At 38.1% G+C, this 239,129-nt stretch overlaps 24 protein-coding genes across 50 annotated transcripts; 13 read left to right on the plus strand and 11 right to left on the minus strand.

Annotated features, from left to right (window-relative positions):
* The first annotated feature begins 20,354 nt into the window (after window positions 1–20,354).
* LOC149710214 (cytochrome P450 2A13-like) lies at window positions 20,355–22,277 on the plus strand. Its single transcript, XM_089860399.1, has 6 exons — window positions 20,355–20,738; window positions 20,807–21,137; window positions 21,213–21,409; window positions 21,475–21,738; window positions 21,802–21,978; window positions 22,045–22,277. Exons 1-6 carry the CDS (start codon window positions 20,372–20,374, stop codon window positions 22,224–22,226), a joined length of 1,518 nt encoding a protein of 505 aa, XP_089716525.1. The 5' UTR covers window positions 20,355–20,371; the 3' UTR covers window positions 22,227–22,277.
* A 2,531-nt stretch (window positions 22,278–24,808) lies between these two features.
* On the minus strand, window positions 24,809–105,006 carry LOC149710215 (ubiquitin carboxyl-terminal hydrolase 48-like). 2 transcript variants are annotated; one of them, XM_089860420.1, is made up of 18 exons: window positions 104,859–105,006; window positions 102,598–102,864; window positions 100,340–100,563; window positions 98,915–99,097; window positions 96,128–96,453; window positions 94,420–94,734; window positions 93,336–93,633; window positions 91,985–92,194; window positions 91,130–91,251; window positions 90,940–91,044; window positions 88,927–89,233; window positions 77,830–77,940; window positions 76,154–76,275; window positions 69,098–69,282; window positions 65,879–66,172; window positions 64,480–64,605; window positions 40,471–40,546; window positions 24,809–25,317 (listed from the first exon to the last, which is right to left on the minus strand). In XM_089860420.1, the coding sequence occupies exons 2-18, from the start codon at window positions 102,847–102,849 to the stop codon at window positions 25,295–25,297; spliced, it is 3,279 nt and encodes a 1,092-aa protein (XP_089716546.1). In that variant the 5' UTR covers window positions 102,850–102,864; window positions 104,859–105,006; the 3' UTR covers window positions 24,809–25,294. The 2 variants fall into 2 exon arrangements, with proteins under 2 accessions (XP_089716546.1, XP_089716543.1); XM_089860417.1 differs by having other exon boundaries at window positions 104,795–104,971.
* Window positions 105,007–106,044: 1,038 nt separating this feature from the next.
* Window positions 106,045–107,263, plus strand: LOC149710216 (large ribosomal subunit protein eL22-like). The gene is made up of 4 exons (XM_089860444.1): window positions 106,045–106,200; window positions 106,481–106,603; window positions 106,671–106,792; window positions 107,060–107,263. The coding sequence occupies exons 1-4, from the start codon at window positions 106,192–106,194 to the stop codon at window positions 107,205–107,207; spliced, it is 402 nt and encodes a 133-aa protein (XP_089716570.1). The 5' UTR covers window positions 106,045–106,191; the 3' UTR covers window positions 107,208–107,263.
* On the minus strand, window positions 107,252–108,721 carry Sbat (LSMD1 domain-containing protein Sbat). Its single transcript, XM_089860432.1, has 3 exons — window positions 108,472–108,721; window positions 108,226–108,397; window positions 107,252–107,420 (listed from the first exon to the last, which is right to left on the minus strand). Exons 1-3 carry the CDS (start codon window positions 108,619–108,621, stop codon window positions 107,296–107,298), a joined length of 447 nt encoding a protein of 148 aa, XP_089716558.1. The 5' UTR covers window positions 108,622–108,721; the 3' UTR covers window positions 107,252–107,295.
* Window positions 108,722–108,753: 32 nt separating this feature from the next.
* Coa8 (Cytochrome c oxidase assembly factor 8) lies at window positions 108,754–110,231 on the plus strand. The gene is made up of 2 exons (XM_089860428.1): window positions 108,754–108,895; window positions 109,568–110,231. Exons 1-2 carry the CDS (start codon window positions 108,837–108,839, stop codon window positions 109,995–109,997), a joined length of 489 nt encoding a protein of 162 aa, XP_089716554.1. The 5' UTR covers window positions 108,754–108,836; the 3' UTR covers window positions 109,998–110,231.
* Window positions 110,013–115,304, minus strand: LOC149710219 (acetyl-coenzyme A transporter 1). The gene is made up of 6 exons (XM_089860423.1): window positions 114,094–115,304; window positions 113,870–114,024; window positions 113,267–113,442; window positions 112,898–113,203; window positions 112,370–112,591; window positions 110,013–111,425 (listed from the first exon to the last, which is right to left on the minus strand). The coding sequence occupies exons 1-6, from the start codon at window positions 114,642–114,644 to the stop codon at window positions 111,264–111,266; spliced, it is 1,572 nt and encodes a 523-aa protein (XP_089716549.1). The 5' UTR covers window positions 114,645–115,304; the 3' UTR covers window positions 110,013–111,263.
* A 381-nt stretch (window positions 115,305–115,685) lies between these two features.
* On the plus strand, window positions 115,686–122,749 carry LOC149710220 (uncharacterized). Of its 2 annotated transcripts, none has more exons than XM_089860406.1 (8): window positions 115,686–115,840; window positions 116,711–119,629; window positions 120,010–120,744; window positions 120,848–121,060; window positions 121,163–121,844; window positions 121,908–122,071; window positions 122,137–122,236; window positions 122,315–122,749. In XM_089860406.1, the coding sequence occupies exons 2-8, from the start codon at window positions 116,783–116,785 to the stop codon at window positions 122,587–122,589; spliced, it is 5,016 nt and encodes a 1,671-aa protein (XP_089716532.1). In that variant the 5' UTR covers window positions 115,686–115,840; window positions 116,711–116,782; the 3' UTR covers window positions 122,590–122,749. The 2 variants fall into 2 exon arrangements, with proteins under 2 accessions (XP_089716532.1, XP_089716539.1); XM_089860413.1 differs by lacking the exon at window positions 115,686–115,840 and adding an exon at window positions 115,899–116,491.
* Window positions 122,750–124,058: 1,309 nt separating this feature from the next.
* EMC1 (ER membrane protein complex subunit 1) lies at window positions 124,059–136,649 on the plus strand. The gene is made up of 18 exons (XM_089860466.1): window positions 124,059–125,464; window positions 125,553–125,680; window positions 128,622–128,684; window positions 128,751–128,853; window positions 128,924–129,085; window positions 129,706–129,814; window positions 129,887–130,123; window positions 130,200–130,298; window positions 130,626–130,722; window positions 131,883–131,999; window positions 132,072–132,580; window positions 133,315–133,440; window positions 133,509–133,593; window positions 133,684–133,794; window positions 134,501–134,613; window positions 135,252–135,465; window positions 136,027–136,260; window positions 136,348–136,649. Exons 1-18 carry the CDS (start codon window positions 125,349–125,351, stop codon window positions 136,506–136,508), a joined length of 2,784 nt encoding a protein of 927 aa, XP_089716592.1. The 5' UTR covers window positions 124,059–125,348; the 3' UTR covers window positions 136,509–136,649.
* A 2-nt stretch (window positions 136,650–136,651) lies between these two features.
* LOC149710222 (uncharacterized) lies at window positions 136,652–139,031 on the minus strand. 9 transcript variants are annotated; one of them, XM_089860523.1, is made up of 4 exons: window positions 138,908–139,031; window positions 138,093–138,283; window positions 137,832–137,999; window positions 136,652–137,768 (listed from the first exon to the last, which is right to left on the minus strand). In XM_089860523.1, the coding sequence occupies exons 2-4, from the start codon at window positions 138,240–138,242 to the stop codon at window positions 137,136–137,138; spliced, it is 951 nt and encodes a 316-aa protein (XP_089716649.1). In that variant the 5' UTR covers window positions 138,243–138,283; window positions 138,908–139,031; the 3' UTR covers window positions 136,652–137,135. The 9 variants fall into 9 exon arrangements, with proteins under 9 accessions (XP_089716649.1, XP_089716647.1, XP_089716650.1 ...); XM_089860521.1 differs by lacking the exon at window positions 138,908–139,031 and adding an exon at window positions 138,603–138,745; XM_089860524.1 differs by lacking the exon at window positions 138,908–139,031 and adding an exon at window positions 138,570–138,737 and having other exon boundaries at window positions 138,093–138,259.
* LOC149710223 (selenocysteine lyase-like) lies at window positions 138,870–144,655 on the plus strand. Of its 2 annotated transcripts, XM_089860474.1 has the most exons (12): window positions 138,870–139,008; window positions 139,142–139,251; window positions 139,312–139,386; window positions 139,453–139,481; window positions 140,336–140,495; window positions 140,831–141,123; window positions 141,190–141,305; window positions 142,365–142,401; window positions 142,636–142,719; window positions 143,237–143,336; window positions 143,420–143,492; window positions 144,404–144,655. In XM_089860474.1, coding segments are annotated over exons 1-12 (1,227 nt in total). In that variant the 5' UTR covers window positions 138,870–139,006; the 3' UTR covers window positions 144,552–144,655. The 2 variants fall into 2 exon arrangements, with proteins under 2 accessions (XP_089716600.1, XP_089716609.1); XM_089860483.1 differs by lacking the exon at window positions 142,636–142,719.
* LOC149710224 (uncharacterized) lies at window positions 144,547–156,045 on the minus strand. Of its 3 annotated transcripts, none has more exons than XM_089860493.1 (7): window positions 155,895–156,045; window positions 148,646–149,014; window positions 147,766–147,905; window positions 147,420–147,605; window positions 145,990–146,106; window positions 145,829–145,915; window positions 144,547–144,955 (listed from the first exon to the last, which is right to left on the minus strand). In XM_089860493.1, exons 2-7 carry the CDS (start codon window positions 149,001–149,003, stop codon window positions 144,794–144,796), a joined length of 1,050 nt encoding a protein of 349 aa, XP_089716619.1. In that variant the 5' UTR covers window positions 149,004–149,014; window positions 155,895–156,045; the 3' UTR covers window positions 144,547–144,793. The 3 variants fall into 3 exon arrangements, with proteins under 3 accessions (XP_089716619.1, XP_089716630.1, XP_089716624.1); XM_089860504.1 differs by lacking the exon at window positions 155,895–156,045 and adding an exon at window positions 150,627–150,689; XM_089860498.1 differs by lacking the exon at window positions 155,895–156,045 and adding an exon at window positions 150,470–150,620.
* On the minus strand, window positions 151,509–156,010 carry LOC149710225 (transmembrane protein 222). Its single transcript, XM_089860772.1, has 5 exons — window positions 155,895–156,010; window positions 154,625–154,709; window positions 154,413–154,538; window positions 154,203–154,333; window positions 151,509–151,593 (listed from the first exon to the last, which is right to left on the minus strand). Exons 1-5 carry the CDS (start codon window positions 156,008–156,010, stop codon window positions 151,509–151,511), a joined length of 543 nt encoding a protein of 180 aa, XP_089716898.1.
* A 355-nt stretch (window positions 156,046–156,400) lies between the features above and the next one.
* On the plus strand, window positions 156,401–160,717 carry SIDL (SIDL trafficking protein particle complex subunit 10). Its single transcript, XM_089860456.1, has 2 exons — window positions 156,401–156,785; window positions 156,866–160,717. The coding sequence occupies exon 2, from the start codon at window positions 157,025–157,027 to the stop codon at window positions 160,442–160,444; it is 3,420 nt and encodes a 1,139-aa protein (XP_089716582.1). The 5' UTR covers window positions 156,401–156,785; window positions 156,866–157,024; the 3' UTR covers window positions 160,445–160,717.
* A 2,267-nt stretch (window positions 160,718–162,984) lies between these two features.
* On the minus strand, window positions 162,985–167,223 carry LOC149710227 (uncharacterized). Its single transcript, XM_089860527.1, has 11 exons — window positions 167,065–167,223; window positions 166,499–166,992; window positions 166,323–166,434; window positions 165,566–165,752; window positions 165,121–165,493; window positions 164,896–165,060; window positions 164,628–164,817; window positions 164,298–164,549; window positions 164,073–164,238; window positions 163,853–164,001; window positions 162,985–163,196 (listed from the first exon to the last, which is right to left on the minus strand). The coding sequence occupies exons 2-11, from the start codon at window positions 166,964–166,966 to the stop codon at window positions 163,066–163,068; spliced, it is 2,193 nt and encodes a 730-aa protein (XP_089716653.1). The 5' UTR covers window positions 166,967–166,992; window positions 167,065–167,223; the 3' UTR covers window positions 162,985–163,065.
* Window positions 167,224–167,788: 565 nt separating this feature from the next.
* Window positions 167,789–177,529, plus strand: LOC149710228 (uncharacterized). Of its 3 annotated transcripts, none has more exons than XM_089860528.1 (11): window positions 167,789–168,014; window positions 169,743–170,091; window positions 170,166–170,453; window positions 170,691–170,882; window positions 171,860–171,977; window positions 172,104–172,342; window positions 173,590–173,956; window positions 175,013–175,435; window positions 175,507–175,644; window positions 175,726–175,812; window positions 177,303–177,529. In XM_089860528.1, exons 2-9 carry the CDS (start codon window positions 169,744–169,746, stop codon window positions 175,512–175,514), a joined length of 1,983 nt encoding a protein of 660 aa, XP_089716654.1. In that variant the 5' UTR covers window positions 167,789–168,014; window position 169,743; the 3' UTR covers window positions 175,515–175,644; window positions 175,726–175,812; window positions 177,303–177,529. The 3 variants fall into 3 exon arrangements, with proteins under 3 accessions (XP_089716654.1, XP_089716656.1, XP_089716655.1); XM_089860529.1 differs by lacking the exon at window positions 167,789–168,014 and adding an exon at window positions 169,416–169,621; XM_089860530.1 differs by lacking the exons at window positions 175,507–175,644; window positions 175,726–175,812; window positions 177,303–177,529 and having other exon boundaries at window positions 175,013–175,111; window positions 175,170–175,368.
* Dbp80 (putative ATP-dependent RNA helicase Dbp80) lies at window positions 177,426–179,917 on the minus strand. Its single transcript, XM_089860531.1, has 9 exons — window positions 179,689–179,917; window positions 179,372–179,441; window positions 179,099–179,237; window positions 178,934–179,026; window positions 178,466–178,861; window positions 178,148–178,385; window positions 177,929–178,091; window positions 177,670–177,861; window positions 177,426–177,594 (listed from the first exon to the last, which is right to left on the minus strand). Exons 1-9 carry the CDS (start codon window positions 179,731–179,733, stop codon window positions 177,530–177,532), a joined length of 1,401 nt encoding a protein of 466 aa, XP_089716657.1. The 5' UTR covers window positions 179,734–179,917; the 3' UTR covers window positions 177,426–177,529.
* An 892-nt stretch (window positions 179,918–180,809) lies between these two features.
* LOC149710230 (uncharacterized) lies at window positions 180,810–183,278 on the plus strand. Of its 3 annotated transcripts, XM_089860534.1 has the most exons (5): window positions 180,812–181,264; window positions 181,779–181,839; window positions 181,902–181,991; window positions 182,485–182,676; window positions 182,744–182,960. In XM_089860534.1, the coding sequence occupies exons 1-5, from the start codon at window positions 180,956–180,958 to the stop codon at window positions 182,815–182,817; spliced, it is 726 nt and encodes a 241-aa protein (XP_089716660.1). In that variant the 5' UTR covers window positions 180,812–180,955; the 3' UTR covers window positions 182,818–182,960. The 3 variants fall into 3 exon arrangements, with proteins under 3 accessions (XP_089716659.1, XP_089716658.1, XP_089716660.1); XM_089860532.1 differs by having other exon boundaries at window positions 180,811–181,264; window positions 182,485–183,278; XM_089860533.1 differs by lacking the exon at window positions 181,902–181,991 and having other exon boundaries at window positions 180,810–181,264; window positions 182,485–183,278.
* Window positions 183,279–184,238: 960 nt separating this feature from the next.
* LOC149710231 (uncharacterized) lies at window positions 184,239–190,545 on the plus strand. The gene is made up of 3 exons (XM_089860535.1): window positions 184,239–184,397; window positions 184,593–185,252; window positions 186,285–190,545. Exons 2-3 carry the CDS (start codon window positions 184,682–184,684, stop codon window positions 186,836–186,838), a joined length of 1,125 nt encoding a protein of 374 aa, XP_089716661.1. The 5' UTR covers window positions 184,239–184,397; window positions 184,593–184,681; the 3' UTR covers window positions 186,839–190,545.
* A 2,246-nt stretch (window positions 190,546–192,791) lies between these two features.
* On the minus strand, window positions 192,792–193,901 carry hoip (NHP2-like protein 1 hoip). The gene is made up of 4 exons (XM_089860548.1): window positions 193,671–193,901; window positions 193,378–193,599; window positions 193,152–193,185; window positions 192,792–193,084 (listed from the first exon to the last, which is right to left on the minus strand). The coding sequence occupies exons 1-4, from the start codon at window positions 193,671–193,673 to the stop codon at window positions 192,960–192,962; spliced, it is 384 nt and encodes a 127-aa protein (XP_089716674.1). The 5' UTR covers window positions 193,674–193,901; the 3' UTR covers window positions 192,792–192,959.
* Window positions 193,902–194,826: 925 nt separating this feature from the next.
* On the plus strand, window positions 194,827–197,573 carry tzn (hydroxyacylglutathione hydrolase tenzing norgay). Of its 4 annotated transcripts, none has more exons than XM_089860539.1 (8): window positions 194,827–194,899; window positions 194,988–195,038; window positions 195,148–195,376; window positions 196,064–196,184; window positions 196,240–196,348; window positions 196,921–197,024; window positions 197,088–197,189; window positions 197,258–197,573. In XM_089860539.1, exons 3-8 carry the CDS (start codon window positions 195,207–195,209, stop codon window positions 197,453–197,455), a joined length of 804 nt encoding a protein of 267 aa, XP_089716665.1. In that variant the 5' UTR covers window positions 194,827–194,899; window positions 194,988–195,038; window positions 195,148–195,206; the 3' UTR covers window positions 197,456–197,573. The 4 variants fall into 4 exon arrangements, with proteins under 4 accessions (XP_089716665.1, XP_089716664.1, XP_089716662.1 ...); XM_089860538.1 differs by having other exon boundaries at window positions 194,835–194,899; window positions 194,988–195,072; XM_089860536.1 differs by having other exon boundaries at window positions 194,885–195,038.
* Window positions 197,574–198,178: 605 nt separating this feature from the next.
* LOC149710234 (18S rRNA aminocarboxypropyltransferase) lies at window positions 198,179–199,944 on the plus strand. 2 transcript variants are annotated; one of them, XM_089860540.1, is made up of 6 exons: window positions 198,179–198,434; window positions 198,779–198,900; window positions 198,971–199,190; window positions 199,252–199,445; window positions 199,532–199,705; window positions 199,777–199,944. In XM_089860540.1, the coding sequence occupies exons 1-6, from the start codon at window positions 198,421–198,423 to the stop codon at window positions 199,854–199,856; spliced, it is 804 nt and encodes a 267-aa protein (XP_089716666.1). In that variant the 5' UTR covers window positions 198,179–198,420; the 3' UTR covers window positions 199,857–199,944. The 2 variants fall into 2 exon arrangements, with proteins under 2 accessions (XP_089716666.1, XP_089716667.1); XM_089860541.1 differs by having other exon boundaries at window positions 198,182–198,434; window positions 198,782–198,900.
* Window positions 199,945–200,008: 64 nt separating this feature from the next.
* LOC149710235 (uncharacterized) lies at window positions 200,009–218,378 on the minus strand. Of its 6 annotated transcripts, none has more exons than XM_089860543.1 (5): window positions 218,008–218,378; window positions 216,718–216,899; window positions 201,057–201,242; window positions 200,513–200,739; window positions 200,009–200,441 (listed from the first exon to the last, which is right to left on the minus strand). In XM_089860543.1, exons 2-5 carry the CDS (start codon window positions 216,800–216,802, stop codon window positions 200,349–200,351), a joined length of 591 nt encoding a protein of 196 aa, XP_089716669.1. In that variant the 5' UTR covers window positions 216,803–216,899; window positions 218,008–218,378; the 3' UTR covers window positions 200,009–200,348. The 6 variants fall into 6 exon arrangements, with proteins under 6 accessions (XP_089716669.1, XP_089716672.1, XP_089716668.1 ...); XM_089860546.1 differs by lacking the exons at window positions 216,718–216,899; window positions 218,008–218,378 and adding exons at window positions 205,299–205,474; window positions 205,549–205,846; XM_089860542.1 differs by lacking the exons at window positions 216,718–216,899; window positions 218,008–218,378 and adding an exon at window positions 207,149–207,864.
* A 4,595-nt stretch (window positions 218,379–222,973) lies between these two features.
* On the minus strand, window positions 222,974–225,514 carry LOC149710236 (pancreatic alpha-amylase 2a5-like). The gene is made up of 8 exons (XM_089860549.1): window positions 225,217–225,514; window positions 224,733–225,151; window positions 224,403–224,662; window positions 224,271–224,341; window positions 224,160–224,207; window positions 224,064–224,079; window positions 223,726–223,969; window positions 222,974–223,352 (listed from the first exon to the last, which is right to left on the minus strand). The coding sequence occupies exons 1-8, from the start codon at window positions 225,385–225,387 to the stop codon at window positions 223,016–223,018; spliced, it is 1,566 nt and encodes a 521-aa protein (XP_089716675.1). The 5' UTR covers window positions 225,388–225,514; the 3' UTR covers window positions 222,974–223,015.
* An 8,237-nt stretch (window positions 225,515–233,751) lies between these two features.
* Window positions 233,752–235,081, plus strand: LOC149710237 (uncharacterized). Its single transcript, XM_089856007.1, has 2 exons — window positions 233,752–234,480; window positions 234,568–235,081. The coding sequence occupies exons 1-2, from the start codon at window positions 234,296–234,298 to the stop codon at window positions 234,776–234,778; spliced, it is 396 nt and encodes a 131-aa protein (XP_089712133.1). The 5' UTR covers window positions 233,752–234,295; the 3' UTR covers window positions 234,779–235,081.
* Window positions 235,082–239,129: the final 4,048 nt, after the last annotated feature.

A 239,129-nucleotide genomic window follows, 5' to 3' on the forward strand; every position in this document is an offset into this window, starting at 1 on the left:
GCAGAGCCCAGCGGTCCTATAATTCCTATAACATCGTATATTTTTGAAGCTCTCCTATGTTATCCTATAGTTTCACGAAAAGTCCAATAAAATCCTATATTTTTGTCTTAAGTCAAAGTTTTCGTATATTTTAGAATCAAATTTATCAAAATTTTGCTCTTTTATCGAGAACACATTGAACTAGACACCAAAATTGTGTAGTTCGCTCAGCATTTTTTATATTATATTTTAATTAAGTTCCTCTTTTTCAAAGTAAAATCCAATTTGTTACTTTTTTCTTTTTTTTGAAATTGTTCTACATAGTTTAAGCCAAAATAGTATTATTTCAGGGATAGATTTAATTTGAGAAGTAGGAATGGAGAACAGAGTAATCTGGGAGCGCGTCAAAGTCCCGGATCCCCTTCCCCGGGACGGAGGGGTATGAAAGATGAGACGGGTCATAGCGACAGATGTAAAAAGGAATTACGTATTTTTCGCCGTCCCTGTCTGCAACGTCATCAAAACGTACTTTAAGTGAGCCAATAAGATAATTTAAACTTTTCGTCACGTGTTGGAGGGAGGGGCTTTATACTGGGCTAAGAGTCGGACTGAAGGAAATACTAAACGTTCTCCATTCCTACTTCTAAAATTAAATCTACCCCTAATTATATATAAACATTTTAGTCCTATATTTTCCTATAAAAACTATTTTTTTCTCCTATAAAATCCTATAATTCCAGAAAAAATCCCATTTTTCCTATAGGGAATTTGAAATTTTGGCTGGGCTTCCTGAAACTTCAAACCGAGTATTTGCTGCAGAATGTACAATATTTTTGAGTGACATGTTACCTTTAAGTAAGGCGTTCTTGACTACGTTCTGGTGCTGATGCTAAAAGAGTCTCTTTAGTCTAAAAACGCTTAAAGAGTCAAAAGAGAGCGGTGCTCGCTCGGGGTCGGTAAAATCGAGTACAGACCGTTCCAGTAAATACTTGCGGAGAAACCAACACACAGGGGTAGGGCCGCCATTAGAGCTTATTTACCTAATGCGAAGAGGCAACACCAGACGGAGCCCGGGTTCACTATACGTGGAAGACAAGTCTCTTGCGGTGTTTCTTGGGAATATCCTCTGATGGCGGCCGCGCCCCTGTGGTGTTTTCTTCTCCTATGACATTAACGGAATGGTCTACAGCTCCAAATTTGAACTTTGAAATCTTGAGTGCCATTACAATTCTATAACATCCTGAACTATAATATTCATGTTGAAAAATGAAAAAATAAGCAGAAAAGACGAAGTAATCTTTGCGAAATTACTTTGTCGCAGATTACCTACAAGAACCAGGCTACAAGCAAAGAGGGTATAAAGAAGTGTAGTTGAAGCTACGTGTAAGACGGAGAGTCAAAGAGGGGAGGTAAATATAAAGGCACAGCCGAGGATGCCCATTTCCGCACAATTTTCGAGAAACATAGCCCAATTCCGCACCCATTGCAGTTTTTACATCGAAATTTTAGTTCACCATTTTTTACCATGTAACCCATTTCCACATAGTTTGGAAATAGAACATCTTTATTTTCTTGTTGATTAGGTTCGGTTCGGTTAGGGTTGGTTCAGTTTAGGTTAGGTTTTGTTCGGTTCGGTTAGGGTTAGGTTAGGTTTTGTTCGGTTCGGTTAGGGTTAGGTTAGGTTTTGTTCGGTTCGATTAGGCTTAGGTTATGGTACAATAGAGGCATGCCAGACGTTACGTGATTGATTAAGAATCCTGGCCGTACGCAAACTTCACCGATTTTTCCCCTCTCTGATGCGCCGTTTGAGCATGTGCGGAGCCCTGATATCGAGCTACAGCTAATTAATATCATTATATTTAATTATTTAAGAAAAACCTCTTAATTTCATCTCGAATCGGAGAGGTTTATTTTGGTTTCCCAACTTGTTAGTGTTATAATCCTATCAATAAGATAAATTTAATTAATATAAATGAAAAAATAAGAAAATTGTAAAGAACTTAAGACCGCTATAGATCATGCTCTTATTAATAATAATATTAAAAAGGTTAGCCAAACATTGATCCCTTCGTCTTAGCATTTAAATACTTTTAAAGAGATTGAATAACTGCAAACAAGCGTAAAATTCTGATTACGTAATATTGATATCTACGTGTGTTTTAGCAAGGAACAATTTGCTTCGTAATATTAAACCTTATAGAGAGTTTGATGAAATTTCGGATTGAATATAAAAAGAAATGCGTTACCACGTCGAAACTAATGTTTAATTCTCAGAGCATTAAAATACGTCACGGGCTTAGTCTGGACATCCTATCATAGACAAAGAAAAAGATTACATGGTGAAAATAATACCAATAGAAATACACCCGAGTTACGACTGGCTCACAGAACAACACTTTTCTTTTCTTATGAGGATACAGAGTGACAGACCGGACACATTTGTGTAATTACACGTACAAATGTAGATAAAAATGCAGCTCCTAGCATGAACGTCCAACCATTTTGTCTATGAAAAATGATAGATTCAATCATTCAACGTTAACCTAGATTAAGGTTAATTTTTTTTTTGACCCGAGTGAAATTATCCAAATTTTTACCTCTCCGAGTGACGATGACGTCATGGAGAGGTATTACACTCGACATGTCTGTGTGTGTGCGGGTTTTCTTATCATTTACTGTGAATCAATCGCCTTATAATACCCTAAATTTACAATAATTGTAAGAGAGGCATACGCTTGAATTCAAACGTCAACAATAGCTACGTTTAAAATGATTTTAGGAATAAAGTTTCTTAAAACGATTTAGAAAAATAATATCAGTTACATTTATTTAATTATTTACGAAAAACCTCTTAATTGCGTGTCGACTCGGAGATGTTTATTTTGATTTCCCAACTTGTGTACTCGTGCAATTGATCAACACCACTGTGTTTCTAATGTAATTAAAGTTTCGAAGACCTGCCTAAACTTCATCAGGAGTTTATAATATGGGAGTTACTATTACTGTGATCGGCGTTGGCCATGGAAATTTTCCATGAGCTCCCTTTTTTTATAACAAACGGGGTTTTAATTTATTTCCCCTTCTAAAGTCTAGAGGTTATAAGGTTAGAGAGGGAAATATTACTTTTAAAGAGTATTGACGTCACCACAACTATATTCCATCAAAATTCTAATTTAGAAAACATTCAATAACCTCTTTCTATCTCTATTTTGTACCAGAAAGATGTTTCCCACTTTTCCCCTTGATCTGACAAAAATGACGATGCCCCTTTAAGCTAGTGGAACATTTTTTCTTTCGGCAGACAAGAATCGAAAATTCCACATAAGCGCGCTGCGGTCGCAGCGATAGCAAAATTCATCCACAACGCCGAGTTGGGAGAGGCTTCTGATGTGAACTTCAGTGGTAGTTATAAGCTTCTGATTTAAACTAATAGACTGAACTGATTTTTAATGGCGTCGCATTATTTTTCCGTTTCAATGCACTGTTAAAGTTAAACAACCTAAAAACAACAAACGTGACGCCACTAAATTGCTGTAAGCAAGCTCGTTACATGAATCTTTGCATTTATGCATATTTTAACCCCACCTTCCAGAGAAGACTAGTTCCCACAATAATCTTAATTATTCCTTGCATTTCAATATTATGACGCTTAGTAATTTTGATTTTATGCACTATGGCACTATGACATCCATATAATATTTAAAGCATAGCTGGTTCGCTAGTTGCTGGGGAACTTCTAATATTGATAAACATTCCATTGCCATGACACGGAGTTGAACCCTGCAATTGCCTTTCAGTATAGAAACACTCGCTCTCTGCGTTACAGCACTACTAGTTTGGAGACAAAAAAATTGAGACTTATAACGATAACTTTATTTATGCTCTGACCATAAGTTTATAAGACATGTTCCATAAGTATGACGCTTTCTATACTTCGTAATTCTAGAGACTTACAGCTCGTGCTAGTTCCAGAACGACGGAAGCGAGAATTGATGGCTACACTCGGTTAATTTTGCAGGACTTCCATCTTCATATTTCGTCTGTACTAAGCCTTTGACAGCACCTCACCAGGCGTCGCTTTACGAAGGTGAATCTATGACGTTTCACCTATTTTAATCAAATCATGACAAGCTCAAAGTAATCAGTGACAAACTTATGAAACATGTCTTATGAACTTATGCTCTGACGTATATCGTAGCTCCGTACACGATGCAAACTGAGCTTGCAATAATTCAAAGAGGAGGGGAGGGGAGTGAAGGTACTCCTTGTCAAGGAGGGGGGGAAAGGGGATAAGCTGCCGATATTAAAAAAGCGACGACGGGCAAAGAAAAGTGTATTTGCGCTTGTCTTAATTAACATTTGCGGAGCAGCTGCGCTTGTTTTTAATGGGGGGCTATACCCCCACTCCCTAAGAGAGAGAGACTTTTTTCATCCATAGTACGCTTATCCAAACCCCTTTCACTTTCTTTCTCCCGCCCCCCTTCAATCCCCTTCTTAATAAAAATTGTTTTTCTTATAGGGCGCCCAGAACTAGGCCTTCCCTGTCCCCCAAACGGAGAGGGGGGCACTCCCCCTCCTCCTAGAATGAAAACAACGTCACTTTAATTAGCTTCTTTCACTCACTATGTCCCCCTTACTTTACCCCCTCTCCACACCACCCCCCTTGCACTCCAATATGCACATGAGGGAAAAAAATAAAGGTTATCCCCCCTAGCCTGATTATTCAACGTTCAGAAAAAAAATTTGTAATAACCCTTACTTCAAGATGATTCCATGAGAAAAAAACTGGTCGATCGTGAAAATATGTATTTGAGAATAATTTTCATACGTAATTAAATCCCTAAATCGCCTAATTGTTTTTCATAATTGGAATAAAAAACATGGAAGCCTATTTTCAATTTCATAGTTTTGGTGATATGGCTACATTTGTATCAACGTCGATGTGAAGAAGCTTTGCAATTTACAAAAGTTGCGATTTAAATTTTTATTTTTATTTTTATTTCTAGGCATTTAAACTATAGTGGGCGCTTTAGCAGATTTCAGGACAGGCGTTTTGTAAGACAGACAGACCTTGGAGTGGTATAGTTGGTACCTTTTTGTGGCTGTTAAAAAATACCAGGAAGCTTTTCCTTGAATGCAGCCAAGAACAGATATACCTATAAGAAGGCATAAAATCGACAGATTTCAGGCTTCTACTCTTACGCCGGTGTCAGTGGACAAATAAGCCCCACCCCTTTCATGTCCATCATTGCTCTGCGCTTTCCCATTGGATCCCATGGGGATAAGTCATACAGACGCGAATGACGTATTCCGACTAGAGAAAAACCTCGAGCAAAGTAAACAGAAAATAAAGGCTGCTTGCAGTGCTGAAACGGTAAGATGGCTGCTTTTAATTGCCATTAAGAAGTTAGTTAAAGGTTTTGAACCCAACTTGCTGGATTTGGAATATGTATCCGTACGTGAAAACCGTTCTATAATTACTTCTAAATCGAATCAAGTGCACTATACTTATGATTTCGCGAGTTCCAAAAACCAAACCAAGGCTTAACGAAAGGTAAAAGAGATAGATGATGGAAAACATAGAATAAGATAAAATATTAAGTCCCGCCTCCGTTTCCACCCTCCTCCACCCATAAGGTGGAATTTGTCGAATATCGCGCGAGCACCGGAGCCGAATTTAAAGCTTCTTATAGGTATATCTCTTCTTGGTGCAGCCACCTCTCAGTGGAAATAATTTACTACCTTAGTCAAGTGTAAATATTTGTTGTTGTTGTTATAACCAGGTGGCACTCAAAGGCTATTCCGAAACAAAAACCTGGGTACTATGGGTAAATTTTAGTATTTACGTCCATGCCTGTTTAGAGGCCACTGTATGTGTAGACGTTTTATCGATTCATTAAACTAAGTATAGGATAAACTTATCAAACAAGTGTTATAATCATGTTACCACATTGAAAAACACTCGTGGAACGAGCCGTGTTTTTATAACTAAGAAAAATTTTGGGTACCTAGTACCTATAAAAAATCTTAATGAAATCATAATTTTTTTTAAACAATTTTTTAACCATCATCTTTTAAATTGATTAAAGAAAGTATTTTTCAAATCGTAAATCAAATAAGAACCCGTCAATAGAAATTTGTTGGACTATACAATCATTAAGCGCTTTTTTGTTGAACGAAAAAAATATTGATGGTAAAATTAGATTGCTCCGAATGGCTTCTCTCTCCCGCCAAATGTAAATGAAAAACAGTTTTTTTTTTCATATCATAGCGGTTAGATACGATTTCCATAAAAGTGAAGACGTTAAAAAACCGTCTTTTTTGATTGGCTTCTTTAAACCAGGAATAATATTTGGCGTTTCAACGATTGTTATTCATCTAGAGTAAATCAAGTCTGAACATAATATTCAGCTATAATCTCCTACAAAAAATGTGGAGAGCCTGAATGGAAGGAAATCAGCTGAAACTTCCCAAAAAGTTACACAGCGACTATAGATCCTATTGTAAAGTCGGGTTTAAACTATGGCGAATTCCAATGGACTGCTCAGAGATCGCTCGCGGTTTGCTCTATTTCATCATCAAATCGGATCAAAAAGCAATAAGATCGTTATCAGTTAGACCAAAAGTGTATAGAAGTCGTCGAATTACCTTTAACCAGTTTCGCCGCGTTTTACTAAGTAATCACTTCTGGTAAATTTTTAAACTATATTCTCATAAACGGTTGTGAAGCGATTGACCATGTTAGTTTCGAAACAGTCTTCCTCACTTGTTGTTAAGCGTTTCCAGAAGCTTCAGCCCACATATAATGGTTGTGTAGTTTGCCTTACAATTAACAATTAAGTAAATCCTATCCATTTAATAGGTACTGCTTTGGATAGAAAATTACTTTATAAAACTTGAAAAGTTTCACTAAATTCACTTCTGGCATTTATAAGTTAATTTCATGAATAAGATGGCGAAATTGCAACGGCGTCATATCTCCAAGGATTTCATAAGATATGTAAAATCAGAAACATCATCTTAGTTAAAACCTAATCACGTTAAAAGGTTCTATGAGAAACGAATGCCTTGTAAGATTGCGATGTTACTACATAGAGGGTGTTTATGATAAGTCTGCCATAAATTAAAAAGTGTGTTTTTTGGGTCAACCTGAGTGGAAAGGGTCATAGAAATTGGGGTCTGCAACATTTAGTTGAGGAGAAATGTGCTCCCAAACATTGATTGGCCCCTAAAACAAGGAATTAGTAATATCACATGTGAAGTAATTGGCTTTACTTTACCAGCGTACGAACACTTCTACCAAAACGGATTAATGTAACAAGAACATTGGATCATAGCTTTAGCCCCTGGTACCATCCTAGATAAATATTCAATAGAGTTCTTCAGATTGTAGGCTGAGCTATCTTACTCCACATGTGTTGAATATTTTCTTGTTTTATTGGCCAATGTTTGGGAGCTCATATCTCCGTAACAAAATGAGATCACATGTTCTTTGATACACTTACCACTCAGTTTGACCCACAGATCACACACCTGTTCATTTATGGCAGACTTACCAGAAACACGTTGTATGATAAGGGTGGTGTACCCCCACCACAGCTTCGTTTCCTAAAGACGATGCTAAAGATGTTTGAGTAAAAATGGTCTGATTACCTCACGTAGTTTTAAACCCAAGGTTTTACTTTACTCCCAAACCGAGGAATGATAAAAGTTCTAGTCTTGGGGGTTTCCTTACTTAAGGAAGTCCCACGTGACCCCTACTCCCTCTCTTACCAGGAGAGAGAAGAAAAAATGCAGAATACATTAGCCAGTTAATGGCAACCTTAAAATGAACAATTTCTCATATACTGAATCCTTCTTCCAAGCAGCAAATTTTAATCCCTTTCTAGACTGAAGGTGGACATGGGTCTAAATTTGGATACTTTTTTCAATTAGGGCGAATCCCTAGCAAAACCTTTCCGAGAAAAGTTTCGCTAAGAGAAGGGGGAAGGATAGATAATGAGGCGAGGTTTGTATATTATACGTTTCAATCAGAGTTTACTATGAAATTAAAGCTATTCTCCCTAGGTGAATATTGATGGAGGTACCCTTGATTCTATTGAATACTCATGCTGATATTAAGTATGAAAAAATGGTGGTCCCGACGGATTTTTCTGCCCCGTTCCCGTAATATTATTTCTTATCAACGATTGCAGGTTGTTAATCGTGACGTCACGGGGTCGCCTCTCCAATCGCGAGAGAGCAATTAGGTGCGGTGCAATGATGCTACCGGAACCAACTCATTTTCCAAAAGTTTCTGAAAATATATTTTTTTTTTCTTTCAACTAACTTAATTCTTCGCTAGCACACCTTTCAAGGGGATTTTCATTTCGGCTAAAGTTTATGAGTTTAGCTTCAACAAATTTTACCCTCCTAGTTTTACACGTATTACTTACTCCCTCGTGGGGATTGGGCAAGAAATTTGCCTTTAATAAATAGGATAAAAGTTTAATCCGAGACGTAACGCGAAAGAAAGTTCTGAAGTAATTCACGTTTTCTCGGTTCGTTCTTAATTGTTCTTACAATTTTCATCTTTCTTCACAATTTGTAATATTAGATTCTGATTTCTCGAATTAAATTTTGGTCAATTGTTACGTGCAATTTAAAGATAATTAAGGATATTCTATTCACTACGAACTGATCTATTCAACAGTTTAAAATTGATAACGGTATCGATGAGTATTATCGATTTTAAAATCGATATTCGAATTCAGTCCAATAATAGATCGAATTGCCAATAGACAAACACATCGCGATTTTCAAACGATATTCTATTCAATGCGAACTGATCAACTAAACAGCTTAAAATTGAAGTGTTATCGATTACAAAACCGATATTGGGAATCAGTCCTATAATAGACCGAATTGCCAATAGACAAACACATCGCTATTTTCAAACGATATTCTATTCAATGCGAACTGGTCAACTAAACAGTTTAGAGTTGATAACGGTATCAATGAAGTGTTATCGATGCTAAATCCGATATTGGAATTCAGTCCAATAATAGACCGATGTGCCAATAGACAAACACAATTTTGAGATTTTCCAACGATAATCCCAATCGCACGACACAAGATCGGGTCTAATAAGTTGAAGTTCTAAGTTTTAAAATTGATAACAACTAGAAAATGTATACTAAAATACTCTCACAGCTCGACGTTATAACTGTGCAGGCTGTGAAATAAGGATTTGTTTTAAACTGGACATGTGGCCAGTAGAGCCTAAGCCAAGAAGTGCTATCTAATTTACTAGGGAGAAGATATAAGATGCCTAAGTATTCGCGCGCCATAGTCCCAGTCCCCCTTTCAAAATACAAGGGGGGACGTAAAAGGAGGCCGGGCTATTTCGCCTCTCCTCAGTCGGAAAATACGTAATTTTCTTCATTCGCGTCGTGCTGACGTGAGTTTTCAAGAACCAATGAGATGCTGGTTGTAATTTAGAGGCGGGGGTTAACTCCGGACTTACGTTTGGACTGGAGATAAAGCTGGAAATGTGGCGAATTTATACCTTTTCTCTAGTAAACTAGATATCACTTCTTGCCTAAGCATTTTAATTATAAAACTGGACCGAGCTGGGACAGGCTTCTGTCCTAAACTTAGGTGGAGGTTATAAGCTTCTTAAATAGCCTCATGGTTTCGTTTAGAAAATCAGATAACTGATTTTAGAGAAACTCACTGCTACCGTCACTTCATGACTCGTACAAATCAACAGTGAAAGTTGGAATTAAGAAATGAAGTCGTAGGATGAAAAAACTAAAAGTAAATAGCGAAAAACTTAATATTTTTTGCACAACAACCCATTTAAATCACGACATTCAATCTCTTTCGAATGGCGATTTATTTCAATGAAAACAAAAAATGTGTATCCCATTACTAAAAGATATTTAAATTGCGTAAAAAACCCTGCCGATTTGTTTTTATAATTAATAATGAAAAATAAGATTAAGTAGGAACAAAGTTTTTTCATATTCGTATTTATAAAAATATTCATAAAAACCCTGGAAGTCAGTCTTCAATATAGTGTTTTGAATATAAAAAAGGTACTTGTAAGATTTACGAGCTAGCAAAAATCTCTAACTAATCCTAAGGTCATCGAAGTTACAAGTACACTAACTAACTGATTGAATAACTATTGAAAAGTTGTTTCTTTAAAAATCGCAAAGTGAATGTTTTTAAGTTATACAAATTGGCAACAAGGTTTCGCTCTTCTCAATAAATAATGTGAATAGAGAAGTTAAGAAATTTAACGAAAATTCGTACGAAAACGTTTAGCGTTCTATACCAATGAGCATGTATAACAAGGAGAGTCAAAGAGGCAAGAGGGAAGGTAACTATAACGGCACAGCCCGATATCTCTCTCACGCGCACCTACCTCGGCGCAGAGCCGAGGAGCCAGACGTCACGTGATCCGTTAAGAAGACTGGCCCTAAACAAATTTTTTCCTCTCTGTTGCGCCGATTGCGCCTCTGCGGAAATTGAATACAGAGCCACAGCCCGGTACCGGTATTTAAGGGGGGGGGGGTTAGGGGAATTCGGTCTCTCTTGTCCTCCTTCACATACGTGCTCACTGTCTAAACGTAAGATCCTTCCAGTTTTACGCGTGCTTTTTTACGCAGAATCACCGCCAGGTTTCTCAAGAGCCGCGCCATCTGACAGTGATTCTGCCAACCTTCATAAATTACCCAGTCTCTATGGAAATAGTTTCCAAACCCTCCGCTAGTGACGCTGAATAAGAATAAGGCCAATTTCAAATTAGGATGAACACTCGTACGATCTTGCTAAATTTTAACCAAATGAAATTAATATTCAGAACGGTGCTATCATTATCTTACACGTTTTCTTAAACTCTGAAATAAAAAATTTTAAATTTAAAAACTAAATTCTTATTTGAAATGTAAGCGACCTTCGGCAAAACTGATCACGAGTCAAATGAACGCGATGAGAGAGATAAATGGCTTTCGGGTTGTTTTGTATCGGTTGCTCGTTCAACGTGTTTATTAATCCTAAGCCCCCCCCCCATCCTTCATTTTAATGGTTCTCCGATTTTCGAAGCATATTTAAACTAGGCCAAGAAGCGAGATAATCCTTCTATACTAAATGAGATATTCACGATTTTGGTATTGAGCTGAATAAGGACTTGGCAGCACTACGTCACGCAACTTTAGCTAAAAAAGGTACCAAGAAGAGGGGGGGGGTGAAAGAGGGGCTCGAATTGTCAAGTTCATATTAATCACTGTTTGCCTGATGGAAAAACTAGGATAAACTTTAGTGAGGATATTTAAACGAGAAATAATTTCGCTGATATTTTCAGATTTAAATTATGAGAGCACTTTTCATAAATTTACATTGAATAAGTGTTTGTTATCTAAAATAGCAGAACTTTCAACCGAATTCATGCACAGGCGAAGGAAAGTTATAAATTCATTCGAACTACTAGAAGTATATAAGAAATATTCCTTAAGTTTATCACTGGTTACTGAGAGCTTGCCATGAAGTGATGTAGGTCATAGACTCCTATAGGGGTGCTGAGATTATATGTGTTCCAATAATGACATAAAAGTACTGCTACTATTATTAAATTCGTAAACAAAGTTACTGACAACCACGAGGCATAAGAGCCTATAAAAGGTACAAAACAAATATAATAAAACAATAAATATTACATATCCAAAATAAGAAGAAAAGTAAGTTAATATTACGAAACTTTGGAAATCCAATAAATACCACGTGACATACATGCCTTGTTTGAAAGCAGACGACGCGTTCGTTGCTCCAAGAAAATGATTTGCCCGCGAGGAAAGAAAGCTTTGCGCAGAAGCGAGGTACGTTAAAGGCGAGAGGGGGGAGTCTTGTTTCCACTCCATGTGATTTTTTTTGCTGTGAAATATTTTAGCAATGTAAACTTTTCTCATAAGTCACGTTATAAAATGAATTTACACCAATCTTGACTTCTCACGCTCTCGTTCATGTAAAATATTAATTACATCTAGTAATAGGCTTCAAAACTTTGATAGTTTTTGTACAAAGTTTGAGATAGTTTGGCATGATGGGGTGAAAAAAAAAACGCGTTGATTATATAGTTGCTAGAGGCCAAGGCCCTAAAAATTCAAGGGCCCCTATTTTTGCTCGATTAAAACTTATTTCGTTAAGAGGTACAACTCCTAACCTAAAATCCCCCGATACAAAAAAATGCAAAAGGGGTGAAAAGGGCTAAAGCAGATTTAATTGGGTTTTCCTTTCCAAAAAAGTCATTAAAAAGTGGCAAGCATTAATTTTTCAAAACTTTTTGGGAGAGAGAAAGCGTGATTCGGCACCGACCGGAGATTGAAGGGGTCAGACTAAAAGGGTCGGAGGCCCACACACTTTAACCGTTCCACAAAGTAATAATATTTCTCCAAGGGAATATCTCCTTTTCACTCTAGTTCTGAAGGTTGTGTTGTAGAGCTTGCCTATATCCCCAAAGAGGGGAGCGCGACAACTGGATGAAAGACATATGGGTGACTACGACTGGGTGTCCTGTCCGACAATTTGGAGAATGAAAAAATGGGTGAGCGACAATTTGGTGGCAATGAAACCGACAGAGCGTGAATTGGGTCAATAAAATTTTATTTTGTAAAAATATCTGGACGGTTAGTGAGGTCAGGTTGGGTTCGGCTCATTTAGCTTTGGTTCTGTTGGGTCAGTGAGGTCAGGTTGGGTTGGGTTCGGCTCGGCTCATTTAGCTTTGGTTCTGTTTGGTCAGTGAGGTCAGGTTGGGTTCGGCTCGGCTGATTTAGCTTTCATGGTTCTGTTGGGTCAGTGAGGTCAGGTTGTGTTCGGCTCGGCTGATTTAGCTTTCATGGTTCTGTTGGGTCAGTGAGGTCAGGTTGTGTTCGGCTCGGCTGATTTAGCTTTGGTTCTGTTGGGTCAGGTTAGGTTCGGCTCATTTAGCTCTGGTTCTGCTGGGTCAGTGAGTTCAAGTTGGGTTCGGCTCATTTAGCTTAGGGTTCTGTTGGTGTCAGTGAGTTCAAGTTGGGTTCGGCTCATTTAGCTTAGGGTTCTGTTGGTGTCAGTGAGGTCAGGTTGCGTTCGGCTCATTTAGCTTTGGTTCTGTTGGGTCAGTAAGGTCAGGTTAGGTTCGGCTCATTTAGCTTTGGTTCTGCTGGGTCAGTGAGTTCAAGTTGGGTTCGGCTCATTTAGCTTTGGTTCTTTTGGGTCAGCGAGGTCAGGTTCGGCTCATTTAGCTTTGATTCTTTTGGGTCAGCGAGGTCAGGTTCGGCTCATTTAGCTGTGATTCTTTTGGGTCAGTGAGTTCAGGTTCGGCTCATTTAGCTGTGATTCTTTTGGGTCAGTGAGGTCAGGTTCGGTTCATTTAGTTTTGATTCTGTTGGGTCAGTGAGGTCGGGTTCGGTTCATTTAGTTTTGATTCTGTTGGGTCAGTGAGGTCAGGTTCGGTTCATTTAGTTTTGATTCTGTTGGGTCAGTGAGGTCAGGTTCGGTACATTTAGTTTTGATTCTGTTGGGTCAGTGAGGTCAGGTTCGGTTCATTTAGTTTTGATTCTGTTGGGTCAGTGAGGTCAGGTTCGGTTCATTTAGTTTTGATTCTGTTGGGTCAGTGAGGTCAGGTTCGGTTCATTTAGTTTTGATTCTGTTGGGTCAGTGAGGTCAGGTTCGGTTCATTTAGTTTTGATTCTGTTGGGTCAGTGAGGTCAGGTTCGGCTCATTTAGCTTTGATTCTTTTGGGTCAGCGAGGTCAGGTTCGGCTCATTTAGCTTTGATTCTTTTGGGTCAGTGAGGTCAGGTTCGGCTCATTTAGCTGTGATTCTTTTGGGTCAGTGAGTTCAGGTTCGGCTCATTTAGCTGTGATTCTTTTGGGTCAGTGAGGTCAGGTTCGGTTCATTTAGTTTTGATTCTGTTGGGTCAGTGAGGTCAGGTTCGGTTCATTTAGTTTTGATTCTGTTGGGTCAGTGAGGTCAGGTTCGGTTCATTTAGTTTTGATTCTGTTGGGTCAGTGAGGTCAGGTTCGGTTCATTTAGTTTTGATTCTGTTGGGTCAGTGAGGTCAGGTTCGGTTCATTTAGTTTTGATTCTGTTGGGTCAGTGAGGTCAGGTTCGGTTCATTTAGTTTTGATTCTGTTGGGTCAGTGAGGTCAGGTTCGGTTCATTTAGTTTTGATTCTGTTGGGTCAGTGAGGTCAGGTTCGGTTCATTTAGTTTTGATTCTGTTGGGTCAGTGAGGTCAGGTTCGGTTCATTTAGTTTTGATTCTGTTGGGTCAGTGAGGTCAGGTTCGGTTCATTTAGTTTTGATTCTGTTGGGTCAGTGAGGTCAGGTTCGGTTCATTTAGTTTTGATTCTGTTGGGTCAGTGAGGTCAGGTTAGGTTTGGTTTTCACCGAACTTTCATGGTTTATCAACAAATTTGTACTTTGTCGTGCTCCCAATTGTCACACACTCAGTTGTCGTCACCCAAATTTCATTCACTCAATTGTCGTAGACCCCTCTCACACAATCCCATAGGAAACGTATGCACCCTTGAAGACAAATTATTAACTTGTGACCGTTCCAAAGGGAAGTTTTCAGCAAATCATCCAAAAACCCCTTGTTTTAATTTTTTTTTAAATACTAGTCCTCCAAAAAAAAGTTACTCTCGAAAAAGGGTGTAGGTCTTGGCCTGTACCGGAATTATTACATTTTCGTAGCCCTTTGCCCCGATTAAAGGAATCGTTAATAGCAATTTCCAAACGGGGTATCTCCCCCCTAAAACCCTTTCTTAATTTCCTCATTCGGTATTGATGTATGTACAAAGCCAAGTTTTAAAAAAATTCTTGATAGCCTTTTTTTTCATTTGGGTTAAAAAGATTCTTGGATGAAAGTTTTTAACTGCGGCATCAATTTGCCATTATGGGTGGGGGTTTGAGTGGGAAGCAAACCCCCAACGCTAAACACCTCAGACAGAGATGGATAGATAAAGTTTACACAAGCAAAACACCGAGAGAAAATTCATCAAAGATAGAGTTTCAATGAGCAAAGACTATCAGGTCTAGAGAACTAGCATTTAAATTACAACAAGAAAGATCCAGTTTGCTATTTATGTTTGTTAGTAGCGCTCTGATACCGTTTAGGTTGCAAAACATGACAACTAATTTTAGAATAAATCAATAAATTTTAGTAATTAAACAAATTTACTAGTGGTTGGAACCCGGGACTCACCGTGTTTACTGCATGGCTATCGTTCAAAAATTATGAATGGAAAGTGTAATTGGACCTTGGGGTCTACAACATTTAGTTACGGAGGAGATGTGGGCTCCCAAACATTGGCTTTTAAAGCAAGGAGTAATAGCAGCCTCAATCTACGAACGTTATTGAACCTTCATCTGGAAAATTGTGGAAAAACGCATGTTGACATAAGTTTATTAGATATATTCCGTAAGTATGACACTACCTATACTTCGTAACGCTAGAAACTTACCGATAGCTAGTTCGAGAACGACAAGCGAGAATTGACTACACTCGGTTAATTTTGCAGGACTTCCATCTTCCTATTTAGTCTGTACTAAGCCTTTGACAGCGCCTCACCAGGCGTCGCTTTACAAAGGTGAATCTATGACGTTTCACCTACTTCAACCACTTCATGACAAGCTCTCGGTAACCAGTGACAAACTTATGGAACATATCTCATGAACTTATGGTGTTGACTATTTCCTTGTTTTAAGGAGCAATGTTTGGGAGACCATATCTCCGTAACTAAATATTGTATACCCCTTGTTCTTTCAGACGTATGAGAACACCCTGTATGCAAGAACCATGTATATGACACGGATAGCCATTTCAGGTTCCCATGAACTGACATATTTTGCGGAGCCGTTATATTTTTGCCTAATTTGGATTAAAAACCCTCATATCTCAATCTTTGAAAATTTTCGTGTCTTACGTGGGTTCTGGTTTTTACGAAGAAGTTGGAAGAACTTATTAAACTGAAAGGGAAATTCAACACGGTTTCAAATCAAACAAAACTATCGTCTTTATAATGAAAAGAAATTCGAAACAAAAATAATTTTTTTAGAGTTTTGTGGATTTGCGTATTAGTATTTTAAATAAGTCGTTTCAAATTAGAATGGTAACAAGTGGGGAAACTAAAATATTACCTCTTCGAGTCGAGTGGAGTATACTACCTACAAACATATTTACCTAGATATGTAATTACTGCTCTTTATTGATAACCAACTGCAGAGTCACTTCATCTCATCTCGTGCCGAAAATTGAGAAATGCATGTATTAACTTTCTCCAACAGTGTATAATAAAATATTAAAATAAACATAATCGCGACTCTGATTGTTTCTCGAACTATCACAGAAATGAAATCCGAACGCAACTTGCGCAATCTATATCTATATAAATCAAAGTCCTGACTGACTGACAGAATGACTGATAATAAACGCCCAGCCCAAACCGCTTGCCCTAGTAGTAGCCGCGTACTAAGAAAGATTTTTCCAATCCGCCGTCATCTTAAAAAATGGCGCCCAGAAATGTAAAAAAATCTTCTCTATGCAACAAAGTTCGCGCGTTTCAACAGACTTCACAAATATTTAGTACACTGGTTTCCTTTAACCTATAGACGGGCTGAATGCTCTTTTGAGTTCGATTTGTTGCCATCTTTTTAAATGGCGGCCAAAAACTTAAAAACCCTTCTTTATGGAATAATGTCCGCGTTAAAAGTAATAAAAATTGTCCCGACGGGCTGATGGGCAACGCCGAGTGCCATCGCTCCTAGGGTGCTACAAAAATATTAGTCATCAGTAAAATCTACCCATTCTTTATATCATTTTGATGGAAGTTCTCATTACACGCGAGCGACGCCGCGGGTAACAGCTAGTATAACATAACTACTCTACCCAGGTCATATTCTAGATGCATAACATGATTTTAAACATTGTGACGTTTGAAGAATACGAACAATTATCACTTCAAGTTCATACCTTAAATTTTTGTACTAACACGCAATAATTAACAGATATCTTCAATTACGTTTAAAACGAATCGAGAATATTACGCATCTATAAAACAAGACGTCAGTTTCATCTAGAAGTCTCATTTTTCCCCAAAAAAGCAAATTTTCATCAAATCTTTAGGCCCCACCCTAAAAAAAGTTTTTTTCTCCAAAAGCATACAATAATGAGAATAAATCCCGCTCAATCTTTGTCTCTCTTGATAGAGAAAGTCTCCCATTAAACATCACCCCACTCTCCCAATTTAGCCCCCCTCCCCTCAAAAGATGGGTGCAATATTTAAAAGTGAAAATAACCCCTCACTTTCTCCATCCAGGGTTTTTTCCCCATAAAGGGTGAAAAATAGGGACCAAAGGCGGCGGACGGGTACAATATCCCACCCCCTCTCGAGGCGCTCTAGTTTGGAGATTCAAGGGCCTTAAAGGCCGACTTCCAGCGAAAAAAGGGTTCTAGCGAACTAAAAACCGAGCATAGAGACTAACAATGTACATAGCGACCGTGCCGATTTTCGAATCCCCGCTGGGACAAAATTTGGAAGGGTTCTAGCTAACTAAAAGCCGTGCAATGTGGTTCTAGCAAACTGAAGATGAACAACAGAAATCCTTTTTAAATTTTATCCTCCAGAATTTTTCCTTTCCTCTGAAGGAAATTCTCTGTTGTGTATCTTCAGTTCGCTAGAACCACATTGCACGGCTTTTAGTTAGCTAGAACCACATTGCACGGCTTTTAGTTAGCTAGAACCACATTGCACGGCTTTTAGTTAGCTAGAACCACATTGCAAGGCTTTTAGTTAGCTAGAACCACATTGCACGGCTTTTAGTTAGCTAGAACCACATTGCACGGCTTTTAGTTAGCTAGAACCACATTGCACGGCTTTTAGTTAGCTAGAACCCTTCCAACTTTTGCCCCAGCGGGGATTCGAAAATCCGCACGGTCGCTCCATTGTTAGTCTCGATGTTCGGTTTTCAGTTCTCTAGAATCCATTTCGTTCGAAGTCGGCCTTTAAGCCTTAGGGGGTTTCGCAAGACTTTAAAACAATGGTTTAGAGGAAAAAGAATTTGGGGGTGTGGAGTCTTCACACTCTTAGCGTGTCATCCATCCATTAAGTTGGTGTAGTAATGACAAAAACATAGTTGTTTCCCCCCCCCTATACTTTCCGAGGACTTTTTGGGACCTTACTCCTTCACCTATAACAAAATGAAACCAAGTTTCGCGAAGCTTTAAAAGTTTATGCTGAACAGTAACCTTCCTTTGATCTATTAATTCAAACAGTGCGTGGTGAAACGTTTCCAGAGATATTCTTTGTTGAAATTAAATTCTAAAAATATAGGACTAAATTGCTTGTACTAGATTCAACAGAATTATTTGTTGGACTTTGCGAATAGTGACTTTTCAAAGCTACGCGAATACGAATCAAATAGTAAATATCCAATTCGAAACCGAATCTAGTACTCGTTCAAACAAAATCGCTCTTTTCGCAAAAAATCGAATTCGAGGACTCGTTTTTTCTAAAGGAAATCTCAAATGTTCGATTACTCAGTTTAAAAACGATTAATCATTTTCTAAATACACAAACACTGCAAACTGCTCAATTGCGTTGAAATTCAAATAAAAAAAATTAAAATAGAATTGGTAGGATTGCACTATATCTATTTACATAAAATAACAGTCTTACCTGACTAATTAGACCATGGTGAGTTCAAATACAATAGTTAAAAATATATTGGCCCGCCGCAAGTATTTCTAATTTTTTTTTTCGAAAATTTCAAAATTGCATGTTTTTACCGTAACTGCTGTATACCGTATTCCGCAATCAGTCTTGGAAAAAACGTAGGGGTGGAGACTGCATCTTCTTAATTAATAGCCGATAATTTGGAAAAGGCGCATTACTTTGGCTGAAGGAACTAGATTTTAAAACCTATATTTAGGAAAAGGGGCATAATTTTTGGTGAAGGCACTAAATTCAAAAACCGATATCTTGGAAAAGGTGGCAACTAGTTGGATCTAACCGCAGCTAGAGCTATAGGGATTCGAATTTTTGGTGATTTCAAATTTTCAAACGAAGTTTTGGCCCAGATCCGGCAGACGAATATTTTTTTAACTATTTTATTTGAACTCCCCATGGTCTAATTAGTCAGGTAAGACCGTTATTTTATGTAAATAGATATAATGCAATTGTACCTCGGCTTTATTTGCCCTTGATAAAAATGTGCTGGTAAAAATGTTGAGGCATTCCATTCGAATATTCATGTACGATATAAATGTATGGTCGTTCGAATTTCAAGGCCTCTTCATTCCATAACTACACTCACGCTATAGAGGCTTATTTTTCCTCTCAACTGACGTTAAAGGTGCGTTTTCAAAGGCGCGTGTTGAGGGTAAAAATCGAGCGGGTGCGAGAAAAAATTAAAAATTCTCGAACCCGCTCCACGAGCAACCGTTTTCATTAAAGCGATATTTTTTGCGGGTGCGAGTAAAAGCCGCGAGCGGGTAAAAAAATCGCTACCCGCTCCGATCAGATTCAATTAGATATTCTCGCTAAGCGTTTTTCTTTCTCGCTTAATGTTTGTTATGTCATATTTTTCGTATAGCCAATAGGAACGTCGAAAACTTTGGCGCGTGTTTCAAGTGCAGCGCGAGACTTAAAAGTCTACGTTTTAAGCCTAATTATTCCGAGTTTTAAAAGTGAATATAAAAATGGGTAAAAAAAATTCTTAATAAACGAAAATATATATAAAAATGGGTAAAAAAAATTCTTAATAAACGAAAATATATATAAAAATGGGTAAAAAAAATTCTTAATAAACGAAAATATATAACTAGGCCTAATTCGAGCTGAAAATAAAAGAGTTTTAGATGAAAATAAAGAAAAATTTATAGATTTAGTTAGAAAAAGAGACATTATATGGAGCTTATCGCCAAACAGATTTAGAGAGAATAAATGGATGCAAGTAGTGACGAAAATGGAGATGAATAGTACGTTTTTTTGTTGTGTTTTTCTTCGGCTAAAATGTTTATTATTTAGAAAACTAATGCAAAACATTTACTGAAAAATTAGGCTTAACGCTCTCTCTATGCACGTTTATCGCGCACATGAAAACGGTTGACAAAAAAAGTATCGCTAACGCAAGCGATAGCGAGAAAAAGAAAATTTCTTGGCGAGAAAAAAAAATCGCTCGGTCCGCTTCTCGCTAAAAAATACCCTCAACACGCGCCTTTGAAAACGCACCTTAACTCCTATTTGGGAAGCGACTCCCGAGTGGCGATAACGTTTGACAATTCCTTCTTTCGAAACCAATCTAATCTCGGCGCTATAAAAAGTCGTTGACAAGGCAGACTGGCCAAGTTGTTATTATTATATAAGCTAGCATGTCTGCCTACTTGAACTCGATTCAAGATGCCTTGACCGATCCCACCACCATTCTATTGGCTACTTTGATCGCATTGGTGGCGTTTTTGGCCGTCTCCTCCTTGGTCAAGAATAGGAATTGTCCTCCGGGACCATGGGGTTTGCCCGTCATAGGTTACGCCCCGTTTATGACCTCGACTCCTCATCTTAAACTGTCCAAATTGTCAGAAAAGTACGGTAACGTCATCATGATCAGGATTATGGGGGACCCGATCGTTCATTTGAATGATTACGAGGTCACCAGGGAAGCCTTCGTCGAAAAGGGTGACGCCTTCGGTGGAAAGCCCCAAGATTTTAGCTTTTTTCAATGGATCGCCGATGGCAAAGGTCAGAGGGTTTTTAGGGTTGCGGGGTCGATCCTCGTACCTAACCTTCCTCGGGGTTCTTATACTTAGGTATCGCTCAAGGCGAAGGGCCAACGTGGAAAGAGCACCGTCGATTCGCCTTGCACACCTTGAGGGACTTTGGATTTGGAAAGTTGAGCTTAGAACGTCGCGTCTTGGAAATTGTCGGAGATTTGGTGCAAACTTTAGAGAATAGCAAAGGAGAGCCGATTGACATCGTCGACGACGTCTCCAATTGCGCCACCAACGTCATTTGCAGTTTGCTTTTCGACAAACATTACGCCAGGGATGATCCGGAGTTTCTCGAGACCAGAGAGACTATCAAGTCAACCTTTGGCGTCTTCAGAGGCGCGGCCGTTTTCTTGGCGGCACCATTGTCCAAGTAAGTGAATATAGCAAAGGCACACGCAGCCTGGAAGGTTAATTAGGACGTAGCGCTCAATCGGCGTAATTGCAGAATTCTACCGATTGAAATGTTGCCTTCGTACACGAAAGTTGCCGAGATCAAGCAACGATTGCACGCAGTCGCTCGCAAGCAGATTGAAGAACACGTAAAAACTTTCGACCCCAACAACCTCAGGGACTATATGGACGCCTTCTTAGCCGAAAAGAATCGTCTGGAAAGCGAAGGCAATCAAGACCACACATTCACGCGTAAGCTCCATCAAAAGTGGTGCTCAATGGAGCCTCAGTATACAAATACGTCTCTTAATTCACAGTCGATCGGTTGACGGCCATTTCTTTGAACTTGTTCTTCGTCGGAACCGAAACCATTAGTTCCACGTTGTACTGGGGTTTCAAGCTGCTGATGGTTCATCAGGACGTCCAGAAGAAGGTCCAAGAAGAAATTGACAGCGTTGTCGGCAAAGAACGTCAGCCATCCATCATGGACAAGGCCAAGATGCCTTACACCGAAGCGGTTATCGCCGAAATACATCGTTTCGCCACCATCGTGGCTTTTGTTCCCGTTCACAGCAATCCTGGTAGGTACTTGTCCTTGGCTCCGGCGAATTTTAAGTCTCATTCCGTTTTAACTCGGACACCAGAGGAGGCCACACTGGCGGGTTACACTATTCCGAAACGAAGCGTCATCATGACTAATTTATGGGCCATCAACAACGACCCGAGACACTTTATCAATCCGGAACTCTTCAATCCAGGACGTTTCGTGGAACGCAATGGTACACTCAGGAAAGTTGATAACTTGATGCCATTCTCCGTCGGTACGTCACAATTAATTTAAATTTACTTCCTCGGACAAGGCTTACGTTTAAACGCGTTTACTGTAGGTAAAAGAGTGTGTCCTGGCGAGGCCTTGGCTCGCATGGAAGTCTTCCTCTTCATTACTTCCGTTTTGCAACGATTCAACTTGGTCCAACCGGAAGGAGTGCAAGATGAATCGTTCGAATGCGCCAAAAATGTTTTTCGTAAACTGAACCCTTACCAAATATCAGCCAAATTGAGATTTTAACTAATTTAAATTCCTCCCTTCTTTTTTTGGGTGGGGAGGGGGAATAATTTTTGGGTTGTGGATTTTGTATTTTTCTTGTGAAAACGCTGTATACCGTATTCCGCAATCAGTCTTGGAAAAGGTGGCAACTAGTTGGATCTAACCGCAGCTAGAACCTAACCTAACCTACAAATTTTCAAACGAAGTTTTGGCCCAGTTCCGGCGGACGAATATTTTTTAACAACTCCCCATGGTCTAATTAGTCAGGTAAGACCGTTATTTTATGTAAATAGATATAATGCAATTGTACCATAGAATTCTCGTTTGTTTCGAATTTAACCGTTCGAATACTCGTTATTCGATTGTAGCAGGTTCGGCACCGTGCACCCAAATATTGCGCTGAACACCCCATTAGAGACTCAGAGTTCCATGTATTAGCGGTAACCAAGCAATTAATTGTGCAGGTACTGATTGTACCGGTATTAGCTAACCTTGCTTAATGCAAGTCTTTCAAGGAATTGGAATCGTGGAGGAAGTACTTCAAGTTCTAACGAAGTTTTCTATAAAAGCCTAAAACATGACTTACCTATGAATTATCGAAGTGTAATCCTAAGCCTTTGCACGCAGACAAAGCCGACACCCGTCTGCAAATTCATTTCATAGCGACTGTTTCCTCGAACTGAAGTTACATCGTGTTGATTTAGAAATGAAAACCGAGAAATAATTGCTGATTTCATCACGGAGCTGATTTCATATTGTTAAAAACTCGATCGGTAATCGGTTCAAGAATCGACTCATTCGGGAATTTCGCGACTGCAATAATCACCGACAGCTTTGGGAACGTAGTAACGTACTTAGCCCAAAACTAAAATGCACTGACCGAATGGAATGTGATGCGAGGTGGGAAAAATTGAATTTCCCTTTTTGGACCAAAATTTCGCTAGTTCAGGGCTGCCAGATTCCGCGCATAGAAAATGATAGAATTATAGCATCATAGCATGACAACTGTTTTTAGCGATGTATTTTCGTAACGACCACAATGGGTCAGTTATTTAGCAGACGACTTTCAATAATGTTTGGAGATTACTAAAAACAGTAGCAGGGCTGCCATCTATTGTGAATCCAACGCTATTAATGAAACAATTTGATGAAGTTGTTTAATTTTTATGTTGAGTTGTTGGTTTTCAATAAAATATTTCTTATCATGGAATTTCCCTAGATTTAGCAAAATTTTTGGTGGAATTTCTCTTTTCACCGTTTTTAGGAGTCAAAATTTATTGCCCTAGATATGGGAAATTTCCCTCAATCTGGCATCACTGAATGGAAATGTATTTTTTATCCCTTGCCCCCTCGGGGGTAAGAAATTTCCATTCCCTCTTTTGGTGGCTTTTGGTGCCATCTGTAGGGCTTCAACCTTACCTATCTACCAAAGTCCTTATTGTTTGACGCCATACCTAACTTCTTTGAACCCACATACCTATCAAAGTTCAGTCGTCAAACCCCGAGACTCACCATGTTGGAGAAAACGAAGAACGATTAACCGCACAGTACGGTACACGTAACAAAATAGTGAACGTGAAGGCGGATTACATGGATATGGATACTCACCATAGAAAATGATATAGAAGGTGGTTAGCTATTGGAAGTCAATAGGGTCTATTATATAGTAGTTTTTCCTAGCTGCCCCAACCAAGAAGTTATATCTAGTATCTCAGAGAGAAGGTATAAATTCGCCAGATTTCCAGCTTTATCTCCAGTCGAAACGTAGGTCCGGAGTCAATCCCCGTCTCTAAATTACAACCAGCATCTCATTGGTTCTTGAAAACTCACGTCAGCGCGACGACGCGAGTGACGAAAATTACAGTCATATTTTCCGACTGCATGAGGAGAGGCGATATAGCCCGGCGCCTCCTTTTACGTCCCCCCTTGTATTTTGAAAGGGGGACTGGGACTATGGCGCGCGAATACAAAGGCATCTTATACCTTCTCTCTGAGATACTGATATAACTTCTTGCCCCAACTGAACAGGCAATCTGGAACTTCTAAAACAACTCTTAGTTTAGATGGAAATTCCACACTGACCTTTTAAGTAGTTAGGCCCGGTGAAGTCGCTTTGGTCGCGTAATTAGACTGTTCACACGTGTCAAAGACTACGTAAAGGTTTCGGGGGTTTAGCTTGAAAATTTTCAATTTCAACCGGAAGTGACTAGTGGCACCAGCTCGTTACGTTAGTGCCTTTTCTTTAGCCATAGCTCACTCGATCACGCCTTACTGACGCATGATCGAGTAAGCCACACTTTAGCAGACGATATAAGAAAGATTTAAGATTCTACGCGCCCTCTAGGGCGTATTTGTCATTTTGGATTCGGCTATTTTTGAATTCAAAAGTCTTGGTTCAAAAACCACCATATATGCGACTAGTTTAAGTCGTCATCAGATCTCTCACGTCTGAACAGGGAAATGAACGTACCGACACGACCGAAGGGAATGTAAGATTTTAATCTAGTCTGAAGGGACCTTAAAGTAGATAAATGAAAAACAATTCGAACGAAGTAATTGGCTTCTAATAGCTAAACCCCTTGCACACAAAAAACCATAAAAGGTTGGTATATTCCATTTAATAATCTGCATTCCACACAAAAATATACAACTCGTTTTCTGTAAATCAGCGGGATTTGGAATAATTATTTAATTCTATAAAACATCTTTCAATTTAGCCAGTCATACTCGGGGAAGAGTTCAAATTTCTCTTACAAAACGACATCCTTTCAAAAAACAAAAAAAAAAAAAAATTCTCTGCTCGGGTCGTAACCGACTTAACGGACATTTTAATTTTGTAAACTTTATTTATTTAGGAAAAATATCACCTCATTTGATAGAGATAAATATTAAAATTAGCTGATGTAAAGGCTTCTTTTTTTTATAAGGAAAACCAATTATTATACACAATTTTAAATAAATCATTAAATTAAAACAAATCATAACAATAATTGCCTTTTTTAAATCTTTTTCATAAATGTCCCCAATGTCAGTCGATTTGTAAATAAAGAAGAACGGCAGTCTCGTCCAAATCATGTCATGTGGGTCATTCACGAACTTAATAGACCAGTTCCTGAAAAAAAAGGAAAACAAATCAAATATTAATTACTTTCCAATTAAGAGAGGAAATTGGCACAGAAGTAATAAATAAAAACATCATAAAATTCTGTAAACCGAATCACATACGCGATAAATAGTTCCCTCATCATTACTCTATTAGCGCTTAAATATTTGTCAAGGCGCATGCGCTTGTGTATTAATTTTTGTTCCACTTCAAGACAATCAAGGTTTGTGCAGGTTGATTGCTGAGGATTTAGTACCAAACAGTTATAGAATTCACCTTAGCACGGTGCTATGCCCATCTGAAGTTTGATGAGCTGGAGCATTACGTAATTCATTTCTTTGTATGTCTTATTTCGCCAGCGTTGAAAATCGATTAAAAATCAACGCAAATATAACTTGATTCTTCAATTAACGTTTTAAAGTCCAGTTTAACATCATGAAACCAATAAAATCAACATGTTAACCGTCCATACCAAAAGTTCATACATAAAGTGTACTTCGTTCACAGCCTTTGGCTGTAGCCGCCATTTACAATGAGAAGTAAACGACTCTCTTCTCAACCCCTACACGAATCAACCAATCAGAGAAGAGGTTTCTCAAGGTCAAAGTTTTACAGAAAATTTACATTACTCTATGGTGGCTATTCAAAGGTTAATTTCTGTTAATTTTGGATCCTATTCAGGCATTTTCACTTTACTACAGTCGTGAAGAGGGGGAGGGGCGACATTATTCTGAGGGGTTTCTCATATTACACGCCGCGAACAACCTATAATGAAGTATACTTTTTGCTGTAATCTATGAACTTTTGTCCCTACTCCCTTCAAGAGTTCACTAGTAATTTCACCGTGATATATAGCACGGGAAACGCGTCAACTATCCCTAGTCCGAAACAGCTAGGCTATATTTGACCATAAGAAAACCAATATTTACAAACACTTCTTCCCAAATAATCCAAAATGGGTTTCCGTTTTCAAAATAAGATAATTATTTAAAATCTAGTACCTTGCACTGTCGTTTATATTAATTTGGGCTTCAAAAATGCTTAGGGACGGCTCGTTACTGGGGGTAATCCCCTTTGCCCCCCCTCCCTCGGAAACGCCCCTCCCCCCCTTAATATCTCGTTAACCAACGAACTTGAGTTCGCGAAAGATCCTTTTGGCAAAACACAAATTTAAATTGATTATCCGATGGGACTGAAATAAAAACTATCCGTTGAATATTAAAAGGAGGGTGGATTAAACTTAAATGATTAAAATAAAACAGGATTAATCAAAGGAGTGGGGGGGGGGGTTGATTTCCGGCCGAACATCTCCTCTTGAAAATCTTTATAATAATTGGCATTCGTTGAAACTAGTTTGCATTCTCTCAAATTTAGAAACGCGTTTTAAAAGAGGATCTTTTTACTTTTTTAAATGTTTAAAATTATTATAATAATTTATATATTTTTAAAAAAAATTAAAGAACACCTGGAATATGCACGCGAACCGTTTGGCAAAAATAATTAGAATAATCATTCAAAAGTTGAAAAACAAGTATACGTTTTACGCGTACTAATCGAGAAATACCCAAATTTATGCTAATTGTCGTGAGGCCGGAGAAAATTGCAAGTTTGTTAAATATTCGAGATGTTAACGCCATCTACGAGGAAGTAAAATCAGTTTTAATATAGAGAGGCAAACTACTACACAATTTCGTTCGTTTAAATCGTATTTTATTAATATTTAACGTAAAACGTGATCTAACTAAAACGGTGTTTAAAATGTCACCCAAATGGATAGTTGAACAGCAGATAATTGAGCAACTTTAAACAAAATTCCCTTACTTTCAAGTTTTCTCTGAAATGTGACCAAATTGTGACGGGTTAACCTCAGTACATTTTAACCATTAAATAGGTTTACACGGTTGCATATTTGTTACTTATTTCTAAAACAAAGTTTATTATTTCGAACCCATCCACCGAATAACTCATTTAACCGTTCGCGTTTACATGCCACAATGCAATGTTTAATTTCGATTAGCTTAGACATAACTGATCAGATTAAAACGCAGTATAAACAATCAAGTGATCAGCCCCTCTTTTAACAACATTTTATTTAAAAACTAACCAGCAGATCCTTGGTGGAAGAAATATCTATTCGAAAATTTCGAGTTTTAAAAGAAAACTCGCAAATGAAGACTTCTTCCCGTTTGTCGGAGAATAGCAAGCAGCTGAAGGAAAAAGCGTGTAAAGCCTTTTCTATAATTAAGTCTGGACGGAATCGACGCTTAATTATCTTAATTATTAGCCAAAAAGCTTTAAAAACAACCATAACCCAGCAAATAAAACCCGCAATTAGGAGGCCACCTTAATTATAGAAATTTGAGCCCAAAACGGCGCACCGAGACTTATTGCACGAGGCACCCGGACTTTACGTATGTACAGGGTGGAACAGATCAGGATAACATTTCTTTCAGTAAAATGTTGCTATAACCAGGGCCGGAAGTAAGAAAATTTTCTTATAGGACATGTGTCCAGTGATACCCCCTTTGACTGGAAATTTAACTGTCCCATTAAATGTCACATTGTCCACTGGAGTGAGCAAAAATTGCGTCGCGTCTTCATAGTCAAGCTATGAAAACTTCGGAAAAATTTACTGGACAGCCAACCGTTCAGTGACCCCCTCAAGTTTTAAAAAAATTTATAGGATATTTTAAAATTTTATTCGACAATGTCCAGTGTTTATTTCCGGCCTTGGCTATACCCTGTACTGCTAGTGTAAATCAGATCGGTTATCCTTTTTTAAGTTTTTTTATTTTAAAAAGCAGTGACACACTGACATTCATCACACATTTTACGTTTCTGTCGGCTATAATAGAGATATTACCGTCTGTAACTTACCGGTAATTTCCCAAATACCGGTGTAAATTACTGATAAAATACCGTAATTTGCCATGGTAATTTAACGTTGTAAATTACGAAACAGTTTCCTGATTTTTGGGATTCGGAGTCGAAACCTTGTTGCCTATTTCATTGCCGCCTCTATTGTATACAATAGAGGCGGCAATGCCTATTTACTTCAACTTCCCATTAAAAATATAAAAATAAATACAGGAAGTGGCTAGAGAATGTTTTTTAAATTCGAATTTTGATGGGATATATAGTTATAGCAGGGATAGATAGACTTTTTTAAGACGGAATAAACAATGTTTGGCCTTTACTTCAGTCCGACTCATAGACGAGTATATAGTCCCTTCCTTCAACACGTAACCAAAAAATTAAATTATCTTATTGGCTCACAAAAACTACGTATTGGTGACGTTGCTGACAAGGAGGGCCAAAAATACGTAATTCCTGTTTAGCTCTGTCGCTATGACTACGACCCCTCTTGCGTTGTACCATAGCCCACTCGATCACGCGCGTCACGACGCAAGCTGCTCGCGCTATAGCTTTGGAGCGCGGATCGAGTGGGCTATGGTTGTACAGATAAGCGTCTTCGCAGGGGTTCAAAATGGAGCCGTCTAAATGCGAGGGTCCGGTAATTATTCGGGAATTGTTTTTAATAGCAATTAAGAAGGTAGTTAGTGAATTTGGTGCCGGTGTTTTGGATTTGGAGTACATCTGTAAGGGTGAAAAGTGTTCGCTAATTCTTTCTTAAGCCAATCATTTCTACTATCCTCATGATTTTGTAAACGAATTTGATGAAGTTAACCAAGGCTTAGTGAATGGTCAGGAGTTTTTTGAGCTTAGTGTTTGGTTAAAACCTGTTCGTGCTGTAATATCTATGAAGACTTTTACTCAATTCTAACTCACTTTTAATTTTCTTGGGTCTTCCTAGTTTTTTTTTTCAGTTGCAAGCCCTATGTCTTGTGTAACTTCCATTTTTAAACAATGTTATTTCAAAAATTACAATCCGAGCGCATTCCAACTTGGCAGACGAAGGGGCAGACGACGTTTATTTGACCCGGATATACATACAACGCCATAACAAAAATAAGACCCGCCTCTTCTTTCATACCCCTCCGTCACGGGTAAGGGGATCGTGGACTAGGACGCGGACCCGACATAACCCTGTTACCCATTCCGTCTTAAAAAAGTCTATCTATCCCTGGTTATAGTGACACCAATGCCCTTTAAATAATGTTGTCCCTCTCTAATCTCATCGCCTCGCGACTTTGAAAATAAGGGGAAACAATTTTAAACCCCATGTGTACTAAAACAGGGAGCTTTTGCGCAATTTTCATTGCCAACGCCGGTCACAGTATAAAGCAAGCAAGCTCTTAGTAACTCCCATATAATAAACTCCTGGTATAGTTCAACTTTCCTGACTATATAGTGAGTGAGATAGTTGGATCTGTTTAATCAGTCAATGCCTAAAACGCGTTACGCTAGAGAGTGTCAGCTGTAAAGGGGACACCATTCAGCATTGTCCTTATCTTCAAGGGACTGTAAAGAAGGCATCGGCGGGTGGGTTAAAATTATTTGAAATACGTCAGAGTCACGTGACCGAGAAGAGGCGTGGTTCAAAGAAGCTTAGTTCGTTTTATTTCGAAAACAAGCACTTCACTGAATTGGCGCTGTAATCCCAAGAAAAACAAGGATTAGGTGTCGAGTCCCACATTATGTGGAGTCTTTGTATCTTGTTGTCACGTGGTGCCTCTGACGTATTTCAAAACATTTTTACCCGCCCGCCGATAGCCTCTTCGCAGTCCCTTTAAAGGGAGGCTAAAGAGGAAAATCAAGTTTATTTTATCGATTCTTCAACTAATTATAAGATTGATCTATCTGCATCGGAAAATATTCTGAAACTATCTGACGTAATACAGCAAAATCGCGAGTGATCTCAGAGCAGGTAAATGGAATACGCCATCCACTAGAGTGCGACATTGAGCATTAAAAGTATAATTTATAAGCTGGAAGGTCTGTGAGTCAGCTACGCTTTACAGGGTTCATACAACTTTTGGAAATCAAATTTCCCTGAGATTTCCAGGCTTTTCTCCATATACTTCCCTGAGTTTTCCAGGTTTTTCCCGTATATAGAGTATCCTATGGTAAAAATGTTAATGAAGGAGGGGGGGGGGCAAATAGGACTATTACATAATCAAAGGACATCCCCGTATCTCTAATATAACCAGAGTTATGAGCCTCCAAAATTTATTGTATTGTTAATCCTATGGAGGATATGTTTATGAACCTTTTGCTTAATTACTCGGCCCCTGTTTGACGCAAATTTCGCTGATTTCCCAGAGTTTTATTAAAAATTCGAAATTTCCCTGAGTTTTCCCTTAGGTTTTTGTCAACTATTTATTTCCCTGATTTTTCCAGGTTTTCCCTGTTTTCCTGGTTTGTATGAACCCTGGCTTTAGCAGTCGATATATGAAACGTTTTAGGATTCTTGGTGCGGTTTTGGCCATTTTGGATTTGGCTATTTTAATATGCGCAAGTCTTGGTTCAAAAAAAAAATCACCATATACGGGACTCGTTTTAACTCGGCTGCTCTCACGTGTGAACAAGGAAATGAACGTAAGATTTTACTCTAATCTGAATGGGCCTTTAGATGGAGAGGAAACATTCAGTAACAAAAACGTTTCGACTGTAAAAAAAAGGAAAGTATTTTCCCTGAAACTTTCCTTACATCCGATCAGAAATAGGAGAAAAGGGAGGAGGTGGGAAAGCCTGACCTTTGACCCCAAGTAAAGGAAACGGACACGCGACCACTGACACCGATATTCCACAGGCGAAGTGCTATGGAGAACAACTGTATCTATAGGAGAATTGTAGAACTCTTTTTAGGATGACAAAATTAAGAGGGTACGTCGGGTTGCGTGCGTGGTATTCCGACAGTAGGATGGATGTCCCCTGGCCTCAATGAGCCCCATCCTTCTCCCCCTTCCTTCTTCTAGGACCCCCAAACATCCTAGGGAGAGTGGGTATGCTTCCTCCAGAGGGGCAATGGTTCGAAACATTTCAGCCTCAATACATTGCCCTGTCATTCAAATAGACCAAGAGGTCATAATTATTAGTACTTGGACAACTTTGAAAAGTAAATAACCAATTCCACTTTAGGAAACTGTATCTACTATCTCTAACTCAATCTTTAAATAGTTATGCTATAATGAAATAATTTAGTAAATCAGCTCAGATATAATCACAAAGGGGAGCAAGTGTTTGGAAATTTTTTGAAAAATATGGAAATTGAAAATTGCCTAGTTTTAATTTTGAATACATTTCTAACTGCAAAACTGGCAATGTAATCGCCAACAGAAGTTCATAAGATATGTTCCATAAGTTTGTCACTGGTTACAAACTGGAGCTTGTCATGAAGTGACGTAGGTCATAGATTCTCGCGAGGATTCTCGTAAAGCGAGCGAGGCCTGGTGAGGCGCTGTCAAAGGTTTAGTAAAGACTAAATAGGAGAAGATGGACTGCAATTTAACCGAGTGTAGTCAATTCTAGCTTGTCGTTCTCGAACTAGCTCTCAGCGAAGAGAATATACCAAGAGGAGCAGAAAGTTTAGCCTTCCACGAGGCTTTTGAAAATCCCGGCCACGGTACCGTTTTGGAGTAATAGATCCGGTTTTTGTTGATTGGCTAAGCAGCGACGTCTTGGGTTAAATTATGTCGTCTGCTTAATTTTGGTGGTGGAAAAGGGTTGATCTCTGGGTTGACCGTTGACGTACAAAAAGTAATTTTTAAGCAGACAACACGGTCACGTGAACAACCGGAACTAGTTTCTCCAAATTCAGAGCCGGTCCCAATTTACAAAGTTTCTGCTCCTCTTGGTATATTCTCTTCGCTCTCAGTAAGTCTCTAGCAATACGAAGCATAGGTAGTGTCATACTTATGGAACATGTCTTATAAACTTATGTTGCTAGCAATCAAAAGATCGCAGTTAAAAAATTAAGAGGTGTGACGGAGTACTCAAGCCCATCCCACAAAGCCCGCGTAGAAATTCACAATTTGAGATATGAAATCACAATGATTCGTATAAGCTGTATGTGCTATGTATTCTTGGTAGAATAAGAATCGATAAAATAAATTTTTCTCTTTACCCTCCCTTTAATCAATTAACAAATTTATTCTAAAACATTACAGTGTCCCTTTAAGAGACCACACTCCCTGAAGAAACTATACCCAACTTGGTTTAAGAAGAAAAAAATGTCAGAAAAAATCAAAGGGAATGAAATGATTTTTTTTCTTCTCTTTTGGAAAAAATCCCGTTTCATTCCATCGTTAACGAAGCTCGGGGTATTTAGTGGCGCCAATTACCAGAGAGACCGGAGTACTGGTGGAAGAAGAGAGAGACTTCCCAATGACTATATACCCAACTCTCTCTCTATGGAATTTACCTAACTTCTCAAATGAAAGCGGAGTAGGGGACATAACTATATCCTTTCGGTTTAGTTTCGCCTCCAACTAAAAATTTTTCCCAATCTTTTAAAAGTTTTGATCGGGGTAAAAAAGCAAGACTAGTCTTAATTGGTAACAGAACTTTGGTTAAAAAAACGTTGGGAATAAATTAAAGGTGGGTTTGAGAATTATAGCCGCGTTTCAATTGGAGGCTTCCCTTAAATAATCTACCGTATCTTTGGCTAAATCACGGTGGAACGTATCAAAAAGGGAGAATGAAATCGAATGGACCATTTTCGATGTCTCTAAGAGCGTAAGACACAGGGGGTAAAACTCTGCTTTCCATCTCGGTTTTTGGCGCCTGCGCTGTAGTCTTTTTGTATCATGAGAGTGCGCAGAGACAGCCATGTATCAACCCCCTTGTATGTCCCGATACTGAGGGATGCCTACCCCCCTTTTTTTACATCGAAATGATCTAACGTTTTCAGAAAAACATAGCCTGGGTATCATTAGAAAAAGCAGAAGCTTATAACCCCACCGAAGTTCACATCAAGGATGATGGGAAGAGGATGCGTAATCTGAGAGAAATCGGCCTGCTAACTGTGGAACGGCTTAGGTCTGGAGGAACGCTAGAAAATGGGGGACAAATACACGGAAAAATGGCAGGCGGTCTTCCTGATTCGTCTGACGTAGGCAGCCCACCATTTTTCCGAGTATTCCTCCGTCATTTCTAACGTCCCACCGGATCTAAGTCGTTCCACACTTAGCGTGCCGATTTCCCTCAGATTACGCACCCTCCCCAATCATCCTTGTTTCTGGCGATGAATTTTTTTATCGCTGCGACCGCAGAGCTCTTATGCGGAATTTTCGATTGTTTATCTGCCTCTTGCCTAAAAAAAATTACAAAACGTTCCCTTAGCCAAAAGTGCCGTCGCAATTTTTGTCATAGCCCGTGAGGGAGCATTTGGGGACGGGGGAAAACATCATTCTGTAGTGGTAAAAAATAGATACTGGCAGGGGCTAGTGATGTTTTTTAATTCGAATTTTGATGGGATTTAGTTCATTGATTTGTCAATTCATTATCCCTTTAAGATATAGTTAAGGATGGTAGCTTCGAATGTCGATGTATTCCTGTTCAGAGATTCGGTGTATGGTTTTAAAGAAAAAGCGGGCGGTGGTTAGGGGCACACGAACTGCCGAAAACTCTTAATAAGGGACGGGGATTTTAACGTAGGGATATGGAAACCGTTAGAATAACGAAAAAAAAAGTTCCTTGGCGTTGATATTTGATGATCCTGATTCTAATTCGGATTCTACGCTTAAACAGACAGATTCAAAGGGACAACGTTTTTTGCATCAGTGCAGCTGAACTTTTAAAAATGAGTCTACATTTTTTATTTTAGAAGAAATAAAAAAGTTAAGTCAATTTTAAGGGCACGTTACCCTTGCATTTCATTTGAAAACTTTTCAAAACTGTTAAGGGACAAAGTTCAGTAGAATTTCAAGATATTCAGATTCTTATACGCAGAATTTTCTGCGTGTTACCGCTGATTCTTCTTGGTTCAGAACAATACCAACGAGATATAAAAGGCCCATTCGCGCACCAATTTTAAATTTTTTTTTCTTGGACCTTCTAAATTGCCACGATTCTCCGTTAGAGGCGCATTTAAGTCTAAAAAAATTGCGTGAACCTCACGTGACCTGCTGTTTGCTCTAAGTTGCGAACCTCGAGCTAATTTTAAACCAAGAAGTGATTTCTAGTTTGTTAGGGAGAAGGTATAAGATGCCTAACTATTCGCGCGCCATAGTCCCAGTCCCCCTTTCAAAATACAAGGGGGGACGTAAAAGGAGGCCGGGGTATTTCGCCTCTCCTCAGCAGTGTTGTTCTTGGTAGTACAATTGTACTTTTTTAGTACATTTTAAAGTCTTCAGTACGAAAAGTACATTTTGATGTTTGAAAGTACATTTTCAAATTCAATTTTTTAACATTAGCGTCTATGGGACGAAAATTACGCCGCAAGATGGCGCCAAAAGCCTTTCGTGGAGGGGGAAGGAAATTTTAATACCCCCAAAGGGAGAAAAGTACGTTTTCAAAAATCCTCCCATTGGGTAGTACGTTTTACTATTGGGGAAAGTACGTTCCCAAAAATCTAAGGAACAACACTGCTCCTCAGTCGGAAAATACATAATTTCCGTCATTCGCGTTGCGCTGACGTGAGTTTTCAAGAACCAATGAGATGCTGGTTGTAATTTAGAGGCGGGGATTAACTCCGGACCTACGTTTGGACTGGAAATAAAGCTGGAAATGTGGCGAATTTATACCATAGATAATAAACACAAGGATCGGAAGGTATGCCTTCCGTAGTGCATCTCTCTTTGCCGCGCTTGTGCGGGGGGGCCGCACACCAAACTTCTGCAGTTGACTTCCGCTTATGCGCAGACGAGGTCTGAATGCTCGTTTTTCGCGCCGCCCCGTGGCACCCGTGTGGCCCTTAATCTAAACCGAGGCTTAGGATGTTTTTCAATAATTATGGAAAATACTAAAGTATAAATTAACCTGACCTTTAAGGGCTATCCTTCTTTTGTTTCTAGTAAGTAGTTTATAGTCAGTTAAAGCCATAGTGCCAAGATATGATCATATGATACTATAAGATGAAAACCGATAGGCCTAAAAACTTTAAAGAATGCACGTGGGGAAATTTGTTTTTCCACACGTGCATTATTTATCCATGATTCTACGCTGTACGCATGCGCTGGTTTCCGGAAGTAGAACCTACCCAGTTTGTACAAAGCGCGGCAAGCTCTGCCCCGACCTTCTGATCCTGGTGTTTATTATCTATGTTTATACTTCTCCCTAATAAACTAGATATCACTTCTTGGTTTGACTAAGTGGATATAGTCTTCCAAAATTCAATGTGATATATATATATATACTAGCCGTTACCCGCGGCGTCGCTCGCGTGTAATAACAACTTCCATCTAAAATGATATAAAGAATGTGTAGATTTTACTGATGACTAATATTTTTGTAGCACCCTAGGAGCGATGGCACTCGGCCTTGCCCGTCAGTCCGTCGGGATATTTTTTATTACTTTTCACGCGGACATTATTCCATAAAGAAGGGTTTTTAAGTTTTTGGCCGCCATTTAAAAAGATGGCAACAAATCGAACCCAAAATACCATTCAGCCCGTCTATAGGTTAAAGGAAACCAGTGTACTAAATATTTGTGAAATCGGTTGAAACGCGCGTACTTAATTGCATAGAGAATATTTTTTACATTTCTGGGCGCCATTTTTTAAGATGGCGGCGGATTGGAAAAATCTTTCTTAGTACGTGCCTACTACTTATGAGTAACGTTCCTGCAAATTTTCAGCCTTCTAGGGCAAGCGGTTTGGGCTGGGCGTTGATTATCAGTCAGTCTGTCAGTCAGTCAGTCAGTCAGTCAGTCAGGACTTTGATTTATATAGATATAGATTCATTTAAACACAGTTATGAATAGATATAATAATAAAGATATAATAAAAAATGAGACAACCATTCCAGGGCTCCCACCAAAATCTCAAAAATAAATAGGGGAAAAAGGGACTTTTCACGATAAAAATAGGGTAAAATAGGGACCAAAATTCTAAAAGTAGGAACCATAAAGGGACCACTGGTAAAACAAAATTATATCTATTCTGTGAAAATATCACAAACAGTTAGAAACCTTTTACTCTTTTCTATTTTTTAGACAAAAAAAAAGGATATTATTTCTGACTTTCTTTTGTTTATATTCTTATTCTAAGGGAGCGGTAGGTAAGACTTGATACTGGCTCTAATGTATAAGGAAGGTTTTTTTGATTAGAAGTAACTATTTTCGTATCATGTTTACTGATTTTTAAAAAATCCACTGAACTAGAATTTGGGCCTTTACAGGGTTCGTACAAAATTTTTGGAATGAAATTCCCTGACTTTTCCAGGTTTTCCCTGACTAACTTGAACAAATTTCTCTGACCATTTGCAATAATGTACATGGCGAACATATATGAAAACCAGTCTAAATTCAGTCGAATAATTTTTGCACGATTTGTTATTGTTATAAAAATTAGCCAATTCGTTTAAATTTAACATTTAGTAAATCATAAATAACCGGAGCGAGCGAAGCGAGCTCCGCGAATTTGGGGCTCTGGTAAAATCTCAGACAAAACATTTTCAGGTCACCCTTATACTTTTTCTGAGGTTTATAAAAATAGGGTGATTTAAGGACCGAATACCAATTTTAGGGTAGATTAAGGACCTTGTAGGAAAATAAGGACTTTAGGGACCTGGTGGGAGCCCTGCCATTCAAGCAAGCTGTCTTCTAATTTATAATTACCATTACATTTTTAGTATATCTCGTTGTTAGTGTTCAGAATTAGAGAAACAGGTGCAGTTTACCGGACACTTTTTACTCCGTGTGGTTTTGTAATAACTAACGTAGTTGTGCGCTGATACCCAGTTATTTAGTTCGTTATTTAGTGGGGCCGTGGGATGCACACGAATAGACAGTGCACGTGATTTCATGGATAATTCAATCGTAAAAGGGACTGGTAAAAGTTTTGATAGTTCAAAAATCTTTTTTACGAGGACGGTATTGAAGTTTAGTATAAAGCTCGGGTACTAAAAGGAATTTTGAAAAGTATCCTATAAGAGGTGCAGGAGTGTAGAATAATTTTCATACTCGTACTGGAAAAATGAAATTTCGCACAGTTTTCTAGTCCCGTATGAGTATTTATTACCCCTAACTTCCACCAGTTTTACGATTTCAGAAGCAGTTTTCCTGTCATCCCACTTAATTTCAGATACAGCCTGTATATATGTAAGATTTAGGCTTGGATAGTTCTTTCGGCACCAATTAGTAATTACGGATTGTGAAAATTAACTAAACATTTCGAAATTTGGTTAAAATTTTGTTTAATAGGATAAGGAAGCTATCATTCAAGGGGATACCTAGAATTTATAGCCGATTATATTTCGACCAAAACCAATCTACAAAGGACCGAGTCATCTCTTTTGCTGCTGCGTCTTGATACATCCGTATATAGAGCCATTCTCAATTCCAAAGATAAATCATTTTCAACCTCTAGTAGTGAAAAAAGTGCCAGGAAAGATTTTTTTGCTCCGTCTTAAAAAAGTATGGTTGGTTGTAGACGACCGTAGTTGACAGTGGTTACCCGTACTATCCGACTAATATTGATAGTAATGGATCGCATTGCCAACTGATACTGTCCATCAATGGTTGTAGACAATTGTAGTTGTCAGTGTTATCTCTATCGACCGACTAATATTAATGGGAATAGAGCGTACTGTCAGGTGATATTGTCCATCGTCCCGTTATTCCCCGAGCTCGTATTTTAGCGCGTGACGCGACGCGAGGCAGTGATAAAGACGTATGACGACTAAGGGGACAAGTCAACCCCCTCCTCCCCACACACCCCGACAAACTTGTCCTGTCCTTAAACTTCATTTCAAAGTAATGGCACCTCTTTCGCTTTGACTACATTAACGCCAAAGGAAAAAATAAGAATAATGCTATATCTCGATAACCAGTCATTGTCACCTTACAGCGTTAAAGAAGTAATAGCGACCCTTCTCTCTCACGTTCATTTGGGGACAAGATACGTTGACGAAAATGGGGGTCAAACTAAATTACACAGGGTGTTACTCTTCACCGTAGAACAGTATCTGTGGAAATTCCACATTTGTTGTTTAATACTTTATAGGGTAATTATGAATTATCAGGAATCAGGATTACCAAGAAACCTTTTGAGGTTCAAATTCCCTGAGCTTTTACCAAGTTTTCCCCGAGCATTTTCCCAAGTTTTCCCCGAGCATTTTCCCAAGTTTTCCCCGAGCATTTTCCCAAGTTTTCCCCGAGCATTTTCCCAAGATTTCCTCGAGCATTTTCCCAAGTTTTCCTCGAGCATTTTCCCAAGTTTTCCCCGAGCATTTTCCCAAGTTTTCCCCGAGAATTTTCCCAAGTTTTCCCCCGAGAATTTTCCCAAGTTTTCCCCGAGCATTTTCCCCAGTTTTCCCCGAGCATTTTCCAAAGTTTTCCCCGAGCATTTTTCCAAGTTTTCCCCGAGCCTTTTCCAAGTTTTACCTGACCATTCCCCAAATTTTCACTGACCTTTTTCTACGATTTTCCTTGACGTTTAAATGCCCAATTGTTATTGTTGCAAATATAAGGGGTAAATTTATGAATATTTGGGGCGTCTGGTCAAACGTGATCTCGCTAAAATGGCGTTTAAAACGTCACCCAGCTGAATGTTTGAACCGCGGATATTTTATCAACTTCAATCAAATACCCTTATTTCGTTGAAATTCTAAAAATTCCCGAACTTTTCAATAACCTTTTTGGCTAAATATAGAAATTCCCTGACGTTTTCAGGTTTCCCTGACATGTGCAAACCCCTGGGAAATTATGTATTTAAAAGATGGAGGAATTGTTATCAGTTTATACAGGGTTTGGCATGATTCGATGGCGTAGTGAAACACCCCGTATTTCAATATTATATGCTAGGAAATGATTTTACAGCGCCGTTTTGCTCTTATAAATGTTGGGAAGTAGGCAATTTTCAATCAAACTTTTGAAGTTGAACGCGTGACGTTGTAATATTTCTTACAAGTTAGATATTCTTGAATTTTTAAGGAGACTTCTGACGGCGTGTATTTTTATGAACCCCCCAAGTTAATGCCTTAAACTCTAGCAAAGACACCCGTATTTCAAATATTGTAATAAATGCTTCTAGCAAAAAGAGCGTGAAGGGTTTAAACAAATTCGCTTCGGAAGAGTAAATTAGGTTCAAAAGAACTGAGCAAAAGCATTTCCGTTGATATTTAAAGGCCGACTTCCATCGAAAAGAGTTCTAGCGAACTGAAAATGGAGCGACCGTGCCGATTTTCCAATCCCCGCTAGGGTAAAAGATGGAAGGGTTCTAGCTAACTGAAAGCCGTGCAATATGGTTCTAGCGAACTGAAGATACACAATAGAGAATTTCCTTCAGGGAAAAGCAAAAATTCGAAAGGAAATAAATTTAAAAGAACTTCTATTGTTCACCTTCAGTTCACTACAACCACATATAGCACGGATTTTAGTTAGCGAGAACCCTTCCAACTTTTGACCCAGCGGGGCTTCGAAAATCGCTTCATACTGTTAGTCTCGATACTCGGTTTTCAGTTCACTAGAACCCTTTTCGCTGGAAGTCGGCCTTTAACTGGTTCGTTTGGGAAAGTGACTTAACGTTTTGAGTCTATTTTATCGATAAAATCTATTTGTGTGAACGCTTTAGTCTCCCTTTAACCAACGTCTTAATGAGGCCTCTTGACAATTTATTATGTTCATTAAATAAGATGTGGAATGAATTAGATTTAATTAAGACGTTGAAGTCGCATCGCAACCTTTCTAAATTTTAGCAATCTTAGTAATTACCCACGTGGGGAACTTATTAAGTGTTTATGAGAAGCGCACCTGCATGAACGCGAAACAAATGAAGGAAGAAATTTTGAAGAAAATCATCTCCATCCTTCATCCTATCTCCAGGGGTTTAGATATTCACTTAAATGAGTTGAAAGGATACTTAAACGCGCTAACAAGTACTTTCAACTGTGAGCGTTATAACAACTACCAGAAGTAAGATGAGACTAGAAGTAAAGAGCTCTAGCATTGGTAGTAGATCCTGGCACTAGTGAACAAATTTGAGGATTTTATGCCGCTTCCATCGCGTTTACGCTGCAACTTCATTATCTGACATTCATTATCACAGACCCTTAACCGCAGTTTGATATCATAAAATGAATAATAGTTATTTTTGTTACCTTTGAAACCCGTTTCGGGTGTTGTGGCTTTCAAATAGTCTTCCATGACGATCGCTTCTTCTCCAACTTCGTCAGCCTGAAAGAACACAAAAACAAGAAATCACGGTCAGATAATTAATTACAAAGTCTACAGTCCCAGTAAAATATTTTCAAATTAATGATCAAGCTCATTTGGGTTGACATGACTTACTGGTAATTTACAAAAATATCACCGTAAATTACCAATTTCTATCATACCAAAATTTTACAATGGCAATTTACCGGTAACTAACCAAACAGTTTCCCATGAGTTAGCGCTGTTTAAAGCGGCTAAAATAGGTATAAAGAGCACACAATTCAACGTGGTCTAAGAGATTATATACAAATGAATAAATTAATTACCATACATATTATTTTTTCCAAAAAATTTAATCGGTAACCTATCGGTAACCTATCAGTAATCTGTCGGTAATCTATCGGTAATTCACCGATAATCTATCGGTAATTCACCGATAATCTATCTGTAATTTACGAGTAACATATCTATAATTTACGAGTAATCTATCTGTAATTTAAATGTAATCTATCCCTAATTTACCGTTTTAACAATAACGGAAATTTCACATCTCTAATCGTAAGTATAAGTATACAATGTAATACTGGACAGAGAATTTTTTGTGAGTTATGTTTTGAAATATTGCCACCTTAAATATTACTCCGTGGTGGCAGACACGCACGTGTCAATGGAAAAGACTATTCAACAACATTAAAGACATTTCAATAGCTTGACCTTAGACCTTGCAATGACCCAATTTCGGGATATTTTGCTCCGCTTTTCTCTTTCAATAATCGGCCAAGTCCGCAATGAGGGACATCATCCTCTCAACAACCACGCTTAGTAAAAATAAATCGGGCGTCAAATGAGGCCAAGTTTGAAAAAATATCTTCGTTCATAGGAAGTCTACTTTCTCTCTTATGTACGAAATGTGTATTTCACTTTAAAGGGACGGTCTTACGAAATATAAGCATATATTTCCAAATTAAAATAAGATTATACAAAAGATTCGTGTCAAATTCTTTGTGCAACGTCAAGTATCGGTCGTTACAACGAGTTTGGCCTCACCAACGAAAGAAAAAAAAAAAAGATTTCTGACAATGGAAGCTTTCCTAGATTTTCGTCACGTGGCTAGAGATCTATGCGAGTTGGTAATTTACCGTCCGTAACTCGCCGGTAATTTATACCAAATACAGCCCTAAATTACAGAATTATACCATACCGTAATTATACAATGGCAATTTAAGATTAGTTACCGAGATAAATTACAGCTGTAAATTACCAAACAGTTTACAAATTTTGGCGCTCAGAGTAAAAAAAAATCTATTTTTTAGTAAAACTAAGTGTACTCGGAGACTATAAAAATTTGCCTATTTTACTTGAAAGTCCACTTTTCCCTCAATTGCCCATTAGTTCGCACGGTTTAAAGTGCAGCTAAACTAGGTATAAAGTGCTCAAAATTCCACGTGGTTTTAATAGACTATAGGCCTATATACACGTTTTACCAAATGCTGCCGTAAATTACCAAATACCGATGTAGATTACCGGTAATTTACCAAGTACTGGCGTAAATTACCGATTATACCATACCGTAATATTGCCGCTCAGAGTCGAAACTTGATTAAAACTAAATGAACTAGACTGCCAGATACTAGAAAAATTTGACTATTTCACTTCGGAGTCCAGTTTTCCTCAATTTCCAATTAGTTCGCGCTGTTTATTAGCCCTCAAACTAGGTGTATAAAGTGCTCACAATTCAACGTGGTTTAATAGACACGTGAAAAAATAAATTCCCACGTAAATTACCGTTTCTAAAAAATACAGCAATTTCACAAGTCTAGTCGTGATATAGTTTTCAAATTTCACAACACAACATTTGTCTCAAAACACGATTCTTCGTAAGAGTTGTCCTTAAAGATAATACAAGTCAAAATCAATTCCTTTTTTCCCCATATAGGCCTAGTCAAGCGATCCAATTAAAATATTTTTAAAATATGTATACATATGGTGACTCTGACAATTTTGGTGGTGATGTAAGAGGAGGAGGGATAAAGCCTTCGACTTTGATTAAGTAGCGTCGAAACCGGTCGCCTTGATGTCACACTGTTCAAGTGTTTCTTTAAAATATTTTCCCAAATTCGGCCCCAAATACCAAGTCTGAATAAATAAGCCCCAGCCACGAAATCCTTCTTCCTTAACCGCCAAAAAGCGTCCCTGTCACGTGACGAGCCTCTCTTCCAGAGTGTATATGCTCATGAGGGAGTCCAGGGAGAAATCCCCAGAGTAGTCCTATAATCCTGACCGCGTGAATTAACCAAGGGGCTAACCACTTGCCCTAATCGGTGTGGTTACGTAACCAGTCTATAATCCTTTTTAATCCTGTTATCATATGTAATTACGCTTAATCATGTGTGATCATTATGTAATCACATGAAATCATCCGTAATCATTGTGTAATCACTTGACTTCACCAGTACTCAAGCGTAATCTCCATTTCTCTTCATGTCTACAGTTCTTCACGACACAATCGTCACCGTACTCATTAATTATACCGTAATCATTTCGTACTCATAGTAATCATGTACCGTAATAATTTCGTACTCATAGTAATCATGTACCGTAATCATTTCGTACTCATTGTAATCATGTACCGTAATCATTTTGTACTCATAGTAATCATGCACCGTAATCATTTCGTACTCATAGTAATCATGCACCGCAATCATTTCGTACTCATAGTAATCATACCGTAATCATTTCATACTCATCATAATCATTCCAAACTCAGTGTAATCATTTGTACTCATGTTGTACTCAATAATTACGTAATTAGTGTACAGGCAAATTGTTACTGGTTAGCCCCTCGGAGTTAACGGACCCAAAATGGGATTTACATTTATTTACAAGATTCAAATACTAGCAAAGCTGTCCGGCTCTGCTCGGTGTTCTAAGGGAGTGGAACCTAAGAATAGTTTCATGTCTAAGCAGACACTAAACATTAAATAGTCTATGAAACACATCCGTAAGAAATATCTGCATGATGTTCAGTGTTCATTTTATAAGAAACAATCTTTTACAACTTTCAATTTCAATAAAAAGATGCCTAATTAGAGTTTATTCATAAAGCTAAAATGTTACCGGCCTAGAATAGGACGTTCTTTACAGGCTTAATGGCTAGGGGTTAACCTCTGTCCCGCCAAGAAGCGATATCTAGTTTATTAGGGAGAAGGTATAAGATGCCTAAGTATTCGCGCGCCATAGTCCCAGTCCCCCTTTAAAAATACAAGGGGGGGGGGCGTAAAAGGAGGCCGGGCTATTTCGCCTCTCCTCAGTCGGAAAACACGTAATTTTCGTCGGCGCTGACGTGAGTTTTCAAGAACCAAACAGATGCTGGTTGAAATTTAAAGACGGGGTTTAACTCCGGACCTACGTTTGGACTGGAGATAAAGCTGGAAATGAGGCGAATTTACACATTCTCCCTAATAAACTAGATATAACTTCTTTGTCCCACCTTGCTTGTGAATTACTCAATCAAAACACTTCTAAAACCTTCCCCTAGTCACGTGCTACGGACATTATCCATGCAACTATTTTTTTAAACTAGTCCATGGGACCAGTGACTTTCTAGTATACAAAAAAAAATAAACTGGTCTCCCCATAGTTTTCCTATAGGTTTGCAAGTAATGAACTAGTTCCAAGGACCAGTAACCCCTACTTCTTGAATTTAAAAACGAGTCCAAGCACTTAATAAACTGATTTTGGACCAGAGGAAGTGTGGTATTTTCCAGACTGGTACCGGCGAGACGGAAACGAAAGATTTTACTGTACTGAATGGGCCTTAATATTGAGAAGAAAATTTAACCAACTCAAAGTCTCAAACAATAATTCAAGTTTGAAGTTTTATTTATATCTGCGGATAACAAATCGCTGACTATTGACCTCGATTGAGTTTAATATCAATGCTAGTGTCTCGACTAAAGCCCATGACCCGAGTCTAGTGTTAACAACGCCTTGTAGGCTTACATCCACGAAATGAAATGGCATATATTTAAAGGAGGGACACCCCTGCCTTAACGCGCTCGTGTCTCGTATAGTGGGCGGAATGTACTCAACCAGATGACGTTATGAAACCCGATAGCACCACATTGCTCGCCAAAAACCGAAACTACGCTCCATACTCTACAGTATATAAAACCACAGCCAAATCCTCCGCTCTCATATTCGAGACCTAATTCAACTCTCCCGCGAATATTCGACTAATGATACTGTATGGCGTCATATCGTCTTTACAGGGTTAAAGACAGTAATTCGGAGAGACCTTAAAGAGAGGGTGAAAAGGAAAAATCGAGTGATTTTTTTTATAAGTAAATCGAAAAAATATTTTTTTTTAAAGTGAAAATTCTGATTTTATTGATAAATTATACCACAAGGGGATAATAGAAGAAGGATGACACTCTGTATCCTCTTAATGCTTTAGTTACGTACCATGATTCTTCCCAAGCTCACTTCCCTTTTTGTTTGCTCTCCTGCTCATCAAACTTCAGATGGACATCGCACCGTTCCATAATTGTTTGGTACAAAATCCTCAGAAATCAACCCACAAACCTTCATTGTCTTGACGTGAGACAAAAATCCACAAGCACATGCGCCTTGGCAAATAGTTAAGCGCTAATAGAGTATGAAGAGAGAACTATTTATCGCGTAACATGTGATTCGGTTTAGTAATCTTGCTCCAAATGTAAAATGATGTTGGGAAGAATCATGTTACAATTACCCTGGCTTTGTGGTACACTTCTCTCAAAAGAGAAGTATTATACACTTCTTATTATATTAACAGCAAAAGGGCCGGCGTTTCCGTCATTATATCTTTCTTTTCTACTGTTTCGGCCGCCGTTTTAAAAGATGGAGGCATGTTTAATCCTAAAAGCCTTAAATACCGTCATAGACATAGCGAACCAGTATCTGTATCTGGTTCGCTGCTCGGGGTGCACAATATACCTTTGGTATCGGTGCTTGACGCGGTGACGCGTCACCTCTTTCAACATTAACATCTGCATAAATGAATTTTTTACTGGTAATCAAAGCCCAGCCCAACCACCCCAAATCCGCATTAAAAAACGTTAAATTTCTATTTTTGAACATTCTCAGATTCTGGTTTTTACGAAGAATTCATTAAACTGAAAGGGAAATTCAACACTGTCTGAAATCAAACAAACAATCGTCCTTATAATGAAAAGTAATACGAAACAAAAATAATTTTGAAAGAGTTGTGGATTCGTGTTTTAATATTTTAAATACCTCGTTTCGAATTAGAATCTTAAATAAATTAGGTACGAGAAAAAACTCGAGATCGCCGCACTACAGCCAATCTTTGAACGTTCTCAGGCTTTCATAAATCGAAAAATCTACGATTATTAAGCTAAATTGAAAAGCGTGGATAATTAAGTATAAAGTGGGAATGACCCTCATGAAAAACGTCCCGTCCAAATCGCTTTACCTAGAAGACTGAAATTTTGAAGGGACGTAACTTAGGCACGCGCTAAGAAAGATTTTTCCAATCCGCGGCCATCTTGAAAAATGGCGGCCACAATGGTAAATAAGCCTTCGATATGGAATAGCGTTCGCGCTTTTCAACCGATTTCAGTAATATTAAGTGCAATGGTTTCTTACATCCTATAGTCTGGTATTATGACTTTTGGGTTTCGACTTGCAATCATCTTCAAAAATGTCGGCCTGAAAAGTCATCAAATGTCCAGAAGGGCTAAAAGAAAAATAATTTCATTTTTCCTTTACACCGTCCCTTTAATTAAAATAGAAGTAACACATTCTCAGACCCTTCGAAAATAAGTTCATCCAATGTTCAAAATTTGATCATAAAACTGAGATCAAATATCATCAAACTTCAATCTCATTTTGGTTTGGTCGTATTAATTTCATCAACTGGGAATTAAACAATATTTGATCCATCACAATTTGATTGCAACTTGATGAAACTTAATTGGATTCAACTAAACTTGAACTCAATTAAAAATCCCAGTTAATAACAGAAGCGTTAAGGGCCGTTTTCAATCAACTTTTTGGCTGTGCTTTTATCTCGAGCTTTTGACAAAAAATCTTCAATGAATAAATAAAATTAAATAAATAAATACAAATAAAAACAAACTCGGATCGCTTGCAAACAAGCTCCAAATGAATAAAGATGACGTAACTCAATTGGTTTTACTTTGAGAGGCAAAAGCTTAAAGAAAATGAGAAGCAAATATCAAACTCATTTAGATATCTTCTTCTCGAAGGTTTAAACTTCAAAGTCTGAAATTTTTGAGAAAACAAATTTAAGCTGCATTTGAAGCTGGTTTGAAAACAGATTTTTTGCTTCGGCTTATGGCTGCTACTTTGACGCAAAATCTTAATTTTTGATCAAGACGCGCCTATAGTTTCTATACCAAGGCTTCATAGAGCGTGCAATGCTGTCAACTATTTAAGCAATTAAAGAGGTGACGTCATACTGTAGTTTTCTTCGGAATGTCGCGAAAGATTATTCAAACCGTAATTTTTGTTATAGATATCCTTGTTATAAAACACGAGATTAATACATACATGAAATTGGCGTTTTTCAATAATAATAAAAAAAGGTTAAATACAAGAAGTAATAATGATAATTTATGCTATATACTATACCTTTAATTTGAAAGGTTCTTAAAATCAATTTGAAAACAGCGCGGTTACAGCGCTGATACAGATTCCAGTTATAATTGAATATATTCTTGTGGATTCGCGTATACTGTTTTTAGCGCGTCAAGCGAAACGTTAAAAACTAAACCAGGAGAGGACTGACTATGTCCTGGCTCATTCTGAATCTTTTCGACTCATTTCACCGCCGGGAGAGAGCAGCTATGTTACTTAGACATCTTTTAAAAATAATAATATCCATTTCTCATATCTCCCGAACCACACTACTTCCTTAAAGGAGAAGCGTCATGGAAGATTTTGAAATGTATTTCAGTAAAAGAAGGGACACAGATAATTTTTGGCTCTCCTTCTCCACTGTGTATGGATGAAACACCAAGACAGGGGCGGCAACTCCAGTATGTTCAACAGGCTTAAGTCATGGCTCATTCATATTAGAGTTAAATCTTACGTTCCCGTCGGTACGTTTATTTTCCTGTTCCGACGTGAGATCAGTCGACTTAAAACGAGTCGCGTATATGGTGATTTTCGAACCAAGACTTCCAAATACTAAAATAGCCGAATCCAAAATAACAAATACCGATAAGAATGCTCAAACGTTTCACATATCGTCTGCTAAAGCGTGGCTTACTCGATCGCTCGTCAATTGGGCATGATCGAGTGAGCTATGGCTAAAGAAAAGGCGCTAACCATCTCTACACTTCCCGACTGTGGTGGAAGGCTGAGCCCTTCCCTTCATATAGCAAAACTAGCAGCAAAGGCACCAGGCGTTGCCCGTCAGCCCGTCGGGACATTTTTAATATTTTCTCGGGCCACCATTTCAAAAGAAGGTGGCAAATCGAACACCAAAAGCTATTAATCCAGTCTATAGGATATACAGAACCAATATACTAAATATCAGTGAAATCTGCTGAAATGAAAGGACGCTATTCCATAAAGAAAGTTTTTATATTTTTGGTCGCCATTTTTCAAGATGGCGGCGGATTGGAAAAATCTTTCTTGGTTCGTGCCTACTACTTAAGGTTAACATCCCTGCAAAATTTCATCCTTCTAGGTAAAGCCGTTTGGACTAGGTGTTGATTATCAGTCAGTTAGTCAGGAATTAGACTTGTAGATAACTCGAAATTAGAAGTTCCGTGATTTTGATGAAAGTTCCAACTTTGGAATCCCTTTAAACCCGAGTACGATGACGATTCTCCTTTAAGGCGACCAATCCAAAAGACGCGTCCACTTTTTCCCTAAACAATATGTTTTGTAACGTACTCTGATGTCATCGCGGGGGTAAATAATGGTTGTCGGACTTCCGGTTGGCGCTTCTTAATGGGAGCATCTCTTTCTTTCTCTTTCATGCTCTTGTAAGCGATTCTTTATTGTTTTCTGCGGGGGTGACCACGATGGTACCACGATGGCACTCTTTCGGCAAATTGTCGCGCGTCTTCGTCTGTTCATTTGCATGACGGAGTTATCCCCCTTTGTTTTATAATATGACGTCTCGTCACCCAATGTTTCTTCTCTCAAATATGGCACGGGACAAACTTCGCTCTCCCCTTCACCAATCCACAACAAATTTGACTCTTTTATTAACGAGTGTCTTTGTTCTCGGTATGAGAGAAGAGTGTCCAATTTAGTCACGCTTCGAGACGTTCCTTTTCAAAGTGTATCACTGTGCGAGTTAGAGACCACGTGCTTCAAATGGTCACAAGTAACATATCGTGTTCTTTGTTTTCAATTTGGAGTAGCTGGCTATAAAAACCATAGCGAGTTGAAATTATAGGAGAATGTAGGAAATATAGGAAGAGTGTTCACCCTGTGGTCAAAAATAGGCTAAAGGTGGAATTCATAAACGTCGGACGCAACGCAATTTAGTACAGGCAAAGGCAGGGCATCGTGCGCAAATTTCCGCCTTTTGCGCACGACGCCCTGCCTTTGCCTGTACTAAATTGCGTTGCGTCCGACGTTTATGAATTCCACCTTAAATCTATTTTGCTCTTGGTGTTTCGTAACAATAAACTTTCAGATTGACCAGGGTAAAGTATTAAAAACCTACTTAATATATATACTAGAAGAAGGGGATAATAGAAGAAGGATGACACTCTGTATCCTCTTAATGCTTTAGTTATGTAACATGATTCTTCCCAGGCTCACCCTTTTTGTTTGCTTTTCTGCTCATCAAACTTCCAATGGGCATCGCATATACCGTGCTAGGGTGAATTCTATAACTGTTTGGTTCTAAATCCTCATCAATCAACCTGCACAAACCTTGATTGTCTTGACGTGGGACAAAAATCCACAAGGGCATGCGCCTTGCCAAATAGTTAAGCGCTAATAGAGTAATGATGAGGGAACTATTTATCGCGTATGTGATTCGGTTTAGTAACCTTGTACACTCCAAATGTAAAATGATGTTGGGAAGAAGCGTGTTGCAATTACCCCGCTTTGTGGTTGGTACACTTCTCTCGAAGAGAAGTAAAATACACTTCTGATACTTGCTAAGATACTTGGCGTTCCCCTGGTGTTTAAAAGGACTGGGATGAATTTCTGAACTATGTAGATGCTAAACACTCTTTGGGGTCACACGTATGAAATATCTGAATAATGTGTGTCTTTTTATTAAGACACAGTCCAATCTTAAATTGAAAACGGTGACCCTTAGGGTAAAACTAAAAAGCCATAGATCAATTTCACCTCCAAATCGCCCCCATAATTTTTGACAGAACTTTCAATTTCAGAAACACCCTGTATATAAGATCGATAATTTTAGAGTTAGGCCATCACACTTAGCTTCTATAAATATCACATAATCTTAATTTTTTCGAGTTTCACTTTTAAGTTCTATCTGTTTAAAATATATATATATATATATATATATATATTTTTTGAACAAATCGAATTTATACAGAATTTGGTCCGTATCCGTTGGGAAACGGAACTAAACTAGTTTATCATTCAACTCGATCGAAATATCTTGGGGACGCTAGTTTTGCAAGAAAATAAGCAGACAGTCTATTAGATCTCAGGGGTTCCGGTTGTTCACAAGACGAAACGAAACTCGAAAGTTCTTATATCTTAAGAAGACTCACTGTGAAAAACAAGAGAAATTTTGGCCACGTTTTGGTTCCGACGGGATTTTAGAGTATACCCATATATTATTATTCTAATAGTGTTGGAGTCGGCAAAGGACTCGAAACCTCGAATATACTTTTCATAGGGTTCTAAATCGGTAAATTACCATGGTAATTTACACGGTAATTTACCAGGGTAACTGTAATTTACGATTTTCTCGGGTAAATTACGAAAACGGTAATTTACGCTGGTAAATTACCACGATGGTAATTTACCACCGAATTTTCATTTCTAACACTTGGAAAATGGTCTAAAAGCTCCATATTTTGCTCTACCCGTGCATACACACTTATTTCTTCCCATGATATATAAGGCATAAAAGGTTGAACGGCAAGCGTGGGAAAAATTTGATTAAGGAAATGAAATTTGATTTTCTCGTCTATTCTTGTTGTCGAGTTCGTTCGCTTTAGCTGGAAAACTGTAGTTGTTAGAATTTTCTAGAGATGGGCCCATACCGATACCAATATCGGCACCGAAATTTGACTAAACCGATATATCGGCCCTTCTCTAGAATTTTGTTTTAAAAACGTGAAATAGCAAACATCAAAACTCGGTGTTTAAATATTGTAAAACACTATGCTATAAAAAGAATAGCTGTGTTCAAGTGATATTTTCATTATTTAGCTTAAAAACGATCAATATAATTTAATTTTTTAATTTTCGTAAATTACCATGAACGGTAATTTACGCGGTAAATTACGGCGTAATTTACCATTTTCCAAAATTACGGTAATTTTCGAACCCTAACTTTTCATCTAAGATATTAAACGAATTCTTCTGGAGCGATACTCTAGCGCCACCTACGTAAATGTCTCAGAAGAGAGGAACGTTTAGTATTCAGTTTGAGTATACAAGCATGGCGAAATGTAAACAGTAACCCAAATACCGTGCTGTTCCTTCCGTTGTCCTTTGAAAGTAGGTATATAAAGGCTTGCGGTTGTTTTATCTTTACCAAAATTGGTTGATCAACATCCGGAGCTGTTTCTAACTAATATGATCAAAGTTTGATTCAAAGTACTTAAATCGAATATTGATCTAAATACAATTGGGTTGAGGGTCGGCAAATTTTCAATCTAAGGAACATTATACGATCCCAACGAGTTTTAAACGATATAATCAAGATTTAATCGCGATCTAACCCAAGAGATTTAATCGCGATCTAACCCAAGAGATTTAATCGCGATCTAACCCAAGAGATTTAATCGCGATCTAACCCAAGAGATTTAATCGCGATCTAACCCAAGAGATTTAATCGCGATCTAACCCAAGAGATTTAATCGCGATCTAACCCAAGAGATTTAATCGCGATCTAACCCAAGAGATTTAATCGCGATCTAACCCAAGAGATTTAATCGCGATCTAACCCAAGAGATTTAATCGCGATCTAACCCAAGAGATTTAATCGCGATCTAACCCAAGAGATTTAATCGCGATCTAACCCAAGAGATTTAATCGCGATCTAACCCAAGAGATTTAATCGCGATCTAACCCAAGAGATTTAATCGCGATCTAACCCAAGAGATTTAATCGCGATCTAACCCAAGAGATTTAATCGCGATCTAACCCAAGAGATTTAATCGCGATCTAACCCAAGAGATTTAATCGCGATCTAACCCAAGAGATTTAATCGCGATCTAACCCAAGAGATTTAATCGCGATCTAACCCAAGAGATTTAATCAATCTAACAAAGCGATTTAAATAATCTAAACAAGATCATTTATAATTATAAAAGATTCAATAAAAATAATTGTGATTAATCAACCAGCTGTAGAGTGCGTCTGTCATTAAACAAGAAAGTAATCCACCAGTCAATTTACCCTATCTATCCTCTTTTTAGGAGTTTCATTATGGGTTAATCGATTTGATATAAAATGAAAATGGGGTTAAAGCGGCTTAAATCGGAAAAATTTGAGAAAAAACATCGGTCTGGTATTATATGATATTAGAGCGCAAGGGGGTTTATTCTCAGCATTTCTTGGAGAGGAAGCCGAACCTAATCGGAGAATGTACCAAAAGGATTTTCCCCGACGGAGCGAGACCAATCACCTTCGCGTAATAAAGGATGATGCGCGACTGACTTAGCTATCTGCTATAATTATTCCCACGATTTAAGGCAGGCAGATAGGGCTACTACTACTACTCTTATATCCCTCGATAGTATAAAAGGCTCACAGACGTCTGTTCGACCCGGATACGCTATTTACAATAGGTATAAAACAATAGGGCATTCCTGACTATCCATAGAAAGTTAGATACTACATAAAAGTTTAAATAGTTAACTCGGTCAACCGTTAAACCAACAATATTTAAGTCTCATCAAGAGTGAATCAAGAAGGAGTAGGTCTATAATACTCGGCTACTCCTCGTCTCATCCAAACCTACATCCCATAGCGGAATTGAGGGACGACCTAATAAGCAAAGTGAAACCCAGGGTGTATCTGGAAGGTCTGTAAAAATTATGGTTGGTGTTCTTTGGTCGATTTTGAGTCAAAAATGTTCTATGACATTGTGCCGTCCGAGTCACTGTTTTCAAATTAAGATTGGAGTGTTTTACGGACGACCCCTTAAATTTAGTTAGTATAGCCTTTAAATTTCTTAATTTATTAAAGGGGTCATCAGTAAAACATTGGGAACACAACTTTCAAACGGTGTTACTTATAGGCAAAATGTCAGAGAACATTTTCGACTCAAACTTGCCCAAAGAACACCCCATATAATTTCTGACAGACTCTTCAGAAACACTCTGCTTACCAATTTCTTGCTTTTCCCGCGTTAGAAAAGAGTACACGTGGGTTTTATTTACTATTGGTTTAAAATAAATTAGTGGTAACGTATTTGAGTATAGCGTACGTGAAGAAGTCAAGTACTACCTGACGGATTCGCAGAGTAGGGGAAAGCCTGAAGTGTAGTGTCCATTACGCGCCAACTTAATTGCACTCTAATTTTCTTTATTACTGTAGATAGAATCATGGTTCCAATTGATGTATTCATTATTTTTCACGCTCTTTCGATTAAAAAAGAAACCATTCTAGCCCGGAGTATCCCATTAACAATATGGGTGCTACCAGAAGTAAGATCTCACTTCTGGTGCTACATGATTCCCCAATCCCATGCTGACGACTAGTGATTTTGGACATGGGCTGAACAAAAGAGTATACACCAATCGATTCTGCCCCATTTACGTTTTTAGAGCAGGGAGTGAAATGTGTGCCGATTTACCGCATCTCCTAACCCTTCCCGAATGTTTCAGGGGTTTCTAAATATTCCCACTAATTTTAAAATTTCAGACCATAAAGGTATGATTCTTAGTCTCGCGTAGTGTAGTGTAGCGTTTTACCGTAATGATGATTTTATATTTGTTGGCGGCTTCTTTTTCAAGCCGTTTTCAATTTCTTTAAAATATTTCTCCGTCGGTTTCATCTCTTATCAATTTGGCACGCGGGCCTCTCTCTAGCTCCTCTCTCTCGAAGGAGAGGAGAGGAGAGGATAAATTTTTAGAAAAAGTCTCCGCCAAGAAAACTTCCCGGACTTCCCTCAATCCAAAAACATAATTTCCCTCCAACGACATTCTCCCCTACAGAAAATACTGGAAAGTTCTAGATGGATTAGCTATTCGTAGCCTATTTCTTTAAATTTGCATAAAAAATAGGCCAGAAACAAACAAAAAAAAAATTTACGGGGAATTACGCTGGAATCACATAATATTTAATCCAACTACTGCAGATTGACGTTTATCGAATAATAGTTAACTTAATTTATTAAAATTTCTGGGTGACATTTAGTGCGAGATAGAAAAGATCGAGGGGAATGTTGTCATAACAAAGTAAGTTTTAAGTCCTGATTGACAGATGATCAAAGCCAAGCCCAAACCGCTTTACCATGAAGGTTGAAAATTTGCCTTAGTAGTAGAGTCTTAAAGGGATACTATCAGCTGAAAATTTAAGTGCCGTGTTTTATTTTTTCGAGGTTCGTTTTAATTAAATATAAAGTCTCCAATTTTTTCTGATTTTTGAAACATTTTTTTCAATGAAAATTAAATTTTTTAAAAATTTTTAGGCTTAGCAATGGGTTTCGATTTTAGCACGCTCACCTACCGGCCAATAAAAACCTCTTTAGGGATAAAGAAAAATCAGCCAATCCCGTGAAGTTTGGAGAATATTTAGTCCTATGCTGTCTGCTTCAAATAGGAAAAGCTGAGTTTCCAAGGGCAGGAAATAAGGATTTTATGTATAGTAGAAACTCAATAAGAAAGATTTTTCCAATCTGCCGCCATCTTGAAAAATGGCGGTCAGAAATCTAACCAAAACCTTTATGCGTTTCTTCCTAGCGTTTCAACCGATTTCACTTACATTAAAGCCGCGTTTACACGAGACACTTTGGAACCGTTTTCAACCGTTTTGGAAAGGCCTAACACTTTTTGAAAAATAATATTTGCATATTCCTCGTGAAAGATCTCTGGTTTTAACAGCGTAATATTATTTTTTGTACATTCCAAACCGGTTTAAAACGGTTTCAAAGTGTTTCGTGTAAACGCGGCTTTAGTACACTGGTTCTCAATATACTCTACAATAGATGAGCTTTATGCCTTTTGGGGTTCAATTTGAAGCACTATTTTAAAATGGTGCACCAAATAATAATAAAAATATTCTGATATATGCTATATAAAATCCGCACGTTTCAAGCGATTTGACTACATTGCTGCCATCTGTCACACAATTTCGCATTACTTAGTAAAGGATTAGGAAAAGTTCCCGTCGGGGTTGACAAAGACAATTTTTTGAAGTCAATAGGGTTATTAACTTATTATTGTAATCAAAAATATTACTAACATGACCTGCAGACTACTATCGTTTTCATAAGGTTATTAAGGTGAATCAACAAAACCACAATATTATAGACAGACAGATGTTTAAAACATTGAAGAACCCAAACGGCATCAAAGAGCGTAACAGATAAAAATATTATAAACCTAAAAACTAAGGTCAGTGCGCTGATTGTCTGATTGACACTTAATTACCATAATGATTTGATAGGTCACTTGTAATAAGTCAGAATCGATTGCTTGTACCAAAAAATAAAGTATATCCAGAAACCAAGACAGTAAAAGAACATAGAACATATCGTATTCGACTAGCTAAGGCACCCTTCCAGTACATTCCAGTATGCGAGTGACAATCAGACACCATATAACGTCATGCGGGTTCGGTAACCCTTTAAAAAAAGGTTCCACTGGTGACTTTATCCTTTTAACGAAATTTAAATTTTTCCCCTTTTTAAAAATGGGCCAACACCGATTAAAAGGAAGAGAAATTTAAAAGGCTTCTGGTTCCTTTTTTTTATGGTGAATATAGACTCCATAAACGGAACGGAACGCTTCCACATTTTGAAGATACAAGCCGTTTCTCATAAGTCTGCCATAAATTAAACGGGTGTCTTCTTAGGGTCAAACTAAGTGGAAAGTGTCAGGGAACCAGGCCCCGAGATAGTTTGCAGGCCCCGGGGAAATTTACGTAATCGCGGGCCCCCTTCAAGACAGCCCTACAGATGGCACAGGCCCCCTAGAAGGAACGGGCCCGGGAAAACTGACAAGATTACCCCTCTCTCTCACTCGACGGCAATGCAAGGAACACGAAGTCTACAACATTTAGTTACGGAAATATGGGCCCCCAAAACATTAGCGCCTTAAAAGCAAGAAAATAGTGGAGTAAGACATATCAGCGACCAATAATCTTCAATTCAAGAATGGTATTGATCTTTTATCTAGTAAAGCTAATTACTCCATGCACATGATTGCAGATTTTCTTATTTTATGGGTCCAATCAGAAGTATATAATACTTCTCTTCGAGAAAAGTGTACCACAAAGTAGGGTAAGTGTAACGTCATTCTTCCCAACATCAGATTAACATTTGGAGCAAGGTTACTAAAGCGAATCACATACGAGATAAATAGTTCCCTCGTCATTACTCTATTAGCTCTAAACTATTTGCCAAGGCGCGCTCGTGGATTTTTGTCCGACGTCAAAACAATCAAGGTTTGTGGATCGATTGCTAAGGAGTTAGCGCCAAACTATTATAGAATTCACCTTATGGTGCGATGCCCATCTGAAGTTTGATGAGCGGGAGGGCAAACAAAAAGGATGAGCCTGGGAGGACTCATGTCCATCTTCTATTATCCCCTTCTGGTAGTATGGTTTGCCGTAAAAGAACGCATCGTTTAATTTATGGCAGACTTATAAGAATCACCCTGTACGCGATGAGGGATGTTTAAGCTTAAAGAATCTTTCTTATCACGACCTTTCTGTCATTACAAACTCTCTCCTCGGTAGTAGGAGGCCCTCTCTATACTATAGTCGCAGGCTACGATCCAGGGTCGTGAGAAAAAACCTCTTCCGAGTTAAGCTTCAATCGTAGTCAGTGGCGAAGATTACAGTTAGTTACGCCATAATCTAGCGTAACTACGTTCGAAAGAGGGTTAGCTTCCCACCCGCTAAGCTTAATATTTGATCATGCACATATGAGAATCAGAATCCAACCAAGTCTCTCTCCTATTTTGATATTAAAAACTTTTCACGGCCGTGCTGGCCTCTCCTCTCTTCTCTCCTTTACACCCATGTTCTTCTCCAAAAGGCTTTTAAAGAAAACGTTTCAGTCGGGTTGGGGCCAACGCCCCCCTCCCCAATCCCGCGGGGGCCCCCACCCCTTTGGCTTAAAAATCCCACTGAATATCGAAAGAAAGTATTACACACTTCTCGATTTACGGCCTGGGAAAAAAAGACCCCGCGCTAAAAATATTTCTCAGGATTGAATAAGAAAAAAAGGGTTACGCGGGTTTTATGTAATTCGGTACTGTTATAGTAAAAGGTATTTTATTAACCTATCCTAGAATAGAGGTATAACCAGAAAGGAGGAATTCAAGATATGGGGTTTGAGATGTCTTAAATTAGTTGTTAGTAGTTGATTTATTGTTCCTCCATTACGTTTATCGAAGAACAAGATCAGGCTATAGTTTAAATTTGTTATTCAAAACTAAGAGCATATCAAATATTGAAAATTAGCAAACGTCTGCTTTTTTGCACACGACGACCTGCCTTCGCCTGTACTAAATTGCGTTGCGTCCGACGTTTATGAATTCCACCTTCAATCGGTTATCCAATCGACGTAATGATTTAAAAAGTATTATGATAATATTTTGTTCAAAAATGGGAATATTTCAAGACAAAACGTGTTAAAATTTATTTTTGATTGAAATTTTAGATCTCAATTACGTCTAAAATTTTAAATCCAAATAAACCGGATCATTTCGTGATATTAAACTATCAAATTTCATTATACGAATGCGCGATTCAAAACCTGAAAACCATTTGATAAAAATACGATATTCAAATCCAGGTAACAATTCAAAATACGAATAGGGGAAGTAAATTCCCACCCCCCCCGATCTGATAAAAATAAAGTGTGATCATTGCAAAATTCATATACAGCGAGTGTTAGTCCCCTATTTTAGAAACTGAATGCAGGCGGTATACAAGATATGACTGAACTAATTTTTCAAAGTCTACGATATAATCACAGGCGGTTAAAGAGTTAAAATTGAAAGCGTTTAATTCTTTGAATAGCTGGATGCTACGGTTTTGATATATTTAAGGCTAGGACAATCTAGTTGGAATTTTTCCGCAACAGCTACGCGCCGGAAGCGAGTAGAAGGAATATTTTCGGCATAGTCTTTGACGGCCAAGATAGGGTTTCGAGTGTGCAACTCGAGGGGTAAGTCACATTTGTCGTAATGGTCTACTTCAATTCTAAATCTTTCAATTTCATTATTTTCCCATATTTATGGAATTTATTTAAAACTTCTAAGTTTGTCAGCCTCTATCGCGATTGTGTCGGGAATCTAGGATTTGAATTAGATTCATAAAACGGTTTAAACATAAATGCTTATATTAAACACTAGTTTATAGCTACCCGGCGCTGTCCGGGTGATTTAATAGAACATTGCTTAAAGGGATACTCCGAGCTAGAGGTTTTTCTTTTTCATTCGAAAGAGCGTATAAAATAATGAATATATCAACTGGAACCATGTTTCTATCTACAATCAGGGATAGATATAATTTTAGAAGCAGGAATGGAGAACGTAGTAATCTGGGCGCGCGTCAAAGTCCCTGACCCCCTTCCCCGGGACGGAGGGGCATGAAAGAAGAGACGGGTCATAGCGACAGAGGTAAAAAGGAATTACGCATTTTTCGCCGTCCCCGTCTGCAACGTCATCAAAACGTAGTTTAAGTGAGCCAATAAGATAATTTAAACTTTTCGTTACGTGTTGGAGGGAGGGGCTCTATACTGGGTTATCATTCAGACTGAAGTAAATACTAACCGTTCTCCATTCCTGCTTCTAAAATTACATCTATCCCTGCTACAATATTAAAGAAGATACGAGCAATTAATGGACACTATGCGTTAGGCTTTCCCGCGAAGCACTGGGAAGTACCCCTATTGGACGAATCGGTCAGATGGTACTAGATGTCCAATAGGGGTATTTCCAAGTGCTGTATACTTTTGGTTTCTATCTATGATCTTTTGGTAACACTAGAGGAAGGTTTTAGAAATGTTTTGTTTGTTAGTTGGTCGTGATGGGCCAGCGAATCATTACGAGAACAGTCTGTCGCCGAGATATCAATGAGACAATTCAAATCTTTGAAAGTAGCGTGGTTGATCGCATCAAATAACGCCTTAATATAAAAGCTTCTTCCTCCCCCATACCAACATCTTCTCGAGACCATTCAACAAGTAAATTTAAACTATATCCCCTTGTATATTTCGCCACAACGCGTATAATACCATCATACCACGCACTCCAATCAAGCCAACGGAATGAATATATACATTTTCTAGAGCCATGTGTTTTCAATTTGAACGCCTTTACATTTCATTCGAGACACGGAGAGGAGAGAGAGGATAAAGGTCAAAAGGAGGAACCAACTTTGCCTAAAACAGGCGGCGGGATGGTGGTGCCTATACCGTATATTCAACCTTAGAAGAATTAAAAATTAAAGCATTTCGGCCTTGTTAAAATATCTATCTTTCGGTATTTTGGTCCATTCTGTGGTTGTGACCAAGTTTGCAAGCGCTGAAAGATGCGGTGCGGTTTCTCTACACCTCCCCCTTCACTAAGAGACCTTATTTCATATCAACTGGAGATTTCTACGACAATGAAGATATAATATTTGAATATCCGTATCGAGGTTCTTTGAAGGAATGGTTATGGAACACCGATTTTATACGTATTGTAAATCAAAACGGACGCTTCGCAAAGATAAATGGAATTAAATATAAAATGGCCATAAAGGGTTAAATGAAGTTGGATTGATTTAGCGCCTATAAAATATTCATAAATGCAAGCAAAATGTTTTGTTTAAATAATTTGAAATTTAGGACGAAAATTTTATATTGGAAATTCCTGACATTTCTGGCTTATCTCTGATCAAATATTGCCAATATTATGGACCATTTAAAGGTATTTCATGATACCTGGCCCATAATTAGCATTGCTCGAAGCACGGTTTGATATACCAAACGAAATTTCTAACCTTTTAGAAAAAAATCTTTAAATCCCTGATTTATTCCTAGTAATTTCCTACACTTTCCAAATCCCGCACGAACCCAGCGTTATGAAAATTCTAGAGTTAAATCTAATTCCGAACATAATTAACTGCAAAAACTTTGGTAAATGCATGCATTAAGAGCTCTAATCAAGTGTTAAAACACTTTTCCAACATAATTATCCTTTTAAATTATAAAATCTTGGTTCATTAAGAACTTGAAATTAAGGTCTTTTTGATAAATTTTACACGAGATTGACGAGGACATTTAAAAGGGAAAAACTTTGGCATCAAATCTTAAATCTATTTGTTTTTCTAATTTTTTAACTTTGTGATTGCTAACGTCATTTCTGAATCATTTACGTAAATATTTCCATGGCTTTAACATACAGGGTTCCTTTAACCATACTTCAAAGATCCCTAACCGTAACGGAACTTAGCATTTTCGCATCAAAGTTTTTGTTAATGGAAAAGATCAAGTTTCTACACAATATACCTTAAAATAACGGTCTTTTTCAAAATATAAAAGGAAAAACATAAAAAAAATGATCTCTCATTACAAAATAATTAGCATTTGTCTTATAAAAGAGGACTACTGTGCCGCCATTGGTTTAGTATCGTCTGCTAGCCAGAACCCATTACCCCTACCACTCTCACAGCCTGTGTGTGAGAATTCAACCAATCCCAACCAAACTTTTTACTTTATATCTAAAGTTTGTCCATTCATTTAAATTCGTGATTGCTAACGCCATCTCCAGATCCTTTACGGAAACCCTCCCATTGCCTCGGAGTCCTTCCTTAACCACACTTCAAAGATCCCTGACAGTATAAAGGGGAAATGGGGCACACCGTGGTTGAAGAGCGTAGCATTTTCGGTCTGAAACGGGGGACAGTATTTAAGCGCAACTCGATCCTTTTAACGTCTATCGCGTTTCGCTAAAAAATGTTTCGGAGTTTTTCACTCGCAGTTTCTATCAAGGCTAATTTGTTTAGAAAACGCCGACAGACTTTCATCTCTGGTACATTCTTCGGGTGAAATCAGACTATCTTGGAGCGAGCAGAGCGTGCAGGAAGAGTGGGCGCAACATATTTTGGGGGTCAACCATCTTTTTTGTGGGTCAACGATTCCGACGCCAACGCCATTGAAGGATTTAATATCAAAACTAATAATATCAGAAGTTTACTATTATACACAACTAGCAGAACAAAACCTAAACGTTACACGTTAACTTTCAGGGCGCCATTTTAAAAGATGGCGGCTTATACAACCGAAAAAGTCGTAATGTCCGTCTATAAGCTATAGATATCAATAAATACATGAAACAATAATGAAATCGGTGGAAACAGAGAGAAAAGAGGTAAAATGGAGCGGTTATGATCTAGTAGGCTATGGCCTGACATATACGTCAAAGTCCTGGCTGACTGACTGACATGATGAACGCCCAGCTCAAACCGCTTTACCTAAAGCCTAAGCTTTTGCAGGGACGTTACTGCTGAGTAGTAATTCACGAACTAAGAATTATTTTACAATCTACCACCATCTTGAAAAATGGCTGCCAGAAATGTCATAAACCTTCTTTATGGCCTCGGTAGAACCAGGGATAGATGTAATTTTAGTAGCAGGAATGGAGAACAGAGTAATGTGGGCGCGCGTCAAAGTCCCTTCCGACTTTGTAAAATTTTCGTTACGTGTTGGAGGGTAATCGTAAGCGGTGTAATCGTAACATGATTCTTCCCAACATCATTTTACATTTGGAGTACACAAGGTTACTAAACCGAATCCCATACGCGATAAATAGTTCCCTCATCAGTACTCTAATAGCGCTTAACAATTTGCCAAGGCGCATGCGCTTGTGCATTTTTGTGATTTTGTCCCAAGCCAAGACAATTAATGTTTGTGTGTTGATTGCTGAGGATTTAGTATCAAACAGTTATAGAATTCACCCTAGCACGGTGCGATGCCCATCTGAAGCTTGTTAAGCATGAGAACAAACAAAAAGGAGGTATGCCTAGGAAGAATCATGTTACATAACTAAAGTAATAAGAGGATACAGAGTGCCATCCTTCTTCTATTAGCTATCCTCTTCTGATACAACTTCATATCCTCTTCTGATACAACTTCATATCCCCTTCTGATACAACTTCAACTTCAATATAGAAAATTAGATACCATAACACCCAAACCGTAACTTGCTTTTTCACAGCTTCAGATTTCTCAAGAATTATCCGTAAAATTTTTACCTTTGGGCGAAACGGAAGCGTTAATTGAAAAACAAAGGGGGGTTGAAATCAATTAAAAAACGCATGCTGTTCCCTCCCCCAACCCTTTGGGGTTGTTGCTGCGTGCCACTCGAGGGAAGAAAGGGACAATTTTTGGTCTGTGGACCAGAATCTCCGAGTTAATTGTTGGCCGCGGGGATTCCGCAAACACGGAGAGATAGAGATAAACTAGAAACATCTGAGAAAAGGCACAATTTTTTTGGGTTTAAGATAGGACGAGCGGAGTGGTGTAGTAATTAAGAAAATGCCGTCGTCTCGACTCTCTTTGATCTCTTATTAATTTCTCGGAAAAATATCGGGGATGACAGAAACAAAATGAAATGTGAAGGAAGAAGTCTCAAGCGCGCTCGGAAGAGTCACGCAGATTATTCATTATTGGCAGAAAACGACTTTGCGAATTTGAATTAGCTTCAGCGGCTAAATATATATATCTTAAAGCCGCGGGAATAGCGGCTTTTAATTAACAAAAGACGTCGTCGGTCCGTCCGTCGTTGTCTATATTAAAAGGGCCTTGAGGACCCCAAAGGGGATAAAGAACAACCCAAACAGGGAACACTCAACTAAAGGATAAGGATAAGGATAAAAACCTCGTTACTGAACCCTAACAACATCAATGCCCAAACAACGTTTCATGACTTCTATTGCATCAAGCCAGTGATAGATTTTATTTTAGATGTAGGAATGCCGAAAAGAGTAATCTGGGAGCACGTCAAAGTCCCGGACCCCCTTGCCCCGGACGAGGGGGGGGGGGTATAAAAGAAGTGACCGGTCATAGCGACAGAGGTAAAAATGAATTAAGTCTTTTTCGCCGTCCACGACAGCAACGTCATCAAAACGTAGTTTAAGTGAACCAATAAGATAATTTAAACTTTTCGTTACGTGTTGGAGGGAGGGGTTCTATACTGGGCTACGAGTCGGACTGAAGTAAATACTAACCGTTCTCCATAAACAGAATCCGAACAGCAACTGTAACAATACCGAATTATTTTCTATACACACAGCGGCAAAATGGTGGGGAAACGTCACCACGTGGTGACTTCAGCCTCTGTGCTTCGGATTATGGCGTCTTAAAGTACCCCCGCGTGGTAAAATTTAGCAACGTCAGGAAGTTTTATCTCGAACGGCAAAAAACCCAAACTTTGATGATCGGCAAACTTAATGTATTTCACCTCTTTCAATATTCCCAAAATATTTACTCAGTCAAAATCTACCATTCTTTAAGTTTCGGCTTCCCTTACAATGCCATTCTAAATGGATAATCGCGTTTTCCTTTCATCCAATCATACCAACAACTTCCAGGAAGAAACTTCGCATTCATTTTTACTTATTTGGTATTTTGGTAAAAACAGTTTCAAGGAAGTGCATCTCATTGTGTTTCTATACCTACATTAACTCTCGTTCGAAGGACTAAAAGACTAACATGATTGAGTCGGAAGTTCCTGCGATAATAAAATGTCTCTCTAAAATTTCGGTTTATACAAGTTTTGAAAAACCAATATCCCTGAAATTTACAATTTTTTTTTCTTCCCACACATTTGCAAGTTTTACCCCACACAGTTGCAGGGTTTTCACTAAATATTTGCAGGTTTTCCCCCCACATATTTGCAGATTCCCCCCCCACATATTTGCAGATTCCCCCCCACATATATGCAGATTCCCCCCCCCCCACATATTTGCAGATTCCCCCCCACATATTTGCAGATTCCCCCCCCACATATTTGCAGATTCCCCCCCACATATTTGCAGATTCCCCCCCACATATTTGCAGATTCCCCCCCCACATATTTGCAGATTCCCCCCCACATATTTGCAGATTCCCCCCCCATATTTGCAGATTCCCCCCCCCACATATTTGCAGATTCCCCCACATATTTGCAGATTCCCCCCACATATTTGCAGATTCCCCCCCACATATTTGCAGATTCCCCCCCACATATTGGCCGATTTTCCCCCCACATATTTGCAGATTTTTTCCCCCACATATTTGCAGATTTCCCCCCCCCCACATATTTGCAGATTTCCCCCCCCCCCCACATATTCGCAGGTTTTTTCCCCCACATATTTGCAGGTTTATTCCAGCTACAGGTTTTTTCCACACTTCTTTGAAGTAATCTTAACTATTTCATGCCCAGCTGGCATCATGAGACATTGTTAACAATATAACGGTCTCCATGTTTGCTAACCAGGGATGTCAGTTTCAGCTCCCATATTCCTGCTCAATTTACTCATGTTACGGCTAAACTGACACTCCATTTAACCAAGACTAACTAAAAGACGAGAGGTCCTACCTTGAGTAGAATGAGGGATCCAGGTTTCACTCGGAGACTGGCTAAGGTAGCTTGGTTATCACGAAGGGCTTTACCATTAAAAGTCAGGTGTTGGTCGAAAGGCGCCACGGAAAATTCCTTCATAATCTGCAGGAATAAAAAGACATACTTCATCAGATTGGGAAGAGAAAATTTACAAATTTTAGGGCTTTAAAAAATAACATGGCTTCTTCACTTTCAACACGAAAAAAATCAAATTCATCAAAGCGCATTTTTCAAAAAGGAAGCCTAGTGACCATAAAATTACGTTCGCACCGCTCTCATCTCGATTTAAATATTCGTTTTATAAAGCATTCAAAGTCACACTGTGACTCAGGCGATCTAAAGGGTATATCATTTCGGACGAATCAAAGACCACTTTTTTCCAAACTAAATCATCTCTCAGGTGAGCCAACTTTTAAACTCGAACTAGATTAGTAAAAATACTAAAAAAACGAATCACCGATAATGTCTTGGCAATTCTTTTGATGAATTAAGTCATCTAGTCACAACAATACCCAACAAATTTAACAAGAGCGGACACATAAAGTTGTATATTCTGCAAACCCCATTACTTCACAGTGAAAACTAAAGACAACGAGGCCTGAAAGGTCGAAAACACCTTCCTGCATTGTATTGGTATTTAATTTATGCTATTTCTATATAATTTTTATCTTCGGTCGCCATTTTAAAAGATGGCGGCAAATCGAACCCCAAAAGCCGGATTTTTTCCCATAAAAAGGTGCAAGTTACATTTCTGGCAGTCATTTTTTCATGATTGGAAAAATATTTCTTAAAAAAGGCAATTATATCTTTTGGGGTTCAATTTGCATTTTCAAAATGGCGGCTCAAAAGGTAATAAAAATGTGCCTAGTGGCAACACGGTGTGCCTTTGATGCTGGTTTGGTCATAAGATCCATAGTAAAATAGCTCGATGTAGATTAGTTAGTACCAGAAGTATATAATACCTCTCTTCGAGAGAAGTGTACCACAAAGCGGGGTAAGTGTAACGTCATTCTTCCCAACATCGGAACATTTAGAGCAAGGTTACTAAACAGAATCACATACACAATAAATAGTTCCCTCATCATTTCTCTATTAGCGCTTAAATATTTGGCAAAACGCGTGTGCGGATTTTTGTCCCTCGTCAAGACAAGGTTTGTGGGTTGATAGCTGGGGATTTAACGTCAAACAATTATAGAATTCATCTTACGGTGCGATGCCCATTTGTAGTTTGATGAGCGGGAAAGCAAACTTAAAGGGTGAGCCAGGGAAGAATGACGTTTCATAACTGAAGTATTAAGAGGATACAGAGTGTCATCCTTCTTCTATTATCCCCTTCTGTTAGTACTCAATCGTAACGAAATGTATCAAGCATTACCTGGACTTTGAGATCCTTGAGGGATTGCGAAGACGAGACGTACATTTCTTTCTCGCCTCTGGTTCGTCTTCGCCTGCTGCTTCGACGCATTTCGTTGAAGGTAGAACCGTTGCGGACGGTGCCGTTCTTGATCAGCGTGGAAACAGGCGTTGTTATGACGCCTTCCACCATCGGCGTAACTGAAGGGACGGTAGAGGAGTTCTCTAATTGCTTGTCCCGGCACAATTCCATCGGTGCAATACTGACATCTTGACTTTCCAAGCTCGACAACCGGGCCTTTTTAGGAACAATCACCTGTAACATGAAAAGCTTACGTTAATTATCTCTTAAATCGGGGATAGATTTAATTTTAGAAGTAGGAATGGAGAACGGTTAGTATTTACTTCAGTCCGACTCATAGACCACCCAGTATAGAGCCCCTCCCTCCAACACGTAACGAAAAGTTTAAATTATCTTATCGGCTCACTTGAACTACGTATTGATGACGTTGCTGACGGGGACGGCGAAAAATACGTAATTCCTTTTTACCTCTGTCGCTACGACTCGCCTCCTCTTTTATCCCCCCTTCGTCCGAGGGAAGGGGGTCCGTGACTTTGACGCGCGCCCAGATTACCCTGTTCTCCATTCCTACTTCTAAAAATTAAATCTATCCCTGCTTTAATTAAAACTGTGTACCTATTAGAAGGTTTCGTGAAAAGACCAAATAGTAATATCTGATTGAAGTTATGGGGAGGGACTTAAAACTTTGTTAAACAGCGCGTTTCTCCTTCCTAGCGTTTCATTGGCTATTCACATATATATAACAACCGTCGACCCTAGATTTACTCGAACACACGACTCAACGAGAATTTGTTTACATTCTTATTTAACGTAGAAATCTCAGCTCAGGTCGCTAGCTAAGTCAATATCACGTGGTTTATAAGTTCAAATACATTATGCATGACGTCAGGGGTGCCTCCCCTTTAAATCAAGCAGACAAGCAGAGAAAATGACCTGTTAATATTCCAAGTAGAAGAAATCTACGAATTCCCGCTATAATTTATTATTAAATTAACCTATTTATCTTTGGTATTTAAATCGTTTCACTGCAATGTTATTAAAGTAATAAAAGCCCGTTGTTTGTCACATTTTACATTTTTGAGGAAAACAATATTTTAGATAGAAAAAAGCCTCTAAGGTTTAAAACTAAAAGAGGGTAATAATTTCTACCTTCTCCAGGTAAAAACGTTATTAATCTCTTGTTAAGGAAAATGTTCTGAGATAGTTTTGAATAATACAGAAAACGTTTAGAAAAGATCATTAGTGAAAACTGTTCTTAAAAGGGACAGTAGTTCTGTGGGATTTGAAAAAATAATAATCTTTCCAAATCCTTTTGAGAAGAACTGCAGTGGTTATCTCGTTATAATTAAATGAATTTGTTTTTTAGAGGCCAACAAATCTTAAGTTTGATTTTCAGCGGTAGTGACATAAGTTTGGCATTCAAACCGGATATTGGAAATAGCCAATGGAGCATAGTCAGTTCGTGCTACAACTATGGGTTTTTGAATTCACTTATAGACAGGGTTGGCACGTTTTTGCCAGGGGTGGAAAAAACCGCGGTTTTTACCTGGAAAAAACCGGGCGGCAAAAACTAGTTTTTGTCGCGGTTTTTTCCACCTGGTTTTTTCCAGGTAAAAACCGCGCGGCAAAAACCTTTTTGCCGCGGTTTTTTCCACTTTTTAAAAATAAAAAAAATTCGCATTTGAAATGAAAATAAAACGACCAAAATTCTACCATAATTGTATAAGCTTATGATGTGGGTTACATTCTCAGTATAAAATGGAGAAAAAACCGCGTGGCAAAGAACGTTTTGGCTTTGTTATACAAATAAATGAAAAATCAGTCCTTATTTTTCGCTCAACACTATTTTTTTCAACTCGCTAATTTTGAGTTTTCGAAACAGATTGAAGATAGAAACTGCTTAAAAATTATTGTTTAGTTATCAAATGCGAAGCAACCAGGATCTTTGGAATGTGAGCAAAATTTCATAAGTTGTAAGTTTAAAGTGGATTTAGCTCGAACGTTTAAAACACAATAAATTTTATAAAACTGATTAAGATTGAGACATATTAGCTGTCTGAAGATATATAATTACACGAATGACAAATACAAAGCCAAAGTTAGCATTTCCAATTATCATTTCAAGGTTTTTGCCACTTTTTGCCGGTTTTTTCCGTTTTTGCCGGTTTTTTCCACTTTTTGCCACGTGTCCCGGCAAAAACTAGTTTTTGCCGGATTTTTGCCAACCCTGCTTATAGACTTGGAAGATTTCGAAGTCTGACCTCGTGATTGGCTGCCGAGCGTGGAAAAATAAAATAGAGTGTGCTATAAACCAAGATTATTCTCTAAATTTAAATACGTTAATCAAAACAAGAAAGAAATACAGATAATAAATATATTTACGAGATTTTTTATATTTTCGATTGCTAGGAACTGGATGCTATACTACCCCTTTAAAAAATCTTGCGGAAAATGAAAATTAATTTAAAAAGCCCCCGGGAAAATTTCTTGTGGAAATTGTAAAACATTTTCTTAAAATGTCTAAAACTATTCATTAATTCTCTTATACTATAAGAAATCCACGAAAAAAAAAATATTTTACTTACAAAACACAAAAAGAGATTTCCGATTTCAAACAATCAGAATCAAATTGAAAATCCCGGACTTTTCCAACTTATCCCTGATCAAATGTTGCCAATATCCCTGATCAAATGTTGCCAATATCCCTGATCAAATGTTGCCAATATCCCTGATCAAATGTTGCCAATATCCCTGATCAAATGTTGCCAATATCCCTGATCAAATGTTGCCAATATCCCTGATCAAATGTTGCCAATATCCCTGATCAAATGTTGCCAATATCCCTGATCAAATGTTGCCAATATCCCTGATCAAATGTTGCCAATATCCCTGATCAAATGTTGCCAATATCCCTGATCAAATGTTGCCAATATCCCTGATCAAATGTTGCCAATATCCCTGATCATTTTAAGGGGTTTACCAGAGTCAACTTCATTACACATGGCCCATATTTAGCATTGCGTTTCATAATTTTACCCGGTTTGCAGAGCTTTACTTTACCCAGACCAAACCAATGGTTAAAACTGGTACCACTTCTACACCAAAGTCAACTCCTTCAGACAGATCTAATTGCGAGTATCTTCGTAAAATAAAACTTACATTATTGAATTCGTCATCTCCACTGGTGTGTTCGGATAAAATGTCTTCGGGAAAATCGAGATCAACGGCCACTCCGTCAGCGTCTAACTTGGAAACTCGACGAACGAAGATTTTGGCGTTTGAATAATCCAACTCTTTTTGTTGATCAGCCTCGATCTTCGCCAATAAACATTCTTCGCAAACCTCTGAACACAAAAATAAAAAATAGGTCATATTAGAACGGATTGGGGCTCTGTCCGCAGGTCTTGATACGGACTGCCGTATTTCAGCTTGTGTAAAAACAGTAGTTTCTGATATCAGCAAGTGCCAATACAATACCCCTCATAGCAGATATTACCAATAAAATACCTCTCATAGGAAAAATTTCCCATATAATACCTCTCATAGGAAAAATTTCCCATATAATACCTCTCATAGGAAACATTTCCCATATAATACCTCTCATAGGAAAAATTTCCCATATAATACCTCTCATAGGAAAAATTTCCCATATAATACCTCTCATAGGAAAAATTTCCCATATAATACCTCTCATAGGAAAAATTTCCCATATAATACCTCTCATAGGAAAAATTTCCCATATAATACCTCTCATAGGAAAAATTTCCCATATAATACCTCTCATAGCAACGAAACAAGAATTTAAACTTTCCAGAGAATTATTGTCAAATGAAGAACCATGAGGGAAAGCGCTAAAATAGGCTGAATCGTCTTCAGGTATTTGCTATACGCTCCTGTAGAAATGTTTACCGCGTTGCACTCCGACGTTTAGGCAAAATGAGTAAAGAGACCCACCAGGGGCAAAACGGTAACTTTTGAATATTGAGCACTACAAATTGAATTGCTGTCTATTGAAGAAATATAATTTGGTATAATCGGCTCGATTTACTATATTATAGCAAGTTAGCCCTGCGGCGGATGGATTCTTCTTGTTGGTTAGGGGTCCTTATTTCAAATTATCCTTAAAATCTGAACCTAATTTGATTTTTAAGATCATTCGAAGGTATTTTCTGAATGTTTCACTATGCACACTGTTCTTATAATTAGTGGAAGAATCGATAAAAAATCACTTGATTTTCCACTTCACCCTCACTTTAAATGTAGTATAAAGACCCAAATTTTCGCTTGACGACACGTATCAAGATATTTCCACACCATGTTTATGTTTTTTCAGATATCATGGGAAAATGGTACAATATATGTTAATAAACGCGATGGGACAATACTTTCACGAGCGTTTCCCATCCTCAAACTTTTAACCGCCATTAATTTAATTTTCATTAATATTAAAAGTTACAAAAGCGTTTTGCTAGGTGAACGTCGTCAGAGCGTTACCAACAGAAAGACGAAGCTGGGTCTTGCTGCAAGAAGGGTGATAGGACCAAATTACAGTGGATTCTATGGTCTATTTTGAGTCGAAAATGTTCTATGACATTTTTCCATAAGGGACATGCCGTTTTAAAGTTACGAATGGATTGTTTTACGGATGACCCCTTAATTTTAAGAAGGCAACTGCAAGACAACGATAATTTAATTAAGGGGACAAGGGGTCGTCCGCAAATCAATTTAATCATAACTTGTTTAGGGTGGCCCTTAGGGCAAAATGTCATAGAACATTTTCAACTCAAAATCGCCCATAGAACCCAACTTATTTCGGTCCAACCATCACTTTTAAACACCCTTTTATAATAGGGAACGAACTACGTATGTAAAAAAGCAAGATACACGACTTCATTCTAAAAAGTTAAAAAACTATATCTTATAATCGAAAACGCCTTCCCCATAAAAACCGATTTAAAATGTGGTGGACATTTTTTGGCGGTTAAAACTAGGCAATATAATATTATCGGTGTTTTAGTGTCAGTGAAAAATTGGTGGAACGCCTAAAAAATTTCGATGATTTGGATTCAGGCTGCTGGAATTCGAACCCCCCCTTTTTTCTATCAAGCTGGACATTGAAATATAGGACATTGCGACCAAAATGGAAATGGAGGGGTGCGGGGGGACGTGTGGGGGGGAAACGTTATTTCAGGGTGACGGGAACAAATGGACTTCCTTTCTCTCCCGATACACCGTGGGAGGGATAACCCCATCAATAATAGTTCTAGGGTCAGACAGGGACACTTCCTATATAGGCTTTTAAAGGACCCTAAGAATCATAACCTCAATTTTCAACATAATACGAAGAACCTAGTAATATAACTAAGAACTTAAAGAGATAACTTGAGTCTCTGGTACATTCTCGGTATAGAGAACTTTGTATTTCGTAAGGTAATGGTTAGACGTTACGCATACCAATCTCTGACGTCAATTCTTTTCAAACACGTGGTTAGTCTTGGAAATAGCACAGATTCACAGCGGTCAACAAAAAAAAAAGTTTAATAATTGATTGGATTAGTTTTTAAATTCACGAAGTGGGGTTATTAGCCCTGGGGATCAGTTTTTTAAATATTAGTTTTCGGAAAAGTTTATTAATTGCAAATCTATTGGAAAACTAAAGGGAAGGACTGGTCCTAACCCTAACGACCATGCAGTTTACTATTGTGGACGCTAGGTGGCCACTGGTCCCAAGGGTTAGTTTAAAACTATACATATTTGCAATATAATGTCGTGGGTTTTTTTTAAGAACATGGCGTCTGCTTTCGACTAGGCCTAAGTAACCGTTTTGGTCAGAGAGTTTCTGCGCATAACTTTTACGCATACCAATCTCTGACGTTAATTCTCTTCGAACACGTGGTTTCTTTAAAAATGTGGCGTCTGCTTTTGACAATGACTAAGGCATAATGCCGTTTCCATTATGTAATTTTCTTGGATTGAGAATGAAAGTCGCTTTAAAATTGCATTAAATGCATCTTTGTCTAAATTACTATTGCTCAATGGTGGCAGATTGCTAATGGAAAACGGCATTTGAAGTTGTTTGAGTCCGAAAGCTTCTGCGCAAACCAATCTCTGGCATCAATTCTGTCAGAACACGTACTTTTAAGCAATCTCTGACGTCAAGTCTCTTCGAACACGTGGTTTCTTTAAAAACGTGGCGTCTGCTTTTGACAATGCCTACAGTCTAGAATCTGTTTGAGTCAGAGAGCTTCTGGGCATACCAATCTCTGACATCAATTCTCTCAGAAGTCAGAACACGTGTTTATTAAAAACGTGGCGTCTGCTTTTGACAAGGCCTAAGAAACTGTTTGGGTCACATATTTATTCATGGTCAGAAAATATTATTTACGTTCTTGGTTACGTTATTGGGTTCATGGTAATAAACCAAGAGGAACACATATCCGCTAATCTATCTTTGTTGAATGAGATCATTCAATAAAAGGATATGTATTTTTTAAGTAGCAACTCCTTAGAAACCTTTTTAAACAGGTTTCAACAACAAACGTTGTTCAAAAATAAAAACTAAGAATATTTTTAAAGTTTCAAAACTTATTTCGTGGCCAATATCGGTAAATTAGTTTGAGGGGTCGAAGAACAGGGCTGAGTCCCCTTAATTACGGGAGGGGGAGGAGGGTGAGAGGAGAACAACTCGAAATGGGTCAAAAGAGAGATAGAGGAACACCCCCTGTTAAAATCACCTCAAAGAATACATAAGACTAAATATAGAAACTTTCACCTCTACAAAGAAATCTAAAGAAAGTGAAACTTACACAAAGAGGCAAAAGTTTTTACCCTCAAACTTGAAAAAAAAAAGGTGAGGGGAGGGGCTACTAAAAGTCCCTTTTCACATATACAGAACTTCCAGAATTCTGGATCCCAAATTGGGACTGCTATAGTCAGCAGAAGTCAAGAAATCAAAGTAGTAGATAGAACAGGGTTCGGACGAAATCTTTATATTGAAAATTGCTGACTTCTACAGCATCAGGAAAAAACTTTAAACCCCTGACTTATCCAGGTTCAATAAGAACCATGTAGAATATACATGTAAATTCCCAATTTATCGGTTAGTAATGGAGGACCAAATACGAAAGAGTACTTGGAAGGATAGAGAAGAAAACAAAAAGCTGCATTCGTAAATTACCGATAATTTACTAAATAATGCAGTAAATTACCAGCTTATAGCATTCGGTAACATAACAATAATTTTGTTTACAATTTTGTACGGCCTTTTACATTCAGCACAACTGTTAATTATAATTACATCGGCGGATGAATAAGAAATACGTCAGAGGTACGTGTCAGAGGAGGGGCGTGGTTCAAAGAAACTTTGTTCGTTTTGTTTCGAAAGATTAGCATTTTGGGGAATTAGCGCTACAAACTCGCGAAAAACCAGGACTAGGTATCCAGTCTCACTCCATGTGGAGTCTTTGAACCATGGCGTCACGATGTGTATGTGACGTCTTTCCAATAATTTCTACCGACCCGTCGACGCCTTCTTTACAGTCTCTTTAACAAACTATAAGTTAGTGCTAAACCGTAATTTAATTGTTCCCAGGTAACTGGTCTTATTCCTATTCAGCGACACTAGCGGACCGTCTGGAAACTACTCTCATAGAGACTGGGTACCTTACGAAAGTTCGAAGAATCACCGTCAGATGGCACGACGCTCGAGTTATTGCACGCGGTGATTCTGCGAACTTTCGTAAGGTACCCAGTCTCTATGGGAGTAGTTTCCAGACTCTCCGTCAGTGGCGCTGAATAGGAATAAAGGCAATTGAAACAATTCCTGTAAAATCGCAACTTAGTCCAGAGTATACAGAACGTTTAATATTTACTTCAACTAACTTATGTCTAGTGTCGATTATAGCGAGTTAAACGGGCGCGTTGTATCTACAAACAGGGGGGGGGGGCGAACGAATTCGGTCAGAATCTCTTCTTTTTACCTCATTGTAAGGTTTCAACGTACGTTAAGACTAGCGTTATAACGGTATTAAGTTAAACAGTAACTAACATTAAAAACACGTAACATTTTCAATACAAGTACGTAGCGTGGGAAGATATACGTTGAAGGGGATGGGGCACGCGCCCCCCTTTAATGATTCTTTGATTACGCGCGCCCCATCAACGTTTCTCGAGTCAAGGGGGCGGATGGACCAACGGGAAAAAAGTGACAAAGAAAGAAAGAAAAAAAGATCTTTTCGTTGAGAAACTCGAGATGTCCAAAACACTGTTTTTTTGGCTACAAATACGTACAAATTCAGAGTATACCCACCCCCTAGCGGAAGGAAGTAAAAATAACTTTCTCTAGATGTTTGGGTGGGTGCCGCTGAGGTAATAACAGAAGGGGATAATAGAAGAAGGATGACACTCTGTATCATCTTAAAGTAAAGCGCGGCTCCGTTGTTGGCCCTTAAATAGGGCTTTTCTAAGCTTGGTAAAGGGTAGTTAAAGGGACTGCTAAGAAGGCATCGGCGGGTGGGTAAAAATTATTTGAAATACGTCACGGACATCACGTGATGCCAAGATACAAAGGCTCCTTATGAAGTGGAACTGAACATCTAGTCCTTGTTTTTCGCAAGATTGCAGCACCAATTCCATGAAGTGGTAGTTTTCGAAATAAAACGAACTAAGCTTCTTTGAACCACGCCTCTCCTCGGTCACGTGCCTCTGACGTATTTCAAATAATTTTTACCCACCCGCCGATGCCTTCTTTACAGTCCCTTTAAGCCAAAGGCAGGAACCAATCAGACCTAATGCACTAAGTCTGATTGGTACCTGCCTATGGCAAGATAAAATTGGTGTCCAGAAGGTTAGCCAGAATGCTAGGGGTGATAATGGAGTCGCCTGTTGCTTTAATACTTTAGTTATGTAACATGATTCTTCCCATAAGGGCTCACCCTTTTTGTTTGCTCTCCTGCTCATCAAACTTCAGATGGGCATCGCATATACCGTGCTAGGGTGAATTCTATAACTATTTGGTACTAAACCCTCAGTAGCCAACCCACGAACCTTCATTGTCTTGACGTGGGACAAAAATTCACAAGCGCATGCGCCTTGCCATCAAATAGTTAAGCGTTAATAGAGCAATGATGAGGGAACTATTTATCGCGTATGTGATCCGGTTTAGTAACTTTGCTCCAAATGTTAATATGATGTTGGAAAGAATCATGTTACAATTACACTTCCCTCGAAGAGAAGTATTATATACTTCTAGTAATAATGACAATCCAAGGAGGATGGAGTGGAAGAATTTACACCTATTCACAATACGGATGTATGGAAATGTTGCTGACTATCTAGGCAATGGGCACGTCAAGAAAATAGATACCGTTAAAGAGAGAGTGTGAAGGGTTATAATTATAATACGTTGATAGTATTTGTACACAGAAATTAGGGTCAAAAATGTTAATGAAACTAAAGAAATATTTGCGTTGATTTTTAATGGATTTTCTTAATTGGCGACATTAGGCCTAAAAGATCCGAAATGAGTCCAGTAATTTTTACCGTATTATTTTTTTTTTTTTAATTTTTTCGCAAAATCCGATCAGTGGTTTCGTAAAAATCTCAAGACAACAACGGTTGGGAAATTCAAATATTGGTTTAGACAAATGACGCTCTCAGTAAGTCTCTAGCATTACGAAGTTTAGCTAGTGTCATATATCTTATAAACTTATGGTAATATCAAGAAGTGATATCTAGTTTATTAGGGAGAGAAGGTATAAATTCGCCACATTTCCAGCTTTATCGCCAGTCAAAACGTAGGTCCGGAGTTAATCCCCGCCTCTAAATTACAATCAGCATCTCATTGGTTCTTGTAAACTCACGTCAGCGGGAGGCGAATGAGGAAAATTACGTATTTTCCGACTGAGGAGAGGCGAAATAGCCCGGCCTCCTTTTACGTCCCCCCTTGTATTTGAAAAGGGGGCTGGGACTATGGCCCGCGAATACTTAGGCATCTTAAACCTCTCCCTAATAAACTAGATATCACTTCTTGGTAATATATTATGTTAATTTGGTCGATGAACTCTATTTTAAAAATAATTTTTTCAAAATTTTAAAACGATCTAAAAATCTCAAGACAACAACGTTTGGGAAACATTGGTTTAGACAAATGTCGAAATGATTGCGGAAGAGAGTCTTTTAAAAATGATTAGTACAAATGGATTAAAGTAAACTAACCGGGTACGGAGTGTATAGTGGAGACCCCATTCTCGTTGCTTTGTCGAAGAACCTTTATTTCAACGTCGACCAGAAAGGTTAATTTCATAACGTCCCATTCGTTTAGCCACACGAACGTCAAACTGTTTAATCAACAAAGGAAAACGACCAATTTAAAACTAGGTTTAGTTTAGCATTACGTTTTAAAACCTTTCAACGAAATTGAACTCATTGGGGGAAGGAAAATTCTTTCCCCAAAGTAAAATAACCAATGTAAAATGAAGAAAAAATTAGGGGGTAGCGATACTTTTTACAAGCACACTTTAAGTTTCTTCTTAAAAGGTATAAAACCAAGAGTAAATCAAGAAGGAATATAAATTTCAACATAACTTTATAAGATATGTTCCATAAGTATATGACACTACCCATACTTCGTAATGCTAGAGACTCGAGCTAGTTCGAGAACGACAAGCGAGAATTGATGGCTACACTCGGTTTTGAAATCCATTTCCTTATTATAATCCGTAACTAAGCCTTTGACAGCGCCTGACCATGCGTCGCTTTACTATAATCTATGACCTTTCACCAACGTCACATTATGACTAGCTCTCAGTAACCAGTGATAAACTTATGGAACATATTTTATGAACTTATGGCTGTGGTTGCATAAATACCCTTAACGTTATGGCTTAATGACAGTCTGTTCACAGTATTTGTTCTTATCAGCTCAAAAGTACTAGTCAACACTCAACAGGATATTATTTTAGCTCATCTCCCTAAATAACATTCTAAAACAGAGTGTCTTTCAGAGACCTGCACGGGTCGAGTTTTTCAGGCCTGACCCGAACCCGGCCCGGGATTTAGCATTTTGAAAAAGTCCGAAACCCGGCCCGAGGCTATAGTTGGTTTTCCGGCCCGGCCCGGCCCGTTACAGCATTAACCAAACCCGGCCCAGCCCGACACAGCATTAACCAAACCCGGCCCAGCCCGACACAGCATTAACCAAACCCGGCCCAGCCCGACACATTGCATGCCCGTTACACGTATAGTGCAGTTGTAATTTTTATATTTTTTACATAAAATCAATGAATTGAATTCATGTTTGCTTTAGCGTCGTGTATTATTCATTTCTTTTGATAATTGTTCGTCACATTTGTTCTTAGAAGCTTATACTCATTTAAATTATCTTTCATTTTAATTTTGGATTAAATGAGAATCAAGTTTGGCCCGGCCCGAATTTTGAAAAATGAACAAAAGCCCCTTAATTTCCAAAATTTGAAAAGCCCGACCCGGCCCGGCCCGATACAATTTTCAAATGTGGAAAGTCCGGCTTGGTCCGTGCAGGACTCTGGTGTCTTTAAAACAATCCGAAATTACGCATTACTGACTTTTTTGGAGCTATTAAAGCGAAGCACGTGTCCCCTATAAGTTGACTTACCTCCTGAACTCCGGGTTTACCTAGGCGAAGGCTAGTGGGCGGGGTATATAAATGCACTTATAAATCCCGCCCACAAATGCCTCCTGCCTTCGCCAAGCCAAAACTGGAGATAGTAAGGAAAGTCACTTTCCAGGGGAACCACTGGACCCGCGCTTCGCTTTAAAGCTACATACTCCCGATTGATTTACTCTTGGTAAAGCGATGCATTTTACGATTATAGATAGTAATTCGTGGCGTAGGTAAATTAAAATAAACTGACTTGCTATTATCCCTGGAGTTAAGGTCGTCGAGGAGGAAGGGTAAGCCACCATGGACGCATAATCGAGATTGGTTGTTCAAATTGACTACTGGTTCACGACGTACAGGGTCTCTGCAAAAATAAGGAAACATCAAACTTTATCTCATACATTCTAAAAGCTGCTGTAGAATATTTGTATGACTAAAGGCCTTTTCAGACGATACAACTTTTTTACTCGATCATTTAGTTGAGTAAACGAGTTGGGACGTGTGAACAGAAGTTGGACAAGTTGAATCACCAAATTAAAAATTTATCACTGGCCAATAGAGCGATCTCAGTTGTGACGTCTGTGCCTTGGCAAAACGTCACGGGTTTAGCTTTGGCAGTGCACGGTCATGTTTGGTACTACTTTGGTTCTATGGGCAAATAGCATGGGTGACGTAAGACTAAGGCTTCTGAGACAGCTCTGACACAACTTTTTGACCCATCTATTTGAGCCAAAAGTTGTGTAGGCTGAAAAGGTCTTAATTCAGTCAATTTCATTTTTCCCAAACGAACAAAATGTATCTAACGTACGAGCTAATCATGAATTCGGTGTTCTATATCCATATAAGTATAAAGGCCCATTCATTACTACATGAGCCTCGTTAACAGAAAAACGTAGTCTTTGAGCTCGTGTGAACAGTCTAATTAAACGAGCAAAGCGACTTCACCGACGTGCGATTTAAGTCAATGGGCCTTTTATGTAGTAGGTACCCACCAAGAAAGATTTTTCATGTCCGCGAATGTTCAGTCTTAACTAGCGAGTTTGCTAAATTAATGGCTCATTTTATTAAAAAAAAGTCAATCATTGATTGTAAGGGACCCCAAGGCATTTTGAAAAAAAAAGTGCTTTTCAGTTTTCGTGTCTGTATTCCTTTAAAAATTTCTTATTTCAAAAATAAAAGATTGACTTAGTTTTTAAACAACAAATATTTAGAGAGAAAATGTATAAGGGCAGTCCTCAATTTCTCACAACTTGTGGGCTAACTCTACAACTGTTAAAACGTATCATATTTAATTCAACCAGAAGTAAGATAAGGGACTAGAAGTATCGAGGTAACCAAATTCTTCACTTGGCGAAAGTGAATATTCTTGATAAGACACCAACGGTTGGCCCTCTGGTCGCGGTTTCTGAGTTTTCCCTCCAAAACGTGAGACGCTCGTGGCGGTAGACGTAGGAACTAGATTCAAGGAGCCGCGTCCGTATTCCGCGGCTTTAGGTTAAGGGGAAGGGGGTAGGAAAGTTTTTTGGAACTCGACCAATTTTTCTCTCTCTAGTGTAGGCGCGATGGAAGCGACATATAATACTCAAATTTGTTCACTAGTGCCAGGATCTACTACCAATGCTAGAGCCCTTCACTTCTAGTCGCTTCTGATTCAACTTATTCAATGCGGCCATTCTGTTAATAAAATACTCATTTCCGGTCAACTTTTTATAAATATAAGTCGTCAAATTGTGGTCTGATAGCTAAATGGGTGTCGAAAGCGACCTTCCAGAACCAACGTCTTAGACTTCGTGAACACTCGAAATCCATTGTCGAGAGGAGATAACGTAGCGTAACGTTTTGGCCACGGCTGGCTTCTTTTAGGAGCTACGCTCTCTCGCCCCTTATTCCGAACAAGATAATCGACATAAAGAAGTTCGATACTCGTCATGTCAGTGTCACATGGTAGGCCTAACCTTCTCCCCCCCCCCAGCACATGATTAAATGCAATGCTTTGAATTTAAAATTAAGAACGCCTCCAAAATTTTTAATAACGGTCTTAATTTAAACCAAGAAGTTATATCAGTATCTCAGAGAGAAGGTATAAGATGCCTTTGTATTCGCGCGCCATAGTCCCAGTCCCCCTTTCAAAATACAAGGGGGGACGTAAAAGGAGGCGCCGGGCTATTTCGCCTCTCCTCAGTCGGAAAATATGACTGTAATTTTCGTCACTCGCGTCGTCGCGCTGACGTGAGTTTTCAAGAACCAATGAGATGCTGGTTGTAATTTAGAGACGGGGATTGACTCCGGACCTACGTTTGGACTGGAGATAAAGCTGGAAATCTGGCGAATTTATACCTTCTGAGATACTAGATATAACTAGATATAACTTCTTGTTTAAACCAAGACGTAAAAAACAATGATAATTATAAAAGGAAAAATATAAAAGATCTCTTATTACAAAATAAATAGCATTTAATTAGTCTTAAAAGCGAGGACTACTGCGCCACTCGCCATTGGTTTACTGGCGAATGCTACACAGGACCTCTTACGCCTACGGGATTGTTTGAATTCTCAAGGGCTGAAAGAGGTAAGAGTAAGGGGTTCGATTTAGCAGACGCCACTAAAGCAATGGCGGATGGCGCAGTAGTCCTCGTTTTTAAGACTAATTAAATGCTAATTATTTTGTAAGAAGAGATATTTTTTTTAATATTTTTTCTTTTATATTTAGAAAAAGGCCGTTAAAATGATGCACATGTTTCATGTTAAAATATTTTTACTCCTCGTTTTTACTAAAGTAATTTTGGCGATAAAAACTATGATAAGAATTTTTTCAAATAATTGATGTTTTATAATCATGTCATCAAAAGTGAAAATTTGAATATCTGTAGCTTCAGGCAATTAACTTTCTACACTTATCTTTCACACTTTCCGGTCTTTGTCCACAAAGACAGTTTTTATTAATAATGTTATGTTACCTAAATTTTTCCTTAAAATAGTGAAGAAAAACCAAGTCAACTATATGTCAATAATTCAACTTAAGCCTAACGAAAACGTTATGAATTAAAATCAACCGGAAAAGTATTTATTTTACGGAAAGGTTATAGAATAGTATTTTTCTGGAATTTTCATTTGGAAGTTACGCGAAAAAATGGAAATTTTACCTGAACCAAGAAGGGATATCTAGTTTACTAGGGAGAGGTTTAAGATGCCTAGGTATTCGCGCGCCATAGTCCCAGTCCCCCTTTCAAAATACAAGGGGGGACGTAAAAGGAGAACGGGCTATTTCGCCTCTCCTCAGTCGGAAAATACGTAATTTTCGTCATTCACGTCGCGCTGACTTGAGATTTCAAGAACCAATGAGATGCTGGTTGTTATTTAGAGGCGGGGATCAACTCCGGACCTACGTTTGGACTGGAGATAAAGCTAGAGATGTGGCGAATTTATACTTTCTCCCTAGTAAACTTGATATCACTTCATGCCTGAACTGAAAGGTTTAGGTAGGCATCGAGAAAATTATAAAATTGGGTCCCTGCAACAACTGACAACGAGTTTTCAGGATAGTAGGCGAATAGTACAATATACACAACATATTATATCAAGCGTAATACTTGTGAAACTTGCATAAATGGTTCGGGCAAAGAAAATAAGTGTTCGCCCTACTTTACCAAATTTACTAAGAAAAAAAACCCCATCAAAATAACCTCGAAAATTTTAAAAGAAACAACCTTTTTTATAAGACATAAAACGAAAAAGAAAAAGAAAAAGATGCATTTTCTGAAGAGGAGAAAAATCTCATTACTACGGTAAAGCTAATGCGAAGGGGGATGGGTTACTAAATTTTCAGTGACATTAATCACTGACACTCGCCTTCCAAAGAAAAATTTATCATTTTACAAAATATTTATATTATTATTGGACCAAAAAGATCTACCATAAATAATAACAAGCATCTATAGTTCGCTATTTAGATCAAACTAAGCCAAAAGTGGAAAACGAAAACATGTAAAAACAAAAAAACTTAAAAAACAGATAATTATCAAATTTAAACCGAAGCGGATCCCAGGTTTCTTCGTCACATGCCTGATCATATGGTCGATTCTGCTTCTTATATTTTTAAGGGTTTATGAGAAAAAACTTTTATACTACTTGATATTGTATACAAAGTGTTTCTAAAACGTCTGTCAGAAATTAAGGGGTGTTCTTTGGGCGATTTCGAGTCGTAAAAAAAAAAAAAAAATCACGCAGAAACTTCAATTAGTCGGGCCCAAAGACTATATAGGGTTTAGTGTCTATATAGACAGGAAACACTTGCAGGTTTCCAGTTCATTAAAACATCCGGAAAACGCCGGGTATATATAGCTTAGCTGGAAGTCGATACCAAAGTTTTACTGTAACCGATACCGATTATTTAAAATCTGCGAGATAACCGATTATTTAACTCAATGAAACCGATATCGATGCTTTTAAGGTTATATTTTTTACCAATTATTAACCGATATTATTAAGCTCAAACCGATTAATCGGTTAAAAGATTTTAAATTAAGCTCGAACCGATTGATCGGTAAAATGCTTTTGAGTTAAGCTCGAACCGATTAATCGTTAAAAATCGTGAAAAGTTTTTAAGTTAAGCTCGAACCGATTAATCGTTAAAAATCGTGAAAAGTTTTTAAGTTAAGCTCGAACCGATTAATCGTTAAAAATCGTGAAAAGTTTTTAAGTTAAGCTCGAACCGATTAATCGTTAAAAATCGTGGAAAGTTTTTAAGTTAAGCTCGAACCGATTAATCGTTAAAAATCGTGGAAAGTTTTTAAGTTAAGCTCGAACCGATTAATCGTTAAAAATCGTGGAAAGTTTTTAAGTTAAGCTCGAATCGATTAATCGTTAAAAATCGTGGAAAATTTTTAAGTTAAGCTCGAATCGATTAATCGTTAAAAATCGTGGAAAGTTTTTAAGTTAAGCTCGAATCGATTAATTGTTAAAATTCGTGGAAAGTTTTTAAGTTAAGCTCGAATCGATTAATTGTTAAAATTCGTGGAAAGTTTTTAAGTTAAGCTCGAATCGATTAATTGTTAAAAATCGGTAAATTAAGCTCAAACCGATTAATCGGTCAAAAAATTATGCTCGAACCGATATATCGTTTAAAGTGCCATATCAGTCACCGATACAGATATCACATCGGTTTGTGCCCATATCAGGCTAGTACAAAATATTCACCATTCTCCAAAGCTCATAACAGTTTCGAAGTGTCAAAATTTCCGAAAACGTCACCACCAAGAAGTTAGTTAAGAAGGTAATTATTAAGCTTTAAGATACTTGTACGCCTTGTTCCGAGAAAGAGAGAGAGAGTTTGGGGGGTTTGAGGGGAGGGGTTTGAAACGATATCAGTCTTCATTAGTCCAATTTGGGGCTAGAGCCCCTAATGAAAGATTAGAAGAAGCTTTTCCCCTCAGACAAACTCCCCCAAAAATTAAAGCGTCAAGTATGGCGATGAATATTTCAAACGAGTTTCGCAATCCCCATTCCCCCCCCCCCGGCCTCGTGGCTCGGGATTTCCTATTTTGGAGGTTCTTAAGCTAATAAAGCGGCTTACAAAATGAACGTCCTGACAGTGTCTATAGCAAATCCAGCCTCCGTTAATTACTCTTTCAAAAAACACCCCTCATCTTAAAATATTTTCATCACTAAGCCGCTAAACATACTTTCAAAACCAGCTAGCACGTGTAAAACAGCTCCACGGTCAACTATCAAACGTTATACCACTGGTCGAGGGGTCCGACATTCCCACAAAAGCGTACGGCATTTCGTGATTTCGCCTTTTCGCAAAAATTCGTAGTTTCTTCATTGAATTCGCGATTTCACCAAAGATTACGGGATTTCTTCTATGATTTCGCAATTTCACCAAAGATTTTGTGATTTCTTCTTTGATTTCAATATTTTGCCAAAAAGTTTCTAATTTCTTTTTGATTTCGCCAAAGATATCGTGATTTCTTCTTGATTTAACGCTTTTACCAAACATTTCGAAATTTCCTCTTCGATTTAACGATTTTGCCAAAGGTTTCGGAATTTCCTCTTCGATTTAACGATTTTGCCAAAGGTTTCGGAATTTCCTCTTTGATTTAACGATTTTGCCAAAGGTTTCGGAATTTCCTCTTTGATTTAACGATTTTGCCAAAGGTTTCGGAATTTCCTCTTTGATTTAACGATTTTGCCAAAGGTTTCGGAATTTCCTCTTTGATTTAACGATTTCGCCAAAGGTTTCGGAATTTCCTCTTTGATTTAACGATTTTGCCAAAGGTTTCGGAATTTCCTCTTTGATTTAACGATTTTGCCAAAGGTTTCGGAATTTCCTCTATGATTTAACGATTTTGTCAAAGGTTTCGGAATTTCCTCTTTGATTTAACGATTTTGCCAAAGGTTTCGGAATTTCCTCTTTGATTTAACGATTTTGCCAAAGGTTTCGGAATTTCCTCTTTGATTTAACGATTTTGCCAAAGGTTTCGGAATTTCCTCTTTGATTTAACGATTTTGCCAAAGGTTTCGGAATTTCCTCTTTGATTTAACGATTTTGCCAAAGGTTTCGGAATTTCCTCTTTGATTTAACGATTTTGCCAAAGGTTTCGGAATTTCCTCTTTGATTTAACGATTTTGCCAAAGGTTTCGGAATTTCCTCTATGATTTAACGATTTTGTCAAAGGTTTCGGAATTTCCTCTTTGATTTAACGATTTTGCCAAAGGTTTCGGAATTTCCTCTTTGATTTAACGATTTCGCCAAAGGTTTCGGAATTTCCTCTATGATTTAACGATTTTGTCAAAGGTTTCGGAATTTCCTCTTTGATTTAACGATTTTGCCAAAGGTTTCGGAATTTCCTCTTTGATTTAACGATTTTGCCAAAGGTTTCGGAATTTCCTCTTTGATTTAACGATTTTGCCAAAGGTTTCGGAATTTCCTCTTTGATTTAACGATTTTGCCAAAGGTTTCGGAATTTCCTCTTTGATTTAACGATTTTGCCAAAGGTTTCGGAATTTCCTCTATGATTTAACGATTTTGTCAAAGGTTTCGGAATTTCCTCTTTGATTTAACGATTTTGCCAAAGGTTTCGGAATTTCCTCTTTGATTTAACGATTTTGCCAAAGGTTTCGGAATTTCCTCTTTGATTTAACGATTTTGCCAAAGGTTTCGGAATTTCCTCTTTGATTTAACGATTTTGCCAAAGGTTTCGGAATTTCCTCTTTGATTTAACGATTTTGCCAAAGGTTTCGGAATTTCCTCTTTGATTTAACGATTTCGCCAAAGGTTTCGGAATTTCCTCTTTGATTTAACGATTTTGCCAAAGGTTTCGGAATTTCCTCTTTGATTTAACGATTTTGCCAAAGGTTTCGGAATTTCCTCTATGATTTAACGATTTTGTCAAAGGTTTCGGAATTTCCTCTTTGATTTAACGATTTTGCCAAAGGTTTCGGAATTTCCTCTTTGATTTAACGATTTTGCCAAAGGTTTCGGAATTTCCTCTTTGATTTAACGATTTTGCCAAAGGTTTCGGAATTTCCTCTTTGATTTAACGATTTTGCCAAAGGTTTCGGAATTTCCTCTTTGATTTAACGATTTTGCCAAAGGTTTCGGAATTTCCTCTTTGATTTAACGATTTTGCCAAAGGTTTCGGAATTTCCTCTTTGATTTAACGATTTTGCCAAAGGTTTCGGAATTTCCTCTTTGATTTAACGATTTTGCCAAAGGTTTCGGAATTTCCTCTTTGATTTAACGATTTTGCCAAAGGTTTCGGAATTTCCTCTTTGATTTAACGATTTTGCCAAAGGTTTCGGAATTTCCTCTTTGTTTAACGATTTTGCCAAAGGTTTCGAAATTTTCTCTTTGATTTATTTCAAATATTTCGTGATTTTGTGTGAAAGATTTGGCGAGAACGAAGCGTACGGGATTTCGTGTAAATGTTGGATCCCTCGCCACCGGTGGTCAACCCCATAGACGTGGGGGGGAGTATGCCTTCCCCATCTTTTGCTTTCCCCCGTTCCACTTCAACAAGTTGGGCAAGAAATCGGACTTTGTAATATAACCCGAAACATGACATCTTCACGCTTTCGACATACATGCAATATCCAGGGAGCCCAGTCAAAAATTTTAATTCCTCACAGGAAAAATAGGAATTTTTCCCCGGAATTTTAGGTTTTTACGGGAAAATATAGGCCTAAAAATGTTCATATTATAATACCATTTTGGTTTAAACGGTATTGAAAAATCTAAAAATAATAATAATAAAAAATTGGAGTTTACTTTGAAAAGAGTAACTTAATTAAATTATAATAATATATAAAAAATTATGAAGGAGCGAAGCGAGCTCCACAATATCGAGGTGTAGTCTAATGTGATCTTGATAAAAGAGCTAAATTTTTATAAATTTCATGCTTAACTATACGAAAACTTCGACTAAGTCAAAAATATAGGATATTATAGAACCTTTCGTGAAATTATAGGAAAATATAAGACAGGTTCAAAAATATGGGATTTTATAGGAATTATAGGACCGCTGGGCTCCCCGACTAAATTTGTCTATCACGCATGAACTGACGCTAAACACGAAATCGTAAGTAACAGAAAAACTAAATCTAAACATGTAGATTTAGCGACATTTACGAAGGACGAAGTTATTACTTTGTAAGAAAAACTGAGAAACTTAAAGAAAAACCAACGGTCCTGAGAGAATTAAAAAAATTACAAAGTTACAAGACGAGACAAAAGATACGTTGGATACATTTTTTAGAAAGTCTACCCCTAGATTAGTTGAATTTTCAAAAGAAAATATAATGGGTGGCTAACAATCAACAATAGGATCCTCGAAAGATTTAGCATAATGTAGCCAAGATGCTTCTTCTAGCCATAATCTAGACGCCTTATTTCTAAGAATTGTCTCGAAATAAACAAAACCTACCGTTAAAAAAGGCCTAGCTGTAACACTGAGCATAAAGGATTCATTCATTACGCATTAATAAGGGCCTAAGGGCTCAGCTTCAGTTTTATCTAAAGAAACCGAGGAAAATGGGCTTTGAATAAAAATTGTAGAAAACACCAAACGAGAAAGTTCGCGGGATATTTAGAAAATGAAGTTTCTTAACATTTTCACGTTTCATAATTGAATAGCTAAAATATCCGATGTTATCAAGGGGCTTTAAACCGGGAAGAGTTTCCTGTCTATGTAGACGCTAAACACTGCAGTCTTCGGAATTAGCCCATATGAAATATATGCTTGATGTTGTTTATAGCCACATCGTATGATGTATATCTACGATGAGGCTCTTAGTTTGACCTGCCCTGTTGTTGTAGTACCCGTTCTGCCAGACTACGCTTTGGCAGTATAAAATTTTTCGTTCGTCATTGAAGAGAAAGTGAAAGGGAGAGAATTGTGCTATTGATATTTTTCGTTCGTCTACTTAGAAGGAAGGGAATTATGATAGTAAGGTTAAGTTATATACTCTCCCTTTAAAAATCCTCTCACCCGCCGACAATAAGGGTTTCACGCTTTCAATACCGCTCCCCTATTTCAACATTCAAAGAAATCGAGAGAATTTTTGAAAGCAAAAGCAAGTACTTACTGACATTCTTTTTAGAATGGTCTTAAAGTACCGGGATATTACAATTATTGGGTGTTTTACCGAATTCTTTCTCTTTCAAACGCTTCTGGCCATAAGTTCATGTCAGAAATTTATCAGATGCGAAAATTATGCGTCGGCATAAGTCTATGTTGTAAATATCCCTGACCATTTTAAGGTGTTCACCAGAGCCCACTTCATCATTACACCTGGTATATATTTTACATTGCTCAAAGCATGGTTCGATACACCAAATGAAATCCCTGACTTTTTAGGGATCGAAAAACATTAAATCCCTGACTTATAGTCCGCTATTTTACAAATCCCAGACTTATCCAAGTTCAGTACGAACCCTGTTTTATCAAACCAACATTTTGTTTCCGAGAAAACCATTACAACTTCATACACAGCTAATATAATATTTATAAAATACTTGTACATGATGGTAATTTCACCATTTTACCATGGACAGGGCGCCAACTCTTGCAGAGAAATTTTTAATAGGAAAAATAGGATTCGCTAGGCGAGATTATAGGATTTTATAGGACCAGATTCATGAAATTATAGGATTTTATAGGACCAGATTCATGAAATTATAGGATAATATAGGACTCTTAAATGACTAGTATATAACCAGAAACAACCAATTTTAATGAAATACTGCTTAATTTTTCAATTAAAATAGTATACAATGCCTTTGCACTGCTAAAAAAAATATCACCAACTATATCACATACAGGGCTCCCACCAAAACCTCAAAAATAAATAGGGGAAAAAGGGACTTTTCACGATAAAAATAGGGTAAAATAAGGACCTAAATTTTAAAAGTAGGAACCAAAAAGGGACCACTGGTAAAACAAAATGATATCTATTCTGTGAAAATATCACAAACAGACAGTTAGGAACCTATTAGTCTTTTCTATTTTTTCGACAAAATAGGATATTTATATTCTAATTCTAAGGGAGCGGTAGGTAAGACTTGATACTGGCTCTAATGTATAAGGAAGGTTTTCTGATTAGAAGTAACTATTTTCGTATCATGTTTACTGTTTTTTAAAAAATCCACTGAACTAGAATTTGGGCCTTTACGGGGTTCGTAATTTTTGGAATGAAATTCCCTGACTTTTCCTGGTTTTCCCTGACTAAGTTCCACAATTTTCCCTGACCATTTGCAATAACGTACAAGGCGAACATATATGAAAACCAGTCTAAATTCAGTCGAATAATTTTTGAACGAGTTGTTATTGTTATAAAAATTAGCCAATTAATTTGTTTAAATTTAACATTAAGTAAATCATAAATAACCGGAGCGAGCGAAGCGAGCTCCGCAAATTTGGGGCTCTGCTAAAATCTCAGACAAGACATTTTCTGAGGTTTTTCTTAAGGGATTATAATTAATTACTTGAAAATTCTCAAAATATAGGACTTTATAGGACGATTTGTGAAATTATAGGATAAAATAGGACACTTTTCAAAATATAGGATTTTATAGGAATTATAGGACCTCTGGGCGCCCTGCATGGACCTAAGACCTTTAAACACAGATGGAACGGTTCTTTTAGGGCAGCGCCTCTCTCGCGCCACGCCGCGCCCAATATTGAAACTTTTTCGACTCAAACCATAGGCATCTACGAGTCGAAAAGTTTCGGGACTCCCCCGGTAGGGGCAACGCCAGGTCATCTGTGTTTAATGGTTTCAAGATGGACGCGACCGAAAAACTAGTATATTGAACCCCAAAAAGAAAGAAAATAGATTTCCAAAAACTCACTTAACAAATTTTCTCCATTCTTCCATGAATATCTGGCAGACAGCGTAAACGGGAACATTATTCTCCAATTTGCTAAAGAGGGGTCGATTGCGGTCTAGGTACAAGTCCAGAAGAGAATTCTTTTGTTCTTGGGCCAATTGACGATTGCGCTCCTTCGTCAGATTACTAACATTCTGTCTCTGCAAGCAAATCGAGCAGACAGGCGAATCCCTTTTGAACTCGGGCGCGTCCGTAAAATATTGCCGCAGAAGACGCCAAGCCTCCACTTTCAACAGTTTGCGACTCCCTTCAGCCACTTTCAAATTCCCTGAAATAATCAGAAAGTACAAAAACAATAATTAATTATTAAATTTGCCAATTAAATAATACTTTTAATGTAATCAAATTTTAAACTTAAAATTCTCAATTAAAGGAATTGAGCGGATTAACTGCCATTAATTTTTCAAACCAATCTCGAAAAACCACTGATATTGTTACTTATTTTTAAATAACAATTATAGTCGGAAAACTGACCTTAAATAATTTAGGTCATATAGTAAAACCATGGATAAAGAATGCGCGTGAGGTTGAAATTTGTTTTCACGCTATAGGATCGGCAACTCCCTATCTCGGACGACTACTTATTCTGTATATACTCTGTTACAACATCGGTTGTCAGCACGCGCAAAGCTAGGGGTCTATGTAATCTAGCGCGTGCTGACAAGAGACAAAAAACTTCAGGATCTTCAGGATTTAAAATATCCGCGAGTTTTTTGGCTCGAGTGCACGGACCTCTAGGCCTTAGTTTCAAATACGTGTGAAATTGTATACAGCCTACTACACGTATTTGAAACTAAGGCCTAGAGGTCCGTGCACTCGAGCTAAAAAAACTCGCGGATATTTTAAATCCTGAAGATCCTGAAGTTTTTGGTCTCTTGAACAGCACCTACAAAGCTACGTTACATAGAGAAATATATTTACGCGTGCTGACAACTGATGTTTTAACAGAGTATATACAGAATTAGCTGTCGTTCGAGATAGGGAGTTGCCTATCCTGTAGAAAGAAAAACAATTTCCGCACGCGCATTCTTTATCCATGGTAAAACCTTAAAGAACACGCCAAAAATGCTGCCATTTTTAAAACTGTGCCCTCTAGATCACTAAACTACGAAGCAGACAATCAGCTACGAAAATCATAGCCAGCGCCTCCGAAATGAACTAGGCCCATGCGTGTCGCGAAGCGAGAATATTTTTTTTAACAAATTTAGTTCGCCGTGGTTTTACGCTTGGGGGCGCTTATATTACCGTAAAATAAACAAAGTTCAACCCCGTGACCCTGTCGACTGCTTAAGTATTTGGGCCAAGGTCGCGGATTGTAAGTATACGTTTTTATTACTCTTACTGAATTATTTTAATTGAAATAATTTATTTTGTTGTCATCAATACCATCTAACCGAAAGATTCAATAAAAAGTGAATAGCCCAAAAAACATTTACGTTAATTTTAGGATGAAACTTTTCTCTATCATAAAAATTTTATGACTGACCCCTAAAATATCAACGATATTTTAAGGAAGACCCCTGTCACAACGGTAATATAAGCGCCATCTCGTACACATATATGGTGAAAATATTTTCCTTAACAAACTGGATATTTCCCCACATAAAATTTGACATGCATGGGCCCAGTTCATTTCGGAGGCTTCACTTTGGCAAACTAATAAAGTTTATGGGAAAATAGTTAAACGGACTAGAAATGGAGCTAAATTGATGGACAATCGCAAAGGCATCTCAATGCATAAAGTCTATTACAAAAAGTAATGATTGTAAAATTAATAGCTTCGCCAAACACAGATTAACATAAAAACTGAGGGGATGTTCTTGCAGCATGGCGGAGCACACTTCAAGCATTTTTAACTAACGTTTCGATTGAAAAATTGATATATATAATTAGATATATAGATTCAAATTCAATCCCTCAATGTCTCTTAGTGTCTTATGCTAATTTTTACAAATATTTCACAATGATAATTACCATGTTCGCAGAGAAGATCTTCGTTAAAAAGTAGTTTGTTATCTTCCTCGTCTTCTTCGTCGTCCCTAGCTCCCTCTTGATTAGTCGTAGCCTCACCCCCATCTCCTAGATTAACATAAAAGACACAAAACCAATACAGATCAGAACAAAAGGTCTACAGGCACTATATTTAAAGGAAAATGCGACGAACCATTTTCGTTATTAGCGTCCTCTTCATCTTGCTGCGGTTCACACAAGTCTTCGTTCTGCAACAAAACTAACCTCCTCCAACTTCTGAGAGAACTCTTCCCAATCCAATAGGCATCCTCCTCACTACAATGAAATTAATTATGGTTTCCAATAACTAAGCGTTTATTCTCAATGCGTGTACCAAGGCTAAACGAGGGATTTTTAACTGACAAATCAGGGTCACAATGATGAGTTTTCAGCTTCACAGAAGAAAGGTTTCAATATTTTCGACTTTGAAGTAGACGAAGCATAATTTTGACCCTGATTTGTCCATTAAAACTCGCGCGTTAGGCCTCGTCACACGCATCGAAAATAAAGTGGACTGCTGTAAATCCGTCGTCTGCTTAGGTAGCATGTCAGTAGTGAAATAATGACGTCGTAACTATGTTTCCCCAGCTATGTGCTCAGTGCTGTCACAACTACGTAATATCAGAAATGCAATCATGAATGGCTGCGTTATACCACAAAGGTACAGGCATGCCATTCGAACAAAACTTGAGGTTGTAAGATATTTCTATCGCGGGTACGTCATACCGTCAAGGCACTATCGCGGGTACGTTACAGAGTCGACGCATTATCGCGGGTACGTCACGCCGTCAATACATTATCGCGGGTACGTCATACCGTCAATGCATTATCGTATGTACGGCATACCTATAGAACACTGTCAGTGATACCCCACAACAGCAAGATAGTATCATAGATACGTTACAACAACAATGAACACCACAGCTAATTGATGACCAACCTAAGCAGATGACGGATGTGCCAGTGTTAAAAAGCCTAATAAATAGAACTGAATTAACTGGAAACCTACTCGTTAACTTTGGCTTTAATGAGATTAGCAAAAACTTTCTGGTCAGCGGTCAGTCTAGCCTTAACCCTCATGATGTGACACCGAGCTTCCACGCATTTTCGACACAATGATTCCTCACCCAATCTGGGACCACCACCGTATTTCTCATAAATTGCCTCGGCAGCTTTTTTGCTGACGCATTTTACTTTGTCAACAGCGTCAGGACTTAATCTAAAACGAAAGTTAATTCAACTTGAATTTTATGTCTGATAGACCTTTCACGAAAATAGAGCTATCTCAGTTATGACATGACGTCAGTGTCTAGGTAAAACGTCACTGGATTACCTTCGACAGTGGGCATGTTTGATACCCCTTTGGTTTTATGCGCAAATAGCATGGATGACGTCACACTAAGGCTTCTGAGATAGCTCTGTTGAAGAAAGGAGCTGTGCGCCATGTTTGGTACCGCTTTGGTTCTATGGGCAAATAGCACGGGTGACGTCACACTAAAGCTTCGGAGATAGCTCAATTACAGGGGCTTATAGCATAAGTTCATAAGATATGTTCCATAAGCTTGTCACTGGTTAATGAGAGCTTGTTATGAAGTGACGTAGGTGAAACGTCATAGATTCTAGCAAAGCGACGCCTGGTGAGGCGCTGTCAAAGGCTTAGTAATGCAGACTAAATAGGAAGATGGACTGCAAAATTAACCGAGTGTACCTAGTCAATTCTCGCTTGTCGTTCTCGAACTAGCTCGAGCTGTAAGTCTCTAGCATTAAAAAGTATAGGAAGTGTCATACTTATGGAAGATATCTTATGATATAGGAAAGGTCCAAAAATATACGATTTTATAGGAAATATAGAAAAACCTTGGCCCCTTTGGCAAAGGAAAGATTTATGTAAAGATAATTAGCCAGAGTGCAAGGGGTGTCAATGGCATCGCCTGTTGTTTTAACAAAGAACAGGGCCGGATTAAAGGGGGCACTGGCCCCCGGGCGCAAGACTTGTTGGGGGCGCATTGAGTTAAACTATTCCCCCTTACCAACACATGCTGTTTCTTTTTTCCCGACTTAAGGTGGGCGTACATTATCTCGGCCCCCGGGCGCAAGACTTGTTGGGGGCGCATTGAGTTAAACTATTCCCCCTTAGCAACATTTGCTGTTCCTTTCTTCCCGACTTAAGGTGGGCATACATTATCTCGGCCCCCGGGCGCAAGACTTGTTGGGGGCGCATTGAGTTAAACTATTCCCCCTTAGCAACAATTTCTGTTCCCTTTTTTCCCGACTTAAGGGGGGGCGTACATTATCACGCCCCCCCCCCGGGTGCAATATTGCTTAATCCGGCCCTGACGAAGATACAATAAAATCCTTACTTTTCATGAAGACACAAGCAGTGGGAGTTGTCAAGAGGGGAAACTGCGCCCGAATTGCTCGTAAGCCACTTTTTCAACCAATTGGAGGCGATGAATTCGTATTCCTCTCCTTCTTTCACTGGTAATTTCTCATAGATTTTTCTTATGTCACTTTGCCTCTCTTTGCCGATAGCCACGTTCTGCTCCCTCATCACGGCCAATTCCTTGACCCATTCCTCGAAACAGCTGTTGTCCTCCAAGACGCTCAACTGTAAATAAGGGGGTAACAATACCTCCTCTCGAACAGACTTATTCACTCCTGAAACAGAACATTAAAAAGGCAATGTTGTCACATTGTCAAAGTAATTTAGTTCGAAGCTTCGCTTAGACATTGGTCCTTTAAGAAAGGTAAGAGACGCAAATATCATATCATATTTTGCCACGAAAGTGGTATTATGATACACTTTCAAGTCTCTACTTTCAAAATATCAAGTTTTTAATATAAATAATTGAACCAAAAGTTTCTATTTTTAAAATCCATTGAAAAATCACGAAAACTCAGTTTCGATATATCAATAATTTAGTCTTGTCGAGCTTGTTCGCCCGTTTGATGACATCACTATGACGTGAGGGGGGAAAAAAGCGCGGGAATCCTATACGCGTCTCGAGCTTCTCGCCAGTCTAAACTCTGGGGGGTCTGATAGCGGAGAGAGTGGCGCCATCTGACGTGAAAAATATATCTGTGACGTCAGTCTACGGGAAACGTTTTAGCCTTTCTTAAAAAATGGATTTCAAATAATTTCGTATGAAGCATTTTCAAATGCATATTGCCAAATAATAATTAGAAGTCGGAGAATTAAAAGCTTGATATTTTTGAATTAACAGAAATTAATTCTATCTTTTGTTACATAAATCAGAGGTTTTTCAACACGAAGCTTCTCATTCCAATTAAAGAGGAACTTAAAGTAAAGCGCGCGTCCAGTGACTTTCCTTACGAACTCCAGTTTTGGCTTGGCGAAGGCAGGGGGCATTTGTGGGCGAGATTCCCGGAGTTCAGGAGGAAAGTCACCTTTGCCTTAAGGTGGAAAAACTAGTAGTTACTCACCTTGTTTGTCGTTATCTGGCGTTTTTAGCGTATAGACCAACATGTACGCGTTGTTGGAGGAATGCCAGCCTTTAAGAGTCTTAGGTGCTTTGGCGGCTCCTTTCGTGGCAGCGGAGGTGGAGGCGTTGTCGTCTGTGAGATTCTCTTCAGCGCCTAGTTTTAGTTTCTTGCCTACAATCTTCTCAACAGTCTCGTCATTGAACTTGAACCAAGCGTTGCTGCTGGTCTCTTTTATGTGGGCCACGTAATGACCCGAGTGAGCGCTCACTCCTCGATGAATCAGAACTGCTGAGACTTCGTAAACCATCATGTTCTCTAAAAAGAAATTTTGGGAACAAAAATTATCTTCTGTAATTATTTTGTTATAAAGATGTTTAAGTGTGTAATTTCAAAACGTTTAAATCGTGTAATTTCAAAACGTTTAAATCGTGTAATTTCAAAACGTTTAAATCGTGTAATTTCAAAACGTTTAAATCGTGTAATTTCAAAACGTTTAAATCGTGTAATTTCAAAACGTTTAAATCGTGTAATTTAAAAATGTTTAAATGCGTAATCTAGAAATGTTTAAATGCGTAAGTTAGAAATGTTTAAATGTGTAATATTTAGAAATGTTTAAATGCGTAATTTAGACATGTTTAAATGCGTAATTTAAAAATGTTTAAATGTGTAATATTTAGTAATGTTTAAAAGGGTAATTCAGAAATGTTTAAATGTGTAATTTAAAAATGTTTAAATGTGTAATATTTAGTAATGTTTAAATGGGTAATTTAGAAACGTTTAAATGTGTAATTTAAAAATGTTTAAATGTGTAATATTTAGTAATGTTTAAATGGGTAATTTAGAAACGTTTAAATGCGTAATTTAAAAATGTTTAAACGCGTAATTTAAAAATGTTTAAACGCGTAATTTAGAAACGTTTAAACGCGTAATTTAGAAACGTTTAAACGCGTAATTTAGAAACGTTTAAACGCGTAATTTAGAAACGTTTAAACGCGTAATTTAGAAACGTTTAAATACGTAATTTAGAAATGTTTAAATGCGTAATTTAGAAACGTTTAAATGCGTAATTTAGAAACGTTTAAATACGTAATTTAGAAACGTTTAAATGCGTAATTTAGAAACGTTTAAATGCGTAATTTAGAAACGTTTAAATGCGTAATTTAGAAACGTTTAAATACGTAATTTAGAAACGTTTAAATGCGTAATTTAGAAACGTTTAAATACGTAATTTAGAAACGTTTAAATGCGTAATTTAGAAACGTTTAAATGCGTAATTTAGAAACGTTTAAATGCGTAATTTAGAAACGTTTAAATACGTAATTTAGAAACGTTTAAATGCGTAATTTAGAAACGTTTAAATACGTAATTTAGAAACGTTTAAATGCGTAATTTAGAAACGTTTAAATACGTAATTTAGAAACGTTTAAATGCGTAATTTAGAAACGTTTAAATACGTAATTTAGAAACGTTTAAATGCGTAATTTAGAAACGTTTAAATACGTAATTTAGAAATGTTTAAATGCGTAATTTAGAAATGTTTAAATGCGTAATTTAGAAATGTTTAAATGCGTAATTTAGAAACGTTTAAATGCGTAATTTAGAAATGTTTAAAGGCGTGATTTAGAAATGTTTAAATGTGTAATTCAGAAATGTGCAAATATGGTTGTAAGCAATAACATCGGAGATGTAAAAAATAAAAATGAATTACCAGGGGCCGCTACGTATCTGCTCATGTCCAAAACTTCAGGGAACCTGATGAACGAATTGAGTTTTTTTTTGCAGCCAGTTTGTCGGTCAAAGACGAAACGCAGGAGTTGTAGGTGCAAGACTGGCGGCAAGCGTTTTAAACGGATGAATCGTGTGGCGTCCTGCTTGCTAGAGCAATTGCTGCAATAATATTGGTTGCTCCCTTCCAACTTTTCTTCTTGGTTGAATTCGTCCAAACACTCGAACAAATCTTTGTGGCCCTTGATGCCCAAATCCAGCTCATAGAACTGAGACGGACGGTGCGATTCATTACCACAAGCGTGACACCTGACATAGACCAAAGATAAATAGAGCATTACAAAACGAATGCACACTTCATAGCGCTAAGACGATAGGACGTTTCCCATGCGTGGACGTAAAATTGACCGATAGCACCATATTTTTTGGGCTGGGAACATACTTTATGTGACTGTACGCGCAGATACCCATTCCCAATGTACTGATAATGCTACAACATTCACATGCCCATTCCCAATGCACTGATAATCAGGGTTCATACAACTTTTGGAAAACAAATTTCCCTGAGATTTCCAGGTTTTTCCCCATATACTTCCCTGAATTTTCCAGGTTTTCCCCGTATAAGGAGTATCCTATGGAACAAATGTTAACGAAAGAGGGGGGGCAAATATGACTATTACATAATCAAAGGACATCCCCGTATCTCTAATAAAACCAGAGTTATGATCAGCCTCCAAAGTATAGTTTAATGTTAATCCTATGGATGGTATGTTTATGAACATTTTGCTTAATTACTCAGTCCCTGTTTGACGCAAATTTTCCCGATTTCCCTGAATTTTACTAACAATTCGAAATTTCCCTGAATTTTCCCTGAGGTTTTCGTCAACTATTTATTTCCCTGATTTTTCCAGGTTTTCCCGGTTTTCCAGGTTTGTATGAACCCTGGATAATGCTACGATATTCACGCCTGCCCAGTAGAGCTCTATTTCAATCGGGGTGGGGGGGAGAGAGTTTTTGAGGCGGGGTTTCGCTACTTCGCGCCCAGGCGCCTCATTGTGGGCGAAGTTTAGCATATATTTCTTCAGTGGCCTGCATGGAGGGAGGGTGCAAACCGGCTCCATTTATTGGCAGGCCCAACTGTGACGTTTCCCCCTTCAACTGATGGAAGATAAGCTTGATAAGGCCCCGCCCCCACGTAACACATTGTACACCCCGTTAATAGAAATGTCAGCACGCAACTCTAGCAGGGTTCATACGAAATTTCCAAAGCCAATTTCCCTGATATTTCCAGGTTTTCCAGAGTACTTCTTATAAATTTCCAGGTGCATTTTTTACATTGGAGGAGTGTTATAATTTCAAATAGGGTAACCAGACTATACCTACAACCATATGTTTACACTTCCTTGTTAGGTTATAATAGACAGGACCAAAATACAGAATTCCATACACAGAAGAAATATATTTCTCTCCACTGAGACAACTAACATCGATTTTTTTTTTCGTGCACCAAATTAGATTATGGGTCCCACTGAAGTGTATTTGTTTCACTTTATTTTATTTCCCTGATTTTTTGGAAAAAAAATTAATTTTCCCTGATTTTTCGAAGAAATTTTCATTTTCCCTGATATTTCCCTGATTTTTTACCTCTACACCAATTTCCCTGATATTTCCAGGTTTTCCCTGTTTTCCATGTTCGTATGAACCCTGTCTAGATGGAGCGTTAATCCCCCAAGCCAGATTTAAATATAGCACATGTTGGTTACCATTTTTATAACGGTAAATTTTGTCAATAGTTTTGACCTTATTTTAATTAACAAAAAATTATTAAAAAACGGTCATCCAGCCCTTTCATTCACCCTTTAAAGGGGCTGGCCAGAGCTGTTGGGGTGAAGGGGGGGGTCAAACTGTTGGTTAGCATATTGCTTACCCGCCCACCGCGACGGTGGCGCCATTCCTTATGGCCAAAGAGCTGGGTGTTTTCCCCCTAAACTAAGGGCGGTCTCCCGCCAACAGCGCCGGTGAGCCCCTTTAAGCTTTGGACCAGCGTGGGAAATAAGGCGGTGCCCCAGGGTAAATGACCAGTTTAAAAATTAAATTGAAGGGGCGTTAGTGGTCCACGGGACCACTAAGAAAATTCAAGGGTAACCAGAGTCCAGACATTAACTCAAATATTTTAATTATCCACTTCTTTAGTTTAGCAGACGACGTGACCTGGTCAATGGTCATGGACCAGTTTATTTAATCCAGGCCAGGGGGGTGGGGGTCTCTGGCCTAATGTCCAGTTTAAAAAAATCCTTATTTCCCACCAAGAAGCGATATCTAGTTTACTGGGGAGAAGGTATAAGATGCCTTTGTATTCGCGCGCCATAGTCCCAGTCCCCCTTTCAAAATACAAGGGGGGAAGTAAATGGAGCCCGGGCTATTTCGACTCTCCTCAGTCGGAAAATATGACTGTAATTTTCGTCATTCGCGTCGCGCTGAGTTTTCAAGAACCAATGAGATGCTGGTTGTAAACTAGGGGCGGGGATTAACTCCGGACCTAAGTTTGGACTGGAGATAAATCTGGAAATGTGGCGAATTTATACCTTCTCCCTTATAAACTAGATATCACTTCTTGTTCCCACCCTGCCTTGGACGCAGTTCATAAAATCTTAGTCTTCTTGGAGGAGTGAAGTCTCTGATTCCCTCTTCCAAGATAGACTAAGTCAATTGGATTCCGAGCGTCCCAGTTTCTTTGATCCCAAATGAAACCGGTTCATGCTATAAATACCTGGTCACATAAGCATATTCTCCTTTATATTGTTCTTGCACAATATTGCGACAGAAGCGATCGCTCTGATGAGATAATTTCTCTTCGATAAGCGAAATAAATAACTGGCAAAACTCTTGAGCATCTTGTTGCTGCGACGTATTCAAACCCAACATACTTATAAAAGGCGTCGGGTCTATGTACCTTTTGATAAAAAGGGAATCCCGTTATAAACTAAAAGGTACAATTAATGTCAAACTAATTGGCTGAGCGAGCAAGTAATAACGGGTACTAAAATGGAAAACTGATTTGTTTGTGCATTGACTCTTCTTGCTAACTATGAATCCTGTCGTAAATTAATTTCTATTGACGAATTCATTCATTAAATTCAAAGAATAATGAAATCGAGGTTATCATAGCAATGCCAAGATACAACTCAAGATGGACCTACAGAAGCACCTGAATCCCCAAACCTCTTTACATTTAGGGAACTCTGGTTCCAGTGTTCCAGCAAGGATCGCCTTTTTGTATTTTTGAATTATTTTAATGGCCAGTGTGTACCAAAACACCTGTGTATAAGGGTTGCAATTATATCCTCTTTGAGTGGAATGTTTTGACAAGTAGGAGCTGGGATAGGTTCGGTTCTTAGGGGGCGGGGTTATGTTCGTAGGGGGCGGGGTCCGGTCGTCGGGAGCGGGGTTATGCTCGTAGAGGGGCGTGGTTATGTTCGTCGGGGGCGGGACCCGGTTCGTCGGGAGCGGGGTTATGTTCGTAGGGGGCGGGGCTAGGTTCTTAGGGGGCGGGGTTCGGTTCGTCGGGTGCGGGGTTATGTTAGTAGAGGGCCGGGGTTATGTTAGTAGAGGGCCGGGGTTATGCTCGTAGAGGGGCGGGGTTAATTTCGTCGGGGGCGGGATCCGGTTCGTCGGGAGCGGGGTTAAGTTAGTAGAGGGGCGGGGTTATGTTCGTAGGGGGCGGGGTTTGGTTCGTCGGGAGCGGGGTTAGGTTCTTAGGGGGCGTTGTTATGTTCGTAGGGGCGGGGTTCGGTTCGTCGGGAGCGGGGTAAGGTTCTTAGGGGGCGGGGTTCGGTTCGTAGGGGGGCGGGGTAAGGTTCTTAGGGGGCGGGGTTCGGTTCGTAGGGGGGCGGGGTTATGCTCGTAGAGGGGCGGGGTTATGTTCGTCGGGGGCGGGATCCGGTTCGTAGGGGGGCGGGGTTCGGTTCGTCGGGAGCGGGGTTAGGTTTCTTAGGGCTAGGCTGCATCAGCCTAAATGGGAGGGGAGGGAGTCTGGTTGCTGTCTTCTAGACAATAATGTTGAAGAACAGCACTTAGAATGTTCAAAGACAGAATGGGGCTGTAGCAAGGATATTTCTGCGACATTAATAGTTACTTCTTCTCGCTCAGTCCAATAGTTTTATCATAGTTGAAACGAAGTCCTAGTGCTATTTACTTTCGACAGCTGAATTGCAGGAGTGCGAAAACTAATTGTAAATGTCCGATACAAGAGACGGGTTTGAATGGTTTATCTTCACTAAAGGATGTTTTTTCCTGTGGATCTTCTTCGGGCTTCCATTTATAAATTGCATTGCGAAAGTTGACGTTATGATACCAGACTTGAAGTAGACTATTAACGTAACAAGTAGCGCCCAGGTTTTTTAAACCCACAAAGGAACCCTAAAATTTAAGCCAAAAACTAGTGTCATTTTAATTCTTAAAGGGAATGAGAAGCTTCGTTTGAAAAACCTCTGATTTATATAACAAAAGACAGAATTAATTTCTGGGAGTTCAAAAATACCAAGCTTTTAATTCTCCGATTTCTAATTATTATTTGGCGGCAATTTGCATTTGAAAATGCTTCATATGAAATTATTTGAAATCCACTTTTTATGAAAGGCTAAAACGTTTCCCGTAGGCTGACGTCACATATATATATTTTTCACGTGATATGGTGCCACTCTCTCCGCTATCAGACCCGGAGAGTTTAGCCTGGCGAGAAGCTCGAGACGCGTATAGGATTCCCGCGCTTTTTTCCTCCTCACGTCATAGTGATGTCATCAAACGGGCGAACAAGCTCGACAAGACAAAATTATTGATATATCGAAACTGAGTTGAGTTTTCGTGATTTTTCAATGGATTTTAAAAATAGAAACTTTTGGTTCAATTATATTAAAAACTTGATATTTTGAAAGTAGAGACTTGAAAGTTTAACATAACACCACTTTCGTGGTAAATTTGATATGAAATTGTAAATTCGCATTCCCTTTAATTTCAGGGTGCTAACAAACAGTCATAACGGGAGAATAGTCTGACATAATCCAAGTAGTTTTAGCTACACAGATATGCAGAAATCCAAGATGGCGTCCATACAACGTCATCAAAATCCAAGATGGCCATCAATGACGTCATCACTAACTCAAACCAAATTTTTGGGGGTTTAAATAGTTACTTAGGTAAAAATTCCCGCTCGAGGGTCCGCGTGGCCTTAAGCCCAACCATCCAAGTGGTTCCCCCCTTTGACTGTACTAACCAATGGTGTGGTCTTTTATAACTTGCCGTCACGTGGACACTCAAGCGGGAACTTTTAAGTAAGTAACGATTTTAAATGCCCAAAAATTTGGATTGAGTTAGTGATAACGTCATTGGTGGCCATCTTGGATTTTGATGACGTCGTATGGCCGCCATCTTGTATTGCCGCGCGTGTGTATAGCTACAACTACTAATGTAACGGCTAGCCCTCCCTCTTTTAAAGCAAATCTCTGCTGTGTTTTAGTTTAAACAAATGGCACTAGATGCTCCCATAGTCGAGGGGTGGAGGCTAGTTTTAGCTCAACCCTAGTGTACGAATTCTGATTGGTTCCTGCCGAGGGGTCGGACGTTCGGCATTTTAGTGTACGGGATTTTGGGATTTCAAGATTTTGACAAAGATTTTGAGATTTTGCCCCAGATTTTGAGATTTTGCCCCAGATTTTGAGATTTTGCCCCAGATTTTGAGATTCTTACTCAGATTTTAGAAATCTGGAAATCTAGTCCAAGATTTTAAGATTTCGGGATTTTAAAGGAGATTTTCAGATTTTGAACGCGATTTTCAGATTTCGAATAAGATTTCGGGATTTTGTTCAGGATTTTCAGATTTTGAAGGAGATTTCGGGCTTTGGAACAAGATTTTCAGATTTTGAAGGAGATTTTCAGATTTCGAGGAGATTTTCAGATTTTGAGGAGATTTTCAGATTTCGAGGAGATTTTCAGATTTCGAGGAGATTTTCAGATTTCGAGGAGATTTTCAGATTTCGAGGAGATTTTCTGATTTTGATATTTTAGGATGAGATTTTGGGATTTTATGTTAAGATTTTGGGATTTTTAGATTTTAATGTGAGATTTCGGGATTTTAGAAGAAGATTTCGGGATTTTCAGATTTTAAAATAGGGATTTCGGGATTTTCAGATTTTAAAATATGGATTTTGGGATTTTTAGATTTTGACGTGAGATTTTAAAATTTTCAGATTTTGACGTGAGATTTTAAGATTTTTAGATTTTGACGTGAGATTTCGGGATTTCGAGAGAGATTTTAAACAGATTTCAAACGAAGTGTACGGGATTTTGACAAACGTCCGACCCCTCGGTTCCTGCCTTAGGCTAGGTAAAAATTGATGCGTAGAAGATTGGCCATCATGTTAGGGGCGCCACAAGAGCCGATTAAAATTTTTGTACCTCTTCTTTTCTTTCGGCATTTGGATCGTCTATTTCGTGCCAGTCTTCATCCGCAATTTCGTTGATCCAATTTTTTTCCCCTAACCCTGATAAACAATGAGGATTTCCACGACAATTTCTTCGGCAAACTGTTTTACACGGTGGCACTTTTAAGCGATAGGCACATTCCACGTGTGCCTCTGAAATTTTTTGGGGGTCCGTTGAAAGAACCCAATCCCAAGCAGCCTTATCTAACTGTTGTTTGCTGGGCATGTTGAATTTTGCCCTCTGAAAATATATATTACATTTCAGGATTAATTAATTTCAAACCCTAATTCGCACGAAAATTAGATTTAGGCGTAACAAAATATTTTAATTATTTGTAAATATGCCAAATCAGGGTTCGTACAAAATTTTTGGAATGAAATTCCCTGACTTTTTCAGGTTTTCCCTGACTAAATTCCACAAATTTCCCTGACCATATGCAATTAACTTACAAGGCGTAAATATATGAAAACCAATCTAAATTCACTCGAATCATTTTTGCACGAGTTGTCATTGTTATAAAGATAAGCCAATTAATTCGTTTAAATTTAACCATAAGTAAATCATAAATAACCGGAGCGAGCGAAGCGAGGTCCGCGAATTTGGGGTTCTGCTCAAGTCTCAGACAACACTTTTTGGTCACCCTTATACTGTTATCCAGACTATCAATTTCCCACAAATATATTTTTCCCTGAAATTTCCCTGACTTTTTAGGCATATTTTCAATTTCCCTGACCTTTTAGGCACATTTTCAATTTCCCTGACTTTTCAGGCACATTTTCAATTTCCCTGACTTTTTAGGCCCATTTTCAATTTCCCTGACTTTTTAGGCACATTTTCAATTTCCCTGACTTTTTAGGCACATTTTCAATTTCCCTGACTTTTTAGGCACATTTTCAATTTCCCTGACTTTTTAGGCACATTTTCAATTTCCCTGACTTTTTAGGCACATTTTCAATTTCCCTGACTTTTTAGGCACATTTTCAATTTCCCTGACTTTTTAGGCACATTTTCAATTTCCCTGACTTTTCCCTGACCTTTAAGGCCCATTTTCAATTTCCCTGACTTTTCCAGGTTGTGTACGAACCCTGATTTCAAATTTATAAATAATGTGCGCTTGTTTTGGTTATTAATTATAAACCAAATAAATTGGCGCCTTTTCCAAAATATTGCTATTTTAGATTTTTTTCATACCAAAAAAAAGGGGCGCTCTTTTAAATTTTAGCCACTCTTAAAACGTTGCCTACGTTAATCAAGGCCTGTGCGCGGCGTCGATTTTTATTTTGACAATTGTTGCCAAATTCTCTCACATGAGGCGCTATTAGCTGGACCGAAATAATTTGAAATGTTTATTTTCTCGCGCTTGGAATTTGAAATGTTCATTTTCACGCGCTTGGAATTTTAAATTCTCATTTTCGCGCGCGTTTCGGTCCAGCTATCAATGCCATCCCGCGGTAAAATAGGGAGAAAATAAGAAGTCGCGTTCCTTAAAAGTCACCCCCTTCGAAGCCACAGCGCACAGGCCTTGATTAACGTAGGCAACGGTTAAACCATAGCATTTTTCAACATTTATCATAAATGACCAGATAAAAAACGGTTTTTTGAAAAACCGGTTTTTTTGTCCAGTTATTTGGATCAGTTAAACTGGCCATTTAAATTAATTGGTTAACCGAAAACTGGTTTTTTTTTTCTGGGACGTTTCTACCATGCAGGCAACTGCCAAAAATAAAAACCCAATAAAACCTGGGTTTTTTTAACCCTGCTTTTGTCACCATTAATCCTAGGCACTCTCTGCTCACTTAAAAGTTAAAATATGCTGAAGGAGTCCTTTTTTATACCAAGCAGTGGAACATTCCTGTCGAAATTAATGTTATGGCTAACCATCCTTTTTTTTTTTTTTTTTTTTTTTACTGCATCAAAATGTTTATTTAATTATTTAATTTCTATTAATCAAAGTTAATTTCAAATTGTTTCCTATTTAATATAAATGTATTTATTCTATATGTATTGTTTCGTCTTGGTAACCACATCATATAGGCTTCAGCCTCTGAGGTTGCTAATAAATTTTTTACAAAATAAATATTATTATTATAAAAGTAAGTAATGGTAATGTATAGTGTCTTTAGACCAAGCCTAAAAACCATAAGTTCCAAATAAAAGAGAAAAACCAAACCTTAATGAAAGTTCACTTAATATTTCAAAGAAAAAAATGGTTTTGATAAGAAAATCGAAACTACATGTTAAACTTTTAATTATGAAGTTAACCACATTATATTACGTTAAAAATATAATTAATATTTGATTTTCAAATTCGTGTCTCCGGCCCCGACCTATTGAAGAAACGAGCAGACGAAAACCAAGGAGTCGCTACTCACTAGAGTGACTACTGACTACTGACAGTATTTAATTTCTAGTATCATGTGGCACTCACCTCTCTCTATGGTAATTTTGGTAATCTGTGAATCACTTCTGCCGTTTCCTTTCTCCTTGATTTGAAGCAGCGATATTTATGATCACTTTTAGCGTTTTCCTTTGGGTCCTCGCGGAGCGCTCCCAAGGAGCAATAAAAATGGTAGTAGTAGTTTCCAGCTTCGTTAAAGACTGTTTTTGAAGAATAGGATCTCCTAGTTTTATTCCTCCATGGGAGCGCTCCGCGAGGTCCCAAAGGAAAACGCCATTTGATATGGTCCAGAATACTACTTCACGTAGTTCACGTGCTAATTTAGAAATCCATAGCCAACTAGATATTTAGAAATCGATGGTACCCTGCCCACTTATACGTCACACTATGGTCACACCGTTGACTTCGTGGGCTATTAATCATTTCAAAAAATAAATAAAATAAATTTTTGAGTCTTATGCCGTTTTGTTTAGGTCTTCCGAGCGCATAGAGAGCAGCACCGAATTTTTGACGATTGACATGGGTCAAGTGCAAGGCTTGGGTAATGTAGGTTCTTTGAACTCAATGGTGTCAACTTCCCGTGACAGGGTCTGATTAAAGGGGGGACCGAGGGGGAACTGGCCCCCGGGTGCAAGGTTTGTTGGAGGCGCTTTGAGTTAAAATATTCCCTCTCAGCAACATTTACTATTCCCCTGACCGCGGCGTCTCGCCCTCTTCGCCTTCCAATCCTTTTTTTTAAAAAAAAAAGAAAGAAAAGTGATCGTTGGCAGGGTGGGAAATAAGGATTTTTTTAAACTGGACATTTGGCCAGCGACCCCCCTGGCCTGGAATAAATAAACTGGTTCATGACCATTGACCAGGGCGCGTCGTCTGCTAAACTAAATTAGTGGATAATTAAAATATTTGAGATAATGTCTGGACTCTGGTTACCCTTGCATTTTCTTAGTGGTCCCGTGGACCACTGACCCTCCTCCGATTTAATTTTTAAACTGGTCCAGGAAATTTTTAAACTGGTCATTTGCTCTGTGCCACCGCCTTATTTCCCACGCTGATTGTTGGTGCTTAGCCCTCGCAATTTTTAAGCACACGAACGCAAGCATAACTCTTTGGTCTTTGGTTTTTATCCTAGGGTTGTCGTCGCGGCGAAGAAGTAACACATCTCTTTCAAAATGGTTATGGTAATGTTAATTTTAAATATAATATTTCCTTACAAATTTCAGTGTGCAACCAGTGTGAAAAATTCGAATTTATATTAACTATGAAGTCCAATTATTTAGGCTTAGGACCTAATTTCAATCACATTAAAATAAGACAACTTAAGCCTAGGGCCTCGGCTACTTAAACACGTGGCTAAGAGTCTAAGACCCTATGTAGCTAGCATATTTAGGCTTAAATCTATTAAATGTTTAATATAATTTTATAACATTGTTAATTAAAAATATTTGCAATTGTTTGTAGCAAATTGCCGCAAAGAAAAAATTGCCTCCCAAGGGAAAGGCTAAAAAGAAGAAGGTTCAGTTGAAGTTTTTTATTGACTGCAGTCACCCTGTTGAAGATGGCATTATGAATGCTGCCGATTTTGTAAGTTTTACCCCGATCCGATTTATCAATTTTTGTTTAGTTATAAGTTAACGTTCACAAATTTCAGGAAAAATTCCTTCATGAGAGAATCAAGGTTCAAGGAAAAACCAATAATTTGGGAAATTCCATTACAATTGAACGTAATAAATCTAAAGTGGTTATTACAGCAGATATCCATTTGTCAAAAAGGTAAATATGAGACCACCCTGAAGCTCAGATTGAGCAAAACCAAACGTGCAACCTGATGTAATAATCTGGTGGTCAGTTTTGAATATGAACCCCTTTCCCATATAGAGTAATGGCACCTCCCTGCCTTTGGCTACGTTACGCTCTATGAGAAATTAACATGGAGTGTCACTATTCTATTGAAACTGACCTACCATACCATAATTATGACGGGTTTACCACCTTCCTGAATTAACCGAAAAAAAATTTCATTTCTTTTATCCTCTATAGGTACCTTAAATACCTAACAAAGAAATATTTGAAGAAAAACAACTTGCGTGATTGGTTAAGAGTGGTGGCGAACGCCAAGGACTCTTTCGAACTACGTTATTTCCAGATTAACAATGAGGAAGAAGAAGATGAAGAGGATAATGAATAAACTTTTCATGTTGTTGTAAATTTGGGAAAATAAATTTCACACTATTTCACACACGATATCAGTACATCTTTATTTTATTAAAATGAAGTTAATTGACATTAGAGCTTCTTTGCATCCAGGGCATTTGTTTTTGATCAATATTTATAGAAACAATATGGCCACCCGGAACCATAGCCAAGCCTAAAAGCCTCGGTTCTTCAATAGAGCCTTCCTCTGAAATATATGATGGAATTTGTATTGGTTGATAACATAAGCTGCCAGGGAGCCCAGTGGTCCTATAATTGCTATATTTTTAAACTTGACCTATAATTTCATGAAAGGTCCTATAATATCCTATGTTTTTGACTTAGTCGAAATTTTCGTATAGTTTAGCATCAAAATTAAAACATTTTGCTCTTTTATAAAGATCGCAATTAAGCCAAAATAGTATTGTACTAGCTGTTACCCGCGGCGTCGCTCGCGTGTAATAAGAACTTCCATCTAAATGATATAGAGAATGGGTAGATTTTACTGATGACTAATATTTTTGTAGCACCCATCCATAAAGAAGGGTTTTCAAGTTTTTGGCCGCCATTTAAAAAGATGGCAACAAATCGAACCCAAAAGACCATTCAGCCCGTCTATAGGTTAAAGGAAACCAGTTCACTAAATATTTTTGAAACCAGTTGAAACGCGCGGACTCTGTTGCATAGAGGTTTTTTACATTTCTGGGCGCCATTTTTTAAGATGGCGGCGGATTGGAAAAATCTTTTTTAGTACGCGCCTACTACTTATGAGTAACGTTCCTACAAATTTTCAGCCTTCTAGGGCAAGCGGTTTGGGCTGGGCCTTGATTATCAGTCAGTCAGGACTTTGATTTATATAGATATAGATTATATATACAAGGCATTTTTGTCATATATTTTCCTATAAAAACACATTTTTTTCTCCTATAAAATCCTATAATTCTGGAAAAAAAATCCTATTTTCCCCATAAGAAATTTAAATTTTTGTCTGGGCTTCCTGTGCGGTTTCTTACCATCAGGTTTGAGATATTCTGAACACGATCCAAGAATAATATTTCTATCTCTATCTGTGCATAAAAATATTCCAATTAAGGTTCTTCCGTCAGTCATTTCAATTTTCATGTTTTTGTTCAACCAGCTTTCCAATTTTAATCTTAATGGACTTTTCACTCGTTGATCAAATTCCTTTAAATTAACCCTAATTGATTTATTACGTTCAACGCAATTTAAATTTCGCGGTCTAAAAACAGAGATCTTACAGGATTTTTCTCCTTCAGATCTTCATCGCTCGAACAACTATCTGTGGTGTTGTAATCTTTAAAGTCTTTTTCGAGTTCGCCCGAATATTCCATTTCCAAATTTGAATTTTTTCCACTCTCGTAAAGATTCGGTAAAGTATTTTCACTCATAGTTAATCACAATTAGTTAAATTCATCATTAATTTTGAAAATAATTCGCATATTTCACGAAGCCTCGGTTTTCTCCTCCGAATTAGCATCAAGATTTCAAGAGAAGCCACCAGGTGGCAGACGTTACCATTGGGAAGAAACAAGACGGTCAAAACCAAAACTGCTGTTTTACACCCTAATTAGAACTAAACGTTTCACTTCTCTTCTTTAAAACAATGGCCAGAAATGTTTCAAAACTGATGAAATATAAAAACATATCCTACATGTCTTTTAGGTACCAACTAAAGTCGCGTTTACGCAAAATACTCTTTTGAAATCGTTTTGGAAAGCCCTAACCCATTTTCAAAAGCAATAGTCTGCCTACCACGAACTTTCTCGTGACGTCACACCCTCCTATCTCTTACCCCGATTTTGGTGACCATAATGGAAGTCATCAGCTCATACCATACAATTTAGACTACCAATATTGACGTCACGTCCCCGTAGCTCCTCCCCTATCAGTACTACACTATCAAAATTCAAAAAGGCTGGACTTTAATGAAGCTCCTCCTTTTTACATCTACAAGGTGGAGGATTTTCTTGAGTGGAAGCTAGTGGGGGTCCTGGGGGAATAAAGCAGGGGTATGACGTACTGCTATGTCCCTATAGAGTGGTACTGAGAGGGGAGGAGCTACGGTGACGTGACGTCAGTTTTGGTAGTCTAAATTGTATGGCCTGAGCTTACGATTTCCAATATGGTCGCCAAAACGGAGATAATAGATAGGAGGGCATGACGTCACGAGAAAGTTCGTGCTAGCAGACTATTGTTGCTTTTCGCCAAACAATCTCTACTTCGAGCTTTCCAAAACGGTTTCAAAGCGTCTAATTTAAGTAAACGTGGCAAAATTTGTGTTTCGTTTCAACGTTTATTAACAATTAAACCAAATTCTGTATGTATTTGCTTTAGAACCAAGGCTTCTGGTATTGGTAATGAAAATGAACTGGGCCTTGGTCCCAGTGATGTAATGGGTTTACCAGATTCGAAATCAAATCTACGCGCGCTAAAAATTCAAATTCCAGCGGATGAAACGCGGGAAGAAAAACAATACAGAATTGAAAGGGAAAAACTACAAATATGGAATCAGGAATATTGGGAAAACCATAACAACCTATTCAAAACGGAAAAAGAAACGTTCATTAAAAACCAATTACAAAAATTATCCGATATGGGGGAAGTAAAAAAAAGTTTAAACGTCGAAGAAATGGCCACTTTCTACAAAGAATTTCTGAACACAAATCATAATAAACACGTTCAGTATAATTGGGAATGGTACTCCAAAAATTTCTATATTTTGTTTCTCAGTTTAAAGGCGGAATTATCCAAATTACGTAAATGAATAATTTACAGAACAGACAAGTCATAAAATAATTTATTTTCAACAACAGATTACGTAATGTTCCTTAAAACAGTGTAGAAAAATAAACATTTTCATAAATCAAAACAGCTATCTATCTATAATCCCCCCTCCGTTCATTTTTCTTTGGATATATTACTGGTCAAAAAAAATTTAAAGACATGATTTGATCTCGTTCATTTGTTTGTGCGAATAAAATATATAGTTTAAATCAAATCTCACTCAGTCGCTATCTATAATTTAATATCTATAAATTAAGAATTAATAACAGTCCGTTATCTCTTATATTTTACAAAGTCCAATGAAATTATCAGGCTTGGGAAAATGAAATTTTGGTCTAAAAATGGTCATAGGTCTAAAAACAGTATTTGATGCAAAATAATAACAATCAGAGCTTAGGTCTATTAAAGTTTAAAGTGAACAGGGTTGCCACCAGGGGTGTGCGAGTACTCGTTAAGTTCGAGTACTCGGTTCAAGTATCGAGCCGAGTACTCGACTCGATACTCGATAACAACACATTGAGATACTCGAGACAGATTCGAGTAGCTTTTTAACATCTTAAATACTCGAATCCGAGGCTTACAACTATAGCAGACGATGAGTTCATGAGCATTTATTTTGAAAATCACCTGTTCAAGGTTTAATTGATCACTAACAATCTTTTTGAACTAGTTCGATATTAGATAATTGAACATCTTCGTTATTTTCAAGAAATTTACAAAATTGCTACTCGACAAGTCAATATTTGAGACTCGATAATTACTCGAAAGAACCAAAATTTGACCTATCTAAATACTCGATACTCGAAAGTATTTTTGACACTCGGCTCGATACTCGATAAGAAATTAGTTTTGATACTCGGACTCGGCTCAAAACCGAAAAAACGGGACTCGCACACCACTAGGTCTATTAAAGTTTAAAGTGAACAGGGTTGCCACGCAATTATCCTTTTCAAATTTCCCTGACTTTCCCAGGTTTTTCCCCAAACACTAATTTTCCTGACCAATTTTCTCTCTTTAATTAGTTTATAACCAATATAAAAATTCCCTGACTGTTATGATAATTTTAAAATTCCTTGACTTTTCCCTGACACTTTCAATATAACTGATTTTCCCACACCCATTTTGCATATTTTCCAGGTACCGTGGCAACCCTGTTTGTTGAATGAGAAAGCTCTAGGCAAAAATAAGATTAACTTTGACGACTAGATTAGTCAAATATATTCATTCACTAATTAATTAATTATAATTAAGAGGGTTTCCAAGCAGAAGGTGGCAAACTTTGAATATGATTAATTTTCGCCCTTCCCCATACAAATAACCAAATTAATCCAAACACGATACAAAAATAAGTTTCAACATGATATCCATCTAATGTAGTTTGACAATTACCACCCTCTTTCGTACAAGACTGAAATTGAAACCGAAATACACATTAATTAAGTATTAATACTAGCATAAGTTTATAAGATATGTTCCATAAGTATTACACTTCCCATACTTCGTAATGCTAGAAACTAATTGAGAGCTAGTTCGAGAATGACAAGTGAGAATTGAAGTCCTACACTCGGTTAATTTTGCAGTCCATCTTCCTATTTTAGTCTGTATTTACTAAGCCTTTGACAGCGCCTCTAGTCTGCATTACTAAGCCTTTGACAGCGCCTCTAGTCTGCATTACTAAGCCTTTGACAGCGCCTCTAGTAGTCTAGTCTGCATTACTAAGCCTTTGACAGCGCCTCTAGTCTGCATTACTAAGCCTTTGACAGCGCCTCTAGTCTGCATTACTAAGCCTTTAACAGCGCCTCTAGTAGTCTAGTCTGCATTACTAAGCCTTTGACAGCGCCTCTCGTCTGCATTACTACGCCTTTGACAGCGCCTCTCATCTGCATTACTAAGCCTTTGATAGCGCCTCTAGTCTGCATTACTAAGCCTTTGACAGCGCCTCTAGTCTGCATTACTAAGCCTTTGACAGCGCCTCTAGTCTGCATTACTAAGCCTTTGACAGCGCCTCTAGTCTGCATTACTAAGCCTTTGACAGCGCCTCTAGTCTGCATTACTAAGCCTTTGACAGCGCCTCTAGTAGTCTAGTCTGCATTACTAAGCCTTTGACAGCGCCTCTAGTAGTCTAGTCTGCATTACTAAGCCTTTGACAGCGCCTCTAGTAGTCTAGTCTGCATTACTAAGCCTTTGACAGCGCCTCTAGTCTGCATTACTAAACCTTTGACAGCGCCTCACCAGGCGTCGCTTTACCTCGAATCTATGACCTACCTCACTTCATGACAAGCTCCAGTTTGTAACCAGTGACAAACTTACGGAACATATCTTATGAACTACTAGGTTGAATAGAAAACTCACTTCACTCTCTGTTTTGCTATTACAAGATCCCAATTCTAAATTATCCTTAAAACAATTCTTGTACGTCAAATACTCGATGGCCCAAAGTGCGACTGTTCCAGGCCAATTTCCTCCTAAATTACTGACCGTGTTCATTAAGGTCATGTACGTTCCCCCAATAGTGGGGTCACTAATTTTTGCAAAGAAGGCCATCATTGCGACATAAACACAATAAACCGTGCCCTAATAAATTTTAAACTTTGTTAATATTTTGCTTTCCAAAATTAATGTTTTTTCACTTTGCGCCACTCGCTTAACAATCTTGCATTGCTACAAGTTATTCAAACTGGCTTTTTCTCTGTTTTCATTAAACAAAACTATTCGAGTAGGTGGAAAATATGTTCGCTAATCCGAACTCTTTCGCCTCTCTCGCGAGTTTGTAGCCAATAACTAAGCTTCAACATCACAGGGAAGAAGATTTGCGGACACAGAGCAGTGCAAAGAGAAAAAAATTGCCCGTGTGATGGGCCCTTCAGTTTCACTTCTTACCTGGTGAAGTGCATAAGCTATTACAATAACAATGTAATAATAGAGGGGGAAAGAACCATCCATTAATTTGACTGTGGGGGTCCACATAATCAAGAGGGAGAAGAGGACACCCAATATACATCTAATTGGATAGGCCTTAACCCAAATCTTTAAAGGTTTGGGACCTCCAGTATATCGACTGATGAAAATGGGTAATAATATTTGAACAGGCACCATTGGTACAGCAAGCATGGCTAAATGTTCTTTGGGTACACCCAATTCAATTAATTTTAGACCAGTAACGGAATCGGTGGCTGCAAACGCAATCTAAAAAGTTCCAATAAATTGATTCAATTTTACCACTAAGGTTTTTGGTATGGCAGTTCGTACCTTTGATGTTAATAAAACTACAACCATATAGATAACACTAGGCAAGCAAAGGATTTTAAACAAAAGTTTGTATGTGCCAGAGATTCCTTCAACGTTATTGTCAGGTCTCTCTTTTTTTACAAACATAATCACGCTTGTAGTGATTAAAAATACAACTCCCCAAAAGAATAAATATCCTAGAAGGAAAATTTTAAATTAACTTGAAACTTATAAAAAATCTACAGGATCTCTTCATGGATTAACTAACGCTTGGGATTGTTCGTTCCCCCTAAAAGATTAAGTATGCATGTTCCAAACATCCCCTAGCAGTAGCTACTATCCCTAACCGAAAGTTACAAGAAAATTGGACCAAATATCACGTGTCCAATGACGTCAAAATTAAAATAACCCCTAAAATTGGGCGTCGCCATCTTTAAAATCCGCAAAAACGATTTATTTTGTCTAGAGATGGCGCTATATCTACATCCGTTTTGGTCCAATAAATTGGGGGAATGAAGAGGAGAATCAAGGAATAATTCGGAACATGAAATTGGCGATAGAAATACATGGGAAACACGGTTTGTGAACAATCTCTAGCGTTAGTTAATCCATGATCTCTCGTACCAGATAAACAAACTAATCCTTCGTCTTTGGGTATTGATCGAAAGTAAGTGTTAGAAAAATGAGGAGATTCTAGGGCTAAAAACAACACGTTTCCTAAAAAGTATCCAGCTGTTTGGCCTACAGTATTACAAGTTGAAGCGTACCCTACATTTCGCCTGTTTAAAGAGACAACATTGTACTGAAATATCAAATATAACTTTTAAGTGAAAATAAATTACGCGTACCTAGCCAACATGGTTAAGGCCCAGCCATCGACAGCTATATCTTGTGTGGCAGCCATGAAGTTAAGCATGAAGAAAACACCGGTCAAAACGTAGACATTGGGAGCTATATCACTACCTTTCCCGAGCAAATAATCGATGTTGTACGATAAGATAATCATGAAAATTCCAATGATATATTGCGATGGAACCAGCCATGATTTTCTTCGTCCAAAACTGGCTACATACAAAGAGTCTACGATAGGGGCCCATAACAGTTTGACGCTAAATGGCCAATGAGCAAAACTGAAGACTGCTTGGTCTTTATAACTGACTTTTGAGTTTTGAAGAATCAAGGGGATACTGCCACCAAGGCCTAATGGGATTCCTTGCAAAATGTACAGAAATAATAGCAAAGCTATGTTTAGTCGATCTCCCTTTATATCTGTGGTTGCGTGAACCATGCTTTTCTTATCTTCTTCATCATAGTTTATATCATAACGTCTATTATCTGGTTTGATTCCAATTAACATCTCGTGGCCTGAGGGCTCCGTTAAGTTTTTACGTTTTTGCATTATAGGTTACTAATTTAACGTACCGGTACAATACTATCGATGTGATGGTTTATTTAAACGATTTAACAAATTAACAGTAACACCTGTTACTTTGTTTACCTTGGTAAACTATGACGTGTACTTAACTTAGCCATGGTCTATGGCAAGGCTTAGCGTTTATTGTTGCACCGTTACTTGGATTTATTTTTTTGTAAAACTGAATGAATTAAAAGTACTTTACTGGCTCATATTAAATTGAAAACACAAATTTATCACTGAAAAGTATTCTAAAACTTTGAAAAACTCGAATTACTGTTTAGTCTACTATTTAGAATTCGATATACAAAAGTTCATAGGTTCTAGCAGACATCTTTTAACAGATCACAGCCAGGCGAGCCAACACCACCGACTCACTGGACCAGTCTGGGAAATAAGGATATTTTTTAAACTAGTCCTTGGGACCAGTGACCCCCTAGCTTCCGAAATAATAAACTGGTCTTCGGAGTGGTCCCAGCCTTTGTTGTCCTATAGATTTGTAATAAATAAACTGGTTCCGAGGACCAGTAACCCCCACTTTTTGAATTAAAAAACTAGTCCAAGCAATTAATAAACTGGTTTTGGACCAGAGGAAGTGTGCTATTTCCCAGTCTGCACTGGACTCAGGGTGGGAAAAGGATATTTTTTAAACTGGACACTGGGCCAGTGACCTCCCTGCCCTGGAATAAGTAAACTGGTCCTTAACCATTGATCAGGGCGCGTCGTCTGCTAAACCAAAGAAGTGGGTAATTAAATAGTTGAGATAATGTCTGGACTCTGGTTACCCTTGAATTTTCTTAGTGGTCCCGTGGACCACTGACCCCCCTCCGTTTTAATTTTTAAACTGGTCATTTTCCCTGTGCCACCGCCTTATTTCCCACGAAACCACTAAGAAAATTCAAGGGTAACCAGAGTCCAGTCATTATCTCAACTATTTAATAACCCGCTTCTTTAGTTTAGTCGACGACGCGCCCTGGTCAATGGTCATGGACTAGTTTACTTATTCCTAGGGGGGGTCACTCACTAGCCCAGTGTCCAGTTTAAAAAATATCCTTATTTCCCACCCTGATCACAGCCCGCTCCATCAAGGTTAGAGAGAAAACAGTTTCTGCATGCTTGGATGTTTATTATCTATGGTTGATGATAGAAGGCCGTAATTAACCTGGAAATTGAGAAAGAAGGTAAGTTTTATTTTTTTATTATATAGATTTTCATGTTTTAGACTGACTTTCTCAGAAAAATAGCCTATTTTCAAATGATAATATAAGATTTGTATGTTGTGAGAAAGCATTGTAAATGACTGGTTAAGAGATTTCTTTGTACTGCCGTTATTGCCGAGTCCCAGCCGCTTGTTTGGGGCCCCTATCAATGCATATTGCATATGCTAGTTGCTACTGGTAGTCTGGTTCAGGTTGGTAGCGAGTACCCGTCTCTACCGTAATCTTTGGGTACCTAAAGGGCAAAGGCGCGAAGGTTATAAATTCGTAGATGGAAATCACTCAGTCCATGTTAAAATTTAAATTGAGCCATTAAATTTAAATAAAATAAAAATAATTGTTCATTATATTCCCCCAAAAATTAATTTAAGGGTATTTTATTTAATTTTCTAAGCCTTGGCTAATCCCCATAGTTGTAAGCAGAACTAATAGCAGGCTAAATATTTATACCAAAATAATTGGAAAATGCAAAATGGCGGGATTGGAGGCCTAGTTTAGTACAGGAAATAAGCATTTGTACAAAAATGTTGGGCTTGAGGCTTGATGTTATGATTTAACATAGTTGCGGTGCGGTGTGAGACGAAAACATGATAATTTTCAAGATATTTAATCGAAGTAATAAATTTTAATTATCAATTATTGTTTGGCTATTAATTGCGTGCAATTATATTTTTATAAGTATGCTTTATAATATTATTTGCTGTTATTGCACATGAAGTTACTGTAGGTTCTGCTGATTGCAATTTTACCTTTAATTCTTAATTATCTTATTATTGTTAGTTTAGTATATAAAATAATCTTTGTCTTAAATTTGTCTAAAATAATTGATTTCAGCTCTTAGAGACAGTTACGCTTTAACGCTATACACAAATTCGGTTTTACGTTTTTTACCAATAACTTTTAAAAATGAACACTGAAAGCGCCCAGAAAGAGAAACTTAAACGTTTGAAGGAGGGTAAAACCGATCTTACGAAACTAACATTAGAAAGAAAAAAGCCACCGCCAGTTGTAAGCCGAACAACTGCGCGTAAGTCTTGCAGTGTTACTAGTTCGACAAATAACAAACCCACACAAAAATCGTCAGAGGTAGGCGCGGATTTTTCTGGACAAAGTGTTGATTTTAAACCAGAAAAACCAGAACCAATTGCGCAATTACCAATTGAAGTTAAGTCACAACCTGATGCCAATTACCTACAAAGCATTGAAGAGAGAAAGCGCGAACGTAAACAAAAACAAGCCGAACGTTTTAAACGGAAAAGGCTTGAAAAGAAACGGGAGCTAATCGAATCCATGAATAGTCCTGTCAGTATTGACGACAAAAAAGATGATATCCTCTGCGTATCTACAATTAATGCGATTGATAAATCAGAGGTTAAGAAGTCAGATACTCCAAATGTCCAGAAGTCAGATACTCCAAATGTCCAGAAGTCAGATACTCCAAATGTCAAGAAGTCAGATACTCCAAATGTCCAGAAGTCAGATACTCCAAATGTCCAGAAGTCAGAAACTCCAAATGTCAAGAAGTCAGATACTCCAAATATCAAAGATATTGAATCAACAGCGCCAAAATCGGAGTTAGAAAAAAAAGTCTGGGACAATATCATTAAAGATCTTGAAGATTTGGACAAAGACCAAGTGCAAGATGTATGTTCCGAGGAAATATCACCAGAAGTTACTGATAATGTGGCGATTGTCAATGAGATGACAGAAAAAGAGACTGTTCAAGCCATGATTATGGAATTGGAAGAGGAGGAACCGTCTGACTGGGAAGATAGAGAACCTCTTGAGGCAGAAATTGTAGAAGAAGATGAAGGTGATGACGCTGGAGAAAACGAAATTCACAGGACAAATCCAGAAGGATCATCCGAAGATTGTGTTGTTCTACTATCATCTGATGATGAGTCAAACACCGACAAAGAGCCCAAGAAGTTAAAAGAAATACCAATAGACCAAAATAAAGTTGGCGAATCAACCAAAGAACAAAACCAAAAGGATCTCTCTGTGTCGCCCGCAACTGAAGATGTAGCCCATCATACCACTAATGCAAACATAGTGGATGATTCGGAAGTACGATACTCTGATGTCTCTGAGAGTGATGCGGAAGGAGTTTTGCAACTTGAGGATGAAGATGACGTTTCCGATACCGAAAATATGAAAGACACTGCTCTCGTGGATGAAAGCAACCCGAAAGAACTAGAAGGTGTCGGGAGAACCGATTCTGTTAGCGAAAAAGCCGTAGATACAAAGGACGATAAACAGGAAGATAATGGCGGTGAGGACCTCCTAAAAAATCCTGGTGAAGAGGAATTAGGGGAAGGTAATGATGACCAAGATTGTAACTGGGAGGGGGAAGCGGAAGGTGAGGATGGAAAACAAGAAGATCAAGAATGGCCTGAAGGTGACGATCAAGAGTGGCCTGAAATTGATGAAGTCCAACATGACGATCAAGAATGGCCTGAAATTGATGAAGTCCAACATGACGATCAAGAATGGCCTGAAATTGATGATGAAGTCCAACATGACGATCAAGAATGGCCTGAAGGTGATGATGTCCAACATGATGATCAAGAATGGCCTGAAGATGATGGCCAAAATGAAAACCAAGAATGGGTAGAGGAGGAAGAACAAGGAACTCAACAGGATGGACAGTCAGCCCAAGAAGTAGGTGATGAGGACCTCGTGGCTGAATCTGCGGCCGCCGATATGGATCTCGAAGATGAAGTTAAAATCGATGATAGAAATCCAGTTGACGGTGGCCCGTTAGAGGATTATCAAGATGGTCAAGGTGAGAATTTTCAAGATGTTGATGAGAACGTTGACCAAACAACCACGGAAGGAGATAAAGATAAGGAGAACAGTGAAGATTTAGAAGTTACAATCACCACCAAAGACTGCCACAAAAGTGTAGGTGATAAACCAAATCAGAAGGCAGATGGCGCTGGAATGAAGGTACATACGACCACCACTACCTCAACAGATCAGCCTGAAGTAGTCGAACAAAGCGATGGGAATCTGTCCACCGTGATAGTAGCTGAAGCCAATCAAGTAGAAGCTGAAGCTAAGAGCGTCAGTCGTGAAAAACCATCATCGCCAAAAGCTGCAAAAAAGTTAGACTCAAACAAACTGATGAAAAGTGTCCAGGACAAACAGAGTGGAGAGTTAGGTAATATAGATTCGGCTGATGCGGACTCTGTCCACGAAGATCAGAAGGAATTAGAAGAAGAAGGTGAAATAAATTTTCATTTATTAGGCCAAGGCCCATCCCAAAAGTTACAAATCGTAGAAGAAAAATCGCGAGAAAATGGTAGTGTTAGTTCGATAGCGTCTCCAGTGGTAAGCGCCAGCGATGTAAGTTCGTTGGCTGAAAGTCAGGACAGTCAAATGGACGAAAGCTCAGTTCCTGATAAGAACGTGGCATCGTTAGGGTTAGAATCAGCCGAAACGAAGTTTGATTTATTATTTAAAAGTACGGGCACGTCGAACCCAACTGTCAGCGAAACGTTGAATGACCTTGAATTAAGCACGCCCGCGAAAGGTGTTTTAACGTCAACGTCAAACGCAGTTGAAACTGAAGTCGAATCTAAAGCGAACGGGACTCGCGCAAACGCGGAAGTTGCACTAATTTTGACTGAGGATGATAACACATCAGTGGATCATGACGATGTTGAATTGACCATAGTTGAAGATGCTCCCACGGTTTCTGAATCGATTCATCATTTCGAAGGTGGAGAGGAGATTGTAAAGAAGTCTGAAGTAAGAAGAATCTAATTGTTTTTCTTCATATTGGTTTAGCACTTGTTAAGGCTTAAATTAGGGCCGTGGATGACGTCACACTCACTATTATGTTCGAAGCTTAAGCTTACTAAACATTAGCGCGTTTTGAATCATTGCGGAACGTATGCGTTTGAAAAATGGTCCGTAAACTCGCGTTACGGCCATAGCGACATTTGGCGACGCTATTTGCGCGGGAAAACGCATACCCAGAGCAACGCTATTTGCGCGGGAAAACGCATACCCCGAGCAACGCTACTTGCGCGGGAAAACGCATACCCCGAGCAACGCTTCAAAACGCGGTAATGTCACTGTGTAGTAGCTTTAACTAAGGCCTAGCGTGTATTATTTTAACTGTATAGGAGCAAGTTAATGATATGGAAACGACAGAAATCACTAGTGTTAACGCAACCGAAACGGCACGCGAAAGTACCATTAGCGAAGGTACTGATGATATCCGACTTCAATTGGACTTCTCGTCTTCCGATGAAGAAAAAGCTGATAAAATATCATCAACCATTTCCGAGCCTTCTAGTTCCCTAATTGGCGAAAGCTTAACTAGTACACTGCCAAAAACAAACCAAGTCTCAACCAAGAACTTCGTCGAAAAAGATAAAGAACAAAAGAAGGAAACGTCAGCGCAAGTTACCGACGGTGTACCGGAAGTAACATTAGACGACAAAGGCGAACGGAAAGACCAAGAAAACACGTCTAGAAAAAGATCCAACGACGTTAATCTGGAGGTATTTGTTTGGGAGAAAAGTCCCAAGAAAGCCAAGCATGATGAAGAATCAGAAGTTGAGGATGCCAAAGTTTCTCTTGAGGCTGAGGACACGGAGGAACATAAGGAATTCAAGGTTCCAACATTGCCGAAATTGATGACAATGCACGATCTCGAAAACGTAATTAGGGAAAGAGTGATGAACTATGTCGAGGAATGTAATAAAACCATCGTGGACGCCCAAAACGAACGCATCAATCAGTTGGAAAAACAATTGGAACGTTGGAAGAAACGGGCAACTTTTTTAGAATCTCAAGTCAAGGAAGCCGAGTCCGAGCTCGAAATTTACAAGACTCAGTTGTCCGTACAAAACAAGGTAAGGTCTTCTCTCTTTTACTGACAAGAACAATGGAGTGCATTTTGGGGGAATCATATCCCTTTAAAATAAGCCGTTGCCATAATCCTTGACACTCTTTAAGGTTACCGCGACCACCAGCAACGTCGCTACTTATAGTAACACAGAGTCGTCTACTTCAAAGCCTACAAGTAATTTGGTTGGGACATTAACGACAGGTACGCGTAAAAGTACCACAACACCCGCCATGTCAATGTCTACGACAAGTACATCCTTAACCATGAGTAGAAACATACTACCACCGACCTCCATTAGTGTCAGTACAAGTAGTTCGAAGGTAAGTAAAGACGTCTCCTTAGTATTACAGTTGAAGCGTGACGATGACATGTCAAAGTTACTGGTAGGTTTCTACTAATTATCCTTACAAAATTTAATCCAGCCAACGACAGCTGTTCCATTACAACTAATCGCGAACACGTCATTAACACCCGTGAAAAAACCCACTACCGCCCCCAAAACAACAAGTGGCACCACTGGCCCCAAATCATCCGCCACTGTCATCGACTTAACCGAAGAGGAGGAAGACAAATCCGGAAATAAAAATGCTTCCGTTATATCCAGCCCTAATCGAACAGTGGCGTTGAAACCAAACGCGGTCAAATCGGGAAGTGGTGCTCGAAGTATCCTCCAATCCCCATCAGGAAATTCTTCGGGTGTCCCTGTTAGTATACAACCTATGGTGTCCTCGGGTCAAATGGTGACATTACCAATGATGCCCGGGACCTCCATTTCCTCCATGGTTCAATTGATACCATCAGGGTCGGCTACCATCAACTCGACTTTGCCATCAGGGGTCAGGTTAACGGGACATAATGCTAATATAAGGTCGCCAACCTTTCCTAATCAAACTGGTCCGCAAGTGGCGTATTTGTTACAAGGAGGAACTAATTTGCCAAATCAGAGGGGCGTTGGTAACAGCCAATTGTTTACTTTACCCGGGACTGGTGGTATTATTCAAAATAACACGCGACCGGGACAAATGCCAACGTTCCTATTAATGAGGAATCCACTGTCCACGAGTAACAACGTCGCGTCTAGAATGCCTCGAATACCGACTACTAGTAAGTAATTATTACTCTACGCGTCACTAACCATTTCAAAAACGAACCATTCTCTTCTCGTAGTGACGTCAACGACTGTTAACACAATCCCAGTTGGCGGAGGGGGCCTAAGTATATCTTTGTCCAGACCACAAGCCATGGCACAACCCACCGCAACCAGACCAAAACAAGCTATGACAGTTAATGTGCGTACTACCAAAGCCCCCATTCCAAGCAAATCTAAAACGGTAAGTACTTTTACACTACAATGGGGGAGTTGGGCAATGTCTAATGTGTAGTATCAAACGTTCAGCACCCGGCCGAATTACCATCGCAACCTAATTACCCGGCGATGCCTTCCTTGAAACTGTTACCACCTAGACCATCTCTTAAAATTTCCAAAGTTGCCAATGGTAAGGTAGTTGTCTTTTTTTTTTTTTCATAATTTTCCATCTAACATTGTCATTGCGTTGTTGTGTTTTTTGAAAAAGGTATCGTTCTTTCGTGGAATATGACGATAAACGCTACCTACGCTGACATAATCTCCTATCAATTATACGCCTACCAAGAAACTTCTTTAGCACCAAATCCGGCGCTTTGGAAGAAGGTTGGTGACGTCAAGGCACTTCCCCTCCCAATGGCGTGCACTTTGACACAATTTGTCGAGGGTAATCGTTACTATTTCGCCGTTAGAGCTGTTGACAAACATGACAGAATTGGGCCCTTTAGCGAACCAACTTTTATTATGTTACCTTCAAGGCATTAAAACTGTAATAAGTATTAAATTTGACTCGCCAAGGCTTATTGTTTAATTCCATTCGAAAGACAAGGTCAACTTTCACAGAGCTAAGCCTTTTTTCTCCATAAATTTTCATAATTCCTTATGTAACGTTTTTTTTTAATAAAATGTTGTCGTAATGCTGTAACTTTGGTTTTTTGATAATGACGTTTATGGTGCGGGGGGGAAAAAGGCTCGGAATTAGGGAAAAAATTGCTATAAGCGCCATTTTGAATCACGTGGTAAGTTTTCAGAAAAGGCGGGCTCAAACTTCAAAGAGCTTGTTTGCAGGACATAAGCCGGGATTATTTCAGGCTAAGGCACCACCTAAATGTTTTGGTAAAATGTTATCTGCTCTTTATTCCGTTGGCATTCGAAGCCGAGATACTGGTAGGTTCAGTAACCCTCTTTGATGACAGCGCTTACTAAGCGATGTCAGATGTTCACTACTGTATTCTTTTTCGCGTTTCCTTTTTTCACGTCATATTCCTCAGCGCTTTTTGATAGCGTGACGTAGCGCTTGATTGTTGAACACTTGACAGACTAAAAGTTGGCGCGGGTTTTAAAATTTAAATTCCAATAATGCTATTCCCACAGTAATTGTATTAGTTTTCTTTATAAAACTACTGGCATTCAAATAGACATAATTTTCTTAAACAATTTCATTATTTGCGAGCTCGTTAATAATTGAATTGAGCCATTTGCGCTTTGAGGGTAAACTGGACACTGGGCCAGCGACCGCCCTGGCCTGGAATAAGTAAACTGGTCCTTGACCATTGACCAGGGCGCGTCGTCTGCTAAACTAAAGAAGTGGGTAATTAAATAGTTGAGATAATGTCTGAACTCTGGTCACCCTTGAATTTTCTTAGTGGTCCCGTGGACCACTGTTCGCCCTCCGATTTAATTTTTAAAACATGGCCAGGCAATTTTGAAACTGGTCCTTTGCCCTGTTCCACCGCCTTATATCCCACGCTGGCATGTGCAGTCGTGCACAGGACCGGAAATAAGAAAAAATTCTTACAGGACATATGTCCAGTGACCGGAAAATTTATAGGACATTGTGGAATGCAGTGTGCCAAAATAGTGTCTTATCTCCATAGTCAAGCTATCAAATCTTCTGAAAATTTATTGGTCCCACTGTCCAGTGGCCCGCTTAGTTTTTTTAAAAAGTTATGGGGGCGGAGCCTCCGATGGGACATTATAAACTTTTATTGGACAATGTGACAATGTCCAGTGTCCTGTGCTTATTTCCGGCCCTGGTCTTGCATGGCTATAGACAGGGCCGGAAATAGGAAAAATTTCATACAGGAGATGTGTCCAGTGACTCCCCCCCTTAGACTGGAAATTTTATAGGACATTGTATGGAACGCCAAATATTGTCCACTGGGGTGTGCAAAAATAGTGTCGCATTTTCATGGTCAATGCCTACGAGAGTCGAGATAAATATCTCGTAGGAATTTACCTCTCATACCAACAAAATCAGTAAACGTATTCACTCCCTTTCAGGGCTAATTCGTCGTAATTTTAATAATCGTTCTCAAAAATTCATCAAAATTCTTTACAACGCCCTAGCTTTACCAATTATTGACTACGCCTCCCCCATATGGACACCGTCGTCCTCTTCCAGCATTACCACCCTGCAAAAGGCTCAAAATAAATTCACTAAATTAACCAACAAACTTGAGAAACTCCCAGCCCCTACAAGATTATCGAAACTCCAAATCGACCCAGTCCACACGCGTCATTTAATTAATAATCTCTGTCTTTTACACGATTTCTTTAACAATAAGCTCGCGCTGGATATCGATACATTCTTCCAACCGGCACCCTTATCCTCTACTAGGGGTCACTCCCTTAAAATACTAAAACCCAGAGTGTTGACCTCAGTCCGTCAACATCACTTTACAAGCTCGGTCATCTCTGATTGGAACGCACTCCCAGAATCAATAATCTCTATCCCTATAAGGTCTAAATTCCGCGCTGCACTTTCTCAACATTTTCACTTGTAATCCAATGCACTAGTCACTCCCCCCACTCGTCCTGGAAATTCCTTCATTAATTAATTACCTACAACCCCATGGTAGTTAAATCTTAAATTAGTATATACTCTCATGACCAATTCTTCTATTCCTATATTTTAATTAAATCCCCTCAAGCGCTTGGTCACCTTAAATTCTCAATATTTGTTTACTATTCTCAAGTCAAATTATTAACTAATTACCTATAAGCACTTTGTTCACTTAGATCTTAATTATTGTTTACTGTCTCATTTTATAATCGTTACCAAACTCATGTTTAAAACCTTTAATTAATCTTAAAATCTGTTTGCTATCCTCCTGTTTAAAATCTTTATTTAATTATACATATGCACTGTTCATTTAATTTCTAATATTTGTCTACTATTCTCAATTTCTCATGTCAAAATTCAAATCATTCCGTCCGTACCACAAAAGCCTAAGGCTTGCATGTACGTTGCTAGTCCAAATAAATAAAATAAAATAAATTGGCCATGGCCAAGCCATTAATGCCAAACCAGCAGAAAAAAAAATTGTTCAAAAGCTAGGAGTAATAATAGGGTAATACAGCATGGATAGGTAACGTAACGTGCATGGCAGCATGGGTAAAGGTAACGCGCGTCGCGTAACGTGAACACATTTAATTTTGATTAAGCAGACGAAACAAATTTGTTCTGGACCTTCCCGGCTTAATTAGTGCAAGACGTTCCCCGGATACTGGGGACTGGAATAATGGGCTCCCTACTATTTAATTACACAAAATCATTATTATATTTATTGTTTAATTTAATCGTTATATTACAATACTGCCATGGATTATATGAAGATCAAATTGGAAAGTTCGACTGGTAAATTGAAGAAATATTTTCCTACGCCCGCCCATCGTGGGTACTCGTTAATTAAACATATCTAATTTTAATGCTTGGCGTAATATAGGAGGCAAAGGTACATTGGAAAGCTACGCTATGCCCATATAGACTCTGGATCAAATGGAGCTGATTCCATAACTCTAGCAACTGAACATAATGTTGTAGCATCAATTAGCTTAAGAAATGGAGAAATAGGTAACATTCCCAGCTCAAATTATCTGTTAGATCCTTGTACAATAACTCTTATCCAAATCTAACATCCCAACACACCTGAGCTCTTATATTGTATTCCATTAACTGCTCTGATATTGCTCGTAATTTGCTCTACATCATAAAACTCAACTGAGAGCCCCATGGTCATTCACAGATTACTTTGAATATAAAATAGAATTTGCATAGCCACTCAATATTAGCTCAGTAAATGTAAAATGGATAACCGAGAATGAGCTGATCTAGATAACAAATAGAACCAAAAGTCTACTTCGTTCACAGTTCCAAGCCTTTGGCTGTTGACGCTATGTAAAATGAAAAACAAATGACCCTCCTCTCAACCTCTACATGAACCAAGCAATCGCTAGTAGACGTTTTTGGATGCTAAAGCCTGTTTATAGAAAATAGTATCATGGATAAAGAATGCGCGTGAGGAAATTTGTTTTCACGCTAGGATGGGCAACTCCCTATCTCTGATGGCAGTTTATTCATTCAATATATAGAGTGCTGTCAGTTGTGACGTCAGATCCAAGGTTAAACGTCACGAGTCTGCCTTAAGCAATGGGCGGCCATGACAGTTACCGTTTTTTCTTTATGGGAAAACAGCATGGGTGACGTCACACCGGCGCTTCTGACAGCACTCTATACTCTGTTCCAGCTTCTGTTGTCAGCACGCGCAAAACCTAAATCTCTATATAACGTAGCTTTGTGCGGGCTGATAACAGGGAGCCCACCGGTCCTATAATTCTTATAAATTCCTATATTTTTGAACCAGTCCTATATTATCCTATAATTTCATGAAAGGTCCTATAATATCCTATATTTTTGACTTAGTCGAAGTTTTCGTATATTTTAGCATCAAATTTATCAAAATTTAGCCTTTTTTTTTTATCGTGATCACATTTGAATAGGATTTTTTATATATTATATTATGTTATATTTTAATTAAGTTCTTCTGAGTTTTCAAAGTAAAATCCAATTTGTTATTTTTTATTTTTTGAGATTTTCCTGCATAGTTTAAGCCCGAAATTGTATTTCCTATAAAAACACATTTTTTCTGCTATAAAATCCTATAATTCCAGAAAAAAATTCCTATTTTTCCTATAAGGAATTTAAATTTAAGATACGAAATGAATATCCATGTTCAGGATTTAATATCTTGAGATTTTAGATCCTGAAAATCAGTAGTTACATCATCTGTTAGCACGCACAAAGCATAGAGAATTAGATTTGCGTGTGCTGACAACCGAAGCTGGAATAGAGTATATATCGAATTGCTGCCTACGTTAATCAAGGCCTGTGCGCTGTAGTTTCGAAGGGGATGGCTTTTAAGAAACGAGACTTCTTATTTTCTCTCTATTTTACCTTGAGATGGCGTTGCGATCTGGACCAAAATAGGGGAACATATATTAATTTGAAAAGAATAAGGCTGTAATTTCAAGGGGGCATCCATAAATATATTAACTCTCCAAACTAGCTGATTTTAATTTTTTAATGATAAAATTATTTAAAATGAAAGAAACCATAAAAATTGAAATTTTAAAATCTTTCTTGGGAATTCTGAAACATCAAAATGCAGTACTATTTTGTTTATTTCTGTATCACCAATTATCATATTTGAATTTAAAATTATAGCTTACTCATTAATAAGCAAGCTGATAATTGTAAAAATTCCGTGTAAAACGCGTGCGAAAATGAAAGTTTCCAGCTCGCAGCGCTCTCGGGTGAGAGAATTCGGCAACATAAATTGGCAAACGAAAAATCGGTGCCGCACACAGGCCTTGATTAAAGTAGGCAACGACCGAATAAACTGCCATCGGAGGAGGTAAGAAGTTGCCAGGGCTCCCACCAGGTCCCTAAAGTCCCTATTTTCCTACAAGGTCCTTAATCTACCCTAAAATTGGTATTCGGTCCTTAAATCACCCTATTTTTATAAACCTCAGAAAAAGTATAAGGGTGACCTCAAAATGTCTTGTCTGAGATTTGACCAGAGCCCCAAATTTGCGGAGCTCGCTCCGGTTATTTATGATTTACTTATGGTTAAATTTAAACGAATTAATTGGCTAATTTTTATAACAATAACAACTCGTGCAAAAATTATTCGACTGAATTTAGACTGGTTTTCATATATGTTTGCCATGTACGTTATTGCAAATGGTCAGAGAAATTTGTTCAAGTTAGTCAGGGAAAACCTGGAAAAGTCAGGGAATTTCATTCCAAAAATTTTGTACGAACCCTGTAAACTTGTAAAGGTCCAAATTCTAGTTCAGTGGATTTTTTATAAAACAGTAAACATGATACGAAAATAGTTACTTCCGGAAAGTCAGAAATAATATCCTATTTTGTCGAAAAAATAGAAAAGAGTAATAGGTTCCTAACTGTTTGTGATATTTTCACAGAAAAGAAATCATTTTGTTTTACCAGTGGTCCCTTTTTGGTTCCTACTTTTAAAATTTAGGTCCCTATTTTACCCTATTTTTATCGTGAAAAGTCCCTTTTTCCCCTATTTATTTTTGAGATTTTGGTGGGAGCCCTGAGTTGCCTATCCTGTAGCGTGAAAACAAATGTCCTCACGCGCATTCTTTATCCATGATAGTACTCTATGGTTGTGATCCAAAAGTTATTCCTTTGAGCCTATTCACGCCTGTTCCGTGTGCTACGGTCGTGAAGTTAATCATTCGCAGATGGGGACATGGGGTCGACACTCTTTTGTTGGTTGGTGGGGGGGGGGGTTCTCATAGTACATAGCGCGAGCAACCTTCAATGAAGTATACTTTCTGTATTTATCTATGAACTTTTGATACAGTGCTCGAGAGCTATAAAATGTATCATTTATTATCCTAAGAGTTATTATTCCATGAAAACCATGAGGCAATTGTTTTACCGATTTCACGCAATCATATTAACCTATAATTTTTGTCTTTAGTATGGAGGCAAGTTCTAGAAAAGGGAGATAATGGTTATATTAATGCCTTATCTAACGAAGGAGGTACAAAAGTGCTTGAAATTGCGTCTAAATCTGTTTTAATTAACATTTTTGTTCTTGTTTTGATAGAGGTAATCTCGGTCAGTGGAAATGGTCTATTTTTGAGAAGCTGGGACACAAATTCTGGTGTTTTAAATTGGGAAACCTCTCTTCCCAATATTGAGATATTAGAGTTAATACAATCGAAATTATACTTAATTTAATTTAAATTAAAATCTAACTGGAGTTTATTAATATTCTAGTGAACATTTGACCAGATTTTTTGTCAGCTCTGAGAAAAAGGAGATTTTTGCGGTGCAAATTAAACCGAGATCCTCTTTAAAAGTCACTGTCTTTAGAATACTCGAAGGAAATGCTAAATCTTCGCCGCAAATTAGTGCACCTTGGATCAACGCTCATACCAGGTTCAGATATTTAAATCCCTTATTTTTTTCCAAATTTCTCTGCATTTCAAATTACATTTTAAAGGTTATGCGAATTTACAATTTCATATCATATTTTGCCGCGAAAGTTGTATTATGTTACACTTTCAAGCCTCTACTTTCAAAATATCAAGTTTTTAATATAATTGAAGCAAAGTTTCTATTTTTAAAATCCATTGAAATATCACTAAAACTCTGCAGTTTCGATATATCAATAATTTAGTCTTGTCGAGCTTGTTCGCACGTTTGATGACGTCACTATGACGTCACGTGAGGGGAAAAAAGCGTGGGAATCCTATACGCGTCTCGAGCTTCTCGTCAGTCTAAACTTTGGGTCTGATAGTGGAGAGAGTGGCGCCATCTGACGTGAAAAAATATATCTGTGACGTCAGCCTACGGGAAACATTTTAGCCTTTCATAAAAAGTGGATTTCAAATAATTTCATACGAAGCATTTTCAAATGCTTATTGCCAAATAAGCAGCAATCGTAGAATTAAAAGCTTGATATTTTTGAATTCACAGAAATTAATTCTATCTTTTGTTATATAAATCAGAGGTTTTTCAAAAAGAAGCTTAAATAGCGACCGTTTTAACTTTTTTAGTTGCGATTTTGCAAGTGGAACTTATTTTGTCTGCGCTGACCCTCAAACTAAAACCTTACAACTCTTGAACTTGGATAACGGAATTGGTTTCGTCGAGGTCCCCCTAAAAGTGCGATTAACTTGAAAACCGTTAATCAAATTATTTAACGAAACTAATTTAATAAAAAAATCAAAAATGTAGCTTTTAGGACTTCAAACGAATAAGGCAAACACGGAATTAAAAATTGAAGGCATTCCTTATCAAGATAGTACTAGCGAGCCCGTTTTTGCTTTGCATTTGGGCGAGGATGGAGTCTTTTTGGGCAGAATTGAGAAAAGTGGCATGAAAATTGTCAAAGTTTTGCCAAAGGCTTTGGAAGTCACTTCCGCAATTGTTAATGGACAATTAACTTTATTCGCTGCCATTAGAGAAGATAATGTAAATAACTATTAAGCCTGTCGCAACAGAAAACCAAAAAAAAAAAAAATCTGATTACTTATGGTACTTTTTTTAGAAATACAAAATTCTGGCTTTAAGTCCAACAGATGGCAGCGAAATTGAAAGTCTTAAGGGTGAATTTTCGCTAACGCCTGATCATGGAGCGCTCCAAAAGGTACGCTATGCTTTGTATTTTTTATTAATTATTCCTTTTTTATCAACCAATTAGCCTTATTCCTGATCAGCGCCACCTACCCATAGCGGCGACTTTGAGAACTACTGTAATTAATCGGCAAGCCAACCACTCCAGATGTCGCTAAAAATCTGATGACGTCATTTTTGGTAAGACCCCGAGAAAGCCCGTCAGTGACGTCACCAGATTTTAGCGACATCTGGAGTGGTTGGCTTGCCGATTACAGTAGTTCTCAAAGTCGAAGCTATGGGTAAGTGGCGCTGATCAGGAATAGGGATAATTTGACGCAATGATTTATTTTTTTTTTAGTTTTTCGCCATTCCTTATTTGAGAAAAGACGGCTCCACCAGCTACAAAATGTTGGTTTTAACGAGTGACGATGCATTGCTACTAATTCACCAACAAGGTAAGTTATATTTTATTGTAATAGTGTTGGTAGTCACTTGATACTTATTGGGAGTACTCCAGTCGTGTGCGAGTACCATGTCCGAGTATCAAAAAAAAAAAAAAAAAAAAACATATTAAGCCAAGTATCAAAAATTCTCCTTTTTTTTTTTTTTTTTTTTTTTTGAGTATTTATCGAGTCCCAAATATTTACTTGTTAAGTATTAATCGAGTCCCAAATATTTACTTGTCGAGTATTACAGGGTTTATACAAACCTGGAAAAATCAGGGAAATAAATAGTTGACAAAAATCTCAGGTAAAACTCACGGAAATTTAGAATTTTTAGTAAAATTCAGGGAAATCAGGGAAATTTGCGTCAATCAGGGGCCGAGTAATTAAGGAAAATGTTCGTGAACATTCCCTCCATAGGATTAACATTACACCCAACTTTGGAGGCTCATAACTCTGGTTCTACTGGAGATACGGGGATGCCCTTTGAGTATGTTACAGTCCAATTTGCCCCCCATCCAACCATACTAAAGACTTGGGACTAAGACAAACTGGGGCCGAGTAATTAAGCAAAATGTTCATAAACACACCTCCTCCATAGGATTAACATTACACTATACTTTGGAGGCTCATAACTCTGGTTCTACTAGAGATACATGGATGTCCTTTGATTATGTAATAGTCCTATTTGCCCCCCCATCCAACCATACTAAAGACTTGGGACTAAGACAAACTGGGGCCAAGTAATTAAGCAAAATGTTCATAAACATAGCCTCCATAGGATTAACATTAGACTATACTTTGGAGGCTCATAACTCTGGTTCTACTAAAGATACGGGGATGCCCTTTGATTATGTAATAGTCCTATTTGCCCCCCCCCTTCCTTCGTTAACATTTGCTCCATAGGATACTCCATATACGTAGAAAAACCTGGAAAATTCAGGGAAGTATATGGAAAATTCAGGGAAGTATATGGGGAAAAGCCTGGAAATCTCAGGGAAATTTCAATTTGTTTTCCAAAAGTTGTATGAACCCTGTATTAATCAAGTCCCAAATATTTACTTGTCGAGTATTAATCGAGTCCCAAATTTTATCTTATGAACTTATGCTTGAAGTTAAGACTCATAACCTAAAACCCTGCTAAATTTAAATAAATACCCGAACTTTTCTAGGGAAAGTAATTTGGACAAGAGAAGAGTCATTAGCATCAATTTTAATGACTGAAATCTGGGATTTGCCCTTGTCGGATATAGATGTGAAAATAGAAGAAGAATTTGGGGCAACTGATGGTACAATCATTGAAAAATTATATTTTACCCTATCAAACATTAAATTTAAATTAATCTTAACTATTATCCCAGCCAATGTAGTTTCCATGCTCTTAACGAGATTATCGACCCAACTCCTCCAACTTCAAACGTTCCTGCTTACGACTGTCTCTCGTTTACAAGGAGAGGCTGAAACCTCTTTAGTAACTGGCAACAATTTAGTTCGCGATAAATTTGGTTTACATAAAGTTATCGTTGCCATGACGCATTCGGGAAAAATCTTCGGCATTGATAACTTATCCGGGGAAATAATTTGGAAGAAACTAATCCCCATTCTTCCCTTAACGAGTCAAGGCATTCAAAAACCCTTCTATCAGTTATTCACCCAGCGAACGACGGCTCATTTCCCTCATCCTGCAATATGCACTGTGGTTGGGAAAAGTTTCCAAGGCGATCAAACTTACATCCATTCTTTCAATCCGATAACTGGCAGCGACGTTGCAACTAAAAAACTTGATTTTCTGGCCATTCAAGTCACTATGTTGAATGAAATGGACTCGGAACATGTTAAAGGAATTGTTCTTCTTGATAAATCTTTGAAGGTTTGAGTTCTTTTTTTTTGTTTTTTTTGTTTTTTTGTTTTTTTGTTTTGTTAAAGGGAGGGTGAAGTAGAAAATCAAGTGATTTTTTTATCGATTCTTCTACTAATTATAAGACCAGTCTGCATATAGTCAAACATTCAGGAAATACAGTCTCCGAATGATTTTAAAATTCAAATTAGGTTAAGATTTTAAGGATAATTTTAAAGAAGGACCTCCGACCAATCGCGTAACGCCCTGCCTTTTGGTTAACAAAATTCTCGTGGCACGCTCCGTGTCTCTCGCCACGATTGTCACGTCGCGCGCGAATTTTATCAGATCTCGAGATAAATCTCATTCAACACCTAACATGCCACGAGAATTTTGTTAATAAAAAGGCAGGGCGTTACGCGATTGGTCGGAGGGGCTTCTTTAAAATTATCCTTAAAATCTTAACCTAATTTGAATTTTAAAATCATTCGGAGCTGGTATTTCCTGAATGTTTCACTATGCAGACTGGTCTTATAATTAGTAGAAGAATCGATAAAAAATCACTTGATTTTCTACTTCACCCTCCCTTTAAGGAAAGTCAACTTGTAGGGGATCCACTGGACCCGCGCTTTGCTATAAGAGAACCAATTCTGATGTTTAAAAAATTGTATTACGCGTCAAGGGGTGGGGCTCTTCATTGGGCTATGAGTTGAACTAATTTATAAAATAACTACACGCTCATTCTTGGTTAATTAATTAAATGGCAGGTTCACGTATTTCCACCATCAACCGAAGAGGTTTTCCTAGCGACCAAAAATAGTCATTACATTTTCGTAGCCAATGCTACAAATGGTGTCGTGACAGGATACAGTTTTCAGTCGTCTAAGCCTGGTGTATGTCACAATAAATCCGTTGTCAAAAGAAGTGTTTTGAATTAAAAGTTGGGTTTCATAAATTTCAGTCATTGGAAGCCACTGAAGTTTGGAGAGTGACTTTTCCACCTGAATATCAACAAATAACTCGAATAGCACTTAAAAGACCAACTGGTTAATATTTGTTATTATGTTTTAGGATTTCCTAAGTTCTAATCTTACAACATTTTTTACAACTGTTTTTCATTTCTTGACCTTTTTTAGAGCATGTTCACTCTCAAGGTCGAGTTATGGGAGATCGCAGTGTTCTTTATAAATATTTAAACCCTAATTTGGCCGTTGTTATAACTGAAGGAAGTGATCCTGTACAAAAATGTAAGTCATTTCACGTAATACCTTCAGATTTGTGCCAGAAGCGAGAAACAGAAGGCAAAAGTGTCACATCGATTCGAATTTCGAATTTGTTTCCAAATCTCACACGAATTTGAAGGCACCATAAAAATAATTTGATCAGGGTTCATGCAAACCTCAGGGAAACCTTGAAAAATCAGGGAAATAAATAGTTGACAAAAACCTCAGGCGAAAACTAAGGGAAATTTCGAATTTTTAGTAAAATTCAAGGAAATAAATAGTTGACAAAAACCTCAGGGAAATTTCGAATTTTTAGTAAAATTCAGGGAAATTTCGAATTTTTAGTAAAAGTCAGGGAAATTTGCGTCACACAGGGGCCAAGTAATTAAGCAAAATGTTCATAAACAACCCCTCCATAGGATTAACATTACACTATACTTTGGAGGCTCGTACCTCTGGTTATATTTGAGATACGGGGATGTCCTTTGATTATGTAATAGTCCTATTTGCCCCCCCCCTCCTTCGTTAACATTTGCTCCATAGGATACTCCTAATACGGGAAAAACCTGGAAATCTCAGGGAAGTATATGGGGAAAAACCTGGAAATCTCAGGGAAATTTGTTTTCCAAAAGTTGTATGAACCCTGTTGATTGGCAAACCTTTTTTAGTTTTTTACGTAAATTTCAATTCCTTTTAAAACTGAAAATTAATTGTAATGTTTTAATCCAAGATTGTTTGAATCTATATCTGTTGGATGGCGTCACTGGAATGATAATTTATTCCTCTACCCATAAAAGAGCTCGTGGCCCGGTAAACATGGTACACAGCGAAAATTGGGTTGTTGTAAGATCATTTATATATATATTTTTTTTAATTATGTAAACCTTTTAAAATAATTGATGTCAATTTAAAGGGTATGGGAATTTACAATTTCATATCATATTTTAGCATGAAAGTGGTATTATGTTACACTTTCAAGTCTCTACTTTCAAAATATCAAGTTTTTAATATAAATAATTGAAGCAAAGTTTCTATTTTTAAAATCCATTGAAAAAATCACGAAAACTCAGTTTCGATATATCGAGAATTTTGTCTTGTCGAGCTTGTTCGCCCGTTTGATGACATCACTATGACGTGAGGGGAAAAAAAGCGCGTGAATCCTCTACGCGTCTCGAGCTTCTCGCCAGTCTAAACTCTGGGTCTGATAGCGGAGAGAGTGGCGCCATCTGACGTTAAAAAATATATCTGTGACGTCAGCCTACGGGAAACGTTTTACCCTTTCGTGAAAAGTGGATTTCAAATAATTTCATATGAAGCATTTTCAAATGCATATTGCCGCCAAATAATAATTAGAAATCGGAGTCAATTAAAAGCTTGATATTTTAAATTAATTCTGTCTTTTGTTATAAAAATCAGAGGTTTTTCAACACGAAGCTTCTCATACCCTTTAAGTAATCATAATATTTTTTTATTTTTAACAGTACAGTTATTATAATGAGAAATCTCGTCGTGTTGAAATGTCATCGATTGAACTTTACGAGGGGAAAAGTCAGAGCAACACGAGCGCTTTCTCCTCACTCAGTCCCCCCGCTTTGACCCCCATTGTCGAACATCAATCTTTCATTTTCCCTGCCGGGGTCGAAACCATGACTGACACCGTCACTGAAAAAGGAATTACCAATAAACACATTCTAAGTAAGCTCAGTTGATTCCTTTAAAGGGAGGGTGAAGTAGAAAATCGAGTGATTTTTTATCGATTCTTCTACCAATTTTAAGACCAGTCTGCATAGTGAAACATTCAGGAAATACAGATTCCGAATGATTTTAAAATTCAAATTAGGTTCAAATTATAAGGATAATTTTAAATAAGCCCCTCCGACCAATCGCGAAACGCCTTGGCTTTTCATTAACAAAATTCTCGTGGCACGTTCCGTGTTGAATGAAATTTATCACGAGATTTGATAAAATTCGCGCGCGACGTGATAATCGTGGCGCGAGACATGGAGAATGCCACGAGAATTTTGTTAATAAAAAGGCAGGGCGTTACGCGATTGGTCGGACGTCCTTGTTTAACATTATCCTTCAAATCCGAACCTAATTTGAATTTTAAAATCATTCGGAGACCATATTTCCTGAATGTTTCACTATGCAGACTGGTCTTAAAATTGGTAGAAGAATCGATAAAAAATCACTTGATTTTCTACTTCACCCTCCCTTTAAATGAATAGCATTAATGATATAAAATTAAATCCGAAGTCGCTCTGCCTTTGGGAGGAATTGTGGAGTTGCCAAAAGCGTTCTTGGACCCCAGGAGACCAATTCAACTTTTAGCCGAGCATCGTGAAGAGGGCCTAATTCCGTACATTCCCGAATTGCCTATAACCTCTGAAGGAATTATTAATTATAATCAGACTGTCATGCAAATCAGGGAAATTTATACAGCGCCATCTGGTTTGGAATCTACTTGCTTGGTCTTCGCTTACGGATTAGGTCAGATTTAAAAAATGCCGTTTAAATTTTAAAAATTGGATAAATTGATAAAAAAAAACTGGTTGTTTGTTTCGTTTTCTTTTTTAGATCTGTACTACACTAGAGTGACCCCGTCAAAAACCTTTGATATTTTGAAAGACGATTTTGATCATTTCTTAATTATGGCTGTTCTGATCGCGCTTCTCTTGCTCTCCTACGTGACTAGACGATTAGCCGCTAGAAAAGCCTTAAGAGCCGCTTGGAAATAATTCATTAAATAAATAATATTAATAATATTTATAAATTGATTCACCGCAATTAAAGTTTATTTCACCTTCCCTTTAAAAAAATATATCATGAATTCATTTTGTAATATAAATGACCAAATAAAATTATAATTAAAATCACAGTATTTTTGTTTTTGTTTTTTGTTTCATGAAGAATTTAATGTTAAGTTGATGTGCTAAGAGTAAAGATCGTTTTACATGAATTAAATGTGTATTTTTAATTTAAAGACAAACAATTACACAAAATAATGAAAGGAATGCTTTTGGTAAGTTTTATCATAAGTTTATAAGATATGTTCTATAAGTATGACACTACCTATAGAGAGTAGTGTCGGTAGAGAGGGGAGTAGACTGTTTATCCCTCCCTCTAGGCCCGCTTTTGTAAGAGGGGATACTGTACGCGCCTGGTAGGGGGGATGACACTGAGCTAGAGCTAGATGTCGGTTCTAGGTATGCGAACTTAGCTAAGTGTCATCCCCCCTACCAGGCGCGTACAGTATCCCCTCTTACAAAAGCGCGCCTAGAGGGAGGGATACACAGTCTACTCCCCCCCCCCTCTACCGACACTACTCTATGGTATGACGTTTGCATAGTAGAACTGACATTACTCTATACTTCGTCAGTTTGCTTTTTACTTAATTTGATTTTTAGAGCGTGACACTTTTCTTGAAGCTTCTCCTTACTCAAAAATAGTCTGTGCTTTCTATTTCTGGCTATACTTCGTCTTGTTCTTGCTGAACGAGGTGACAAGTATTTTAAGTTGACATGAGAAGAGGGAGATTGTTTATTTTTTAAGCTGGTATATTCCTTGTTGCTTAATTTTTTAGAATACCGAGAGGCGTAACTGCAATTGCTGCAAGCATATTTGCCGGAGCTAACATCTGCTATGGGAGCTTTCGATGAAATCTTAAACCAAACTAAGCATTTCTGAGAACAAATGTGACTTGTTGGATAAAAGAATTCAGTTATATTTTTTGGCATAATTGGCCGTGACTTCACAATTGCGATTGCTTCATTTGTCAATCCTGGGCACATAATAAATTGATCCGACAGTAGTGGTTCAAAAACAATTACCGCTTCATTGTCCAAAAATGTTTCATCATCAAATAACTTTTTCTTCATAACACATCCTTTGAAAACAACCATCAATCTGGCCTCCCCTTCACTGTCAATAAGAACTCTCGCTGGTTCCAAACTTAGTTGGGGCATGAAAATGTCACTTCTTGTTACTTCTAAATAAGCCTACAATAAAACAAGTTTTATAAATATTAAAATTATATCAAGTTTGGCACTCATCATCCTTACTTTATTAAATTCGCTGGGGAATGTAGCATTAGCTTTAGCAGTGCCAAATTTTTCCCCATAAGTAATTACCGCACTATTTTTAGATTTTGATGATAACCAATCAATTATAATTTGAAATTTCACAGGCCGTGATGTGGTTATAGGGTTTTCGGGAGGAATGATAGTGTTCTGCAACACATTACACAATAGTAAAAATTAAAATGTTTACCTTATCAAGACACAAGCACGATGTAAAGTTAGATCATAAAATGGTGTTATTACCCGTCTTGATATTTTCTTCTTCGGCTCATCATTTTCATCCTCTTGGCTTAATGTTAACAAGCTAGATTTCCGTTTTGAAACAACCGTTTGCGTATGTTTATTTGCCAAATCTCGAACGTAAAAATTGCACTGCGACTCGGCATCCTCCATCTTCTTATTCAATAGAGCTATTTCAGTTGTGACGTCAGTACCTAGGTAAAACGTCACGGGCTTAGCTTTGGCAGTGGGCGGCCATGTTTGGTACCGCTTTGGTTCTATGGGCAAATAGCACGGGTGACGTCACGCTAAAGCTTCAGAAATAACTCTATAGAGTGCTGTCAGAAGCGCGGGTGTGACGTCACCCATGCTGTTTTCCCATAAAGAAAAAACGGTAACTGTCATGGCCGCCATTGCTAAAGGCAGACTCGTGACGTTTAACCTTGGATCTGACGTCACAACTGACAGCACTCTATACTGACGGTTTAGCATGGCACTAACCAGTGACAAACTTATGGAACAAATCTTATGAACTTATGGTTTTATTAATGATTTTCGTCTTGTTTTATCAATCTAAAATTGTTAAACGAAAAAAAGAAAAGAATGGTTATCTTTTTTTTTCTCTTTGGAGCTGTATGGCCTTCTGATAAGGTTCTAGCTCGTCAAATAAACGGGTTAACGGAGCAAGAAAAAAAAAAAGAAAAATTGCCAATTCAGTCTCCCTTTAAGCTTATATTTTAGTTCCACCGATGGCGCTGAAAGTTGAGAATAAACCGGCTATGAGCCTATGAATGAACTAAAGCGGATATGGTTGCGTAATATTTTCATAAAGCCGGTACTTGAGTTATTGATTGATTGACGTATCAGCTGTTTATTGGTTCACATCCTGCCTTTATTTGAATTATTATTGCTACTATTTATTTGAAATTAACCCGAAAATGTGAGTTTATTCGTGAAATCAAAAGGGTTAGAATAAATCTGAACTATTAATTTGATTGTCAATTTTTAATTTGCGGAATTTTTATTTTCCCAAATCGTTAATTACTGTAATTATTATATTTTTATCATTGCAGGGTTTATTTAGATTACAACGCGACAACTCCCGTAGATGAAAAAGTGATCAAATCCATTAAAGACGCTTTAACAAACGCCTGGACTAATCCCAGTTCTAATTCCTCCGCCGGTACAGTAAATTTAATCTAGAAATTTGGTAAATTTTAAAGGTAAATTAATTAAATTTCAGGTCATTTGGCTAAAGCAATTATAAATAATGCCAGGAACAATATAATGGAAATGATAGGAGCTAATAACCCTGACGGTAAAATTTCAGTTTTAAATTATTTTAGGTTTAAAATAATAACTTATAGGTACCTTTGTATTATAGAAATTATTTTTACTTCTGGAGGAACTGAGGTAATTTTTTTGAATCTTTTTCCTTATTTCTGCTTATTTGTAAGCTGATTAAACAGAGTGACACTTACATCCTGAGAAAGATCGATTTTATCATGTGAAAAATATGTTTTTGGTGGAGAATTTTATTATTTCTTACACCATATTTAATTTAGTCATGTTTATTAATTAAAGGGCGAGTCGTCACGTTTATTAATTAAAGGGCGAGTCGTCACGTTTATTAATTAAAGGGCGAGTCGTCACGTTTATTAATTAAAGGGCGAGTCGTCACGTTTATTAATTAAAGGGCGAGTCGTCGCGTTTAATAATTAAAGGGCGAGTCGTCACGTTTATTAATTAAGGGCAAGTTGTCGCGTTTATTAATTAAAGGTGCTAACTGGCGCTGTTGGGGTGAATTCCGCCCTTATTTCAGGGGGAAAACACCCAGCTCTTTGGCCATAAGGAATGGCGCCACCGTCGCGGTGGGCGGGTAAGCAATATGCTAACCAACAGTTTGACCCCCCCCCCTTCACCCCAACAGCTTAAGGGCGAGTTGTCAAGTTTATTAATTAAGGACAAAAGGCAAATTAAATTAAATTGCTGGATTTTAAATCGCGCGCGTTTAACACTCCAATCGTACCGTGGAAACAGTGGCCAGTAGCTCTTGACACGGGAGGCTAACCAACTCGCACTGCCTCTGGCGGAGTTTCTTCGCGAGAGGGAGTATACCCCAAAGGTGGCCTAGCCCCTGTGTGTTGGTTTCTCTATTTTTAAATAAACGGATTTTTTTATTGATAGAAAAATTGTACCTTTCTTAGGGTGCAACTAATGAAAAAAAAATAGAAATATTATAAGGCATCGAAATAATTTCCTTGTAGGCAAATAATCAAGTTATTCACACGGCAATAGAAAACTTTAAAGCAGAAAGCTTTCCGGGAATTGGGAAAATGATTCAAGTCCCTCATATCATCACCTCAAACATTGAACACGATTCGATTATTCTTCCGTTAAAACATTTTCAGAAATTAAATAAAATAGGTATACCTACTTTTAAAATTAAAGGAAAAGACTAGATATTATATCTTAAAAGAACGGAGTTTTTTTTTAAATATAAAAGCAAGAAGCGATATCTAGTTTACTAGGGAGAAGGTGTAATTTTCGTCATTCGCGTCGCGCTGACGCGAGTTTTCAAGAACCAATGAGATGCTGGTTGTAATTTAGAGGCGGGGATTAACTCCGAACCTATGCATGGACTGCAGATAAAGATAGAAATGTGGCGAATTTTCACCATCTCCCTAGTAAACTAGATATCGCTTCTTGATAAAAGTAACTATATTTATATATAAAAAAAATATCTCTGTATATTTTTAAAGAGCTAAGTGTGGTCCCCGTCTCAAAAATAACGGGCCAAATTGAGGTGGAAGACATAGTTTCTGAAATCAGGAATAACACTAGATTAGTAACAGTCATGTTAGCCAATAACGAAACTGGCATTATTCAACCTGTTGAGTTGATTGGCGAAAGGCTACTCATGTTGAATAAATCGCGATGTCGACAATTGCTACCAAAGATTTTATTTCATACTGACGCCGCTCAAGCAATTGGCAAAATTCCAGTCAATGTTGAAAAGTTGTACGTTGATTATTTGACCGTTGTTGGTCATAAAGTAAGATTTTTTAAATTAAAATTTCTTCCATGAATAGTACAATAGTCAATAACCATAATTTATTAGTTTTATGGACCAAGAATCGGTGCCTTGTATGTAAGATATCTTCATGATTACGGTAGCGATATTCCTTTAATCCCGATGTTCTTTGGGGGTGGACAAGAACGAAATTATAGGCCAGGGTAAGTTGTTGTTATGATTTGAGACCATAGAAACTTCTATCTTAAAGCGAGTCTAGGCTGTAGTTTATAGTTTAAACAGGGATAGATTTAATTTTAAAAGTAGGAATGGAGAACGGTTAGTCTGACTCATAGCCCAGTATAAAGCCCCTCCCCCCAACACGTAACAAAAAGTTTCAATTATCTTATTGGCTCACGTAAACTACGATTTGATGACGTTGCTGACGGGGACGGCGAAAAATACGTAATTCCTTTTTACCTCTGTCGCTATGACTCGCCTCTTCTTTCATACCCCCTTCCCGGGAAAGGGGGTCTGGGACTTTGACGCGCGCCCAGATTACTCTGTTCTCCATTCCTACTTCTCAAATTAAATCTATCCCTGGTAAAAGTTAACGTAAAAGTTAAAATAAATTTAAAGATAAAGTAACACGAATTTAAAGCAAATTTCGGCTCCTGTGGCACCCCTAACATGTGGCTAATCTTCTACACAACAATTTTATCTTGCAAAACGCAGGAACCAATCAGAATTGGTCCACGTAGCTAACTCTTATTTCCTTTGCCAAGGTTAGTCAACTGCACCTCTCGGACTATGGGAACATGCATTGGCATTTTGCTTAAACCAGGGATAGATTTAATTTTAGAAGTAGGAATGGAGAACAGTGTAATCTGGGCGCGTGTCATAGTCCCTGACCCCCTTCCACGGGACGGAGGGGTATGAAAGAAGAGGTGGGTCATAGCGACAGAGATAAAAAGGAATTACGTATTTTTCGCCGTCCCCGTCAGCAACGTCATCAAAACGTAGTTTAAGTGAGCCAATAAGATAATTTAAAATTTTCGTTACGTGTTGGACGGAGGGGCTCTATACTTAGCTATGAGTCGGACTGAAGTAAATACCAACCGTTCTCAATTCCTACCTCTAAAATTAAATCTATCCCTGCTTAAACTAAACCATAGCCGAGACTTAATTGCTTTAAAGTATGGATTGTTTCTGGCAAAAGTTTAGCCATTTTTATTTAAACCCAATTATCTAATTAATTCAACTAAGTTTTCAATTTGCAATAGAACTGAAAATACTGCAATGATAGCGGGTCTTGGAAAGGTAAATTCCTTTGATAGTTTTAAAAGGACTAGCAAGGGAGAGAAAAATAATTATAAGAATGCCACACAGCCCCACACTGATTGGCTGAAAGCTAAAAGAACACAGCTTAGCAAAATAGGGATCCCTTCTTGAGTGTTAAAAAAAAGGTGGACAATCATTATTGACAAGTTTTTCTCTCTTGCTATGCCCTTTAATTAAAAATAGCCAATGTATAATTACAATTAAATCACATAGGCCGCTGAACTAGTCATAGACAGTTTGGATCAATATCAATCTTCGATGTCAAACATTAGAGATTATTTAGAGTACAGTTTGAAAGTAATTGCCTTGAATATAGAGGTGACACGTGAAATTCTTGCACCAACACCATTATATCATAAGTTTATAAGATATGTTCCATAAGTATGACACTTCCTATACTTTGTAATGCTAGAGACTTGCAGATCGAGCTTGATCGAGAACGACAGGCGAGAATTGATGGCTACACTCGGAGGTTAATTTTGCAGGACTTCCATCTTCCTATTTAGTCTGTACTAAGCCTTTGACAGCGCCTCACCAGGCGTCGCTTTACGAGAATCTATGACTTACGTCACTTCATGACAAGCTCCAGTTTGTAACCAGTGACAAACTTATGCAGCAACATATCTTATATATCATATATGATGATATTTATAGATTTATTTATTTATTTATTGACGTCAACAGGCCCTAGCGAAGTTTCCTCTTTTCACTGTGGAGTTAGGAAGCTATAGGAATTCCCCGTGTCATTTCTATAACGTCTCGCCCTTATTTGTGTAATTTTTCGTAATAAACTGAAATTATTTCTAATTTAAAGGATACATTTGGCGACAATGTGGCATTTAACAGTGTAAGAAAAGGAGTAGAAAGGCTACCAAACACTTCAAGCGTTGCTCTCAAGATCAATTCCATGACGGGTACAGAAATAAATAATTCGAATTATTATTATTATTATTATTAAAATAATTGAAATTTTTTTGCAAATTTCCCATCTTATCAGGAAGAGAAATTTTGTCGAGAGCTAAAAAATTGGAGGCCAGTGTTGGTGCAGCGTGTCACGGCTCAAACTTAGAGTATATTGAAAGCCCTAATATTGTACTCACTGTTCAGGGTGGGAAATAAGGAGTTTTTTAAAGGGAATGCGAATTTACAATTTCATATCGTATTTTAGCGCGAAAGTTGTATTATGTTACACTTTCGAGTTTCTACTTTCAAAATATCAAGTTTTTAATATAATTGAACCAAAGTTTCTATTTTTAAAATCCATTGGAAAATCACGAAAACTCAGTTTCGATATATTAAAATAATTTTGTCTTGTCGAGCTTGTTTGTTTACCCGTTTAATGACATCACTATGACGTTAGGGGAAAAAAATCGCGGGAATCCTATACGCGTCTCGAGCTTCTCTCCAGTCTAAACTCTGGGTCTGATAGCGGAGAGAGTGGCGCCATCTGACGTGAAAAATATATCTGTGACGTCAGCCTACGGGGAAACGTTTTAGTCTTTCATAAAAAGTGGATTTCAAATAATTTCATATGAAGCATTTTCAAATGCATATTGCAGCCAAATAATAATTAGAAATCGGAGTCAATTATAAGCTTGATATTTTAAATTAATTCACAGAAATTAATTCTATCTTTTGTTACATAAATCGGAGGTTTTTCAACACGAAGCTTCTCATTCCCTTTAAAATAAATAAACTGGTCCATGACCATTGACCGGGGCGCATTGTCTGCTGAGCTAAAGAAGGTGATAGTTAAAATATTTGAGTTAATGATTGGACCGTTGCTTGGAATTTTCTTAGTTTTCACTGATTCCCCTCCGATTTAATTTTTAAACTGGTCATTTGCCCTGTGTGTGCCATGCACCACCGCCTTATTTCCCACGCTGTTACTGCATGCATGTTCAGCTAAAATAGGCCCAGGTTTATTAAAATGAAACGATAACAAATTGAAATTGAAATCAAAATCTTTCAAATATTTTAGACCTTCTCACATCCTAATTGCGTCTGGAGTTGACAAAGATTCCGCTAATTGTTCAATTAGACTCAGCGTAGGTCGAGAAACAACGCATAACGATATTGATTCGGCAATATCGTCATTAAAAGAAGTTTCAATGAACAGAAAACTTTAATAATTAAATAAAAATTAGTTTTAATTTTATTAAAAATAAACACTAAACAATATTTAAAATAAAAAGTGTTAATTAAACCACGATTAAACCTCTTTCAATTAACAATTGGGACAAATTTGACTAGTGATCGTTTATCAAAATTATTATTTCTTAAGTTATAATTAAACAATTAAACAATTAAAATTTCAATACTGCAATTGCTGAAAGAATTAATGCCTTATTGGTACCAGCCAAACATTAATTTAATTTGCTGCGAACCTGGCATAAATTTTCTCTTTCAAACCTTTTCCGTAATTTCTCATGGCAAAACCAAAAGCTAACAAAAGAGCCATTCTGACAATAATGGCTGCCGTACCGCAAGCGATAATGCTGTTCTTTAAAATTTCTCCGTGAATTACATCCAGCTATAAAACAGCAATTATAATTAAGGGTTAAAAATAATCCTTAAGAGTTAAATTGACTTAAAGGGAGGATGACATGGTAATTAAGACAATTTTTTATATTAAATTAATATATATTGACTAGCTGTTACCCGCGGCGTCGCTCGCGTGTAATAAGAACTTCCATCTAAAATGATATAAAGAATGTGTAGATTTTACTGATGACTAATAATTTTGTAGCACCCTAGGAGCGAAGGCACTCGGCGTTGCCCGTCAGCCCGTCGGGACATTTTTTATTACTTTTCACGCGGACATTATTCCATAAAGAAGGGTTTTTAAGTTTTTGGCCGCCATTTAAAAAGATGGCAACAAATCGAACCCAAACGACCATTCAGCCCGTCTATAGGTTAAAGGAAAGCAGTGTAATAAATATTTGCGAAATCGGTTGAAACGCGCGGACTTTGTTGCATAGAGAAGATTTTTTATATTCCTGGGCGCCATTTTTTAAGATGGCGGCGGATTGGAAAAATCTTTCTTAGCACGCGCCTACTGCTTATGAGTAACGTTCCTGCAAATTTTCAGCCTTCTAGGGCAAGCGGTTTGGGCTGGGCGTTGATTATCAGTCAGTCAGGACTCTCAGCCTGTGAGAATTCAACCAATCCCACAGAGGTAAGGGGTTCGATTTAGCAGACGCCACTAAAAAATGGCGGCACAGTAGTCAGCGTTTTTAAGACTAATTAAATGCTAATTATGTTGTGTTAATTTATTTTTTCTTTGATATTTAGAAAAAGGCTGTTATTTTAAGGTATAATGTTAATTTACCAGAACCTTTCCTTTAAAAAATTGTCCGACTATTTCATTCCCCCTTTAAAGTTAATTTTTAAGCCTAAAACTTACAGTGTAAAATTTATAAATGACGTAGGCTGGTTCCACCCAAAACATAAGCAAGAATAAAACGGATAGAGGTTTATTTTCAAGGCGACTCTGAAGGAAACAAACTCAAATTAAAATTAATTACGATATGAATAAAAATAATCGGGAATTAATTTTAGTCTTACGGCGAAACACCCAACGATAATCCATAAAACGGAAAAGGGAACACCCACTCCCAGAATGATTTTTTCAAAGTCTCCCAACTCGGTTCCTTTGCGCATAACAAAGATCAACATGCTAGCCTGTTAATAAATACCCCTGTTTAAAATAATTCGATTTTAAGTAATTATTAGCAAAAGTTCATAGATAAAACTAAAAGTATACTTCGTTCTCAGTTCCCCAGGGTTCAGACAATTTTTGGAAAACCGATTTCCATGAGTTTCCACTTTTTCCCATATTTATATTTCCATGAGTTTCCGCTTTTCCCATATTTATATTTCCATGAGTTTCCACTTTTTCCCATATATATATTTCCATGAGTTTCCACTTTTTCCCATATTTATATTTCCATGAGTTTCCACTTTTTCCCATATATATATTTCCATGAGTTTCCACTTTTTCCCATATTTATATTTCCATGAGTTTCCACTTTTTCCCATATATATATTTCCATGTTTCCACTATTTCCCATATATATATTTCCATGTTTCCACTTTTTCCCATATATATATTTCCATGAGTTTCCACTTTTTCCCATATATATATTTCCCCGAGTTTCCACTTTTTCCCATATATATATTTCCATGAGTTTCCACTTTTTGCCATATATATATTTCCATGAGTTTCCACTTTTTCCCATATATATATTTCCCTGAGTTTCCACTTTTTTCCCATATATTTCCCTGAGTTTCCACTTTTTTCCCATATATTTCCCTGAGTTTCCACTTTTTTCCCATATACATATTTCTCTGAGTTTTCAAGATTTTTTCCCATATATTTCCCTGAGTTTTCAAGATTTTTTGTCCCATATATTTCCCTGAGTTTTCCAGGTTTTATCCCATACATTTCCCTGAGTTTTCTAGGTTTATTCCCATATATGGAGTAATAACAACGGAAATGGCTTTTTATAGTCGAAGCAACCCCTTAGGAGCAAACTAACTCAAACCTCACAAATTTCCCTGTTTTCCCTTAATTTTACTGAAAATTCTAAATTCCCTGAGTTTTTTGTGAACTATTTATTTTCCTGAGTTTTCCAGGTTTGTATGAACCCTGTTCCAAGCCTTTAGCTGTAGACGCCATGTAAAATTAGAAGCAAATGACCCTCCTCTCAACCTTCCACTCGGACCAACCAATCAGAGAAGATCGAGGTTTTTGGAGGTAAAAGTCTTATAGAAAATAGTTTCCAAACGTTAACTCTTGGTATGAGAGCTATATATCGGCTACTATATTGAGCCTATTTACGCCTGTTCCCTATGCTACAGTCGTATACGCAGAGGGGGTCGACACTATTTTCTTGGTTAAGGGGGGATTTCTCATACTACATGGCGCGAGCAAGCTTAAATGAAGTACACTTTTTTGGTTTTTATCTATGAACTTTTGATATACGTTCTCGTACCTCCAACTGAAGATCAAAACCTAGCAGAGATTGAACAGTATAAAGTATATGGCAGGCTCTTTGCAGCTCCATGTTGGCTCCAATTGTTCGGAAAATTAAATCTCCAGATCGAGCATAGTCTAATGCCACAACGGAACCAGTTCCCATGACGCACAGACCCAAAACAATTGATAAAATCATTCGAACCTGCCCGAAATCAATACTTTAACCAATGCAATTTGATTTGGGCTGCTTTGATATCCGCTCCATTTGCTCCGAGAAGCGATTTCCAAAACGCTCCCGAAGTAGTTTGAGCAGACCAAAGAAAAAGCGCCGGAACAAAAATATTAGAATATTAATTAATTACTAGTTTGAGTATCTCTTTGACTCCGTAAGCGTAATTGAGCGTGCAATATATCATGACTATGAAGGTACTGGCCACACAAACCAGAATTTCGTATAATCTCTCCAACAATATACCGTCAATTGCGTAATACAAACAAAAAACTGAAATTAAACGAATTAAATAATATGCTCTGTACAAAATATGGTAATGTAACTATTTTTTCTAACAACAGTCATGACAAAAGTTCATAAGTTATGTTCACCATAAGTTTGTCACTGGTTACAAACTGGAGCTTGTCATGAAGTGACGTAGGTCATAGATTCTGGTAAAGCGACGCCTGGTGAGGCGCTGTCAAAGGCTTAGTAATTCACTGTGAGATGAAACTAGAAGTGAAGGACTCTAGCATTGGTAATAGATCCTGGCACTAGTGAACAAATTTGAGGATTTTATGCCGCTTCCATCGCGCCTACACTACCGAGAAAAAAATTGGTCGAGTTCCAAAAACATTTCCTACCCCCTTCCTCTCAACCTAAAGCCGCGGAACACGGACGCGGGTGCTTGAATCAAGTTCGGCCGTCTACCGCCGCAAGCGTCTCACGTTTTGGAGGGAAAATTCAGAAACCGCCACCAGAGGGCCAACCGTTGGTGTCTTATCAAGAATATTCACTTTCGCCGAGTGAAGAATTTGGTTAGCTCAGTACTTCTGGTCTCATCTCACTTCTGGTAATTCACACTAAATAGGACTAAATGGACTGAAATTTAACCGAGTGTAGGACTTCAATTCTCGCTTGTCGTTCTCGAATTAGCTCTCAGTAAGCCTCTAGCATTACGAAGTACAGGTAGTGTCATACTTATGGAACATATCTTATAAACTTTTGGTCATGACAATTTCAATAATTACCAGTTGTGACGAGGAGGAGGATAGCGAACGTGAAGTCGTCGCTTGTTTGATCAAGAGTGAACAATCTCTGAATAGTCAACCCCAATGATAGGAGAAAACTCAATACGGACAAAACTAAAAATGATATTTCGTATTTTTGTAAACTTTGACATGTTTGGACGGTTCCAAAGACTGTTCGTCTGGTTGCGTGAACTGAACGAATTCCCAGATCTTCGAAAGTAATTGGAGGTGCTTGTGATTGTTCTTCAGGTTGACCGAGTGAAGTTGAAGGCTGCTGTTCAGTTCTACCCCTTTCTTCCGCAGATATCTCCGGTGGATTCATGATATTGATATTGCTCGTAACAAATGTACCGTACATTTATTTGTTACCTAAAATAAGAAAAGATTAATTTCTAATTTCTCTTATTTACAATTGATTAAATTAAATAATTAAACTGATTTTAAGGGACAGTCTTATCATTTTTACAACAAGATATTATTATTATTATCATGGTCTAATTTTGACCTAATTTAGTCTAATTTCGCGGTTATATTTTGATCCTAACATGAAGTTAGGAAAAAGAGCAAGTGAGGAAAATCAATCATTATACATAGAGATGTGACTCGGTAATTTACCGTCCGTAAATTACCGGTAATTAACCTACCGCGTAAATTACCAATTTATATCTTACCTTCATTTTATAAATCGGTAATTTACCGGTAAATTACCGCGGTAACAAGCCTGTGAATATATATAAAATACCACAAATTACCGACTGAATAGTAATTTTTATTCCAAAATTTTAAAACCGATTAGATAACCGTCCGTAAATTACTGATAAATTACCAAATACCGCGTAAATTACCGATTTATATCTTACCGTAATTTTACAATGGTAATTTAACGCGGTAACAAGCCTGTGAATATATATAAAATACCACAAATTACCGACTGAATAGTAATTTTTGTTATTCCAAAATTTTAAAACCGATTAAATTACCGTCCGTAAATTACTGGTAATTTACCAAATACAGCGTAAATTACCGATTTATATCTTACCTTAATTTTATAAATCGGTAATTTACCGGTAAATTACCGCGATAACAAGCCTGTGAATATATATAAAATACCACAAATTACCGACTGAATAGTAATTTTTGTTATCCAAAAATTTTAAAACCGATTAAATTACCGTCCGTAAATTACTGGTAATTTACCAAATACCGCGTAAATTACCGATTTATATCTTACCGTAATTTTACAATGGTAATTTACGGGTAAATTACCGCGGTAAAAAGCCTGTAAATATATATAAAATACCACAAATTACCGACTGAATAGTAAAATGTTCCCAAAATTTTAAAACCGATTAAATTACCGTCCGTAAATTACTGGTAATTTACCAAATACCGCGTAAATTACCGATTTGTATCTTACCATAATTTTAAAATGGTAATTTACGGGTAAATTACCGCGGTAACAAGCCTGTAAATATATAAAATACCATAAATTACAGACTTAACAGTAATTTTTGTTGTTCCAAAATATTAATTGGTAATTTAAATGGTAAATTACGATTTTTTAAAATTACGGTAATTTAATTCACATCTCTAATCACACCCCATGGTTAAAATTCATAACTGACATACGACAGGAGCAATAAACCAATAAGACAGCGAGGTTCAAAATTAATAATTAAGATCAAAAATATGCCGATCACATTTTTATTTTAAATTAATAAAACTGGTCCCAGTTTATCTTAACTCTAACGATAGTAATAAGAAATTGGTTATTTTCCAAAGACTGGCCCTAGAAATATATAGGAAAAACGTGGACCTACATACATTTCATATATATATATATTTGAATTTCGAGACTGAAGTGACAAAAGATTTGAATGGATTGAAAAAAACTATGAAGACTTAAATTTACTTGCCAAAAATTACTAATTAGAGGCAGATTTTAATAAAATCAGGTTAATTTTTAAGAAAGATTCCTCACGTGCCCGTCATGGCAGTCGTATCCCCGATCCCCTCCTCCAAGATAAATACTAAAACTAGATAAAAGCTTCAAGAGGAAAAATTGTTTCCCCTCTAACTAATCAACAGATTCAGATAGGATATTGCGCAATGAATGGAAACCTGAATTTCATTTTAAATTTTTAAGTTCCCTTAAAGGGAGGGTGAAGTGGAAAATCAAGTGATTTTTTATCGATTCTTCTACTAATTATAAGACCAGTCTGCATATAGTGAAACATTCAGGAAATACAGTCTCTGAATGATTTTAAAATTCAAATTAGGTTCAGAATTTAAGGATAATTTTAAACAAGGACCTCCGGCCAATCGCGTAACGCCCTGCCTTTTTGTTAACAAAATTCTCGTGGCACGTTGCATGTCTCGCGCCACGATTATCACGCCGCGCGCGAATTTTATCAAATCTCGGGATAAATCTCATTCGACACGGAACGTGCCACGAGAATTTTATTAATAAAAAGGCAGGGCGTTACGCGATTGGTCGGAGGACCTTCTTTAAAATTATCCTTAAAATCTGAACCTAATTTGAATTTTAATATCATTCGGAATCTGTATTTCCTGAATGTTTCACTCAATGCAGACTGGTCTTATAATTAGTAAAAGAATCGATAAAAAATCACTTGATTTTCCATTTCACCCTCCCTTTAACAGGAGAGAATTGAAGAATTTTTATTGAGCTTTCATTGAAATGTATAATTGCTTTTTTAATTTAAAATAATTTCAAGTAAAATCACCGGTAGTAATATGTACAGTTTTTTTTCTTCTCAATAACCAATTGAGGCAATTTAATTGATACGTTTAATTTAGTTTAACTAATTATAATTGTTTTTTAATAATAATAATGAAATTATTAATTCATCATGATTAAGCATAGAGTCATCACAGCCAAAACGATAATCATAAATGGCACCCATGTCTTCATAAACGCGTAAAAGCTACAACAAAAAAAAAATTGGACAAAATTTAATTACAAAACAGAAGTGGACAAAAAGACATTTAAAGTTCACGCAAGATTTGGAAAATTTAATATTTTCATTCAAGCTTTGCAGGATTTATCAAGGGATTTGCGTTAAAACGCGTTTTACAGAAGAAATTCTTGTCTCTATATAATTCATGATAGCCTAGAACACAAACTGAGGGTAGGTAGTATGTCAATTATAATATTAAAGTGGCTGTAAAGAAGGCATCAGCGGGTAGGTAAAAATTATTTGAAATCCGTCATAGGCACGTGACTGAGGAAAAGGCGTGGTTCAAAGAACATAGTTCGTTTTATCAAAAGTCCATGTAAAATGAGAAGCAAATGACTCTCCTCTTATAGCGTTTTCCTTTGTGGTCGCCCGAGAGCGCTCCGAGATCACTCCATATTTTGGTTTAACGTCATTGCTCTGGCTCGAAGGACCGAATGTAGTTGCTCCCAATGAAAGACAAAAGTGTTTTCAGAGCGGTTTTGTGACGTCATCAGGCGCTCCATTTTGGTCGCTCCGTCTCTAGAGTCGGAGCGGTTGTGATCAATCCGGGGGCATAACGGGAGGGAGCGACTGGGTGTATGTAAGACGCGCCTCCGTCTCGGAGCAGCTCGTTTTTTTTTCAATGAAAGACGAATTGTTTTTCGGAGCCAGAGCGCTCTGGGAGCGCTCGGATCACCTCAAAGAAAAACGCTATTAACCTCCATTCGAACCAACCAATCATAGGACTCATGATAGGAGCGGTTTTTGGAGTTAAAAGGTTTGTAGAAAACAGTACTCTATAGTGGCGATCCAAACGTTAGTTCTTGGTACTAGAGCTAGCATCGCGGCTACTATATTGAGTCTCACGCCTGTTCCCTGCGCTACAGTCGTGAAGGTAATCATACGCAGGGGGGGGGGTCGACAGTATTTTGTTTTTTAAGGGGGGTTTCTCATATTACATGGCACGAGCAAGCTTCAATGAAGCATACTTTTTGTTTCTATCTATGAACGTTTGGTTTTAATTCGAAAAATACGAGTTTAGGGAATTGGCGCTATAATATCGCAAAACACATTAACACAAGGGCTTGATATACAGTAAATATAAAGTACATTTCTACCCACTCGCCAATGCCCTCTTTACAGTCCCTTTAACATAAAGTTTTTTAGGTAGTTTAAGGCACTAAAGATATTGAATCTAGTGACTAATTTGAGCTGATGAAATCTGGTCTTGGAATAAAATATCATCTCCTTAGGTTCTATTAATCTTCTCATTAAAATATTAATATAACTAGTTTAGGAAAATTGATTTTAATTTTAAAGCAAATCAAATGTTGGTTCCTGTGGCGCCCCTATCATAATGTCTAATCTTCTAAACACCAAGAACGAATTCAGGATACCATAAGAACGTTGAAACAAGGCAATGCTGGTGCCATGAAGTCATACTTTTCATAATATGAGGGAGGGGCCTATTTTTGGGAATATGGAAAATGGAGTCTCCTAGGTCTAGGAGTGTTGGTGTCGGTGTCAAGAAAAAAACTGTTAAAATCGTTAATGATGAACTGATATATTTAAAAAGAGTGGTTATAAAGAATCTAGATTTTTCTATTAGAGAGCCTGATTTATCTGGGACAAAGTCAGTACATACAACGGATTTCCCAAACTTGGCCGTGTAACGCCAAGGCTTAAAGGGAGGGTGAAGTAGAAAATCAAGTGATTTTTTATCGATTCTTCTACTAATTACAAGACCAGTCTGCATAGTGAAACATTCAGGAAATATCAGTTCCGAATGATTTTAAAATTCAAACTAGGTTCAGATTTTAAGGATAATTTTAAAGAAGCCCCTCAGACCAATCGCGTAACACCCTGCCTTTTTATTAACAAAATTCTCGTTGCACGCTCCGTGTCTCGCGCCACGATTGTCACGTCGCGCGCAAATTTTATCAAATCTCGTGATATATTTCATTCGACACGGAACATGCAACGAGAATTTTGTTAAGAGGAAGGCAGGGCGTTACGCGATTGGTCGGAGGACCTTCTTTAAAATTATCCTTAAAATCTAAACCTAATTTGAATTTGAAAATCATTCGCAGTCTGTATTTCCTGAATGTTTCACTATGCAGACTGGTCTTGTAATTAGTAGATAAAAAATCACTTGATTTTCTACTTCACCCTCCCTTTAAGGCCGGAGAAGCTTAATGTGATACTAGCCACTTTAATTGATTTATAACCCACCGATGGCGCTAAAAACGGATTTTAAGGCGTTACCTAGAACCAAAAGTGGATGAGAGGGGGCGGTAATGGTTTTCGAAAGAAGTATGACTTCATGGTATCAGGGGACAATGTTACCATTCCACGTTCTTATGGTATCCTGAATTCGTTCTTGTAAACACCAATATTACATTCCCAAAGGCAGGAATCAATCAGAATTCCTCCATGAGGGCTGTGCTAAAAGTAATCTTTGCTACGCTTTGCGGGCAAGTCAACATTCACCCCTCGACTTTAAATAGTGACTTTTCTGTCAAGTTCTTAACATTTCTGATTTATATTAGATTTTCCAGGGATGCATGAATCTTAAAAACAGTATAACAATTTCTCACCTAACGTATTTTCCGCGAATCAACATGAGAAAAGCTAGTTTGACCATATTCCAATCGCCACTCTTATCATAATTCATTAGGTTGAGAGCCATGGCCACGTGAGAATGACAATTGTCACAGAACAAGTTATGCTAAATAGAGATTCAACATTCTTTGTCAAAGTTTTAAACCAAACTCCGACAACCTTAAACCAACTAGTTTGAACTGTACCATTCTATGTTTATACTCTTCCGAAGCATCTAGGACCCCTCGATCCCAACCTTGAGCTCCCCCGCTGGCCTTATTAACATTAAGAATCCAATACTTTGTTGGTTTCCCAAATGCCATTTGATCTTCCTAACGATTTTGCAGGGGAAAACGTGGCAATTTTAAACCTCTCATTTAAGCGGAAGGTCAATGGGGGAATAAAAAAAGCATCTTACTGAAACAAAATATGGACCAGCAAAGTCTCTGATGACCCCTGAAGACAGGGCAATGCCCATGTGGCCAATGAAAGGAAATAGCCATCTAAAAACCCAACAGGGCACAATATAAATAAGAGTAGCGCTGCTAAGCAAAATGAGCTCATTGCTAATAATGCTCAATTATCATGGCCTATGAAATCACATGGCAACTAATAAACCTCATTTTCAACAAAATCAAACTTTAGAAACATAATGAAACACTTGAAGGGGTTAGAGTAATTAGATCAGGGTATTCTCAGGAGAAAATCCTCAGTTAACTTAAAACAAGGTTTCAATACAGCTATCTCATTTGTGACGTCAGTGCCTTGGTAAAACGTCACCAGCTTAGCTTTGGCAGTGGGCGACCATGTTTGGTACCACTTTGTTTCTATAGAGTGCTGTCAGAAGCGCCGGTGTGACGTCACCCATGGGGTTTTCCCATAAAGAAAAAACAGTAACTGTCATGGCCGCCCATTGCTAAAGGCAGACTCGTGACGTTTAACCTTGGATCTGACGTCACAGAGTGCTGTCAGAAGCGCAGGTGTGACGTCACCCATGCTGTTTTCCCATAAAGAAAAAACGGTAACTGTCATGGCCGCCCATTGCTAAAGCCAGACTCGTGACGTTTAACCTTGGATCTGACGTCACAACTGACAGCACTCTATTATGGTATGTTTTTTTAACAGAATGAAAGCTATATAAGCCCCTCCTCCTGGTATGTTTTTTAGCACTAATGGAAGGTAGCCTGACGTTGAATGACGTAGTACTGCCATTCGGGCTTAACTCCGCCCCCAGCGCCATTATGGTATGTTTTTTAACAGAATGAAAGCTATATAAGCCCCTCCTCCTGGAGTCCTGGTATGTTTTTTAACAGAATGAAAGCTATATAAGCCCCTCCTCCTGGTATGTTTTTTTAGCACTAATGGAAGGTAGCCTGACGTTGCATGACGTAGTACTGCCAAGTCCCTATAGACTAATGGCACCCCATGTTATTTCCCCATAGAGCTTAATACAGTCGAAGGCAGAGAGCTGCCATTACTCTATGGGATATGATTGTAAGCTGACCCCACACTTTTCTTGTCTTGGGTTCATTGGATACCCCTAAATTAGGTTTTGATTAACGAGCAGGAGGGGGAGAGGGTTACGAAGTTGCTTTTTCATCCAGTCTTCAATCACAAATATAACACAGTGAAAGTAATTTCTAATTTAGTATGCCAAGAGCCGAAGTTGCGAGTTTATAATCACTTACGTTAAAATGGGAATCGGAGTCCAAACGATACAAAATGGATAACGACAAGAACTAGGATCGACTTTAGCGTTCATTTCAACTGTTTTATCACCACATTCTAGAATTTTACTGTCCATAACGCGACAAAAAAATTACAAGTTACTACAACGATGTCGATTCATTATCAGTCTCGAGTCACAAATGATAAGCAAGATGGCGTTTGTTTACTGTTAAAATTTGATGGAGCAGACGACGAATGTGTGACAGGCGCGCTCAGAACCAGAAATAAGCACAGGACACAGGTCATTTGTCCAATAAAATTTTAAAATGTTCCATAATTTTTTTAAAAACTAACAGGGCATTTTGACCAATAAATTTTTCAGCCAAAGTAGGAGGGGTATTATAAAACGTTTTCTTATTTCCGCCCTTAACAGGGGTCAGCCCGGCCGGCCGGCCAGGACCAAAACCTTTTAGCCGTGGTAAAAAATGGAGAGGGGGTCAGTCAGCCAGCCCCTTTAGGATAGTATGTCAAGGGTGCTTGCTTCCCGCACTTTGCGAGAGGATGACTGACTTCCTGCGTGATTGTTATGGAAGTTGGAAGTAGAATTTTTGATAGATTGTGCAGTTTGATCGTGTCGTCGATGAAGTGACGAATTTTAGACGTAAATTATTGTGCAACTTAAATTATTTAAGAACATTTTCTCTGACAATATGTGAACTTGTAATTGGGAAAAAAATATCTTGAAACTGGGCCATAGGCTACGAAGTGGAAGTTCTCGGAGTCGGAGTCGGACCGTACTTGGTACCAAGGCCTAGGTTTTAAACCGAATCCACCCCCAAAATCCTAGTCCAAGTTTTGGGTAGGCCTAAAACGTAGTTGCTGTCTTGCTGCATTGTTAAAATAGAGCATGGGTAATTATTTAACTTTATTTTTTTTTAATTAACGTGTTTATTTAAGATTGTTGAGGTGTTGACTTCATTTTGTCTTACAGATGTAATAATGTGTCATCAATCTGAGCGTTATCAAGAGACTAGGACCTCTTCTCAAGACACGACAAGGCTCCCAAAAACTTCAGAAAATTGTAAATTAGGTTGGCTTTTTCAGTATATAATTTAATCAGCGATACGTGTCACATATATTTTAATTCAAAATGGACAATAAACCTGTGGTAACCTACGCGGGTGACTTTAAACTGTTCTCGGAACTTCAAGCCGCGATTACGCAAGGTCTTCCCCAAGAATGCATTGAATGGCGTCGTTCCTTCGGTCGCGTCCCCAAACCGGTTGTGGTTGAAGTTAGTTTTACTCAGTTTAACGAAAATCGCCTAAGCGCGGAAAAGTCTAAAAGTCTCTTGGGTCAGCCGTTTCTTCACACTTATTGGCTGGAATGTTCGGATGTCGAAAAATATAAACAGTCTGTTAGGAACGACATTTCCAGTTGGTTCGCTAGTTTGAGATCGCGTAACGTTCAAGACTGGATGATTATCGTCGTAGAACACTTGGATAATAAACGAGTCAATAAAACAAAGCTTTTATCTCGAACAACCGTATTGGAAAAACTAAAAAATGATTTTCCAAGCAAAAATGGGGAAAGGTGCGTCTCTCTCTTGGACCCATTTCGTAGCGATTCACGCGCGGCAGTCTCCCTCAATGGCCTCCTGCTTCGTTTGCGCCAGTTGCTACTTCAAGCGTATAGCAATCATTTAAATTGGTACGAAGAGAGGGTTCGAAACCAACGGGAAAAACGAAATGAAATTGGCTGGGATTTTCTAGATTTCTTTTTCCTGCAAGAAGAATTAGCTTTTGCTTTTGAAATGATGGGCGTTTACGATGACGCCGTTGTTCAGTATGACGAGTTGGACGCCCTTTTCTCTCAATTCGTCATCAATTCAACCAGCTCGGAAATTCCTGAATGGCTAACTCTTTATACGAAACCCGTTGAAAATTGGCCCGGAGTTTGCCTATCTCGTGACTCGATGCCTTTATTGCGCAAAAAATTATCGGAACGAAAAGGTTCCCTCTTAGACTTGCGCAGCTATTTATTTTCGCGTCAGTGCTCGTTGCTGCTGCTTTTATGTCGTCCTTGGGAAATGGCCCAGAGATCGTTACCGTTTTTACACAATTGCGTTAATGAACTTAGAATTTTAGAAATTCCAGCCCAAACGGGGGCTACCGCCACTTGGGTCTTTCTCAGTTGTCTCGAGATTTTGCAAAGTTGCGAGAGGTTTAGCGATTCCTCTCAAGTTGAAGCTTACTCGTTGTATACAGTTGAACTATGGGCCTACGCTCGTGAAAAACTGCGCGATTTGGGCGTTTTATGCGGATTAATGCCATTGATGGAAGCCACTTCTGAACAGTTACATTTAGTAATGGTTTTAACTTCGGGAATGTCTGACAGGTTGGACGAAGATGAAAACCCTGCCGAAAGACAGCTACGTTTAAGAGAGGCTTTGTCCTCGAAAGAAGCTTTCCTATCTAACTATTTAGAGATATCCGAACTAACTATGGGAACTTACAAACACATTGGTCGCATTCGCTCGGCCAGGCTGATAGGGAAAGATTTAGCCCCGCTTTATTACAGTATCGGACAAACTGAAAAGGCGGCGAGTTTCTTGAATGATATGTTACAAATATATTACCGAGAAAATTGGTCGGCGCTTGTTGGTGAAACTCAGCTACAGTTGGCCTCCTTCTACGAAAATCTCCAAGATATTCAAAAATATGTCAAGATGTGTTTAAAAATAGCGGCCAACGATACGGTCGAACCAGGAACGCGTAGGACATGCTTTGAAAATGTTCTAAAACACCAAAACTACCTGGGAGAAAATGGAAAGAAATTAACCATGAAAACGGATCGAATCTTTAGGATTTCTGGAACTAAATTAACACGCGAAGACGACCCACTGACCAGCGAAAATAAAATAGAAATTTCGTTAAATATCGAAAGTTTGTTACCCTCTGACATCACTGGGGCTACTGTCAGCGTTTCATTTGTTAAAGAAACGTACTCGAATGTCAATTCGGTGCAAAAGCGTTCGTGCCAACGAAACGAACAAACAAATTCCTCGAAATGTCGTTGGAATCGCTCGTCCGAAGATAAACCATTCACTAAAGAACCCTTGCTCGAGGTCATCACTAGCAAGGAAACTAAAGAGGATGGTACACTCGTCAGTAAAGTCTCTTGTACAAATTCCCATCAAGTCCTATTTCGAAGGGATAGCCACACTGTGGGATTGCACCGCGATACCGAAGTCAATGAAGATGATTATAGCCTGGCTTTTGTCCAATCAAACGTTAAAATACATCCGGGAAAAACGCTTATTAGTATCTCGAAAACGGGGGTGGACAGCGGAGTGGTTCGATTAACTCAACTGCGCGTCGCTTGGGATAAAATACACTTGTTGTATTCGTATCCCTCGCCAGCGCCATCCGTTGTTATTGTCCATGAACCGCCAACGATAAAACTACAATCGCAATGCGGTACACCCATCGCCGGTCTTGTCCAACGCCTAGAGTTGACAGTTTCCAGTGGTAGTTCCGTCATCGCTGAGGGATCTTCAATTTCGGTCAAAACGTCCCAAGGTCTATACGTTATCGCCAATGAGCCTGAGGAGTGGTCGACAGAAACGGTCATTGATTTGCCTAATATTAAAAGGTTCAATTCGGTCAAGATTCCATTTAACGTTTTGGCCGAATTCGGACCTCAAAGGGACGCTAGTATGATCGAGTACCGAATTGCTCTTAAATGGACCCTTTCAGCTCAGGTTTTGACCGTACCATTTCATTTCTTGCCACCCTTTATGACCGCTTATAAACTTCACACGTGTAACCTGCAAAAATTCCTGCAAGTCTTCGTTCACGGCTTAACCAACGAATCCTTCAGTCTATGTAACGCCTCGCTGTCGTGTCTTGATAAACCCGAAACTAAATTAGAGCCACTTAATAACACTAGTCAAGAAGTTTTGATCGTCAATACCGATCAAACGGCGCTCTTTTTATGGAAAATTGACGAGAAAATAAACGCGGAAGATACCCCGCCTTCGAAATTTCTTTTTCGTACTAATTACCAGAGCGTTCATTTAGAAAAAGTCAAATTTCTGGACTACAAGTACGAATTTAAGTTAGGAGAGTACCGTACTCGATACTTGGTTCGAGCTTCCGTCGAACCACCCAATGGTAGCGAGTTTTGTCGAGCAGGGACGACGTGTCATATGACGGTTAAAATCGAAAGGGCTCCCTTCGCTTCAAATAGCGTCTTAATGTACGAAATTATCGCTGATCAAAGCGTCTGGTCAGTTTGTGGCAAAACCGCTGGTGTTATGAATTTGGCCGAAAAAGATCCCTACAGCGTAACTTTCGACGTCATTCCTTTAACCGGGGGATTCCTACCTCTCCCCACGGTCCGTTTATCGAAATACATCCCCGAAAATCCATCCAGTCAAATTTCTAAAGAATCTATCACTTCAACAGCTAAGTTAGAACCCTTTGAGGTTGGCCAGTTTTATCTGGCCACACGAGCCACGCAAGCTCACGTTTTACCAGCGATTAACGTTAATTCTAACGAAGTTTGAGAATGTTTTAAATTACAATGCACCTCCTCCTGGTAGAGCGGATTAAACAAAGGCTTAACGTGATAGAAAAAAAAACCCCAAGGAAGATTAATAGTCTTTCTTGGATGAACTGTGATTAACATTTATAAAACCAAACTATTTAAGTCTGAATTTAAAAAAAAAAGCTAAAATATAGTACTAGGTAGGGTACATAATAATAATTAATAAAAATAGGTGAAAAAATTGTATAGCCTGTATGTTTTTGTAAATAAATTTGTTAATTCCGCATTAAAATTGTAGTTAATATATTAAAGATAAAGTAAAACGAATCTTTGTTAAGCCTAAAACAAATTATTAAACATTTATATCATGAACCATACTTAATGATTTCAAATTTGTTGGACCACTTTTAAAATTCAAACCCTGAACCTCATCTTTCCCCACTCCCAAGGACCTTGTTAACAAGTCTGGAGGACGGGCTAGGTTTTTAAATCCTGAAGATCCTGAAGTTTTTTGTCTCTTGTCAGCACGCGCAAGGCTAGATTACATAGAAACCTAGCTTTGCGCGTGCTGACAACCGATGTTGTAACAGAGTATATACAGAATAAGCTGTCGTCCGAGATAGGGAGTTGCCTATCCTATAGCGTGAAAACAAATTTCCTCACGCGCATTCTTTATCCATGGTTTTAACAATGAGTTAGAAAATGCATTATATATATTTTTTTTGATGAGTTATTTGGCCCGAGATTACGGAGAACGAATTGTTATTATAAAAAATATTTTGAGGATTTTCTTTGTTAAATTAAATTTTTTAACAACTTAGTACGAGGTTACAAAATTGGTGAAGTATCCAACCACGAGTCTACGACGTCGAATTTTTCGTGCTGACCTTTTAAATAAGGCATACGATCGTGGGTCCCATATAAAATGTCATAAATACAATAAAAATCTATGATATCAGTCATGGGTGTAAAAACAATTTCATAAATATTTATTTGTGCTCACTGCTCACTGATTCCAGCAGCAACAAAAAGCCTCTTTGTGAATGACTTAACCACTGCAAAAACCGGCCAACTTGTTTTCCCCAATGTGACACCATAAAGGGGACTTTGATTCACTTGTTGTTTGGAAATAGGAGAAAATAGGGGAACTCAAACTATGGATAGTAGGTTTTTCCCGTCGTCTGCTACAGATTACAGAAGCCAAATCAGGGTGGGAAATAAGGATTTTTTTAAACTGGACATTGGCCCAGCGACCCCTCTGGCCTGGAATAAATAAACTGGTCCATGACCACTGACCAGGGTGCGTCGTCTGCTAAATTGAAGAAGTGGATAAATAAAATATATTAGCTTATGTCTGGACTCTAGAAACCCTTGAATTTTCTTAGTGGTCTTGTGGACCACTGACCCCCCTCCGATTTAATTTTTAAACTGGTCCGGCCAATTTTTAAACTGGTCATTTGCTCTGTGCCACCGCCTTATTTCCCAGGCTGAGCCAAATACCATCGTGGAGTGATGGCGCGGAATTCGAAATTTTACACGGGTCTGACTCAGTAGTAGCAAGTTTAGACTTAGTCGAATCTTTCGAAATTCGTGAATCAAGCGAGGAAAATTGAAAAACGGATAGTGATGGTCAGGAAGAATTTGGTATTCAACCATGGATTAAATATACCTAAGGTACATTTAATCCATGATTCAACCTTACCAATTCGAGTCTTAGCTTCCCTAAGAGTAAGAGCCAGCTGTGGAACAGTGGAAGGCGAAAACTTGCGTGTGAGGGAAGTTGATCACAATTAATTTCAATTTACATTTTAAGTAAACTGATCAATAACATTCAACATTGCTAAGTTTTTGGTGTTGTTATTGTACAGTTTCGGTATGTTGAACAGTCACAGTTTTGATACAGTTCTCTTTTTTTAAAGGGGCTAACCGGCGCTGTTGGGGTGAAGTCCGCCCTTAGTTCAGGGGGAAAACACCCAGCTCTATGGCCATAAGAAATGGCGCCACCGTCTCGGTGGGCAGGTAAGCAATTTGCTAACCAACAGTTTGACCCCCCCCCTTCACCCCAACAGCTCCGGCCAGCCCCTTTAAGTGCAACTGTGGTTTTTGTTTTGTAATGCCAACCGTAGAAGAGAGTTTTTGCTGCAGAGACGAGCCTCCAAATAAAAGACTAATTAATGAAATTGGCCCCTTCAACTGACACATTCAACGATGAGACCAAATATTTTGAACATACTATTTGACGAATTTAGAGAAAATAATTTTGTGGCTGCTGAAGATCAGATTAACGCGTAAATTTACCCCCAAAAGTTGATAAACAAAACTTATATCTTACTAAATTATAAGCGTGGAAGTTAAAGTGAACTTTAATGTATAAGCAGAATCAAATTTAATTATCATAAATTTCCTTTTCATGTTATAGGAATTGGACCTATAGATAATTTATCGCTTGTATATACAGAGTTTTGGGTAGAAGAGTAATGCGCCCAATCCCAAGTTGAGCATAAGGTATATCAAGGTTATACATAACCTTGCCCAATTTAGGAAAATAAAATCACAAAATAGAAAATACCCATTTTTATTAAAACAATATAAAGCAAATTTTTACACATTATTTTTGATGAAAAAAGTCATTACTAAGCTTCAATTGCTTTTTCTGGCTAATAACGGCCTTGGTACAGGAACTACTTGATTGGCTTGGGTTTCATTTAGAGTTTCTTCATACGTAACGTTACTTTTGTCAAGTAGCTTCTCAAACAACTTCTCTACATAATCTAAAAAGCAGTTGGCGGAATGTAAATTTTACAGACAGACTCAGATGTAACAGAACCTCTCCTTGACATAAGTCACTCCAGAAGTGAGATGAGACTAGAAGTACTGAGCTAACCAAATTCTTCACTTGGCGAAAGTGAATATTCTTGATAACACACCAACGGTTGGCCCTCTGGTGGCGGTTTCTGAATTTCCCCTCCAAACGTGAGACGCTCGCGGTGGTAGACGGCCGAACTAGATTCAAGCACCCGCGTCCGTGTTTCGCGGCTTTAGGTTGAGGGGAAGGGGGTAAGAAATTTTTTTGTAACTCGACCAATTTTTTTTCTCTCTAGCGTAGGCGCGATTGAAGCGGCGTAAAATCCTCAAATTTGTTCACTAATGCCAGGATCTATTACCAGTGCTAGAGCCCTTCACTTCAAGTCTCATCTCACTTCTGGTCACTCGGATAGGTAAAAAATTACTAAAAATCCTAATCTTTCATGAAAGACTAACACAAATTCCTTAACAATAAGTTGAAGCTTGCATTATCGGTTTTACAGTTGGGGAAACGCAAATTTTACAGACGGACTCGGAGGTAACAAAACCTCTCCATGACATACATAACTCGGACAGGTAAAAATTCTAATCCTTCATGAAAGACTAACACAAATCCCTTTACCATAAGTTGAAGCTTGCATTATCGAGTATACAGAATATTCCCCCGTTTTTCCCTTGGGAAAATATATATTCCGCCGCTTCTCTCCGTCTTTCGCAGTGGCTTGAATTTCTTTTGAATTTTCATTATAATGAAGGGCTGCTACCAACATTCTTTGGGAAAGGTTAACCGATTTTAGTTATAAGGTTACGTTAACTTTTATGTTAAATTAAATTATAAAAACCTCGCTTCCATTCCTAGGTATGAAAAATGGGTGTTTTTTGGTGCAAAATGCATTAAAATTGAATTATACGCTTCTACACTCGATGTTTGGGTGTCAGGGGATATATGCTTAATATCTTTTTCAAAGAGTTTTATAATTTTCTTAAATTTTTCAAATACAGGAGTTCCTACAAATTAATTTATTATTCAGGGCAAAGGTTTTAAAGGCTTGTCCAAATAATATTACCTGGAAGAAGGAAATCCCTTTTTTCCCCATCCAGCGCAAGATCACCGTGAATACATTTTGTAAAGGGTTTACCATGACCATGATGAATGTCAGTTACGTGTCTTAGTACTGACATGAATTTGGCATGAATCAGTTTTGGTTTCCCTTTACTCGAAGTTACACTCCAATACAAGTGATTTTGAACACTTTTGTTCCATTGATCCAAAACTTCGTAACCTTTTGTGGCTGCGGTGTGAAGTTTTTTCTTCAAAGCTAGGAAATATAAGGCAATATGGTTCTAGTTTATCAAGTGTACATAATTCGCGAATGAACCTAGTCATTCATTATTACATTTGACCATATGCCAACAATCAAATAAGTGGCTTATTTTGGGATGGAATTTTTTTAAATAGGAACGTATTTGTACGTGTCGATCTGTGACAATTGACGCAATTTTTAGTTGCGAATCCAATAGAAATTTCAGTCCCCGTTTGAAACCTACAAGTTCCATAGCAGCTACACTATTTTTGATTTCAGTACTCTATAATTTATAAAAATTACAGAAATTGTTATAAGATCTTTTGAAGAAGACAAAATTGCCCCTGAAACATATACTTACTTGTACAAGAACCAAATGAACTATTTTCCTTATTTGGCTTTCAAAAAAGACATATTTTCCATATTTTGCATTGAAACCAGGTGAATCCGAGTTTGCATCACCTACCAGCTTCAGCTTTTTCTTTTTTAATGATTGCAAAATTGAGGTTTGCTCCTCATTCCAAACCTTAAGAAATTATTTTCAATATATATATATTTTTTAATTTCTAAAAAATACTACTCTTACATCTCTAATAGACTGTATTAGATAAGACTGCTGTATACGAAGAAATGTTTCCCTACTTATGCTCTGTATACGAGCAAAAGTTAACATCCTTAACGCCTGAGTAGGGTTCAGACCAGAAAACAATATGGAAGCGGCAATTATGATATTTCCAAGAGGTTTCTGCCCTAACATTGGTTGACTTTTCCATATATTGATATGGCCTCTTTCGCAGGTAGCTTTTACAGTAACCATTGATCCCCAGGTGGTAGTGGTAATGGTGCAGGGTAATAGGCATTGAAAACAGAACTGAAATAGTTGTAAAAGGGCACTCTCGAAAACTAAGAATTTTTTCTCTTTCATGGAATCTTTGGATTCCAAATTGAATGTTCGAGGCCTAAAATAAAGCATTTTTTCTTCTACTTGCGCCGATTTTTGAGACATTAATTAAATAGTTTAAGAAACGCACCCCTTTATATTCTTTTCTGGTAACTCTGATGGTTTGTGGCTTACATCAAATGGATTAGGGTTATGCCCTTCATCATCTTTTTTTGCCTCTTGACTAGTGGTCGTTTCAAATTCGACTTCAGATTTTTTACTGCGCGGGAAATATGTTTGACAACTTTTACTTTCAACACTGGGCTCAGTTTGGCACTCTAGTAAATATTTATTTGGTGGTTAAAAACCATCTAACATGAAATTTATGAGATTACATGGTAAGACCACGCTGAAAAATAACTACCAAAGGCATGCAGGCTTGTAATTATTTGCGAGGTAAAATCTTACAATTATAATAATAATAATAAAATTAATCTAAGCTTGGTCTATGAAGGGATTTCCACACTAAGCCTGTGGCTTGTTTACAGGTGGGTCCCTTTACAATGCATAGAGGGGTGGTGGCTAGCCCCTATGCCCCCACAGCTAACCTACAGCGCCCTATACTAACTATTACCGTTAACCTCTGCAAGTTTTGATGGAAAGAAGAAACCGGGTTAGAACGCGGAGGAAAACTCCTTTTAACAAGCGGGGAGAGAACTTGCAAACTCTACGCAGAAGGATTTGTTCCCAGATTTTCACCCGGTGCCACAGTCCGGGATCGAACCCGGGATCCTCTTGCTGCGAGGCGAAAGCGCTAACCGCTACGCCACCCCACTCCTTATCAATGAAAATAAAACCAAAAAACTTTTGATAAGTTATTTTTCAGTTTTTCCCATAATATATAATACCAAAATCTTTTGTTAATGTTAAAGTCGTTTGAGTTTTTGTATCTTTAACAAAACCCAAAATTTTGAGAGGAATAGTTTGCATGTGTTGGCTGCGAGTTGCTTTATGAGTGCCCTGTAAGAATTTCCAAGATTTACTTCATGTTCAATAATGATAAATATCCCCTTAAGTACAGTACCACATCTGACGTAGTTTTTCGTTTCTTTTGTGAATTCCCATAATTTGAAGCGTTGCCTACGTTAAAGTAGTCAACGTTTGAACTTGAAGGCAAACTATTCCTACTTTCCATGCGATTTTGCAGTTCAGGCTGCACAGATTCTCTCATACCGTCACGTGCAAAAATAGTTGGTATCGCGTTTCTTTTTAAATCGTTTCTATGACGCGTTGAAGAGCCAAAGCTACGCGTTGCTTCAAACTGAGCTAAAAACTCAGTTTTTTCAAAAGAGTCACTTGTGAAATGAGAAGAGCAAATTTGATGAGACGGTTTGTAAATGTAATTTGGATTATTAATCTTCATTAACCATTGTTCTCTTAACGCTTGGTTACTTGGTAGACAATGAAATGACAGAGATTTGTCCGAATCTCTATTGGTACAGTCAAAAACAACGCACTTTCTATGCCATCTTGGCAAAGGCTTCTTTTCCATGATTGTTTTTTTTATTCCATGTGGCCCTAATCCAATCCAAGCTTTTACGATTTTTTTTTGAAATTAAATGTACTAAACCTCTTCCTTTAACGACTTACTAGCTATGAAACTATCTACTTTCTTTTACGACTCTCAATGTCTCAATACATCTAAACAAAATATAAAGGCTTATGGCGAAGTTTATTTGTAATCCACAAGTGAAATAGTATGAAAACTACTGTTAGTTGGAATTCTACTGTATCATGGCCAACTTGGTTACTGGTAATCTAAGTTGGCCATGACTGTATCTTCAAGCAGTCTGGGAAATAGCACACTTTCTCTGCTCCAAAACAGAGTTTATTAATAACTAGTTCCTAAATTCAAGTGGGGGTTATTGCAAATCTATAATCTATAGAAGAACAAAGGCGGGGACCAGTTTATTATTTCGGACTCTAGGGGGTACTCACTGGTCTCAAGGACTAGTTTAAAAAATATTCTTATTTCCCAGACTGTCTTCAAGTAAGAGGAGGGGAGGGTAGACTTTTAGCCACGTCTACGATGTGGGTATTAGTTTGACCTGCCCTGTTGGCGGCGTTGTAGTATTTAAAAATAACGAACGAAACATCATCATCATCATCATCATCATCATCATCATCTTCTTCTTCTTCTACACTAATAGCCCATCGTATTCACACATACGATCATGTGGCTAAAAACCTTCCTCCGATGCTATGCTGGAGCTGGAGGAGACTAGGAGTGTTCATGGTTCATTGCACTATTCAGTCTATTTTGCACAGTTACTGCAACAAACAAGTGAGGGGTCCACGAGAAGGGTTTCAACCCCCCCTCTCCCCAAATACTACGCCCTCATGTTAAAGAAAGAAGAAAGATTTTATTTCCAGGGTTTTTCTAAAGGATTTAGTGGAGAAACCCCACCGTTGTTTGGTCACTTTGGTTAGCCATTTTTCTTGCACCAGCGGTCCTAAGAACAAGGCAGCTACTCCTCGTTACGTTTCTAGTTAACTTTGTTTTAAAAAGCTATTATAGCTACTTGTGGAGAATTAATTGAGTAAGTTTTTCACTATTTAATTGTTGTCATTATTCGCATGTTGTTTGCGACTAAATTAATTTAATTTTTTTCTCGAGGTGTTTCAATGTGTTTTTATGTAGGCCTAGTTTTTGTGTATTTTCACTATTTAATTGTTGTCATTATTCGCATGTTGTTTGCGACTAAATTAATTTAATTTTTTTCTCGAGGTGTTTCAATGTGTTTTTATGTAGGCCTAGTTTTTGTGTATTTTGAAATTAAGTATAGTTTTTATGCAATTTTTGAAAGCTGGGTTCATACTAATTAAAGGAGTTGAAACACTTAAAAATTCAAAAATTATATTGAATCGCGTATAATTTCTAAATACTCTGAAAATTATAATAATTAAAATATAATTCAATTAATTCGTTGCCTACGTTAATCAAGGTCTGTGCGCGGTAGTTTCGATTTTCGAAGGGGGCGGCCGCGACTTTTAAGAAACGTGACTTCTTATTTTCTCCCTATTTTACCGCGAGATGGCATTGATAGCTGGACCGAAACGCGCGAGAAAATGAACATTTCAAATTCCTCAAGTCCAGCTAATAGCGCTCCCAGGTGAGAGAATTTGGCAACTTAAATTGCCAAACGAAAAATAAAAATCGGCGCCGCGCACAGGCCTTGATTAACGTAGGCAACGGTTAATTTGTGCCTTCTCAAGCAAGCTCTCATGGTCGAGGAGTGCATAGCCATGGCCAACTTAGATCACCGGTGTTACAACCGGTAATCTAAGTTGGCCATGGCATAGCCCACTCAAGCAAGCGCTTGCGTTATAGCTTAAAAAGTTGCAGGAGAAATGCACCAGACTGGGAAATAAGGATATTTTTTAAACTAGTCCTTTGGACCAGTGACCCCCTAGTGTCTGAAATAATTTACTGGTCTCCGGACTGGTCCCAGCCTTTGTTCTCCAATAGATTTGCAATTAATAAACTGGTCCCGAGGACCAGTAAGCCCCACTTTTTGAATTAAAAAACTAGTCCAAGCAATTAATAAACTGGTTTTGGACCAGTGGACGTGTGCTATTTCTAAGTCTGACAGACAGGGGCTCAGAAGTTCAGAACCAGTCTGGGAAATGAGGATATTTTTTAAACTAGTCCTGAACTCCTGACTCCTTGGGACCAGTGACCCCCCTAGGGTCCGAAATAATAAACTGGTCTCCGGACTGGTCCCAGCCTTTGCTCTCCAATAGATTTGCAATTAATAAACTGGTCCTGAGGACCAGTAACCCCCACTTCTTGAATTAAAAAACTAGTCCAAGCAATTAATAAACTGGTTTTGGACCAGAGGAAGTGTGCTATTTCCCAGCCTGAAATGCACTCACCATACCATAAGTAACATAATATTATTATGTTACTTATGACCATACCTATAACAATGCGGGTGAGGAAATTTGTTTTCACGCTATAGGATAGGCAACTCCCTATCTCGAACGACAGCTTATTCTGTATATACTCTGTTACAACATCGGAGGCTGTAGATTTGTGATATTCAGTTTTGAACAATTACACCTTTATCACTTTGCGCAACACCGCCTGCTTTGCGTCTTTACAACTCTTCCATTTGAATTTTTATCAATATTTTGAAAAATACAGGTTCGAAGTTGCTCTCCAGATGGCTCTTCTCAAAATTTGAATATTACTTTTGCCATAGCTATGCTTTTGTAGACTGATAATGTAGTTCACAAATTCTCGCGTTTTTCTTTAAATGATGTAGTATGTCTGCTCAGGCTCCAAAATCTTTGTTAGTGGGTGATGATTCTTCATGTGGCAGTTCAACAGGATCGAAGAACTCTAATTCTGACGGCTCGGGTTCTTCTAATTGTTGCCCTAAACCGCATGAATCTGATGCAGCAGTGTTTGATGCAGCATTTGCTGCTAAATTTGAAAGTGGGGAATTTGGTATGAAGAACCTGCAAGACCACTTTATTTACCTGGGACATGACCACGAATCCATTGGCCAAAAGCGTTGCAGATCAAGGAGTTTCTGGGGTCAATGTCGAAATTGTGGAGTTAGAATTAAATCTAACGGCAGTAGCGGATATAATTTGGAACGACATATCGAAGTATTTATTCAAATAACGGCTATAACTTTTATAATTTATTACTAACATAATCGGTCTCTTTGTCTTTGTAATAGTTTACGCATAAATTAATTTTGCGCTTTAAAGAAACGGCCCCCGTTACTCCTAAAACTCCGGATTTGGCGAAGAAAGTGACAAAGGCAGATGCGTCAAAGCAGGCGGCTTTTACGTCATTACTGATTTCGGAATATATTGGCAAAGACGGATATTCTTTCGAGGATGTGCAAAAGGAAGGATTTCGCAAACTTATTCAAGCAATCGCTCCTCACTTAACGATGCCTTCTACAGCGCATTTGAAAGCCGAGTTGGATACTGTTATAGTTGGAATCCGCCCAAAAAATAAGGTCAGATCCATATAGGGAGCTAACAACTGGCTAGGGGGAAGAGATAGTCTGACGTCACTCAGCCCCTCTATGGTTGGCATTATTGCGCGTAGAATACTGTTTCCAACCGTTAGGGGGGATGAAACTCCAGTAAGAGATAGAAGGGTGTGACGTTTCAGGGTCAGAACTGTTAGCTCCCTATTGGTAATTAAAATTTTGCTTGTAGTTGGTGTTAATTATTTTCCCGTGTATTTTCAGGCCCTTCTGGCGAAAACCCACGTGAACACTGTCAACTTGTCTTTTGAAAGATGGAGCGACAACTTAACCAAAATTGTTTGCTACTCAATTGGAGATGATTTCAAATTGAATAAGATGTTGCTTGGATTCAACGTTCTCGTTGATGGAGCCCTCGAACAGATCCTTGAGGAAGCCGGAATTGCTCTTAGCATGGTAAATAAAATGTTTTTATGCTAGAGGTGTGCGAGTAGTGGAAAACTGGACTCGCCAATTTTCCAGTGCTCGTGAGTACAGCGGGTCCTCAACAATTGTTAATTGAGTTCAATGTGCGTCCCAATTAAAAATAGTCCTCCTTATTTATTAAACACATGATCGAACGGCGGCCTATTGTACTGAAAGACGTATGTCGTTTAGCTTGCTTTAGTTGACCCCTCGTGAAGATAGGGTTCGTACACGACCTGGAAAACCTGGAAAAGTCAGGGAAATTGAAAATGGGCCTGAAAAGTCAGGGAAATTGAAAATGGGCCTGAAAAGTCAGGGAAATTGAAAATGGGCCTGAAAAGTCAGGGAAATTGAAAATGGGCCTGAAAAGTCAGGGAAATTTAAAATGGACCTAAAAAGTCAGGGAAATGTCAGGGAAAAATATATTGGAGGGAAATTTAAAGTATAATGGTGATCAGAAAAAGTTTTGTCTGAGATTTGAGCAAAGCCCCAAATTCGCTCGCTCAGGTTATTTATGATTTACTTTAAATTAAATTTAAACGAATTAATTGGCTAATTTTTATAAAAATAACTCGTGCAAAAATTATTTGAGTGAATATAGATTGGTTTTCATATACGTTCGCCATGTACGTTATTGCAAATGGTCAGGGAAATTTGTGGAATTTAGTCAGGGAAAACCTGGAAAAGTCAGGGAATTTCATTCCAAAAATTTTGTACGAACCCTGGAAGAAGAAATGGACTTGACCAACAAAAATAGACTAATTCAAAGAGAAAAAAAAAGAAAACTCTCATAGGGGGGGGGGGGAAATGGACACGTTGAGTAGTATACCTAGTCTTGCGTAGGACTCGCGAGTACGCGCAAATTTCTAGAAAAACAGGTTGCGAGCCCGAATACTCGCAAAAGGCCTATTTTATACCCGTACTAGTAATTTTCTGTAATCGATTTAAATAATGGTTTTATTTATAAGGTCTCGTTTATCTTGGACGAAGATGTTTCGGTAATTATAAGTATGCTCAATATGGACAACCTGTTCAACGGAAAACCATGGCTACCAACTCTGAAATCTCAAGAGAAGCCATTACTTGGTTAGTTAACCAATCAATTAACCAATATCATAATTTAATTAAGGAATTCCCAAACCAAAGTGGTCGCGATGAGTGATCTACAGCAGTGTCATTTGAAATATAAAGTTTATATCATTTATATTGTAGTGGCTCATGAAGCTGTGATCGGAACGATCATTACTAAATGCGTGACTTCATCGTTTGTAGCAGTTTTAAACCGTGCTTGGGCCAAATCGGATGAAAAATCCGCCAATTTGGTCCTAAAGTTAAATTCATGGGTCACCTTTATCCTAGAGTTCCCAGAAAGAGCGGAGGAATTCAACTCTCTGCCTGTTGTTCGATTTCGATTAGACTCATTTTTTTGGATTCTAAAATGCTTAAAAGAGGTGATTACTACTTAATTTTAAAGCAAGTCTCGGCTAGTGTGACTTCCCTAACATTCTGGCTAATCTACACACCAATTTTGCCTTGCCAAAGGTAGGAACCAATCAGAACTCTACCATGATGGTGGAGCTGTAACTAGCCTGTGCTAAGCTTGGAGGGCCAGTTGGGGCAACCCCTCGACTAGGGGAGAATCTTGCATTTTTTTAAACTAGACCATAGCCGAGACTTGCTTTCAGGGTTGCCACAGGTCAGGGAAAGCCTATAAAGTCAGGGAAAATCATTAAAACAGGTCGGGGAAAATTGTAAAAAAAGATTGGGGAAAATCGTTAAAACAGGTCGGGGAAAATCGTTAAAACAGGTCGGGGAAAATCGTTAAAACAGGTCGGGGAAAATCGTTAAAACAGGTCGGGGAAAATCGTTAAAACAGGTCCGGGAAAATCGTTAAAACAGGTCCGGGAAAATCGTTAAAACAGGTCCGGGAAAATCGTTAAAACAGGTCCGGGAAAATCGTTAAAACAGGTCCGGGAAAATCGTTAAAACGGGTCGGGAAAAATCGTTAAAACGGGTCGGGGAAAATCGTTAAAACGGGTCGGGGAAAATCGTAAAAACAGGTCGGGAAAAATTGTAAAAACGGGTCGGGAAAATCGTTAAAACGGGTCGGGGAAAATCGTAAAAACAGGTCGGGAAAAATTGTAAAAACGGGTCGGGAAAATCGTTAAAACGGGTCGGGGAAAATCGTTAAAACGGGTCGGGGAAAATCGTTAAAACGGGTCGGGGAAAATCGTTAAAACGGGTCGGGGAAAATCGTTAAAACGGGTCGGGGAAAATCGTTAAAACGGGTCGGGGAAAATCGTTAAAACGGGTCGGGGAAAATCGTTAAAACGGGTCGGGGAAAATCGTTAAAACGGGTCGGGGAAAATCGTTAAAACGGGTCGGGGAAAATCGTTAAAACAGGTCGGGGAAAATCGTTAAAACAGGTCGGGGAAAATCGTTAAAACAGGTCGGGGAAAATCGTTAAAACAGGTCGGGGAAAATCGTTAAAACAGGTCGGGGAAAATCGTTAAAACAGGTCGGGAAAAATTGTAAAAAAAAGGTCGGGAAAAATTGTAAAAAAAAGGTCGGGAAAAATAGTAAAAAGAGGTCCGGGAAAATCCAGGGAATTTAATTCTGAAATTTTCTTTGCAATCCTGTGCTTTAATATTAACAAAAAAAACTAGCGAGGTTAACATTGTAGAATTGTTCATTCTAGCCTGAATCGGTTCAAATAATGGAAAATATCATCAATCAGGCCAAGAATGATGGCGTTTGTTCCGCGGAAGAACTAACTCCTCCGACTAACGAGGACGTCGATCTTTTGAAGGAGTTTACTAATCTCATCGAACCTTTAGAAGTTGCGATAGTTCGATTTCAAGAAGATGGACCCATTGCTCCTGTTATCGTCCCGTATATCCTCATGACCTTCATGAAGATCCAACAATCTAACGTAGATCATTTGAAAAACTTAAAAGACGCCATCCTTGCAGAGATGGCCAATGAATTTTCGAGTTGGCTTACAAACCCCGAGTTGATGGTCGCAACTGTTTTACATCCTCGATTTAAAATGAGTCTATATAAAGGTATGTTACTGACAAGTGTATTCATACAGTGAGCACGTATGAGAAGGAGAGTCAAAGAGGCAAGGGGAAGGTAACTATAACGGCACATCCCGATATCTCTCACGCGCACCTACTTCGGCGCACAGCCGAGGAGCCAGACGTCACGTGATCCGTTAAGAATGCTGGCTGTAAACAAACTTTTCTGATTTTTTTTTTCCTCTCTGTTGCGCCGATTGCGTATGTGCGGCACTCTGATACCGGTACAGTTTTTGAAAAGGGGGCTGACGGAGCATTTGGTCCGAGGGGGCCGTCGCTCCTTCAAATCTCGTACACCTGTTTTTTTAAATCATTCAAATCACATAAATCACTTCCCAAATTTAGAAAATCACTAAAATCGCTATGAAATCAATCAAATCCTTCAAATCGCTGCACAAATCAGTGAAATCGCTAGTAAATCATTCAAATCAGTGAAATCAATCGTAAATCAGTCAAATCACTATACAAAGCAGTCAAATCAATGAAATTATTAGAATCACTATGAAATCAGCACCAAAGCACTCGAATCACTACCAAATCATTCGAATCACTGGCAAATCATTCAAATCATTGAAATCCTAGACAAATCATTCAAATCGCACCAAATCATTCAAATCACTACCAAATCATGCAAATCGCACCAAATCATTCAAATCCTTGACAAATCACTACCAAATCATTCAAATCCTTGAGAAATCATTCAAATCCTCGTTAAGTCCCCAGTCATTCAAATCGTACAAATCGTTCAAATCATTTCCAAATCCTTCAAATCACATAAATCGAATCGAATCATCGTAAACTCGTGATAATCACTCCCAAATCATTCAAATCGGCTCCAAATCAGTCAAATCATTCTTAAATCTTTGAAATCATCAAAATCAAGAAAGATTTCAAATCTCGTACGCTCTCATGAATAATAACGGCCCCCTCGATTTGGTCTCTCCGAACCTCCTACTCATACATGCCCGTGCTCACTGAATACCTTTAACCGCTTCCTTTTTTTGTGCAAAGTTCAAACCATAAATAATTTCACCTTCGTAGGACAATACACCGATGAATTTAGGACATACCCCGAATTCAAAGTTCCTGACTACTTTAAGGTTTGGATGGACATTGAAAATTTGTTGTTTCCTAGCAATGGTACCGAACCTATGCAAGATGAGGAATTTTCCATGCTGAGTGTACCCACGTATTCCAGCGAAGCGCTTGCTGGACGGGAAGAACTTTCGAAGTACGTTGAAGAACCAATTATATTAGGACAATTAAATCCGTTGGATTTTTGGAGAACCCGAAAGAATGTCTATCCGACATTAGCCAATGTTGTTAAATCGTATTTCGCTCTGCCTGTTACTATGAAAATCAAGGAACTGTACTTAACAGCGAGTAGATCCGAAAAAGTAGGTGGAAATCCGACATCTGACTTGTTTTCGAAACTTCTGACTCTGTCATTGTTAAATCAAGCAGGTATTGCATTGCGCTCCGTTCCACATTGATGATCTGCGCAGTAACTAATTAATATTTTTTTTCTCTTAAAGCGGAATAATTTAATGAACTGTCAAGCAGAATTGAAATCAATGCCAGCGTCTGGGAAGTGAATGAGGTACAAAGCTCTCAGCTGCGTTTGTGGTTCGCCACTTGGAGATGTTAATTAATTGCGAGCCTCTTGTTCAATGGTAGTATTTTGGGAACATGTTCCATGTGGTAATTGGTAACAAGTTGCTGCATGATGTTTAATTTTTTTTCTTTTTATTCAGGTGACTTTGAAAAATTATTCAAGAAAACACAAATGATTTGCAGATTGCATTTCAGATAACATTAATGATTTGCAGATTGCATTTCAGGTAATAGAAGTTTGGTAATCTGAACGAACAGTGTATAAGGTTATACGTGTTGTTCCAGAACTGATGGTAAAAAAAACTGAAAGGGAAACTTCACGTAGCGTAACATTATACCTTAAAAGAATGGCCTTTTCTAAATGAAAGGAAAAATATTGAAAAAGAATTATGATCTCTTATTACAATATAATTAGCATTAGACTTAAAAACGAGGACTACTGCGCACCAGACTTAGAAATAACGTCCACTGGTCCAAAACCAGTTTATTAATTGCTTGGACTAGTTTTTTAATTCAAAAAGTGGGGGTTACTGGTCCTCGGGACCAGTTTATTAATTGCAAATCCATAGGAGAACAAAGGCTGGGACCACTCCGGAGACCAGTTTATTATTTAGGACACTAGGGGGGTCACTAGTCCCAAGGACTAGTTTAAAAATTATCCTTATTTCTAAGTCTGCTGCGCACCCATTGGTTTAGTGGCGTCTGCTAAACCGAACCTCTTACCCTTACCTCTCAGCCTGTGAGAATTCAACCAATCCCGTGGGGGTAAGAGGTTCGGTTTAGCAGACTTCACTAAAACATTGCCGGATGTTGCAGTAGTCCTCGTTTTTAAGCCTAATTAAATGCTAATCATTTTGTAATAAGGGTTATTTTTTTAATATTTTTCCTTATATATTCAGAAAAAAGCCTTTCTTTTAAGGAATAATTAAATTTTATGTTACCTATACTTTTCCTTGAACTACTACGGGTTCTATGCGCGTTTTTGGATCGAAAATGTTCCGTGAAATTTTGCCCTAATAGACACGGTTTCAAAGTTAGGATCAGTGTTTTACGGAGGAGTGCTTAAAGGGAGGGTGAAGTGGAAAATCAAGTGATTTTTTTATCAATTCTTCTACCAATTATAAGACCAGTCTGCATAGTGAAACATTCAGGAAATACAGTCTCCGAATGATTTTAAAATTCAAATTAGGTTCAGATTTAAGGATAATTTTAAACAAGGACTGCCGACCAATCGCGTAACGCCCTGCCTTTTTGTTAACAAAATTCTCGTGGCACGCTCCAAGTCTCGCGCCACGATTATCACATCGCGCGCAAATTTTATCAAATCTCGTGATAAATTTCATTCGACACGTAACATGCCACGAGAATTTTGTTAACAAAAAGGCAGGGCATTACGCGATTGGTCGTCAGTCCTTCTTTAAAATTATCCTTAAAATCTGAACCTAATTTGAATTTTAAAATCATTCGGAGACTGTATTTCCCGAATGTTTGACTATATGCAGACTGGTCTTATAATTAGTAGAAGAATCGATAAAAAATCACTTGATTTTCCACTTCACCCTCCCTCCTAACTGCTAAATGGTGGGCCTAGGGCAAAAATGTTATAGAATATTTTCGACCCAAAAGGTTTACAGTGTTTTTGGAAAACCTTGTATACTCTTTGGAAAATTATTTCATACGAATTTAAAGGGTTCAATTGATTTTTTTTTTATATAAGATTGAACCATGGTGAAGTCAGTGAAGAGGTTTAATAGAAGATACGTCATCAGCAGCATTCCATATCACCGCTAAACTCCCTTGTAAATTTTTTTTTAATTCAGTTAAACACGTCCAGCACATATTATAGTGATAATTGAAACAGTATCAAATAACTTTATTTGAAAGAGTCTTGTTAAAAAAAAGAATTATGTATGTACAAAAAGAAAAAGCCTTCATTCATTATAACTAGTGATGTCCAATTTTTTCTATTTCGTCAGCATCCTCCGCGTCTAATCTTTGAATTTTTCGACCTAATTCAAATAAAACGCTCGGTTAACTTCGAGGTTTCCCGTCTTGAGTCTCTTGACCAGGAATTCAATATTTACCAAATCTTTCTTCGATTTGTTTTAAGACATTCATAGATTGTGGTCCATCAACCATGTTGATAGCTAATCCCGCTTTGCCAAAGCGTCCCGTTCTTCCAATTCTGTGCAAATAAGTTTCGCAATCAGCCCTTTTATGCAAATCTACAGGCAAATCGAAGTTGACGACAACAGTCACTTGCTCCACATCAATTCCTAAGAAAATAATTTCATTAAAACCATTCAAAATTAATTGAATTAATTCAATTTGATTAAATATAACCTCTGGCGCAAACGTTAGTCGTAACCATGACTTTCTCTTTCGCTTCTCGGAATCTGTTTAGAACGGCCAATCTCTGATCGACAGTCAAATCTCCAGATAACAAGGCAACAGCGTGACCTTCCGATGACAGTTTTTCTACCAACCATTGCGCCGTTTTTCTAGTCTGCGTCGAAAATGGCAATGTTAGTTACTTAAATTTTACATCCCTGTAAATCTTACGTGGCAGAAAATGATGGCTTGACCGACAGTGATGAGACCGTAAATGTTTGAGATGGCGTTGTATTTATCTTCACTGTTCTTGCAAACAACGTAGAATTGTTTAATGTTGTCCAATGATTCTTCTTCCTTTCTTAATCGGATTAAAACAGGATCGCGGATGATTTGGTTTGCGAAATCCATGACCGATTCATCGTAAGTGGCTGAGAATAACATCATCTGACATTTCTTTGATAAGCCCCTGCCAAATAACAAGATTTTCAATTCATAAACGGATGATTTCACTATCCCTTTGGCGTTATAGTTTTAGGGGCCAATTACTTGTGAATTCTGATAGACTGATCTTGATGGCCCTGTGTATCGATCATGACATCGGCTTCATCCAAGACAAAGACAATCAATTTGGAAGGATCGAAGAACTTGTATCTTGTGGCCCAGTCTAATACTTTGCCGGGAGTTCCAATGATGACGTGTTCAGTCACCTTGCTGTTTCTTGGAACTTCCACCCCCCTGATGGCGTACTTGAAACGAATTTCCGGGCAGAATTGAGCCATCTGCTCCGCTACTGTGCCAGTTTGAATAGCCAGTTCGTAAGTAGGTGAAAGTATCAAAGCTTGAGGAAAATCTTCATTGGGATCGATACGACTCAAACTGGCCAATAAGAAAGCGGCTGTTTTTCCAGTTCCACTTTGAGATTGAGCGATCATATTCTGAGGACTATAATAAGAGTATTTTAACACAATGCAAGAATTTTGAAATAGATGTTTTTGATAATGGATCGCGACTTACGGGTCTGCCAGTAATGTGGGTAAAGCTGTTTCTTGAATTTTGGATGGTTTATTGAATCCCAGTTGGTATACCCCCTTTAAAAGTTCCGGCCGTCTAAAAAATTTTATTCGTTAACAAGGAAAATGAAATGACTACAAACAGCCATCAATAAGTTCAATAACTAACAGGTTAAGCTCCTCAAAGGTTTTAACCGAGTAAAGTGGAGATCTGGGGTCTGATCTTTGAACTTCGACATCGTGTTTAGATTCGACAAGTTTGCTACGTAATATCTTCTTCATCAAAGATACCTCAGCCACCGAAATAGCTTTAAACAATATCAAAATTATTAAGCTTAGTTTAGAAACTAATTGAGTAATGGCAGCCCTCTGCCTTCGACTGTATGAATCTCTATGGGGAAATAACATGGGGTGCCATTAGTCTATTAATTGCGAAACTTACGGGTTTCATCTGACTCTTCACTATGAGCTTCAGAAGGTGTATCATTGCTTTTCAAATTAACATTTCCGACCTTGAATTAAAAAATTTAATATTAAATTCATCTGAAGCTGTGGGGCAATAGAGCTATCTCAGAAGCCTTAGTGTGACGTCACCCATGCTATTTGCCCATAGAACCAAAGCGGTATCAAACATGGCCGCCCACTGCCAAAGCTAAGCCCATGACGTTTTACCTAGGCACTGACGTCAGAAATGAGATAGCTCTTATAGCCCCTTTGAAAATTAACATTAATAATGTTTGGGTGATATGATTTCCTTACTTTCTCTTCTAATTCCGCAATGGTACCCCACTTAAGTGCAGCCATATTAAGTCTTATTATATTCTTAATACTTATATTTCCTAGACTTTTCGACGTTAGCAATAGTATGTGACGAGATGTTTAAGAAAAGTTGACAAATCTTGACAGTTCGAATAGTTCGACCCCGTGCCGGTGCGGTTTTGTTCTGAAATATGTATGGATAATGGAATCTTACTACAGAGGGAACGATGACTATAGCCATAGCCCACTCGATCACGTGCTCACCTCACTGATGCAAAAGTGCTCGGAATATACAAGGGGACGGGACTGGGAAATGACGTATAGAGTGCAGGGCCGGAAATAAGATAACTTTCATATAGGACATGTGTCCAGTGACCCCTTCGTTGACTAGGAAATTTGTAGGACATTGTCCACTAGAGTGTGGAAAAATAGTGTCGCGTGTTCATGGTCAAGCTATCAAAACTTTGGGAAAATTATTTTTATATTATAGGATATTTTATAATGTTATTGGACAGTGTCCAGTGCTTATTTCCGGCCCTGATAGAATGGTGCTGAGCAGCGTGGGAAATAAGGTGATGGCACAGGGCAAAAGACCAGTTTAAAAATTAGATCGGAGGGGGGTCAGTGGTCCACAGGACCACTAAGAAAATTCAAGGGTTTCCAGAGTCCAGAAATTAGCTAATATATTTTAATTATCCACTTCTTCAATTTAGCAGACGACGCGCCCTGGTCAGTGGTCATGGACCAGTTTATTTATTCCAGGCCAGAGCCCAGAGGGGTCGCTGGCCCAATGTCCAGTTTAAAAAAATCCTTATATCCCACCCTGGTGCTGAGAGCATACAGCGTCGGCGAGTCACCAGCCTTTGTTCTCCTATAGAATTGCAATTAATAAACTGGTCCCGAGGACCAGTAAACCCCACTTCTTGAGTTAAAAAACTAGTCCAGGCAATTAATAAACTGGTTTTGGACCAGAGGAAGTGTGCTATTTCCCAGACTGTTCCCCTCTACTAAAAAAAGCTAGACCTTATTTGTCCATACACGGCCAACTTAGATCATCTCCTCCGTGCAGGCGACGGAGGAGATGATCTAAGTTGGCCGTGGTCCATAAAAAGGGGTATGAATTTTGACCCTCCCTCCACAGCTAGACCAGACGAGCCAAGCCTATGTAAACAAGAAAGATGGCCGCGAGCTACGGATGTTTGAACCTTTAGTGGATTGAGTCAGTGACGGACTGACGGTTATATCTCACGCTTACTTCAAATACAATATGGAAAATACTCAAAAAGTTAAGCGGGGAAAGAAAAAAAAATGTGTATACGGTTCATGTAGAAGCGATTCACGGTACCCAGCGACTTTTAATAACAATAAGGAAATTTGGTTTATACCTTTTCCTAAACCAATTAGACAAAAGGAGAAATGCCTTTTGTGGATTCAGCGGTGTGGTAGATTGGACAATTTTGATATTAAGAGTATAAGACCCGACTCTTTTGTATGTTCTCTACATTTTCAAGGAGGTAATGGACCAACAAAAGATTTTCCAGATATTCTCGACTGTAGAGAGACTGAAGAGTATAGGGTAAGACATGGGTATAATGCTTAACTGCTGAACTACTTAAATAGAGTGCTGTCAGTTGTGACGTCAGATCCAAGGTTAAACGTCACGAGTCTGCCTTTAGCAATGGGCGGCCATGACAGTTACCGTTTTTTCTTTATGGGAAAACAGCGTGGGTGACGTCACACCGGCGCTTTTGACAGCACTCTATAGAGCTATCTCAGAACCCTTATTGTGACGTCACCCATGCTATTTTCCCAGAACCAAAGCGGTACCAAACATGGCCGCCCACTGCCAAAGCTAAGCCTATGACGTTTTACCTAGGCACTGACGTCACAGCTGAGATAGCTCTATAGAGTACTGTCAGAAGCGCCGGTGTGACATCACCCATGCTCTTTTCCCATAAAGAAAAAACGGTAACTGTCATGGCCGCCCATTGCTAAAGGCAAACTCGCGACGTTTAACCTTGGATCTGACGTCACAACTGACAGCACTCTATTGAGGAGACCCTTTTTTCACTGGTATATTTATTAATTAGATATGGAAAGAGCATTATGCAAAGTATGATAAACTCTGTATGCCTGTTACATCAGAAAATGGTAACTATCTTACTAAAAATGGTTAATGAATCCTTATTTAAAGTTACATTTTGATATTAAAGCTGATGAGGTAACAGCAAATGAGACAGAATCTGTAGCGATCGAGCCTACAGTAGTTCATGATTTTATTGAAGATGAGAAGATAGTTTCGGGTGAGGAGAAACCTAATTTAATCCACCTTATTCCTTTTCGCCGGAAGTTAGGCTTAGCTAGGGATTCATGGGGGTGAGTAAGGAGTAACGGGAAGAAATTTGTCTGTCGTCTGCTACATAAGCGCGAGAAAATGAACATTTCAAATTGTTTAGGTCCAGCTAATTTGGCAACTTAAATTGCCAAAATAAAAATAAAAATCGGCACCGCGCACAGGCCTTGATTAACGTAGGCAACGGTTCGCCCATTGAGTTGGTCGCGGTTTCACGCTTGGGGGCGCTTTTAGTACCATAAAATAAACAAAGATCATCCCTGTCGACTGCTTAAATATTTGGGCCAAGGCCGCGGATTGTAAGGATAGTTAGGATACGTTTTTATCACTCTTATTGAATTATTTTAATTGAAATAATTTAACATCTAATTCCATTTCAAGAATCATGGTGTTTTGCGTGGTTATTTTAATTGAAATAATTTAACATCTAATTTTATTTTAAGGAATCATGGTTTTTTGCGTGGTTCCGAACTGTTCACAATACAGTGTTAACAAGAAAGGAAAAGGAGTGAATAATGACTCAAATCCGGAAATGAAACGCGATAGTGTAGGATTCTTTTGTATACCAAAGAATGATGTGTTAAAGAAGAAATGGATAGATGCAATATTTTCTGGGAAAGCAGAAAGCCAAGAATGTAATAAAATATTTGAAAATAGAGGCGCGCGGGTCTGCTCTAACCACTTCGTTCCTTCGGATTATAGTATTTCTTGCTCAGACAGACGACGTCTTCTCCCCCATGCTATACCTCGCGTTAATAATGCTCTCCCTACCTTGAAAAAAAGATTTAAATTGAATCATGACTCAAGTACACCAAACAGTTCTACTAATAATATGATGTTTCCAACTGACAATGTATTAATCAGGAAAAAACTATTTGAACCATTAAAAAAAGATTTAGAAACTGAAATAAGCTTCGGAGGTCAGCCAGAAGAATCTAGTCTTTTTATTAAAGATACACCATTGACTGTATTTTCGACATCTAAAGACATGGCATCGCAAGTGCTAATTTCTCGAAAGGAATGTTCAACGCAAACATTAACGCTTACTGAAAATTCCGGTACACAAATGACAGTCGCGTCAAAAGACGCATCAACTCAGGTCTCTCCAATTATTCGAAGAAGAAAAAATCACGCCAAAGAACTAAGAGATCAAATGTATCAAATGTATCTAGAAAGGTTTTGAAGGTGTAAATAAAATACTCTTCTGGGATAATAAAACTATGATTTTGCAAATTCAAGAAGCTTGGTTTTATTAAAAATCTCATTTATTTAATTTTGTTGTAATCCATACAATCTAACCAAAAGATTCAACAAAACGTGAATAGCCCCAAGAACATTTACGTTAAGGATGAAACTTTTCTCTATAATAGAATATTTGTGATTGACCCCTAAAACATCAACGATAATTTATGGAAGATCCCTGTCCCAACGGTATTAAAAGCGCCATCTTGTACACGGTGAAAATATTTTCTCTATGAAACTGGATATTTCCCCACATAAAAATTGACGCGCACTGGCCTAGATAGATTTCGGAGGCTCCGTTTTAATTATCCACTTCTATAGTTTAGCAGACCAGTCCTGGCCTAATCAGCGTGGGAAATAAGGCGGTGGCACAGGACAAATGACCAGTTTAAATATTGCCTGGACCAGTTTATAAATTAAATCGGAGGGGGTCAGTGGTCCACTGGACCACTAAGAAACTTCAAGGGTAACCAGAGTCCAGACATTATCTCAAATATTTTATTTAACCACTTCTAAAGTTTAGCAGACGACGCGCCCTGGTCAATGGTCATGGACCAGTTTATTTATTCCAGGCCAGGGGGGTTGCTGGCCTAATGTCCAGTTTAAAAAAAAATTTTATTTCCCACCCTGGGCCTAATGTCCATTTTGAGAAATTCCTTATTTCTCACCCTGCGAAAGGGCATTTATAATATGAGAGCAAAGAAAATATACGCTCCAGGAATGGAAGCTATGTCTGGGGGTTGGGTTGACCAAGGAACTTCCGGTCTATGCTATTTCAATGTAGCCGGAAATACCTCGGTCAACCGAGCCTGCCTTTGGAGCGTACTAGGAGGGGCCAGACAAAAATTTACACTAGAGGAAGCTACACTTTCCATTCCTGGGGCGTGTATGTCTTCTTTGATGAGAGCTACTTCAATTTACTTGCGTCGTTGAGCGCGTAATCGAGTGGGCTATGCCTGGTTGCAGACGGCGCACGCGGAGAAGCCAAAGCTATAGGCTGAAAAGGTCGTCAACATGGATTGGTCACCTTTTGATATGAAAATTAATTAATCGGGAAGATAATATGCTAATTGAAATATCCAAAATAATTAACCAACTGTTATTGTTTTAAATGGTAATCTTTTTGGCCTTAATTTGTTGCATAAACGTGTCAATTACTCTTATCATAGATGAAGTTGACCAAGGCTTACTGTAGAATTCATGCTTATACAAAAAAATGTTCAGAAATTGAGAATAAAAGTTAACTAAGCCTATATTATATGTCAAATATGACAACTATTATCAATATCTACGTTGTAATTTCTTTCAGAAAACGCAACCACAGTTTTCAAGCCATAAAAACTCGCCTTAAAGTGCCTCTAGTCTAATTAAAGAATAATTTAAGCGCTTAACAAGAAAATGCCTCATCACCATTGTTGCATATTAGGGTGCCGTAGTGATAGTCGATACAGTAAACGAGAGGAGAGTCCTTTCGCATCAAAGTCAGAATCATTGAAATTCTTTTGCGTCCCTAGTCTGACCTCTAAACGCGCATTGCACGACCAATGGCTCAAAATGATTGGTCGCCCTGAACTTGTTGTCTCTAGAAACACTCGAGTCTGTTCTCTTCATTTTATGGATGGGAGACCTTCTAAAGAAAACCCTCTTCCTACTCTGTCGCTACAAAACGTCAACTTACCAAACCGACGTCGAGTTAGAAGCGCCAAAACGCCTATTCAATCTCGGGAAAAAATAGGCGATACTAATGGCTGTGAAAGATTACTTGGTTGCCTTAAAAATGGAACCGAAAATGGTGCCTTAAACTCCAAAGTCACGGCTCGCTCGTCGTCTAATCTCTTGGATAAAAAGAAAAACTCTTTCAATTTGTCAAAATTTGATGAGAAAGACAAGAGCGTGATTCGTGCTTCTACATATGGATACCCTCAACCTATGGAATACCAAGATTTGGATGGCCAAGCTACTAGATACGGTAGATATCAACTCTTTAAAGCTAGTTCATATTTGTCATGGGGGGATGAGACGTTATGACTCATTACTAGAGGTATGCGAGTCCTAATTTCAGTACTCGCTAGCAAGTTCACAAAAAGTTATAAATTGTGAACAGACTCAGCAGAGTGCTATGCGAGTCCCAAATTTTTTACTGAGTCTAAAGTGAAAACAGAGAGAATTTAGAAGGGGAGTGGAAGGCCCCCCCCCTTTGACTCTATTAAACGTGACGACGCCCAAACAAGATGTCGCGTTGAGCTTTTTGGGGTAGGCGAGTTTCCGGTTACATGTTCTAAAATCTCTCTGTTACAAACGCATCATACCGGAAATCGACCTGCCTAGATAACGTTTAGCAGACGACGTTGCGCTACATTCCAAACCACCTCTTCTACTCTCCTTCTAAATTCTCTCTGGTGAAAATAGTCCCTTAAAGGGACTGCAAAGAAGGCATCGGCGGGTGGGTAAAAATTATTTGAAATACGTCACAGACATCACGTGATACCAAGATACAAAGGCTCCTCATAGAGTGGAATTGGACATCTAGTCCTAGTTTTTCGCCAGATTGCAGCGCCAATTCCATAAAGTGGTAGTTTTCGAAATAAAACGAACTAATTGCTTCTTTGAACCACGCCTCTCCTCGGTCACGTGCCTCTGACGTATTTCAAATAATTTTTACCCACCCGCCTATGCCTTCTTTACAGACTTTAATTACAGACTTTGTGTAGTGACATAGCCTACTCGATCGTACGCTGCTAAATGCATAATCGAATGACCTTTGGTACTAAAAGACATCGTGTAACCTGCTTTAGTTGACCCTGTGCGAAGAAGTTAAAAAAAAAAATTACCCGCGTAGGAAAAAAGTGACTCGCTCAGACTCAGTTGCGTTACTAGCCTCGCGAGGGACGCTGAGTACACGGAAATTTCAAGGAAAACCAGTTGAGAGTACTCGGACTGGTACTCGCACAGGCCTACTCATTACCCCAGAAGTTATGGAATTTTTTTTTCCACTTTTTAGAATCAAAAAGTTCACCGTACGCCTACATATCTGACGAAGAAGATGGTTGCTCCTTAATGGTGGCTCCCGAAACTATCATCCACGAATACAAGCAAACGCAAACTGACTTTGAAAACCAAATATCTCGCGAAACTCAAACTGATCAGTCCCCTCCCCCCCTTCTTCCGTCTGCGTCCAATTCTCGAGTGCCTTTGATAGTCAGAGAGGGCTTCAACGGCCATTTATCACCAGCCCAAGTTTTTGTCAATTTTGGAATTGATTTTGTCAAGAGGGATTCGCGGATGATGCGATATTACACCGGATTCAGTCGCTACACGGAGTTTTGCAACTTCTTGGAGCGATTGAAACCTAAGCTCTTGTCGGAGAATGTTTCCCTCGATTGTTTTCATATGCTAGAAAATGAATTATTAGTGGCTTTAGCCCATGCTAGGTTAGGTCTCGATTGCCAGGACTTGGCTTTTCGCAGTGGAATGACCCTTAATCTAATTGAAAGCATCGTTACTGATTGGGCACCAGTTTTGGAGCAAGAAACTTTCAAACCATGGATTAGTTAGATTAAAATTAATTTAAATTCGTAATAGGTGTGATCGCAGCGCCACCTAGATTTCGCAAGAGGTTGCTTGCCCCTACGATCATATATAAAACAAAAAATTAGTACTCTAAAAGTTAAGAAAAATTATCTAGTCCCTTTTGTTCGTAATAGGGGTGTGCGGGTAGTGATTTTTCAATTTCGAATCGGGTTCGGGTAATCAAAAATATTGTTTTCGGGTATCGGGGCGGGTACCCGAATTTTTGTCAAGTATTCGGGTAATTAGGCTTAGCCGAAAAATGGTTGTCGGGTAACAGTCGGGTATTAAAAGTTAAGACAAATAGTTATCGGGGTGGGTACCCAAATATTTTTCGGATAATTAGGGTTAAATAAATAGATACTTCCTTCAAAAATTCCCTTCAGTACAATATTTTTACAGTTATATCTGAATTGAAGTCAATTCTAGGTTCTTCAATGTATTATATCTTTTAATTTATTTCTTTGCGATGCTTTCTCTAACTTTTGGTACCGCTTTCTCCTTAACTCTTAGTCTTATTTCAACACAGAATACTGGCAATGGGATGATATAGGTGTGTCGCGCTGCGTGCGGTGATTCTAGTCTTTCTCAGAAAGAAACTATCACCTTATGTGAACCATATTTCACCTTGAAACAGTGTTTCCAGGCATTTCTTCATTCTTAAAAATTCCGATTCCTTTTAAACTGGACAGTGGGTGGTCCCCTTTCACCTCTGATTCCCATTTTCGTACCCGCGAATAACCCGACAACCGTTTCGGCTTGACACGGGTAATGGGGGGGGGGGGAGTATTTTTTACTACCCGAGTAGTTTCGAATAGTTGGAAAAGTCATTGTCGGGTAATCTTCGGGTATCGGGTACCCGCACACCCCTAGTTCGTAATTATCATCAGTTTTGTAACTGAATAGAGTGCTGTCAGAAGCGCCGGTGTGACGTCACCCATGCTGTTTTCCCATAAAGAAAAAACGGTAACTGTTATGGCCGCCCATTGCTAAAGGCAGACTCGTGACGTTTAACCTTGGATCTGACGTCACAACTGACAGCACTCTATAATGATAAACTTAACGTGCTTAGGACAAGGTCTCAGTTTTAAGTAATTAGTACTTAATTTGTCACTCATCAGAAACTTAATTTAATTTTAATTTTAATTTATTTAAACGTGTTTTTATTAAATATATTTGTGGAGTTTATTTACATTTTAGATCGGAGTTGTGTTAACGTTAATTTTTTTTTTTTCAAATCCCCAGTCAATGAACAACTTAAAAAAATACTCAAATTAATTTTGCTTTAATTTAATTTAATTTAATCTAATTATTCTAGTCTTATATAATTATTTACGTGATGAAATCTTAATTAAGTATTTATGTTGCAATGGTGCCAATTAACGCCTGATTTAAATCAATATTGTTTTAAAATATTAATACATAGATAGATTTTAGTACTTAGAATCCTGTTGCAAATTTTATAGTTTTTATAACGCTTGTTGAAAAATTAAATAGTTTAGGAAGTATTTGAGCTTAAATAATAAGGTTGTTCCCATTTTAAAGGGACTGCAAAGAAGGCATCGGTGGGTGGGTAAAAATTATTTGAAATACGTCACAGACATCACGTGATGCCAAGATACAAAGACTCCTCATGGAGTGGAACAGGACATCTAGTCCTTGTTTATCACCAGATTGCAGCACCAATTCCATGAAGTGGTAGTTTTCGAAAAAAAAAAAAAACTAAGCTTCTTTGAACCACGCCTCTCCTTGGTCACGTGCTTCTGACGTATTTCAAATGATTTTTACCCACCCGCCGATGCCTCTTTACAGTCCCTTTAAAGGGTTCCAATTGCGAGTTGTGGGTTTGTAAAACAATTTGACCACCTTGACCCACCCTTAGAACCCTTAAATATTTGGTCAATATGCAATTTAACCTATTTATATCGGAGAAAATTGTCTGTGTTATGAGTGTAGTTTTTATTAAGTCTTAATATTGGTAGAGATATTAATTATTAGTATTATAAAACTGTTGGGTATATATTATTTTGGAAGGTTTAAATTAGCGGGAATAGATTGAAAAACGCTGGAAGTCTCTCAAAAGTTAGTTTGGTAAGATATGTTCCGTAAGTTTGTCACTGGTTACAAACTGGAGCTTGTCATGAAGTGATTGAAGTAGGTGAAACGTCATAGATTCACCTTTGTAAAGCAACGCCTGGTGAGGAGCTGTCAAAGGCTAGTAGTAGATGGGGTGGCGTAGCGGGTAGCGCTTTCGTCTCGCAGCAAGAGGATCCCGGGTTCGATCCCGGACTGTGGCACCGGGTGAAAATCTGGGAAGAGTTTGCAAGTTCTCTCCCCGCTTGTTAAAGGAGTTTTCCTCCGCGGTCTAACCCGGTTTCTCCTTTCCATCAAAACTTGCAGAGGTTAACGCTAATAGTTAGTATAGGGCGCTGTAGGTTAGCTGTGGCATAGGGGCTAGCCCCCTGCACCCCTCTATGCCTGTAAACAAGCCACAGGCTTAGTGTGGAAAATCCCTTCATAGACAAAGCTCAGATTATTATTATTATACAGACTAAATTCTATGAGAGCGGTAGCTCTCTTAGATAAGACTTCATACTGCTCTTAATGTATAAGGAGGGTTTTTTGTTTGGATGTAGTTTTTTTTGTATTGTACTAATAGGAAGATGGAAGTCCTGCAAAATTAACGGAGTGTAGGACTTCAATTCACGCTTGTTGTTCTCGAACTATCTAGCAGTAAGTCTCTAGCATTACGAAGTATAGACAGTGTCATACTTATGGAACATATCTTATAAACTTATGGTTCCAACTATATTTTAGACTTTGCCAGCGTTGCATAGAGAGCTTTCAGATGGGATAGTAGTACGTACGTCACACCCTCCCAAGTCTTACCGCTGTTCTGGTAGCCATATTGGTTGGGTGGTCTCAGCTTCATTCCTGCTTTAATTAAACCCACCAATATGGCAGCGTAAATTATGTCACGAGACTAAGCTCCTCGTCCAACTGAAAGCTCTCTATAGGACAGCCTGTACTGACAAGTGACAATGCGGCCAGGGATCATGGAATGTAAAAAGTATCATCGCGCATGACAACTAAAGATATATCTTAGCTTTAGCTAGCGTTCTTTACTAAAAGCTTGTTTTAAGTTGACCCCTCGCGAAGAAGAAATGGACTGGCAGAGTACCGTTATTAGCCTTGGCTGAACACCCAGGAGTCCCAGGCTCCAGCCAAGTCAAGTAATCGCTAATAGAACTATGTCAGAAGCCTTAGAGTGACGTCACCCATACTATTTGCGCATAGAACCGAAGTGGTACCAAACATGGCCGCCCACTCCTAAAGCTAAGCCCGTGACGTTTTACCTAGGCACTGACGGCACAACTGAGATAGCTCTGGTTGCCAGTCTGAGACTGAGTCCCAGTACTAGGACAGGTCTAATATAAACCATCCAAATTTATATATTCCTTTCATGTTATAAGTAATTTATCGAGTTTTAATTGAAGTGTAATTTTGGTTTTAATTTTCAGATTGCTAGTCATTTTGTTTTACTGTTTGTTAGTATTAATTATTTTTTAAATAAATAATTATACGTGGATTTATACTACAGTGCTGTTTAAATTTTCTGTTTTGTGCTACATGTAACAACAGTTATAAATGTAGGAAGAATCCATTTATATCTGAGAACTTTTTATAAATGCGAATTTTTGTTTCCTTTTATTTTTTTCTCATAATTTAAATTTGTTTCTTCACTTCGTCAGACTCAGAGATGGCTACTAGTTTCGAGTACAGAGCGAGTGGCTAATAGGGAGCTAACAGTTACAATTCTGACCCTATAACGTAACACCCTTCTATCTCTTACTGGAGTTTCATCCCCCCCTAACGGTTGGAAGCAGTATTCTACGCGCAAAATTGCCAACCAAGGGGGGGGGCTGCGTGATGTCAGACTATCTCTTCCCCGTAGAAAGTTGTTAGCTCCCTATATGGAAATACTAGGGATGTCAAAAACAGACCGGCTTTACTGAAAACCAGTTTCTTTATACTTCGGTAATTACATACAGAGAAACCAACACACAGGGGCGAGGCCGCCATTTATGTATTCTCCCTCTGGCCGAGAGGCAACGCCAGCCCATAGAGACTATAAACCCCAAGGAGTGGAAGGAATGCCTCAACTTGTTGCCCCTTTTTCTGGTACAGGGCGACTTCCACTAAGCAAAATTAAACGGGCCGGAAGCTCTCATGTACCAATTTAGGAGCAACATCATTATTTGGGCTTGTAGAGCGGGGGACCTGCCACTCCTTGGGGTTTATAGTCTCTATGGCCAGACGGAGTTCGTTACACGCCGGAGGCTAGCCAACGCGCACTGCGTTTAGCGGTGCTTCTTGGTGAGAGCGAGGATACCCCAGTGGCGGCATCCACACTCTGTGTTTTGGTTTCTCTGTATGTAAAATCCGAAATGGTCTATTCTTCAATTAAAACCTTTTTTTTTATTGAAAACCGAAACGTTTTTCTTTTAAGTTCACAAAATTGAAAAATCGGAAGTTTTCTGCTATGCTTTAGCGTCACGTGACTACGCACTCGCTCGAATAATATGCAATGAGTCAGTAAAAATTTTTTTCCCTGTTTCGTCACTCGTCAGCTTTCTTGGTGCGTCGGTTCTGACTAAATTCGGTTTTTTGTCCAGTTTTTTAGATCTCTTAAACCGGCCATGTAAAAAAATGGTTTTTTTTAGGCAAGTTGACATCCCTTCAATGTAATGTAAATTTGTTCATAGTAATAGCAAAGAGGCGAGAAAGAGGGAGAGAGAATCAGTATAGGCAGCCGTGATCCATGAACGGGGGTAAATCTACGGTACACCGCGGCGCCTGAGCGCAGCTTTCTCGCGCACAGTTGACGTAGGGGATGACAAAGTTAAGGCGAGGAGGTCAATCCCCCCCCCATGCGCAAAGGATGTGCGAAACTAAACGTACCGAAAATTATTTTTACTACCCCCCTATTTTCCCATTTTTCGGGGGATTTTATAAAGCGAATTTCTATCTCCCTCTCTCTCTCCTCTTTGGTAATAGCAGTGCAATGTCATGCTAAATTGAATAAAAGAGACACCATTGTTCTAATTTGCATAAATGTACTTAAGGATAGGCATATGCCATAAAGCGTAAAATCAAGAATAATTAAGCTACCAGTACAGAGTGGAAATAGGGCAAAATAATTTTGCAAATGGTATTGCTCTTGGCTACTATAGACAGTTTTCACTGAAGGAGCTACAGATATTTCCTTACCCATCTCTCAGTTTAAAGGAAAAGTTCAGATAACATAACATTATACCTTAAAGCAAAGCGCGGGTCCAGCGGATCCCCTACAAGGGGACTTTAATCCCTCCTGTACTCCAGTTTTAGCTTGGCAAAGGCTAGTGGGCGGAATTTTTAAGTGCACTTATAAATCCCGCCCACAAATGCCTCCTGCCTTTGCCAAACCAAAACTGGAGTTCGTAAAGAAAGTCAACTTGTAGGGGATCCACTGGACCCGCGCTTTCTCTCAGCCTCAGCCTGTGAGAATTCAACCAATCCCGTAGGGTTAAGAGGTTCGATTTAGCAGACGACACTAAACCAATGGCGGCGCAGTAGTACTGTTTTTAAGGCTAATTATTTTGTAATAAGAGATATTTTATTTTTGGTATTTTTCCTTTGATATTAGAAAAAGCCTGGTTTCTTTTTTTTTTAAAGTATAATGTAACTATATGTAAACTGAAATTTTCCTTTAAACTTAGTGCAGTGTTGTCAGGCTCATTGCGAGTCAAGTATTGGGTGAAACTGAACTGCTAGCCTTTCCCTCTGGAATCTTTTGACTCACCAACAGCCTGGCAACACTGGGGAACGGGAAAAACCCCCTTTAGTGGAAAATATGCATATAATGAAGAACTTATTAAACCATGAAGAAATATTAAAACAATTTATCTAAAAAAATTCATTTAATGTTTACATAAACTTATTTCATTAAATACATCTTTTCACGATTATTAATGATTTAATTCGAATGAGTTATTTCCTAAGCATTGTCAAAACTTTTCAATTAAGGAAATGTATGACATAAAATGATTTAGACAAGAATGAATTATGATTAGACGAGAAGTTTCTCAATTTCTTGTTGCAGTCCTTGAATTTGAGGTCTCAACTGAGAGCCTTCATTGATTGTAATTGAACAAGCAATCACCGGTCGAGAAACACCGCATGCTCTTCCCAAAGCTGTTGTAATGAAGGATAAAATTTAATTAAATTAACGATCTTCACTAAATTTTTTTAAAATGCTCACCGTGTTTAGATTTGACAAAAACGTAAGGAACATTCTAAGGCAAAGAAGTTTCAGTTTAAAACTTTGTGTTAAAATACTATCATTAATTGGTGGAATTCATAAACGTCGGACGCAACGCAATTTAGTACAGGCGAAGGCAGGGCATCGTGCGCAAAGTCCTGCCTTTGCCTGTACTAATTTGCGTTGCGTCCGACGTTTATGAATTCCACCATCTATTTTACGGCACCTTATCTTCGCACAAAAGAGGAAGATGTAACAATATTTCCAGGGGTTCCGCGTCAGCCGCCATAATGATGATTTCGGCCAGACCTCGATTTAGTGTTTTGGTTGCTTCGTTAGCACCCTTTTTCATTTGCTTATAATGCGTAGCTTGTTGCACCATATTCAGGATTTTGGCCGTCAACGCAGGATCGGCTAATGGATACGCCTTAGGATTAACTTCTTCAGTCTAAAAGAAATCAAATTTTAATTAATTACATCGGTTTTGAATTCTACTTAACCTAAGCCTTGGTCCATTACCATGTTGATTCTTTCTTCGGTTGGGTTCAACGGTAATTTACTTGGCCCTCTCTGCGTAGATCGCTTCACCGAGGTTAATTGGAAGATTAATTGATTAAAACTTACAATTTAAACCGTAAATTTTTTTAATTAAACTAAGAACGTCTTTGAATAATGAGATCCAATCACCAAAGCACAGAGAGCAGCAGAGACAGACACCACGTGCGTGTAGGCCAGGCAAGGAGTCAGTCGTAATGTGTGCAATCGGAGCCTCCGAAATGAACTAGGCCCATGCGTGTCGCCAAAGCCCACTCGATCACGCGCGTCGTTACACGCGTGATCGAATGGGCTATGGTGTCGCGAAACGAGAATATTTTTTTAACCAATTTAGTTCGCCATGGTTTTACGCTTGGGGCGCTTATATTACCGTAAAATAAACAAAGTTCAACCCCGTGACCCTGTCGACTGCTTAAATATTTGGGCAAAGGTCGATTGTTTTAATCTATTTTACAACTCATTTTGTATCCGATGTTCGTACACAAGCCACTCTGCTGGCTTCACGAACAGTGTTCAATAATAATAATAATAAATAAATAAATTAATAAATAAATAAATACGTTTATATTACTCTTACTGAATTATTTTAATTGAAATAATTTATTTTGTTGTCATCAATACAATCTAACCGAAAGATTCAATAAAAAGTGAATAGCCCCAAAAACATTTACCGTATGAATGGATGAAACTTTTCTCTATCATAAAAATTTTATGACTGACCCCTAAAATATCAACGATAATTTAAGGAAGACCCCTGTCACAACGGTAATATAAGCGCCATCTCGTACACATATATGGTGAAAATATTTTTCTTAACAAACTGGATATTTCCCCACATAAAATTTGACATGCATGGGCCTAGTTCATTTCGGAGGCTCCGGTGCAATTCTCGCTAGGGTTACTCAGCAGGCTGAGAAATAAGGATTTGTTTTAAACTGGACATATGGGCAGTAGATCCAAACAACCAACACTTAAATTTGGTAAGCTTGGAAGGTTTTTAATTAATTAAGTGGTCACAAGGTCAGTAGATCACCAAGTATTTAATTTTTAAACTGCCCCAACAAATATTTAAAGTGGACATTTGTCCTCATCCACCACCTTATTTCCCAGCCTGTCAGTAGAATGCGTGATCGAGTGGGCAAGGACTCCTTCTTGCGGTGTGGACCAATTAGGTTAAGACTTAAGAGACTCAGGTGACTTCTTGTGGTGTAGATTGTGGACCACTTAGGCGGTTGTCGATGTCTTACATTTTTATTATTTAATTTTAAATGTCATTCTTAGCACGTTACAAAATTTGCAATAAACTTCTCTACAGTTTTCGTGGGGCTACTGGTAAACTGAAACCTAACTTTAAATTCTTAGAAAGGTTCATGAAATAAGATGTTGAATGACCCTTTCTAAAGGGCAGCTGGCAATAAAAAAAAATCCCTTTATTTTTTAGGCGGGTTAAACTTAAATAATTGTCACAGTTCACTACAATCAATCACACATTCAGATAAAATGCAAGTCCATCTCCTTCCCGCGTTAGATGACAATTATATGTACTTGTTGGTAGATGAAAGCTCCAAGGAAGCTGCAATTGTGGATCCTGTTGAACCAGAAAAGGTGTTAGAAGCTGTCAAAAAACATGGTGTTAATTTGACCACCGTTTTGACCACTCATCATCACTGGTAAATTTGACAGTTGGGAGTTTCAAGCTAATAATGATTAAGCGTTTTATCAGAAGGGGATAATAGAGGAAGGATGACACTCTGTATCCTCTTAATACTTTAGTTATGTAACGTCATTCTTCCCAGGCTCACCCTTTTTGTTTGCTTTGCTGCTCATCAAACTATAGAGTGCTGTCAGTTGTGACGTCAGATCCAAGGTTAAACGTCACGAATCTGCCTTTAGCAATGGGCGGCCATGACGGTTACCGTTTTTTCTTTATGGGAAAACAGCATGGGTGACGTCACACCGGCGCTTCTGACAGCACTCTATAGATGGGCATTGCACCGTGGGGTTAATTCTATAACTGTTTGGTACTAAATCCTCGGCAATCAACCCACAAACCTCATCTTGACATGGGACAAAAATTTACAAGCGTGCCTTGGCAAATAATTAAGCGTAATAGAGTAATAGGGAACTATTTATCGCGTACGTGATTCGGTTTAGTAACCTTGCTATAATAAATGTAAAATAATGTTGGGAAGAATCATTTTTACGATTACCCAGCTTTGTGGTACACTTCTCTCGAAGGAAAGTATTATATACTTCTGCTATGACTAAATTCACTCGAATGACGTTACACTTACCCCGCTTTGTGGTACACTTCTCTCGAAGAGAAGTATTATATACTTCTGGTTTTATATATATAGGGATCATGCTGGTGGTAATGAGAACTTGGTGGCTAAAGTTGAGAAAAATTTGCTTGTTTATGGAGGTGACGATCGAATTGGGGCTCTGAATAACAAGGTCAAACATGGAGATACTCTAAAGGTCAGTTACCATTATTAATGAATTTATTTATTTAAATTAATATATCAGATATTAGGTGGGTAATTTGGGTATCAAGTGCTTGGCCACACCATGTCACACAACTGGACATATTTGTTATTATGTCACTTCGCAAGATGATCCCAACACTTGCGCTGTTTTTACAGGTTAAACGTTATTTTCAATAAGATATTGGGGGCAATTCTCTCACTTTTTAAGCGAGTTATCGCAAATGGTAACTATCATCTAAAGGGTTGATGCCAACCTCGTGTGTTTTTTGAGAGAGCGAGATCTAAATAGGCTATTATTTAGATGTGTCATCAAACCTTGAACGAAAATCGGTGGATGTCTCGTGAATTCCGCACGTGCTAATAAAAAAACACGGTGGGCAAGTTTATTTTTACCGTTTTTAATATTCGAAAGGGTTTTTTATCGAAAGGGTTAAACTGGACGATAAGTTATCGCTTGCTTTATAACCAAAGACGGTAAAAAATAAACTTGCCCCCTTGTTTTTTATTACCACGTGCGGAATTCACGAGACATCCACTGATTTTCGTTCAAGGTTTGATGACACATCTAAATAAAAGCCTATTTAGATCTCGCGCTCTCATAGAACACACGAGGTTGGCATCAACCCTTTAGACGATAGTTATCACTTGCGATAACTCGCTTGCCCCCATTGTATGTCGAGCTTTCCAGTTTTGATGCCTTTGTGACAATTGTACGGTATATTTCTTAGGGGACACCTTATTTGTTGGAGGTTGCGGTAAATTCTTTGAAGGAACTCCTGTGCAGATGTACAATGCCTTGGTTAAAGTCTTGGGGGAACTTCCCCCCAAATGTGTAAGATAATTGTCACGTAATTCCATTATAACCATTACTTTCTTCTAACTTTTCTGAATTTAGGCAGTGTATTGTGGTCACGAATATACAGTTGGTAATTTAAAATACGCCAAACACGTCGAGCCCCAAAATGAGGCTTTAGACCAGAAGTTATCTTGGGCCAAGGTAACCTTAAAGGAATTTTCCAAGTTCCAAGTCGAGTCATGTGATCAAACGTGTATCATAATTTATAGAATATGAGAGCTAAAGGGGAAAGTACTATTCCTTCCACTATCGAGGAGGAGAAGGCCTACAATCCCTTCATGAGAGTTTTGATTCCGTCAGTGCAAGAACATTGCAATGTTAGTCTGTCAGATGGAGAAGAGGCTGGCATAGCTGCCATGCAATTTTTGAGAAACGAAAAAAATAATTTCAAAGCTCCCAGAGATTGAAATGAAGAAAGAAAAACTTAATCTAATTTCACAAGAAATTATAATAATAGTCTTTATAATTATTAATTGCTGTTTATTAATGTAATTATACGTTCAATAAATTTCTTACGTTGTTTAATCCATGACGCTTACTTTCTAAGTGGTTTCATAAGGACATCATATCTCTAAGGGCCCAAGCGCATCTATTAACAAAAACATCTAGTTCTGCTAGATGTGACGTAGATTTTGTATAGGGGCTCCTTCCGAATTTTTCCTGAAATTCGCGGGAGAGAAAAATAATTTTCAAAATCAGCCACGACCGATATCCTAAGCTGGTCGTGGTCTAGACGAGAGCTCCGAGATAACGCTCCCAAGCGATTGGGAATCAAACTAAAACAGGCGGGTAGGCGAGAGAGGAAGGACTGAGGGGAAAAAATAAGTATGTGAATTTCCAGAACCCCCAGCTCTCAGACACAAGAGGTAAATTCGCGCTTAGTAAAAATCACGAAGAGCTGTCGTGAGAAATCTTTGAAGGAGGGAAAAATGTTCAATGCCGGGTTACTCTGCAGCGAATGCGCTCGGCCTCTGTTTAGGCTATACAATTATTATACCACTTGAGATGAGACGGATGGCTGACCAAATCGGACATACATACATTTCAACCGTAACATAGAATCTTGGGCCCTTAGAGAGAGATAATGTCCTTATGGTGGTTTCGATAAATGGTTTTTTAGTTGTATCTGTGAAAGTTTATAGAAATAACCACATCATGAGTCTGACGGCCTAACATACGCAGCCTGATTGATTTTTAGGCTTAGCGAGTTATGGATTTTCAACTGAGTTTAGAAAGTTAAAATTTAAGAGGAATTAGATCTTATTAATTTTCGTTGAAATTATCTACCTAACGTGAAAATAACCGATTCTTTCGTTGCATAAGTAGTTTAACATTCTTTTATTCGACGTTTCGGGAGCCGAGTTTTTGAGTCATGTCATCGACAAGGTGAGTTGCACGTGGTGTTATTCCTATCAAGAATTGCTTAATGAACGTCGCTAAACCATGGTTAAAACGCATTAATTATGATAGTAATTAAAATATATGCTTTGAATCTTCGAAAACCCGGGTTTCGTTACCGTTTCGCATAATCGCATTTACGCTTGCCTCAAGTCGGTAGCTTTAAATGCCGCGTGACAGCGCGATATGCAATCGGACTCCGGACGGAATATTTATTTATGGCCTTTATCGATGGGTGCGAAACCGCGTAATTTGAAATTGGAATAGTACACGTGTTTTTAAGGCCTCGGCTTCACGACATTTCTAAAAATCTAATTGGGTACTTTTAAAAGCAGAAAGGGCAGAGGAAATTCCAAACACAAAGGTTCAAAAGCTTTGAGGGGGCGCCAACATAAGGGTCAATTAACTCCAGAAGATGAGGCATGTTCATCTATGAATGATTTGAGTATACATAGTAAGTTAAATTTCCGATCATGGTGCCAAATTAGGCGCTAAATGTCATAAACATCCATGATCGACTTTAGATCCAGAAGAAGAAATCGAGGACACTGACAGTAAGGAAGAACATTCCAAATTGTGTCCAATCCCAGTAGCCATGTGGGAACTTGGACACTGTGACCCTAAACGATGTACTGGTCGAAAATTAGCCAAATTCGGTTTCATCAAGAACCTACGTCTGGGTCAACGTTTCAACGGAATTGTTTTGACACCGAATGCCTCAATTTGCTTATCGCCGTCAGACCGGCAAGTCATTGAATACGAAATATAACTAGGCCTCGGTTTTTGAAGTGGGTTATTTGCGCAGGAGCGTGGTAGAAGAGAGGGGCGTGGCTGTCGTCGACTGTTCATGGGCCAAATTGGATGAGACTCCCTTTGAAAAGATGCGAGGACGTGAACCTCGACTTTTACCATACCTAGTGGCCGCGAATCCCGTAAATTATGGGAAACCTTGTCAATTATCTTGCGTGGAAGCCATAGCGGCTACCTTTTACATAACGGGTATTTCCGCTTTTAACCTTTTACGCTATAGGACCATTTTCAATAGGTGTAATCGCTTTAAACCATTTGACCTTGAATCCTTTAAGGATTGAGTCAATATGGGGATGACTACCTGCAAAAATTCAAATGGGGATCTTCTTTCTCCGAATTGAATCAGGAGCTGTTGACTCTTTACGCCTCTTATCAATCTTCCAGCGAAGTCGTCGAAGCTCAAAACAAGTATTTGCGAGATATCCAAGAAGAGGACAGATTAATTAAAGGTATTTAAGCAGACTAATAATGGATAAGAGATTATTGCTACTGAAAGTGTTTATTTTTTTTTACCAATCAGAATCGAATCGCGAAATGGACTTGCCGCCATCTTATTCCGACGAGGATTACTCAGACGAAACCGAAGATGATAAAACCTGAAAACGAACTGATTACTTGAATCGATTTATTTCTGTAATTTCATATTTAAAAAATATAACTGAATAAAATATCGTTGGTTTGAATAAAAGTTTGCAATTCTCTTTGATGGTACTGGTGTATTTTATAAGTTTGAATTTTTGGTAAGACTTCAATTGAAAACCAAATTTTGTTTATTATTTAATAACAATCAAGTTTAATTATTATTTTGAACCTTTCTTCATCGTTTTAGGAGTGAAATGTATGATTTTGTTTTCTTGAAAATGACATAAGCTTATGAAAAAAAGTTCCTCCAAATGAAAATAGATTTAATAAGATCGCGACTAATTCTTGACGTTTAAGTCATTCCGAGTCAAAGAAAAAAGTCCAATTCGTCGTCAATATTTCAATAACATCGGTTGAAACTTTAAAACGGGCAGAAAGTCGCGACTTCATTGTTGGTAACTTGTAATTCCAGAAAATATTTCCTATCGTAGTACTTTAGGCGCCATGGGGTTATAGAAGTCTTTCTTTTTCCGCAGTGACGCCATGATTCAAACCGAGCTCTTCGTCTATGACGATTCCCACAGCCGACAAGCGGTTATTTTCCTGCAATTAGAGTCAAGAAGGAAGTTAGGAAAGATGGTTTTGTTGTAATGGTTATGTGATTATGAACTAACTTCGAGTTGCGAATCGTCAGAGTCGTCGTCAGAGTCCTCCATGTCCTGGGAGTCGTCGTCTGACCAGTGTTCGTATTCTTCCTTGTGTTGTTCCAAAGCAGCCATCGTCTGGAAGACCGACTCGCAAGCCGAACAACCGTAATGACGCCTCTTCTGTTGGTGGGCCAGCAGCAAATGCGTGGACAGAAATGCCCGGTCACACACGTTACAAGTAAGTGCCTCAGCATCTAGCCAACAATAAAGCCCAAGAAGGTAAGTGAAATGGCCTTAAATTGCTGTGACCAAGAGCAGCAAAATAAATCAGTGGTAACGAGAGTCTTTTTTATCTCCCTGTCGCCACTGAGGGCGAGAAACTCATGACCCAAGGTCGTGATAACGTCAGTAAAGAGATATGATACAAGCTCCTCCCACGTCTCTAAGAATCATCACGAAACTACAAGCATTCCCTGTGTCTCTGTTATTTTTTTTTTGTCTGGAGAGTGGAGAGATTGTCGTCGATGCCGTGACAAACGGAGGCATCCGTTTTTGCTTGTCCGAAACTTACCGTCGGGGTCTGTTTCTGTTTCGGAGGCTTCGCTGCTAGTGATATCGTTGAGGTCCGTCATGACAAGTCCTTCCTGTTGAATGGTTAGTTTGCTTTCGTTGTTGTTTCGGGCGTTTATCGAGCAGTCGTCCAACATTATTTCCGTTCGCAGCTTCTCGTACTTCCGGCGAACGATACGTCTACCTCCTGACGGCAACAAACAAAAGATAAGAAAAAACGGTAAGAACAAGGTTACAAACGACTGGGTCATCAACCCTATCACGTGTTATTCTTAATTAAGATTGAAGTTGTGCGCGCCCACGTCTTGTGTTTTAACCCCAATAAAAAAGGTAGCAAAACGTCGTTCGTACTGAAAATAAATTTGAGTTTATTTAAAACCCAAATTATGACAAGTTCAGGATAAACATTAAAATATTAAATGACTTTAAGAATATTCGTTGTTTAGTATCATTTGACAACAAGTGAATTTACCTAATAGATTTTTGAATTGCCTGAACTCATCTGATTTAAGCGAATTTTCTGTTAATTTTTATCAATCTCTAATTGAATACACTTTAGTATGCCGATATTTTTCAGGAATATACTTATAATGTTAAAGAATCTGTAAATGCTTATTAGTTTAATATGCGATTTAGAGAATTCATAAAATAAATTTGAATATGACATTTGAATTTACTCTTTCTTTTTTTTGAAAATTTACTTGCATGCATGGAGATATTCTTGATATCACCGGAATTCACTTTAATTGAAATAAACTTATGAAATTAAGACTTAAGGGGATTCACATTGATTTTTTTCCATTGACTTAGACGACCTTTGGTTTGAAGAAAGACAGTAAAAACGCCATTAAACAGTTCTTTGCAGTTTTGCGAAGATCGTTGCAGTTTTCGCTATATAGATACAGACTTTTACTTCGATAATATGGCCTAAGTATCATAACCTAGGCCGCGGCAAGGTGAACGTGTAGACGATAAAAGGTGAAACCAGTGATGTTCGTTTAGCATTCATACATTTAATGAGTTTTTAAAATAGAAAATAGTAAAAAGGTGGAAAATTGAAGATATCAGGCCACTACAATTGATGCAACTTTACACGAAAAAGTCACAGAAAATCATTCAAAAACCTTTAACTGAATCCCATTTCCTTCGAACAAGACATTTAGGCTATTTATTTAGATATAGTTTAGGAGGAAAACAGAAAAACATTAAAACAAATATTTTCAAAATGACGGTCTTCTTTGGGCGTGTTTGTCCCGAAATTTTTATTGCTATACGCTATAAAACGCCACTAGTACCATAAGCTCATAATATATGTTATATCTTATAAACTTATGCTTGTACTTATATTAACATTATATTTCCATTAAATTTGATTTTAATTTGTGTAAGTTTAAACCTTTTCGTCTAATTATGTTGGGATATATAAGTTTCAATAATGGAGCTATACTTTTGATCAATATGAGATTTTACATTTCGTATTCATGTGCCTCAATTTTCCTTATTTTATCGAGTCCGGTTGAACTTTAGTGCAGCGAAAGTCCTCTCTTTTAAAGCTTTTACTGGTTGGTTTTTCGAATTAAGCATAATACATTTTTAACATTAATTAAACGTCCAGCTGCTGATGTCCTTCCCAGAACCCCAAAACCAAATTCAAAATATTTAATGAGATATTTTTCAGAAATAGCCGTTTAAATAAGACTCTTTCTCTCAAAATATGAGACGATTTTTGTTAAAATATGCCATTGAAATTTTTCGTTTCGGTTTAGGCTTAGAAGTAATCAAAATTTGTTTCCATGGTAATTTTTTAACTTTACCAAAGAGAAAATAATCTAATTGATATTAGGTCTCGAAGACATTGTGAAAGCTTTCATATTTTTTTACGAACGTTATGAAGTTTCCAAAATGATTGGAATTAAAGCAAAGGGCGGCTCCGTTGATGCCCCTGAAAGATGCCTTTTCTGCTACACGTTGGCTAAGCTTAGCAAAGGCTAGTTAAACCAAAGGCAGGAACCAATGGGACCTAGTGCACTAGGTCTGATTGGTTCCTGCCTTTGGCAAGGTAAAATTCGTGTCCAGAAGATTAGCCAGCATGCTAGGGGTGATAATGGAGCCGCCTGTTACTTTAATGTGAATTATTTACAGCTGAATATATTCCTGACAGGGTGGAACAGACCGGACGAATAAAATTCTGCTACACTGCCGATGGAATCGGTATGATAAATGTCAGACCTATGACTCGTACCAAGTACGACACTGAGTTTAATGACATAAATACAGATAAAGGATCCGATTTGAGTAAATGGAGTAATATTTTCGTAAACATGATTCTCGTGCTAATGGTACACCAAAATTGTACACAAAATAAATGTTTGTCTGATCTGCTCCATCCTCTATACATTCGTGGTCATTTTATCTCCAGAACCCTTTGCGATATGATGCTGAAACTGGTTTTGTAGGGAACTTACTCTTTAAGTATTATAGAAGCTCATTTAGAAACATTTTTCCCGCTGCCATCTTGGAAAATGGAGCCGATATATGTTACTAAAGCTTCCTGATACGATAAAGACTGTAAATGGTTCGACAATACTATTTATTATACCTTTGTTTACACCTTTAAAGTATATCAACAAATCTGTTTGACAATGGAATATTTACAACATATAAGGAATTTTTATTTAAAACCGTTACTTATTTCACCATTTTATTTTATCATAACTTTCCACTTTGTTCTAAAATGTCACCAGAAGAAAATCTTTGTTCAGATGTCACCTAAAATATTTGCACCGGGTCAAATAGCTTTATTTCTTTGCCACACGATCTTTTATATTTGCTACAGCTGTCAGTTTCCAAGCAACGAACATTTGGGTAGTATAAGATAGTCGTGATGTTAAAGGATTTTATAGTAACTACCTTTGAAGACCCTGAATTGTATGCAAAGTCTGTTTCAAACTGGTAACACAGGAGATGGTCCCCAGTCTTTTCACACCAGTGACGTTTGCCTACGCTGAAGCGCTATATAATCCCTTAGCGGATTATACGTGCTCCCAAAAACCTACCTACATAAGACCTAAGCGTAGTATTCGGTGATCTCAGTCTTTTCCCCCATGCACTATTCCCAATTCAGGCATCGCCGCCACATTGGCAGGCGCAGTACAATCAAGTGCTCATGAACTATTTCTTCTATACTATATGCATAAGTTTATAAGATATATAACATAAGTATGACACTACCTATACTTCTTAATACTAGAGACTTACTGAGAGCTAGTTCGTTTCACCTACGTCACTTCATGACAAGCTCTCAGTAACCAGTGACGAACTTATGGAACATATCTTATTAACTTATGCTATATGGTATTATTTTCCACTTTCAAAAGTATCAATTAGGTTCCCCCACCCTAGAGGCGCCGTCGAAATGACGCCACTTTTTAAACTCCAAGTTCAATTCTGCGCTGATAAAACCCGCTAATGCGAAAATAGGCATACCAAAACTGAAAAACAGCGGCATTTAGGTAGAAAGTAAGGGCAAGCCTATATAATTTGAGTATCCCCTTAAAAAAGTGTTACCATACGCAGGTCTTGATGGAATAGAGAAGGCAGTGGCTCATGGAAACTAATATATTTATTCATAGGTTCTCAAGTCAGCACCAGACACGAACGGACGCGAAAATGATTTCATCCTCCCTGAGCAAGAGCGGCATAAACCCTGTTTGATATCGCTTTCTATGAAAAATATACATTAGGCCTTGTAACGTAAAAGGCCGGAGATTTTTTTTGTGAAAATCGATGAAATAAGTTCTTGGATGGATGACGTTATAGTTTATATACACGGGGGCGCCCGAATAACGTAAGAGTTTTTTTTATTTATAAAAGAGCGCGACAGCGATGGAAGGGCGCCCTATCAACGTCAAAGCCAATTTAGGGCCGCTGAAAGGGTTAGAACAAGGAAAAGGAAAGAAGGAAGGAAGGGGAGGGGAGGGAAAGATCGAATTGTCTTTACGGCATCTAAAAGGAAAGCTGATAGATAATTCACTTAGGGCACGTTCGGCTTGTCGCAAAACAAAAACGCTTCGCTCGCTTCCTTCACTTAAATGAATAAGGCGTAAATTGCGCACGAACCCCTTCCTGTATTCCTTAAAAGTCTTTCCATAAGTAACATAATAAACATAAGTATGACTCTTCCTGTTGTAATAATGCAAATTTCAAAATGAAACCTATAATCAACACTGACACTCTCACTTACATCAGGCCAGGACTTGCAACCCCGTCGAGTACTTCATGCTGGTCTTTGGCGAATGACGTAGTTCTACAATATTAGCCAATCACAATAAACCTTCTCCTTGAACGTATTTGTGTCGGAAATAGCTCGTCTGCTATTTATTGTACAAGCTCGCAGGGTCGCGGTGTTTGTATGTTTCACTTTGAAAGTCGGATATTCCAGCACCAAAAATTATAAGCCTTTTGAAGTCTAAATATTCGGTAACTAAACCTACCCAGTGCAATTTTCAACTTCGTAATGTGGTCGCGCTAAAATCGGTAAAAAGTCAATACAAATCAACTATATAACCAAGGCTTAGGACCGTCGACTCAAATTTCAATGGCGTCTCTTTAAAACTCTGAACCGGATTTTCAATATGAGGCGGAAGTCGCTTCATTTTCCACCGCTAGGGGTCTCTGTGCTGGGCGCGAACTTATGATGACGTAAAAGGTCCGAAAATAGGTTTATAGTTAGTTTTGGCTAATTGTCATACTTATGGTTATTATGTTACTTATGGTCTTTCCTTTTTGCCTTTTCCATTTTCCTGTCAAGGGGAGGGAGCCATTCCTGGATTCCTCCAAGTCGAGCCTCGAGATCCAGGGAAAAGGGAAAGGAATTGGGGGCGATATATCGTGGCTTAATAGACCTCGAAACCAAATGTTTATTCGACCGTGAAACCGGTTCGATATTACTTCTCTATATAGGTATAGACGACTTAACTAGATTGAAATTGATTCTGTTCATCCAATAAAATACTCGAAATATAAGGGAAAATAAAATTCTGTTTCTTGACCGTATTGCGCGCTGCAATTCATGTCGATCATTATTTTAGGGCTGAAATGGTAACGGTAAGTTACCGAAGGTGCAGATACTAAAGAGTGAAAGGATGCACTACAAAATTGTAAGGGAGATATTGAGTATTATCAGAAGAAAATAATATTTTCTTCTGGTATTATCCTAGCCATATCTGCCTGATTGTTTTTTACTTTTCAAGAAACTAACATTTTTTTACAACTTTCAAATTAAATTAAAACGATGCTTCATTAGGGATTAATCATAAAACTAAAATTTTGATAGGAAATTCTTTACAGGCTGCTTAAAGGGCTCCACTAGAGGCTTGCGGGGTCTCTATGCTTACACGTGCAAACGGCAGACCGCTTTTACCTCTTCCAAAGCTACCGCGTCCGCAAGCCGCCGGTGGAGCCCTTTAATGGATATCGGTTCGCAGACCCAACCAGGCTTGGAAATAAGGTTTATTTCTAAACTAGTCCTCCGGACCAGTGACCCCTGATCTCTTAAATATGAAACTGGTCCCGGGACCAGTGACCCTTCCCCAATTTATTTTTCTGCTGGTCCCAGGACTTGTGGTCCTTCTCTCTTCTAAAAAAAATCTCTCTCGGCTTAGGGTTGTATACACAACTGGACTCCTGGAGTCGAAATTTAAGTTAAAATGAAAATAATTAAAGAGGTCCCCATATCAATTTTTTAATAAAAGTAGGAATTAATAAACTAGTCATTGGGACCAGTGACCCTCGCGTTTTGAATAAAAAAAGTGGTCCAAGCTATTAATAAACTGGTTTTTGACCTGTAAACCAGTCTTATTTCCTAGCCTGGACCCAACCTTGAGGAACTCAACCAAACCGCTTCTAAAATCTTCCCCTGGTGTTACAGATATCAAACACGAAGTTTAATCAAATTCAGTGCATAAAGAATAAAGGACAAACAAACCAACAAACAATTTTTTGCTAAGTTGGCAGATATTGTAGCTTCTAATACAACGTTATTTCTTTAAATATTTAAACATCTTCTAACGGATTTAAAGTAACATTTCATACCTGCGGAGTTTTTTCCGAATCTTATTTTTTTAAGAGCTGAATGAGTGGTGGTTGCGGTTGTTCTTTCGGAAGTATTATTTTGTAGAGCTTTACTACGAGTCTTTCGCTGCACGAGTCTATTCCAGACGCTTCCACCCCGAGTCACGCCAACAAAAATTCTCCTCAAACGTTCGATCGGCCAAAACATGGAATTATATCGAGAAACGCGCTTAAACTTCCTACATTATTATTAGATCCCGTTCGCCTACACTATATCTTTCTTCTACAAGACGCGTGGTTCACGAATTTTAAATTAATTGACTAAAAATTTGAATTAGCCTTGAAAATACTACCTTATTTAAAATTTTCCAACTATTTCAATTTTAAAGGCACCTTTAAACGAGTATAATAGATTTAATTTCACTAATTTCAGGCGCGTGATTATCTCTCTATTTTGGGTTATGAAAATTACGGAGCATCGCTCCTATTGACCGCAAGGATATCTATATCGCTCTGAAGGTTCAGTCAAACTGTTTTGAGTAGCCCTTTCTCAAACGTCGCTGGCGTCGGGGAGTCAGACTGTTGGTCGGAGAGGTTCATGCGCGTGACGTAACCAATCTCCGTAACGATCCGCTCTCGCTCTTGCCATGGAGTCGGACATTAGCCACTTTTTAAATTTATTTTTGGACACGTAATAAGGGCGTAGAAATTGGGGCAGGGTACAGGATATAGATTGTATCGCCCTTAAATTGCGGAAAGTCTGCGAAATCATCGAAAAAGGACCAATATCTGGCATAGATCAAAGGGTTTCGGTGGCCCATTTTTTTATGATATTTGCTGATACTCATTTTACTAAAAACGTTCGGACTGCAAGTCTAACGATGAATCATGTTTTGAACGTTTTATAATAATAGATACTTTGCGCAAATGGGGGATTCATACCATTTACACCAGGAGACCGGGCTACCTGGAGGATAGAAACCCGTCTGATTTTGTCCTACGGGTAGCCTGGCCTTCTGGTTTAAATGGTATGAATTCTGCATGTGTGCAAAAAAACTATACATATTTATTTTTAACATGCTAATTCGTTCTAATATACTCGTCAAAGTTTAGCTAAATTTTGGGTCGTTATAAAAACATGCATGCATAATGAGAAAAGAGTCATTTCACACTACAAGATATTTGAATATAATACTAGAGATATATTTAGTATAGCCTATAGTTTTTAGCAACAAAAATTGTCTAAAGAATTTTACATTTCGGAAGTTACATAAAGAGAAGCCAACACACGCGGGCGAGGCCGCTAATTGGATTGGGGTTTTCAACCTCTTGCCAAGAAGCACCGCAAGAGGCAGTGCGAATTGGCTAGTCTCTTGAATACCCCAATAGACTTTTTCGACGCAACAAAGGGGTGTGCAACCCTCAGTATCGGGACATACATTGCCGTGTCTGCGCACTCTCTTGATACAAAATGACCACAGCGCAGACGCCAAAAAGCGAGATGGAAGGCAAAAGTATACCCCGTGTCTTTTACTGTTAGTTGTCTATGGCGTCATCGCCCCTGGGTGTTGGTTTTCGAAATGGTCTATTCTTCGCTTTTATAAGTAACTAGTGTTCAAGCATGGCATGGTTAAAGCTTCTTTCCGGTAGGCAAAGGAGGCAGTGTTCAGTTGAAGCGGTAAAATAAATTACAGTGAAAACTAATATAAAATTCAATTCAAATGGTAAAGTAATCGTTAGATTATGGGAAGTCATTTGAAATGGTAAAATAAGTTTAGTAATTATTGAAATTATAAATGAGTTACATTATATTTTAAAATTTGTGTGATTTATTGAGTTATATACTCATACTGTTATAATATTTCTTCAAAAACGATTTTTCGATTTTCTTTAACAATGTAGAGTTGTTTTTATTTTCACGTATTTCCAGAAACAAACGTGAGAAAACTTTTGGAACTTTTAGGAAAGGCTTTTCACATATTACAGGTCAGAATCAATCAAAGGGAAAAAAACTTTTGGGGAATTTCGAATTTTTCACATCATTGTCGGGATCTTGAAGGGCAAGTCACTTGTTACTGCTAAGCCTAGTTTGAAACTTTAAATTGAAGCGCACGACTGAAATCTTAACCGATTTTAATCAAATTTGCTTTATTTTTAAGAAAAACACCTTGTACCTCATTAAATGGGATTTAAAAAGTCTATTTTTTTATGAGACTAGCCCTTTAAAGAACCCCTTGCTAAATTTGAACTTCACCCGGAAGTAGGATAAAAACCTTTGGAAAGAAAAACAGACTGACTGACATCCGCCTCAGGGATTTTATTTTAAACCTAAGAATCATGATTAATTTATCAATATTTCAAAGAAGCATAATGCCAATTCAATGTGGGGATTTGAATACCAAATTAGGGATAAAGCAGGGAGCCATATCTTATAATAGAAGGAAAGAATAAATTCCCCTCTTTTTAGCTTCTAATTCAGCCGTCGATCCCGAAGTTCAGCAAGTATCTTTAAATCAACCGGCATCTCGCTGCTTCTCTTAATGACTCAAGAAGCAATTTAGTCCCTGTCTTCTCATGAGAAGGGAACTGGCCTAGCGATTTTACTCCTTCCTTCTATTCTAAGATATGCCTCCCTGGTATAAAGCTTAACTCTTTTGAATATGAAAATAGCTCGCAATAAAACGTTTGATCTAGAAATATAGTGAAGCTGAAAACGTTCGGCTTTTAATAATCCCGCTTTGATGAAGCCCGTTTGCCCTAATGAGAAAATGTTGCTGGTACCCGGCCAAATCGAGAACGCGAGTTACTAAAAGCAAGCTCGCAGCCTAGAAGATTAATTACTTCAGCTCTATAAGGAAAATGTTTACGCCTTAGCAATTGCCTACGTGCCACCGCATAACATTTTTCACGCACCTGTTCAAGAACCGTTGCATGCAACGAGTAACTCAGATATCTGTCAGATTCTACTACCAAAAGTTACACCAAGCGTGCATAGTAAAAAATTCCAAAACATTCTTACATTTCCTATATTTTTAAAATTCACCAAAAATTAATTACTTTTTAAACAAGTTGGGAAACCAAAATAAACCTCTCCGAGTCGAGACGCAATTAAGAGGTTTTTCTTAAATAATTAAATAAATACAACTGATATTAATAATTTTAATCGTGATTTATTTACTTTAATTCTAGTTAAATCGTTTTAAGAAACTTTATTCCTAAAATCATTTTAAACATAGCTATAACATAGCTATTGTTGACGTTTGTATTCAAGCCTATGCCCCTTTAACAATTTTTGGAAATTTAGGGTATATAAGGCGATGGATTCACAATAACGCAAGGTGTTAGATTATTCTCCTTGTTACAATAATGATAAGAAAAGCCGCAATTGCGTGAAGCTTTGGCGGAAGCCCTGCCATTGGGAGGCTGGACGTTTCTCGTAACCCTAGCCGATCGCCGCGTACTTCTTAATCCTAACGATGAGAGTAGAAGCCGAAAATTGCTTTCTGCGAACACGTTTGATCCGATTTGCCAACTGCGAACGCGGTGAGCCGGTGACAAACACACACAGACATCACGTCCAGTGTAATACCTCCACGTGACGTCATCGTCACTCGGAGTGGTAAAATTCCGAACATATTCCTACATTTCCTCTATTTTTTTAAATTCACCAAATATTAATTACTTTTTAAAAAAATTTATAAATGAGCCGCTATCGCTAATATTCCATACATATATATATATGCGTGAAAGTGGTTTGTTTGTATGTTTGTGCTTCATGCACAGTCACAACTCGTCACCGAATTTGACCTAACTGCATGGTTGATATCAGTAACGATAGGAGAAGGTTAAAATTAGAAGTGGTTTTAGTTGAGCTTGTCAAGTAATGTTCCGCGAATCCCTAGCCATTAAGGCTGTAAAGGACCTCCTATTCTAGACTCGTAACATTAAATTTGAAAGTTATTGAAAACTGTTTCTGAAAAACCATATATTTCAGGGAAGTCCTCATATAAGCGGTCCCCGTATGGGCGGATTCCACAATAGCGGTCCCTCATGTACGAGGTCAGGTGAGGTTATAATTAAGTCAGGTTAAATTTGGTTATTTGTACAAAATTAGTGTTAGGTTAGGGTTTGTTATTTGAACCCCAATAGTGTTAGGTCAGGTCATGCTAGGTTATGCTATTTAAACCCCAATAGTGTTAGGTCAGGTTAGGCTATGTTATTTGAACCCCAAAAGGTTAGATTAGGGTTTTTTAATCTGAACCCAAATACTAGTAGGTTAGGTTTTGTTTTGTGATTTAACCCCCATATTAGGCCTATTAGGTCAGTTTAGGTTATTTTCTTTAAACCCCAATATTATTAGGTCAGGTTATGATTTGTTATTTGAAAGTTTGAAACCCAATAGTTTTAGGTTAGGTTATGTTATTTAAAGCCCAAAATTATTAGGTCAGGTTAAGTTTTGTTATTTGAACCCCAATAGTATTAAGTCAAGTTAGGTTTGGTTATTTAAACCAAAGTATTATTAGGCCTCTTAAGGTTAGTTTAGGTTAGCATATGATGATCTATGAATGCACTTAATAGGTAAGGTAAACTGAAGGGTTAAGAATTGTTCTAAACTCGAGTTAAACACTGCTATTTCCCAAATCACCAGCCTTTATTTCTAAAAAAGCAGTTTTAAACAACGCCGCTGGTTTTTTTTTGGTTTTTTTTTTTGAATCGCGGTTGTTATTTCGGCAGCTGCTGATTCAAGGTACACCCGATTTTTCACACGCGTGGACAAAATGGCTATTTAGTGCCTACGAAGACGGGAAACATCCCATTTGCAGTTACTTAAAACACCCGGGAAATGCCGGGAAGCTTAGCTAGTATCATAATATTCAGGGTAATGCACTACGACTACAACGACTCTACGTTAGAATAGTATAAAAATCGATTGGACGGGACCTCATTTTTTCCAGAAAAAAACCAAAAAAAAAGATATCCTGATGGAAATGAGAAGGGGAAAACGAGCGTCACTTTAATGACATGCGGGGCTTTTCCCCTAAACCTACAGCACATCCAAATTCGAATCGCGGGTTCATTCTTGCGTATATATTACTTTCTCCTTCCCAAACTGCCCGTCTAAAAAATTGAGAGTGAGCCTATAGACTCAATATTTCAAACGTTTAAAGAGAGCGTGAAAGGTTCAAACAAGTTTAGTTACTTGCTTCAGAATTGGCCGAACGTAAACAAAGCTCAGGGAAACACTTGCGTTGATTGGTATGATCAGAAGTAAGATAAGGGACTAGAAGTAAAGTGCTCTAACATTGGTAATAGATCCTGGCACTAGGGAACAAATTTAAGGATTTTATGGCGCTTCCATCGCGCCTACTCTAGAGAGAAAAATATTGGTAGAGTTCCAAAAACATTTCCTACCTCCTTCCCCTCAAATTAAAGCCACGGAACACGGACGTGGGTGCTTGAATCTAGTTCGGCCGTCTACCGCCGCGAGCGTCTCACGTTTTGGAGGGAAAATTCAGAAACCGCTACCAGAGGGCCAACTGTTGGTGTCTTATCAAGAATATTCACTTTCGCCAAGTGAAGAATTTGGTTATTTGGATACTTCGTAACTTCTAGTCCCTTATCTTACTTCTGGTATAATCCTATTGAACCGAATCCCATTCGACCGTAATATTATATTTGTTTTTATCTAGAACAGGCACCCGGTGTTGTCCGTCAGCCCTTCAGGGACATATTTTATTATTTTTCAGGCTGTCATTTTAAAAGGTGGAGGCAAATCGAGCCCCAAAAGCTATTAATCCCATCATAAGTTCATAAGTTATGTTCCATAAGTTTGTCACAGCACAGGTTACTGAGAGCATGTCATGAAGTCACATAGGTGAAACGTCATAGATTCTCGAAAAGAGAAGTCTGGTGAGGCGCTGTCAAAGGCTTAATACAGACTAAATAGGAAGCTGGACTGCAAAATTAACCGAGTGTAGTCAATTCTCGCTTGGTGTTCTCAAACTAGCTCGAGCTGTAAGTCTCGAGCATTACGAAGTATAGGTAATGTCATACTCATGGAAAATATCTTATAAACCTATGTCCCATCTAAAGGTTGTAGGGAACCAGTGTACTAAATATTAAATAAATCTGTTGAAATGGACGGATGCTATTCGATAAAGAAGGTTTATTTACATTAATAAATAATTGCCACCTTTTCCAAAATGATTGCCCTAATAATTAATTGCCACCTTTTCCAAAATAATGGACCCAATTATTTGTTGCCACCTTTTACAAAATATTTGCCCTAATTATTAGTTGTCACCTTTTCCAAAACATTTTCCTAATAATTAGTTTTTTGCCACATCGTTTGATGTCTATCTAACGATGGACTATTAGTTTGAATTGGTCTGAAGATGTTGTTGTATTCGTTGTCTTTTAAAATGGAGTGGTTGTGTTTAGGTGATATTTTCCGTTCATTGGTAATTTTAAAAGGGAGAGGATTATGATTTAACTATAACAGTACATTGCGAATGTACTGTGAACTTATTAATGATCGAAAAATAGTATCTGTATGTCTTCTAAGAACACGCAAATATGTCATATTCCCTTACATAAAATGGGAAAGGTCATACCCTCGACAATATGCCCAGAAGCGTTTGAAATTTTGGCAAAACACCTATCTTGAGTTCATACATACAATACGCTGGGACAGAACTCAAGTTTGGTGTTTTATCAAAATTTCAAACGCTTCTGGGCTTAAGACCGTGTTTGAAGTTTATAAGATGAGTACGTGTGGCCATAAGTCTATAATGTAAACTGAAATTTTTTGTACGTGTATGCAATCATCATAACTCTGTTAAAGATAACTCATCAAGGGCTTAATTGATTTTAAAAACAACGATTTTTTCATGACGATGGTCCAATAACGTGACCGAAACTAGTCGAGTTTTTAAATAAAATCATTTTCTTGTGCACTTGTAAAAATCGTTATTTTTAAAATCAATTAAGTTATCTTACGCAAGGTGCTACGAATATTCATTTAAATACTCGTCACTAAAATTTTTGGTTATTTTCATATAATCATTTTATCATTATTAAAGGTAACACATTGTGGGAATATCGACTACACAAGTTTACGCTGTAAACTAAGAATTTCTGTACGTGTACTAATTGAGGGTTTCGTGTGTACTAATTAAGGGTTTCGGGTGTACTAATTAAGGGTTTCTTGTGTACTAATTAAGGGTTTCGTGTGTACTAATTAAGGGTTTCGTGTGTACTAATTAAGGGTTTCGTGTGTACTAATTAAGGGTTTCGTGTGTACTAATTAAGGGTTTCGTGTGTACTAATTAAGGGATTCGTGTGTACTAATTAAGGGTTTCGTGTGTACTAATTAAGGGTTTCGTGTGTACTAATTAAGGGTTTCGTGTGTACTAATTAAGGGTTTCGTGTGTACTAATTAAGGGTTTCGTGTGTACTAATTAAGGGTTTCGTGTGTGTAATAATTTTATGCCTTATAAAAGTAACACACGGAGTGTAATAATATTTCAGTGAAGAAATAGGGATTTGAATAATTTTAGCACTGTTAAATGTAGCTCATCGAGAGGCTATTCACTCGAATTTTCAGTACACCTATTGATGGTCATGTGTGGGTTTATCTGTAAGCGTTTTAGCATTGCTAAAGGCTCCGTATAGAGGGGCTATTCACTCTTTTTTTCTGTTAAGGATTATTTACGATTGTGTTAAGATGATATTTTTCATTCATTGGGGATTTCCATTAGTGATTTGAAAAGGAATGAGGATTAAGGGTTGCGTCTGGGCTACGGGTAATCCTTTTAGCGCTGTTAAAGGTACCGCGTCAAGGGGCTATTCACTTATGATAATTTTCGTTCATTAGTGATTTTTATAGGGGGTTTTAAAAGGGATGAGGATTAAGAGTTGGGTCTGTGTTACGGGTAATAATCGAGGGACTACTAAATAAAAACTCATTGGTGATTTTAAAAGGGATTGGGATTAAACGTTCCGTATATGGGCTACGGGTAATCATTTTAGTACTGTTAAGGGGATATTCACTAATGCTGATTCTCATTGATGCTTTTGAAAGGGATAGGGATTTATTCTGGGCTTTCATTGGTTGTTTTAAAAGGGATAGGGATTTATTCTGGACTTTCATTGTTTGTTTTAAAAGGGATAGGGATTTATTCTGGACTTTCATTGGTTGTTTTAAAAGGGATAGGGATTTATTCTGGACTTTCATTGGTTGTTTTAAAAGGGATAGGGATTTATTCTGGACTTTCATTGGTTGTTTTAAAAGGGATAGGGATTTATTCTGGACTTTCATTGGTTGTTTTAAAAGGGATAGGGATTTATTCTGGACTTTCATTGGTTGTTTTAAAAGGGATTGGGATTTATTCTGGACTTTCATTGGTTGTTTTAAAAGGGATAGGGATTTATTCTGGACTTTCATTGGTTGTTTTAAAAGGGATTGGGATTAAGGTTTTGTCTAGGTTAAGGGCTATCAACATAAAACTCATTGGCGATTTTAAAAGGGATTGGAAGTAAGGGTTCCTTGGGGTTTATGCGAGGGGTCCGATTTCGCGATTTGGCCAAAGATTTCTTTGATTTTGCGGTTTCAAAAAAAATTCATCTTTGATTCCGCGATTTCTTCAAAGATTTCGTGATTTTGTGTGAAAGATTTCGCGGTTTAGCGAGAAGCGTACGGGATTTCGTATAAATGTCGGACCCCTCGGGGTTACGGGTTCTCAGTGGCTGGAGCCCTACTAATCTGGCCGGGGCCATCTTGTTGTTTCCTACTTTTTTTATCTTTTTGACTGTGATTTTATTGAAATATTTCCTAGCCTGAACGATATTGTTGCCCTAAATTTACAATCGTTAAATTATCGAAAATAAAGCATGAATCTATATAGAGTTTAAGAAATGTACTGTGAAACGCGTGCGTCATAGGCCTAGTTACAGAAGCTATATGAATTTTCTGCAATATTTGATAAGGAAATCCCTGAGGCAACGCTCTCCTTGAATGCGAGCGCATGCCAGGGAAGATAGTTCAAAAGGCGCCCCTATCCTTTCAACCAGGACCTGGGATTCGCATTCGCAATGATATCATCTTTTTATAGGTAAGCCTTTTGAAGTTCCTTAGTTGACGTCTGATCACTATCTAAAGCCTTAAAGGCCGGGCCATTTCAACGTGGGCATCGATTTCGCGTTCAATTGTAATACGAAATTTTCTTAGCCAAAAATGAAAAGGCTTAAGAAGTTAAGATCAAAGACGATTTGGAAATACCTCTATGGTTGGAAATTAATTAAATCATATTCGTAAGGGGACACGCAAATGATGCTGATTTAGAGTATATAACTATTAAAATGACTCAACACTACTTCATAACCAAATTTCACAGTTTCTTTATCTAGACATTGGTACTACCCAAGGCCCAAAACGGTCAAATTATCAGACCCTTTATGCTTAAAGTATATGCGTGGTTTTCAAGCATCGGGTTACAAACACACGCGCAATTAATAACACCCATGTATCCGTTCAAAAAACTACGTTACGGTTATATAAGCACACAAGTAGCTAAAAAAGATATACTGACCAAAATAGAGTATAGCCGAGGCAATTTGCAAACTCCCCAAAAACAGACAATGTATGATATTAATGGCCGTGTCGAGATCGACCATTGTTCTCGTTTCACGTCCGTGAAACAGCCTTCTGCTGCTTGTAGCATAAATACTTCATTTTCGGCTATTGGTATCCACTAGCGTTAATCAACAAGACCTAAAGTACGAGAAAAATTACAGAAATATGTTAATTATTAGTATGGTTCGAATTAAAAAATCCACGGTTTTCATTGAGTTCAACCCACTATAAAAACCCATCAAAGAAAACCCACTTAACTTAAAGGCCGACTTCCAACGAAAAAGGTTCTAGCGAACTGAAAACCGAGCATCGAGACTAACAATGGAGCGACCGCGCCGATTTTGAGTCCCCGCTGGGGTAAAAGATGGAAGGGTTCTAGCTAATTGAAGGCCGTGCAATGTGGTTCTAGCGAACTGAAGATACACAATAGAGAATTTCCTTCAGGGGAAAGTAAAAATTCGAGAGGAAATAAATTTAAAAGGATTTCTATTGTGTATCTTCAGTTCGCTAGAACCGCATTGCACGGCTTTCAGTTAGCTAGAACCCTCCCATCTTTTGCCCCAGCGGGGATTCGAAAATCGGCACGGTTGCTCCATTGTTAGTCTCGATGCTCGGTTTTCAGTTCGCTAGAACTCTTTTCGATGGAAGTCGGCCTTTAATAAACCCATCACTAAGATCTTCAAATTTGATGAATTTGTTGTTTCAACTTCAAAAGCACCGTGTAATATTATTTATTATTTTTTATGAAACATTTTAAGACTTTTTTTTATTAAGCAGTTACTTTTAAATGACAATTTCTCCCATGCACGCAACTGCTAAAGATAAAAACCTCAAAAACCCAAAGAAACCAGGTGGGTATGGGTTTTTTTGAACCCTGATTATTAGTCACATATCCAGTGCCTTAGTTTAAAGAAATGACGCCTGGTTCAAAACGTTAATTGAAATTTAAAAGGCTAAGGAGGATTTAAGCGGTTTACTGATTGGTTTTCAGTAAATCAGGCGGTTTATGTATCACGGTATGGTTATTTGATAAGTAATATTTATACTACCGCTAATAATATGGTGTTACAAATACGCCTTATTGTACAGCCAGATTATTTCTTAAGAATGGTGAACGTAAAAATAATGACATTTCCATTGGCATCTATATAGCTGCAATATAATGCACCTTCAAGGAAACTCCAGTAAAACTACTCCATGGAAATGCCAAGGGAAAACGGCGTAAGAATCAGATTTAATTACTTACCGAACTCTTAAGTTGGGGGCGTTCTTACACACGCTCCTTTAAGGTTTTCGTTCCGGATGGAGTTTCAAAAGTTGGTCTGCCTTAAACGATTAGTCTCCCTTTTGGATTGGAGAAATAATTAGGTCTACTGTAGATACGTTTCTCTCACGAAACTTGTCGTGATGTTAACTTCTAAACCGGATGCGCTTTGGCTCGGAGGAAGAAACAATTTCTTATTTTTGGGGAGAAAATTTTCTATATTGGTGTTTCTATTTGACTAAGCCTAATTGGGAATAGAAAGGCGCCTATTTGTGTGAATGGAGAACCGACTAGCCGCGAGTATACTATAAAAGGGGGATTAGGCCCCTATTCTATCCTATCCAGGAGCGACACGGCCACCATAAAGTTGCCATGGAAACCGATTCGGCGCTCTTGTTACCAACTTTTTTTTTAGCCTCGACCTATTTATAAACCATCAAGGTTATGAGATGGAATGGTTGAGAAGGTTAAAGAAGAATGGATTTTTCTTAAGGGTTACCTTGACTCAATAAGTTAAAGTAAATATTTTTTGAAGGTAAAAGTGCTTGACCATTTTTTCTATTACACTTGCGTATACACTGAATGACCTTCGGTTACCTTCGTAATACAAGTTCAGAAATCCCATATGAACCATTTCCAAGAACAGGCTTACCAATATCACCAGCAGGTCAGGGAGCCTAGCGGTCCTATAATTCCTATAAAATCCTATACTTTTTAATCTGTCCTATATAATCCTATAATTTCATGAAATGTCCTATTATATCCTTTATTTTTGAACTTGTCCTATATTACCCTATAATTTCATGAAAGGTCCTATAATGTCCTTTATTTTTGGCTTAGTGGAAGTTTTAGTATAGTTTAGCATCAAATTTATCATCGCATTTACTAGTTGCCGAAATTGTGGACTTTGCTAAGGTTTTTATGTATTATATTTCGATAAAGTTTCTCTTTTCAAAGTAAAATACAATTTGTTATTTTTTTTTTGAGATTTTTCTACATAGGTTTAGCCAAAAAAGTATTATATATGAGCATTTTTAGTCCCATATTTTCCTATAGAAGCACATTTTTCTCCTATAAAATCCTAAAATTCCGGAAAGAAATTCCTACTTTTCCTATAAGTAATTTATGTTTTGGCCGGGCTCCCTGTTAGCTCGCAAATAACGGCTTTAACAAACCCATTGAATAAATGATCGAGACTGACATAAGTAACGTAAAAATTATAAGGGTGTCGCTCTATGAAATAATGAGCAGAAAAAGATTTCCCCCAACAAACTTGCTATTTGTCAAAACTTTCATAGAAGCGACCAGTAAGGCAGTTCGTATGTATCAAAATCCTAGAATAATATGATTTTAAAGTTGCCTGAAACAAACTTACCCATCCTATTTTAACGATAAACCCGTATCTATAACTTTGGAACAAACCTTACCTAAGGAAGTGTCTTACTTATTTTTATTTCGTTTCTTATGCCTTTAAGTAAAATCCGGTAAAATCAGGAACAATTACAGAGACAATTTTCTCTCTTTCTCTGCATTTCCTCCAGGTAACACAAGACGGTGCATTTCCTAATAGCCTTTTAAAACAAATGTAGGGGGATTCTTAGCTATTTTCGCGATTTTAACGCAATCAGCTTGAAGAGTATTTTTGTTGGATTTTTCCAAAACATTTCGGTATCAGTGGGGTAAAACGTAAATACAAACGTTTCAAACTTCAGTAATAGCTAAGACCATTAAACATACATGGACTGGAATGGAGATCAGGCGCGTGGTTCTTGCAGGGCTAGCGCCACGCCGCGGCCAATATTGAATATTTTTTACTCAAATCGTAGTCATAACATAGGGCTTATGAGTCAAAATGTTTCGGAACTCTCCCGCTAGGGTCAACGACAGGCGATGCCATTAGAAGAACGGGGGTTTTAGCTTAACATGCTGTCCATCTGGGTTTAATGATCTTAGGTAATATTTTCATGGCAAGCCAAAGCTGAAAAACCATTATGTGGTCCATGGTGCAATTTTGCTTTATTTCATAGAATATGTTTGTTATGCTACGTATCGCGAACTTATCGAATCTGTGGGTTCTATGGCATAGACATAAGTTTATAAGATATGTTCCATAAGTATGACGCTATCTATACTTCGTAATTTTAGAGACTTAAAGCTCGAGCTAGTTCGAGAACGACAGGCGAGAATTGTCCACACTCGGTTTTGCAGTCCATCATCCTATTTAGTCTCTACTAACCCTTTGACAGTGCTTCACCAGGCGTCGCTTTACGAGACAAACTTAGGGAACATATCTTATGAACTTATGCATAGATCAATATCGGTAGAGTAGGAAGTAGACTGAGCATCAGCCGCTTTTGGGGCTAGAGAATATTGTACGCTCCCGGTAGGAAGGATGATACTAAGGATGACTCAGTGTCATCCTCCCTAGAGGGAGTGTATGGTGTTCCCTGTTGTTACGTTACTTATGCCATTTTGAATAATTAGACGGTCGGGATAATTTATTCAAAGGGTTTGTTAAAGCCCTTATTTTCGAGCTAATTACCTCTCCGAGTGACGATGACGTCACGGAGAGGGATTACACTGGACGTGTCTGTGTCTGTCACCCCGTTCGCAGTTGGCAAATCGGAGCACAGGGAACAAGCCGTGAATAGGCTCATAAAATAGCTCATGCTACCTCTAGTACCAAAAATTAACGTTTGGACAGCCAGCATCGTGTACTATTTTCTATAAACCCATGACGTCAAGAAGCTCTTCCCTGGTTGGTTAGTTCTTGTATGGGATTGAGCGGAGGATAGATTGCTTCTCAGTTTACATGTCTTCTACAGCCAAAGGCAGGAATTGTTAATGAAGTCTAATTTTTGATTTTATATATATATATATAGAAATAGTTTTGGTAATACCTAAGGAAGGAAGGGATTAACATGACGCTACGCTAATGGGGAAGGAGTAATGTTAAAACTCCATACAAAGATAAAAATAATAAAGCAAATAGGGTGCGGGTTGTTATGGCTTCTTCATTAATTAAATAGTCTAGGGGGTTATTATAGGTAAAATAAAGTAATTGTATCAAGGAAGATGGAGATAGGGAAGTTTCGTGTAACGCTCGCTATAACTCCGGTCGCCCAAAAATCCCGTTTTCGGCGTGGATGTGCATTTGCGCACGCGCCGCACTTTTCTCTCGCATCGTGCTGAGGATAGGCCGTCTGGCGATCACGTAGGGAAATGACGTCTTGCGCTTCGATCCTGCGCAGTTCAAACTAACGCCGAATATAAGTCACGTGACCTGCTACATTTCGTGGAGAGAGATTCCTATACTGACCAAACTTCCCTATCTCCATTTCCTTGATTGCATGTGAATTTACCAATTCAAGCATTCATTATACTAGCTCCATCTTAACACTAGATATATTTTTATAAGTGGTGGATAAATCAATAATATCTTTTATGATGGTCATGACCCATTTTCGATAACCTAATTAATTTCGTAGAACAATAATTAGTCATTAATTATTAAAGCAATTAATCTGTTTACAAAACCTAATAATAATAATTATGGTGAAGGCCAAAAATTTTAAAGATACGTGTCGGTGTCAGTGTCTTTAATGGTCAGTAGTACAAGTTTATGGGTTACCGATTTAGTCAGTGACGAAAAGCCAATACACTAATAGGAGATATTGTCTCCAGAGTTCGGGAGTTCATAGTAGTATCTCAGAGGTAACTAAGATAGACAGAGAAGTAGCCATTCACGCGGTTGATAGACCGGTAGACTATCATTTTGTATCCGCACTGAGGTACTTTTTACCAAGGATTGGTATTATGGTCTTGTGTCCCAAGCGATGGTTCAAAGAGACGGAGACAGAGACATCTGAAGGTGACAGCGAGACGGTCCGAAAGAGAGATCGGGTTGTTTCTTTTTCTTCCTCTTTTTATATTATTTCTTTTATCTCCTTGATTGCCTGTTGGCGTCAGTTGTTAATGTGGACCTTGGTTTCATTGTTAATGGTACTTCAATTCTTTTAGTTGTTCAGTCATACCAAGTTTATCAACCATTATTTATTTCAATCTTAAGAGAGTTTTCATGTCCACGACAAACTGACTATCATTCCTTTATATATTTCAGTTGTTTACATACTTAGTTTTTATTAAAATTCTTGCTTATAGGTTTAAGAAATGCTTGGTAAATTCCAATAGTAATGAGAGTGGATTCTAAACGGAATGGGATATAGTCTAAATTAGGGAGAGTAGGGGTTGTTTAATCTGTTTGATCGTATTAAGGTTTGACTTCTTACGGCCATTAAGAAGTCTGGGTTTTCCTTTGAACTAGAACCCCCCTTGGAGAACCATTGACTGCCAGCATCAATTCGCCTCCAAAGAGTTTCCAAGGGAGTTTGATATTGTCGTGCTCATTTTTTGGGGTGTTTAGGTTTAGGGTATATGAGGTTGAATTTTATCGTTACATTCTTTATAAATTAAATGCTACCTAAATCCCAAATTTTAAGTTTCTTTCTCTACTAGAAGTACCCTAACATTTATTGTGAAAACCCTAAATTTCCAAATATTGTTAAAGAGGCGTACGCTTGAATTCAAACGTCAACAAGAGCTATGTTTAAAATAGTTTTAGGAATAAAGATTCTTTAAAAGATTTAACTAGAATTTAGGTAAATTAATGATGATAAAATAACATCAATTATATTTATTTAATTATTTAAGAAAAACCTCTTAATTGCGTCTCGACTCGGAGAGGTTTATTTTGGTTTCCCAACTTGTCTCTACGTAAGACCTGAGAACGTTCAAAGAAAAAATTTACAGTGTAGAGTCGTAACCTTAATTTCATTTCTTCCCCATTACTACCAGTTCCCTCATGCATCGCCGCCATATTGTCAAGCATATCTTAATTGTTCTTGTAATTATAAATAATTCAAACTCAAATTAAAATAATGGGTAATAGTTTTAAGTATTTTAGATTCCTTTTATTTTAGAACATTGAAATTCATAGTTTTTGTTGAACATGCAAGGCAATGACAGGATCCTCTTGATGACTCTCGATGGTAATATGCGCTTTACGGCTGCCGTCAACTTCCACTCTTCTTCCAGTGCAACCGGTGCCCTGCTTGTTCTTGCTTCCCGATATAACGTCGCAGTACGAACCAGGTGGGAGTCCCGTTTGCAAACGAACGTCCATCTTCCTCCAGTCGTTGTTGATGGCTATGAATCCCTTGTCCCCGCGTCCGAAGGCTATCTGGTGCTCACCATTGTCCCACCAATCGTTCATTCCAGTGAATCCAACCGCGTTACGGAAACCAACCATGTTGTAGATTTGCCTCCATCTAAAAAAGGTATCGGGGTTAGACAACGGGAAATGAGGTGTTCCCAAGTGTATATATTAGTACCATGAATCTATATAACTATGAATATACAGCTGCGTTACGCTGTCTAACCTCTCGATAAGGTTTAGGCGGGGCTTAGCGAAAGGAGACATCAGTCACGTGTCTGCTAGTGTTAGGAGCGGGAGAAGGGAGGGGGAGTCCGGGGTGTGTAAACTCGATACGTCACTTCCTCTTGTCTCGTGATTGGCTATTAGAGCTACGCAAAACGCGTCAAAGCTAGGAGGGTAACACCCAAACCAAATCGACATGACAGAAGGGGCATATGATAGGGCTGTATATTCATAGTTATATAGATTCATGTTAGTACACATACCTGTGTTCACATTTCCAGCCATTTCCACAAGTGAGATCGGAGTTTCTGATAACGGATTTGGTATTGTAATTGCTGTCACTGGGTGGTCCAATCCAGTCATTTCTGTCCTTGCCGTTTTGTATGTTGCGTGGCCATTCGTAGCTGCTCATCACGCGAGTAATGCCGTAGGGCCAAGCCAACATGAAGGCCGTCGCCATCTTGTACATTTTCGTTTCAAAGTGAGTCAGGATACTTCCAAAACCGCCTTACCAATAGAAAATACGGAATAATTAAAATCGTCCTTAGGTGTCATCCATCTTTTAAATGCGGTACTAATACAACAAAGAATTTCGACTTACCAGCACCATGTCCACGCTATCAGTTTGAAAAGCAAGTGATTTAAATTATTAGTTGATATTATTAAATTTCAGCAGATCAGCATGAAATATTTTTACCTGATTATCGTGATTATCCACAAAAGCCAAAGAACTATCCGATTTTAACTAAGATTAAGAAAATGATTAAATGAGTTTAGAAGTAAGGTTTATTTTAAATTTTGCGCAGACCATAGCCCATCCTTCGCCAAAATTCCTCAGATATTTGAGCTTCTGATTGTAGTTTTTCCTGATGACGTCCCCTGAATTAGAGAAATAACTCAATTAGGCAACGTAGCGTCTTTAAAATCCTTAGAAATTTACCTAAATTCTTTCCGTACTTGAACTCAGTGACCCGACCCAAATGAGTGTAATGAGAGGACTTGATAGGCTCCCCTCCCATGTCGATGACCTCTTGAAAGATGAAAGCCCGTTTGCCCTGTCCGAAATAAGTGGAGTTCAAGTTAGTCAATCGGTTCAAGATGGCCTCCAGGTCACCGGGCCACATGTGTTTGGCAGCGTCGATGCGGAAACCGGCAACGCCATAACTGATCAGTCGGTTCAAGTACTCGGCGACCTTGTTCCTGGGAAATTATTTGATTGTTAGCTGTTAGTGGCTTCATTGGAACCTTGTACTTTCTAACTCATATTCACCTGACGTATTCCTTTCCTAGATCCAAGTCATTTAGACCCGAAAGTTTGCAATTTCGGACCTGATTAGCGTCGTTGTAGTCTTCGATGTCACCACTACGGGAATTGCACCTGTCCCTGGGAGTGAAGTCTGAAGGACCGAACGGGACGCCGTCGTACCTCTTGTTGTCCGGCTCGAAGTAGCTTCCACCTATACCGTTACCTTTGCCGATGTGACCAGTCATGTGATTGATGACCGCGTCGACGTAAATTCGAACTCCAGCTTTGTTGCAGCGATCTACCATATTTTTAAACTCTTGCTCGTTTCCCGACCTGCTGGCAATCTTGTAGCTGACAGGCTGGTACCTTTCGAACCACGGTCTCTTCACGTTTTTATCCCAAAACGGTTCCCAAATAATTCCGTTTTCGCTGGCTGGAGAGACCTGACAGAAAGTATTACTTCATAAGTACTTATGTGTACGGTCGTCAAAATGTTGTTAAAAATTACCTGGACACCTCCGTATCCTTTGGGTCCCAGGAAGATCTCGCACTCTTCGGCGATGTCGTTCCATTTCCATTCGAAAAGATGAACGAATGTAGTCCTGCCGGGAGCAAAATGCGGATCTTTGTTTCCCGCGGCTAAGAGCGAGGAACAACCCAAAATCAGAAGTGCCAGCATGACCTAATCCTTCTCAGTCAGAAGACAAACTGAAACGACTTTTTGTATTTCAATTGTCGCGTTTCCTCTGTCAGACTGACCTTATCGCTTATGCAGGCTTCAAAATTACGCGGAAACTTAGCAGCTGTCTAAATATAAAGCAAAAATAAAAATGATAAAAGAACGTCCGGGAGCAGAAATGTCGCATTTTTCAAATTCCGATAAAGAAGCGATTTTTTCTCGTTTTAGAGGTTAGAAAAAACAAGTTAGGAAACCAAAATCAAAAATACTTTGCCGTTCAAATTGTATAATAATAAATCGGGAAACGAAAAATTACCTCTCCGAGTCGAGACGTCGATGACGTCACGGAGAGGTATAACACTGGACTGTTACACCCCAAGGGACCGCGTTCGTAGTTAGCAAATCGGAGCAAATGTGTTCTCAATTTCCGGACCGCATTTACAGTTTACGGAAATTTGGAAAATTGTACACCAGTCTGTACTTACTCGTAACCCTTATTCCCAAACCCTTTTAAAATCCACCAGGAGTTTTAGTGAGTAGCCCCTCGATGATTACACGTAACCCCAAGTCCCCGACGCAATCCACCAATTAATCTCAATCCCCTTCCAAGAAAATTTCTAAAATAGCAGCTCATATATTACGACATTTTTACTTTCAGTGAGGAATTAAACGTGGTACGAGTGAGTAATAGTTTTAACTTAAGACGTTTTCCTATCAGTGCCAAATTACCTACGTTTGCTCGAAAATGAGTCATCAATACTACCTTTCTCGTTTTCCGTGCATTTTACACAAACGATAAACAACTAACGACTGAAGACAAATGACAAACGAGGCTTTCAAGGCCACCGGCGTTCTCTATCCTACAATCTACGTCACACTTTGATAAAAACAAGATTTCTCTGCTTTCTTTTTTCCTTTTCCGCAAGGAATATGTTTTGAATTTAACATGTTTTTAATATGTAATCTCCAGTGCCACATTGCTTTTAAAAAACTTTTCCCTTGATAGTTAAAGGATGGAAATGCTTTTTAAAATGATAAGATACTCATTTTTCCCGGTTTTAAGATAAAGAGGTTATACCACTCTATTGGCTAGAAATAATTTTGAAAGGGAAACACCCCTAAGATTGACTCTAAACTTATGTATATATGAAATTTTACTTAAAATTAAGTAAATAAATGAAGAAATGAAAAGATGACAGTTTTTTAATCTTAGTTCCCTTAGCACCACTTTAGTAAGCTTATAATAATTAAATTAGCAGATTAAACGTTCTAATTTAAAAGGGGCTAACGATTCGTATATAATGAACACCACGATTATGGAACAGCTCTTATAACCTGGAAAACATTTGCCTCCACACTCCTTATTTTCATCCGTGTCAATAAAGACGAAATTCGCTTCTCAAATATTACCCAATTAATGCTTAGAAAATTAATTAGATTTTACGCTTTTCATATTTTCGGTAGGAAGATGAAATAGTTAGTAATCCTACCGCAATTTTTGGTTAGAATTCTTTACCAACAGAAGTGCCACGGACCATTTCGATGAATCCACGCTATTTCAAGTCTGTCCTATTGGCTTTTGGTTCGTAAGAACGACTGATTCGAAACTTTTCAATATTTCATGGCATTGAAAATTCTTACTCGTTTGATTTCTCAACTTGTCATCTTCTTCTACTTGACTTTAAACCGGTCAAAACCATTTATGGCGGGAAAACTCTCTTACAATAGAGAAACTACTAAAGGAATAGCAACTAGGCGCTCTTTTTGTTACAGGCAACGGATCTCTCCCAGCTTCCAGTTATGACGTCTTTATTTTGACGTTAGAATAAACTTGGCGGTGATTAATTTTAAATTCAAACCCTGGCGTCTGCTTCTGCTGCCAGCTTACAACACAGGCATGAGACATCCTATATCCCAGGCTTGTCCTATTACTATTAACTATATTGAGAATTTATTTAAAATTAAACTTAATTTATTGACAGTTAATTTCATAATAATAAAAAAATTATTCTCTATATGCCGCTCGGATCTTACTCATTAATAGTAGAGATACATTAAGATACAAAAATAAAAGTAAAACCAAGAACCGATATCTAGTTTACAAGGGCGAAGGTATAAATTCGCCACATTTCTAGCTTTATCTCCAGTCCAAACGTTGGTCCGGAGTTAATTCCCTCCTCTAAATTACAAGCAGCATCTCACTGGTTCTTGAAAACTCACGTCAGCGCGACGCGAATACTTAGGCATCTTACACTCTTCTCTCTAGTAAACTAGATATCGCTTCTTGGTAAAACTAAAAAAAAAATTCAAAACTAACAGTCCAAAACTATGAAACGCACCTTGTCTTTCTTTTATTGGAAAGGAAAAGTTTAATACCAGTCCGCCACTGGGAAAAAATGGGTAAAATAGGTTTTCCCAGGACGGTTTTAACCGGTTTAAACCGTGGTTAAAACCGGCACTGGGGGAAACCAGCCAACCCTGTGGGTTGGTCTGAGTTGTCATGAAGGTCAGACGACTCTATCGGTTCGGGAAATCTCGGCCTAGATTGGATATCGGAGCGTATTCTTCTAAAAAGGGGATTTTTGATTTTTAACGTAAATCCATTTCTGTGAGTGAGAAAGCAGTCTAAAGATAAACATTATATTCAAGACGTAATTAGACGACTGGTCTAAAAAAATAAATAAATAAAATAAAACACTTTAAAGTTGGCAGGTTATTATGGCAAGTATCAACGGAATTAAAACCCTTCAAGAATATAATGAAAAGCAAACAATCGCTGACATAATTCAGAGAATTGATTGACAAGATCACGGATTGTATTCGTATATAAGAAAGGATATTCAAGCAGATTTGTTAAATGTATCGTTTCAACTTACGAAGTTAGGACTCTTCACGCGACTTACGAAAATGAGTATGAACTACAGTGGTGCGTATTATTTCAACTTTTCTGTACTCAAATTCAAACGTACTGATTAAAGCAAGGGTGATAAGGAAATTCAAGTGATTTTTTATCGATTCATATAGGCCTAATTATAAAACCATTCTGCGTAGTGAAACATACATGAAATAACTCCAAATGATTTTAAAATTCAAATTAGTTTGAAATTTAGTAGATAATTTGAAATTACACCAATCCCGTAACGCCCTTCCGCCTTCTTGTTAACGGAATTTACGCAGCACGCACCTTGTCCAATGAAATTTAGAGCAAGATTTGACAAAAACTGCGCGCCATGTATTAATCATGGCGCGATATATAGAGCGGGCCATGTAAATTTTGTTAGCAAGAAGACAGGGCGTTACGTGATTTGTCGGAGGTGCTAATTTATAATTTTCTATAAAATCTCGAATGAATTTTTATATTAAAATCATACGGAGGTATTTTCTGGATGTTTCACCTTGTAGATTTGTCTTTTAATTAGTAAAAGAATCGATAAAAAATTACTCGATTAAAGACATATTTTATCAAAAGCGTTTGAGTTAAAACTATCATCATGAATCTATTAATAGATTCATGCTATCATGATAAAAGTATTATAGTCTAATCATGATTCATGGTCTAATGAATTTTTTCGGCTAATTATAGATCTTCAAAACATGACTATTAGAGTGGCACATGTAGACGTAAGTGACGATTAGGGCATAACAAGAAATTCAGTAATTTACAGTGAAACATTTCCAAATGTTTCAGCGAATAGGTGCGATCCAATACGACGCAAATTCAGGCCGATTTTACGGATCGGATGCCCTCAGTTTTAACCTTTTATTCGAGTCCCTCGTCAATATATTTAAGTACGAGGCTAAATTAGTTTTGTAAACTTCAAACGGTACATGCAAAAATCCTTATTTGCTTTCAGAGCCCGTTTGGAAATCTTGGTAATGAGGGAAGATGCGGATTATGGGCTTAAAAAATGGGCGATAGGCAGAAATGGAAGTATTAATAACATATCTCACTTAAAAAAAAACACACACACACACGACCCTATTTGAATTTTAGGAAGCGGACCTAATGACCGAGTATTCCAATCAACGGTATTTAGGCCAAGAAATTGTGGACCACAGTAACGCTATTAGTCATTTATTTATGATCCTTATTTCGTTGAAACCTCGAAAAATCGAAGAACCCATATTTCAAGAAATTTCAATTTTCGACACTTACGTGAGTGGCGTCAAGCATTTCATTAAAATTTAAAATTTTCGTAAATGCAAGACATTTTTGCCTCTAAAATCCAACTTCCTGACGTTTCCCGACTTCCACGTTTTTCATGTAATATTTCAATCCTATGAAAGAAATTTTCCGAATCTCTTATAAACCCAAAGTTCTGAAACTCCAAAGTGAAAATGTCAATGAGAACTTTGCCCTTTATGAACGAAACTGATATTTTTCAGGTTTGGATTTTGATTTTTATAACATTCTGGTTGACACCACTTCTAGTAGTCTCGTATCACCGGGGAACGCTCTCGTTCGAGTCCTTCAAAAAAGCTCTTTACTACTTCTTCGTTGAACTTATGGGCCAATGTAAGTTCAAATTTAACTACAGAACAAAGACTAAACTTATAAGCAGTTCCCAGAAGAGCGGTTCCCGAAATAGCAACAGCGATTCCAAAAAACAGCGGCGTTGTTCAAACCTGCTGTTTTAGAAATATCAGAAGCTGTTTTGGGATTAATAGTGTTAAACTAAAGTTTTGAACAATTTTTATCCCTACAGTTTGCCTTAAATATTAAGTACAAATAGATCATCACACCCTAACTTTACCTCTCCTAATTATTACTATTCCAATACTGTTGAGGTTAAAATAACAAAATCTAACCTAACCAAATCCAATACTACTGGGGTTCAAATAAGCCGAACAAACCTAACCTAATACTATTGAGGTTCAAATTACCAAACCTAACCTAAAAAATCTACCTAACCCAACCAAATACAATTGGGGTACAAGTAACAAATTTTAACCTGACTTAAGGGGACTGTAAAGTTATCGGCGGAATTTATTTTATTGAAAAAGTCACCCGATTGCCCCTCACTCAATCATTGATGTCAGATCTCCATTGTGATTGATCTTGAGCCGCTCCGCTTCGGCGTTTCCCCAGTCCGCACCCCCAAAAAATCCAACGGTCCGCCGACCTTTTCACAGGCCCTTTAATTAACCATACTTGGCATAATACTATCGAGGGTCAAACAAAAACCTACAAAATTATAAACAACTATGGTTTTTACCTCTCCGAGTGACGTATGTCACGGAGAGGTTCTAATTTCGACGTGTCTGTGTGTGTGTGTGTGTGTGTGGGTGGGTGTGTGTGTGTGTGTGTCTGTCTGTTGTTACACCCACGTGACCGCGTTCGCAGTTTGCAAATCGGAGCAAACGTGTTCTCAATTTCCGGAAATTTCGAAAATTGTATTACACTTACAGACTATTACTCCATTGCCTGTCTAACATCACCAGCCTCTGGTCTTTGTCCATCCCACATGGACACCAGTCTGTACACACTGGCTTCTAATCCCCACCCTCTTGTGGTCTTTGTCCATCCCACATGGACACCAGTCTGTCCACACTGGCTTCTAATCACCACCGTCATCTGCTCTTTGTCCATCCCACATGGACACCAGTCTGTACACCTGGCTTCTAACACCACCATCTTCTGGTCTTTGTTTTTGTCCATCCCACATGGACACCAGTCTGTACACACTGGTTTCTACACACCACCATCTTCTGGTCATTGTTTTTGTCCATCCCACATGGACACCAGTCTGCACACCTGGCTTCTACTCCATCATCATCGTTAAGGTTAAGACATACGCGGCGATCGGCCAGGGTTACGAGAAACGTCCGGCCTCCCTAAGGTGGGGCTTCCACCAAAGGTTCACGCAATTGCGCTGTTCTTATCCATGGCTGCGATTCGAAACCCTTATATACTACCTATTTTAGTAAGGCGAAGCAACCGGCGTATGCTTCATTTCAAACGCCAATATTAGTCAAGTCTCTCAAGAATGTTTAATTGTTCTTTTTTTAAAACGATGTAACGTTCAATAAGGCGAATAACTAACGAAGAAAATATTAAATATTAATTATATTTATTTTAATATTTAAGATAATCTTGTTTCTCAATTCAAAATTAATACGGAAAGAGTTAAAAGCAGTCTATGTTTTTGTCTGTATGTGTCCGTCCGTTGTTACAGTAGTGCGCTGCGTTAGAAGTTCGTTTTGTTTTGATGTGTAAAGAAATCCAACACAACCATAATATTCCCTTTATCCTTAATATAAACTGAATATGTGGAAATATTTTTCGTAATTATAATGCATTTAGTACTTTTGTAGCTTTAAAGCTCTATTTCATTTTGATATTTCAAAGATTTTTTTTAATATTATTATTTAAAATGGATGTTTATATATTACTTAAGCTATACTACATCTGTTTATAGCATAATCCTTTCTAAAATCATAGTGAATACAAGTAGAACGCTGCTATGTTGGTCAAATGAACTCTTATTTGTCAATAGGCCTAGTGAACCAAAAAGTAAAAGTTTGGGTTTGGTTTTCGTTTCTGTATGCAGAGACATTAACGGTTCAGAGTGAGCCGAAAGTTAAATACACTTTTAAATAATTAGGCTTAGATTTATAATCATGGTGGAAATCTGGGTCGCGTTCAGCAGAGCCTCGCGTTGCTGAACGCGGCCCAGGGATTTTGTTTTTGAATTTTGACGTCACGGTGCTTAGCGCTGAGCTAGCGCGGTCTTCAAAGAAAATAGTCTGCTTTTTTGGTAACGTGGCGTAAAACGCGTAGTTCTCAGCTTGGCTAAAAAACCATGGAGGAATTAATACAAATAGCTCTATGGGACTATAGCTATTTGATTGGCGTGAAACCAGTTGATCACGCGAGAATTTTAAGAGATATGTTAGTTTCTAATTTTAATTATAAAAGTTGTTATCTATCTCTATAAATATGTTATCCTACAATTTTTGTTAAGCCTTGGTACCTTGCACGCTTTATTGCGCTAGCGTCATTTATAAAACGCCGATGACCCGTTTTTCCCCCACCGGATGATTTTAATGTGTACAAGTATATCATTATTGGATGTAAAATGTCGTCTGATTTACAGTAAATTTGCTATGCTTTGTATACTGCTTTAATATTTCATAAATTTTAACTTAAGAAACATTTCCATATCTGGGTAAAAGTAGTCGTCTTGACTCGGAGAGGTAATATTTTGGTTTTCCCAACTTGTTCACTTCTCGGTTGTACTGCTTTAGAGAGAACTGCTGTAACGGTACGCCGCGTTTACGAGAACCGATTTAAAGGGTAAACTGCGTTTTCGGGAAAGCGCTATTTTGGGAACCTCGGTTAGGAGAATCGCTATTGTATGATCAGCTCATTTGGGAACCACTTATTAGGACATAATATTTTCGGTTATTTCAGCCACGAGTCTGGACTGGCACAATTTCCGCTTCAGCGTTTTGCTCATTTTCTATACAATTCCGGCATTTGTTCTGTCAAAATCGTTTACGGGTCTTTTACTTTCAAAAATGACTCTGCCGGATAAGCCAATATATTTCGAGACTTTTGATGACGTCATTCATGATCCGCACATGATTGTCGTTGGCATGTGGTATGCGCAGGAAATTGTTAAGGTAATGCAACGTGAATTACGAGTCGCCTATGCTTTTTACTCCGTGTTGTTATATAATAACCAACGGAGTAATGCGCTGATACCCTGTTATTTAGTGTGATGCACGCTTAAAGGCAGTACACGCGATGCCATGAATATTGCAATCGTAAAGGGGACTGTTAAAAGTGACCACTTTGATAGTTCAAAAATCGTGGTACGAGGAAGGTTTTGAAATTCATTATAAACCTCGGGTTCTAAAAGGAGTTGTGAAACGTATCTTCTAAGAGTTTGTAGAAGTGTAGAATTATTTTTGAACTCGTCCTAGAAATGAATAATTTTGCATTGTTTGCTAGTCCTGTATGAGTATATATTGCCCCTGACTTCCACCAGTCTTACACCAGAAACAGTTTTAGTATACATATACGAGTATAGAAAGTCTTCATTCACTGGGATATTTTGGTCACGGTGGAGCTTTCCAAATTACATAGACACCCGGAACACATTCAATAGACCAGTAAGTTGATGGATTAAGTTTTTTGGCAAATGAAATTCTGAAATTATTTACGGCAAGGGTTTATTTCTGATTGTGTTGATTTTCTACGATTTACGGAAAGGGGAAAAATGTATGCTAAACTAGAAATGGCACCTTATAGTGTCGTGGTCGTTGTATTGAATTGGGCAGGGATTTCTCTAGTTAATGTGGCACTTTTCGTAACTCTATAGTGTAGTGTATGCGTGCCACTGTATAGCCTTTGATCGTTGTTGGGTGCTGTACAACCTTAGCACATTGGAAACCACACGGAGTAATGCAAATTGTTTTCAGCCCTTGTTGTTATTTCGATAGACCAGGGATAGATTTAATTTTAGAAGTAGGAACGTGGAACAGAGTAATGTGGGTGCGCGGGCCTTCCACGGGACGAGAAGGTATGAAGGAAGAGGCGGGTCATAGCGACAGAGGTAAAAAGGAATAACGTATTTTTCGCCGTCCCCGTCAGCAACGTCATCAAAACGTAGTTTAAGTGAGCCAATAAGATAATTTAAAATTTTCTTTACGTGTTGGAGCCAGGGGCTCTATACTGGGTCGGACTGAAGTAAATACTAACCTTTCTCCATTCCTACTTCTAAAATTAAATCAAGGGTATTTGTAAATATTTATAGAGTTCGGTAGGATATGAAATAACTATGAAGAAAGTAAGAAAATTCAAGCATGATTACCTTGAAGGCAAGTTAATTATAGTTCTATTTCGGACACTTCAACTGCACCAGAAACTTCGTTAAACATTTTTTTAGATATCCTAGAGTTTATGGACGGAGACATTTGCATGGCGGTGGACATCTTGCACGCTATTACGGCTATTGACAAAATGAATATTTGCGACGACTATAAAGACGACTTGTATAAGGCTAAAGAATTCGTGGCCATCGTGTCCAATGAAATGGTAGTAAGGAAGAGCGCCCATAAACTATTTCGACACAAGTTTCATGAAATGTAAGAAAATAAAAAAAAAAACTGGTAACCAGGAGGCGATTAATTCCCTTTAAAGATAATTTTAAAGAAAGGAAAATATACTTTCAGTTGTCTCCGCATCGTTGAAAGTGGTTTACCGGATTATTTCACGGCATTTGAGATTTGGAAATACGAAAGATGTTTCAAGAAAGTCAACCTGTACCCCGAAGGAGTCGTATCTCTGTCAATGCGAAGCCTTTATCTGCCCTTAACCATTTTGGCAATTGGAGTTGTATCAAGTATACTGGCCTACATTAAGGAGTTAACACGCGTTAACTAAACCTAAGCGTATATAAATATATTACACAAGCACTTATATTAATGCGAAATAATATTCACCAAGTAATTTTATCAAGAAAAAATAGCAACAGCACAGGGATTCTTTATCTACTCGTCTCATGATGATGCTTCGAAAAGTGGGCGGGTACTCAAGTATACTGACGACGTTTTAGTAAAGGTTGCGTCAAAGGATGTGACACAAGTGAAAAGCATCATCACGGCACCAATTTTTCACCCTTTTTGATTTATTTCGTAAAATTAATGTAAATTTTGTTTAGTGATTAAATAAAACTTTGAAAACGTATATATTTCGAACTGATACTTTTAAACTTCTGTAAATGGTTGAATAAACTGAATTAAAGATCAAATTTAGCTCGAAATCATTAACTTTTGAAGTTCAAACGACCATTTCATTGAAACTAAGTGGGAAAACCACGGGTGTAAGACTCTGCCTTCTTCCATCTTGATTTCGGCGCCGGATTTATGGACTTTTTCTATCGTGGACTGCATAAACAAAAGCATTTCTTACACTCAATAACAGTACACAGAATTTTAACGACTAGAGTAGATGCTTTCATTTGCTACAGGAGCAACTAGTTTCTCACATACGATCATAATTTTGGTGAAACTGATTTTTGATGAAGAAGCCATAAATGAAAAGCACTAAATATATAAAGGTGAGTTGTCAAAAGCAAGTGTTGCCAATAAAAAAGTCAAAAGCAAGTGTTGCCAATAAAAAAACTATTTTTCTTTTGTCAGCGAGAAAGCAGTCTAAACATTAACATAGGACAAACATTATATTCAAGCCGTAAATGGAACGTGACTGACTTAAAAACATAAAATAAAAGACTATAGCTGACAGCTTATACTCGCATTAAGTGTCAACGGAATTAAAACATTTCAAGAATATAATGATATATATATACATTTGACATAATTCAAAGAATTAACTGCCAAGATCATGGACTGTATTTATATAAGAAAGAAAAATGAAAAAGAAAACAAGTTGGGAAGCCAAAATTAACCTCTCCGGTCGAGACGCAATCAAGTGGTTTTTCTTACATAATTAAATAAATATAATCGATATTAATTATTTTAATCGTCATTAATTTAGCTTAATTATAGTTAAATCGTTTTAAGAAACGTTATTCCTAAAATCGTTTTAAACATATCTATTGTTGAAGTTTGAATTCAAGCGTATGCCTCTTTAAATTATTTTTGGAAATTTAGGGTATATAAAGCGATTGATTCAGAATGAAAGATAACCCTAGCCGATCGCCGCGTAAATTTTAACCCTAACGATGATAATGGAGTAGAAGCAAATATTGCTTTCTGCGAACACGTTTGCTCCGATTTGCCAACTGCGAACAGACAGACACACACACAAACAGATACGTCCATTGGAATACCTCTCCTTGACGTCATCGTCACTCGGAGAGGTAAAAAGAAAAATTTAACTTCGAGTGGAAAATAATCACCCCAACTATTTTCCCTGAATATGAAACTTCAATCGCTATTTAATGATAAGTTACTGGCAATAAAATAACAATTACGAATTATTCACGCTATATAAAAAATATCTATTCACAACTATGTTGACATTTACACAGCACGATTGATTATTTTGGTTCATACATTCGTCACTCGGAGAGGTAAAACTCCACTCGTCCTTACAGAGAGTCACACTTGAAACTTCATTTGATCGTTTATCCCAAATCATCTTATCTTATTAGTTTTTATTAACTAACGATTTCAATACTCGTTTTATATTAACTTTGGAATAAATACTATGGAGTAAAGTCTTAATTACTGGCTTTATATAAACTATGAAGTGTATTCAGTGTATCGACTTCATACGCAATCTTCCTTAAATGAGGTTTTCCTCAAAGTATTTATATAATATATTTGATATTAAATATTTTTATCGAAAGTTACTTGGCATACTTCTAGTTGTATCGTTGTCGAATGTGGGCTTGATTTTAGTACTATATCGGTTAGATATTAGTCCAATATGGGCTTGATATTAGTCCAATATGGGCTTGATATTAGTCCAATATGGACTTGATGTTAGTCCAATATGGACTTGATATTAGTCCAATATGGGCTTGATATTAGTCCAATATGGGCTTGATCTTAGTCCAATATTGACTTGATATTAGTCCAATATGGGCTTGATATTAGTCCAATATATGGACGATACTAGTTAATTTTTGTCCACTTGCGTAATGTATGGATATTATCCTGACCATTTCTGGATAATAGTTGATCCTTAATAGATGATTCTCGATCCAATTTTGGATAAGACTCCAAATCTGGCTTATCATTCGATCGTCCCTTTTTGGACACTAGTAACGTTATCCAAAAATAGACGAAAAACTGTGCTGTCTCAGAGTCAGCCGTTTGGATCCATTTACATCAAATTTTGGACAAACTTTTTTTAACAGTGTGCGTTTGGTTGAATGGTCTATACCTTTACGGTATTCCAATTCTGTTTTATTCGATTTCCGTTTACCCGCACAGGAAATCGATGTACAGCTCGTGTAACGAACTTTACAGATGTAAAAATTACATCCCCAGGAGTCGTACACTAAAAATGCCATCTCTTCGTCATCTTACCCATTGCTTAACTCTAACCATTTTATGGATTTTCGTTCAATACATCTTAAACTTCTACAACAATTCCCCACTTCCAAAATGGAAGCTAGTACAACGACCGCAAGATTTAACCTCGACTAAATATTTGTTCTACGCTTTAACAGTGATCTTTTTCACTGTAATGATTTACGGTAGAGTTTACTACGCCATTCTTGATGTATCTGGAATAATTATAAACGATATCTTTACTAAACCGGTACATCTTCGTGCTGATCTAAGTCAATTACCTCTAATTGCAATACGTGTTGTAACGAAAGGAAATTATCCTGATTTAATTAGAGCCAATATTGAACGGAATAAATCACAATGTCTTAAGGCAGGTTTGAAGAAATTTTTGATTGAAATCGTAACAGAGATACGTATGGAACTTCAAGAGGATGATAGAGTAAGACAGATTGTTGTACCGCAAAGTTACCAAACCCAACGTGGGACACTTTTCAAGGGAAGGAACCTTCAGTATTGTTTACAGGATGGAGTTAGTCAGGTTCAGGATAACGATTGGATTTTACATATGGACGAAGATAGTGTTGTTACGGTTGAAGCAGTTAAAGGTAACTGAATTCATTGAGCGCGTGAAATAAATCCTTTACAAAAGTCGGAGTAAAATAGAGACTGGTGGAAAACACAGACGTTCTAACAAAATACAGTAGGACTTTGTTGGACTGGTAACCTTGAAGACCTAATGTCTTTTTGTGTCCACATATGGTCCGGATGTTCCTTCTTAACCCTATTTCTAGCAGACGATATTGCGGACCCCGCCTATTGAAAAGGGTATATTTCAAAATTAAAAAACAAAGGGTCAAATAATTTAGCAAATATACGCTAGATCATGTTGCACTACCCGAAAATAGCTTCAGTCACTTCATTTTTCATTTAGGTTTGTTGAACTTCATTCAAGATGGAAAATAAACTAAACTTTGCATCGAAAATCCTCACAGGCTGCAAAAGATTCAGATTTCTTGGAACATTCAAATTAATTTTCAAATTGCTCAATCTCCTTCCAATTGCCATAACTGGATCTTTCATCGCCTGTAAAGTTGAAACAGAGAAAGAACTATCATTCGACGGTGGTCTGTCTGCGTCTCTGGCAGAATTCATTTACTTCTATCTGATTGGTTACGGAAAAGGTTACCGCATGGGTTGGATTGAAGGTGAAGTGGAAGAAATTGGTCCATTATCAGTGGCAGATTTTGTACAACAAAAGAAGAGAGTGGTGTTAGCGAGCCTTTCAATGTTGCAAAACCCCAATATCCGCGGAGTTCCATTTTTGGCAATTTTGAATTTCTTTTGCTTTCAAATTGCCTTTCCGTCACACTTATTGTCGTTGATTTTAACTTTAACGGTGCAATTAGACGCCATCGGTATTCTCTTGTTGCATCTGCAAGGACTGATTGCCTTGCACGATATTTACCAGGGAATTTTAGTTCTGTATGAATTTAAAGATATTAGCGTCATTAATTTCATTTTATTATTTGTTTTAAATTTATTTTGCGGACCCTTCTTCTACGCGTTTATGTATAGCGCCGCTGTTTGCAGCGGATTTTTGCAGAAAGAGGTTACTTTTAAAGTGACGAAAAAATCTATTTGAGATCGAGGCATTTATCCCCATATCATTCCTTATATCATGAATTAATACCCTTTTATGTCAGTTCATTTTAGTGGCGTCTTAACAGCATTACAGGCCCCATCCAGAGGGC

Source organism: Phalangium opilio, unplaced genomic scaffold (assembly GCF_054372755.1).
Source record: "Phalangium opilio isolate 3A_F unplaced genomic scaffold, DU_Popi_V2 ptg000011l_1, whole genome shotgun sequence".
NCBI classification, from domain to species: Eukaryota; Metazoa; Arthropoda; class Arachnida; order Opiliones; family Phalangiidae; genus Phalangium; species Phalangium opilio.

What these genes read in the sequence shown, in the direction of transcription:
- Coa8 (XM_089860428.1), top strand. Translation starts at nt 108,837, where the DNA reads ATGGCCAGAAATGTTTCAAAACTGATGAAATATAAAAACATATCCTAC. An exon ending in ATATCCTACATGTCTTTTAG is followed by an intron (nt 108,896 to 109,567) that starts GTACCAACTAAA and finishes TATTTGCTTTAG; the next exon opens with AACCAAGGCTTCTGGTATTG.
- LOC149710223 (XM_089860474.1), top strand. An exon ending in AGGAGCTAATAACCCTGACG is followed by an intron (nt 139,387 to 139,452) that starts GTAAAATTTCAG and finishes TTTGTATTATAG; the next exon opens with AAATTATTTTTACTTCTGGA. An exon ending in ATTTAGAGTACAGTTTGAAA is followed by an intron (nt 142,720 to 143,236) that starts GTAATTGCCTTG and finishes TCTAATTTAAAG; the next exon opens with GATACATTTGGCGACAATGT.
- LOC149710234 (XM_089860540.1), top strand. An exon ending in GAATGATTTGAGTATACATA is followed by an intron (nt 198,901 to 198,970) that starts GTAAGTTAAATT and finishes GATCGACTTTAG; the next exon opens with ATCCAGAAGAAGAAATCGAG. An exon ending in TGCTTATCGCCGTCAGACCG is followed by an intron (nt 199,191 to 199,251) that starts GCAAGTCATTGA and finishes TTATTTGCGCAG; the next exon opens with GAGCGTGGTAGAAGAGAGGG.
- LOC149710230 (XM_089860532.1), top strand. Translation starts at nt 180,956, where the DNA reads ATGGAAAATACTCAAAAAGTTAAGCGGGGAAAGAAAAAAAAATGTGTA. An exon ending in GCCTGTTACATCAGAAAATG is followed by an intron (nt 181,840 to 181,901) that starts GTAACTATCTTA and finishes TTGATATTAAAG; the next exon opens with CTGATGAGGTAACAGCAAAT. An exon ending in AGATGAGAAGATAGTTTCGG is followed by an intron (nt 181,992 to 182,484) that starts GTGAGGAGAAAC and finishes TTTTATTTTAAG; the next exon opens with GAATCATGGTTTTTTGCGTG.
- LOC149710219 (XM_089860423.1), bottom strand. Translation starts at nt 114,644, where the DNA reads ATGCAAAAACGTAAAAACTTAACGGAGCCCTCAGGCCACGAGATGTTA. An exon ending in AGGATTAGTTTGTTTATCTG is followed by an intron (nt 113,443 to 113,869) that starts GTACGAGAGATC and finishes TTTTCCTTCTAG; the next exon opens with GATATTTATTCTTTTGGGGA. An exon ending in ATAGCAAAACAGAGAGTGAA is followed by an intron (nt 111,426 to 112,369) that starts GTGAGTTTTCTA and finishes TTTCAATTTCAG; the next exon opens with TCTTGTACGAAAGAGGGTGG.
- Dbp80 (XM_089860531.1), bottom strand. Translation starts at nt 179,733, where the DNA reads ATGGCTGCACTTAAGTGGGGTACCATTGCGGAATTAGAAGAGAAA. An exon ending in ACCTTTGAGGAGCTTAACCT is followed by an intron (nt 179,027 to 179,098) that starts GTTAGTTATTGA and finishes AAAATTTTTTAG; the next exon opens with ACGGCCGGAACTTTTAAAGG. An exon ending in GACTAACGTTTGCGCCAGAG is followed by an intron (nt 177,862 to 177,928) that starts GTTATATTTAAT and finishes TTATTTTCTTAG; the next exon opens with GAATTGATGTGGAGCAAGTG.
- Sbat (XM_089860432.1), bottom strand. Translation starts at nt 108,621, where the DNA reads ATGAGTGAAAATACTTTACCGAATCTTTACGAGAGTGGAAAAAATTCA. An exon ending in ATCTGAAGGAGAAAAATCCT is followed by an intron (nt 108,398 to 108,471) that starts GTAAGATCTCTG and finishes GTTAATTTAAAG; the next exon opens with GAATTTGATCAACGAGTGAA. An exon ending in AGAATATCTCAAACCTGATG is followed by an intron (nt 107,421 to 108,225) that starts GTAAGAAACCGC and finishes CATATATTTCAG; the next exon opens with AGGAAGGCTCTATTGAAGAA.
- LOC149710236 (XM_089860549.1), bottom strand. Translation starts at nt 225,387, where the DNA reads ATGCTGGCACTTCTGATTTTGGGTTGTTCCTCGCTCTTAGCCGCGGGA. An exon ending in CTAGGAAAGGAATACGTCAG is followed by an intron (nt 224,663 to 224,732) that starts GTGAATATGAGT and finishes ATAATTTCCCAG; the next exon opens with GAACAAGGTCGCCGAGTACT. An exon ending in GGCTGGAAATGTGAACACAG is followed by an intron (nt 223,353 to 223,725) that starts GTATGTGTACTA and finishes TACCTTTTTTAG; the next exon opens with ATGGAGGCAAATCTACAACA.
- LOC149710237 (XM_089856007.1), top strand. Translation starts at nt 234,296, where the DNA reads ATGGACGGAGACATTTGCATGGCGGTGGACATCTTGCACGCTATTACG. An exon ending in CGACACAAGTTTCATGAAAT is followed by an intron (nt 234,481 to 234,567) that starts GTAAGAAAATAA and finishes ATATACTTTCAG; the next exon opens with TTGTCTCCGCATCGTTGAAA.
- LOC149710235 (XM_089860542.1), bottom strand. Translation starts at nt 207,335, where the DNA reads ATGTTTTGGCCGATCGAACGTTTGAGGAGAATTTTTGTTGGCGTGACT. An exon ending in ATTCGGAAAAAACTCCGCAG is followed by an intron (nt 201,243 to 207,148) that starts GTATGAAATGTT and finishes TGTTGCCGTCAG; the next exon opens with GAGGTAGACGTATCGTTCGC. An exon ending in CTGACGATTCGCAACTCGAA is followed by an intron (nt 200,442 to 200,512) that starts GTTAGTTCATAA and finishes CTCTAATTGCAG; the next exon opens with GAAAATAACCGCTTGTCGGC.
- LOC149710215 (XM_089860420.1), bottom strand. Translation starts at nt 102,849, where the DNA reads ATGCCCAGCAAACAACAGTTAGATAAGGCTGCTTGGGATTGGGTTCTT. An exon ending in ATGCCGAAAGAAAAGAAGAG is followed by an intron (nt 100,564 to 102,597) that starts GTACAAAAATTT and finishes CTTAAATTTTAG; the next exon opens with GGTTCCTTTGTGGGTTTAAA. An exon ending in CTGCAATTCAGCTGTCGAAA is followed by an intron (nt 99,098 to 100,339) that starts GTAAATAGCACT and finishes TTTTATCAAAAG; the next exon opens with GTACATAGACCCGACGCCTT.
- EMC1 (XM_089860466.1), top strand. Translation starts at nt 125,349, where the DNA reads ATGGGCTCCCTACTATTTAATTACACAAAATCATTATTATATTTATTG. An exon ending in CAAATTGGAAAGTTCGACTG is followed by an intron (nt 125,465 to 125,552) that starts GTAAATTGAAGA and finishes GGCGTAATATAG; the next exon opens with GAGGCAAAGGTACATTGGAA. An exon ending in ACAGCGAAAATTGGGTTGTT is followed by an intron (nt 134,614 to 135,251) that starts GTAAGATCATTT and finishes TATTTTTAACAG; the next exon opens with TACAGTTATTATAATGAGAA.
- LOC149710225 (XM_089860772.1), bottom strand. Translation starts at nt 156,010, where the DNA reads ATGGACAGTAAAATTCTAGAATGTGGTGATAAAACAGTTGAAATGAAC. An exon ending in ACTCCGATTCCCATTTTAAC is followed by an intron (nt 154,710 to 155,894) that starts GTAAGTGATTAT and finishes TTGGGTTTTTAG; the next exon opens with ATGGCTATTTCCTTTCATTG. An exon ending in ATTCGCGGAAAATACGTTAG is followed by an intron (nt 151,594 to 154,202) that starts GTGAGAAATTGT and finishes TTTTTGTTGTAG; the next exon opens with CTTTTACGCGTTTATGAAGA.
- LOC149710220 (XM_089860406.1), top strand. Translation starts at nt 116,783, where the DNA reads ATGAACACTGAAAGCGCCCAGAAAGAGAAACTTAAACGTTTGAAGGAG. An exon ending in TCAGTACAAGTAGTTCGAAG is followed by an intron (nt 121,061 to 121,162) that starts GTAAGTAAAGAC and finishes AATTTAATCCAG; the next exon opens with CCAACGACAGCTGTTCCATT. An exon ending in AATTTCCAAAGTTGCCAATG is followed by an intron (nt 122,237 to 122,314) that starts GTAAGGTAGTTG and finishes TTTTTGAAAAAG; the next exon opens with GTATCGTTCTTTCGTGGAAT.
- SIDL (XM_089860456.1), top strand. Translation starts at nt 157,025, where the DNA reads ATGGACAATAAACCTGTGGTAACCTACGCGGGTGACTTTAAACTGTTC.
- LOC149710227 (XM_089860527.1), bottom strand. Translation starts at nt 166,966, where the DNA reads ATGGAAAAGAAGCCTTTGCCAAGATGGCATAGAAAGTGCGTTGTTTTT. An exon ending in TTGTTGGCATATGGTCAAAT is followed by an intron (nt 164,550 to 164,627) that starts GTAATAATGAAT and finishes TATATTTCCTAG; the next exon opens with CTTTGAAGAAAAAACTTCAC. An exon ending in AAGGGATTTCCTTCTTCCAG is followed by an intron (nt 164,239 to 164,297) that starts GTAATATTATTT and finishes ATTAATTTGTAG; the next exon opens with GAACTCCTGTATTTGAAAAA.
- LOC149710224 (XM_089860493.1), bottom strand. Translation starts at nt 149,003, where the DNA reads ATGTACGGTACATTTGTTACGAGCAATATCAATATCATGAATCCACCG. An exon ending in TTATCGTTGGGTGTTTCGCC is followed by an intron (nt 145,916 to 145,989) that starts GTAAGACTAAAA and finishes TGTTTCCTTCAG; the next exon opens with AGTCGCCTTGAAAATAAACC. An exon ending in TCATTTATAAATTTTACACT is followed by an intron (nt 144,956 to 145,828) that starts GTAAGTTTTAGG and finishes GCTGTTTTATAG; the next exon opens with CTGGATGTAATTCACGGAGA.
- LOC149710222 (XM_089860523.1), bottom strand. Translation starts at nt 138,242, where the DNA reads ATGGAGGATGCCGAGTCGCAGTGCAATTTTTACGTTCGAGATTTGGCA. An exon ending in AGAAGAAAATATCAAGACGG is followed by an intron (nt 138,000 to 138,092) that starts GTAATAACACCA and finishes AATGTGTTGCAG; the next exon opens with AACACTATCATTCCTCCCGA. An exon ending in TCCCCAGCGAATTTAATAAA is followed by an intron (nt 137,769 to 137,831) that starts GTAAGGATGATG and finishes GTTTTATTGTAG; the next exon opens with GCTTATTTAGAAGTAACAAG.
- LOC149710231 (XM_089860535.1), top strand. Translation starts at nt 184,682, where the DNA reads ATGCCTCATCACCATTGTTGCATATTAGGGTGCCGTAGTGATAGTCGA. An exon ending in TGGCCAAGCTACTAGATACG is followed by an intron (nt 185,253 to 186,284) that starts GTAGATATCAAC and finishes TCCACTTTTTAG; the next exon opens with AATCAAAAAGTTCACCGTAC.
- hoip (XM_089860548.1), bottom strand. An exon ending in CTCTTTTGTGCGAAGATAAG is followed by an intron (nt 193,186 to 193,377) that starts GTGCCGTAAAAT and finishes TCTTTGCCTTAG; the next exon opens with AATGTTCCTTACGTTTTTGT. An exon ending in TTTTGTCAAATCTAAACACG is followed by an intron (nt 193,085 to 193,151) that starts GTGAGCATTTTA and finishes TCATTACAACAG; the next exon opens with CTTTGGGAAGAGCATGCGGT.
- tzn (XM_089860536.1), top strand. Translation starts at nt 194,975, where the DNA reads ATGTCATTCTTAGCACGTTACAAAATTTGCAATAAACTTCTCTACAGT. An exon ending in TTGACCACTCATCATCACTG is followed by an intron (nt 195,377 to 196,063) that starts GTAAATTTGACA and finishes TTATATATATAG; the next exon opens with GGATCATGCTGGTGGTAATG. An exon ending in CACTTGCGCTGTTTTTACAG is followed by an intron (nt 196,349 to 196,920) that starts GTTAAACGTTAT and finishes TATATTTCTTAG; the next exon opens with GGGACACCTTATTTGTTGGA.
- LOC149710214 (XM_089860399.1), top strand. Translation starts at nt 20,372, where the DNA reads ATGTCTGCCTACTTGAACTCGATTCAAGATGCCTTGACCGATCCCACC. An exon ending in ATGGATCGCCGATGGCAAAG is followed by an intron (nt 20,739 to 20,806) that starts GTCAGAGGGTTT and finishes TCTTATACTTAG; the next exon opens with GTATCGCTCAAGGCGAAGGG. An exon ending in TCAAGACCACACATTCACGC is followed by an intron (nt 21,410 to 21,474) that starts GTAAGCTCCATC and finishes CTTAATTCACAG; the next exon opens with TCGATCGGTTGACGGCCATT.
- LOC149710228 (XM_089860528.1), top strand. Translation starts at nt 169,744, where the DNA reads ATGTCTGCTCAGGCTCCAAAATCTTTGTTAGTGGGTGATGATTCTTCA. An exon ending in ATTTGGAACGACATATCGAA is followed by an intron (nt 170,092 to 170,165) that starts GTATTTATTCAA and finishes TCTTTGTAATAG; the next exon opens with TTTACGCATAAATTAATTTT. An exon ending in TTCTAAAATGCTTAAAAGAG is followed by an intron (nt 172,343 to 173,589) that starts GTGATTACTACT and finishes TGTTCATTCTAG; the next exon opens with CCTGAATCGGTTCAAATAAT.
- LOC149710216 (XM_089860444.1), top strand. An exon ending in TTATGAATGCTGCCGATTTT is followed by an intron (nt 106,604 to 106,670) that starts GTAAGTTTTACC and finishes CACAAATTTCAG; the next exon opens with GAAAAATTCCTTCATGAGAG. An exon ending in GATATCCATTTGTCAAAAAG is followed by an intron (nt 106,793 to 107,059) that starts GTAAATATGAGA and finishes TATCCTCTATAG; the next exon opens with GTACCTTAAATACCTAACAA.